Here is a 243107-nt window from a genome sequence, read left to right as displayed (position 1 = left end):
TGTGAGGTAATATATATATATAATATATATAAATAAGATTTTTTTATAATAACCGCGAATCTTATTTATAAGTAAGAAACATTTTTTAGTTGACATCTTTGGCAAACTTTATTCTTGTTAGAAGATGTGTTTATGTGTCTACTATTCGTTTTATAATTTGTAGTAATGGTATAGCACTATATATATCGCCGCCGTCATATATTTATTTGCTTCGTCGACGATATCTCTCTGTTTTAGATATCTTGTGTTTCTATCACGGAGATATGAATTGCATGATTTTGAATTAATCGCACACACAATTACATATATATATATATGTTTCTTACTTGTAATCGAATACATATTTGCTACTTATTTTTCTTCATGTTTAGACCACAATTATATTTATACTGTACAATATAATCATATCAAAATTGCATTTTTTATATTTAAGAAATAAATGAAATTCTATACCGAGAGGAATAAAAAATAATTTGATTAATAATAACGTAACAAAATAATATTTAATAATTCGCTTGCACGCGTTTACTTGACCAGAAATTAATTCTTAAAAACTTATATATATACAGTAGCAAAGTGACGTCAGAAGACGACATTATGACGTCTATTTTTAGTCATTTTTGGTCCATGACGTCAGTGACTAATAATGGACGTTTATAAGACGTTATTTTTTAGATCAACTAAAGACGTTATTTTGAAGACGTCTTAAGACGTCTTAAATTCGTCCAAATTTAGTTTTTTCATTTATGCTATGCGACGCGCGATGCACTATCTATCTCGTATTTAAGTTTTAGTCATGGAATTATATAAAGCTGGCAAACAACTGCTATTAAAATTAAAAGTATCATATAAGTACCAAAAGTACCTCTAACTATAAGGTACACTTGGCAACAGAAGAATGCCTTTTTAACAAATAAATTTACGTATGCGCGTAAATTTATTTGTTAAGGCATTCTTCTGTTGTCAAATATACTTTAAACTTTTATATTCTAATTATCTAATTTATCGAATATGTAATATATTTATCGAATGATTTATTCTTACTGGGCTAAAACTGATGCCATGTATTAGTTGTTAAAATATCGAAGTTTTGTCAATTTTAAGTATTATATTCGTCATATTATGTCGTCAATAAGAAGTCAGAAAATGACGTCTTGTGGATGTGACATATCGACGTCATTTTCGGGTCTTATAAGACCTAATAATTAAGACGTCTAATCGATCTTTTTGACCAAAATTTACCGTCATTATGACGTCATTTTGCTACTTGGGACATATATTTATGAACCGCAAGTATTTTTACAGAATTTTATCGTTATGTATATAATAATTAAGTATACATAAATAAGGTGAGAAAATAAAAGAGATAATATAATCAGATATAAAATCAGATAATCAGATATATATATATATATATATATATATATATATATATAATACAATATAATAAATATAAACGTTGCGTTTTTGTGATGAGTATATGTATATGTTTCCTCATATTAATCTACTAGAAGTTAAAAAACAAAACAAAACGATTTTTTTGATAATTGAGATAGAGATTAATATATATATGATCTTTTTAAATTTTATTTATATAAGATATTTAATTATTATTATATATATCATTCTTATATCTTATAATATATACATAAAAGTTTGCTAAATTTCTGAAAAATATATAATATCTTTTCACTCATGATGTGCAAATCACAGATTTACAATTACAGATATGATGTGTGAGCATCATCAGTTTAATATAAACGAGTTGTTTACAAAGATATAAGTGTAGGTGTTCTAGAATATATAAATATGATAGAAAATAAAACATGATTACCTTTTTTATGCTCCAGATCTCGATACATCTGCATGATTTAACGAAAATGTTGAAATATTCCATCTTCATCATTATTCATTTATTTTATCTTAAAAAGCTACAGGAATACAAATTAAGATAAATTACAAAATCTTAAAATATATAACAATGTGTTAAATTTATTAAAGTTAAATAATAAAATGCAGAAATTTTTTTTTTTTGTTAAAATGCTTACGAAAATTTAATGATTTCTTTATAATTGGTTATATAATAATTATATTTAATTTATATGATTTTTTATTTTATTATATTAATTTATATAATTATATATATATATATATATATATATATATTTATTTATTTATTTTATTATTGCTCTTATTTTATATACAACGATAATTTCGTAGATATAATGGCTTGTGGGACAAAATATTCGTAAAGATGCGAAATTTAATTTTTCATCGTGATGAGGAAGAACTTCGTAGATATAGTATTTTAACCGGCGCGATAAGATAATTTTTTCTTTAGAATTTTTATTACGATAAAGCAATCACATGTCAGATATTACAATAATTAATAGACATAAACTATAAAAAGTTTTAATTATTATATTATCGTGCAAAGTTGTTATATATGTTTCATTTTTATATACTACTATATATATCGTTTTTCAATGAATTATCGCGATGGCTAGACATTAAAGCAATCCACTTACTTAATGAAATATTCTTGAAAACTTTTTCACAGAACTTTAATACATATTACAAAGTATATTAAATAATAATAATAATATCTTCAATATATATATATATATATATATATACTTTTGATATTATTTAATAAGGCATTTGGAAAACAATTATCGATTATTCGATCAAGAGATAAATTTAATATAATGAATTTTTTTTTTAAAGAAATTTATTGCAAAAATTATAAATGCGTATATTTTTTTCAAATCTCAAACATATCTCAATTTATATGTAATAAAGTTCTATTTTATCATCTATTTGAGAGATATTATATAACGAAGAAATGAGAGAAGACTTTCTTTTTTTAGTATGAATACAATCACCTTACTAAACAACGTATATCATCTCATCGTTGATCCTTTTTTTCGTACATTCGCAAACACTCACGATATTATACAGACATATATTACCGATATAAAGACATACTAAAATTTTATCATTTTTTTTCTGTCCGATATATTCTTTCCGGAGGAAATAACACGATCCGCTCGTCAGTTGAACTTGACTGCTCTCTACATAGTACTTAATGTGTCAAAGCAGTAAATGCAATGTTATTTCCGTAAGAACCGTATGACAATTCTTGAACGATTTAACATGAAATTATTCTTCAAGAAATTGATCTATAAAACAGTTACGTAGTGTATAACAGTTTTTTATTATGAGTGACATGTTCGAGAGTTGAAATTCGTTCTTGCTACCAGAAACGATCAAATTGTATGGAAAATTGGAATTAGTTGAAATCGCGCTATCGAAGACATCGCGTTTCTTTGAACTTTTATTATGGAAACCACTTGTGGTCATTATTACAACATTGTGTATAAAATAGCATCGCTCACCGGTATATGGCCGTATCTGAAACCAAAAACAAGATTATTTCGTATTACATTTCTAACTATGACCTTATTGACGCTATTCGTCCCACAAGTATTAAACTTAATATAATATAATTAACGATAAAGAAAAATTTAGTACAGAAATCTCTTGTAAACGATAATATTTTTCAGATAGCTTATCAATTTACGTGCAAGAAAAACGTGCAATGCACTTATCAGGCAATGACAGCATATCTATTATCAATTGTGGCTATGGTGAAGATATACACATTTCAATTTAACACTTCTACAGTACGTTTTATCATATATAAATATGTTGTGAATTAAAAAAAAATATTTCAATATGTTTAACTTTACAAGTTGCAAATTGAATAGAAAAAAAATTTATATAAAAGATATTTTGTAAATATATATATCTTTCTCATATTTTTATGGATGCTATTATATTTTATCAAATCATAAAGAAAAATTCATTATTTAAATTATCCCTTACTTAAAAAAATTATAATTTTTCTTTTGCCAGATGAAAAACCTCACCCAACACTTGTTCTGCGACTGGAAGACTTTAAAAACCGCAGAGGAGTATGAAATTATGAAGTCATATGCCAAAAATAGTCGACGATTCTCTTTGATATATTCAGGTGAGGACTGATAAAATAATCTATTGTAATCTATTTTAATCTATGCGCTCCCTACGATGATATCTCCTTTCTTAAATCGTGTATCCTACATTGCAGTATATAACATCATAGCAGTATTTGTGTTTATGTCAATGTCCCTTGTACCGTATATACTCGATATTGTATTGCCTCTTAATGAATCCCGTCCCGTGCTACCGCCGTACAGAGGCTACTACTTCGTGGACCTTCGAGATTATTTCTTTCAAATTCTCTGGCACGCCATCGTAGCCTGGGAAATTGTCGTGGCCGGTGTAATCGCTCATGACTGCATGTTCGTGACTTACGTTGAGCATGTTTGCAGCATGTTCGCTATAGCCGGGTTAGAAAATAATATATTTGCGATATAAATAAAAAGAGTTAATAAATTAATAATTGTAATTTATTTTTATAAATCCAACGAAATCGTATGTGATTTGTTTGCAGATTTCGTTACGAACATTTATTTTATAATAATAAAGAAAAGGCGGAAATTGCTTTAAACGCTGACGGATCAAACATCGACAACTCGTATGACAAAAGGGTCGAGTTTCTTGTACACACACATCAAGAAGCTCTAGAGTGAGTGCGTAATACATATATCATCGCGAACGACAAAATTAAATGTAATTCGTCGATTTAAAGGCAGAAAAATAATAATCGAAAATGATAAAATTCATAAATTTATCGCGATTAGTATATCTAATCTCTTGTTTGCTTTACAGGTATGCCCAACTTATTGAAAATACATTTACCAAGCCTTTCGCTGTACAAATATTAATTGCAACAATAGGAATGAGCATTAGCTTGCTACAAGTATATCTTTATTTATTATAAAATAATATTCAAATAATCACCGTAAGATAATTAAAATACAATATCATTTTTTTTCACAGATCACGCAACAGGATGATATTTTAGAAGCAATAAGATATGTGTTCTATGTCTTTGGTCAATTGATCCATTTATTCTGTCTTAGCCTCGAGGGACAAAAACTGATAGATCACAGTCTTCAGATGCGCGAAAAAATGTAAAAGGCAAAATCGCTTTTAATTTATCTAAAAAAATATTTGATTTGTACGCGTTATTTTCAATATTTTTTTCAAAACAGATATAACAGCTCCTGGTACAAAACATCTATAAAGTTACAAAAGCTAATCATATTAGTGATGATGAAAAGTCTTCATCCAAGTTTTTTGACTGCCGGCAAGATTTACATTTTCTCTCTGGAAAGTTTTACCACGGTAAAATGAAGATTATTATAAATAACATTATTTTGACACTGCTTTATTTTGAGAATGATTGTTTTTGTTTCTATAAGGTTCTACAAACTTCGATGTCATATCTTACAGTACTCGGGTCAGTTTCATAATAATATAACTCACGTTATTCGACAATTACGTGATGGCATTAATGTCTCATCGAGAAAAAAGAAACATATGTCTCTTTAATATTTTTATTACAATATAACATACTGCTGTTAATCATTATACGCGTAATAATATTTTTACATACTATGATTTATAAAGTTCTACCGAAAGCGTCAAAATATAATTTTCCAAACAAATCTAACTTTTTGAGAATTTTAATAAAGCGTAGCTTTATTTTTTCCCAGTTTTCTGTCGAGAAGACGATAAAAAAGCATATTTCGTTGATTGATACGTTCCGTCTAGAGAAAACTTGCAAAACGCAACACGTCCATTTTCTACGTTAAAATTCCTCTCTGTCAAGGGGATATATAAATAGTACACTATTGTAAATACTCTTCTATTGTTTGTACGAGAGCTATATACTACGTGTCACGCCATTGTTACGCGGAGACACGTCGCAATTGTCACGCGGTAACATTATGTGTAGACATATAATATTGTATGATATGTCCAAGTACTCCTTGTACCAAGGGATGGCAACACTCAAAGGAATAAAATTTTGAAATTAATCGAGCGTACGAGGTCAAAAACGCGCTGCCTATGAAATTATGGATTCCACTTGGATGAGCCATTATTACGGTATCGTTAAGAGAGTGTCATCATTAGCCTTATTAAAGATAAAAAATGAGCCTGCTTCATGTTTTGCTTCGTGATTCTGAGCATATTTTCTATTATTATTCCACAAGTAATAATATGATAATTCTTAATAAAACTCTATAAAATAACGAGCGAGATCTATATAAGTCTTAAACTTGCAGATAGCCAAATTTGCAACGGAGACTTGGCATGTATATTTGAAGCTATGATGTTGTATATGAAGAAATATGCCGAGAATAGCAGACGGTTTTCCTTAGAATATTACTGGTAAGAATTTAATATATATATTAGACTGTAATTATAAAATATTTTGTATAATTCTAAAAAGAGAAAACATAATAATCATTAAATTATTATAATTATAAGATATGATAAGAAACTAATTGGTCTAATTAAAACCCATAATCTTCACGTAATAAAATATATAAATTTGTCGATTCAATACAAGATACTTATCACAAAAAAAAATAAGATAAAATTACTTCTGTCCGATGACTATCTCTATAATCTATAACAAGTGCTGTAAAATAGATTGTCGCGTTAAATTGATAAAAGGTAGACGCATCGTTAAATTTAAAAAAGAATTTATAACAATATGGATGTTATAAATTCAATTGGCAAATATTAAAAAAAGATTTTTGTCAAAATATTTTTTATGCATTGCTAAAAAAATGTTCTTTAAATGTTATCACCTGTGTTTGATATCTTTATGAAACATTATAGAACATATATCTTTTGGTGTACGATATATTTTTTTTTATCCAAATTACAAAAGCTGATCTTGATGATAAAGCTGCAGAGCTCTATAATAATAAGACTGTAGGATTATTGCAAACATTGGTTTAAAATTTTTATTTGTGAATGATATATAAATCATTTTTTTCTTTTAAAGATTCTACAGATTTTATACTATTTTAATATCATACTATATAACGTATTCATATTTTTTCGATGGCTATTATTCTTAAATACGGCGAAAAACATTGCGCTAATATAAAATGCACTAATATCAAAAACAAATGTACATGTATCTTTAATTCAGTTGTTATACTTTTGTTAAATAATATACATGATTTTAAAAAAGTATACATTGTTGTTGTACAATATACTTTTTTAAAATCATGTATGTAATATTTCTTTTTTACATACCTGATTTATCTGATCCTAGGTCCTACTACATATGTGCAAGTATTATCGTCAAATGTGGATTAAATTTTCCAAGTCTCCAGAAATAAAACGTTTTACTGATCGATACGTTCCATCTAGAGGGGACTTGCAAAATGATACACTCGTCAATGAGGCTTCGCTCTTCCTTATAATTACCTGTCAAGGGAAAAATGAGCCGCTTTTATTCATAAGTGTTACGTGTCGTTCACCGCACACGTTTTGCAATAGCTATGCAAAAAATATTGTAACGTATTATTAGGTATATGCACTTGAAGTTATTCCTTGTATCGAGGGATATTATTTTACCGGAAATTCAGGAATAAGAGGAAGAAATAAAATTTTGAAATTAGTCAACCGTGCAACGAAGAACGAAAGGCTGTCCGTGAACCATGAACTCCACTTGGAATCATTATTACAGTGTTCTTAAAAAAGTGTCATCATTGGCCGGTCAGTGGCCCTATCAGAAACCAAAAACGAGACTATTCTGTGTCAGCGTGGTGACTTTGGTCACGTGTTCCATGATTGTTCCACAGGTTTATTTCAATTACAATAATTCTTTTTATCAAATTAAAGTATGGAGACCTTTTAACATAATAATATTGCCAGATGGCTAAATTTGTTAAATGCGATGGAAACCTGCAATGTATTTTTCAAACTCTAACAGCGTATCTATTGACAATCATAACATTGCTGAAGCTGTACACGTGTTATTTTAATCAATGTAAAGTATGTTATTCATTTTATTTTAGCACTCTTGTATATATTATGTCAAAGAAGTAAGCTTGAAGTATCTACAAATTGAATTAAATCCATTAAACTCTGCGAAAAGGAAAAAAAAAGTATTATTAATCAATAGTACTTTTTAGATGAAAATTATGATTGATCAGTTGTTCATCGAATGGGACGACTTGCAATCCCCAGAAGAGTTCGAAATTATGAAGAAGTACGCCGAGAAGGGCAGACGTTATTCTTTGCGATACTCGTGTAAGAATAAATCGCGCAATATCCATTCTCGCATGCATATCTTTTGTCGATAAAATTATAATTTAGCTTTTTTTTTTATTTGTTACAGTGTACTGCTTCATATCCATATATCTGTTCATGTCCGTGTCTCTCGTACCACAACTATTAGATGTCGTGCTGCCTCTCAACGAATCTCGTCCTTTATTGCCGGCTCACCCAGGCTACTACTTCGTTGACGAGAGAAAATATTTCTACTTCATCTTATCGCATGCCGTCCTGGCATGGAAAGTTGCTATGACCGGGATAGTCGCTCACGACTGTATGCTCCTAACTTACGTCGAACATGTCTGCAGTATTTTCGCCATAAGCGGGTAAGAAAAATATGCAAGATTACATTGTATTATTTTGACATCACACGCGTAGACATTTGCAGATTTCGATTCGAGCGATTAATGTGTAAGTGCGCGAATTCCATGACACCCTTACATCCTGCCAATGACACCTATTATCGCAAACAAATTGAGTTCTCGGTGCACACGCATCGAAAAGCTTTAAAGTGAGCATCTGAGTCGGCGTAAAAAGGAAAGAGATTTCAAAAATTCACATTTCACCATTATATATCTTTTGCTATAGATTTGCCCAACTTATCGAAGATACGTTTTCGTTAACTCTGGCTGTACAAATAATACTGAATACAGTAATGATTAGCATTACTCTATTACAAGTATGTGATCATTCTAAGATTATACTTCACGTATATACACTGAATGTTTTATATTTATATAATGTATAATGTTTTATATTTATATAAATATAGATAGGTATAGGTCGCATTTCTTGTCAAAGAAAGCATTTTTATCTTCTTTAGCAGAATTTCTGGAAATGCATTAATTTTCGAGCTATTTCATTTTTTAAATGTGTTAATACAATGCATCGCTGTTTTTTGATCCACATAAACATTTTGGTGATTCTATTTTATAACATTTATATATTTTGTTAAATATTTACATTTTTTTATAATAAAACACTTGAAGAAATTTTATAATTGATATAAAACAAATTCCTTTATGGCAGCAAAATATATACCTACTCTCCAGCTCCGATATAAACAAAGTAAACGTTAATATCTATATATATGTAATATAAATATTAAATTTAAGTATAATAAAATCACATCAAAATTTTTCTATATGAAAAATTATTTGTACAAAAGATCAAAAAACAGCAAATTTGCACTATATTGGCATATTAATGCCAATTACTTACAATAAAATATTTTGGAAAGGATTTCCGTAAATCATTCATAAATTTTGTCAAAAGAAAAAACTGCTTATTTTTTTAAAGAAATATAAATAGCGATCTGTACCTTATCTATACAGGGCATATTGTATTTTTTATATATATATACGTATCTAAGATCAACTTGTCGTATACGTTCATTAGATTTGCGAGAAATATAGTTAATAGTACAAAGAATTAACTTTATTGTATTTTTTTGGACTGAATAAGATTACACAAGAAGATGCCAACTACTTGATAATGCTGAGGTACATAGTATATGTTGCCGCTCAGCTGATTCATCTATTTTGCCTAAGTTTCGAGGGACAGAAGCTGATAGATCACAGTCTTCAAACGCGCGACACGATGTAAGATAAAAGAATTTTTCCATTAATGATTAAATCATAACTATTTATAGTTTAATATATCATTGAAATATATTACAGCTACAACTGTCCTTGGTACAAAGCGCCCATAAAATATCAAAGGATGCTTCTGTTCGTGATGCGAAAGAGTTTTCAACCGATTTTCTTGAGTGCTGGCAAGATGTACATTTTCTCGTTGGAAAATTTTACCATGGTAATACTAAAGATTATAATAAACTTTATAGGATTTCAACGCAACGATCTAACACGTAAGATAACTTTTAGTAATATGAGTTCTTGTGATTTAAAGATCTTGCAAACTTCGATGTCATACTTTACGGTGCTCTCGTCTTTGGAATAAATGGATCAAGGATCAATTATCTATGGCTTGTATTCATAGTTTATTCCTCTATTTAAGATCATCTTAACTATACGGTCTTAAAATGCTACACAGTCATTTTATGGCCAATAGAACTTTAAAACCACATTTAAAATGATCTTAAATATAAGAACGAATTATGAATACAGTATATTAATCTTGTCCACAGTCACGACATCATTATTAATTCTTCTGTGACAATAAGACAAATTTATTATCTATGCATGAATAACATTTATAATTTTATATATAATGTTATAACGATTATATTAGTTATAAAATTTGCTTATCTCCATACGCATACATCAATCCTCAAAATTAAACAAAAGTTGTATTGTGCGAGAATATTTATAATCCTAAAATGTTTTATGTAACGCAATAGAAGATACGATTATCGCAAAGAAAATATGAGGTAACTTTTCTTCCACGAGACCGTCTACGGTGTGTGCTAAAAAAGTAATACCTAATATGTGCTATTTGTTGAAGTCGTCAAAGATAGACACGCCAACTTGAATAAGTGATTACAAAAGAATCATTTTTATTTATTTTTTTGTTCTTTTTATTTATTTTTTTGTTCTTTTTATTTTTTGAGGAAAAAGGATTTCAGAAAAAAAACTTTACTGTCGTTTTTCAAAAATTGCAGTTATTTATATGCAATAAAGTATAAACAAAAGTTTCAGAATATTTACGTGAAGAATATATCTAAAAAAAAATATTAACTGTCGAATGTACATTTTTTTTTCTAGGAATAGATAGCAAGAAAAATATTGCTATCTGTTTCTAGAAAAGAAATACGTATACATATCCGACAGTTAATATTTTTTCTTAGATATTCTGATCGGTACGTTCTTCCGCGAAGGGAACTTGCAAAATAACACGTTTATCTCTATCGTATTATATATATTTAGTATCAAGAGGGAGTAAATGCTGTGTTATCATTCTGCTTGTAAAATCTATATATGTCATTGTGACATCCGCAATTGCTTTACGAAAACATAAAAGCGCTATGAGAACATAAATGTCTGTCTTTTATATATGATATATATATATATATATATATATTTTAACATAATTTAAGATCTCATTGTTAGACACATACACGTATATATGTCTAACAATAAGATCTTAAATTATTTATATCAGTACATCTCACACATTTATAATAGATGACAACTTAGAAAAAAATCAAATTTTGGAATTAATCGATTTTGTGCGTATCGCAAGATAGTTGTTTACAAAAGATTACGGTGACATTTAAAAAAGTATCATATTTAAAAGTTAATTAGCTTATCGAAGATGACTAAAGACGACACAATTCTGTGTGTATGTATAAATAATCTAATAACTTTTAAAACACATTATCTCTATTATTATTCCACAGGTAATTAATAAATCTAAATAAAATTATATAGAGAAATAGGAATAACCAAATTCTTAATAATATAAAAACATATTTCTTTTCAGGTGACCAAATTTATTAGATGCTATATGAAAACTTGCAATGTGTTCAAAATATATGTCGTCATCAATATATCGATATATGTTACTTGGATTATCGATTATCGATTTCAATTCATTTCGATTGTACTCGATAATATTCGACTAACACATATATATCTTATCATCTATCATATATATATATCATATATATGTACATATTTATAATTTATATATAGGGAGTTATAACATATATAAATACAATTAGCTATCAAAATGATAGCGCGTTTCAATCGCTTGTATAATATATATATGTGTTACGAGCCACATCGACGGAATTAGTCAGTGCGTCATGCGGGTGCGTTCGGTTTGGGCGCTCACGCGCTGTGAGCGCTCACGCTTATTAGCGCTATTTTCAATCGTTCGGTTTGGTATCTGAGCGCTTACACGACAGTTAGGAATACCGTTCGTTTTGGCAATTGTAAGCGACTATAAGCGCATCAAGATGGCAGACGATAAGTTAATTTATATTTGCGCAAATATACGCTTTTTACTTCATCTGCCGTTCCATATATTTTGTACACGCGGTCGGTTTCCGCATCTTTTAAAAAAACTATTTCTGTCATAATGCTTGTCACAGGCCTAGTTTACACTGATCGTTTGATACGCATATCAAATAGTAAATATAACTATTAAATTCGTTTATTCATTAGCTGATGAGCTCAAATGCACTACTTGATACGAGTATCAAATAATGATGTAAACTAGGCCATAAGTCAAATTCACTGATACCATGCGCTAACAATGCGTTTCGAAATGAACGTAAGCGCTTACGCTTGTTCACGCTTACGCTGCTCTACCTCGCAGGAATAAGCGTTTGTGAGCAGAAGTTATGACGTCACGATGACGTCATTAGTCGATCTGTGAGCGCGCTTACAACTCCAAAGCGAACGATGTGAATAACGCTTAAAAGCGCTTTAAGGCTCCTGGGTGCTCACCGCGGCCATATTGGATTGTGACGTCAGAGGCGAGAAAGCACACGCTGAAAATTCTTAGATGCCATTTTTTAATGAAAAGATATTTCGATTAAACAGCACTTCAGATGGCTTTAGCACACTCTTAAAAACCTCCGAAAACTATCCTTTTCCCTTTATAATCAACCAACATCTGTAAAATGATCGAGATATCAGACTTTGACATGCGGAATGACTGCGCATGTGCAAAGACCAGACGGACTGGGCTTCATAATATTACATTTTACAGCTGTTGATTGATTATAAAGGGGAAAGGATAGTTTGAGGGGTTTTTTAAGAGTGTGTTAAAGCCATCTGAAATGCTGTTTCATCGAAATATTTTTTTATTTCGAAATGGCATCTAAGAAATTTTAGCGTGTGTTTTCTCGCCTCTGACGTCACGATTTCGACATGGTCGGAAAGGAGCCAGGAGCCTTAAGCGTGTAAGCGCCCAAACCGAACGCACCCTAATAATACTCCTCTCCTCTCGCTTCCCCCTTTCATTATTATTAATTCCTCATAAAACATTTTACAAGTCTACAGTCTACAAGTTTCATAAGTCTATGACACAATGCGGCAACTGGCAGTTCAAATCTTCTATATACATATCTATACAGTCCAAGATGCTGAGTGAATACGAAACATAACGTCACCTCGCACCGGAAGTAATCCATGTAAACGCGAGTTGTGCAAACGATACCTACACATGATAAATAAAACGTATTTTTTTATCGCATAATATCATCAATACAGCATATCATTTCGGAGACAGGTATGATATATCTTTAAACATCGCGAGACGTCGTGACGGGGAAGAGGGGTGATAAAAATAATGATGCATTGAAAAAGATGAATGGCACGATGCGTTTTGCGGAATTGAGTTTTGAAACTGGCATTTTTAGAGAGGCAAAGAGTCGCGAAATACATATGATGTCTATGTTATCAGTTATATTTGTAATCATTTCATGTCCCGATTATGTTCTTCCACGGAAAGTAATCTCGAGTTTTCGTGCCATATTCTTTACTAGGTTATGTTTACATTGCAAAGGTTATGAAAAGATATTTTGACTAAGGAAAATATAGTTTCTTTCATACAATTAATGCGAAAATATAGCGAAAAATAATTATAAATCAACTTGAGTTATATGCAGAAATATATATACGGTATAAACATTAAACTAAAATAGTCTTTAATTTCACATACTTTTAAGATGCACAAAGAAAAAAATTTGCAGTAATACAAACACACGATTGAAAAATGATTGTTAACTGTTAACTTTATAAATATTATTTATATACAATATTTTGTACAAATTGTTTGTGCAAAATATTTTACAAGATAAAAATTATTTCTATAACAATCATATTTTCTATGTAACAAAGAGCTTGCCAGCAAGTTCTCAATATTATTTCATTTAGTTTTGTAAATTATATAATGTTATTTTAAAGTATTAAACATTATTTTAAATTATTAAACATTATTTTACACAGTTCTTTACATATTAAGCTTTAATAATAATTAATCTCAAAGCCAAGTAATGTAAAAGTTAAAATTGTTTCAAATTAGATATATTTTGCAGAGTGTAAATATATTAATTACAAAAATGAATGGAATTATACCTGAAATGGAACAAATTATTAGTCAACTGGAGAGAGGTACTGTAGTGACCAAGTTTTTTCCAAGAAAGCGGCCAGAAAAGAAAACTCTTATGATACGAAGAGAAACTAGGCAAATTGTTTGGTCAAGGAGTGCAACATTTAGACCTTTTGATGGTTCAAGTAAGATTCAGCTTATGTCCATAAATCTGTGAATACAAATTTTATGTAATATTTCAGACATATGTACATATATCTTTTGTATACAGTGATATGTCTACAGATATGTAACTACATATTAAAAAATATATATCTGCAGTAAAAATGAGAAAAATATTAACCAAAGATGCATTATAAGTCTAAAATGCGAAGAAAAGACTCTTGCATGTTTTTTTACATATGAATAAATTTAAAAATAAAATTAAACTTATAATATAAGTTATATATAATAAATTTTATCCCAACAATCTTTGAGCTATTAAAATAAGTTTTAAATCATGTTTTAAACATCATGTTTTATATTACATTGAGATCCTTTTTTTTTAATTACATTAATATATACTTTCTTCTATTTTCAATTTTTAACAAGTATATATGCATTATTGATGGATAAGATTTATTAAGGTTGTCATAGATATCCTATATTTGCAGCATATATTAATTTCGGATATTTCTTTGCAGTGGAAATAAGAGAAGTTAAAGAAGTTAGAATAGGTAAACAATCTAAAGACTTTGAAAAATGGCCTGAAGATGCTAAGAGAATTGAGAATTTAAGGTGCTTTGTTGTGTATTATGGATCAGAATTCAGACTGAAAACTCTTTCTATATCTGGTAAATATATAAATCTATTGCTATGTATGTTATAAATATTAATTATTTTTACTACAGACAGGTATTGTATATTATTTAATACTTAAAATATTATATTTATTTCAGCTCTTAGCGAAAAAGAATGTGAACTGTGGATTAAGGGACTGCGTTACTTGGTACAAGACACTATAAATGCACCATATCCTTTACAAGTTGAAAGATGGCTTAGAAAAGAGTTTTATGCAATGGAAAATTCCCGTGAAACGTAAGTATCCTTAATAGATTTTATTTTATATATATATATATGTATAAGAATATCGTTATATGTCTACTATCATCTATATCACTTGATTTTTTTTATTTATGCTGGCTAATAGGGTCACATTGAAGGATGTGAAAGCATTTTTGCCTAGAGTGAATTGCAAAATTGCAACAAATAGATTGAGGGAACTATTTCAAGAAGTGGATACAAGAAATCGAAACGAACTTGGATTTGATGATTTTGTTATCCTATATCACAAATTAATGTTTGATCAGAATGTATGTCTTACTATTTCTGTACATCTGCACAAAAGTATCATTATTTATCTATCATAAATATTTTTTGCAGAATCTTGCAGATTGGCACAAACTGTTGAATTATTCCCAAATTGAACCAACTGTCACACTTCAAGAATTCCAGAACTTTTTAATAACTGAACAGCAAGATAGTTTGGGGAATAATGAATTAGAGATATCTCGTTTTATTAGGGAATATTTACAAGATTCTCAAAGGGACATACAAGAACCATATTTTACTTTCTCAGAATTGATAGATTTCTTATTTTCTAAACAAAATGATATCTGGAATCAAAAATTCAATCAAGTTTCTCAGGATATGACTCGACCTCTTGCACATTATTGGATAGCATCATCGCATAACACGTATGTAATCTTTAAAGAAATGAGATGTTCTTTAATAAAATTCTAACTACATGAATTTACAGATACTTGATGGGAGATCAGATTAGCAGCGAAAGTAGCTGTCAGGCCTATGTGCGTGCGCTAAGAGCAGGGTGCAGATGTATAGAACTTGATTGTTGGGATGGTCCAGATGGAATGCCGTTTATATTCCATGGACATACTCTCACTACTAAAATTAAATTTTTGGATGTTATTAAAACTATTAAGGAGCATGCTTTTGCTACATCTGAGTAAGTCGAGAAAGAAAGAAATTTAAATTAATTTTATATTACTATATTATTCTCTAATAATATATCTTTTATTCAGGTATCCTGTTATTTTATCTATTGAGGATAATTGTACTTTACCGCAACAACGTAAAATGGCAATAACTATGCAAGATGTCTTTGGCGATATGTTGTTAGTTCAACCTGTTGACAAAAATGAAACTTGTCTACCTTCCCTATACGCGTTGCGCAGAAAAATTTTATTAAAACACAAGAAGCTTCCTGACGGGGTCGACGAATCTTCGTTTCTTGTTCGGAATGATGAAAGCAGACAGGAGATGGATCTTAGGAATACTATAAAAAATGGAATACTTTATTTAGAAGATCCTATTGATAGAGAATGGAATTCTCATTTTTTTGTACTGACACAACAGAAGCTATTTTATACGGATACATTTTCAAGAGTACAAGAAACGGAACATGATGACGATGAAGAAAGCAGTATTCGGAGATCGTCAGATGTACGATATATTTATGCATATATAACATGATAAATATGTTTGTTGCAATGATATATGAATTATATATATGCATGATTGATATATGAATTATATATATAGATGATTGAGATATTAAAATAATACTTAATAATATTTAATCTCCAAAAAAGGGCGCGCCGAATGACGAATTGCACTTTGGCGAAAAATGGTTTCATGGAAAATTAGCGAGAGGAAGAGAGGAGGCCGAAGAATTATTACGCCACTATTCCTACCTTGGAGACGGTACATTTCTCGTGCGACAATGTGTTACATTTGTAGGTGACTATTGTTTATCATTTTGGCGTAAAGGAAAAGTGAACCATTGTCGCATTAAGCTGAAACAAGAAATGGGTCAAACACAATATTATCTTATCGATACCAATTGTTTTGATAGCTTATACAGTTTAATTACTCATTACCGTAATCATCCACTTAGAAGCCAAGTAAGTAGATCAAGAAATTGAATATATTATAAAAAGAATTAAAAAGTATTTTAGACTTATTTATAGATTGAAAATAAAAAAAAGTTTTTAAACTAAGATTATAAAAGATTTTTATTTTTCTCTCTTTCTTTCTGATATATAGGAATTTTTAATTACTCTGCAAGATCCGGTGCCACAACCAAACAAACATGAGGAGAAAGAATGGTGGCATCCTGAATGTACTCGAATTGCAGCGGAAGAAATGTTGAAACGTATACCTATGGATGGCGCATTCTTAGTGAGACCTAGTGAAAGAGAAAGTGATTGCTATGCAATTTCATTTAGGTATGTTCTCTTAAGCACCATGTATAACTTGCAACTTGTTATATTAATTTATAATTCTACGTTAATTATACTGTTATAGAGCGGAAAAGAAAATAAAGCACTGTAAAATAAAACTTGAAGGCAGGCTCTATACTACTGGAACTGTACAGTTTGAAAGTTTAGTTGAGTTAATCAATTATTATGAACGACATCCATTGTATAAAAAGATTAAATTGAGCCATCCTATTAATCAAGATATTATTAGAAGAATGGAATTGGTATGTGCAATTAATTTTATAATTTTTTTTTTCTTTTTTTTTTAAGGCATGAGAAATGCGCCCAAGTATTGGAAGTGACATAAAGTGTACTACATCATAATTATTTTTCTTTTTATTTAGGATAATGATGACGGATCTGTTTACGGTATCCCAGGTTATATGGATCCTACAAGCTTTACATCAAAAGTAAGTAATATAAGATTATATCAAAAAATATTGAATTTATATATATACATATTTAGATTTCATAATTATAACTATATATAATTTTAATAAGATAAATTAATGTATTGAATTATTTTTTAAAGGTTACAGTTAAGGCTATTTATGATTATAAAGCTAAAAGAGTAGATGAATTGACATTAGTCAAGCATGCTATAATTACTAATGTCAATGTGCAACGTGGAGGATGGTGGATGGGTGATTACGGTGGTAAAAAACAACATTGGTTTCCTGCTAATTATGTAGAAGAAATCGATGAACAAGAAAATCAGGGAGATGTAAGTCCCAAATTTTATATTTGGTATTGTATATGAATCAGCAAAGGGGCTATAACTGATATAAAATTCACTATATGTATATTATATGTATTCTGTCTACAATACAAGAACATTTTGTATTTTTTTAGTCAGCAGATTCCATGATGCTTGGTAGCTTGCAGAAAGGTTCATTAGATATCATGGGTGCTGTAGTAGAAGTAAGAGTCGGGGAAATATTAGGTTTGGAATGGATTTTAAGGATACAAAATCCTAGTATGTGTTCAGTATTTGAAGTCGCCACACCATCAAAAGATACTGCATTAGAATGGATGTCAAGTATCCAAGAGACTGCACAAAATGCAAGTGTTAGGGTAAATATGTAGTTTATATTGTACAAAATTTATTTATTAATAGATATACATTGACTTTTTTTTTTTTTTTTTTTTTTTTTTTAGGAAAGTCAGCACAAGGAAATGGAGAGAGCATGGAGAATAGCCAAGGAGATGTCTAATCTTATAGTATATTGTAGATCTGTCGCATTTAACATAGAAAGAATAAGAACTAAGGGATTTACGTTCAATGAAATGAGTAGCTTCCCGGAAACAAAGGCTGAAAAATTAATGTGTCAACAAGAGAATAAATTTTTTATAAAATATCATCAGGTATAAATACAAATAGATGAAATATCGAAATACGTAAATGAGAACAGACAATTAGAAAACAAAAAGTATGTTTTTTATAGATTCAATTTAGCAGAGTCTATCCAAAAGGACAACGTATTGATTCATCTAATTATAATCCTGTACCAATGTGGAATGCTGGTTGTCAGATGGTTGCTTTGAATTATCAAACTGGAGACAAATCGATGCAATTAAATCAGGCTAAATTTAAAGAGAATGGCAATTGTGGTTATTTATTGAAACCGGAATTCATGTTTAAACAAGACTTTAATCCATATGATAAAAATACATTGTATGGAGTCGAATCACTTAAAATCAGTTTAAAAATTATTGGAGCTAGACATTTAATGAGATCGGGAAGAGGCACTGCCAGTCCATCTGTCGAAGTCGAAATAATTGGAGCGGATTTTGACTCTGGAACGAAATTAACAACAAAGACAATACGTAAATATATTTTAATCTTGAATTATATATTTATTTAGACGTATGATAATTTTATTAATGTATATGATTACAACAAATATAATTCTTAAACTTACAGCGGATAATGGATTTAATCCAATGTGGAATGAATCGTGTGAATTTGAGATATTCAATCCATATTTTGCTCTTATACGCTTTTTAGTGCAAGATGAAGATATGTTTGGTGATAGTAATTTCATAGGACAAGCTACTTATCCAGTGAGTACTTGATCAATTGTATTAAAAATATTTATGTCTAGTATCAAATAGAATATTCCTACTTATGATCTTTGTCTCAATTCAAAAGAGTTTATATTTCATGTTTCTTAGGTGCGCTGTTTGAGAACGGGATATAGAAGCGTCCCATTAAAAAACATATATAGCGAAGACCTTGAGCTTGCTTCTTTATTAGTACATATTAAAATTGTAACATCGATAAGAAATTCCATTTAAAAGATTGCTATATTGATAACAATTTATATATTAAAATTTAGTCTCTTATTGAGATTTCTTGTTCAATATAGCCACACATAATGCATAAAATAGATTGACGAAAAACAAATCTGCATTATAAAATATTAAATGTACAGATTGATAAAGATACCAAATAGCATATGTGTAAGTATCTATTTATAATAAGTTTCTTATATAATTACATATGAATCAGTTTATTGATCTTCAATTTATATATATGGATTTATAAGTATTATAATATCTATATGCTTATTCCACAGGTAACACAAAAAAATTACCATGAGTGATGTTACAGTATAGTATACAATGACATAAAAATAATGTTAGATCAAACATATCGTTAGAAGACTGTATATATTTATATTGAATTTTAACAAATTTTAGCTATATAGATTATTATAAAAATTATTAAAAATATTTCTACAGAGTATGAAATAAAGAATTGAATATTCTAGCACGTTCTCTCATTGAAAAGAAGAACAGACAAAATAAATGATGAGATAAGGATTAACAAATTTAGCAATTAAAAAATGACTCTAATAAAAAGTAGAAAGACAATATGCGCAAACGTGATTTAGAATAACTAGATTTTATGATTACATATGGACATTACTCTGATTGAACTTTAATGTATTTCATTTTCTTCTCTATACATGGTGGTTTTTAATAATACGTACATATACAGGGTGTCCGGTGGTTCGCGTTTCACCTGTCGTGGGCAGATTCCTGGGATCATTTGGTAAACATATTGATTTATTATGTGGATTTAAATTCTCATATTATGTAGAATGACTGAGCAATCTTTCTTTGTAATAATTAATTTATCAAATTATATTTTATACTAGTATTATTAATATAACTGCTTAATATTGATTGAAAAGAATAGTTGAAAGTTGTGTGTGATGAGAAGAATGTTTTGTTAAATTGAAACAGAGGGGAAATGTAATAATACAGTAATAAGCATATATAAACACAATTATACTTAGTAGTATCATATTGTGGATATACAATAGTAATTGCATTTAACATGAAATGAAATATTATATACTATATATATCAATTCATTTTAGATGTTGATATTGTAGTATGCAATGAATAATAACGAAGAATACATATCGCATATATGTTTGCCTAAAACTATGGCTGTCAGTAAAATTACAGTATAAATTTATTCTCTGATGCAAAACTAATAGATATATTTTACATATCTAATTATGAAGAGATCTACATGCGCAAAACTTTCTAGTCTAAAATACATAGACATCATCAATAACAAAAAAAAATCGTAATACATTCAACACTATTATTATTATGACACAATTTACTTTCCTTACAACTGATAAATAATGCTCAATTAATTCAAATGTCACGTTTTTCAATTATATGTGATAAGTGAATATTTTTAATATCATTTTGTCATAGGCGTCTTTGGCAGGAAATGTCTTCCCCGATAATTATATACATATGTATAAAAAATATACATATATATGTATATCATTTACAATATTTTATATCGATAGTATCTATCAAGTTTCTGTCGCATGCTAGAGGCGCCAATATTGCAATTCTGTTACATGTTTCGAGATTATATTGCATATGTTATATTATTATATCTTAATCATTGAGTGTATTTCAAATTACATATTTGTATAATGTATTTGTATGAATTTGAAGAATGTACGCGTTTGCTGTGCCTGTACTTTGTACTATGTGTGATATGATTAGACATATCTGTTGGAAACACACAAATACATAGGAATTCTATATAATAAATTCTCCTTTGTTACAAATGCGATTAGGCATATCAATCTAAATGGTTTCGTATCGATACTGTATCAGTCGCGCGCAATGTAATTTATGAAAGAGATGGAAGAAAAATATAAATGTAGATATTCTATTCGATATTCTATTATAGCAGCGTGTACACAGAATATAGGAAACAAATTTCTATATGCGTTTATTTCTTGTATTTTACATACAAAAGATCTTTAGCAATGAAAATAAAGATAAAATAATATTAATATGATTCAAACGTAAACATGTATACATATATACGTGTTCTAAATTACATTTGTATAGTTATTTTTGTTTACAAAGCTTTTTTAAGATATTCGTCAAACAAGAATAAGGAAACGGATGGATCGTGGTCCTTTAACAGATTCTTCAAGTCGTTTGAATAACCTGCCAGGTCTCGCACACGCTCGGACAATGATTCCGTGAAGTGTTCCTCGATGTAATGAGCGATATCTGCGTCTCGTTTGGTATGGAGTTGCGCTTGAGCATGGATATTTAACGCTTCACTGGCGAGTTGCTTCTCGGTATCGAGCGCTTTAGCGAGACTGTTCATTTCGGTCAATTCGAAAATTTTACTGTCCTTGGCCTGTAAACAATGATAATATTAATAACATCTTCTCCTATAAGAGCAAGACAAGTTGAGACAAATAGATATTTACAGATTTCTTAAAGTGTGGATACTGATTCAAGTCCATTCTACCGCCACGTTTTGTAATGTATTTGATTAAATCTATTGCGTCTGCCCATGATTGATCTGAAAGTTTACGGTAGAGTCCCTTAAATCCTTCTCTTTGGGCTTCGTAATTGCCGAAATGTGTGGACATCAGCAGAAATTCGAAACTCGTTTCAATATTGGCAGTTGCAAATGCTTGCAGATCAGGCTGATGCTCTACGATAGCTCCATATTGGGCATTACAATTTATTATTTCTCCGTCATCTAAAAGCATTAAAGACAATGCATTCTTCTCTTAAAACTATATACATATAGTCCATCAAATAGTTAAACAGGTCTAATTTTTATTTATATATATAAATGTATATCTCAAAAGTTGTGCATATTCTTAAATTAAAAAGCTACATAAATGATCAAATTTAAATTCAACAAAATGATATAAACACAATAATGTCTTCTTAATATTATTAAATCGTTTTTTTAGAAAAATTTTTAAATAAATATCCACATACTGTTAGGTTGAGTGCCGCACGCTTTCTGGACATCGCTGTAACAGTATTCTGCAGAGGCAGTCAGTAAAACGATAGACAATACTCCGAAGAACAACATCTTTGCTGAAATTTAACGCATTATAAAAATAAAATATGTATATAAAGCTATAAGTACACACATCTATAGAATATTTCGTGTTTCTAATTATAGATTAACTATAAATTAACTTAAATTAGTCATAGATTAAACTAGCTTAAATTAGTTATAGATCAAACTATACATCTTGTATAAATAAATTAGGAACCGATAAAAATTTTCACTTTAAGATTATTATAATTTTTTCTCGCTTTAAATTTATCTCGTTTTATAAAAAGTATTTTCCAATTGTATAAATACGATAACACGAAAATTGAAATAATAAAGAAAAAGTTTCTATTTACGATGAGTCGCTTCGAAGAAGTCGGAACAAAAAAAACAATGAGTCACGATTAAGCTGCATGATGCAAAACAAAGTAGTTCTCGAAGATATCGGTATCGAAATTAGAAGGTCTCGAAGATTGATCGCGAGATAACAATCTTCGGCGCTTGTTGAAGAAGAGCCTAAGTACATGCTTTACGTGCGTGATCGTAGATCGAAAATTTTGTGCGGCGTACATTTAACGAAGTGCGTAGCACTCGCGTAATTCTCGTATACGGAAGCACAAAATTAAAAGAAACGCCCTCGGGCGCAATAAAATATTTTTATTATATCTTATCTATACGTACGTGTGTGTATGTGGAAGAAGATTATCGAAGTTGAATTCTTTCGAATATATATTCGTTGCGATCGACTCCGCAAAATCCAATTGGAAGTAACGTGAATACTCTCGCTTCGACGTTCCCCCAATAATGAACGCTGGCCGCCGCGTAGACGGCTTTTTTCACAGAGTCGTAACACGTCATGGTCAGCTGACAGGGAGGGGGGGAATTGGGCGGCGCGGCGCATGCGCAGTCGCCGCGTGCGCAGTACGTCGGCAGACGAGAGGGCGAGCGGGGGAGAGGAGGGAGAGATTCCAAGGGTCTCTTCTCTCTCCTCTCTCCACCCCGCCTGTGGTTAAAGTACGAATGTCGCGCGTTCTCGAGACAATTGTTGTTAGGTGATCGATGACTGCGTAAGACACGTTTAGTCGCCACACACTCTCTTATCTCGGACGAAGGCACCCTTCTATACCAGTGCGTATAAAGGTTGCTTCTGAACGAGGCGAATCAACGATCCACCGTGCGATCCAACCATCCAGCCAGCTTCTACATCATTTTTTCGCTCTCGCAAAACTACATAACCTGTAACGTTCGATTTCGATAAGAGGACGATGAAGCTGTATTGCGTCTTTCTCGTCGCCCTGGCCTGCGTCAGCGGTACATTCGGAGACGGGCTCAAGTGTAAGTTATTATTTTATTTGTTTCTTGGAATTTTCCGTCCATCGGACAAAGTATTACAAGTATTTATAATCGTCGTATTAATATATATATATATATCGTTTATATCTTTTCTTTTATATATGTGTCTCTCTCTTTCTCTCTCTCTCTCTATTCTTTATTTTTCTCCCCCTCCTTCCTGTAACATGGGTAATTTACAGATACGCGGCATTGTAGAAACGTGGTGTCATGTTCGAGAACATTGATATTCGACGCTATCCTGTATCTCCTTTTATCCGCCTCTCCGATATGGAAAATATGATAATTCGTTTCATCAGCCATCATAATCTTCCGCTCTTCCTAGTCCAACTTCGAGCCCAGGTATCAAAAGAAAATGCTAACGAAATATTTGTATGAAATATCCGTTTTTGCTTCGCGGGAAATAGAATGACTGGGCATAAAGTAAATAGCGACACGTATATAGTTTGTTTTGATTGAACAGCCTCTGTGGATGTTATCCATCAAGCTCATTCAATTGATCAAAATATTGTTATGAATGTTTGTTCTGAATGTTTCATATCAAGACTCTTATTGTCTCTATCTCAGTATTTATATTAGACGTGAAAGCAATCGTATCATTTGTCGTAAATATTTCACACAGATATGAGTTACTACACAGAAAATTAAAATTTGCTTCAAGAACTTGGAATGTATATATTTTTATAATATATACACACGTAAAGATTTCAATCGTGTTAATTTATAGGATTATTTCTATTTTAAAATGATATTATTTGTTAAAATTTGTATTTTTGTATATGCTATAAAATGTTGATATTACAATTTTAGAGAACTTTATCAAATCATATTGATATATTTATGAGTCATGTGTAATCTCATTAGAATAGCACAAATCGACAAAATGTAACTCATAAATTTCAAGGAGAGTCTTTGTCCCTTTCTGATTCATGCATATCAAATAATGTTTGTCATTTTAACAAAGCCTTGCGCAATTGATTAAGCAAATGATGAAATGTCTATGACGCATATTTATCATGAACCAACTGCACGTTAGATTGTGCAATGCTGATCTTGCATTTAAAATTTATCAACTTATTTGTGATGAAAGTATATAAATTTACCTAATTAATGTAGCTTACAATCTTTTTATAACAAATTACAAAATCATGCAAGTATATTTTAATAATGTATAATCTCTCGCAGTTATATCTATTTTCATAATTAGTACCAAGTTAAAACATTTGTTCTTTATGGCGGATATATCCTAAAAGAATTTCCAATTTATTATCATATTTTGTAACTCATATCTGCACAATTTTTATGCACGGATCACACGATTATATCAAGTCTTATTTTTATGACCCGAATCAATATATTTATCGCTTTACGAAATAGAAATGAGGACGAAGCTAGAGTGGTTAGAGAAGAGACCAGTTGCAGGAAATCAACATCGTTGTCGTTATCAGTATATGATAACAAAATGACTATACGGTCACTCAAGTACGCAGTTGCTTGAGCTTTGTTCTCTGGCTTGTATCAATATGTCTATATGATTATTTCAAATATTATATAAAGCTCGATGAATATAATACAAGTCGATACAATTGATTTTATATGAAAATTTATATAAAATAAAAACATCTCATTCTCTTTGTTTCCGTTTTGCAATATATTTGTTTAAACGAAGGATAATCTACTATTTTATATCATATAAGGAGAAAAATAAACAACATTCTTGCTTGTGCTTTTCTTACAGCTAATATAATTTTTACTTTCTATATGTAATATAATCAATTTATATATATAAAATATAAAGTATACTTTATTTGTATCTTACATATAAAATGTAAAGTTCAATTTAAAAATGTCATATCACGGTTCTATCATAGAAAAGATCTTTCTTTACAGTAATCATGACAAATATCAATTATATAATTAATACTTATCATACATGTACGATATATCAGCAAATGAAATCTCTTCATCACCAATCTCATCAAAAGCTTGTATGAAGATAATTTTGTATGAAGATAATTTTTAATGAAAAGTTGTATAACATGTACATCATACATTTACATTAGTATACAACCCTTTTTTCATTTATACAATTTATTAACTTAGATCTAATAAATTCTTTATGATTAATAATCCTTCTAATTTTTTTATACATTCTATAACACGGTCATATATATAAAAAAATATTTAATTGTAATACATTTATTTATACATATAACTATAATATCTCAAATCAATTTTATACCATGTAAAATACATTTTATATGTTAAACAATATTATTAACAATTAATTTTCTTAAATATCTATTAAAATTTAGATATTATAATGTAAGCATTAATAATAATCAATGACTCAAATTTACATTTTATAAATACATTTATACATATAGTTATAAATAAAACTAAAAATCTTGTGATAAAAATTTTTACTTTTATAATAACAAGTTTGTTTTTTATCTTAATTAAATAAAACTTTATCAGCAGGAAAAGATGTTATCAGGATTATATATGACTGATCAGTTATGGACATATAAAATATTTTTTGATAACATATTGATAAAATAATAAATAATGTTTTTTTTTATTTATTAAAGATGGATTATTACACACATGTTATAATGGAAACTTTAACATAATTAATTATAATTATAAACTCTTTTATTTGTATAATAATTATAATAATTAAACAAAATTTTTATTTTATTCTTTTTTAGGTACACTTATACCTGCCAAAATAGACACATTATGGATAGATATAGTTGATCCATGCACAAAAGCCATGGAGTCTCAAGTCAAAATCGAAATCGAAGCTTCCATGAAATATTTAGCAATGGTACATAAATTCTAATTTATTTTAATCCAACATACAATTGCTATAATTTATTAAATTAATAATAAACAATTTACGTTGCATGTACATGTAATATCTTCTTATAGGGCGCTCACTTTACACGCGATACTATAAATCGTCCAGGCTTCAGCAAGTACTTTTTTGAAAGCGCAAGTGAAGAGAGGGAGCATGCAATAAAGATCATGGAATATTTGCTAATGCGTGGGCAACTTACAAATGACGTTAGCAAACTTCTCAAGTTTCCTTTGGTGAGTATTCTCTTTTGCGAGCATTACACAAGTGTTTTAAGACGATTAAATGTAAATTATAAAGAAATAGATTTTAAATAATAGATTTTAAATAATATAGATTTAAAATTATATAATAAGATTTTATAAATAATGATTTTCTTTGTTTTATACAGAATAGCAACACCACACACCAAGAGTGGAGAAGTGGAGTGGAAGCTCTCAATGATGCTTTGAAACTGGAAACTCAAGTAACGAGAAACATTCGCGACATAATCATTACTTGCGAAACTCCAACAACTCCAACTCCAACAACTGCAGTTCCAACAACTGCAGCTCCAACAAAGATAACAAAGACAACAAAGACAACACCTTTCAATGATTATCACGTGAGTATTGTGATCGAAGCAGAAAGATTGACTTTGTATAGAAAAAAATATTTGTTGTTAATCCATAATTTTTTTTTACAGTTGGTAGACTACCTCATCACCGATTTCTTAGAAGAACAATATAAGGGACAACGCGAACTCGCCGGTAAAATCTCAACTCTGGATAAAATGATGCAAATGCATGGACAATTGGGAGAATTCTTATTTGATAAAAAGATGTTACATGGTGAAATCTAAATTTTGATGATAGCTCGGAATACTTTTTTCTATAAATAGATGTTTATAAAAAGTCGTGATGTGTGTGGCCATATTTAGAATATTAATATTTGCTATTAATCAAAAAAAAAAACACAAAATGCTATTAATACATTCTCTTTCTCTCTTCCTCTTTAACGTTAAATTTATATAATGGCATTATGCACATTTATATATATTTTGTTATGAAATGTGAATATAATAATTTTTATCTTGTATATTTTTCTAAATATGGCCTGTAATATTATACTATAAGAGTATGTAGACCAGATGTTTAAAATATTTGTTATAATTCGTAATAAATATTATCCTTGATAAATAAACATTTTAAAATGTTCCCATTATCGGTGATAATTTACTTATAATACCGCATTACAATATATTTGTATTACAACAAATTGAAAATAACTGAAATTGATATATTTAAAAAAATAATTGCGATAATTGCTTAATTGTAATAAGATACATGATTCATGAAAGAGTTATATATTATTTGTAATTAGAATTAGCATTGACAAACAAAAAAATGGACTTCAAATAATTAGAATTTTGTTATTTGTATCAATTTGTTATTTAAATATTGAAAAAAAGGGGGATTACTTATAAGTATTAAATTTTATTATACTCTATTTTTTATTTTACTTATTTTTCGTTTTCTATCCCATATAATAAAAGATTAGCAAATGAATGAACATATTGATTGGTTGCTGTGGCAGGGACTTGCTTATTACATCACGAGAATGCTCGACTATGATTGGTCGATTGCCTTTGAAATCTTTCGTTCTGATTGGTCAATCAAAAATTGATCGACTCACCAATACAACTTGGAAAAATTCCTCTATACACATAAAACAGTACTAGTTACATTTTTAAAAAGTCATCTAGAATTATCGAATCGCGCATAATTATAAGAAATCAAAGTATTTTTAATTTTTAATTTAATTTTTTCACGCTTTTTACATTTGTCCTATCTTTTCAAGATTATTTATATCCCTCGTAGGATCTTTACGTACGAAAAATGCTAATTATCGCAGACGTTTGCGCGTCTTTGAAATTCAACGGAACTGCCGTGGCAAAACTGCGCGAATTTTCGCGCGACCAACTTCAGGCGGTGTAGTTTAAGTTTGTTGAAAACTTCATATATGGGCAAGCGCGGAGTGCGGAGAGGCGAAAGGAATACGGATATTTCTCGCGCGGTGATTCCGTCGAAGCAGCGTGATGTTTTTCACAGAGTACGTGAGCCTAACGTAGCGATACCGTCTCCTGGCGGCGACGCGGACCATGTTTCGACGTCGTACGCCGACTCCTCCGCGGAATAACCTAAACGTCGCGCGTAACGTCCGCCTCCCGGACGAGAGCACCGACCGATCCGCAGTTCAATTTTAACGTTTTTCCCTTATCTTTTTAGATCGCGTATGCGCTGCGCCCTTCAACGGCCATGAATTCTTTTTGACTTTCCTCTGGAGCACTGCCAATTTCGCGCGGACCCCTTTCATCGATCGCAGCTCGACACCATGGCTCTACGTCGTGGAAAACGCAATCTGAAGCTGCAGGTCTCCGACGAAGCGCCCGTACCAGTGTACGTAAAACTGGCGATGGTTTGCTTCTGTTTTGAAGAGCAGCGATATAGTGTTACTTTGTGTATTATATCTATATGAACCTTTAGTACTTTTGTTGTGATATTTTAAAAGTTAAAAAGATGCAAATGTACGAGAAGCAACGTTCACATGTTATACATATAATGTATTCTCTATTCATATTTTTGTGAACTTGTTTCTTTAGGACACCACCAAGGAATTTAGACAAACGGACTACTATTACAATAGACGAAAAAACGTTTGTTGTAGAAGCTGATGATTTAGAAACTCTTTGCGTCCTTGGTCGTGGAGCATACGGAATTGTTGATAAAATGCGACACAAACAGAGTGGTACAATTATGGCTGTCAAGGTAATATTATAATAGCTGCATTTTTTTAAACTTGTATCTTTATGTATAAAACAACATGATTGTTAAAAAAAAATGTACAACTGACATTTCTTTACAGAGAATAACTGCGACTGTTAATACACAAGAACAAAAACGCCTACTTATGGATTTAGACATTTCCATGCGTAGCTCAGCGTGTTCCTACACAGTACAATTTTATGGAGCCTTATTCCGAGAGGGAGATGTATGGATATGCATGGAAGTGATGGATATGAGTCTTGACAAATTTTATACAAAAGTATATAAACACGGTCGTGCCATTCCTGAAGATATTTTAGGAAAAGTGGCTTTTGCGGTACATATACTAATCATTTAAGCATTCAATTATGTTACAGAATAAGGTGGTTTCTTTTTTCTTTTACTCTCTTCTACATTGTTTTAATTTCTGTTTATTCGAAACTTTTTACAACTGTACAAAAAATATATATTCTTGTATTAATACTTGCAGGTAGTAAGCGCCTTACATTATCTCTACTCACAATTACGGGTAATTCATAGAGATGTTAAGCCTAGCAATATTCTAATTAATCGGAAGGGTGAGGTAAAAATTTGCGATTTTGGTATATCTGGTTACCTTGTGGACTCGGTTGCCAAGACCATTGATGCTGGATGCAAACCGTACATGGCTGTACGTAGCTGTAGAATCTTACTCTTGGAAAGATTGTATCAGTGTTCTCTCAATATATTGTCCACCATTATCTTTTTTGTAGCCAGAAAGGATAGACCCGTCGGGTAACCCGTCGCAGTACGATATCAGATCGGATGTCTGGTCATTGGGGATTTCTCTCGTCGAATTGGCCACTGGTAAATTTCCATACGAGTCATGGGGTACGCCGTTCGAACAACTGAAACAAGTGGTAAAGGATGAAGCTCCAAAATTACCTGCTGGCAAATTCTCTCCTTCGTTCGAGGAATTTATCAATAAGTGGTATGATATATTTCCCAAAATAAATTCTTTATCTCTGAAAGAATCTTTTTCTCTTTTACAGAGATGTTATTCCCTTCTGGAGAATGTTTTAATTTTTTTGTAATCTATTTCATTAAAATGCAGAAAAAACTATATATATACATACTTCTCTTAAACAGTTTTGATAGCACACAAGATGGCGTACATATATTTCTTTTAAGCAATATACAGATATTTTCATGTATAATTCTATCTGTTTTCAGTCTAATGAAGAATTACACTGCCCGTCCAAATTACAGTCAATTGTTAGAACTCGACTTTATTGTAGAACATGCTCAGAAGGACACAAATGTGACGGAATTTGTCGGGGAGATTTTAGACTTACCGGAAAATGAGCAGCCGGTATAGTGCATACATTACTTTGACATAGCTTGCAATATAATTTGACTTGCAGTTTATATTTTTGCAAGACAGTCACTTAATGGCATTCTCCATATGTAATTTATATTATCGATCATTGTATGATCCATTATGTAACGAGATGTAATTGGCACTCGAATGATTATTTCTTTATTTATCATGGTTCTCATAATAATTTTTATTAATTGTCTATTATAGCATCTAAAAGTTTGGCTTGAAGATAATTGTGTCTATTCTGATTCTAATCTTATTATTGAAGTGATTCATATAATATATAATATACAGATGTTTTTTATATCATAGAGAGTAATATAAGTTAGCATTCGTGGCATTGTGGTAATATCATAAAGAAATAATAATATTGATACACATCTTTAGAAACGCTTAGATTAGAAAAGACCAGTATATTACAACATTGAAAATTGTACATAATAATCAAATAATCCATGATCAAAATTTAATTTATTTTTTTATTTAAAACTGCTCCACACATTCATTAGTGATGAATTGTAAAGAGGATTACATTACATTACATGTAATTATATTTACATAGTCATAGAAATTGAATTTTGTGACATGGATGTTGTATACACAGCATAAAATTAATATTATGTAGTGAGAGTCTCTTGTGTTGAACTCTCTTTGAGATGTTTTTTTTCTATATATGATCTATAGCATCATAATGTAATAAAAATTAATCTGGAATAAACAATCGTTTTTAAATGATGAAAATATTAAGTATAAAAAAATTTAATCTTTCTAAAGTCAATTCAAAAATTAAAGAAACTTGCAATTTCACAAAATAAATTCTTCATCCTCTCTGAAAGAATCTTTCTTTTACAGAGATTTATTTCCTTCTAAAGTATATTTTATTTTTTTGTAATCTATTTTATTAAAATGCAGAAAAAGCTATTTGTGGAAAATAAAAGCTAGAAATGTTTTCACATATATGTTACATATACTCTCTCAAACAGTTTCGCAGAATCGATTGTTTTTCAGACTAATAACTATTTATAATTATCTTCAAAAGGAAATGCATTAACGTAAATTATTGAAACTGTCGTATGCTACGTAGTGCATTTCAAATAGACATATTATAATATATATCTATTTGAAATGCACTACGTAGCCATACGACATATATATATATAACAGTTTTAATAATTTACATCTATTATATATTTATATATAATAAATTTATATATATATTTATATATATATATATTATATATATTATTTTATTTTTTTTATATATAAATTTATATTTATATCTAATAAATTGTAATTTGATATATATTTATATATATATATATATATATAAAATTAATAAATCTAAATCTGAGAGTAATTTAAAAAATAATAATTTGGATATATAAAATATCCAAATTGTATTTTTTAAACTAGAAACTCAGATTTAGATTGATCAATTTTGCACGTTATTAATGTACTTATAATGACGATAAAATCATTGTACTGATCGATTTCTTTTATTGGCAGCGTAATATAATTAAAATTCTATATTTCTACCGCAATATCAAATTTTGCGCGCGTTGGTACAATAGATAAAACTTTTAGCACTCAATCGGTATTCATGATGGATTGTCGGTAATATAGTAATTTGTAATATTAATATACCGCGCGAGCAACTGTATATCTAATCAAGCTTTCTTGTTTATAAGTGCAACGCGAGAGGGAGAAAGGGATACTGTACACACACAGTACACACACAGTAAACATAAAAATAAAATATAATCATAGAGCGAGGAGGTGGTAGTGAAGAAGTGTCTGCGGTGCAACGTGAGGACGACCTTGATGACTCGCTATACGGGAATCCGCGACGCCGTGGAAGACTCTGACAGCTCGCACCGATTCGCTCGGCGATGCTTCACATCGTACTTCCTTGATTGTACAAGTGGCTGAGTAGGAGATATGACAAGCTTTCACCGTATTCGCGAATAGACAGATATCAAACATCGCGACGAGCTTTTATACCCTGCGTGCGCACGCGCACTTGCGGCTCGCAGTAAATCGCGGAAATAAAAAAGGTAATGTATGACATAAAAATGTGATCCTTGTATCAACATTTGTTTCGATATCATTGAAAAGAGTATGCGCAATTATCTACGATTATTGCGACGAAATATTAATATCGGCGTAAGATATGTTTTGTAATTCATGTCTTGTGCGATCTATTTTTGTAACTCGCTCTCTTTTGACATGAATTGTGATTCTTGTAATATAAATTGGCTGACGAGTGACAAGATTGTACGGATTCTTTTATATGTTTTTATAAAACTAAAAGGCCTAAATGTGCGTTCCATCGCGCAGACAATTGCCGCGGCTTATATTTATACAAAGAGATTAGATAATATAAAATTGTGATCCGCCGATCGCATATATAAGAATTAATCCAGCCGAAATTATCATAGTTTAATTTCTAAAGTTTTTGTAGTAATAAAGAAAACGCGAGGAAAAAAACTGCGAAGATGACATTGTTGCAACAATTTGCGGACTTGTTAAGCCTGATAACGATAGGCATGTGTTTCGTACTGAAAGTTCCGCAGATATTAAAATTGGTTTCCGTGAAATCAGCTGATGAAATGTCTACGCTAGGATTATTCTTAGAATTGACGAGGTAATTTTTTTTTCCCAACAATTACACAAAAATCTCTTTTAAATAATAAATCATTATTATAAATGTTATTTTTTTTTAGTTACACCGTAATGACTAGTTACAATTACACGAATGGATATTCGGTGCTATCATACCTAGAGTACCCGATAATATTAACGCAGGAATATATACTGATATTCCTTGTGCTGAAATATTTGAACAGGATCAACATTTGGTCCTTTTTATGCGCCGTTATATACTTTGCGCTGAGCGCTTGTTTGCTGTTGGAAATTGTTCCGAAAATCGTACTTACACTTCTAGCGGTTAGTATTACGACGCTAAATATTTTAAACTTGTTCTAAAAATTATCTTTCGAAAAAAAATTTGCATTTTACTTTTTTCAGCCTATGTGTACTCCAATCTCCGCTTCCAGTAAAATCGTTCAATTATTGGCTATACTTCGCGCTAAAAATGCAGAGTCGGTGTCGCCCCTCACCTGGTTCATATCCGCTTTCACGAACTTGAGTAAGTTTCCAGTTTTGTGCGCGTAGGATAATTTGTGGAAATAAATCAAATATACTTATATGTTGTATATTTTAGCGAGGGTCTTCACGATATGGATGGACTCGGCCGACGTACTGCTATTGGGGAACTTTATCATCTCGGTGTTGTTGAGCTCCAGCATCATGTTCTCCGCCCTTTACTACAGAAGTCATCCGTTGAAGCGAGATTAAACGAACGTTTAATTAATCTAGTCGCAAGCATTATTCCGTGAGAAATAATGACAATTCACATGGTGTGTATATTTGTTGAAAATGATGACGATAAAATAGGATATATACATAAATCCTATATATATATCCTATTTTATTCCTGATAAAAAATAGAAATTATTTTTTCTTCTACATATGTCGGTTTATCTCTTTTGCCCTTATTTTGCAACATTCTAAACAGAGAGGAATTAAAAAAATACAAAATATTCATAATAGAGCTAATATAACAAAAAGTTTTATTATTAATATATATTGATTATATATTTGAGAACCTATTATTTTAAAGAATATTATGAATATTACATGTTTATGACAGATACAATTTAAAAATTAAATACCAAAATAGTAAAGTATATTTTCTATTCAAATGTTGATTGATTCCGTTTTTATGAATCGTTTTGAGTTGCAAGATAATGCCGAAAAGAAAAAATTATAAACAAGATTGTATTCTGTATAAGAGAGTATATGCGTGCCTGATGCCATGTGGTCTCGATCTGCATGGATTATCCTTCTAAATCAGTGATCTTCAAAGTTCCGCTGCGTCCTATAATCGCGTATTCCATAATTTTATCCGTGCGAGAAAATAAAAGTAAATTTTGTTATAAGGAAACATTTATTACGTTCTTGGAAAATTTCTAATTAGATTATGCATAAATCATGTACGAATTTCTATAATTTCTATAATTTTGATATCTTTCAAGAATATGTAGAAATATTTAAAAGCATGATGTAAGACAAATTTAAATTTCTTCTACTTCTACTATTTTTCTTATTTTTATATTACTTTTGTTACTTTAGAACTAACTATAAAGTGAAAATTCGACAATAACAATTTTTTGAGGCTCAATTATAAGTAGTTCGAAGTATCTGAACTTGCTTCGAACTTTCAACGGGTCCCGAACTTCGACTTGAAGACCACTGATCTCTTCCACCCCCACCGAGCTCTCCTCATCCGGCGAGTCGACGGCACTGGATAAACTCCGGTTTGGTCCGGACAGTCGACATCAAGGAGGCGCGCAAGCATCATAGTCTCTCTCGCAAGGGACAGGAGAGAGAGACAGAGAGAGAAAGAGAGTGTGGCTGTGAGTGTGTGGAGGGAAGACGAGAGTGAGGAGGAAGGAGCAGATTTCTTGAAGAAACTCGAGAGGAGAGGTGTCTCCTTCTGCCGCTGGCAGGATGCGCTTGCCGGCGATCCTCGCCGGCCTCTTGCTGATCGTCCGGCTGTCCGGGGGCGAGATCCTGACGCCGCCGTACTTCAACCTGGCCGAGGGCAAAAAAATCATCGCCTCGGCTACGTGCGGCTTCGACACCACCGGTCCGGAGCTTTACTGTAAGCTTGTCGGCGCGAACGCCGATCAGGACGAAGATATCAATCTGATCCAGGGTCAGGTGAGCGTCAAAAGCGATAAGAAAAAGCAACGATATAGCGAGGGATATTTTTTTAACAATATTTTTAATATAATCTCTTCAATAATATGTCATATATTTATATATAAATTAATAAATTTATCGAGAGGTCGAATTTTTACCCAGAGATACAAATAAATAAAAAGATTCACATATATTTCTTTCTCTCTCTTACATTTTAAATTAAATTTAAATACAATAATCTGCTAAGATTTCTATGATTGTATATTAATACAATTAAATATATTAATACTCGGTAATGAATATTTATTATCGAAGGAATAGTGATATATTTTTTTTCGCGCCTCCAATATTCGTACGAAATTATGTAGATCTTACCAGTCCAAAAGTTTAGCTTCAATGCATCGACCCGCTTATTCAACTACTCTTTTTCTTATCCCTTTCGTACAGGAAACTATCATCAAAGTGTAACATTCGTGTAAACATTTATAATTATATCTGCCAAACATGCTTTCTCGGTCTCTCCGTCTTAGAATTACGATAAGGAATAATCGCTTATGACGGGGGACATGAATGAAATCATTTATAGAAGATCAGCTTTTATCAATCGAAAGGCGAACATATATATATACATACATATATGTATATATATATTTATATACAAGAGTTTATTAATAAAAATTCGACGACTTTAATATATACCTCTTGAATTTAGCATATATAATTATTAATAAATTTACGTGCCGTGTTAAGCACGCAAATTATATTTCTAGCATTTCGAGACAAAATGTAAAAAAATGTTTCCGCAAAAATTTAATCAAAATTTTATATACTTTTATTAAACTAATATTTATGAAAAATCGCATTGTCAATAGAATACTATTTTTCTGAATAAATTGTGCATTCTGCGAATAACAATTGTAATCTCCTCGAGCATAATCGCTGACTGCTCTGAAAATTAATACTCTCGCGTATTAATTTACAAACGTTTTATTGTTGGCAAATCAGAGGACAAAGAACGATTAGGCTTCCGTAAAAGAGATTCGGTTAAGAACCAGTTCGCAGGATCTATAATTGTGTTAGAAGAATGCAATAGGCTCGCAGGATCGCGTCACATTTCCTGCAAGCACGGCAGTTTTTCATCGTCACAAATAAGAACAGAGAATATATATTCATATTATGGATATAAATAAATTAACAGATGCTGTGTGCATATGTATCAATTTGATTTTATTCGCGAGATTAATAATGCATAATTGTCAAGTTTGTCAATTTCCGCTTGTATCGTAATTATTAAATTAATATTGATTCAGCATCTTTCTCTCTGGACCAGTAATATTTCGATCATACGAGACGTCGACATCCACATCTTTACCTCTCTGTACCAATGAAAGAAGAAGAAACCGCAGCGAGAAGTCTGATAAAACGGAAGATATGGAATGACCCCTCGATAACATTCGATCGTTTATCGTCGAAAATTAACAGACTTTCTGATGTCACGGATGGTCCACATAGATTTAGAAGAGAAAATCTCCATTTATTCCACATATCTATCATTTGATTCTTCCTTAAAATTGTCCTTTGAATTATTTTTCATATTTAAATATTTCTTCTTAATATTTCTAAATATAATATGGCAAAAGATTGATGAAACACAATAGACAAGTTTCTAAAGAATTCTCATTTTATTTTAGCTTTAAATTTATATTTATAATCTGCGATAAAAATTTAAGATATAGAAATCTGTTTATAATTTTATGCGTTGCATCTCAATACATATCCTCTGTATATCTTAATATAGTGTACATGCTAATAAAATTAAATTCATGTAAAATTAGAAATAAAATTCTATTTCGAATTTTGCATGAATTTAATAGATTGTAGATTTTCTGAAAAGTGACTTTATTTGAGATTCATATTCTAAATTAGATTCGATCAAAATTGATTCTTTTCTTCATAATATAGCGTATAAATTTCGCTTTTCTTCAGGTATGCGATTATTGTGATCCTGATAATCTCGAGAAGAGGCATCCACCTGAATATGCGGTCGATGGCATGGAAACTTGGTGGCAGTCGCCGCCTTTATCCAGAGGAATGAAGTATAACGAAGTGAATCTGACGATTGATCTGGGACAGGTATAAACTTCTGTTATTATAAAACTTGTACAAGAGTTATATGTCTAAACTTTTCGTAGCGTATTAAAAAGATTCACATAGAAGCGACAGGAAATGATGAGAAATGCGCGATCCTTTTATCGGCGACATAAATATTTCTATCGTGTAGAGTAGGCGTTTTCCTGCAAGTGGGAAGATTTATCTTCGATTCACTTCCGGAGAATGATGGGAAGTTCGAGTTTCGTAAACAGAAACGAGAGAAAATGATATCAACGATCTCATCTTCAACGATATCATCGTTTTTAGTAACAACTAATTTAGTTGTAGTAAATAAGTAACAACTAACAATTTTCAACAGAAAATTACATATTTATTGCATATTTTTCTTCAAAATTTCTCCCTAATTTTACCTTTTTAAAAAGATTAATTCCTATTAACAATTAATAAAAGCAATTATAAGCATTAAACTATTATTATTTATAAATCCGATTTTTTAAATATAAACTATTTTGATATTTTTTTTCTACATAATTTTTATTAGCAAGTGATATAGCGAGATTTTACATAGGAAACTGTACCTGGACTTGACTTAATTTCTGCAATGTAACTGTTCTCACGAATGCAGTTTATCTTCATAGCTGCAACGCGCGTGGAGGCTGTCGCCCTGCTAATCATCTTCTTAGAAAGGCTCATTTACACCGACGTTTTACCGTGTCTGCTCCTCTTTCTTTCTCTCTTCATTCACCTCTTCTCTTTCTTCACTAAATTATCTGCATCAGCAATTTTTTAAATCATATTTTGTCCTCCTTATTAATCTTGATTTATTATTATAATATATATATATATATATATATATATATATATATATATATATATTATAATAATAAATCAAGATTAATAAGGAGGATTTAAAAAATCGTATATATATATATATATATATATATATATATATATATATATATACTCTGTAATTTCTTAAACCTATTATCTCAGAAACTCAGAAGAAAATAAACTTTTTCTTTTTCCTTCTCTTTTTCTTTTTTTCTCTTTCTCAAGTCTGCCACTTGAGATTTCGGTAGAAGTTCTTAAAGCACCGCAACCCTATATGGTACACATCTGGCATTCAGTCTTCGGTTTTCACTCTCGGTTCCTATTATTCTGTCTGAAATAACGAAAACACACACAAAGCGGGTCTAATTGTAAGATTCAAAACTATAAGCTTTTAAATTCAAATTTATATTCAAAACTATAAATTAGCGAGTTGTGAATAACGTAACAATTAACGCGGTATAAGAAAATAATTTGCATATAAGGATATAAAAAAGATAAAGAATAAATCAAGGAAATGTTAGAAAAATTTTGATTAGTGTGAATTCAAAAATTTTGATGTATATATATGAGAAACTTTTTTTAATTCGATTTTTTGTTTCATAAAAGGAATTTCATGTAGCTTACATTTACATACGAATGGGCAACTCTCCCCGGCCAGGACTCTGGATCCTGGAGAAGTCGAAGGACTACGGCAAGACTTGGTCGCCCTGGCAATACTTTTCGGATTCCGCTAGCGACTGCCTGACGTATTTCGGCGTGGACAGCCACAAACCGATCATTCGAGACGACAGCGTGATCTGCACGACTGAGTTCTCGCAGGTTGTCCCGCTCGAGGGCGGCGAGATCCCGATCTCGATTCTGAATAACCGGCCCTCGGCGAAGCACTACTTCAATTCGACACTGTTGCAAGAATGGACGCGGGCGACCAACGTCCGTTTCCGCTTTCTCAGGACGAAGAACTTGCTGGGTCATCTGATGTCCGTCGTTCGTCAGGATCCCACCGTTACGAGGAGAGTAAGTGATTTCATTTACGACTTTTATTATTATATATACCTATATTATTATTATATTATTATTATATTTATTATTATATTATATTATATTAATATTATATTATTATTTTTATTATTATTAATATATTATTTTTATTATAATTATAATTATATATATATTCTCTTATTATTATATCTACTATATATATATATATATGTATATATATATATATAAATTGTAAATATAATAATAAGAGAAAGTTCTTGCATCGCTGAACGAAGATTTATATAGCAGTAAACATTAAAATTAAATATTTAATTTTAATGTTTACTGCTATATAAATCTTCGTTCAGCGATGCAAGAACAACTTCGATGAAGGTTGTTTGTAATTAAAATTTCACATGTTGTGTATGTATATATTTATAGTTCGATTTTTAGAAATGTCACTTGTCTGTTGCAGTACTTTTATTCAATCAAAGATATCAGCATCGGCGGTCGCTGCATGTGCAATGGACACGCGGACATCTGCGACATTCAGGATCCTAATATGCCAAAGAAACTAGTCTGCCGATGCCAGCACAACACTTGCGGACCTCAGTGCGCGACTTGTTGCAAGGGCTTCGAGCAGAAGAAGTGGCGGCAGTCCACAACATCTAAGAAATTCATATGCGAACGTAAGAATAATTTACTTCTTACGTGCTCTTTTATTTAAATATATATTATTTATATGAATTATTTTGCAGCTTGCAACTGTTTCGGACACTCGGACGAATGCATCTATGATCCGGAAATGGACGAGAAGCACTTGTCGCTGGACATTCGCGGTAATTACGAGGGCGGTGGGGTATGTCAGAATTGCAAGCACAACACCGAGGGCATCAATTGCAACCGCTGCAAGCCGAGGTTTTACAGGCCACGTGACAAACCGCTCAACGCGACCGACGTATGTCAACGTAAGTCCGCTTTGAGGTCAACTACGAGAACTAATTCGCGATATTTTCGAATTTTTACGGAACTTACCGCGTGTTCAATTTAGCTTGCGACTGCGATCACTTTTATTCGACCGGAAACTGCGCCGACTCCACCGGGAAGTGCGAGTGTCGGGAAGAGTATGCACCACCGAACTGCGACTCCTGCAATTACGGATACTTCGGCTACCCCACTTGCCGACCCTGCGAGTGCCACTTACAGGGCACCGACGGTTATCACTGCGAAGCAACGGACGGCTATTGTCCCTGCAAGCTGAATTACGCCGGTCACTATTGCAATCTCTGCGCGGAGGGATACTACAAGTTCCCCGATTGCTTACGTGAGTGAATCCCTTCGAGGCTGATCTGTGTTATACTTGGATAAAATTCAATAAAATTACCTTAGAAGATAATTACAATTTCAGCTTGCGCCTGCAATCCTCTGGGCGCTCTGAACGACGTTTGCGACGTGGTGTCCGGAAACTGCACGTGCAAGAACAACTACGGCGGCAGAACGTGCGACATTTGCGAGGACGGTTACTTCAATTATCCTCTTTGCACGTGTACGTTATCATTTTTTAATTGTCACAATTTAACTCTCACATTTCATGAAAAGCTACAGTATAATAGATTGCTAAACTTATATTTTATCAATGGCAATAATGTAAAAAATTTAATTTAGCAGTTGCGTTAGGTAAACTGCTTTTCGATGATAATTCCTCATCATCTTCCTAATTATAAAATACTTTTCTATATCGATATATATAACTATAAAGAAATAATTAAGCGTTTAAATTATTTTAAATAACTTCTCGATAATTTAATAAAGTTTCTACGACAAATTTAGAAGGCAATATATATATAAATTAATATAATATTAAATTATTAAATAATTAATACATATAAAATTAGAAATATGTATATATAAATTTACGATGCCAATACCGAGGATGATTCTTTTTGTATAACTTGCAGATTGCAATTGCGATGCGCGCGGAACGGAGTCTGGCATTTGCGACAAGAGTGACGGTGTTTGCTTGTGCAAGGAAGGATACGGCGGCGTTAGATGCGACCAGTGCATTCCCGGATATTACGGCTATCCCAATTGTAGACCGTGCAACTGCAGCTCCGTCGGCTCGTCAACCATCAGTTGCGATTCCGCGGGCAAGTGCTCGTGCCTCGCCAATTTCGCCGGGAGGACTTGCAATCAATGCAGTCCAGGATATTACAAATACCCGGAGTGCATCGGTATGTGAATCACGTCGAAACTCTTTACGTAACATACAAAGGAATTTTTGTACAGTATTTTTATTATTTTTAAGTATCTTATTAATCTCTGAATTATTTAAGTATTTTAAATTAAATAAATCATATATTAATTATGTAATATATATATATAATATAGATATTATATTAATTGAGTTTCTCGTAATCTTTTGACTTCAGCATGCAATTGCGACAGTCACGGCTCGATCGGCGTGTCCTGCGACGGCGAAGGTAAATGTCAATGCCGCGAAAACTTTGACGGTATCCGATGCGAGCAATGCAAAGAGGGTTACTACAACTTCCCCACCTGCGAGGGTTGCAACTGCGATCCGGCCGGCATAGTCGCGACCTTTCAAGGTTGTGGCTCTCTACCGCCCGGTGAACTTTGCCAGTGCAAGGATCGGGTCGAGGGCAGGATATGCAATCAATGTAAGCCGCTCTATTGGAATCTGCAGCCTTACAATCCGGATGGTTGCGAAGGTTTGTGTACATGATATGAATATAGAAAAGTTTATATTATAATTTTATTATATAAAGCATATATATTTGTATTTAAAAGAATGCCAGTGCAACATTCCCGGAGTCGTTGGCAGCATCGGCGAGTGTGACACTAAAACTGGACAGTGCATATGTAAACCCAGTGTGACTGACAGAGGATGCAGTCGATGCATCGATGGGACGTACAATCTTCAGGAGAGTAATCTCTTCGGTTGTTCCGGTAAGTCGAATCGACTACTTCTATTCCATAATCCAATTAAATATCTAATGTAATATATCTACGTCATTTTTTATTAAGACTGTGCTTGCGATGTCGGCGGTTCCGTGAATCTGATATGCGACAAACAGACCGGCCAATGCCCTTGCCAACCGCGAGTGACGGGTCAAACGTGCAAAGAACCCTTGAAGGCGCACTATTTCCCTACTCTTCATCAGTACCAATACGAAGCTGAGGACGGTAGAACTCCCAGCGGTAGCGCCGTCCGCTATGGCTTTACAGAGGATCTCTTCCCAGACTTCAGTTGGAAAGGTTACGCCGTGTTTTCCACCCTGCAGGATGAGATCGTGCTAGGTGTGGGTATTGGCAAGTCCTCGCTCTACCGGATGGTTCTGCGCTACGTGAATCCCAACAACGAGCCGATCCTCGGCACCATCACTATCACTCCCGACAATCCGACCGAGGTGGAGCAACAGTTTAAGGTCAACTTCAAGCCGACCAGTCAACCATCCTTTGTAACAGTCGCCGGAACGCATGGTAATCATCCCTCACCTATGGTGATGGATCCTGGACATTGGTCTATCAAAATCGCCACAAAAAAGAGTTTGTTCCTCGACTACTTTGTTCTATTACCGTCTGAATATTACGAGGGTGGGATACTAACGCAGGATGTAAACATACCCTGCGAAGTCGACTACAAGGGACTCTGCAGGCACTATGGATATCCAAATTTGACACGGTTTGACTCGGTTCACGGTGGCGGCGGCTTCCTCAGCGAGAACAATGTCCGAATTCCATTGACCGAGTACTTCACTGATCGCGAGACTCTGCAGGAGATTGGCGAGGAAGAGGTACCGCTTATTAATAATCAGCAAGAGGAGATCCACTTTGAGCTGAGAATTAGCAAACCTGGTCCCCATGTTCTCGTGATGACTTACGTTACTCCGCGAGACGAGCGGACCACGTCGGTGCTGCTAATCGAGGCAAATACTGTCGGCAAAGGTAAAGTCACTCTAAACCCCTGCAGATATACTAACACCTGCCGACAAGTCGTCACCGATACTTATGGTAAAGTAGCCGTCATGAACTTTCCGTCAAACTATGTCAGCTTGGTGCTGACCGGCGAGCCAACTTCAAATGTCGCGATCGACTCGGTAGTGGCGATTCCTTACTATCAGTGGTCGCTGGACTACGTGAAGCCCAAATCCGTATGTGTGAGGAAGAATGGCAAATGTGTGCAGGGACTGTTCCCTGACGCCGCCGATGCCAAGAAAATCGAGTTTGAGACATCCAGCGGCGTTCTCGAGGCCAAACATCGACCTTCTGGCATTTACGATAACGCTACTAAATTGATCTATTTGGGTGATGACGATGCGATGGTGGATATTCACGCGAATGTATCTCACCAGGGAGATTATGTCTTCGTGATACAATATTATCAACCAAATCATCCTGAGTTCGAGTTGGACGTGTTGGTGCAGAACGGCAAGTTCTATGAAGCGAAGGTGCCGATTTCTCATTGTCCCAGTAACAGCGGCTGCCGCAGCATCGTACATCAGATCGACGGTGGTGGTACCAGATTCCAGCTGATTGAGAACTTTGTGCTGACACTGAAAGAACCCGGCGACGGCCGCGGGATCTGGCTAGACTATGTCCTGGTGATCCCGGCAGATCAATACAATGATAAGATCCTCGGAAAGCTACAGTTTGACCGGACCAAGGAGTTTATCAAGCGCTGCGGCAACAATCATTTTTACATCAATGTCACCGAGGACGGTTTCTGCCGCGATTCTAGCTTTTCGCTAACGGCCAATTACAACAACGGTGCGCTGCCGTGCAACTGCGACGTCGAGGGCTCCACCAGTTTCGAGTGCGACAAATTCGGCGGTCAATGTCCCTGCCGACCGAACATTATCGGCAGGCGATGTGAAATCTGCCGAACCGGTTTCTACGGCTACCCCAGATGTAGACCGTGCAACTGTCCCGCGCTCTGCGAACCGAATACTGGTAGATGTATTTGCCCGCCGCGAGTGACAGGTCACCGATGCGATCAGTGCGAGGTCGGCACCTACGGATTCCACCCAATTATCGGCTGCGAGGAGTGCAACTGCTCGCCTCTAGGCGTCCTGGACGGTGACCTGCAATGCGACCTGCTCGACGGTGGCTGTCGTTGCAAGGAGAACGTGGTGGGCCGTCAGTGCGACCGTTGTCGCGCCGGTTACTCGCAATTCCCGCATTGCGAGCGCTGCGACTGCGACTTGCGTGGCACCACCGATGACATTTGCGATCAGTACACAGCCGAGTGCTTCTGCAAGGCGAACGTGCAGGGCCTGGCGTGCGACGTGTGCCGCGAAGGCACCTTCGACATTCAGGCCGACAACGAGGACGGCTGCACCAAGTGCTTCTGCTTCGGCAAAACCAGCAGGTTGTTACATTTTGCATTTGCCATTACAATTATTTTTTACTTTCAGTTTCTTTTCTATACTTTTATTAGTTACTTAGAAAAAAATGTTACATATATGTTTTATATATATCTTTATAATTAAAATATTATTATTTGTGTATTCACTAGATGCGCCTCCGCCAGCCTTTACTGGACTCACCTTTTGGACATGGCCGATTGGGAGATAGTCGCGCCCACAGACAAAAACGGCAATTTCGCTAATCTGTCGACCTATCCAGCGGAGAACGCCACTACAGTTACAGTCTCACTCATCGCCAATGACACCTTCGAGAACGTTGTCTATTTCTCGGCGCCCGACACTTATCTCGGCAAAAAGTTGACCTCTTACGGCGGCTATTTCAACTATACCGTCTACTATAGTACGGGACCCTTCGGCAAGGCTGTCAGCGCCGCCGATGTGGTTCTTCAGGGTGTCGACACCACTCTGTTCTACTACTCTGACGAACAGCCGCCATCCTTTGCAAACTTTAGATCATCCGTCCGTCTCGTAGAGACTAACTTTTTGACTAGCAACAGACTCAGCGCTACGAGAGAACAGATTGTGGTGGTTCTGGAGAATCTACGTGGAATATACGTGCGTGCTACATACTGGAATCCCAGCATCATCGCGTCGTATGTATCCACGACAGCTCCATATGTATCAAGATATCGATGAATCTTATTCTTCTTTATTCTTACATTTTTACAGATTAGCGTACGCAACTTTGGATGTCACAACGGAACAATATTCAGCTCAATATAGCCATCCGGCCAGCAGCGTCGAGCAGTGCCAATGTCCACCCAATTACCAAGGACTTTCGTGCGAAGAATGCGCGCCGGGATACTACAGAGTCAAATCAGGACCGTATGGAGGATATTGCGCGCCGTGTCAGTGCAACGGTCACGCGACTACATGCGACGTAAACACAGGGATCTGTCAGGTGCGTCGAAGGAGGAATCTTCTCCTTGGAATAAAATTCCCAGATATTTCCGATGAAAAGTTATAACTCTCTTTCTCTAATATCTCGCAGAATTGCAAGAATGGCACCACCGGCGACCATTGCGAGTTCTGCGAACAGGGTTATTATGGTAACGCCACAGTGGGAACACCGACGGATTGTTTGATCTGCGCGTGCCCGCTGCCAGTCGCCTCCAACAATTTCGCCACCGGCTGCGAGGTGAATGACGAGGGCAATAAGATCAGCTGCGACTGTCTACCCGGATACTACGGTGCACGTTGCGAGGCCTGCGCCGCCAGTTACTACGGCAATCCTGAAACATACGGTGATTACTGCAAGCCGTGCGAATGCTCTGGCAATATCGACACCAACCAGATCGGCTCGTGCGACAGCATCACCGGTCAGTGCCTACAATGCTTGAATAACACCTACGGCGAGGCGTGCAATTTGTGCGCGCCCGGTTACTTCGGCGACGCCGTGGAGCGAAAGGACTGTCGCAATTGCGTCTGCGACGAGTGCGGAATAGAGCACTGCGATAGCTACAGCGGCCAATGCTTCTGCCAAGAGAACGTGATCGGAGAGCAATGCGACCGCTGCGCGCCCTATCATTATGGCTTCAGTAGCTGCGAAGGCTGCAGGCTCTGCGACTGTGGGCTGGCATCAGAGAGCAGTCAGTGCGACGATGAGACGGGACAGTGCAAGTGTATGCCGGGCGTCACCGGTCGCAGATGCGACCAGTGCATCCAGGGATATTGGAACTACGGACCGGACGGATGCACATGTAAAGTTGCTTTCTTGAGTCACTTAATTATTGATCATTGGTTTTATAAAGATCATTAATATTCAGTTTTACTCAAGCACAAAGAAATAATGTTAGATTACCAGACAGAATCTTAGATCGCTCAATTTTTATGTTGAGCAATAATTCCTTATTATTTATCTATTTTAGCTTGCGAATGTCACACTGGTTATTCCGTCGGCGTATCTTGCAATACAACAACCGGTCAATGTACTTGTTTACCTGGTGTGATCGGTGAAAAGTGCGATCATTGTCCATATCGACACGTGCTTATTCCGGCGCAGGGCTGCTTCTCCTGCGGTTCTTGTACGGGAAATCTCCTGGATGTCACGGACGAACTGGAAGATTTATTGCAGCCTATCTCGCGTGAATATAGTGTAAGCAAAGGAGATAATATCTCTTTCGTGAATATTATATGTATATGTATAAAACAAACATATATATTTACTTAAAACGTGTCTTTCGACTTTTAGACCGTTGCGGAAGGTTACTTTACGAACCAGCGACTCAAGTTTATCAACGATACGGCCAACGAACTTTATCCCGAAGTTAAATTGCTAGATCCAAGCCGGCCAAACTTGCTACCGTTACAGGAGAAACTAGAACGATTGGAGTACGAAGTGTACAATCAGAAACGGCAGATTGATTTCACCGCTGAAGACAGTATCAAGTGGAAAGACAACGCGGAGGACACGCTGCAAGACATGAACACCCTGGAGGAGGACGTGGCGCGCAAGATCAATTTGGTAAATCAGATTGTATCGGAAGTCCAATCGTTGGTGTTGAACATCGAATTAGGAACAGGCGCCAAGGTCGACAATGCGCTAAACGAGGCGAAGGAGATTCTGAAGAGGATCAAAGACGTCTCCTTCGTCAAGTTCCGGGATGACGCTGTGGACCAAGCGGACCACGCCAACATTCTAGTTTCCGAGATGCAGCAATACAACTTTCCGGTCAGCAATTTAAGCTCCGCTGCGTTCGATCTCAGCAATAGAATTAAAAACGCCAGCGCCAAGATGGACGATCTGCTAAATATCGCGCAGACGGCTCAAAAACTGGCCAGTGCGGTCGATAAATTGAATCGAGAGAACAGAATCGCAGCGCAGACCGGCAACTTGGACGTGGTGAAGAACTCGACGGCCGAGGCAAGGGAAGACTTAGAAGCCGGCGAGGAGCTCAACAGAAATGCCAGTCAATTTCTTGACGACGCTAAAGCAAACATCGATATTCTGCGTAAGTGTCATCACTTCTTCTCGATGAGCCTTGTCGATGTTTTGACAAAAATAATCGCGGAAATGATTATAGAAATTGACCTCTTTCAGAAACCAATGCCGTTGGCGACACGGCTGCCCAGCTGAACAACACCATCGTCCAGAACGATCAAATGTTGCTCGAGCTGATTGAGCCGGTGCAGAAGGCTAACTCTCATGCGGCATATTTGTACAATCGTTCGTTGGAACTAGACAGTTTGCTAACTGACACTCGCAATACTAACGCGGTAAGAGCCGTTTCGGCGTACAGGGACATCGAAACCGCGATTCAAGCCGCGAGAGACGCTGCGGACGACGCTATAATCGCTGCTGATAATGCAACATCGCTAGTACGAGTCTCAGTATAATACATCATATCTTGATTTATTTATTTAGTCGTATACAATATTTATTATTTTATTTATTTATAATTAAATTAGAGAAGTTTTAATTAATTATTTTTATGTTTATAATTTCATTTATTCAGTCCGATGGAATCGAACAAAAGATGCTAGATTCTCGGCAAGAATGCTTTAAGCTGTTAGCTGCCGCACAATTCGCTCTGACAAAGACAACGGGACAACCCGAGGACGATTTACGAGATGCAAGAAACAACGCGACTCTGATCGACAATCAAAATAAACGCAACAAGGAGATTCTCGATTCTATCGACAAGTACAATTTTCTTTCAGTATTTCAATTTCAAAAAAGAAAGTTTTATTTATTTTCTATAAATATATACAATTTAAATAAATTAAATATATATTATAATATATTATAAAAAAAATAAGTGCATTTAGAGATTTATATAATTTATTATTTCACGTTACAAATAAAATATTTAATTGTTGATATGTCATAATATATATATGTATAAAATTCTAGGATCTTCAACAATATTCCTTCACAATCGTCCTCAGTCGCGCACGACTCCATGGATCAGGCGGTGAATGTCGAGCGCAACATCAAATTTGCCATAGACAACATGAACGGTATCGTGGATCAAATTCCGGAGGATCTGCGAGAGACGAAGCAGCTGTCGAAGAACACGTCGGAGTCAATCCGCGACATCTCGCAGGCGAATAAACAGCTAGACATTGTCGACAAAGTGACGCCAAATATCACCAGTCTATTAAACAGTTTAAATGACAACCAAAAGTCGATTGATACGATCGGGAACGATTTGCAAAACAAGATCGAGGCTTTAAGGAACAAGATCGCGAACGCGCGAGAGCTGGCGAATCGATACAAGACCGGCTTGACCTTCTACAGGAACACCACTCTGGAACTGAAAAACCCAGAGAGTCTGCCATTATTAGCCACATCTACCAAGATCTCCCTATATTTCAGGACCAACAACACCAATGGTTTCCTGTTGTACCTCGGTAACGAGGAAAAGATAAAATTACCGCGCTCTAAGACGGTGAGTTCGATGACGAATCTGATGAAATAATCGTACAAACATAAATAAAAAAATTATAACAATATTTTATATTTCGCAGCATGATTTTGTGGCGCTATTGATCGAGAGCGGATATCCTGTGCTTATAGTCGATTTGGGTTCTGGACCAGAGAGGATAATTCATAACAGAATCGTATCGGATAACGTGTGGCGGCAGATAATTATCGACAGGTTGGCATCGATTAATTTAGCTTTATTTGATTCGGAAAGTTTTGTATCAATATTTCTTAAACTTCCGCTTCCAGAACCGGCAAGAACGTTAAGTTGATCGTTCGCGAAGACATCGGTGAAGGCAAGGACATGTTATACGAGAAGGAACGAGTGCTGCCGGGCTCCTATTACATCTTCAACGTGGATCAGGAGCAGTCAAAGTTGTTTGTCGGTGGATATCCGTCGTCCTTCTATATTCAAAACGCCGTAACTGCAGCCTCATTCGAAGGCGAGATGGAAGAGCTGGTGATAGGTGATATACCGGTGTCCTTCTGGAACTTTGTCGATGGCGAGAACAATCGCAAGAGTGCGTTCGAGCGCGACAAGCTCATCAACTTTGCGCCGAGCAGGGGATATCGCTTTGATCGACATGGATACGCGATCCTCAGTAAGAGAGCTTCACAGATTACACCGGACACCAGGAAGTTTATTATCAAACTATCCTTCAAAACCTTCGCGGAAGACGGACTGATTTATTTAATGGGCAAAAACAGACAATTCTTGTCGTTGGAAATAAGACAGGGTCGAGTGTTGTACCAGTATGATCTTGGCGAGGGTGAAATTATCATGAAATCCGTTGACAAATATAATGATGGTAACTGGCACACCTTAGAGGCCATCAGGCAAGACACAATGGGTGCCCTCAAGATCGATGACTACACGGTCGCTTCGAGACAAGAGAAAGGAACTACCAAACCTTTAGCCACGTCGGATCACATCTATTTCGGTGGATATCCGCCTAACGCAAAACATCATTATCAGTCAGTCACCAGCAGCGGCTTCGAAGGTTGCATCGACGATGTCGTCATCCTTGACACTTCGGTCGATCTCACTCGCAATGTGCAGGCATTCGGAGTCATGCCTGGTTGTCCAGTCAGGGTAATTGGAATTTCTATTATTATATGCGAAATGCAAGGCGGATTGCATTGGAAATGTTTCAGATTTCTCTTCTCGAATTATCATTCAACTTATTATTGCTAACTCTTCAAATTACTTCTTTCAGTTCGCCAGCCTCGTCTCCTTCGAGAAAAACCTACCCGGCTACGTGAGGTGGCGCAACTTGGCATCCACCGGTCTCCAAGTGAATCTTAAATTCCGAACTTTGGCCAACGACGGTCTGATCTTCTACGCGACCAACGATGACCAAGGAAACGCGGCTAGCAGTTTCTTGTCGCTGATAGACGGCCAACTGGTATTCAATAGTCAGGGCGAAGTGCTCAGGACCAGCTCGTCGGACGTCAAGTTCAATGATAACGAGTGGCACGTAGTGACCGCCACTCACAGCGAATCGGCTCTCAGCCTCGACATCGACGACACGAAGAGCTATAGCACCGACTCGGCTCCACCATCTTTGCACTTCCTCTACGGCAGTCTGTACATCGGCGGACTGCCATTGAATGTTTTGACTGTCGAACCTGTCGATGCTGTGCCCTTCGTCGGCTGCATCGGCGACGCGACAATCAACAGCGAGATCATTATCAATTTCGCCAACACGACTGAGAGGCCGCACGCGTTCCTGGGAAAGTGCAAGGGCGGCGATCAGACGCGTACGTTTACACAAATCGTCCTTAAAAATCATATATTCTATATTTATTATATTAATTATATTTGTTATATATTCTATATTTAATCGTTTCGATTTGCTTATTTTAGCCTTACCGCCGGTCGTCGAACCTGAACTTTTGCCACCGTTATTGCCGTCGGAAGTTTCCGAGGATACGGTGGAGTCATCGACTCAAATCAGTAAGCAAAATTACATAATAATATAATAATAATAAAGTGAGATGATTTTTCTCAAGAAATAAAAGTCATGCTCTGTATTATATTATGAGTACTTGTGATTACATAACAAAAACACATGAATTCCTTTAGACATCGTAGACATCGATATAGAAAAAGAGGACGAGTGGGAAGAACCTAAGCTAGAGGGACGAATTATTGATAAAGACGATGTCACTACCACGACTACCACGCAACAGCCTCAAACTGTCGATGAATGTCACTTGCCATACTATCCGGCTGTGGATCCCGATGTCAAAAATTCTTGGCGATTTGGTATGCATTTTTAAATCAATGGAAAAAAATCACAAATATTACATTCAAGCTGATAAATTTATGTTAAATCAATGTTACAAGATTTCTCAAATAGCTAATCATTATTTTTAGGCGTTGCGAAGAACAGTAGATTAGAATATAGGACGCTGCAGGGAAGGTACAAGGACGATTACGATTTCCAGATCGATATAAAAACAACAGCGGAAAATGGAATTATATTCTACGCTTCCGGTCTCAATAATGCGAACTTGATCGCTGTATACGTGCACAACGGAAAGGTAAACGAAAGTATACTTTAATTCACACAACAAAATCTCGCTCATCTCTATCTTGGAAAATAATTCTTCAAGGTTCATTATGTATTCAACTGCGGAAGCGGATCGGCGTTATTGGAAAGCGAAAAGAAAATCAACGACAACGAGTGGCATATAGTGGTCTTCAAGAGGCAAGGTAATTACGGTTCGCTGACTGTGGACGAGGAGGACCCAGTGTCGGGATACTCGCTGGGAGACACCACAACTATCAACGTCAATCCACCGTTCTTCGTGGGTGGCGTTTTGCCGGAAATATCCAGTATCGTGTATACAAACATTGTGAGATTGCCAGATTATATATATATATATATATATATATATTTTTTAGAAAATATTCAAGGATTGCAAAAGTGTATGCTACAAATGCTCTTTCGAAATTCTTTCAGGGTATCAATAGGACGTTCAGCGGCTGCCTAGCAAATTTCATGTTGAATGGACAAACCGTCGGAGAACCGACGGAGAAAGTAGGCGTAATACCTTGCTCGAAGAGAGTCGAGTCTGGTCTCTTCTTCTTCCCAGGAAACGGCAGTAACTTGTACAAAGCAGGTGAGGATTCAAATATGAAAGCATATTAAGCGATAAATATTTTCGTACAGTTAATCGAAAATGATCAATCGAAATAAACACATTCCGTTGTTGATTTTCAGTCGACAGATTCAGCGATCTGGGCCAGGTCGATATCCAGATGGACGTAAAACCGCGCTCAACGTCCGGACACTTGCTTTCAGTGCACGGTAAGAAAGACTATCTCGTACTGGAGATGATCAACGGTACCATCAAGTTCCTCGTAAAGACACAAAAGGGCTTAATCGAGACCTCGTATGAGCCGACGAAACCAAACTCCCTGTGCGACGGTCACTGGCACAATATTCGAGGTATAAAGTCATGCGATAGTCACACAAACACATGTATTAATTTTGTTTTTAGATGTAAAAAAGATCAGTTTCCAAAATCGTAATTTTAATTTTTTAATAATCTTTTTTTATTAATCTGGATTAATCTTAAATCGACTAGTTTTACGATTGCTGCCCTTCTTTTTTCAAACAGCCGTCAAACAGAAGAACGCGGTCTTGCTGTCGGTCGATCACAAACCGGTGCCGCCCGGAATCAGTGGCAAAAATATGGGCAGAGTCTTGTCAAGGCAGCCGATATACATCGGTGGCCACTTGCTGCTGAGAAGAGGACTGCAAGGCAGCATCTCGCAGGCTCAGTACGTCGGCTGCATCAACAACATTCAGATCAACTCGAAACCCATCGGCATCAGGCCCGAGCGAGCCTACGGACAAGTCGTCGCCGGTGTGTGTCCGACTATTTAAAACGATCGAAAGAGTTTCGACAATTTGAATCCGAAATAATTTGATCATCTTTTTTGTTCTCCAAAGTATCGTTTTCATTAATCTCTACAGTGCCTATTCACGCAAAAGATAACAATAGAAATAAATCAATGAAAATCTGCACTTATATAGATTCGCTAGTTATTCTTTTTTAAGAAAAATATTTTCTTAATTTTTTCCAAGAGTTATGTGAAAAGTTACTTGTACAGCATAAAGAAACTTTGTAACACCAAAGATATATGATTTAATAAAAAAAAATGTAAGTTATATGTATATGTTATATATACATATATATAGAGGGAAATTTTATACAGAAAAGGACGCAAGTCAAAAACGAGATTAGAATTATTTATAAAATTCATAAGCGTTTTATTCTTTATGAATATATATATATGTGTATTCTGTAATATATTTGTGCGTTATCGCGCACTCGGCACATCTTGTAAATAAATCCAAATTCTAATACATAATAAGTTCTAAAAAATTCGTTTTCGGTTCGGAGTTTCGTTTTTTTTTGTTTTTGTATTCAGTCTTGCTTCACTGTTTAATGTTACTTATTAAAATCATTCTTAAATCACACTTGTCTCTTCGTCAAAATATGTACAATGCCGCTTCGCTATAATGATCGTATTTTAAATATTTTGTAATTTTATATCGCGAGCGCAATATAAAAGAGGGAAACTTTAATGAACGTGCAATGAATATAAATGTACATTCATAAATGCGTGTCTGCCGTACAAATCGTGCCGTATATATAGCGTGAATCACATGCGATCTCTGCTATTAAAAAAAGTAGAGAGTATCATAAAAGTGCAATCGTGGAAATTATCAAGATAAATATGTATAAAAATGAAAATTACGTCAACTCTTAACAACAGAATAAATCACACCTTCTGAAAAACAATTGATAAAAAAATGTCACGTAAATGTCAAATCTATAATTTAGAATTTAGAAAATGATGCGTATATAAATCGATTTCTTTCTTTTAATTCAAAGAGTTTTAGAAAAAATAGTCGCTTTTTATTGCAAAAGAGTTAAAAATTGTAATGACATCGCAATTACGTTTAATATTTGAGACATTCAAATCTCGAAAGAGCGTAAAAAAAGCATCATTCACTAAACCATAATTCACAGCTATGGAAGCGATTCTTGCAACGTCTAACGCCCAACATTTCGTCAGTATTGCTGATATGCTGTATTTATCAATACAGATCACATATTATTTGTTTGACTGATTCAGTCATGTTACATATAATTCAGGACGCAGATTTTATTGCGAATATAGAGTTCGCAAAGTGAGAAAAAAAAATAAAAATATAAGGTATATTAAATCACTTATGATATGTAAAAATCTGATTTATTATAATTATTATATATACTATATGTATATAATCAGAGACTGTGTTGATTGCGAATTGTCTTACTACAATCTCTAGATGTATAATATTTTGCTTAAAACTCTAATTTATATCCAAGTTCGGTTTCACATTGAATTCTATACATAGAGTATGTATGTATAGAGTTCAATGATATTTCACGATTAGTGACATTTATCAGGCAATATAATTTATCGACAAAAAAGGTACAAAAAGCAGTATACAACTCTCTCTCTTTCTTTCTTTTTCTCGCTTTTTAATGATATTCAGTATATTCGTACTCGACGTCATGATTTTTATTTTGAAGACTTATTGGAAGTAATTAACAAGATGTATTAACAGGATCAGAAGTTTTTCCTTTCAACGTATTTAAATATGTCTATCCTACCTCTTTTATTGTGTTGAGAAAATAAATTACAAAATTATCTCTCATAAAAAAATAGACTTCTAACAATCTTGTTGACCCATCTTGTTTTATGTACCAGCACATTATAGCAAGATAAAAAAAAAAAAAAAAAAAAAAAAACTACACGAAGAAGCATTTGACGTTACGCGACTCGCAAACCATAAATCAGTGCGCTGTGCAATATAAAAGTTAATTAATTGATATGATGATTAATTAATACAGGGTGCCTCACCGCTATATCGAATGATAATTCGATGATATATTATTTGAAAATTTTAAATTCGATTTGTCTATTTAGCAAAACGGTAGGACACCCTAGTACGAAGATATGACAAGTGAAATGTGCCATCGACTCGGAGCAATTAAGCCACATATTTCGCGTGCTTCAACAATTATTGACAACAGTCTTTAGAAAATGCTTAGATTCGTGCGGTATGCAAAAAAATGATAGAATGATTGACTTGCCTATAACATACAGTTTAGAAATTTCAGAAAAAAGTTCCAGAAAGTAAGGATAAGAAAAAGATCGCGAGAAAAACACGGCTTTTTTGACACGCATCAAATGTTTAAAAACGAATCATCGTAGCAAATCCGTACTTCATTTCGAGATCTCATGCATTATTAGCATCACTAGCTGTCCCTCCAATCATCGCTTATTTCTTCTAAAGTATTATTAGTAAAACATTCACAGATTTCTGAGTATCCGTAAACGATCCTGAAATGAACTGATAAACGGACTGCCGACGAAAAGAAATGTACAATTCGATCGATTGACCGGCCAAAAGAAGAGGGAGTGGTCGATCATTTATCACGCAATTTCAGGAGGTTTCTCACCGAAGTGGTATATCACAGTGCAACAATCCAGATACTCGATTGAGTTTTCTTGTGTGGGAGTGCGATCGAGATAATCGATGACGGCGAGCTGAATCGAGGGTACTTGATGTTACTTGGCTTACCGCATCGATTACAGTCCCGATCTACTCAATATATGGGGGGCAATCGCGCCTCTAGAGTTGCGTATCACATAGGACGACGGTGTGCGCATCATCGTTCCTGTATGCTCGACGGCTTCGATTTATCATCATTGGAATGCATTCGCATAACCATTCGGATAACCATTGTAATCTTAGATTTTCAACCGCGAGTATATTCCGTTGAAGAAATTGTCCGAGTAAACGTCTTTGACGACGGGCAGATGTTTCTCGAATCAATCCTCCAGAACGATCCGTGTCAAATCGCAAATGATGAGGGAGCAAATTCCGAAATGCGATTCCTCCGCATTTGCGAGACAACATCGACGATGATCTTGGCTTTACGTTACGTTGAATCAAAAGTCGTATTCATCTACGATATCCAATGATCCTATTCGATGCCATGCGCAAAGATCATCACTAACCCTGGCTCGACCATCATGTCCTCCGGCATGTGCGTGTTATCACAGTGGAGGACCAGCACCGCTTGCTTCCCGGGCACTCTCTTGCACACGTAGTTGTCGTATTGTCGTCGAGAGTTCTGTCTGGTCTCGAGGGAATTCAGACCGGGCGGCCACTTCCGCTCGTGGCAGTTCTCCATCAGCTCGTCGATCACGTGAGGCGGACAATTGTACTCCGACAGAGTTCTCTTTATCATCGTCTGTGAACGAATAAAAGCAAAATGAACGAAAATTGCAACGTTTACGTCAAAATATCTTGGCTGATTGGTAAATTAACTAATCGCACCTGCAGCAACTCGTCAGGCGTGGAGATCATGCCGCCCCATCTAGTCACTCTGGCACGTGGAAGGGTCGCGGACCATCTGACGACCTCGTCCCGCTCCATCTGATCAGCGATCGCGCGCATCGCCGGGTTCGACACCCTGAGAGCGCGCATAAAGTCCTTGAGCAGATGAATCTCGCGCTTGTGCTCGTTGATCTGCAGCTGCTGCTCGCCGAGTTCGCGTTTCATGTCGGCCAGCTTCTGTTGCTGCGATTGTATTAGATTACGCAGCTCGCGCACGCAGTTGTGATCCTTGAGCTCGTTCTTGGGGATGATCAGGCTGCAACCCTGCTCGCACAGCATCGGTCTCTTCGGATTATACTCGCACTGTTCGAGATGCGACGCCAGACTGTCCAGTTTAACGATGGCGATGCATCCATACACGATGTTGTCGCAATTGATGCACAAACGGGCCAGCAGGTTCCTCAGAATTCTAGGAACCGCTCTGAGCTGAGCGGATGTGATAGGTGTACGGTCTAGGGGGCAAGTGGGTTGACGGTTTATCCACTCGTTGATGCAAGAGCGACAGAAGGCGTGCTCGCACACTGGTGCCTGCAACACATTGCTCACCTGCAAGTCCTCGTAAGCTGCCACAATTTCATAGTATAAACACAAGTGTATATAAATTATCTCCGGTAGAGATGGATCCTTGGAGAATAGAGTCATGTAAATTCTTTTTAAAAAAAAGAACGAATATTGTACAAAGATTCTCTCCAAGAATTAAAAACTACATGAATATTACAGATGGTATATGGATGATACTACGGAAAATACTCAAGTTACATTTTCAATATTTTATACGTAAATATTTGGCATAAAAAACAGTTAGTTCAATCTGTAAAACAATAAGTGCTTATGTAGGAGACATAAATATTGCATGGGTAAGTGCAAACGCGCGATTGCGATTAATAGTAGCCTCGAACACTGAAAGCCAGTCAGGCTAACCTATATACGGATACTTACAATTAGCCTCTATTTCGAAGCAAGCGGGATACAGTGACGACGGAAGCAATAAAGATGAGAAACATCAAAGAAAATACAGCGCAGAGACACATCTCGCGCTCGCGCGAGTTATTATGCACCTGACAAAACCTGTATCGCACAAAACCGTAAGATCTCGCCATAGATCTGTCAGTCTCTCGTCAATCGCGAACCGGTGAAATTTGCAGATAAATCCGCGAATCTTCCTTCTTTTTTTTTTCCTTTTCTCAATTTTATCCTTCCTCGAGAGAAAAAAAAATTTTAATATTTCCTTCATCTCCTCTCTTTCTTGTCTCGCATACAACACAACGCGTACGAAGACTCGATAGGTTAGGTTAGGTTAGACGGGGGGGGGAGGATGAATCACGGCGAGCTTCCTCTCCTGACTCGAGTATGAACTGCGATTTACCTGAACGGGGTCCTCGAGCACGCCGGAACATATCGGACACACGAGCTCCTCGTCCACGTCGCCCTGGAAGCGGTTCACGTCGAACCCCATCGCTCGCTGATGCGTGTGTCGCCTCCTCGTCGCCTCTCGCGCAATCCTCCTCAGGAACGGACCAAGTCGAAAGAGCGCGTGGAGGGAGAGAGGGATCTAGCGCCCCCCACGCAAATCATTTTTTTCCTCAAAAAAATTTCTTCGAATATTTGACACGTATACTTAATCATTTCCGTATATATCAATTATATTATAATTATATACAATTTTAATGAAATTTTTTAATTATTTATAATTCTTTTCATATCACATGATCTAAAATCTGAATATACGAAAAAAAGCTTCGATAATTTATATTTATTATTGCAATTAAAGTGCCCTGTGTTTCAGGCATTTCAAAACTTTTTTACGTGGATTTATAGAGGTGGAAAAGCATGCTTTGTTGAATTTAAATAAGAGCGCGTGGGATCGCCGATCCGTGTTAGAGAAAAAAAAATCGGTGAAATATATATCTATATAAACTATGGCCTAGTTTACACCGATCGTTTGATACGCGTATCAAATAGTAAATAACTATTAAATTCGTTTATTTATTGGCTGATGAGCTCAAATGCACTACTTGATACGAGTATCAAATGATCGGTGTAAACTAGGCCTATATAAACTTTGACGGGCGCGAAAGACAGCACTGGGCTGCGTTCGGAAACGTCACCCGAGTGCATTCCCTCTCTTTCTATATCGCTAAGAGAGAAATGATATAGAAAGAGAAGGAATGCACTCGGGTGACGTTTCCGAACGCAGCCTGGAGAAGAACCCTCCCCCCCCTCTCTCTCTCTTCCGCCTCCTTCGTTCTCTGGATCACGGGTCTCAGACTCTCGCTACTCTGTGGACGTATATTTTGTGTTTTGTGTGGACGGCGACACACAGTTTTACCGTTATATTCCCGGGTTCCCGTTCTCGCACTAATCGGTCTGCTGCTCCCGAAACGCATGATCGGAATTAAGATGTCAACATTAGGAACGATCAAGAGAGAGAAACCGCTCCTTTTGTACGAAATTTTTCTTTATTACGAAAAATTCTCCGGAATAGAACTGATAACTCCAGATTCTAGCTAGATAGATATATACAAGGTATCAGATAAAATGCGATACAAATGAGTCTTCATGAAATAATTAAAAGTAAATATAATATATTTTATTTTTATTATTTATTAGATTTTATTTTATAATATAATAATATAATAAAATGATTTTAAAAAATTGATTTCTTTCCCGAAACGCATGATCGGAATTAAATATATTAAGAATATATATTAATATTAATATTATATTAATTTATATATAATATATAATTACCATATATAAATTTATTAATATTGTTACAGTATAGATTTTATTTTCGAGAAAAAAATGACTTTAAAAGATTAATTTTTTTTTAATTAGAGTCAACCGGTGTAGAATTTATTTGTGACTACACGATATCCTTTTGATAATGAATAAACTCATTAGTCGAGTTGATCCAGATGATTCGATAAGCGGCTTAATTCACCGCATCCTGCTTTGCTCTTTAGATTCCACAAATCGCTGCGAGCCATGATATCGCGTCATTTTATGACGATAATTTTTAACGTTAATAATAATTAATACTGCGTTAACGCGATCGAGCCTTATACTTATTATTATTGTTAACTCCATTCTTGACATCGTAGATATACGCGATCGGAGAGATTTAGTCGTTGAACATGTTTTTCGTACAGGCCGCTTTCTTACGCCCGTCATGGAGAAGACGAAGATGAGACACGTTGTTCCGTCCTCCCCGTGAAAGAAAAAAGATCTGCTGCAACCTGATTTCGAGCTCTTTCATATCAAAATGATGTATAGGATACGGAATACTCTTCATCGAGACGAACAAGCCGAATATGATATGGTAAATGAATGACTTTTATTTATTCTTTTATTACGTTACAGCTTATTGAATTTGATCGTTGCATCTTAATCAATTTTAATCTATTTATTATCTATTATAGTCTATTATTATGTAATGTATATGTATAATACAATAAAATTTTGACGGCAAATTTTCCTCTTTCTGATGCAGCAGAAAATGAGAAAGACAGAAAAGTCACACGATGATGAGTTCACGCCGTGGAAAATCCAAATCGCCAACGCAGAATCTCGAGAAATTTTTGAGCAGAGAACACCGTATTCGATAAACTCATCGCGTCTCTGTAATCGGATTTGTCAGACAGGTTTTGATAGATAAGATGGGGAGAAGAGATATAGATCTACATGGTCGGTATTACAATCGAAACGATGGATCAGTCATTGTTGCGAGGGTAAGCTGAACAGGGAGACCCGGCGAAGATGGACACTTCGGATGTAAAGATGAAGGAAAAGAATCCCGACCACGAGATTCAAGGTATCGAATCATCTAAAAAAATATAAAAATATATATATATATAATCAAATTTTCGCCATGGCTTTCCGATCTCCATCGCACAAAGAGACAAATTAGCGATCTATTTTTTTTACATCGAATTAGAAAGATAAAAATACGTAGATCGATCGTTTTCTCAATTTTTGTATAAAGAGATGATTTGTTTAATCGCGATCCATCGCGTATATATGTTTGCTTTCTCTCACATCTCGATCGATCATATATGTGATCCACGCTGTTTCTGGAACGAGGACGAGCTTTCCTTCGGTGAATTTCCGTTAATCGTGTTATATGTGCTTTCAAGATAATGAAAATAAACACCTTTCCAGTCACAAATCATACATTTTTCCATTGTCAGGCATAATTGTAATCGATCGTTTTTCATGTCGATTCCATCGAGTTATAATTCGATTACAATGGCCAATAAGTTTCAATAATAAAGGCATATATGTATATATATCACATTTATCATAAGCAATGAATTATCAAGTTGTCAATTAATAAAGAAATTCTTAATAAATATAAATGAATAGATGATAGTTAAACGCTAACAAAATATAAGAGAAATATAATATATATAATAAGAAACGATCCATCTACGTCTATAAATGCATGCTAATTAATTCGATCAAATGTTTATTTAGATTATCAAAGTATAACTTTTTCTTATCTCTCGTGAGTAGAGACCAAGTTGTCAATCATTCAGATAAATGACTTATGAAATTTCGAACGCAAGTAATAACAAAATAATAACACTCGAGAAATTATGTAAACATAATTATCTTAATTGTACGAAAGTACGATTTTATTTAATTTTAGACTAACAGATATATGCATTGATTATTGTAATCGTATACAATAATTGTTTTAATTTAAGCACATTGCAGAGAATTAATTAATTAATTATATAAATAGATCAAACGATAATATAGCAATTTAATTGAAATAATAATTGAATTTAGAGCTCAATAGAAATCTTTTAAACGAATATGGGACACAATTTTCTTCTTATCTCTCTCCCAAGAATATTGAGTATATATTGCATCCATCGCCGATCGATCGATACGATCGACAGAAAATAATATAATTAGGAAGTACTGTGATAAGACTTATGCGCCTTTTTGTATTTTGAAATAATGACATTTATCTCGGAATTGTGGTAATTAATACACAGGAAGCGTGATAAGAAATTGTCGAGTAACGAAACGAAGACAAAGGATGACGCGAACATTTTGTTGTTCACATTGTTGTACGCGCATTATCTCTGATTAAATTCCCGATGTGAAATCGCAAAAATTACAATCGCAAAAAAAAAAAAAGAGGGCAGATAATATAGTTTCGCGAATACGTCTCGATATAAAATCGAGATAAAAATTTTTAATCGACGATTTAACCCAATCGGACTCGCACAATGATCCTTTTAATGGGCTCGATTGGACCATGACCTTATTTTTAACAGCCGTACAAATCTTTCGCCGTTATACTGTTATGAATATTGATGATCGACGTAAACTCCGGTCGCTTTCTCTGTATATTTATCTACGACTCGTTCCCGCGATTCTCTCTTGCATAATCATTATCATTTAAATATTCGCATAAATTTTTGCAGATTTGATATTCGCGATTGAATTGACTTACTTTATTGCTTTATGATATACAAGATGTTGAAGAGAGGATATGAGGACTTGGAACCCTTAGATAATATTCAAGAAATTATTCCTGTAAAATATTTCAATTCTCGTTTCTCTCCTCTTATTCGTTCGTCTTCTCTATTTGCACAATAAAAATGTTATTGAATTATTATGAAGTTATTAAATAGAAAAAAGTTTTTTAATATAAATTAAAATTATGAAATTAATAGAATATATAAATTAATTAATTAATTTTGTTAGATATAAAAAATTGCTTCTATCTCTGTGACAGGATTAATTTTTCGATTTGTTTATTAGACATTTTATATATATATATTAGGATTTACATTTTATATATAATTACGATTATATATAATGACGAATTACATTTTATATATAAAGGATTAAATAAGCCATTGATGATTCAGACTAATCTCTTGATTGATTAAATACGCGATGCTACGAATTAATCAATTTATGCGTGGCGAATATTAAATTATCGGACGGTCGAATCTAAAACAGGTTTATACCGATACTCGAAATTGCGCACGCAAAAATATGATGAATTGAATCATTCAAACGATAGACCCTCGCCGAACGACCATCGAATGACAGTCATTGTAATTGACTGATTTCAAAATAAAAAAAACAAACTGCTTGAATTTGGCGAACATTAATTTTCTCAGACATCTTGATGGCAAAAGCATTTCTTAGTATTATACTTTGTCAATCTTGATTTCCATATTTTTTTTTCGACTGCCTATCTCGATAATTCAACAAATTTTGCATTCCCATAAATACAGACCTTTTGTGTTTCAGATCATCCGGACATTCAGAATATCGAGGGAGAAGAAAAGGTAAGATAAACTTATGTAATTCGTAAATATTGGTCAAAAATATTGGTAAATATTGGTTTAACGTCAACATGTTATGCTTGTACAATCTATAATGACGATAAGATTGAGAGATAAATAGGAGTATGATCATTATATATACATATGTCAGAATTTTCGCGAGCCTTGATGAAAATATCCGCCGCGGTATTACTTTTGCTTCACAACAATCGACGTTACTTCAAGATGGAAAGAAATTAGTATTATTGCCGCGCATTGCATAATTCAACAAGAAGAAGAAAGAGACAACTCAGAATCTCAGAATAATGTAAGAATGTAAGAATCTCAATGATCCCTTTTGTCGGCGAAACCACGTGGTCTTATTTACATTACGTTTCGAAATCACCAAATAAACGCCTCGCATCAAATTGCGTATCCCCGATATTTACAACAGATTCCGCAACACAGACGACGTACCAATTCCAGAGTAAATACGCCAAAAAATAGCTAATGCCTATTTAATACTTGAGCGACGTTGTAAATTTCCGATGGCAGTTTTCAAATTTTTAATGAATTTTTCTTCATGAGAAAAATTTTTAAAAAATACGCACAATTAAAAAAAATCGCGAAAAAGCTTGATTAACATTTTTTAAAATTATTATCGCTTTTTTGCGGTGAAAATGAGTCTAGACAAATAGATTTTCGATTTTTGCACACAATAACAATATCTATCTCTCGCTACGTAAACAAAAGATACGATCTTAATAATAATAATAATAATAGATACGATTGTAATAATAATTCGATTGCACTCGACTAATTGTTTTGTATAAAATTGTTCCAGTACAATAGATAATTTTATACAAGATACAATAGATAATAATTTGCGGATAACACATAGACGAAAGAGATAACACAAATACGATTATCTTGAAGAACAGAATCTATCTAAACAATTCTAAACAATTCTAAACAATTAAATCAACATCAGGATTTCCTCTGAATCACACAATTCAGCGTATACTGATAATTATGTAAAAAAAAATGTGCGGTTCCGCCGTTAAGCAAATCTATTATATCATCAACAAGATTTAACATTATATATAAGAAATGCAATTCTATTATTAGTATCGAAGATGACGTTTACTTTGACACGGATACATTTATTTCGTTGCAGTGACTGTATATTCCTTTCTCTCTCTTTAATAAATAATATTTATCTTTCTTCTTTTCTCTATAATCTCTGAAGAGAGAGAGAGAGGAGAAAAAAAATCATAAATATTATTTATTAGAAATTAACAAAATCATCTTATATCACGATATTTACACCTTTCGTCCAATTTATTCATCTAACTCGAGTACAATAATCTTGTTAATAGCGTAATATCTCGCTACGCATCAGATATGAAGAGAACCATCAACACAGAGAGAATTTTCTCTTAGAATTTACTCTGAAAATCATGGTAATCGTAAGACAATATGGTATGGAAAGAATTTTACGATCGAGAATTTCTCTGATTAATATTTATCACAATAAAAATAATATCTAAACTGCACAGTAAAATAAATCAAACATATTTGATATTTTATTGTAATAGATATTTATTATTTTTATTGTGATAAATATTAATCAGAGAAATTCTAATAAAATTCTTTCCATACCACATTGTCCCACGATTACCATGATTTTCAGGGTAAATTCTAAGAGAAAATTCTCTCAGTTAATCCGTCCTGCGCGCACCAAGTTACCTGGAGAACGATCATTAGGTTGCACGTGGCCCACGTACAATGTCTTTCACACACACTGTTCCAAATACTGGCGCACCGTACGATGTGGTGTTACAATACTGTCGCGCGTTTATAATGTCGACTTGGAGATATGTATGTACACACAACTGCGTGTATCGCCTACCTCTGCTCTCTGGTAGAGCGTAAACTGTCTCCGCTCGCTGCTGTCAGTCTCGATGTACGAGCGCGTACGAGCGGAGCTGTCAAACGACGCTCATTCTCCGATCTCGTCCTCGGTCCCCAGTAAGCAAAGGAATCGACACGATGTTATATGGAAGTAATATATAGCCAAAAATAATATATAATTCTTACATGATATCACGGCGTTTTATCGCGCAATATATTCTAAAAATACGCGTGAAACGAACAAAATCAACATGTTTGACCCGAGTGTCTCTTGCTTACTGCGACTGTAAAGACGCGTCGACGTATCGAGACGAAACGACTCGCATTAACGAAGCAAGCGATCCTCTACTGGATATTGATTTGTATAGTCATCAGTTGTGTCACCTCATCTCGTGATCAATATGGGGGTCAATAAGATGCACGTGCAGCAGGTAAAAACTATAATAATTGTCACACTTACCGCGGCTATATATAGTGGTTCTCTATAACTACTAATTTAATTCTTGCAACCGCTCGACGTTAGGTAACTTTAACCATATATAGTTAAAACCATTATAATGTTAGAATAAATTAGATTGAAAAAGTAGTTTTATATTAAGTAGTTTCGAAAGTACACTTTGGAATTTTGTAAGATAAAAAACCAAGGAAAAGATATATATATATTTTCATTGTAGATTTAAAAATGCATCATGTAACAGAAATGTCATCGTTTATCTATATTTTTATTTAAGAAATCTGACGTAACGCTAATTAAGAATTGCATCTGGTTTGATAAATTTGAAAAAGTCCTGATTTTTCAGTAAAAAATCTAATCCAATTAAACCTATTGATATCTTTGTTGATAGATGTCTAAATTAAGTATCTGACTTATTCGGGTGGAATAATCTATGTGTATACAAGAGATATTGCATATTACTTTTTAATGATCTCTTAATAATAAAGACTTAATTAAAACTAAAAAATAATTAATACTAATATTTAATTGAGACTTAATTAAATTGTGGTTAATGAGAATACGGAAGCATTAATAATAATTTTTTAATTATGAATGATGGAAAAAAAACTTTCGCAAACCAAATTTCAGAAGACAAAATGAATTAAGAAATCATATTTTTTAGAAGGAGTTTGTTTTAATAAAATTTAAAGTTTAATTACAAAAAGATATATAATACTAAAGATTGGAAAACTGCAGATTTTGAGTGACAATCTCTTCGGTATGTTTGAAAAAAAAAATATCAACTCTACATTTATCGAAGTATCATTGAAATGTCATGAATTAAGAAATAATGCGAGAGTACGATGGCCTATATTTCCGTCTCTGTGTATTTTTACGCTCGAGGAACAAATGTGTGTGACGATTTAAATGCGAGTCTTAAATCATCTTAACAGCTGGATATGTTTGAAGGATAAATCGGATTTTAAATTGAGCGCTGTGGTTCACTGACTCACTTCCATTCACTTCGGCATACCCGACTAATTCTCTTAATTGCGGTCAATTGTTGTACTTTCTCTGAGACATCTTTCTTCAAGTTTTCCGGTTTACTCGACAATTAACTCGAGACTGATCGATTTCTGCTTAACTTTCCGATTATATAATAAAAAAAATTAGTAATTGTCGTAAAATACTATATCATATATTTGGATTCATATTGTTAGATCATTTCGAAATCGCCAGATGGAAAATAAACGTACGGATATTGCAGATAAATAGTATATAATATAATTGTAACATATCGCGTACAATTTAAACGTTTTAATCTTGTCAGAGAAAAATGTTATTTTACTTCCTGGTTCGTATGGGAAAACTTGATTGCGCAAGTAATCGGAATTCCAGCGCAATTATTGTATACAGAGTGAAAATCTAAAATCCTAAAAATCATATGCCTCTTTAATTCTAAGAATTCTTGAAGTAGTATAAATTTATATATATATTTAAATTTCACTTTAAAATTATATCAATAAGTCTTAAATCGAAAAACTATACATAACTTATAAGCAAATTTATTTGCGAATTTATATTTTAAGTGCTTTTAATTATCATTTATTGATCAAAGGATTTTTTTTATTAGAAAAAGTTGATACAGTTGCTTTCTTCGACAGTGACATGTCCAACATTCATTATTACGATTCATGGTTAACGAAGTTTTTATCAATTTTATGTTTTTTGAAACGACATTTAAACATCTGTTTAATACAAGATTGTCCTCTTTAAACAATAATGTTATTGTTTGCTTTACAAAAACTAATTATAAAATTATTACAGGTTATTATTTCATATTGGTCTCAAACTTAGTCTTTAATTTTTATATTAACACATTGCCATGTACATTAATGCTTTGCATCGACTGATAGCATATCGCGATGCAATTTGCAATCAAATTTTATAACGATCTTGCACGATCACGATCCATCAGAGAATACAATGTTCAATCATTAATAAAGTCTTAAGATAAGAATTTGAAATGGATAGTGAAGAATTCGCATCTACTCTAATATAATGATTTCTCTTCACGCACCCAACTTCCTTGAAATAAAAATGCACCTTGCTGCATCAAGGCTTTCTGTGTAAATTGCGAATATCCTTGCTTCTAGAAATTTGTTTTACTGCAAAAACGTTATAAATATCTGTTTAAATTAAACTTACGTGAATCCATCGAAGATATGAAAAATATTCTCATTCCATACTATATTTCATAAACTTTTTTCTCTCTTTCGCTCTTATATTTTTTATTGCTGCACATATTTTTCTCGTTTCTAAATTTTATTATTTTCTACGAGTAAATATCAAAGAATATAACTAAAAGGTATCGTACGGAAAACTAACTTTATCTCAGTGCTGCATGTTAATTTTGTTATCTCGCATTAAATGTTTTTACCCAACCGTTAAACTCATGCTTGACAGCGCTTGATAGTATCGGCGTGGCCTTCGCATTTTACGCTAGAAAATACTAGAAAATGAACATGCCTGCCATAACAATAGTGTTAATCGGGTCAATGTATATTGACGGGTAAATAAATATTGTTGAAAAATTCGAGACAAAATATCTCACGAGCAGAACCTATTTTATGTTGGATTAATTTAAAAAAAAAAGGATTATATATATATATATATATATATATATATATACTTTATATAAATATAAATTCTTTTAATTTAAAATTTTGTAACTATTAAAAAATATATTTAATTCGAGAATTAATTACCAAGACATTTAACTACAGTTTTGCTCGAATCTAATATACGTGGCAAAGAATTATTACTTTCAAAACTGTGAAAAAGATCATTATATTAACGAATAAATAATAATATTAATAATTCAATTTGAATATTTTATAAAAGAGAAAATTGAGTTGTCTTTTTAAAAAATTTTCAGAAGATAAAGTATCCCAAATCGGTGTTTTTCATCATCAGCAATGAATTCTGCGAAAGATTCTCTTTCTATGGATTGCGCAGTAAGTATACATATAAAATAGTTAACATCAATTTAACGTACAAGTTTTAATGCCTATCACATTCTGCGATCTATGTTATTTAAAAATAGTATTGTGACAATTAGAACAATTGCCCCTGCAATTATAACTGTAATTGAAACTAAAGTAATTTTTAATTAAAAATACCAAATAGAAAATTTCCACTGTGCTATATTATGTAAGACGTCGCAATATACTAAATTGACAGATTCTTTAAAGCATATTATTGTATAAAACACTAATAAGTGAACATGTCTTACGAATCGTCCAGTAGTTAAAAAATAAATGCATAGTGCATGGCAATAAATAAAATTATTATACATTACATATTTAAATGTATGTATATATTATACTTAATTTTTGTAGGTATTTTGTATATGTATTTTCACTGATTTAATATTTTAAACAAGACAATATGTCAATTTTTATTTGATTCTATTAGTAGTGAAATCCCAGTAACTAATAAGAAACACAGCAACTTTGATGTTAATGTTAAATATAATCAAATGTCATATTATTAAATTGTAGATTGACACGTAATTAATTTTTTTCAGCCATCCTGGCGCTATACCTGAGTAACATGCTAAAGTATAGCGAAAACACAGCCACAATGATCTATCATGTATTTATTTGTTTCGTCTATTTCTTCCCGCTACTGGGTGCAATCCTATCTGATTCCTGGCTAGGAAAGTATCGCACCATTTTTTATGTGAGCATTATTTACGCGATTGGACAGCTGATTTTATCCGCAAGTGCGACACCTCCTTTCGGATTGCCTGCAAGGTCAGTATAAAATATATAAAATGCAATATTAAAAATATACGCATTAAAATACGCACGTGTACATTTAATAGACAATTTTTTACAATTTAAAAATTTATATATTTTTTTATGTTAAAAATATTTCAACAGTATTAAAAAAATAGCTTCCTGAATTTAAATACTACTTGAATATGGCTAATAAAGTTTACATACGTTCAAATGCTACTTGATTTGGAGATTGACCTTCTATAAATTTTATTATAAAGAAAAAAAAAATATAAAATGTCAAGTTTCAATTCTAATTTTCCAGGGAACTATCTATGGTAGGTTTGCTCCTGATTGCGCTTGGCACAGGCGGAATAAAACCTTGCGTGTCTGCTTTCGGGGGCGACCAGTTCATCCTGCCTCAGCAGGAACGATACTTGGCCATGTTCTTTTCTCTTTTCTACTTCTCCATTAACACGGGCTCTCTGATCTCCACCTTGCTCACTCCGGTATTACGCGACACGAAATGCTTCGAAGACGAATGCTTCTCTCTGGCATTTCTGGTACCAGCTATTTTAATGATTGTATCGATTGGTAAGGAACGCGAAAGGATGATATACATTTTATTTCGCTATTAAAGGAATGTTGCTAGAGAAAATAATTTATTTCGATTAAACGCGAACAGAATTTTATTAACCAAGTCTTATTTTTTCAGTAATATTCGTCTCGGGAAAACGATTATATAAAATAGTGCAGCCTAAGGGTAATCTCATCGTCAAGGTTTCCAAGTGCATTTGCGTAAGTTCTCGCATCATCTCAAAGAATTTCCGCGATTGCCTTAATCATCTCAAAAATTGCAATACAAATTATTTATAAATCTACCACACAAGAGCAAAAGAAAAATTTTACTTTTAAAACGCATATGATTTAGTCAGATGTGTAGTAATATTTAAAAAAGAGAAGAAAGATTTTCAAATGTAATAATTTTTTTCTCATACATGTTTTTGTGTGACATGATTTGTAAAAGATTATAATGTTTCTTTTTTAAATTCTTTCAAAGTCTTTCCTTTCTGTTTCGAAAAATCAGCACGCGATCTCTAATAAGGACAAAGAAAGGAAATGCGATCACTGGCTCGACCACGCCGACGATACGTACGAAAACAAGCTGATCGAAGACATCAAGGCCGCATTGCGAGTCCTGAAGCTGTTCGTACCGCTGCCAATTTTCTGGGCGTTGTACGATCAGCAGGGCTCTCAGTGGACGTTTCAAGCAACGCGGATGGACGGTCAGATAGGCAGTTTCGTGCTGCTGCCGGATCAGCTGCAAGCCGTCAATCCACTGTTGATCATCATCTTCATACCCATTTTCGAAACCTGCATCTATCCGCTTTTTGAAAGGATACACATGATCAACACGCCCCTGAAGAAGCTCGTTATCGGCGGATTCTTGGCCAGCGTGGCCTTCATCGCGGCCGGTCTTGTCGAATTAGAACTCGAGGTATTGAGAAAACAATTTTTTTTCGCATATCATATAATATAATTAGTTCTTATATATCATATTATAAAATAATCAGATGGAGTTTATTAATTTCTTTATTTTTTATTCCACAGAAAACGTATCCAAAATTGCCGTCAGAAGGATTCACTCAAATTCGGATTTTCAATACGATGAATTGTCCCGTAAGTCTAACTTTGACAGACCAAAACAGGGAAGTTGAAATAAAATCGCTAAGTATGTGGGCAGATTTAGAAGTGAAAGCGCACGGATCGGTTTCGTTGCCTTACGTAGCGAATTTCACAACGTGCAATAATAAAGGCTACACCGATTTGACTAATGAAGTGCCAGGTAAAATTCAGGTAGAATTGCATAAATAGTGTGCAATCTCCTTGCGTATATTACGCATATCAATGCATGTACAATAAGTAATCTCTTTCATCAGGAACTATTACGGCCGCGGAGGCCACCGCGTCATCTTGGGTCTTAACGCCTTTGGGACTGCAATCTCACTACAAGGATTACGTGGATAAGCCTGATAAGGGTAAACCGTCTGTTCGTAGTCTCTTCTATCTAGCGCCCGAAGTGAATGACAACTCCAGCCTGAGATTCGAAGATTCGTCGGGTAAGACGGTATTGTCAATAACGGTCAACAGTTCGATTTTCGCGTATTCGGAGCTGAAGCAATTCGAGCAACCAGACACGTACAGTATCTTTCTGAACGAGTATCTGCTGAAGAAGGACGTGTCCTTCAGCCTCGGCGGGGCGTATACCATAGTGGGTAGTTATTTGCCCGCGCTCAAAGAGGGTAAAATCACCAGTGAAACAATCACGGTCACGCAGCCCAATTCGCTTCACATGGTCTATATGTTGCCGCAATACATCATCATCACGATGGCCGAAGTGATGTTCTCCATAACGGGCCTGCAATTCGCCTTCACCCAGGCGCCGGAAAGCATGAAGTCTATATTAACGGCAGGTTGGCTGTTGAGCGTGGCCTTCGGCAATCTCATTGTGGTGATCATAAAGGGTTCGCGTCCTTTCGAGCGGCAGGTAAGCGATTCACGTCCTATTATTGAGGGCGCAATTTTCTGGGATCTCTCTTGTCGAGTCCATTTCTTGTCTACGACTCTCACAATACAATTCATCTTATTGTTAGGATTTCTATTTGATGATCTTTTTATTGAGATCTACGCAACAATTGTGATTTTATGTCACGAAATATTTTTTCTATTCACGTGTGTGGTATCCAAAATATTACTTAGATTCTTATTTAGATTATTTGCAACCGATTATATTAAGAAAAAATTGACGAATTAATTGAAAAACGTCGTCAGATAAATTGCTGAATTTTAGAAAATATTTATATTTATTTATTTCGCAGGTCTACGAAATTTTCTTGTACGCCGGTCTAATGGCAGTGGTTATAGCGATATTCGCCGTCATGACCATATTCTACAAGTACGTGGAAATACCGGAGGAGGAAGACAGCGATGATAAGACCATACCTCTAGAAGAACAAAACGGAAAGGTTAATCCGACTTTTAAAGAGGACGAAAAGTGACGATTAGAATGGGACGATTGAGCTAGGAATTTTATCATTTTATGTGTTCTCTTATTCGAACGAGGTATAAGGAGCACGCGACATATCTCTATCGAGAATAATTATCGAGATTCGAACATCTGAACACTCTTCGTTAAACTCATATCTCTCTCTACAATAAAAGTTTCATAAAATAATTATTATAGACTGAAAAAATATACACAGTGCATTAAATAGCAATTCGATGAAAATTCTCGACAAAAAAATAATGTATTTTAATTGTAAAGACAGAAGATAGGATATCTTGTATATAATATTCTATTTTGAGATATTTAAAATTTTAAAGATTTTATAATTAAGAAATTTTAACAGTTTTTTCATGTCCTTGCGATTATAAAGAAAAATTAACAAAGTATTACGAGAATTGTCTGAGTGTTGTAAATGATAGACTCGCCTAAATTTCGTGCGGCAATATTATTATGAGATTAAGAATTGTTAGAAATTGAAAATCGTGCGGCAATAACTATAAGATTAGGAATTGCTAAAAATTAAAAAATTAATTATTTAAATTATATGTATGTCATGTGCGAATGTTGTATGAAAAATTTAATAAGTAAATGTTAGAATGCTATCGTAGCTTTGTAAGTAATATATATAAATTGTTTTACACGAGAAGAGGGAGCAATAATGAAATTAATGATAGTTGGACGATGATTATTGAAATTGTACAAGACACAAAAGTAGAAAATTGGATACACTCGAAGCGGTTCAGATTTCAAAGTCAGAGAACTGTAAGTCTCGGTGTGTTTTTGTGTCTATATAACATTTATTTCTACAAATCCGGCTAAGTTTCCACAAGCGCTAGCGGAACGTAACAATGCGTGTGTCGTGTGATTCGATAGTCTCGAGGGTGCAGTAAATTGAGTAAATATTCAGTGCCGCTGGATTATTATTACAGAATTAACGTACACTCGGCAACAGAAATTTCTCTACACATAAACTTGGACGAGTGTTGAGACACATTCGTTATATACACACACATATACATATAATACATATATATAAATACTTACATATTAAAAATATATAATGCAGTTAAAAGTATAGTTATTATAACATAATATAGTACATACACTTTAATATATCATTTGACATATAAATATTCTTTTTGACATGTCACACGTCAAACTATTAAATAATGAATGTTTCTTCCAGTTGCTAAATAATCAACAATCATAATGCGCGAATGTGCAGAATCGGAGCCGGTCAAACGTGTCTCGACACTCGAGTAAAAGTTCATGTGTAAAGTAAAAACGTTTCTGTTGCCGAGTGTACATCGTCTCGTAGAATGCTGTACATCCTGCAGACAAGTGACAACTTCGATTTCGATTTTCTGGATTGAAAAAACTGGATCGGCAGCTACAACTGTCATGCCAAATCCCGCATATGCAGGGTGATGCATATATTTATCAAGGGTTGAATCGCGCAACTATATATACCCCTAAGTAGGTACGCGCTCGCAAAATCATTCGCATAGGCCAGCAATGACAATTGAGCCCTAAATATAATGTACATCATCCTGCTCTCTCATTCTAAGATTGATATCAATATAATATCGGTTATAATTATCCTTACGCTTATTTGCGAGTAAATGAAATTTTAATGCACAGATTCCTTTTTCGCGTACTTTTGTCATTGGAAATTGAATATATTGAAATCATATCGTATTTCAATCCTCATCGAAAGAAACGCGGAAGTATGTCCATCTAGTCAATTTGCCTCTATTAGCCATGCAATACAGAAGAATTCGCTTTCAAAAATCCGCCGTTTAACGTTTAAGTAGTTCTTTAATTCTAAAAACAGCTATGATCAGTTTTGAGATTCTATAATGTAGCGTAAACCATTACTATGAGTACTATCACATATACAGTAACACTTAATTTCACGCGATAAATATCTTTTCTTGGAAGGAGGGACGTTTTTTTGAGGGACTTCTATTTATCGCGCGCAATTAAGAATTACTCATATACACAGAATGTCCTGACATCCTCGCTGTTTCTGTCGAAAATCGTCGCTCTATCGATTCGGTTGCCGTTGAAATTTCTTTTTTCGTCAGCACATTCTGTTACTTTCGACATCTCTCAAGCAAATCGATTGTCGGCGTGCGAAACTCAATTTTATTCACCGCATAAACTACCTTGAGTGGTGTAAACGCGAAACCCTTGAGTGGTGTAAACGACTAGAGCGTCGTTCCGTATGTACTGTATCGTGCTTCAAATATCTGTAGGAAAAACAATTTCACGCTCGCGGGTTGCATCTCGCATTACTTACCCATTGGTTAACAACGAGTTTATTTAGTAATCTTATATAGCGCTTAGTGTATGAATTCTATAAACAAAGGGTCATGATTAGCGGTTCGTTAGTAAAACGGCAGATGATTGATGGGCTTTTTGTTCTCGCACTTTACTCCGCCGCGGCTTCTCTTAAGAGGATCCTCCTTCTGTAACAAAGAAATTCGACGATATAATTTCGGAAGAATTTTTTACCCAATTTTGGCGGAAGTTTAAGCAGCTGTGTTGGAATTTAACGCGTACCGTATGTAACATCTATTTTCTGCATTATTTGAGCGGTATAAACCTTGCTCACCGTATGTGCGCGTAGCTTGTCGAACATTTCACGCGCGGCGTCGAAAGCGAACGAGCCGACCTGCGCGGCCGCGCTGACCAGCGTTTCCGGCAGGATGTGAACAGAATCGGCGGTGTTCAGCTCGCCGGCCGATGTCTTTCTCGATCCTACATTGGAGCACGATCTATCGGAGGACCTGGTCACTCTGCTCGCTGCTTCATAAGGCTGATATGAAGCACCGAAAGAAGGATCCCACGAACAGCGATAATTGTTGTTCGATGCGCATGAATGTTCTGGATAGTTTGGATCGTTTGGACATTTGTCCTGACGATATACATTCGTTCTAGGTTCTTTCGTCCAACTGCCATCCACTCGTACATCGTGATTGTTCCACAAAATTGCTGCCGACGGAATTATTGGCGGCTCTCGTACATCATTGGCCATCGTCTGCTCACCGTACTTGCTGGCGTAGGTATGGGCATACATGTCGGTAGTGTCGGTCACCGACGTGGTATGCGAGTGGAAGCTTTGCGTGAAATCACTCGAGTCGGTCTGCGACTGGCAACTGCACTGCGACTGCGTCTTCGAATCGCAGTGATTTTGCACAGTCAGATAGCTCGCGTGCGAGTTTCTCACGTCGTCGTACGAACCGTCATCTCGAGGGCCCTTTCGCTCATTGGACCGATGCTGCATGCACGATGATTTCGAAGAACAAGCCTCCTTCATCGACGGGATATCTTCATCGTCCGTCATTACGAAGGATAAAGTGACATCGGGTTGTTTCCTCGAATAAACACTGATGCGTTCATCGACATTCACCGACTTAAGTGTTTCGCACATCTTGTTAAAAATGTCTTCCACAGAGACAGAGTTCGACGAATTTGTCTTCCTAGATTGCTGTTCAAGCTTTTCTTCGTCTGCCGAGAAGTGGTCTTCGTCCAAACGAATGGAGGATGGCGGCGAGGCCGGCTCCGAGAGTAGCTCGAAGCTGGGCGAATCTCGACTGCTATTGTTTTGTTGTTCAATGGCGAGTTCTACAAAAGGTTCCATAAATAATTCATCAGTCGAAGCAGGCATCTGGATGATTTCGAAAGCGTCGTCATCTTCCTCCTTTTTCTTCTCTCCCTTTTCCTCCTGATCGCATGACCAAAAACTGGTCGTGTTATCCGATGTGTCCGATATAAGATATAAATTGTGCAAGGTGTCTTTACTAAGACGACCCTCATCCAACATTTGATTCCCGGTGACAGAGCAACTCATACGGAGCTCGTTCTCGATCGGCTTCGATGTCTCCAATTGAACGACCTCGTTCGACTCTCGTTCTGTTCGCGACTGTTGGTTGCTGGAAACAAAATCTTTCCACACAATATCCGTCTGAACGAATTGCTTCTTTTCTTTCTCCATGTCTTCGGCACGAATCTTCTTTTCCTCTTCCTCCGTGCTCGTACAAAACGCGTCTTCAAGATCAAGCCTGTTCTTCAGCTGGCGTGTAGAATTCTCGCAAAAACAAGGTCGGAATACCACATCCGCTTTCAAGATTGAATCGTCGTCACTCGACACTCCAAAAGGCACAAATCTTGACTTTTTTAACTTCGTCTCGCTCGAATGCGAATCGAAGGAGTATCGAGAAAGTGTCGAAGAAGGAAGATGCGATTGACTTCGGGATTGATCTTTAGACGGGACGGGTATAAGAAGATCCGAAGGAATTTTGTTCAGCATTTCCGTCACTTCTTTCACCACTTCGTTAGTGATTGTGGATATTACATCTTTCTTTATCTGCATATCTTTCGCGTTTCGAGGTTCGTCCGTACGCGTGATCGACACATCACTCAACTGTTCCTTGTCCTGAGAGCTTATCTTCTGCTGGTTTTTCTCGTTCGAGTCCGAGGTGCATTGGGGATGTCGTGTCGCAAGAGAAGAGTCCAAGTCCTTAATCAGCGAAAGCGCAAGGGAATCCAAGCGTTTGTTCAGTGCCTCCGTTACGTTTTTCACTACTTCACTAGTTATTGTGGACATCATATCTTTCTTCATCTGCAAATCGTCGAGATTAATCATTTTGCGACTATATGTCTATGTTATTTCAATTATATTTTATTTATTAAAACTATAATATATTTTTTATGCAAATGTTTTTATTTAAATACTAACATTAATATATTGGAGTGGAAACGAGTTATCATAATAAATAATCATTTTATGCAAATAGATATAGCAAATTCTGGAAAAATTCTCGATATAAAAATACGTGTATGAATATTCGCAGTTGCTTACCGATTCCATGTATTCTGTAAACCACAGAGGAGGCAAAGTACAGTTCAAACTCTGCTGTAACGAAGCGTTCAGTTCCTCTTGAATATCCACTTTCGATTCCACCTGTTCGTCGGTTTGTGGAATTTTTGTTTTGTTCGGTTTATCATGTTTTGCGTTCAACGATTTTTCTAATTCTAACACACTCTTCATTATTATAGTAGCTTGTTCAAAAATCTTCTCTGTATTTGAGAATTCTAAAAATTTACGGTTTCCCGTGTACCAGGAATCGTAAGGATACCAGGTATCGACTATTGATGTCGATTTGATATTCCTTGACTGCTTTTTCTCCGACAAAAATGCCTCGTCAAACCAAAAATGTTTGCCACTTGTCTCTTCAAAAGAACCCACGATCAACAGAATTGGATTGACCACGCACTTGCAAGCGAGCTAAAACGGAAGATTTGCAATGATTCTAAATAGCTTGCTTGAATCCTCCTCCAATTTTTAAACTCGAATTGAAACGTGCGATACAAATTGTCTCGAAAAACAATACTTCAAATATAATTATTTGTACGCGATAAAAAAAAACTATATGGGGAAATTAAATTCGATAACATTATATGTACAAGATACATAACATGATTTTTAAATCATTAAATGATTTTTAAAAATTTAAAATCAATCAAGACTTGCGAGATCAATGCCTTGATTGATTTTATGCGTTTTCATAAACTACTTATTTTATTCCCTTTGATTATCAACTATATTATTTTTCAGAATTTATATATAAATTATTAGGTCATGTTAAAAATTAGAAGAACAAATGTAAATAAAAGCAAGTTTATATTATAATAAATATTCGATCAATATCGAAAGATACATATAATTATTGTTTTTAATTTTATATATTATATTTATGTGTATTTTATATTTTACTTTTTTAACTTTGCAATATTTTTATAAAATTCAAAGTCAACATAAAGATTTATTTTAGTCTGTCTAATAATAGTGCGAGGCAAACTTCGGTTGAAAATCGTACGTTACATGGAAAATTTTCGAATGAGCAGGTAGAAGGACTCTTTTTTACGACGCATTAAGGTGCCTTTTCATGCTGACGCTCGACGCTCATTTTTAGCGTCAAAAGACGTCACGTGACCAAAATTGATGAATTGGTATTTTTATTTTTGGTCACGTGACGTCTTTTGACGCTAAAAATGAGCGTCGAGCGTCAGCATGAAAAGGCACCTTTATACAAACGACCAGAAATTATCAGGCCTAGATCCTTTTTTTATTTTTTCAAGAGAAAAATGGTCAAAAATATCCGAGTCTTTGTTCCCAAATGAAAAGAAGAAAATAATATCGCAATATTATGGTCACCAGACGCAAACCAAAGTAAAAATTCTAGGGATTAAAGAAAATAAAGCTGAGAAGCTAGAAAAAATGTGAGGAAACAATGATCTCGACAAATTCCTTCGATATAACGAATCTTTATCTCGAGAATATGTTGTAAAATAATTTAAGGTTGTAGTATTGAATAAATAATATATGTAATTCGTTTTATTTTTTTATGATAAATAGTTAAAAATTTTTTTAATTATGTCGAACACGTTTTCATTAGACAGATTCTATATATATATATATATATATATATATATATATATATATATATTAAAAAATGCATTCAGTTTTCACATGAGATGCAAGTTTATTTATTATAATAATAATACAAAAAATTCTTTAAAAATATTCTAAAAATTATTTTATATATATTAAAATAAAAATCGCGAATGGTAATGCAAATAAAAAAAAGAAAAGTTAAACTCGAAAACAATGACTTTACTATACGCCGTAAATATAATTAATGATTGCATATCTCTTATTATATAAAAAATGTGTATACCTTCAATGCCTCTTGCAATTCGCATTCCAAATCGATCGGAACACTGTCACCGTCATCGTCGATGTAGAAGATGCGTCTATCCTTTGGCACCTTGTATTCCGTCCACTACAATAAGCATGAAAGTGTCATCCCACTTGATTTACACACAGAAGATATATACAGAGCAGATATCACAGAGATGCGTTTAAAAATTTATCATTGCTTTTTGAACACGCTCGCACTTACTGCGCATAAATCGCCATTCGCGTCGTATAAATAAGTGACTTGTCATCCTCTCGTATTATTATGCATTGCATTGAAAAAAATATTGATATCTATATACGCAATATTTATTATCACGCGCGCCTCTTATTTGTAAGAGTAAAATTTTAAATATTATCGTAATTTACACGAGAGTGAGGACAACAAACTTATCTCTCAAACTGCGATGTAAAAATTTTCTATCGTTACATCCGATGGACTGATATATTTTTTTCCGAGAAATATATATATTATATGTGCAGAAAATGTTACACGCGATTGACGCCATAATGACGCCATAATGACGCCGTAAAGTGGCGATAACAGGACGGAAAGGCGATTTTTCATGATTTTTGCGTTAAAATTTGATAGCTTTTGGGCCAAATCCGCGCTAAATATAAAAAAAAAAAAAAAAAAAAACAAAGAGAGACAGGGAGAGGGAGAGAGAGAGAATAATTAACTCACCAGCTTCGTCCGCATCCACTCCAAGTTCACCTTAGGCTGCCACAAAATGGATAAATGACTCTCGAACGTGCTGTCCGCTGATTTCTTCACCAGGAAGCAACATTCTTTCGTCTGCGAGCTCAACAGTGCCGATTTCATTATCAAACTGATATAAGTGTATTTTACTTTCGCGTCCTCGCGAGCGGCCAGAGGGGGGAGGCGCAAAATGGAGTTACTCCAACTCTCAGCTGGTCGGGACAACCTTTGCCTCCGCGAGCGTCAGCGCGATCTCCCTCTCTCCTCTTCTCTTTCTCCTCTTCTTCTTGCAGCTACGTCCCTCCCGGAACGCGATCGCGCATCGGTGAAAAATCTCTACAACGAGGTTCCCGGATTGTCAACCAAGAGAGCGTTACGTCACGACGCGAGCAACGGCATAACAAAACTGCGACTGCATGCGCGCTATTATGGAGCTGACGAAATATATGTAGTGTGGCCAGTGTGTGGCTGGCGCTCTTGTGGGAACGATAGATCGAACGAGATGCGAGATGTCGATCGAGTCGCACGTGATTTTCTAAGCATGCGCAAACGGGACGCGCGGGGGATAATTAGATTTAAATCTTCGTTCGCTTATTCTCTCAATTTCGCGCGATGACATATCGATATGTGAAGGGAGATGCTTTATAAAATAAATAATTTATTTTAATAAAATAATAATACATTATATCTATATAATTCATATGTATATATATGTGTGTATATACTTCTTTTTTTTTCTCTTTACACTCTCTAAGATTTTTCTTTTTTTGATTAGAGTAAAAGTGATAAAATAATAATATACATATATAGTAAGAATATTGTATATATATAATTCGCTTTTAATCACAATTTAAGTATAGACGGATGTTGCAAGGGAGACTATAATTTTTTTTTTAATGCGATATATCCAGAATTAAATTTAATTCAATCGACAAATAATATTTCCTACTCCGGGATGTGGACACACAATATACGCACAATCATGTACTACAAATCGCTATATGCCAATAGTCTATTTGTACACAGATTGTCCTTTCATAGTATTCTCTGCTTTCTTTTACGCGTCTTATATATATATATATATATATATATATATATATATAATGTATATACTCTGTGTATAATAATTATAATATATGTCGTTAGTGTCGATAGAGAAGACTAGAAACGTAGATTCATGCTTTTAACATATCGTCACACTCATCGGCTAAGAGAGAGGTACATTAATCCGCTTAATGATATAATATATATTGTAGTGATAAAGGAAAAGAGGAAGAGCTATTTATATCGCGAGATCTCATGTATCATTTTATGCTCGTCTTGTCCAGCAACGGCGAACAGAGATGGATCTTGTATATAATAGCGATAACGCGAAATAGAGCTACACATTCGCTCCTATTCGCGCTTATTTGCATTAAATATATATATATATATATATATATATATATAGACAGATATCGACATCTGCTAAAATAAATAGTAGCTCTGCACTTTGGACTTAGAAGATTAATAGCAGTTATAGATTCTCTTTACACAGCTAACAATGACGATTATCATAAAAAAATAAAATATATTGTCCTTTTAAGCCAACAAATATTATACGTGTATGTGTGTATGTATCTACTGGTAACTGTTGAAACAACAGTTTCCTTGCGATAAGCATATTTGAGATTGTTTTGTTTGTAAAGAAACGTTGCATCTCGAAAGGTGTAAAAGTGGGAAACATACAAACTTAATTTGTATGTTTACACAGCTCATGCTCTATATTGACTTTCTTATATCACATAAAAGCAGAACAGATAACTTGGGATAACAATTACTAGAGACGAGAATAAAATTAAATGTTAATTTAAAAACATTATTCTTGTAAACAATTCGCTTCAACTCGAATAAAACTATTTGGTATCACCATTTAGAACACATTGCGAACAATTCTTGTACACGATATAATGAAGAAAAGAGCACAGACTCTCAACATATGTTACACTTTTTTTTTTTTTTTTTTTTTTTTTTCGAAAAATCGATTCGAAATATATTTTTTTTACGAGAAATATCTCAATAAAATATTATCGCGCATAAAATAGTTTGCGAGGAACTCGTTAACGTCTGTCGGCCCGTCGAATATATATATATATATACGTATATCTCTCTCTAGAATTAATAACAAAATAATGGCATAAGTAGCTTTATGCTTGTTAAAATTTCGTTGCTATTCTTTGAAAGAAGATATTACATTTCAATAGAAATCATCCGATCGCGTTCTGTCATGCATATTAAAACGAATATACTTTGCGAAATGTCATTTAGTGTGATATTAATGTTTGTATATTCTAAAAAGGATGTATACGAGAGTGTATGTACGTATGTGTTTCAAATTTCTCCGTGAGATTTATAATCAATTGTATAATTATATATAGACAATAATACTGCATAACTTTCCTGTATACATTTCGACCAAATTTGGTTCTAAACAGATTCGAATATCATTCCAAATTAATGTAGTCATTGTTTTTCTCGTTCTTTACTTTCAAAGGAGTATAGTGCAGTCTCGAAGAATAGACTTTGGTATACCGTTGCAGCACGCAGCCCGCATATTCGACGGACGTATTCTATCGAACATCCAGAATATCCATCAGGAATATCCGAGCTGCGTGAGCGGCGGATGACGGAGTCATAGAAAAATAATACGACGATCGTACGGTAACTCTGTTCCTGCTATGAAAGTACAAACTATAGTACGTCGCGACGTTAGAAAACAGTTGGGTGTTCTCGGATAGACGAGCGGCTTTGCACGTCGACTAATTCTTCCTCGGAGAATTCTCATTACCTTAACTTATCAAAGCGCTATCGACAATTTACTAATGTTTCGATGCTAGAAGAACCGATGTGTCGCGGTTTGCGCGGTTTAGAAAAAAATGATACAAACTATTTTTTTTATACAAAATTTGTTTCAAAATATAATCAGCTGAAAAAAACCTAGTATTTTTTAAGATTAAATTTTTCTTTGGAAAAATAAAACCTTTTCGTAAGATAAATTCGATCAACTGCGCGTAAAATAGCTTACTAAATCCACCCGCATAAAATCGCTCACGCATACCTTCGTCAACTTGTGTATTTACCGTTGTGTTCCAATTTCACATACCAACGTAGGTAGATACGTTAAATAAGTGTTGTTTTACTTTCGGAACGAAGGGTCGCGAACATTAGTCATTCTAGTATCGAATTCATCTCTCCTTCCCTTCCCGTAAAACACATTGCCTCCCGCACCGTGTATAAATATTAAAGTTGTGTATACACTCAAATATAATAGATAAACATTTTCCGATATGGTACATTAACAGTGAGCTAAGCACCAGGGAAGATTTCTTCGAAATTGCGCGCGCGTGTGGTTGATTTTCTCTCTTTATCTACTTTACTGAAACTATATGTGGTCCTCTTTTTTGTTGTTACTTTGCGCCGGCGTCGCCGGGGTAGGATCATCGTGGAACATCGGATTCTTCACCTCCATCTCGCCCGTCTTTAACACACGAAAGTTGCTGTTAGGACGTAATATTCGTAATCTGGGATTCTGGGAATAAATGTAGAAAATTTTGAGTCTAAAAAATTAATAGTTTAAAGCGAAAAACTCACAGAAGCAAGTCCCGGACACTCATAAACGGTGTAGTCACCCTCCTCGTTCTCCTCGTCGCTCTCCGCTTCTGAGAGGGAACCCGGGTCTCTCGTTGCAGAAGTGCGACTGCAACAAAACAACATCTCCTTTATAACATCTTTCTTTAAAAAAAACTTTAAATATTCCTCATTTTCTTTTTCTCTTTCTCTGTACATAAAAATCATGATTTTACTTTTCCATGGCAATAATTTGTTGCTTCTGATGTTGGAAATGATACATCTGGGCGGATTGGGCGAGCCTCTGGTCACCGGAAGGCGACACGTCCTTGTTCGGTCCTGTTACGCCGTAAGCAGGGTACTCTATGTCTGCTGCAGCTTTCGCACCGCGTTGCAATCTAAAGAAGAAAATGAGATAAAGTGCCGCGAAAAGAAGAGACATAAGAAACTGGCGAATTATCGTAACAGGCGAAAATTACCTGCACCACGTTAAACTGATCAATACCAGAGCGAACATCGCTGCTGCGCTGCAACCGGCAACTATGGCTGAAACGAAAAACATGTCAATCGATTTTCTTGCAATCGTCATATCACCTTCACACCCTCTCTTCGCTTACCGATAAAATAAATGTCATTATTTAAATCATGATTCATGGGCACCATCAATGGATGATATCCCGCTTTGTCCGATTTTGGCGAGTCGAGTCGTACGATCAATTCTTCCGGTGTCTTCTGGTTCAAGTTTCGCGTGTCGTCCTCGTCCTTTACAAACATTTGCTCCTTATCCTCTTCTTCCTCTTCTTCCCAAGTACTCAACGGGCCCTTCCGATTTACATCGTCTACGAGTTACATAAATTTCAGAAATTTTAATTTCATTCATGAAGATGAGTGTCTTTGAAGAAGAAGCAAAAGAGACAGTATATTTATCCGAGTGATTATAAAAAGAAACGTTTAAAATAAGAAGGGATTAAAAATAAACGGCTATAAAGATTATCGATGCTTGTGTAAATTTATGCTGACGTAACTTGATCTTTCTAGTCTTGAAAAGCAATGCTTCTCAAATTGTAAGGTCTTCTTCTTAAACTAATTGTAAGGTCAAGGAATTCGTGAGATATAAAAACTAAATGCCAATTAAATATTATTACTAATAAAAAAAAATTATAACAATCTGCATCTTTTGTAAAAGTATAATAATACATATCAAAGTCATTTCACTGGATTATATTTCCACATATAAATTCTGCGTAGGAGAACTAAATATTTACTAAACTTACTTTTCTCTATTTATATTATTAGAATTTCAAGGGATTAAGAACCAGACGCGGATGTCAGTGCGTCAGTTTCAAGGAAGAATTAATTTTTCTTGAAACTAATCAGTTATATCTTTGGTACAATATCAAGAAATTAAATAAATCTAAATTAAAGATTTTTATTTTTAATAAACTCCTCTGCCCCCCCCCCCCCTAAAAAAGCGCAGGCGAATAAAAATATCAACTTTATCCTGATATTTTTCTTGCTTACGCTTTTTTAGGGGGGACAGAGGGTAAAGTCACTGATATTTTTCTCGCCTACGCTTCTTTAAAAGGGACAGAGTTTATTAAATATAAAAATCTCGAAATTAAATATTTAATTAATTAAATTAATTTCTTGGTATCGTACCAAAGAAAATTTGTGCTTAATTAATCAGTTTCAAGGAAAATTAATTTTTCCTTGACACTAGTGTACTTTCATCTGACTCTTACTAGCTCGTTGAAACTTAAATATAATTTTCAGAGAGCCTTACTAAAGTTTTAATTATATTCGTTATATTATTATATATTTTTAAATTAATATATCAAAAACTCAACTTTGGAGCAAGAGAAGATGCGTGGGAAGATAGGAATTCCTTTCAATAAATATTACATTCTTTGCAGAATTTCGTGCGTTAAAATAGATTAAAAAGCATTGCTCTCTCTAGGACTCAAAGGCAATTATAATAAATAATTATAATAAGAGGATCGATCGGATCAATGCGAATGTTTACCCGATGAGAACGGCGCATTATTGTAGTATCTGGGATCGTTCGGCCTCATCGCAAACGGATGTTTCTCCTGGAGATTCGAGTCGTCAAACTTATATGTAAATTCCGGCCCGGTCGCCTCTGCCACCGATTTTATTCCGCCCTCGTGATGATGACCCGTATACTTGTCACGGAAAGTGTCCACGACAGGTTCCCTCCTCATCGCTCCCCCTCTATCCACATTGTAGATCCGTTCGTACTCGAAATCCTTGGAGCGACCATTATTGTCTGTCTCGTCCGGCTGCTTCTCCTCGGGATAATCCGCGATAAACTCAGGATACTTGTGACCCTGATTGTAAAAGTACTCGGAATCCCGGTCCCGGTTCTGATAATGGTTCGATTGATATAAATGGTCCAACCACGTTCTCAATTTCCGATTCAGGCTGCTTTCCTGGGTGGCCTTTATGCCGGTTCGAAACTCGACGATTCTGCGCCCCTCCAGCTGCTGCTGATCGCTGTGCTTCTTGTGCACGGGCGACGGGAACGTGGCCAGATGCGAGCGATGAAGACGCTGCTGAAAACGCTCCTGCGCCTCCAGGTAGCGGGCCAGGTGCTTCAACGCGATGTCCTCCGGCGTTTCCGGGAGCGCATCTGCGTTTATTTTCAGTTTCAAGAAATGGAAATAATCGCGTTCTCGTTTCCGTCCTGCGTTGCGCTTTCACCAATCGATATCAATTACTTTAGCGCTCTCTCGCTCTCTATTCTAATAGCTAAGTCTAATATGATGAAACTATGGGAATAAAAAATTACGCGGCTATATATATGACGTTATAAGTGAATGTCGTGAAAATGAAAATTCAAGTGCGCGCTCGAGTTTTATCTGCATTTAATCTTCAAAACGCGATATCAGTCTGTATGGCTTTACCGCTATATATATATGTATATCGTCCTTTATTTCCATTACTATTAGAGTACATAATGATTCTCTTTTGTCGAAAAATTATTTTACCTTTTCAATTGTATCGTATTTTTTCGCTTATTACATTTGTTCAAAGAGATGCTATTTCTCTCTAAATGATAAAAAAATCATATTACGTTGATATTTCGCAATTTCCCTTTAATATTCGAAGGATATACAGAAAATGAATGCTCCTCAAATGACGAAAAGAGTTTTCTACATAATGAGATAATGATCTGTGAAATTGCAATTGAGAGTGAGGATAAATTTGCTTATGTCATAATCGTAGTGGCGCATTTATTATGGGGGATGAAGAGAGGCTTCAACATTTTCGCACTTACTAGAACAATGTTTTATCAGGCAAATAAAATAGTAAAATACACAGTACACTATCGTCTATTGATTAATGTTAAATATGCATTTGATTCAATCTAATCATTTATTATTGGTCAAGGATTCAACCCCCTGCTCTCCCCCCCCCCCCCGAAAGAAAATTCTAAATACGCCACTACATTAGCTAATTGTATTAGCTTCAAATTCCATTCTACCCAATTAATATTGCAAACTAGAACATCGTGAATTAAACTAGAGTTGTATCGAGCTTGGATATACGTTATCGTCGAACTTCCTGCTATTTTCGTTAGCACGTAGAAAAAAACGGGTTTCCTGCGGTCAAGATACAACACGCATCCCGCGATAACGCCGGCTGGGAAAACTAACGCCTTGAAACTTCCTCGTGAAATTCTAAACTTTGTGAAAAAAAATATCATTACACCGACCGGTCATCAGCAAGGATTGAATCGAGCTTTAATCGTATCGCAAACAATCCCCCATCGTAATTTACTCTTGACCTTCAAGTCTTAATTATCTGATATGCTTCGAGGATGGAAAGATACTTCGAGGATGATCCTGCGGATTATCTTTTCATCATTCTCCTCAAATGACGAAAAGAGTTTTCTACATAATGAGATAATGATCTGTGAAATTGCAATTGAGAGTGAGGATAAATTTGCTTATGTCATAATCGTAGTGGCGCATTTATTATGGGGGATGAAGAGAGGCTTCAACATTTTCGTACTTACTAAAACAATGTTTTATCAGGCACATATCATAACAAGGCACTAAGTCTTTTTGTTATACATATAATAAAAATAATTAGTTTCTATACTATATGTTTTCTCTCTCCTTTTCCGAGTTATTTTTAAATTATTATTAAAAAGAATAAATAAAAAGGACGGATTCTTTATTATCGTATTAAATTTTTGCGTTTCAGATAAAACTTTTATATTTTTGATATAGTAGAAAGAGTTTCCTCATAAAAAAAACAATCAAATGTAACGATAATAATTCGTTATATCGCAGTCGCAGTTGCTTTCGCTTTCAAGTTTTCTGTTTCTCATCTTTCAATCTAAAACGAAAATATTATTTAGAGGGAAAAATACAGTTTATGTTTCACCCAACAGATTTAGAGAGATCACCCTCTAATCTAGAAATCGGCCACAAAGACCTCTTTCTCTGTAACATATTTTTTTCCTTGCAGACCGATCGAGCGTATAAATTCGCACAAAATATCTTGTCGACATGATTCCGAAATTCAACGAAATCAATCCTCGCTAATCAACGCCAAAGGCTACAAGTGGCCGTCCTTCAATAGCGTTATCGTGTCATTCTCCCTGGAGATGTTGTTTCTCTCGAGACCGCGGAGAGACCTCTCTGCCTTACTTACCCCGATAGAAGCTGAGCTCGCCGGTGGACAGACTCAGCAGGAGCGGCAGCGTCAGCCAAGTGCAGCTCCACCGAAGGAGCATCCTCTCGTGGTAGTCGTCGTCGCTGCTGCTGCGAGGCTGCTGTCCGCAACACAAGATGTACAACGATCCTATCGTCGCTCTATTCGCGTCTCCATATGCGAGGGAGCACGTCACTTCATTCAGGGCGGATGACGAGCTTGCGCGGTTCGGCGCTCGGTTTCACGTTCAATCAATAAAACCGACCACCGCCGAGACTTTTACCCTTCCACGTCCCGCCTTCGTCTGGTCTCTCGACGTCGCACGAGTTTCGTTCTTCGAAAACGCGCGATTCTCCACCGCGACCTCCTCCTGCTTCTCCTCCACCGCGCTGGCGATTAACATGAGCGCATTAAGTACCATTAAGCACTGTCCCCACTATTCCGCACACCCGCATATGCACATGTGCGGATTTGTTCCGGACGTCAGATCTTCGGTTCCGATTCATATTCCGTCTGTTGGGACGTCCATTCTTCAGAGTTCATTCGCCGGTTCAGTGTTCGGTGACGATGAGGAATGTTTTGCTCCGGCATCTATGATATCAAGATGTACGGTTCAATCGTGGATACCGATGTGCTCCGGAACTATAGGGAAAAAAAGGATAGTTGAATAATGATAGTGATAGGCGAGTCGTTTTTGAATGATTAATTTGATCTACTTTGGATGTAATGTCCGGTCTGATAACAACGTGATGACGCGCCTTTGAATGTCATTGTTCTTAAAAATGTTTCACTTTGTAACAATCATTTATTTAATCAAGGTACAGCGATCGAAGTAAAAGTACATCAGTTCTTAACGTTTGATATAATCTAACTCTTTTGATTCCTATTTGCATTATTTGATTCCCGATGACAAGAATTACATCAATTCATTACTTACTTACAGATAGTCATAATCTTTAATGACATCGATAGATTAAGGTATCTAATTAATGGTATCCCACATATGATGTTTCGATGCCTGAATCCTCCGGAATTTACAATCCGACACAATTTCCTGCTTTCGTCAGTTTAATCAGCTTTCGCAATGGACAAAATCAAAGTTATAAAGTGATACAAAAATCGATTTAGCTATGCATAGCTAAATGATCAGCGCCTCAATTGTCATCCATGAGAGATTCGCCTCTCAAGAGTAACCGAATCGGCCTGCGCTTCTCGTCAACCTTCTGCTTCCTCCTGCGATTTATCACGCCGTCAGAAGCGTCCATCATTCGCAATATTTGCGTCTGATCCGAACAGTCGACCGGTGCAACCGAGATGTCCCGCACGGCTCGGAACTTTCCGCAATTGTTCAAATGCTCGTTTTCCAAGCGGAAGAAATTCCACACGAAACGCCTGTTGAGCAAACATTCCAACATTATGTGATAACTCAATTTCCACCAACTCACTCTCTCTATATACACACACACATATATAAATATATATGTATATACATATATTTGCAATTTATCTAAGCTGAGAAAAAATCACATATATCGTGCAAACTATACAATACAAAACATCCAATGAGATTAAAAAATATTGTGCACGTCTAGCAGTATTTTATCAAATTGAAAGATAAGTCGAATTAAAATATACATATCTTGAAACAAACAAATTAAATATCTTTAAACATATACAAGATAAAAAAAACAAATTACAACGTATCAAACACTGCAATCGTGAGACTCCACTATTCGTTTTCATTGTTCTTCGTTGTTATTATCCGCGTTGTTGTCATCCATCAGACGGATCACGTTACTAATATCGTCCTCGTCGCGTCTGATGGGTCCTATGGAGATGTCCCGCACTGCCCGGAACTTGCCTACGTTGTACAGATGCTCGTTCTCCAGTCGAAAGTAATTCCACATGAACCTTCTAGCGACTTATTAGTATAAGGCACATTGATAAGCGATTAGATCGGCCGGTCTATCGTCGATTAAGTCGTGACTTTCTCGACGATTAATTCGTTACTATATACAGAGCGACATTAGAATAAAGTCGCTTTGAGATAATTTCGAGTGCAAATAATTATGTATCGCATGCACATCTCGGGCTTGAACATTAATTATCAAGAATAACGAGATAACGATAAAAATTAACGACTTGCATTCATTGAGCTACTTCGACACAAATATCTCTCATAAAATTGTGACAAATAATCGCACATTCCATCGTGCATTCGCGATTGAATTTAAAGCATACACTTACCTGAAGACTTCTAACGGAGCGATTATGGAAATCATAAGGTCCGCGTGGACGTAACCCATCTCTGTCAGGGACAAGGAGAATGCCCATCCAAATCGCAAGATAAAATCTTCGATCATCGCAAAATAATAATAATACTGCAAAACAGAATAAAACCGCGATAAATTAATCGTTAAATCAATCAATTAATGTTACTTGTTACTAACATTATTAATATTATTTATATGTAACCGAGTTTTTTTTTAACCATGGATGAAAACGTACCGGTGACGAATAAACTATCTCCTCTCTGAGGAATTTGTTCTCCCCAGGACTGCTATCGAAGAGACCCCAATCTAATTTCACATCCCATGTATACGTGAAGCAAGAGCTTACTACGCTGACTGTGAGCCACAGGTAGAAGTAGGGATTTTCAGTAGACAACGCGTAGTATTCTGTAAAAACAAAATCGACTTTGACAAATAAACAATTTTCTGAACATCTTTATGTTAGAAAAAACAAAGGACATACTTTTGTTTGTCAAGTGCAAATAGGAGAAAATGACCACGAAGAAACTGGTTGCATACTTGACCGCATTCAGCAGATGCGGAAAGGCCTCCTTCGTATCTCGATAGCGCCTTAGACACTGCGCAAATCGAAACCAAGCCGGTAGACACGCCACAAACGGTCTCATTGATAATTCGCGCATTATACAAGTTTCTGTATCTATAAAAAAAAAAAAGAAAAATAGATGTGTGTTACAAAACTGTAGAAAGAAATAATTATAAGCAAGATTTTATTAAAACATGTGGCAAATAAAATAAATACTAGTGTGTTTATTAAAAACAATTATTTAAATAGAATAATATTATATATAATTATTATAATAATAATTGAAATATTTCGCAAATATCGATTGAAAATATAAATAATAAATCTAATATAATATAATAAAATATAATAAAAAGAGAGCAGGAAGGTAAAATGTTACGATATACATTTGTAATATAAATAATAATATTCGTCCCCTCGTATATAAATAATATATCAATATATATAAATAATGATACAAATTATACTAACCCGTGACATCGGTCCAAGAAGAGTTCTGGATATAAAAGCAAACGAAATACTGAAAGTCCAGGAAGGCTGTGTGAAGGGAATTGAGCTGATCGGCAAGCCAAAAGTCTGCAAAGCCCACGTAAAAGAAGGGCGCGCAAAAGATGCGACCCATAACGCGTAACGTCCAAAATCTGGCCTCGTGTCGCAACGTTCTGGTAGGATTGAACAGAAAAAGTGCCAACAGTGCGTAGAACAGCACCTATAAAAAGCTGAAATCAATTCCTTGAGATAAAGAATTTCTTGCGCTATAAAATCGATCGATTATTCGCGTCGCGCTTTAAAATAGACTTGTTAAAAACATAGTAGCGCTTAGAAATTAATAAAAACAGAAATGGTATAATCTTACTGGTTGAACAAACGGCGGTACACCTAACGTGTCGCTGTATAGAAAACCCAATATAGATACGGACCAGACCAGGCCAAGTATTGTTGCCAGTTCAATGATATGCTGAAAGCATATGCTATCATGAATTCCGATTCCAACTAATGATTCCAACAACCTATTTTTTAATTTAAAATGTTAAAGAAATGAAGAATATTAATTTAATCTGTCACAAGACCTGCTCTGATAAATGATTGCGTGGATCGAGCTCGAATATCAGCACATGATTCACGCCAGAAGACCTCCAGCCATAAACGTTGACTCCCATGAGAAAGAGGAATTCTACCATAAGAAGTGGTCCACGATAAATCCGACACAATACCTTCCAATTGTCCTTTTTTTTATATCGCATAGCTGAAACACGACATAATACGTTATGCAATTTAAATTTTAAAAAAGTAAGAAAAATATAATGCTCTGTATATCGAAGATAAAGAGGAAATAAAGTGTTCTGTTTTTACCAGACAACACCACAGCTGTGAAAAGTATGATAAAGGCGCCGGAGAAGAGACCGACTTTAAATGTGATCCACGGAGAGAGTTGTTCTCCGAGCGGAGGCACCCTGAGCCGCTTCATAGCTCGTTGACGATCACCGTGTTCCAGATCACGAGTGACCAGAGCCTCGGTCTCCGCGATGAGTCTATCTATATCCTTACGTGTATGGAAAACCGCCGTATCAACGTGCTCCGCACGCCATTTGGCACCGATGTCAACATTCAAAAGCTGCAAAAAATATCACATATGTCTTGTACATGTCAGTCTTTCACAGCTCGCACACAGAATTAATTCTAACAGTTCTTTTTCGATTATTTTTACTTTATTAAAATTATGTATGCACAACTCATCATTGCGACCAAACTTACATACTTTGTCATGCTTCTTCAAGATTTTTCGGAATCCAGTGAAATTGAGATTCTGGTAATTTTGAAGCAAAATGAGGAAGAGGTAGAATTCAGAAAAGGCCAATTTCAGCTCCTGCAATTTGCGTGCCGATACCGTCTTCTTATGCAAGATGTGACTGCGATAGCGCGCCTTACGACTTTGAGCATCCTCAGAAACTGACAGGATCTCGCTGAGGTCGTTATTAAGCGTGGAAAATCTGCGTGTAGCCTCTGCCAATTTTTCTGAAAATAAAGATCGATATTATTTATACATGTTTCTCACTGACTAATATCTATTAGAATATTTCATAATAAAAAGAAACCTAATTAACAAGGATGTTTAAAATGTTAATGTTAGACCTTACCAGAATAGAAAGTATTTATTTTGGCCAATTCCTTGTCGCAATAGTGGAAAAACTTTTCATCAAATTTGCTGAAGTAGCTTTCCAAAACATGCGCTTCGCTTATATCTGGCGATGGAGCCTGCTCCACTGCAGCGTACAGGAGAGCCTTCATTTCCTTATCGCACAATTACGAGACAAAGCGTTATACAAAGATATCAGAGATAATAAATGTTAAAAAAATATTTAGTTACAAATTTTGCAAATATAATATACATAATTATATTGTAATAAGATACAAAATATATATATATATTTATATACATAAGGTTAAAAATAGGGCACATATTTTTATAATTTTTTCTCATTATTTTCTCTGTTCATCATTGAAAAAGTGGCTTCTACATTATATGAAACTGTGTATATATTTATATATACATGAATATGTGATATAAAACTAAATATAAGAATATTTTCTCTAGAGAATTTTCGTGAAAAAGCGTACCTCGTAGTTGATGTATTGTTTTCTCCATTCCGGTGTGATGTGAGCGCTCAGATGCTCCGCAAATTTCATGCTTGCCGTCGAAGAAGCGTCGTCAATGGTCAATTCAGGGGCTGACGACTCGCTGCACGCGCCAACGCAATCGAATTGTTGACATTACACGCGAATAGGATTGTGACGAGTTATTTTTGGAGCTTGGATACATTCGCCGCCAACGACGACGCATGTTTGTTGTGTACGTATTTACTTAGGTTATGCATGCGCGGTTCTTTCAGAAGGAACCTGGCGCAGCTGTCAAAGAGCCCTTTTTCACGGTTTTGTCACGAAATAGTACAGGTTTGCTTTTACATACGTCGTTCTGTCGGCAGATGTTGCGGATGAGAGTTTCTTTTCTTCTCCGCAGGGTTATGACATTGTAAATAATTTGCGATCCACGTGATACAGCGATGTGCTAACGTTGCACGTGGTTATTAAAAGTATCTTCATCTTCCACAGGAATTCGAGTTCCTCGATGAGGAATATGCGAACTGTCGCTCGTTGATATCGTGGAAATTTTTATTGCAAGTATGGTGAAGCTAATTGTATCAAGGATGCGATACACAAGAATTGTGTCCTCACGCTGCGTAAGTATAATGTGTCATTGATTGATTAATGTTGTCTTTGTAGACATGATTGAATGAGATTTATATTCAGTTTTCAGCAAAGTCGAAAGCTCTACTTGACGACACAACGTCCACTTTATTCTCTAACAATGAGATTAAATATAGGCGTCATCCAGGTGTCATTACGCCTAGAACACCAGTGTTCCCTGAATGGGCTTCAAACAAAATAAGAACAGTTTTAAAAGGTATTTTGATTGAATATAGTTTTTACTAGAGACCCTATAAATAAGAGTCGTGCCATAAGGCAATCTGGGCAAAATTCTGCGAGAGAAAGATATATATTCAACTCTACTGAATATATATCTTTCTCTCTCGCAGAATTTTGCCCAGATTGCCTTATGGCACGACTCTTATTATAGGGTCTCTAGTTTTTATTGTGCACTGGAATACTTGTGAAATATATTTACAAAATATTTAAATATACCATTTTATATATATTAATCATAAGAATATTTGTAGAGAAATCTATAAACTTGAAGAACATTAATGAAAGTGCAAGGCAATTGGTCCAGCATTTGCATCAACGCTATCCACCGTTAGAACAGTCTGAGTTATCAGCAAAATTACTTAAAGTAGAAGAACGTTTGAATGCAAATAATCATGATGAGAAAATTTCTATAGAGGATGTAGATTTCAGTAAAAATTCGAAAGCCAGGAAGATTTTGAAGCAAAACCTTTATAACTGGCAACCAATTAACTTTGATACACTTACCTCTCTGACATACATGGTGGGCAGAAGTGTGCAGAATTATGCAGTTTCGCATAAGATCCTGAACGAGATTAAGGCACGCGACAAGGATTTCAGGCCTGAGACGTTCTTTGATTTTGGCTCTGGTATCGGAACAAACGCATGGTGAGTATAAAAGTCAGCTGTTTGAAACACCTAAAATAAAATGTAAAATTGATTAATATAATATACAGAGAAAAAAATAAAAATTGTTACACAGGGTGGCGTCTGAGTTTTGGTCTAATTCGCTGAAAGAATACTTTTGTGTCGAAACATCAGAATCCATGATTGAATTGTCAGAAAGATTAGCGGAAGCTGCCAATCCCAAAATCAAAAAAATCTTCTATCGTCAGTATTTTCCGGCGTCCATCAATGTAAGAATAATTATACAATGAAATTTTTGAAAACTAAATGTACAGTGTTTGAGGTGTCTCTGTATTATTTCTAGCCTACCTACGATATTGTGATAAGCGCGTATACTTTATTTGAGTTGCCGAATCTGCAATGTCGCCTTGAAGCGATATTAAAGCTTTGGAAGAAGACTAAAAATTACTTAATTATTGTAGAAGAAGGAAGCAGTCAGGGTTTCAAGGTGAAGAATTGCTCGATATATGATTTTATTTCCCGTTTATATTTATGTTTCACTCGTAAAATTTTCATTATCTATTCTTTTCTGAAAGGTAGTGAACGAAGCTCGAGATTTAATCCTCAAATATGTAAACTCGAAGTATAGGAAAGAGCCACAATTTGCCCACATTTTCTCACCTGTGAGTATGGATTAGATAAAGACGCAGACAACTCCGAACGCGATGCATCAGTTGTATCTTTTTTCAGTGTCCACATGATTTGTCGTGTCCGCGACTCGCCGCAGACAACACTCCATGTAGCTTCGATGTTTTGTATCATCCGTTGCAATTTCTGGGTGGCCAGGAACACAGACCGGAATTCTATTCCTACGTCGTGTTGAAAAAAAGTATGTAAAAAAAAAAAAAGAAAAGCAAAAACTAAATTATTTCAGTCATGCTATCGAATGTAAATAATTCGACAGGAATTGCAAGAGTTTCACTGAGATGTTACATAATATAAATCTTACAAATGCCAAATTGTCGATTAAGGTTTTCTTTCTCTTCTCTTCTCTTCTCTCAGGTGAACGTCCCGAGAACGACGAGGAATGGCCAAGGATCGTGCGACCAACGTTGAAACGTTCCGGGCACGTAATCTGTCGCATGTGCCTCGCTAACGGTGAGCTGAAAGAAGAAATCTTTACGGCGAATAAGTATGGAAAGTGCGTATACCGACATTAATGGGTCTATTCTGTAAAAATGCTCTATAACGCTGTATCTGTATAATCAAGTATATGTAGCACTGTAGAGCAAAAAAGAAAGAGCAAAGAGCGTAAAAAAGAAAGAACTAAAGAGCTACAGAGCAAGAATTTTCTTACATAATATACCACTAATCTCAATCAACATTCGAATTTCTACAATAATTACATGAGTTTTTTTTGTCGCCAGGCAAATTTATCGTTGCGCGAGAAGCAGTAAATGGGGCGATAGATTACCAATGCATTACGAACAACAGGAAGAGACTCCAGAAGGGAATGTCACACTTGATGAAACGTCTACCACTGTAAAATAGTAGGAGGAAATAAAGTTTTGTTAAATATAATTCGCTTTTATCTTTTCTATATGTACGAATATTATCCCCTTTGAAATATGCAAAGAATAAACAATGTACGCGCATTTTTTCCTGATTCATATAGTAGATCTGTATTTTTTTTTAATATCTAAGCTAAATTATTAATAAATCTGAAATCGTTTTATTAATTTTCATAGCTTAGCAGATCAATTTTTATCGCTTAATGAGTTTTTTAAAATTATGTATATAGTATATACATACATGTATATAAGTACTGTATGTAATTACAATAATCATAAACTAAAACGAAATTGAATTTTAAATGTGTACCTGCATATATCTCTTTTTTTATATATTTAATCATTTACAAAAATTAAAAATATTAAAATCTGATTTTACTCGCGGTTATCGCGTGCTAGATAACAGAATGATGGAGAATGCGCGTAATAGAATGTCTGCTAAAAAAGAGAAATTAACAAAATTATGCACATAAAGTTATGAAATTCAATATCAAAATCGTTCTTCCTTTCACTTTTACAAATAAAATTTCTGTCTAGTTATTAATCCTTGAAGCACTTGTCTCAACATCTCCCACACATTTCTAATAATATATCTTCTCTTTCTTTATGTCGAGGTTTCAATTACCTGAAAAATAGCATATTTTAGCATTTTATTTAAAAAAATATAGCATATATCTTTATGATTATTAAATTTTATATCACCAAGATTTTGTCTTGCGAATCAGAATAAGCTTTCTGAAATTTGCCACTTTCCTCGTTTCAGCCGGACACGAAGTTAATTAATAAAAACGAAGGACCCGCCGAAACGTTTTGCATTTTTATTGCTCATACATCGGAGAAACGTATGGGACGAAGAGGGGCATTTAAAAGCGGACCGAACGCTGGTCCACGGCCAGTTCCATTTATACAACGGACGAGAAAATTTCTCCAGGTGCAAGGTAAGATAAATTCAAGGATTCTCGAGAAAGGAAGAGTGCGAGTGACATCGGTGTCGTCGACTCCTCTGTTCCGGTAACAAGTCTTTCTCTTCGCGATGTGCTCGAACAGGGCGACGTACGTGTCCTTTCCTTTTTATTTGTCCGATTTACTTTAAATAATCGCTCATTTTCGGGGATTTAATAAAATTATTAAATTAATTTCATAAAAATAATAGTCTAAAAATTATAAGATTAAAACTAGTTATTGTATCAAATTTCGCTATTATAAGAATTTTTTGTCTGATTTAAAAATTGGATTATTTAAAATTATTGATTTAAAAAGGATGTTATTTAAAAATTTTACATTTTTTTCTCTAAAGTTTATATGCAATATATATATATATTTTAATATAATTTTTATCAAGTGTTACATAAAGTGTTACATAAAGAAAATGTAATATTTGTGCGATTTATATTTGAATTATATTTCAGTTGTTAATTTAACAACTTAATAATTTAAAACAAAAAAAATTACAATTTTTGAATATATTTTTTCGCGTAATTTTCAAATAAAATGCAAAATATTAAAACCTACGCGCATATGTATTCTTGCAATAATTATTACGTTTCGAATCGATTTACATCGTGCGCATCGCGATAATATACTCCGAGAGTGTATCCGAATTCCAAAGAAAACATGATCGAGACGGGGATGGAAATTCGAAAGCGACCACGAAGAATTATTTTGTGTGCGCCGCAATAAAATGCTGTTAAATGTACATCGATTACACAAGCAGTTATGGGATAATGCGAGTGACGGCGCATTTGTGCGAGTAACGCGCCGGAGCTCTTCCGTGTAAAACTTTCTCTCATGAGAATACCGCAAGTGTTTCACTTTCTTCCCAAGACTCGTTTATCCTATATACATTTATTAATGCATGTATGTGTACATATGTGTGTGTGTGTGTGTGTGTGTGTGTGTTCAGTGTGTATGTGCGTGTATGAAATATCCGGCCGCAAATACCGATGGCATGAACTTATAATGTCTAAGCGAGCTGAAGGAAATTGCACAGAAAACATATTCTCTTTGTGAAATTCGTATTTTTTTTACAAATTCAAAGTCTCACAAAATTTCGGATATAATTTTTTTATATATAATTTTATCTATATTTCTCGCTAATATGCTTTTGAATATTTTATATTTAATATGTTGTAGATTAAATTTGCAGGATGCTCGCCACGGCAATGTTATTGCTAGTACTGATACTACTGTTATTGTTATACCTAGGCTGCCACAAACCAAAAGGATACCCACCAGGTGAACGATTAATTCCTTTTTTAAGCAGTTTTTCTTCTCGAATCTTATGGCTAATATTCTTCATCGTCATCTTCAGGTCCAAGATGGTGGCCTATTCTGGGCTGTGCGCTAGAAGTAGCGCGCATTCGTCAGGAGACCGGATATCTCTTCAAGACATGCTCAATACTCTGCAAGAAGTACGGTCCGGTAGTCGGTCTGAAGATCGGAAAAGATCGCATCGTCGTTCTGAACGACCTAGAAAGCATGCGAGCGATGCTGACTAACGAAGACTGCGATGGCAGGCCGATCGGACCCATTTACGAGGCCAGAACTTGGGGCGCTAGGCGTGGTAATTACCTAAAAAAAAAAAAAAATAATAAGATGAAACATTTTTTGAATGTCGAAAAATAATTAAATAATAATATTTTAGGTCTCATTGTCGTGGACGAGCGGTTATGGGTAGAGCAAAGACGATTCGTTTTGCGACACCTACGGGAATTTGGCTTCGGTCGTACCAGCATGGCCACGATCATCGAAGACGAGGCACTGAAGCTGGTGGAGCATTTCAAGAAGCTACTTCGAGACGGCTATAATTACGAGATCGCTGACGTTCGAAAATCGACGAAGAACAACAATACCGGACAGATATACAAGCTGCAGAAAGACTCCAAGAACAATGTAAACAAGTCGAAGCTGAGCAACGAGTTCGATATAATCGAGAATCAGATCCCCAGTCGTAAGTCTTGGACAGTAGCGGATCTATACATGAAGGCCGAAGACTATACGGAAGTCAGAAGAGTCTCTCAATCAGTAGGAATGATCGTACCTATGCATGACGCCTTTGGTGTCACCGTATTGAACACTCTTTGGAGGATGATGGCTGGTAGAAGGTTCGTATCAATCACTCGAATTGTTCCCGTTTCTTCTGTAGTCTAGAAAAAGTAAATTTTTGAAAAACAAATTAATCTTTAATGTCGATGATTTCTGATTTTTCACAGATTTGATACTGGTGACAAGGAGCTTACGTACTTACAGCGAATCCTCACGAAACTCCTGAAAGAAATCGACATGATTGGCGCGCCTTTCAGCCACTTTCCGCCATTACGCTTTATCGCACCGGAAATGTCCGGCTATAAATCGTTTCTACAGACGCATCAAGAATTGTGGGCATTCCTGAAAGTGAGCGAGCATTTATTTATATTATCGGCATATTGTTAGATCTCGTTTTACAAACAAGCGGACTTGCGAAGGTAAATGTCGAAATTAATATAATCCTCTTTCGCAGGAGGAATTGCACAATCATAAAAATACATTCGTGTCAAGCACGCCGCGAGATTTGATGGACGTCTACCTGACTGTGCTGAATTCGAAAGATTGTAGCGATACATTCTCAGGTATTCGGAAGCAGTACAGTTTGTAATAAATAACATTATTATTATTATTATTATCTGTAAGAGTGATTTTATATAATAAGAGGAAATAAAATTTCAGAATCACAATTGTTGGCGATCTGTGTCGATCTCTTCATGGCGGGCTCCGAGACAACTTCGAAAGCGCTCGGTTTCGGATTCTTGTACTTGATACTGTTTCCGCAGGTTCAAAGGAAGGCGCACGAAGAAATAGATAGAGTTGTTGGTCGCGACAGATCTCCCACGTTGGCCGACAGACCGAAGTAATCACGATGATTGATCATTTTCGGACACTTGAAGACTCTGAATGCGCGAAAGCATTTTAATTTTGTTTTATAAAAATTCTTTTGCATTCGAGTATCAATCTTCGTTTTTCAGAATGCCATACGTCCAAGCTATCGTCCTGGAATCTTTAAGAATGTTCATGGGTCGTACTCTGAATGTTCCGCATAGAGCATTGCGAAACACTTCCATCATGGGTCACAAGATACCAAAGGTAATCGTGAAATATCAGAGACAAATCGTTAAACGAAAGATTTACCACATTTTACAGGTTTGATAAAAGTAAAAATGAATAATTATTATCTCCTTCAGGACACGATGCTCATTGTGAACTTCAATAGAGTGCTCATGGACGAGTCTTGGAACGACCCAGAGGATTTCCGGCCGGAGAGATTCCTCGACAGTAGCGGCAACGTCGTTACGCCAGAAAAATATTTTCCTTTCAGCATCGGTATATATATGTATATTTCTTTCCCAGATAGCCATAGTAATTATTATATCATTTTAACGTCAAAATGACATCATAATAATTACTGTGGCTATCTGGGTTCTTCTTCGTACTACTACAAGTTTATATAAGATTGGTATAATTAAATATAATAAAACAATTTACATTTTACAGGCAGACACCGTTGCATGGGGGAGATATTAGCTAGGAGCAACATCTTCGTCATAACGGCCACACTGCTGCAGACGTTCAGCTTCTCCGTGGTTCCTGGCGAGCCACGACCGTCCACGCAAGATTTCGTAGACGGTGTCACGGCCGGACCCAAACCGTACAGAGCATTAGTTTCCCTGAGAACGTAACTGAGGAGCATTTTAACTTCCTGGGACGACATCTATTTATCTAATTCTTGTCCGATCCAGCTTCAATTCCATTCTAATCGAAATCTTAACGATAAGATTGCTTTTTTTAAATTCCCAATCAAAAACTTCTCTTTATGTAGACTGTAACATAGAAGATAACACGACATAATATACAAAGAAAGACATCTTTTTGTCACAAAAATATATTTTTATTATTATGTATAGGAATATATATGTGTGTATATATGTATATACATGTGTATATGTATATATATGTATATATATATATATCACATGTGTGTATATTTACATATATACACACATATAAGTATATAAAGAAAAGTACGCGAAATAAATAATTGTACATATATTAGAAGAATATAGTCTTAATATCACCGTTTGTCGGATATTAACAAACGCTTGAATCGACATTAATGTCGTTTGACAATAATAAATTACAGACTTGTGTACACAGATTGCACATAATCACGTGGATTATATATAAGTATATCTCGCTTTACAAAGTTTGCATTTTTTTTTAAAGATAATTCCCATATATATATATTTATATATATATTTGTTGTCTTTTATCATATCCAGCGCTTGCACACCTTTGTCTAATTGTATTTTGCGCTGCGCATTAGATTCTCCGATTCTAAGTATCATCTCTTTAATATAAACAGTCACCTAAATATGATCCCTGAACCTTGTACGCGAAGAATTTCTACACGCGAGGAGGCGAATTATCGAAATCAAAATACGTGAACAATGCAGGTAGTTTCGATTTTCCAAAAATTAAGATACGATCTTACAGAAGCAGAAAACACACAGAATACACTTACAATAAACGATTTGAGATTTAACAACGTGCTATTATATTCACTCATTAAACCGGATGTACGAATATGAAAAGGGAAGTTGCTACATATTACTTGATTTCTGCGCTCTTTAGCACAAATATCACGTATGAAGTTAAAAAAAAATTAAACTATACAAAATACTGGACCAATAGAAAAGTTTGCTTCAGTTAATAGTTTAAAGCATACTGACACACACACGTCTTTTGTGTAATGGACGGCATTGAACTAATAACTGCTATTGCTCAATATGTAACATACGTGATAGCGAAATAGAAAATATAAAAATAATAAATGTTTATAAAATCAGCACGCTAACCGTGCAGGTGGTATCGAAATAACGCTCGAGATTCCTCATTCCTTAGTCAGCTAGGTTGATCTTCTACTATGTGAATCTAATTAAAGAAATTATATATTTTTAGAATAAGAATTAATATTATAATCTCAAGATAATATTATCGGCAATTTTTACCTCGGACAGAATGGCCCAGTTTTCGCTCTCACTGTGTATAGTTAAACGAAGCACTGATATTCTACCCAATCTTCGATCTACGGTCCCTTCAGCAACGCCAAGTACATCAAATTTACCTAATTCACATAACGTATTTCTTAACAATCCTTTGAAAACCCTTTTGTTAAATTAGATAATACAAGTGTATGAGATTTCTTTTGTTACCTATAATAACATAGCCGTCCTCTGTCACATCGTTGCTGTTCCTATCCAACAACGGAGACATCTCGGACAATACTTCCACCGTCGTATTATAAAACCTATCAGATGGGTGTTCGGGATTTCCACTCCTGAATAAGTACCTGTACACAAGATAATATGATAATCGCGAGATTTTTTGCATCTAAAGTAAAATCTATTATCTATATTTACAGACTTACTTTTTTATAAAAATAGGATGTGAAAATTTAAACTTTAGATGATCTCCTGGTTGTGGCAACAGACCCCAGAAAAACGATTCGCCCTTGTATGCTTTTTGCAACGTGTACTGTTTGTAAGGCTTAATTTGAGTCTCCACGATCGCCTCGGGATTCTCGTGGGCGTAAAACAGCGTAATCTTTCCGAATTGCTTATCCTAAATAAACATAATTCGAGACATAATTATAATTTGTTCCATCGTAATTGTATCTTTTTTTGATTATCAAAAGTAAAAATATTAAATGTTACCTTGAGTTTCTGTACTTTGCCCTTTAAAGAGGAGTGCGTTCCTATGTGTTGAAAGAGAGAAGGCTTATAATGCACCCACAATTCTGCTTTAGCGATTTTGCAGTGTTTCTGTTTAAAAAAACCATAGATTTCTTTGAATGATCAAATTATCTTATTAAATGGCTCTTATTTTTCATTGCCTATACTTACACTATCTTTATCAAGACTGCAGACCTTTGTCGATATCAAATGATCCAATAACCAATCAACGGGCTTGTCGTTGTGGAACATCAAAAAGAATTGAATCAACCAAGGTAATTCCACACATTTGAACAGTTTTCCTATATTAATTAAAAACTTGTAATATTCATTCAACATTTATGACTACTACACAGTATACAATAATGCCCTACCGATAAATCCAAGCTGACAGAAATCGAGGACAAACCAATTCTCCTTTGTGCTGATCTTCTGCAATGCAAAGGTTTTCATAGTAGTTATAAAGTTCTTCTTGGCCAAAATATCATCTTCCAGTTGCACATAAAACGTGCCCTTAGTCTGAGCATAGGACATGAGGAAGGCGAAATCTAGATTCTGTTTGGATCGCCACACAACACGTTGGTGATCGTCGCCGAGAGTATCGCGCAACTTGGACAAATCTGGATAAAAGGACGATGATGGCGATATCACATCAATCACACCAGCTTCATACTCGTTTGGAAATCTAAAACGAGAAGCGAGAAGAACCATTATATAAAAAAAATTGTCAATTTTTTCTAAACAAGATAAAAATTATGAATCCAATTGTACAAACTTACTGGACTTCAATTTGTTTCGCAACATACGTCACATAGTCCATGTCTGTCTGCAAAGAAAATTTACATATATATTGTTTGTTAATTTATTAATTCAATGCCTCAAAAGATGCGAATGGAATTAATGGATTGTTTCATAATCGACAATTTCACTCACTTCAGCTACTAAAACGATGATTAGCGTGTCCGCGGTCTCCGCGGCGTTCATGCGGTCTAGAAGATTTTTCAAAGTTGCCATAAGATAGGACTGAACCTCGCGCTTCACCGTTGGTACCCCTAACACCATGCTCACGCCTGATCTACCTTTGCTCTGCACAAACGCTGGACGCAGGCTATTTGGATCGTTGAGAAAATGCGGCAGAAAGTTGTAAATTGATGGCAATTTGATGCTGGTAACATTAGAGGTGCCATTATTGATGAGTAGCTGTAGATCTGGTAGGATGTGATTGCTCTCAATCAGTTGTAGCAGTTGATGCGATAATAGATTTATTTCCTCCTGGCTGCCAATTAACTTGGCATGTAAATGCTCCAGCTTGGCTTGCAGCTCGGCGATGCCATTCTGCAATATAGCCTCCTCGCGCATGTCCGATGGCATCAGCAGATTCAGAATTGCGCATGGTACCAGGACTAACAAGAGCACAATCAGACATCGCTTTCGCACTGAAGTCAAAGCTGTAAAATGCGGCGTCATCTTCCTCTTGTCTGCCTCTAAATTCTACATGATTGCATTCATAATCTCAGGAAGTAGGAACAGAAATATCTTCTGGAAGTCACAGTCATTTATCGATTGGAAACACCTGTAATGAAAAATGAAGATTTATTATTGATCATTGTTATCTGCTAAGTTAAATGTGTTACTTGATGTACAAAAATTTATTGTGCAGACAAACAATATATAGTGAAGCTATACAAGACACTCAATTTGTAGTTATTTCCTGATTCTAACTTCAAAACTACTTTACTACTACAGATTTTATTAAGAAACTATTAGAAGTTTTATAAAGAAGAAAATTGAGTTATAAAAATAAAAGATAATTTTTATTAATAATTTATAGTATTTTTAACACATACAACTGCCTAGTTTTAAGTCTATTCTATTACAATTGCGTAAACGTAGATGTAAGTAGTTGTAAGACGTAGTTGTAAACCAGTACTAACGCTTGTAAAGTGTGTTGTGAAAGATGGTTAAACTTTATCTTTCACAACTACAACTTACTAAGTTGTAGTTGCGAAAGATAAAGTTTAACCATCCTACGTCTTACAATCACTTACGTCTACATTTACACAATTGTAAAATAGGCTTTACTTTAATTAATTAAAGTTAGTAATTACTTTTAAATAATCAATAAAGTAATTAGTCCTTTTGTCGCATTGCTACAAATGTTCGATAAACTTATCAATCATATAAATATTAAATTTATGATTTTTTATTTTTGCTAACGTTAAGATACACCAAAAAAAAAATACATTAAATCCGGTCAATCTTGAAGAAGTCGTTTACGATTCGCCTCCTTAAAAAGGATTCGGAAAGAGAGCGGAGAGTTTTAAGGACAGATTCGAAATACTAAAAAAATCTTGGAGAAAACTCGTAATTACAGCACTCGAAGCGCTGGCTCGTTCGGCGAAATCGATCAACGTCTTCCTGGTCTAGCCTTCTTCGAGGTCGCAACCTCGCAACTGACATACGCGCGTCTGGACGACATTGCCACGTCGTCGCACTGGAATTTCGTATTCTTGATCAAGAGAGTTCCTGAAATATACGTGTTGCGCGAAATATATATATAATATATACTTCAATAACACATTCGGATATTCTCCGGATTCTTCAAGAAGAAGCAACACCCGCACGTCAGGCACCTGTTTCCAACATAACCTGCCTACTCGGATGTTTGGTTAATTATTTCGTATTCCACTGTATATATGGATATACTAGGTGCTCGAAGGACATGTAAAATAAATATTGATGGAACAATAATAAGAATGTCGATATTTTTTTCTTTCGAAAAAAATAATAAGCCAAGAAAACTCGAGAGAATCTGAAAAAAATATTTAACACGTAATTGCAAGATTATTAATTTGAATTTAACAGATAATATATATAATACTAATCTGTATAATATATATATAGAAAAAAAAATACTGATTCTGAAATAATTTTAATTAATTATTAATAAGTGCATCATTTTTTTATTAGTGTTATAATACTCTTTTTACTGCAAGTATATATTATATATGTAAAATATAATATTTTGTAACCATATATGAATAATCGTCATGTGTACCTTTATATTTAGATATGAAACAATTTGCATTCGAAAGCGCGCCTGATAATATTCAACCTATTAAATTAATGGTCCGATAGCTATACATTTATCACTTTATGAATATATAATTTCTGTGGATATTTATATACTCGCGCGAACGATCGTCAAGGATGCATGCACATATACATATATGACCCATGTACTTTAGAACGCGTTTACAACGATATGTTAGCGCATATTGTTAACCAATAACAATGCTCGATACTGCACTGTTTATTGGTTAACAAAAGGCAGTTTTCCTTTTAGGCGACACAAGCGACACACTCGTCTCAATTTGACACACTTCGTTTTCCATTTATAAGTGTGTTGAAAGAGAAACAGACATAATTTAACTGTTTTACAGAGGTACGCTTTCCTAAAAGGCGACACAGATGGCACATTCGTTTCAAATTAGCACACCTCTTTTTCCATTAATGAGTGCGTTGAAATTAAAGTAGACACACTTCGACTCTTCTGAAAAGAAGAGTCATAGTGTGTCTCAACTGGAATTGAACGCAACCGCGTATCCAAACACGTGAGAATTGACACCTGTTTTCATTAAATTTTTTTTTAATTTTGTATTTTGCACTAATTATCTTTTATAATTTTTATAATTTACTTTTTATGATTTTTTTTTTCATTTTTTATTCGTCCAGACACCGAACGAACTTGGCCGGATAAGGCCGTATTACACTACAGGTCGCGAACTCTTACGATTGGAACATTGACGCTTGTGTCTTGACCAATCAATCGGCCAATTACTTTGCTATTTTCTTTTTAATGCAAAATGCAAAACCGAACAAGCAACTCGAAGCTATTTAGAATTTGTTGTATTTCTCTATTTTAGAATGGTTAATATACAATACAATTTTATTTTATTTCATATGTAATAAAAGCTATTGTGCAGTTATAATTATAAAACATAAATTAAGTTTTATAAAATTGCATGAAAATATTAAAAAATTTATGTTCATACATACTTAGTATTTGAGGTTAATAATTTTTATCCAGGATTCCGATGATAGCTATTCGATTTATTCGATCTGTAATGGAATATTCATTGATGTGGAAGATTATACAGACCATACGTGCCAGCCGATTGAAGATGAAATTAAAATTAAACATGTATTGCCTGACAAAAAAAATTTTAACGAGAAAAAAAGGAAAGTGATGGTAAAAGTAAATTTTAAGTGTATATTCTTATAAATAATCCGAAAATCAGTAGAATTGTATAATTAATTGTAATTTTATATTACATTACAGTGTTCCATTGGAGCCATAATGCCATTTTGGGATTATTGGCAGCATATCAAAATATACAATCAAATAAAGAAAATGTGAAAAGACAAAGATATTTTTGGCGTGACCTTGCGGAAGAATTACAGAAATTAGGCTATAGCGTAAGTAGTAGTATCTGTAATTGCTTTAAAATGAATTTATAAATATGATATTGTAATATTCGAGTCAAAAAATTTATTATCAAAATAATTAATATCAGTAACTAATATCAAAAATAATTTTTAGGTGACTGCTGACCAAACACGATAGAAAATAAACTCATTAATTAAAAAATATAAGGAATGTGTGGATAACAATTCGAAATCTGGAAGAAGTCCAAAGACCTTTCCTTACTTCAATGAAATGCAGGATATGTTCGGCCATAGGAAGAATATCAACTGCGATCATATACATTAAACTCTTCACTTTTTGGAACAAAAAGCCAAGAAAGTAACTATTCGAAATCAGAAATTCAGCAGGAATCCTCAGACACACAGATGCCGTCATCTTCTCCCAAGCAGTCAACATCGTGTGAGGAAAAAGCGAAGAAAGTTCATAGTGGTTCAGCAACATATGTCGCTAAGACAAAATTGGAATTGGAAAAACATTTTTTTTCATTATAATGAATGCATCTTTTTTATTTTAATATTTTTCTTCATTGTGTAATGAGCAAATCTTTTTTTTAATAAGTTTCTTTTAAGTATATTTTTACTTTTAAACTGTGATAGTGTAATGTGTTATTATAATTACTATTAAAGTTTAAACATATTTTTATATTTAAATTTCGATAAAGAATTGAAAGTAGAATCGCGGAAAGAAATGATGTACAATGCACAAAGTTTATTATATATATGATATTGATATATTGATCATTTATTTGGCGAAGATGTGTATTATACGTACATGTATATAAATAGATGATGAATTCTTTATAACGAAATGTATAATAAAGAAATAGGATCGTCATCAATACATATAATTATAATATTATTACGAGTCGTAATATTGCTTTGATCAAAATATTCTATGCGTTGTATTTTACAATTGCGTTTCGCATGCTTTAATACATTTTAATGTTACCGCACAATACTGCTTTAATTAAAGAATTTTTCGTACAATGCGTATTATCGTAGCGACAGAGAAAGCGCGCGTCGATCTGCGCTCTGCGCGGCGCGTTCGACTTTGAATCGACTTTGTGGCGCTACGTCGCGCCGTCGGAATTCGGTGCGCGGAGTGGGGGTAGTGGGGGGAACGGCGCGCGGCGCTGGCGCGGCAGTGGGGGAGCGGGAGTGGGGGAACGGTAGTGGGGGGCAGCTGCTCACGCGTAGCGGCGCGACGTAGCGCAGTATCCCTTCCACCGTCCCCCACAACGCAGCGCGGCGAAGCGAGAGAGAGAGAAGATCTCTCTCTTTCTGTCTCTCTAAAGATGCTCGAAAAATTGTTTTCTTATCAAGAATATGTGTGTTACAGTGGTGTGTCATATACATGCGTACGTGAATATATTTTATACATATTCATAGTATAAAATAGAGAAAAAAATCGTGCACGACTAAACAGTGATTTTATCGAGTCGAGAGAAAGAAAATGTATAGATGGAATGGTGTTCACAAGATTTGTGTGTGGTTAGTTTTCCGCAAAAAAAAACACTGAACTTCTTTTTAAATCTAAATTATACTTGATACTTGTGCAGATGTATGATTTTATTTTCGTTCGAATTTTACGATAGCAAAAATTGTAGTAAAATCTTCCTGAGTTCAGTAGAAATAAAACATAAAATGCCATTTGTTGTGCAATAATAACATGTGTTTGACATTTCAATCTTTTATACACAACATAATGCATGCGATTGAATTAACATGAATGTGTTTTTGTTGCAGATTACTTGTAGCATACTAAAGTGACACAATGCCTGGAAAAATAAAGGTGAAAATATTAGCTGGTTTAATTTACCAGTTATGGATCGTTCTGGTGATACAACAGATGCATATGTGGAATTAAAGTTTGGCACTATACATACAAGACAGATGTATGTCGAAAATTATTGAACCCGCCATGGAATTCAGAATGGTATCGATTTGAAGTTGACAATGCAGAGTTGCAGGATGAACCGTTGCAAATCAGATTAATGGATATGATACGTACTCTGCGAAATATGCGATAGGTAAAGTTTACATAAACTTGAATCCTTTATTATTACCTGATATGCTGCCTTCGGTAAAAAAATGTAGACCCTAGAAGCAGCTATGAATACCAGTGCTGGTTTGCAAGGTAATATATATATATAAATAAATGATATCAAATATGAATTATATTTATCTCATTTTTTTAATTTCTCAAGTATTTCTTTTTTGTGTATTTATTTTTACAGGATTAGTTATGACCGGATGGATACCTATATATGATACAATGCATGGCATATGTGTTTATTATCAAGGTGGAGTTATTCTCTGATTTTAACAAGTTTAGACAGTCGTTGTGTGAAGTACAATTCTTTTATTGTAAGCATATTCTTAAGTGAATCTGATTATTTATATATAAAAATAATAAAAATAATAACTGTAAGAGATTTATAAATATAATAAATATAATTAAGATATACTATATTTCAGCACCAAACATACCATATCGTGCACAAATGATACATGGATTTGTTGAAGAACTTGTAGTTGGCGACAATCCTGAATACAAATGGATCGATAAAATAAGAACGTCTAGAAGGCTAGAGCATCAAACAAGGCACAACAGACTTTATTTTTTTAATTAAGCGGAGAAGTCCAAAGGAAGATTGGATTGAAAATCTTGGATCTTGATGGAAATGCTGTGATTGGGTACATCTCTTTTTCTAGAATAAAATTTTCAATTCTCTAGATACATTTTCATATATTAATCGATGTTGCTCAAGAAGTTTTATACAAGGAACTGATTTAATAAAATAACTTGATGGAACAATAATGAGAATGTCGATATATTTATTTAACACACGTAATTGCAAGATTAATTTGAATTTAATCAGTATAATATATACTGATCTGTATTAATATCTTTAGAAAAAAAATTACACAATAATTCTGAAATAATTTTAATTAATTAGTGCATCATTTTTTGTATTAGTGTTATAATAATCTTTTTACTGCAAATATATATTATATATGTAAAATATAATATTTGTAAAACCATATGAATCATCACCTTTATTTAGTTATCCGAGAGGCAATTTGCATTCGAAAGCGCGCCTGATAATTCAACTTATTAAACTAATGATCCGATAACTATATATTTATCGCTTTATGAGTATATTTTCTGTGGATATTTATATCTCACGCGAACAAGTATTCGCCAAGGAATACATATATACATATGGCCCGTATGCAGAATGCGTTTAAACGTTGTTAACTAATAAACAGTGCAATACTGAGCATTGTTATTGATTAACAATGTAGTAACATTGTTGTAAATATACATAAAACACAACATCCAATGACATTTCTTTCTATTCTGTACTGCACATGTATTGTTGGAATTGGAACAAGAATGGGAAATAATTGACTTGGCCTTGTAATATACATACCATCGATTGTAATAGGAAAGCAGCGTAAGAGAATATTAATTCACATTACGTATAAAATCGCAACGCGATATTTAATTATAATAAATTCGTCCGTAAAGAAAAATTAAAAATAGAAAAAATATATAATATTATATATATAAAATGTAAAACTGTTAAATTATCAAAACAATCGCTCCGCAAAATTTCCTCGCGTTTTTTCAAATAAATTAAAAAAAAATTAAATTTGGCGCGTTTATTTAAATTTTTCGAAGCGCCATCTGATGAAGTTTTGTCAGATACTGTCCGCCTTGATCCACCTTCTATTCTGAATAAATAACCAGCGACCGAATTGAACAACTGATGCATCTTCGTATGTATATGTATAATTCAGTTCATTATGACGTTTCTCTTCCTCGGATGACAGATTAGCGAACAATTTGTGATTGGCTTTCATGATTGTATTGTGCATGCGGAACTCTCGCGTTATTCAACGATAACGTAAACACGAACGCAGCACTCGATGATTGCATGCTGATTAGATCACTACGATTGTGAATCGAGGAACGCGATTACGTGTATCTGATAGTGAGACTCGTCACTGTCCTGGTTTAGCTACGCTAATGGTGAAGATGACACCGCTGGACGAGGGAAGGATCAGACAGGGCCTGTCTAAGGTACGCAATCTCATGTACCTTAATTTCTGCTAATCATCATCGATAATAATGATCTTACAATAGTTGTTACGATGATCTTGTAATCTAAAAAGAGATCTTATCTGTCAGTATCAAAATCCAGACATAACAAAGAAGCATGTAGTGAGCGTCTTAAACCTTTACAAAGGATTGGTTTATGAAATTGAACCTTTCAGTGAGTAAAATTGTCGAAGTTAATTTTGAATATACAGCGATACTTTATCATACCTCAAAGTTTATTGCAATTTGCTATTTAATTTCAGTTTTCAATGATGGCTCGCGCAAAGAGTTGGTCAACTTACAAGGAACCATACCTGTTGTTTATAAAGGTAATCCTTTTTTGTTCTCATCTTTCTTCTTTTGAATAATCTCGAACATGAATTATATATTTAAGTTATTAAGTATTATTCTTCATCTTTTTGCTTACTTCTATACAGGCACTTGCTATAATATTCCAATCTGCATATGGCTGATGGATACACATCCCAACAATGCACCCATGTGCTATGTTAAGCCAACAGCAGATATGCATATTAAAGTCAGTATGTTTGTGGATCACAATGGTAAAATCTATTTGCCATATCTTCATGATTGGGTGCCTGTAAGTAGACTTATTCTATCAATTACTGAGAATACATAATTATCCATTATATTTATTGTATTTTATTTGTTTTACAGCACAACTCTGATTTGCTCGCTCTAATTCAAGTTATGATTGTCACATTTGGGGAACAACCTCCAGTTTATGCCAAGTCGAGATCAGAAATGCAACAGAGTTCTACACCATATCCTGTTCAATGTAAGTACGCTTTACTTGCACGTGACCACAATAATTTTTACTTTTTCATTTTAATCTAATATCTTGCATCATGTAAATCTTACCTGCAGCATTCATGCCTGTACCTGGTAGTGGGAATGTATCGAATTCCGGTTTCCCGCCGTATCCACCGAGTTCTCAATACTCTGGCAGCAGCAACGTGTATCCGCCGTATCAGCCTACAGCATCCGGGGGATTCCCATATCCGGGTTCTTACAGTTCTTATGCTGGATCCACTCCCAGCTACCCGACACAAGGCTACAATGGTCCATATCCATCTTATCCGCCAGCCACACAGCCGGTATCACAATTCTCATCATTTATTCTAGTCTATATGACATTTGTATAATCCATATTGAATATTTGCAATTGTTAACAAGTTAATTAGTAGTTAATAATTTCATTTAAGATTACATCAGATTAATTAAAGATATGAATAATTTTTCCTAGTCACCGACAATACAATCAAGCTCTGGTGGTTCGGGTACGATCACGGAGGAACACATAAGGGCGTCTCTATTGTCCGCGGTAGAAGATAAACTCCGACGTCGGCTCAAGGAGCAATTCTCGCAGCTGCAGGCGGAACTAGAGACGCTGCGGCGAACGCAGCAAGAATTGACGAGCGGCTCGTCGCACTTGACAGATCTGTTTGAGAAACTCAAAAGGGAGAAGCAGGAACTAGAGAAGAACGTGAATATCCTGCAGGATAAGGAGACAGAATTGGAGAAGGAGATCGCTAAGCTGTCCGATAATCAATCGATAGACGTTGACGAAGCTGTAACTACCATAGCGCCGTTATATAAACAGTAAGTATATTCACACAAGTAACAATAAAATAAATTTAGTATGGTTTGATGATAGCTGTAATTGAAAACTTATTAGGGATTTAAATTGCAAGAGATAATTAATGAATATATATAGTTGATTATAATATCATTCTCTCTATTTCCAGGATGCTAAATGCTTTCGCTGAAGAAGCGGCTACAGAGGATGCTATTTACTATCTCGCCGAGGGACTGCGATCCGGCATTATAGATCTGGATGCATTCTTAAAGCAAGTTCGACAATTGTCGCGCAGGCAATTTATGTTAAGGGCGCTAATGCAAAGATGTCGACAAAAAGCTGGTCTGGCCGGTTGAAAAATGCCCTTCATGCACTTTGTTCTAGAGAGAGTGTTGCAATATTTCGTTTTGTTATAAAATATCTCTTACTATGCAGTGAAAATGGAATACATTTACAACTCTTGCCAGTAGCAGAAGAATATGAGGGATTATTTTATCGACAATAAACTCCACCTTCTTTTGCTCGCAATGGAATGAAAGAAAAATCATTTTACATAAAGAAATATTTATAATAAAAATACATATGTTTAATGAAGATACAGTAATTATTGCACATTCAAATGGGAATAGATGATAATTCTTTTCACACAAGACTATGTTATTACTATATATTACTGCATGATTAGATTAATTACGCTCGCAATCTGCGTTTGCGAAAAATAAATGCTAGCCTTTATTTTCTCAAGGTGCAACAAAAATCATTGTGTACCTGTGCTATGAACTTTTATGCCTTCATTGTGATAAAGAGAACAAATAAACTTATGCGCAAGGAATATTCACGGTTGCGTTTATTTAACTGCAGTGATGATAAAATCTTACAAAAAGAATCTTTCCTTCCGAGCTTACTTGAATAATCATCAAGTAATTTATTATTTCCAATCAATCTGAAACAGAATTGTTACAAATGTGGTGCACAATTTTACATATTTTATGCTAATAAGAAATATGAATATTTTCACAATTGAAAAATGATTTCTTGACGTTACTTACCTACAACTATACGTAAATGCCAACCCAGAGTAACAGAAATAACACTCCAAAGCCAGAAAATATCGCTGCGACCAAAGATATTGACAGCTCCTTGAATATATCCCGTGTGAATTTTGTGCTCGTAACTTCATACACGAAGAACCAAGCTGTGAAGAATACTCCAATCCCTAACAGTACCACGGCCAACAGCGGAAAAACAGCTGGATTCACCGGCGAGACATATCTCGTCATCGACTCGATTTCCATCTAAATTTATTAAACAGATGAAATTGATTAGAATATGAAAAAATGCGCAATTTTAATTCGATTTTATTTTCTTTTTTTCTTTTATTCTCATTTCTTTCGGCATATGATGTAAAAACTAAATAATTCTTTTAGGTTATATGTAACTTGAATTAACCTTTTTCTTATTTTACAAAAATATTAATAATTCCAATAAAAGATTACTGATATCTTAAAAAAAAAAAAAGAATATAACAATTTCTACTTGCCATTTTCTTAATTTGACGTCTTTTGACGTGGCTAGAAAAGATAAGAGAACTCGTAGGAAAAACTTGGAGCCGCTCTTGGACGACTAATTAAGCACGGCGCACAAAGTTATCGAGATAGGCAATCGAGTGAAAATATTTGTTCTACTGCCTGAGCACAGTATACTTACATACAGTAGGGACAGTCTTTTGTTCTCAAATCAGCCGCGCAAATTTGCTTGCGCATCGTAAGCGACCATTTTTATAAGTCATGCCAATCCCGTTCAACATAAAGAACCCAATAACTCCATTACTGTGATTACATTTATAGTAAAATATAATCTGTAAAACTACAATACTATCATTTTGATTTCGCGTTTTATGCAATATTAAATTTTTATTCAGAAAAAATGACTATAAAATAATATATCGAAAATATTTCGCGCAAAATTGTTTTAATAGTAATGGGTACAACAAAAATATTGATACGGCGCTGCAACCTAAAGACATGGCGGACTGCTGAAAGGTCAGCTGAAAAAGATCAATTCCGACGCTGTGTGTCCCTACTGTATATAAGTATACTGTGGCCTGAGTCTACATTTTACACACTCCAATCGTCTTTATTTCATACAATAGCAATTTATCTTTTGTAATCGCTTATCTTATTTCTACTTAATATTTTTTTCTTTTCGAGTCAAGATATACAGTAGACGTCATGAAATGTAGAAAGTGCAAGAAAGTGCAGTTGGGCAATAGCTCACTTTGCACCTCGTATATCTTGTTCCTTTCCTCCTTTTTCTTTCTAACGACCTAAACATATATATATAAATTAAACATATATAAAACCATACCTAAACATACATATATATTTTTTTTATTTTTTATTTTATAATATATATTTATTTTATTTTATTTATTTATTTTAAAAAGTGCAGCAGCAGGCTGCTTCTTCGAAGAAGAACGGGACGTTTTCGCGCTTCTCGTTCGCGCATGCGCGTCCGTTCGCCCTCGAGAGCGTCCAGCTTCGCATTTCGCATCGCTTCGTATTTCGCGTCCGGAGTCGGGAGTTCCTGGAGCGCGAGTGTATATATTACGCGCATACATAAACGTATTTCGTCTCGTAGCAGCGGCCTAGAGTCGCGAACGAAGTTTCGAGGAGAGAGAGAGAGAGAGAGAGTGGTAAGAGCGGCCGCGAGGAGGTGGCACACCGAGTCACCGAGAGAGAGCGGCGGTGACACGAAACGAGTAGGGGATAACGAGAACGAGACGGTGACTCGACTCGCGCGCACGACACAACGGAAGGAAGAGAGAGAGAGGACCTGGCAGGGATCTGATATACGTGCGATGTTAGCCGTTCGACGGCTCTACGTTTCCTACGACGAGCTCGCGCGACATCGTGCTACATCCCCTCGTTTCTTCCTCGCGCGCGCGTCCCCGCGCCACGCCGATGCGAGTCGAGCGATCGTGCCGAGCTTGATCGGTGAATCGCGACGCGATATCCTGTAAGGTATTGAGCCGCGAAGAGTAGAATCAACGGCCGCATCATGTTCTGGACGAATAATTACGTGTCATCGCCGCATATAGAGGCACTGCTCAACAAGGAGGCAAGTGATATCTTCCCCTTTCCCACTTCCTCCCGTTCCGGAGCAATTTTTCCTTCCCTCTCGTTTGTCCAGGCGAAAAAAGTTCTCCCTTCTTCCGTCTTCCTCCTCCTTCTCCTCCTCCTCTTCCTCCTCCTCCTCCTCTTCCTCCTCCTCCTCCTCCCTCTAACAACGTCCCGTCGTCCGATAATGGTGCTTAATGTAAAACTCGCGGTTTGCAGGATGTCACACTGCACGAGTTGATGGACGAGGAGGACATCCTGCAGGAATGCAAGAGTCAGAATAAAAAACTGGTCGAATAGTAAGTGAAAATATTGCAGCTCTATTTGGATTCTCAAATTTCTTTGTGTGGAACATATTCACACACAAGTGTAGTGTATTTGATGTGAGAAAATTTAACGCAAATGTGTAATCGACAGTCTCACGAGGCCCGCTGTGATGGAAGAATTGGTGACACTTGCCACTAAGGAACCATCTACGGACATCGAGGAACGTTGGCGTTATAAGTATCCCAATGTTGCCTGCGAGTTGCTCACATGTGATGTGCCTACATTAAATGAGAAATTGGCAGGTACGCTTTGTTATTTATACAATGTAATGAGAGGATACTTATTTATTCTGAAAATTATGTAGACTTTGTAAATATACATTTTGAAATTTCTTTACAGGTGATGAGGCACTTTTGGCCAAATTATATTCTTTTATAGATACCGATCAGCCTTTAAATCCGCTACTTGCATCATTTTTCAGTAAAACTATTGGAGTGCTTGTTGCTCGTAAAAGTGATCAGGTAACCATATATATATGTACATATTTTTTTTTTATTTATACATAGAGGAAAAGATACAAATTTATAATAATTATTTAGGTAAGACGAATTAGTTGTACGCACATTTTTAATTGTGCTAATTCTCTTTGAGACTGATATAAAAGTTGATATGAAACTGATTTCAAGCTGTTGGCAAATAATATTAGTTGAATAATAAACTTTTTTTCTTGTCTCTCTCCTATGTTATCCATATACTTATCCATCCTATATTTCCATCCATTCCAGAATTGGTATTCCTATCAGTTCACATGCTTACAGGTTTTAGAATTTCTTAAAAGTCGCCAGAGATGCGTAGATCTACTGTTACAACATTTAGAGACTTCTGCTATTATGGATCTAGTACTGAAACTTGTTACTCAGGTTGAAGGCAGCGATATGCGCCAAAACATATTGAATGTAAGATATTTTTTTTTACAGACTATTCTATCAGTATTACTATATGTATATTCATAAAAGTATACTACATAATATATTGCATAATATATTACATAATACATTATGTAATTGTATATAAATAATATATTACATATGAGTGCTTTTATTTACATTTATATATGTATTTTTGATAGTGGTTAGATAGTCAACATTTAGTGCAGAGATTGGTAAAGTTGTTAGCACCTACTTCAGAATCAGCCAAACATGCTAATGCAGCGCAATTGCTTTGCGACATGGTGGCAGTGGCCAGAGAAAATCAACGTACATCCACAGAGCGTACTGATCCAGATCCTATTTTAAATACTCTAGAATCGTGAGTATATCTGTAAACATGCAAATAATTATTACAAGTTTTACACGAATATTCAAACAATAAATGTTTTATTACAGAGGAGAAACTGTAAGCCTATTACTAGAAACTATTCTGACTGGAGAGAAGGTTGAAACTAGTATTGTTGGTGGAATACAAGTGCTTTTGGTACTTTTAGGTCAAAAAACTAACAAGTATGACGAAAATATTTTATGACACTAAAAGATTTATAAATAAATGAAGCACAATATATAATAATCCGAATTTTTGTGCAGTGTGTCAAACGAGGGAGACATACATGGTAATGGCGATGAAGTGACGGATAATGAGCAACGTATTAAAATTTCGAACGCTATTTTACCATATTTGGAACATCTTCATAAACTTCTTTTGGATCCGCCATATGTAAGAACTGCTTTTAACATTTTTCTGTGTAAAAATACTTTTTGTTTTTTTAATTATATATGTAGATATTTTAATTGTATATATATAAACATATATTATGATTATCCTCGTACAGATATTATCAACAAAATAGTTTTTGTATTTATATATCAGAGCCTGTTTGATCTATTTTATTTTGTATTATATTTTAAGAACCACTAAATTTCTTTTGCACAGAAATCTGCTGTAAAAACAACCATAGGACTTTTAGAATGTCCATTGGGAAATACTCGTTTGCATGTAGCAAAATTGTTAAGTGCATTATTGTCGACGGAAAATTTAAAGATCCACGAAAGTTTAGCAAATTTGGAAACATTCCAAACATTATTGGTAAGACTGCATTACGAGCACACATTTTAAGTTATACATATATTGTTATTTTGCCACTTTTACTATATTCTAAATGTTGCAGGATCTGTTTTTCAAATATACATGGAATAATTTCCTACACACACAAGTACAACAGTGCCTGGCCTTAGCTATTAATTGCGGACATCGGGATAATGATATTATTTACAATAATGTAAGTTGCGTATCTCTTATTGCAAGAAAAACATTAGCTAACTCAAACACATTTTCAGATATTTATCAAGTGCAAATTAATAGAGAGAATCTTGGAAGCATGGGACAAAAACGAGAGTAAACAGTAAGACTATTAAATTGTTATTAACTTTCGCGGAATAATTCGCATACGAGAGAAATTTCAGAATTGTAATATCGTTGGATAATCTGGTTGCAGAACCAAAGAAAATGGCGTTCGTCAGGGCTACATGGGGCATTTAATAAATATCGCGAACAATATCGTTGCCCAGTGCGAGAAAAGTAATATACTGGCCAGCTTTTTGAAAAACAATTTGTCACCCGAGTGTCTTAGTAAATGGGAAAATCTTGTGAATACACAATTGGTGGAGATTAATAAAATTCATCAAACTATGATGATGGTAATGTAATATATTCTATACTATTTACTTTCTTCTACATTGTTTGACAAATATATTGTGTCTATGATGATTTAAAATAACATTTAATTACAATGGGATTTTTAGGGCGATCAGACACCAATATATCTAATGAGCTCCGAGGAAAATCCGGATGACTTTAATCCTTACTCTCAAGAGGTATACGTCCAACAGGTTAGCAGTTAATATCTATATATTAACATTATATATAAACTATTATTGTACATTCTTGATTTATTTATGCGATACTCTGTATTAGATGTACTCCAATTATCAGAATCAACAAATAACGCCTCCGTTCATCGAAAACTTTGGATTCCACGACGACGAGTTTAACGACGGTGATGATGCGCTTCAGTAAGTGTATATATACGAAATTTATTGTTAGTTTTCATAGAGTTAAAAAAGTCATAACACTACTAGAGTGGGCGGCAATCGTAGGGCTTGCCGGAGTCAAGAAAGCGCACATGTAAAGAGAGCGCGCCGTAGTATCGTCATTGTCATTTGTCTCCTCCACTGTTTTCTTTAAGTAATATAATATTATAGTAATCCAGTTGACCAATTAACAACGTTGGCCTTTACTCTCAGTGAAGAAGATCTCGACAAGCGAGAAGAGATGTTCAATAAGGTAAGTATCTATTTATCGAATAAGACACATGTCGTATTATATTCAAAATCAAACTAAGAAAATCAATGTTCTATTTAAAGCTGTGCCAACAAAAACAAAAAGCCGGACTTGAGGACTGCGGCAGCGGGCAAGACTGGGGCGAATTCTGTATCAGCGACGAGGGCGAACTCACGTTCCAGACCGTGGTGGACAAGCGGGACTGGCACTCCAAGCAACAGCATCAGGACTCCAGTTCGTCGGACGAGGATGACGAGGATCCACGCGACGTGCAAATGGAGGTCGACACGACTGATCGTATGTTTCTAGCAAAAGATCTTTGTATTAATTGCTATTTCCAAGCTAATGTGTTTAATTATTTTATTTAGAAATAGTTGACTATAAATTTCGCAAAATTTCAGCTTGGGATAATACCGAGCCGCTGAATACCGGTACTGTACTTCCACCGGTTAATCCGTGGGAAGTGGCGTCATCGGAGCCAGTGGAATCCACCGGTTGGGCCAATTTTGAAAATTTCGAAAATACACTGAGTATAGAGAACACAAGCGAAGATAAAAAGACGATGAGCGACGAGCTTAAGGAGAAGACATCGGAAATGACGGCTGCCAACTTAACAGAAAAGAATATGGCATTTAGCGAAAGTTTTGGAGAGGATGACGAAGAAAGCAGAGACTGTGTAAGTAGTCAAGTGATCGGAACGGATTTACCGGAAGTTTCTACGGAAACAAATCTTAGCAGCAGCAAAAGCGACGAGAACAGAGTGATCTCCGCGGACGAGAACAGAGTGATCTCCGCGGACGAGAACAGAGTGATCTCCGCGGACGAGAATATCAATTCTAACGAATTGCCAGTTGACAAAGATTCGTTAAATTCGTTGGAGACTCAGCACGATAATTCTAGGGATTTCAAGAGCGCAGAAAACGAAAAGGATGTCACGGAGAATGCCATAGAGAAGGAAAAGCCGCCAATTGAACAAGTTTCAGTAGCAGCAGCAGCTCCTCTAAAAAGCACGTCCGCCGACACCGCCGATTCCACGTCAGTGTCTAAAGAAGATACTAAATGAAATGACATTTCCCCCTGCCTATGTTAGATACGATCTATGGCAATAGGAAGAGAAAATCATATCAGTATCGAATTGAGTACGTGAGTAACGATCGGAAATATATTATGCCTTCTCTATTTTTTATTAGAAACCACGTTAATTGTTTTAAGAAAACGTTGATGCTGGGCGACACTGCGGTCCCGCTGCAGGGTATTTTTCTTCGAATAAATCCGAAATGCCGAAAATGATTACACGCTCAACTATAGGGAATAATTTGATGTTTATTATTAGGTACATATATCCCTTTCCCCACTCCGTCCCTTTTTCTCTCCAAGTGGCTAACATTTATGAATATACTTTCGCGAAAGTGAGGTCTTTCCCCTATCCTAAATATTTTACAATTATTATTAAGAGTTTCGTAAATTGTTATTTATACGTAGGTAACGGTCTCTATCAAAATAAAAAAAAAAGAGAAAGCAAAGAATAGATACGTCAAGAATGAATTGCAACATTGCGATTTTTGCGCAATTTATTGAGTACCATGAGAGAGAGAGAAAGAGAGAGGAGACGTCATAAATTTTACCGGAATCACGACGTTTGATTGATTTTTCACGGAACATTTAGTACTCTATATACATTTGTACATTATAGAAACGCGGAGGAGAAACGTAAGAAAGGAGAGTTTAATTGTAACGCCGTTCAATACTATGTAAGACCGGTATTCTCCACGAACTGGTGCTTTTGCTTATTCCTTCGATAAGGCAAAGGTACTTAGGTGCAGTGCCTACTGTCGTAATTGAATGTACGTTAGTTCAACGATGCGATACGAGCAGAACAAAAGAAAGAAGAGAGAGAGAATCGAGAATATTTTTATTACCTTTTGTCGTAAATTTGGTCAAAATTTGTACACGATACACCTATTAATCGGGGCTGTCAAACTTGCGCGCTTATTTGCATTCCAATAAAAAAAAGAAGAAAGAAAAGATTTCTACGTACGTTTAAGCGACTGTTAAAGTCTTTCACGAAGATCTTCCACAAAGTAAATAGAGTTAAATTGCAGAAACTAATATGTGTGTTGCGCATGCTCCGACCGAGCTAATTTACTACGTATATCTATCATTCTGCGAATTATGTTACCTGATTGTTCCGCGACTTTCTTCTGCCTCGCAGGTTTTGCAGCAGCAATGTGTTTATAGCGTTGTACACGAATTATATTGTTCATAATTAAATGATAAAATAATAAAACATTTGTTCTGAATCCCAAAACGCTCGTCTCGCATTATAAGTTTGATTATAAGCATTATAAGTTTTATGTTGAAATCTTTATAAATTGCGTATACAAGTATTGTTACACTTTGCGCTTTGTTACTCTTTACATTCCAATCTAATACAATATATAATTAGTAATTTACTATATATACACACATTTACTGGAAAATGATCGTACCGTATACGCAAATCTTTCCAGTAAAGTGATCTCTCATTTTGATTCTCACTTTCGATCTCCATAAATGCGTATTTTGTATCTACTATACATTCGCTTCGGTTTAAAAAAACTTTATTAGGAAAATTCATCTTTCCCATGCGGTGGATCGTATAACGATATATCGACTCTTTCGTGTCTGCAAACAGTGAAAGAAAAAAAATTTGATCGAATATCGAAAAACATTCTTACGAAATAATCATTTTGGCTAAAATAGAATATTGTATTACCTTTCGGTGCTTTCGCTATTTGTTGTATTATCCGTATCTGTAAGAATTCCAATCTCATAGACCACAGCTTTTATCACGTATCTGAAAACGACAAGAGATATTTGTAGTAATGTATATAATTCGAATCATTTTTTTCTTTCATAATAATATTGTTAAAAATGTATTGAAACATATATATATTATATATATTGCATTTCATATACATATAAATAATGTATTTATATATTATATATATAATATATTGCAAATAATTATATTGCATATTTTGTAAAAATATATATATGTATTTTTTTAGAAAAGAAATTACACGTCGGTGTTGGCTGCAATTTCCGTCGAATTATCTGTCGAGGTATCCGTCGAATTGATCGTCGAACCCTCTGATATCAAATTCTGATACTCCTGCGTGAGATCCGGTAAGGGGCTGGCATCCACTCGCCGCAACGTCGTTGACGATGATAATATTAATGTAAGTACTAAAAGCACAATTTTTGATCGAAGAACCGACGATCGAAAGAACCGACATGCAGCGGTGCGCGACATTTTAAAGTGACAGAGACCTTAGACACCTCGATCGCCACTTTTATAGCGACAAACATCCGTACCTCGTTAACACCACCGCCTTATATACGTAGATGCTTTTGCATTACGTATTCTCGATCTGTTCATAAGTGGTAGCGGAAAATTTCCGCGAGCAACGCGATGCGACTGCATCTTATATATATTAGGTCTCGCGAAGGTGAATATGCATCTGCAAAGTCGCAAAAATGAAGATGGATATTTAAATTAATCGGAGGTATATTATAGATAAAGTTTCAAGTGAGATTCTAAGCTTTTATAAAAAAAGCGAGATAATTTCAATTTTAATGTAAAATTAGAGAGAGTAAAAAGGATTTGCAAAATCTGTTCATCATCAGATTTTCACGAAATGTTTTTCTGCGACTCTTATTGTAATAAAAATTGTTAATGAAAATATTACACAGATAATTCGTTCAAGGTTATCGAGTTCTCCAACGAGTATTCGACATGTATTAACGCGAAATGTACGTTTTTTTGCAATAATTTGGACACGATTTAAAAGTTCTTGATGATGTAAAAATTCAATTTTAATTTTAATAGACATATCTGCTCTGATTTCGATACTTGAAAATAGATGATTGTTGAATAATTTTTCAAGGTAATGCCGCAGTAAGTTTACTCTCGACTTTATTTTTGCATATTGTCGTGTTAAACGGCGGGGTAAAATTAAATTAGCGCGGTTATGTAAATAAATCATCGCGTCATTCGGACTGAAATGGCATATCTCACTTCCTATTTTAACATGTCATGTGATTAAAGATATATTGTGCATCCGTCAAATATAATTAACACATATTATAACGCAAATTATATACTGAAAAATATCAAGTAAAGATCTTTTTATATCGAGATGAATAATAAAGAGTAATTTTTTTTCTAAGAAAAAAATTACAACTTTTTTGCTATAAATACTTTTACACTGTAAAATGTACAAAAAATATATTGTGAATTAAAGAGAAGCCGTGAAAATTATAAATACATATCATGACACAATAAAAGTGCATATATACATATATTATTTAGCAATATAATAGTCAAAGATTTGTTTTTACCGATTAATCGATTGAGAAGGAATTCTCTATTTACTTATCTTCGCGAGTTACAGATGGCGCTGACATCTTTGTTCCGCTCGTGTTATTGTCGCATAGGTTATCTCGGATATTCTGTCAGTTAAATCAAACTTGATTGTTTATAATAATTAATATCTGTTACGCAGATTTTTCACATTCAATGCGAATAAAGTAGTGTTGGAATACTTACAAATCATGACGACTACCGTGACAGATGTGCAGCAACGCGATTATGAAAATTATCAGCAAACGCAGGTTAGGAACCACTCTTATTTACATATAAATGAAATAAAATGTAAAAATATACACACTCGTGCCGACAAAAATAAAGAAACGAAGCAATTATTCACATATTTGATATAAATTTCATTTATCATGTATCCAAATGTATAATTGATTGTACATACCAAGTATACACACAGAATATTTGTACATTACAAAATATACATTTGAAATTGTAACATTAATAATAGAATTAAATGATTTAAAGCCAATGTAATTGCATCAATATTGTATAAATTGTAGAGAGTGACGGTGTTGACACCAGAGGAGTTGAAAGCCTGGCAGACTTGCATGAGGAGCTCTAGTTTCTTAATGCCAGGACTCATTGGTGCAGCCGTCGGATATGGAGTGCTTAGAATAACGCCGTTTCGCGCTAAAGCGAAATACGCCGCTTTGGTCGGCGGTCTGTTGGGCATAATATCAGGCAGGATAGCCATTGCTGATATATGCCTGGCAAAAGTTGCGTCTTTACCAAACAGTACTCTCAGGGATAGATTGAAAGAAGCGGGCTATAATCTACCCACATATAGGCCTATGAGGTATTATCTTTAGACAATTCAATCTCTTTATCTCTATTTCTTTTATGTCTTCTTTTATATCAAAGCGAATCTCATGCGTCCTGTTTATAGAGAGAGGCATTCTCAAGATTTTCTGCCGTTGAATGTGCAATCAGAAATTCAGAGCTCGGAAGAAGTATCCAGAGGAGTAGTATTCAACGATTATCCGTCGATGAACACATATGACACTTATTCTAGTCTTAACGATAGCAGTGAGTTTTGTTGTAAAAAATTATCTATCGTCAAATCTTCTACATGCATAATGCAGTGATAATTTATATAAATTATGTTTCAAAGGTGACTTCCAAATCTCCGAGGATACGGATCTAACCGAACCAATAAATCTACAAAAAGGCGTCAGTTATGACGAGTTAAGGCACAAAAATAGGGATGAATTTTACAAGAAAAACAAGCAATGGTACACTTCTAGAACGCCAGAAAGACCTCCGTCAACGGACGAGACGAAGCAACGGGTTCCCACAGCCAGCAGCACTCCACCGTTCCAGGAGAAAACTAAATACGGTGACGTGTGGGGATAAAATTAAATTGCTAGAAGCTGTAATTTTCTTCAGCACCATTTATTACGAATATTGCGTGTATATATGTAGATTACATTTTGAATTATGTGAATAGGATTATAGGAATAGGAAAAGTTTAAATCTTGATAAAAATATATGAATAAAATAAACGATATGAATCATGTTCGTAATAATAGGTATCGATATAACATAATCGAATGCTAGGCGACGATTGTCAAGACTCGCATTCTTACTATCTAAGCAATGCGTGTTGAATGATTCACGAGTTTAGATGGAAATGCGAGACGTAACTCGTGCATCGCTGCTTGTAATTGAGTCACAATCGCGAGATAGCAGTAAGAGACGACTATGAGCCGGCTAATTGATAGATGACGCCAGTCCGTAAATGCGCGTAAACGCAGCTCGCGCGAGGCGGCTGCTCACAAAGCGATGCGATGTATCTGTCATAATATAATGTCATGTAATATCGCGTGCACGCGCTCGCGTCTCCGTCATCGAAATATGGTGTCATCCCCGCCGCGTCGTCACCTTGACGTACCCAGGATAGAACTGCGCTCACTTCTTTGTCATAAGAGTGGTCGCCGCGCGTCGTCCGTTCCCTATACTTTCCATAAGTTAGCCGATAATTGCCGTTCGGTATTTGTCGTACGACTAATGGTACACCCTGCTCTTATATATCCGTCACACAATCTGCGAATAGATTTGCAACGATGTCTGCGAAGTCGTTACATTTCTTCGCGCGTATCGCTTGCTTCGCTCGCTCTAGTCTCGTACTCGGCAATTATCTTTACCGCCCTCTTGTCATTAAGCGACGTATTCATCCTCGCGAAGAAATTGAAATTACTATCTTGTCTCGTCAAATTGCTATCTTAATGCCAGCGGAATTAATACTTTATTCTTTATGTTATCTATCTCTGCACGATAAGCGCGATTCTCCTTCGATTCGCGCGAAATTACTCGTTGAAATTACAATTAAAAACTGCTTGTTCGATCGATATAAACACGTGTAATAATTAAGTTCGAATAGTCAAGTCGAAAAATAATAATTAAGCATTATTTGGGCATTTTTTAAACAATGTAAAAGTCTCGAAGTTTGAGTTACAACTTGAAGCGATTCGCAATTAATAATTTTTGTCAAAAAAAAAATTAGTAACAGCGCACGCAGTATTAACAGGATCCGGTTGATTTACTTCAATGTATCTCGTTTCGATCTTCTCGCGGGTTATATCAGCGTACACGAGGTATGTCAGTATACATGCAAATGTCTCTTCGCGTTTCACTTGCCGCGCGTCGATTGCGAGCGCGAGCCGGCAGCCATTGGCTATCGGACGCGACCAATGAGCGAATACTACTCCCATTCATAAGTTGCGTCGCTTCCGCGGAGCTAAGCTGGAGACGGGGGAGTGGGAGAAGAAAGCGCGCGCGCGCAGAGCACTCTGCGTCTCGCGGCTAAATTTTGACCGGTCAGCGTCAGCCGGGCTCTCGTCTCTCGTCATTCGCACGCGCGCTCGCTCACCGGTAACCGGTTCGGCTCTTAACCCAACTTGAGACTTTTTAACCCTAAACTTGGACGTTGTATATATTTTACGACATACACGTCACCACATTTTATCATGCAGCCCCATGTCATTTTCGGTCTATATATAGGTAAATAACTTTTTCTAAATATTTATTCAAACTGGTATTGATAAATTTAATTTTTTTTCTTTTTTTTTGCGCGAAAAGGCGTAAGTCATCTCGTAATTATTCTTATATTTCTTATATTTGGAAACAGCGTGTAAAGAAATTATAGCAAAAGAAGACACAAACATTTTTTATTTTTTATACCACATTTGTGAATTCTAACCTATCGTATTTTTCCTACGTTATCGTTGCATTAATTTTAAATTTGCATAACAAGTTCGCGATTAAAAAGTATTCGCGTGTTTTTATAGTATAGTTAAACGCGATTGTAAGCGCCTTTTTGCACTCGAGAGAGACGAGAAATATGAGTATTTCCGAAACTCGTAGCCACGTTTTGCGTTCATTATCTCGTTCCTCGCGGTAATTCGGTTCCCAGGAAACATCACCCAAAGAATGTAATTCGCGTAGTGTTACGTATATTCCGGAGAAATTACGAGGGATTCCTGGTTCCAGGAAGCTCGTCGGAATTTCGAGAACGGTATACACACATACATGTGTATAATTTATTGTATATACATATATATATATATATATATATACACCTTTGCGCGCGTCACGATTCACGTGCTTGCTTAAACGATCACGTGTAGAAAGGGGAATCACGCAGGTGCAGGTCATGTGAAATATTTGCACTTTGTCGTAATTTGCGTAACCCATTGCATATATAATAAATCCGCGCTGCGCCGAAGTTAAAGCGCCGCGATAGAAAATCGTTTCACAATCTAAAGAGAAAGGGAACCTTTCTGCCTCGTCGCGGATCAAAGGTAGGGGGTGGAGGGAACAAGGGGAGGGAGAAAGAGCGCAGAGATGCATGCTTCTCTTGTGTACACGACCGCGAATAAATCCAGCGAGAAGAGTCGCAGACAAATTGAGTCGCGATCGATCGATCAATCACGCGCATCTCTCACTGATTCGCAGAAATTTCGGTAACACGTTTTTCGTAAATATTGTCCGATTACAAGTCGTCTTCAAATTCGAAACGATCGATTTGTCAATTGTTAGTATATCGTTCACGATATAACGAGATAACAAAATTATTGATAGATCATGGAAAAATAAGAATATGCATCGCTTATGTATATAATAGAAGAAACAAATGTGCGAGAAAGATGTAGGTGTAAGAATAATTCAATTCGCAAGTTATAATATAGCATGTATAAATTTTCCATTTAAATTTTCAACTCGTAATGTATGAATTTCTTCGTTTCAAATAACGCACGAAAATGTTTCTTACAGCTTTCTTATCCCGTTAAAGAGAAAGTTACGCGATCGAAACTGTTACATATATTAAACTTTTTATATATCATGTCACATATATTATATTATATTAAAATTGGCGCGTATCTCTCGTAAAGTTACTGATACGCGCCAACTTCAGGCTCGTCGCTCGGAAAGGTTAGTAGTTAGTAGAGTGACGCGGTTAGGTACATGCACGCGATGCGTCCCGCAGTTTTTCTCTCCTTCAATTCGTCGAAACCGCGAACCTCCGCGTCGGCCTCGTCGCAAGGGTGAAAAGAGAAGGCGGTGGTGAAGGCCGGGGGATGTGCGCGAGGGATGATTCGCCGGGGGATTCGAGATTCGACGCGATGAAAGAAAGTAAGTGCGCGGGAGGTACGGCGAAGGTAAGGGCGGGGAAAGTGCGGTGCGATGGGGCAGAGGGGAAGAGAGAAGGAACGCCGAGAGAAGAAGTGTGCCAAAGTCGGAGGAGGGTAGGAGAGTCTCGTGCGATAGCTCACGTCGATAATTGCGTCGGGGATGGTGCGGGTGGAAAAAGGACGCGACGATTCGCCGGACGCCCGCTCGATCGAGACAGCGGAATCAGCGTAAGAGGGACCGAAGGTGAGCGAGTAGGGACCGCGAGGAAACTTACGGAGTAGAGGGAAAAATGTATACACACGTATATATGAATATATATACTCGGCGCGCGCGCGCGAGAGAGAGAGAGAGAGAGAGAGAGACGGAACGAGCGAACGGACTGGGAAAGGAGAGAGAGCGTCTCGGCGCGCGAAGAGGAGAGAGAGAGAGAGAAATCATGAGTAGGAACGAGAGGAGAGACGACGCACGGCTACGGGACGGGGGCGTGCGCTCGATGGCCGCCTAGACCGCTCGAATCGGTCGCGCCCGGGGCGTGAGCCAGGCGCGCGAGAGCCGGACCGGGAACGAACGAGCGAGAGAGAGTAAACCCAGGAGGGAGAGGGAGAGAGCGCGCGCAAAAGAGAACGCGACACGCTTGCCGCGGAGGGCTGCGTCTGCGTTCGCCAGGCAGTGAGGCAGTTACTCTGGAACCGTTGCCTTGACGACACGCATCCACGCATGCGCGTACGCGACGTCGGCGGTACGCGATGTGATGTGGATGTGAACGACGAGTCAAAGAGTTGCGCGCGCCAGTTTCGCGTTCCGTCACCCTCGGGGATATCGCCCTATCTCGTTTCCACCACCATCGCCGTCGTCGTCGCTGCCGCCACCACCATCGCCAGCAACGCCACCACCATCGTCGCCATCGCCACCACCACCGGGTGCCACCACCCTCGCCTCGTAAGTCTTCTGCTCTCTTTCTCTCTCTCCCACCCTTTCTCTCTCCGCCCTCGTCCTCGTGGTCCTTCGGACACGCGCGCGCGCACGTCAACGCATTAACGGGAGTGCGCGCTGTCACCGTCGAGCGAAACGTCATTTCGCGGATCCCGTGGCGGTCGATCGCTCGCGCGCGCTTTTTAATCTTTCTTCTCTTCTCTCTGATATCGTTCGCCGCGACACGTTAACGCTGAAAACGATCTGTACGTGGGATCCGTCGCGAGTGTCATTTAGTCAATAAAAGTGTTTCGTCTCGACGAGTGACCGTTTCTAAGAAGAGAAGAAAAATCGTCGAGGCAACGAACGACGATGTCGAATTGTTGGAGAAAACATTGTCGATATAATCGTGGCGCGGTGCGCGGAGAGTGACCGAAATACTTCCGGACTCGATGTTTTCGTTTAAGAATCACGTTATTGTCGCGAGAACTCAAAGTGCATCGTCAACGATCCGTGATTCAAACTCGAGATCGAATGCTTCTTCTTGGTGTGTGTGCTTTCCGACGCGCTCGGCGACGCTGGGCGAATGACGACGAACGATTCGGACTAGTAGTTAATTAATTAACGACATTAATCTGCTTCGCGCAATGTTCACACTCGAAGAGTCCTCGGCAGCTTCCTGGTACGGGATAGTGTTTCGCGTACGGAACTCGCGCGGGACGTCAGCGCGTTTCCGATGTACGTGACTGTCGCTATCGTGAAATTTGATTACCGCGGAATATAGCAAGTGGTTCCGGTTCCCTACCTCGGTTTATATCCCGGAGAGAAGACGGATCTAGAATCTCTGAAAGAAGAAAGGAAATAGAATCGCTTCTTCCACCAGGACCAGCATCAAGAAACAAACTCGCGGATTGGATGGTGCTTCGGGAGAATCGCGACTAGAGGACGCGATCCGAATCGATCCGTCGCCTCCGCGAAGAAAAAATGGTAGCGCCGCATCATCGTCCTCCGCTTCGCTGAAGACCTGAAGAGAGACGAGATAGGACTCTCCAAGACCCTCTTTCCCTTCGAAGACGGGATACCGATTCTCGCGGACACCTCGATCGGGCAAACATCCTACGGCGCGAGCGGCGGCGCGAGCGGATTGGATGGTGCCGCGAGGCTTGATCCTCGGCAGGACGACGACAGGACGACGGCAGGACCTGGACCCGGAGCAGCTGCGCTTTTACGACTCTCCGTCGCCGCCACGGATGGACGCGAGTGTGTGCTGTCTGCCCGCCGGTGCCGCCGCGGCCGCCACCGGGGTCGTCCACCATCAGCATCACGTCCACCCCCATCATCCGACGTCCCTGTCCGGTCATCTGCCGTCCGCCGCCGCCGCCGTCGGCGTCGGCGTCCAGCCGCCGACGATCCAGCCGACCTACGTCGCCCACCATCATCAGTACGCCGCCGATCAGATAGTGCCCGACCGGGCCCAACCCGACGGGCCCCTCGCTGCCGTCCTCGCGGGATGCAACGCTCAGGACGGCTGGCAGCCGATCTCGCCGACGGTCCCCGTCACCGCCACCAGCACCACCACCACCGCGTACATCGACTACTCGTGGCTGCAGATGCAGGTGAGTAGGTTTTTCCCTTTCTTTCGCGGAAAGAGATCGAGATTTTAATAATACTCTTCCCTTGTCTCTTTCTCTCTTTCTCTCTTTCTCGTGCGAGTAAACACGAAGAGTTGGAAAGGTGTGTTTCACCTGTGCCATGGATATTTGTCGAGCCGATAAAACCAGGTGCAAAAGCATCATATCGCCTACGAATATGCGGTAGCGCATGTTAATGCGATAACATTTTCATTCCGACATATACGCGCGTGATAATATAATAATGGAGACTTTGTCGCGTAAGAAATTCACGCGAGCTTCAAAGTTTTTGTCAAGTTGGATTCAAGAGCGATACGAGTACAAAACGCAATGGCATAATAAACTTTGCTACTGAATGAATCCTCTTTCATTGATTTAAGAGTTGCAATGCACAGAAAGAAGAGAAGGAGAGAAAGAAAGAGAGAATCTGCGTATCTCGATCGAGAGATCAAGCGCATCTAACGCAGAAAACGTTAGTTTAGTCGAGGAAATTACAATAGCCTCTTATTATGCAAGGACTTTCGTATTCCTGGCAGAAGCCAAGTCTCGTCGATCAAGCGTAATCTTGATTCGGTATGCAACGCGTAACGGCGCAAATGTCGATTTAATTAATCGGTAATTAATCGGTAATCGAGTCTCGCTCACAATAGCAAGCGTGAATGCCGATTTGAAGACTTAAACCTTTGAATTTCTCTCTTTATTGCGGTATATATCAATCAACGATCACGCACGTGTCACTACACCAGTTTTTAGTTTTTCTCATAAATCGCCCGCGACATTAGCTATTATAAGTTTCCAACGAGGCGTATAATAGCCGTCAATTTTTTCTGCGGATATATTGATTATCGACGCTTCGAGCGCAGGCTACCCTTTGACAAAAACTCGATGGGATTGATCCGAATCGAATATTTAATCTCTCTCATTTTTTTTTAGTATATATACATATACACTGAGAGAGAATTTTCTCTTAGAATTTACCCTGAAAATCATAGTAATCGTGGGACAATATGGTATATGGAAAGAATTTTATGAGAATTTCTCTGATTAATATTTATTACAATAAAAATAATAATATCTATCACAATAAAATATAAAACATGCTTGATTAATTTTATTAAACTGCATGGTAAAATTACTCAAATATGTTTTATATTTTAACGTGTAGATATTATTTTTATTGTGATAAATATTAATCAGAGAAATTTTCATAAAATTCTTTCCATACCATATTGTCCCATGATTACCATGATTTCTGGGTAAATTCTAAGAGAAAATTCTCTCTGTGTATAATTTTATATATATGTATATATGTTATACTTTTGCGTATAAAAAAAAGAATAAAATGGTTGAAACTGTGCACACTTATTACTTATTAGTTTTTTCTATATATGAGTCCTACTGAAGTTATATATTTTTTCAGCGATACCAGATTGTTGAAAACAATCATTATAAAAATCGATACGTTGTCTTTTAAAAAAAAGTTATTAAAATTTTATTAATTTTATTAATAATTAATAAAAATTATATGAAAATTAATTTTATAAATTAATAAACTTTTTTTAAAAGACAACGTGTTGATTTTTACAATGGTTGTATCTGACAGATCTTGCATCGCCCAAAAAATGTGTAATTACAGGATTTATATGTAAAAAAAAAAAATTAATAAGTGTGCACAGTTTCAACCACTTCATTCTTTTCTTGATACACAAAGATACGAACTTATAAACATCCTACGTATATATATGTATAATATGAAAATCATTGATTCAAGTGTCGCGATTTAAATGATTTGTTTCCTCGGATGATGAATGTCAGATTTATTTCATTTCGTACGTCGATTTACATCGACAATATAATGTATGAACAAGTAGATAGTGGATCGAAAAAATGATGGATATATTTACGTTCTTAATCATTCGTCAATCAGCTCGGCTTGACTCGGCTCGGCCCGGCACGACGATAATGTATCAATTCCGGGGAAGCGCTAGATCGTAAAATAATAGAGCGGAGCATTAATACCCATTACTATTATCTCTCGGTACGAGTGAGTATATACTATGTGTTCTCCCCTTATAGACGTGGCGGCGTCTCCGCCACGTAAAGCCACGCTGTTGACAGGGCAAATATCCTTTGATACTGCGCCGTCCGTCTGGCACACGTCGTCGTACGTCTCTCCTCTCCTCTCCTCTCCTCTCCTCTCCTCTCCTCTCCTCTCCTTTCCTCTCCTCTTCTCTTCTCTTCTCTTCTCTCCTCTCCTCTCCTCTCCTCTCCTCTTCTCTCCTCTTCTCTCCTCTGCCTTACACGGAGGAAGTTATCTATGTGGCACGCGTGTGCGTGCGTACCTACGTTCGTGCGATCTCTCACGCCACGAACGAGAGCGTGTACTCTTCACATTACGAAGGTTGTTTCGCTTGTCGTTAAGGCTCCAAGATTTTCGGTAAAGACCGCTATTTCGTTAATGAATTTGTTGCCTTTATATACGTAGAATGGTATATTTCATAATATCTATTCCGAAAGACAGCAGGTTTTTCTTCTTCCCGCTGATTCGAAGACAATTTTTCTTCTCGATGTATTTCCATCGAGGAAAACATCGTTTCTTGCCGTTCAATTTTTAATATGCATCTTTTTGTAATTTGTTCAAGTTAATGTGTTCCGGTAAAAAGTAAAACGTTCTTGAAATTAATTGAAGAATGTGACTTTTTCATCTGTCATATTTTTAAACTTTTGTCAGAAGCTTAATCAATAATTATTCGAGACCTGTAAGCGTTTAAATATTTTTATAGAGATATTTGATAATTTTAAGAGAGAGCGTTGTTTACATATTTTATATTTTTTTTTTTTTTTTCATGCATTATACGAAACGTGTCGATAGCAAATTTTATGGTATTTTTAAAAATATCTCGATAGAAATATCTATCATGAATTCTATCCAATTTCTCTCGTACATAATTCTTTCGAGTTTTATCGATCGCGATAGATTGTCTATCGAGTGGAACTGACAACGAAATCGATCGATCGAGTATGGAAAATTTTCTACTCGCGATATTATCAAAAGCAAGAGAAACAGAAAGAAAACATGCGCGACGACGCGACGGTTTAGTCTCCGAAGCCGGTCTACGAATTTTGCGAACACCTATTACAGAACCTTCAACCGGAAACCGGTTTTTTTTATACCGTTACCGACTCCTGGATATCGCGTTTTTAGCATGCAAAATCGCGCTTCGCCGCCGAATCTCGAATAGAGTGTTCGAATCCCAAAGGATGGTGTAAGAAATCGCGAACAAGAAGTATATAAACGCGCGATAGAGAGTCTGGAAGTCGACCTTGTTTACGGACATGTTATTGATATCATTTTAACATATATTATTTTACTGCATTATTGAACGCTATAAGATCATACGTTAATATTACATTAATTTCCGGAATCAAAATTCGAGTCTGAGAGACTCGCAATCTTGTTCAAGAGAGGTGGATGAGTTTGTTTTTATAGAGAGAGTTTTTATAGACTTTTTTCTTTCTTTATTCGGTGGAGTAGACTTGTAAGAGGAAATAAAATATAATCTTTCTCTTTTTTCTCTCGTTTAATGTCGTATTATTTTTTGAATGATAATTTTCTTCAATGCGATCTCGATCTAACTTGATCTGCGCATCTCGGTCTCACGCTATATATATATCGTCGGCGGGCGGGGACGCTCGACTAAATCGCGACCGGTAATTAGCCGATACCCCCGACGCAATCTAAACGCATTGTGACGCGTGTAAGATAATAAGCGGACGGAAATCCACGATTATTGTGCCGCCCGAGCCAGAAAGGACATCCCAACCACCACCGGACGAACCATTTCCACGGTTCACCGCCCTTCGTTTCAAAACTGCGTACGATTACCGTTCCACCGTCGATTATTTCAGTCGCTGTACAAATACGAGTAGAAGGAAGGGGGGGGGGGAGACAGAAACGCGCGATTAACATCAAGCGGAGATGATGACCTAACCGAAAATACGACGGCTAATATCGTTCGCTTTGCTTATTCCTCTCTCGATCTGAGCGACAAAATTCCTTATCTCGATGTAAGACGTGACCCACTCCAAGATAATTTTATTACCATCTCTTTTGAGATATATCTCGATGCAGATATTTTTTTTTCTCACAGTAATTATATATTACTCGCTCGACGTATGATATTTTTCGACTTTAAATTCTCGATTTTCGCTGTAAATTTCTCGGTAAGAATAACTGAAACTCCCGATCTTTTAATATCCCGAATAAAGAATTCCTCTAATAGGGACATAACGGAACATAAGGTGGATTAAGATCGATGCGATTAGCGGTGAGCACATCGATGAAATCGGCCCTTTCCCGACGTTCGCAATGATTTCCCGAGATACTCCTAGCCGTTGTATATACATATATTAGCGAGCCGCTAGCCAATGACTCACGTGGAATCGCAAACGAGTGGGTGTGCAGTTACTTACGTTGTATACTTATCCTCAGTTAGGGCCGGTCGCGGTTGCGGGATCATATGCTTTAATAATGAGATGTGCGCAAAGAGAGAGTTTTTTTTCCCTCTCTTTTTCTCTTTCTCTCTCTTGTCACGTTTTTTATTATTATTATCTCCGAGAACGGAGCGGTTATAACAATTTACGTTCGCGAGAAGAGATGATGAGAAACGAATAGATTAATTACATGATAATTATTATATAATTTAGAGGGGGAGTTATTATGGTTGATATATAATCGTGATTAATAGAAAAAAATACTCTACAAGAGTAATGGTAATTTGAATGATTAATGTACGATAATTCTTTTAAAATCATTTATTTCAAGAATTATTGCGTGTAGAAATTATTTAACCTGACATGGGTGCTTGACATCTCAATGTTATGATGAGTCGAATGAGGAATTTATAGACAGGAGACTTTTTTATTATCCTCGTGCATCTTTTTTCTTCTTCCTTCTTTTTCCGCCTAGCTATTATTGTAGCTCAAAAAAAGAATTTTTTATAATTTCATGGGATATTTGCAAATGTTGTTCACATTATTATTTATGTTCAAGTGCATTGTGAATGTTCATAAGTGTAGCTGCAATTTTCCTTTTTACGTTACTTTATATTATCTCCGACAGTCGTCAACAAATCGCAGCGTTCACCTAATGATAAAATAATAATCGCGCTTTTTGTAGAAATTATCATTCATCATATGATTGATGAGAAGTTTTTTGCAAAGACGCGTGAAAAGGATGGATCGCTAATGGATACAAAACTTGGAGTAATTGTAACGCGAATAATTATTTCAATATAATCAATTATTAATGCGCTTAACTATGATGATTAATTTGATGCTTCGAATATTCATATTTTTAGAAATTGAACAATTCTTGTCCTCATTATTATTCATGATATACATAATGCGATATCAGCAGTTTCTTTGACATATTTGATTTATTCATAAGGCTCGTTTTAGATGATTTATAAGTCGCAATAAAAAAAGAACTTTATTTTATTTATAATTTCATGTGTCGGATGTATTTTAATGTCATGTTATATCCTGAGATATATTTTATATTTTATATGTGTATACATTTTAATTCTTGAAATATTTTCTGTATTAAGTACGCGACGTATAAAAATTATATAAATATGATTGTATTTTATATGTCGAATTTTTTGTCGCGAAATATGAGTCGTCTAAAGCGAGTTTAATAAATAGCTATTGATCGTAATAAATGCTTATCGTAGGATTTGAATAAAGTCAGATATTTGGTCCAAAGTACTCTAATTTGAATATCAATTCTTTATTAGAGCTCGAAACGACTTGGAATAATTTATATATTTCTATATATTTTTATATATTTCTTTATATATATATAGATAGTGGTATTTCGAGTTTAATTTTCGATGCTTCATCTTTTCGCGTATATCGGCATCTAATGTTCGCTGAAATTATACATCGGCTCGAATACCTGATCGGTGTATAACACAGGATTTACGCGTTGGCACGCCGACACAGTTCCAGCCCCCGGTTAGTTTAGTCCGAGTGCACCAAACCAATGTTACGGACAATTTACTCGCGAAATTAGTTACAAAACGCTCGACCTATCTACCCATCAGCCGCTTCCTCTTCCTCCACGATAAATAGATGGACGGTCATTAAATGTCCGAGAGTGGAGGAAGAGTTATTGTTCGCGGATCGCCATAATAGATAGATTCGTTTATACAGAAAATGCGCGCAAAAGCGCACGCCCTATTGTAACGCGTGTTGTCGATACGCAAATTGTACGTACATGCACGTACAAAAATAGACTTTGCATTTTCGTTTCAAATATTTATTCGCGTCCATGTTGAAGTCACGAACCGATGAAAACGAATGTGTAATTTCGGTAATGCTTCATTTCCCACGCAGTGAATATCTCATATTTTATGACAGATTATTAAAATTCTTGACATCCGTAATCTGACACGTTGTGTATGTTTTGATATTTTTCACTTTATAGCAAATACGCGCGTAGGTATATCAAAATCGATTACTCTGTACTTTATCGAGGACAAAGTCGAACGATATTGTCATTAGAAATTTTTATTAGTTTCTTTTTCTTTTTTTTTTGCCAAGCACCGTCGTGAGATTCCGCGATCGTTTATATCCGTATATATCTGTCATCGATTTATTATGCCACGCGCGACAAGTTTATCGAAGATCCGAATCACGTCATATGATAATGGTCGCGCTTCGTTATGCGAAATCGCCACCGATTCTCTCGCCGTCGAGAGTTGTGTATTATTAAAGCGTTTCGGTAGTTAACAGTGTTCGCTTTGCTACGCGATCGCCAGGAAACAGATATGACGCGCGTCGCGAAGCGTGAAAAATACGAGCGCGCCCAACACAATTATCGGTGGTACATCCACCTATCTTGGGGTGAAAGCCCAACCTTCTTTTTTAATAACATTTCGAAGAATCTCAAGTCATTTTTTTAGGAGAAGTTTACGGATAATTTTTTTCGACATTGCAATTAAATATCGATATGAAATTTCAGGAAAGCATAAAGTCCGCACGAAATTAGATTCTGAAAAATATATTCTAATTTCTATCCCATTTGCAAAGGAAATTTGCCGGATTTAATCGTTTATGATTCAATTATTATTTAACATAGTTTTTCAATTCAATTATTATTTATTTATGTATAAACAGAAAAAGAGATTCCTTTAGTACAAATATTGTATGATTACGATTGCTAACATCAGCAAAAGACGCAAGATAAAATGACGAAAGAAAAATATAAGGAAACCTTCCATAAATTACAATAAAGAAAAATTGAACAATTAGGATGCAAAAGAAAATTTAACAAAGACAATAAGATAATAAACGTTTAAATTTAATATAATTTTTATTTAGGATTAATCTGCGTCTTTGCTGATGTTAATTAATTAATCGAATACACCATCGTACTAAAAGAATTTTCATATTAATAAACACAGAGAGAATTTTCTCTTAGAATTTACCCTGAAAATCATGGTAATCGTGGGACAATATGGTATGGAAAGAATTTTATGAGAATTTCTTTGATTAATCAAACATGTTTTATATTTTATTGTGATAGATATTATTATTTTTATTGTGATAAATATTAATCAGAGAAATTCTCATAGAATTCTTTCCATACCACATTGTCCCACGATTACCATGATTTTCAGGATAAATTCTAAGAGAAAATTCTCTCAGTGAATAAATAAATAAATTATTAACATCTCGATTAACATTTTGGCGTCGAGAAAGATCTTAGATGTCGATTTTTCCTCGAGCGCGAGGAATCGCGGGCGCGGTATTAAAATGTCGCGGATACGCCGCAACGCGGGCGTCTTCGGGCCACCTCATGAGCTCATGGGGCCACATGGAAAAGGAGTATAAACCGCGGAGAGAGAGAGAGAGAGAGACCGTTACTCGTTCGACATACGGGTCGGCCATTCAATCTTTCGCTCTTTAAGATCTGCGTCGAACGATTCATTCTAATATCCCATGTATATGTAATACATACGTGGTCTCGAGTTTATAGATTTTAAACAAAAGGCTTCGCTTCCGAGATACGCGCGCGTTAATATACCTATCCTAGGTTCGCTTGTAAATTTGTCCCCCGACGGTGACGTCAGCCTCGTTTCGATCGACCAAGAAAAAAAAAAAAAGCGAGCAGCGCGATTCTAAATCGCACAGAGAGAGAGAGATCCCTTTATAATACAAAGAACCAAGCGATATGCTTTCCGACTAATGAAGCTCTGCCTTTAGTCGGCGGACAGGAAATTACTACGGTAACGCTATTGTGTACCGATATCTCCATTTACACGGGTGTGCGCGCGCCTTTGCGTGTATTATAATTCGTGAGTGCCACCACATCGATGAAAACATCGCGCTATCCTCTCCTCTCCTCTCCTCTCCTCTCCTCTTCTCCCCTCTTCTCCCCTACATTACCGGGGGGTTTCGATTCAGATAAGCAAATGAAACGTCAGTCATACTTTGCGGCTCAAAAAAGAAAGATGACCCGTTTCTCGTTATTAATGCCAGGCCGAATTTATGTATTCAGTGTGTGTTATTTAGTTTACCATTTTATTCTCGAAACACAAATTCGATGGTCTACATCTACATATACGTATATGTATATTTATTGTCGCGTATACGTTAACGCTAACGATTCGGTGCACACTCGTTTCTCAGCAAATTTATGTCATAATTAAACTTCTCGTTATTTAACAAGCGATCGCGTAAAGAGCGGTCATGCGGGCAGGATGGACTCGGGGAGATGTACGCTAATCACGTATTTCGCCCGTTTCGCGTAATAAATCTAGCGGGACTGCTGTTGCATTCGACTGTGTAAATCCAGCCTCCTTCCTCTCTTTCTGCGCGCTCTTCCCTTTTAGCTCTATGATTTACCGCGGCAACGCGCGCCTCGTACGCATGGTTAACTTGAACCGTACGTGAGTTCAGGTCAGGAGGAGATTCAGAATAATATTCGCCTCGATATCGGAGCTTTTTCATGAAAACGCCGACTGTCGAAGACGAATTACTGTAATAAGAGTAAAATTGCGAGGCGATATAAAGTAACGTGACGAAAATGTAAAATAAATATATGTAAATAAGATGTAGAGAGAGAGAGATATCGAATAATATAGAATCAATATTTCATAAATTAATCGCGATTAAAGGACTTTTATACAGTTGCGACAGTTGTGAAATAAAAAATTTTGATCCAAGAAGCAAATATACATATTATACAGTATATAGTTTCTTTATTGACGAAATCAATCATGTTCACGATTTCAATGGAAAAAAGAAATGAATGAATGTACACGTGTAGGAAGTATAAAAGGATTATATATAATCATTTTATAGAGAGTGCTTAATCGACGGAATAAATTATGCATGATCAATTGCCGCGATTAATAATATTCCATTTCTCCGAGGATCTCGCGCGCGCGTGAAAATTTAATTAATTATATAATTATAAAAATTATAATTAATTATATTTAAAAGTTCAATAATCTATTCATGGCTCACTTTTTAAAATACTAAGATGGGGTAATATTGGCCATCTTCAGCGCATTGAAAATAATAAAAAGAAAATAAAATTCGAAGTAATTTTAACGAAGGTGGCCCAAAAAAAAGGGACCGAAACGTACGCTTTTGTAAGAGAAAAAACATTTTATAAAAAAATGTTTTAAACTAATATATACTGACATAATTAAATGTGTCTTAGTTTTTATTGAGCACCCTAACGACCGCGCATAGGCTTGTATTGCCAATATTACCCCATCTTAGAATTATATTTAAATAAAATCAATCAACGAAGTTAAATCACTCTCTCTACATTTTTACGAGTCGATTCACGCGTTTCTCGTCTCTCTTCTTCTAAAACTTAACACCTTTTCTCGCTTCTCACACATCGATTCGCGTATTGAGTTTTCATGCGATTTGTTTTGGAATTTCGAGTTTTCTTCAAGTACCGGCGCCTCGAAACTCCTCGCGAATGCCGGAAAATTATCGCCGTTTAGCGTCATTTATCGCCACTTGTCCGCACTTTTCGCGCAAAATAATCCGCGTTAAGGTGGAAAGAAAGAGATAGAGGGGGGGAGGGAGGGAGGAAGCGCGAAAGAGAGTTTCTCTCTTTTGAAATCGGGCGTGCGTACAGATACAATAAGCGTATTGTGTACGCGCCGGGTAAAGACACCTTCGTACGCCTCATCGTGTCATTGCATACTTAATGTGGAAGCGTAAAAGAGGCGCTTTGTAGCCACCACGGAAGTCTCTCGTCGGCCCGACTCGGGACGGTATATACGCGAGTAAGTACGCCGCGCATTAGCATCGACGTCGAGGACGTCGAGGATTGTAAAGCGTCGTGTTCCGCCAGCTGTAATAACTGTGAAACGACACCGCGTTCTTCATACTAATGAGAGAACCGGAATTTAATGCTTCTCGATCGCGCGCGTCTACAACGTCGCGTGCCCACCCGGAGGGAGGAATACCCAGGTCTATATTAGCTTCCTCCGCGTTTGAATGACGTTGAGGAGAATCCAGCTAGGAGCCGAAGGATCACCGATTCCTGCCCGCCGGCAGGATGAGATGCAAGTGCATCGTTTTCGGATCGCGCTTACTCCGGGTGGAGGAGAGAGGCCTCTGGGCCTTCATAGGAGACGGCCGGGCTCGACCGGCTATCCGCGGCTATCGTCGTCGTCGTCGCTGCTCTTCCGCGATGTACCGTTACGCTCGCGGCGCCCCGGGCCTTCGAGAGGTCCCTTCTGCTCTCTCCCTCCCCTTTTCTCGGTGTATACACGCGGGTCCGTCGTCCCTCGCCGCGCCTCGGAACACGGAAACGGGCTCCGGAGGCCTCGACTGCCCAGCGGGCGAACCTTGGTCTCGGAGTCTCGGGGAACCGCCGCCGCCTCGCCCCATCTCCTCTCCCCCTTCTCTCGTCTCGTCTCGCGTGCTCGCGACTCGCGACCTCGGCGCGCGAGCGTCTCGTATATCGCTTTGGCTTTCGTTCTAATTATCTCCAACGGTGCAGCCGCGCGGGAGAGATCGCTTCGGCTTTATTACGATCGACGGAATATAGCGGTGTACGTATATTAAGTCTGATAATGAATTTAATGAGACAAAAATCGCGATATAAATATAGAATGTATGTTTACATTTTTTCGAAAGCTATTATCTTGACGAGATACAATTTATGTACATATGTGTGTTGGTATAATCTTTCTAAAGACACACAAAGTTATATATATATATATATATATATCACTATTTTATTTGTAATTTATCTCCCATTTTTTTCTCCTTTCTAATCATTTTTTTTAACCCCTTTTACGCCTTCGACCCCATTCTCCATGATAACCGACAGTCCACGTATTCGTGCGGCTAATGGACTTAAAATCACTATAAATATACGAGGCAAACCGCATATCGATTTATATCTCTTCCTCTCCCCTCTTTCGTCACACATATTCTTGGAAAGCGGTCTATGCAGGGTCGGAATAATCTTAAAGATTATATTTGGGTGTTCCTTGGAATTTACAACTGACGACGAGACGTGCAGACGTTTGGGTTTTACTTTCTCAAGCGACCAATTACGTAAGGTCGTAAAGGATAGTGACCCTTATGAAAGTTTTGCACCATTTCATCATTTCTCGTTTGTAGCGGTATTCCGCACAGTGATATCTGTTCGAAAATTATTTCAAATTTCAATGGTTGGTAACAATAATATAATGGCGTAATACTGATATATCGAGTATATGAATGTAAATATATAATAATCAGTTTACACAAAAGAAATTCGAAGCAACTTTTCAAAGTTGGAATGGTTTTATTTTTTTATTAATTTAATAATTACGTCAATCGTTCGTACTAAATATAAACCATAATTTATATAATAAGATTTAATTACTAGATTGCGGAGTATATAGAAAAAATATAGGTAAAATAAATAAAAACAAAAAAATAATATATTAAAATGAATTATATCTTATTATATCAAGTGTTATTTTGATATGTTTATATAAGGCATTAGCTAACACCGTTATTCGGTCGAAATTTTCGCGCAAAGGGGAGACCAAGATCCTTACTTAGTTTCACCATAACATACTAGGTTGTATAGCGATCGCGTTGGAGAGTGCGAGAGACCGCAGGAAGCCTGGTGCGTAGCGATGTTTTTTTTTTTTTTTTTAAGATGCGTACCGACGCGACGCGCATTCTACGTGTCCCTCGGCTGCGTAGCAATCGTGTCAGCGACGTTGGACACCGTGAAACGCATGTAAAATCCCTTCTTCGGAGTGCCAAAGCGCTTCGGAAGAGACTTTAAGTGGCCGCGATTGTACGCCGCGACGACAACTCCTCGGCTTCGTTTATGATGTCGTCGAACAAAGTGGTAAATGATTGTTGATATTGTGTAAAAACATACAAGACACTTTAATTTTGCGATAACAGCTACATTTCGATGAACAAATATTAGATTTTTCTATGCGAAAAATTTGTATTTTAATCTTCATATACATATATATTTTTGCTCCGATTTTATAATATTTAATTAATATAATAATTTTTATTTGATAACTGAATTATTACACTAGGATGACTTAAATTATTTCTATTATCTTTAAACTTATTTTATTTTCTTTCTAAATTTGCTTTTCTGAATTTTTTTCATCTAGCTAATTCTTTTCCTCCCCTTTTCCCCAAATAATTTTGATTTTTCTATGACATATTCCTACACATATTCTTTTCCTTTTCAAAATGTATTATTATAAAAAAAATGTATTCTTTGTTACTCACACATATACATATATATGTATATTTTTTCGATTAAAAATATCTAAGATTTGAATGGAGACTATGATTATTTGATCGCATTGAAAAAATCGATTCTACTTTAAATTTAAAAAATTCGTCCGCGAACTTTGGCTTACAAATCGCTATGGCAATTCGGTGTAGATGCGTAAAACTCGATGCATAGATACACACACCGCGAATTAGCAACGATGTATCGACTATCAAGGACCGCGTATCCACGCGTTTCGCAATCCGATCCATCGCCTGGGAACTCTATATCTATCGGGGAACAGATTCTCGCGCTGCGGCGTCGGCTCGCGCTGATTTTCGAAGACGCCTTTCAGAGCCGATTACGCAAAGGACTCACAACCGCGGATATAGGTCAAGAAGCAAGATTGGTATCTGCGAAGTCTCGCTCGGGGGACCGCTCGAGAGTGCAACCGTCCTAACCCGCCGGTCGGTCCTAGATAAAGGCATATAGCTCTTCGCCGAGAGAGCGAGGTCTCTTCTCGTCTCCCTGTCGTTGCAGCTGAGTCTGATTGTGAGCAGCGAAGAAGTGCCCCCGCTGACTTTCTAACGTGACTGAGCCTTCCTCGCGCTTGTACCTTCGTGGAACAAAGAAAGAAGCTCTCGCCCGAGTTGACCCGCCGCCCCGAAAAATTCTCGTCATCAGTATCGACGTATATTATATACAGAGAGAATTTTTTAGAATTTACCCTGAAAATTATGGTAATCGTGGAACAATATGGTATGGAAAGAATTTTATGAGAATTTCTGTGATTAATATTTATCACATTAAAAATAATAATATCTATTACAATAAAATATAAAATATGTTTGATTAATTTTACTATATAGTTGGTAAATTTTACTATGCAGTAAAATTAATCAAACATGTTTTATATTTTATTGTGATAAATATTAATCAGAGAAATTCTTATAAAATTCTTTCCATATGTATAGGAACTCGAATTCGATCTCGGAGTATTATACATCGCGGTTTTTTGGACCTGTCCAGTCTCGTTATGACTTAAACTGTTCTTAAACTCGTTTAAAAAAAAGCATGAGATGTTATACGCGAAAGCTATGAAATATAAATGCAGATATCAAAGTATCTCACGTGTCTGAATGCGACGTAAAAAGTGGTTTCGTTTGTTCTTGCACAATTGAGAGTTGAGAATCATCCGCGGGTAAATCGGGGAGAGATCGTGGTTTCTTTCTTCGAAATCGAGTTATTTCGATGTAAAATGAGAGTTACATCGAAGCGGCACTCTCGTGTTCGAGGAGTTATGAAACTCTCTCTCTCGTTCCTCGAGGCGAAACTTCTCCTCGTCTCCCTTATCTATACCGCACAAACAGCGTAAATATGGACGTATGAGCGTGAGATAGATATATACACGTCCAATGTCACATTGAGATTAGACTGTTTGCAATTACTCGGTTTTGCGCGTATTTGCACGGATTATCCTCTGCGTCCCGGCTGAGCGTTTCTTATCGGGAGTCGTAATCGTGCGACGAGAAACTTCTCTTCGCAAATCGTTCGATCGCGCGCACCGTTTTTCCCGTTACGTAATCCTTACGGATAATGTTGAAGGCGGATCGTGTGTGTGTATTTTAGCCAACGTGGCTCGAATTCGTCGAAGGAAAGAGGAAGAGATATATCCGTTGCGCGGTCTTCGATTCTCTCGTGACAGATGGAGAGGAATCGCGAAAATAATTAACTGTAAATTATGACGGTGTTTTTTTGCAGCCTTATATATGTATATGTATCGCGTGTCTGCCTCGCAATATCCGCCAAGCTTGCTTTGATTTATATCGTCGTCTATAGTACTAACTAGTCGTAAACATAAGCCGCGTAATGAGATAATCTTGAGCCCGCGAATCTTTATCATCTTTCCGCGTAGGATAGACTGGTATCGTTTGCGCGAGAGTCTCTACTTTGAGTCTTTCTACCTCGTGACAGTTTGATTCTCATCTATTGTCGACATCGTGATCGTTATCACGGGAATTAGTCGATCGAATTAATATTAGATGCTTAGCAAATATTAACTTCTTAGATATTATTATTAATTATTAATTTTATTAACATATTTTAATTACACTGTATCATTTAATTACAGTTTAATTAATTTAATAGTTTATTAATTAATAATTTATTTAATATTTAATTTGATAATTTAATTTAATCATAATTTTCAGTGACCCTCTCAGCGAAACTGAATATTTTTAATCTTCCATTAGGTTTTTTGTCATGATAATTTTATATTAATTCTCAGCACAATATAATTATACGTAGCACCGTAGCACGATCGTAATATTATTACATCTCAGTATAATTTTTTAAATTCTAGTATATAATATATTTTTGAATACATGCATACGCAATTGATTTCTACCATCTTGTTATTCGTGAGGAATGGATTTCATAATCGCGCCGTGTGATCTATTAAAGAGCGCTCTCGCAAAGTATCGTGTCCTTAGAGAACGCGGACCTTACCGATTCGAGTCAGGGTCGACGCTTGCGTCGCTACTACACGACGTTTTCGATCTATCTTTCTATTTTTTTTTTTTTTTCTCTTCTTTGGCGCGCTGCCTATTGTAGCCCTATTCTCTTTCTTATTCCACGCAACTATCTAACAGAGAATCCAAGCTGCGACAGTAACAACAAAGTGTATAATAGTATACAGTAGTACATAGTAAAATATACCTCGCTGTATATACATTGAAATATGTATTTAATCGTTAATTAATCATAATTTTTTTTAATAAGGACGGGCTAATTAAGAGCCTAGCGCAGAAGTCAGTGCGCAATGTTAAAATATTAAAGTCTTTTAAGATGAACGTTTTGGTTCTATGTTTCGGACCATCTTCAGCATCAGTCAACTTTACATGTCAATTCAGCATTACAGTTCTTAATTAGCCCTTATTAAATTATATTAATATATCGGAGCCTTTTATTTTTACGTATTCAATTAATCATCCTTTGGGAAAATCCTCGAGGTCTCTCGGAGCGTTTTTCTTAATTCGAAAAAAAAATCTCACGACGCAAAATCAGATTTCGATCTCCATCGGCGGGAGATGCGGAAATGTACAGAGACTTTTTCCGTCGACGGTTTCCGCACAAGCGAGGGTAATTTTAAAACATCTCGCGCTACCGCGATCGATCGCTCGTTCGGTCAGTTCCGAGCTGTCAGTCCGAGCGGCGCCGGTATGCGCCCGCGCGCTGTCACTTTCATTGCCATCCACGTGTCTTTCTGCGTGCTGACGATAATCGACGTCCGTCTCACTTGGACGGCTAATCGACGAAAGGCTACTCAGAATGTCACCATTATACCTAGAGCTGAGCATTCCCACGGAATCGCGCATCGATATCTCTCCTTTTCCTCGCTCGCGAGCGCGCGTTGGCGATCATACCTTGCCTCCTTTTGTTTCCCATCAGAGCGGAGATACGTACATTATAATAACGGAAACGCGTGCGCGTGCATATAAGAGCGCGTAATGAAATGAAAATTGCCGATAAATATCCGCGCGCGATCAACAACTCGTATCAAGATCGAGATCAAGAGAGAAAGAGAGAGAGAGAGAGAGTTTTTTGTTTAATACTCGTTCATGCGGCTTATTATATTTTTTGCATCTATAAGAGTATCGTATTAAGCAGTAAAGAATTTAAAAGTATATACACGCATATTTATTAAGAGTGTTTACTCCGCGGCAAATCCGCGTTATCGCGAGACTTATGAGTGGAAAATCGATCATGAACGAGGTCGAATCTCGTCGACGATTAAAACGGTATAAATATATGTATAATACTTTTAACCGTCTTAATCTTGCTTTTACCTCTTGCGACTGCCGGATTCTCACGCCGGGTCGCCGGGTTTGTCATCGCTATGCTCGACGATGGCGAGCGTGCGCTCATTTCCCCGTTTCCCACGGTATTTCGAGGTTCGCGCGCGCGCGCACGCGCAATAGGTCCGATTTCTTGCGAATCTCGCGAATATCCCCCAGCTCGTTAGAGAGATCCCGGGACGATTAAAACGCACATACACGCGTTTAAGACGATAAACGAAGCGGAATGCGCGCGCGATTTGATCCGCGAGCGCGTTCATTATCATTTAGCCAAGATTGAAATGACGTTTAAATGACAGCGCGTCTTTCTGTTCGCCATGTATACATTGTGTGTGTGTGTGTGTACATGTTTTAATCGGGCCGGCACGGTACGTTATAATACGATCGTCGTACACGATCGTTGCGTCCGGGACGCACGTACGCGTCAGGTACACGGGTACGTGTTTCGTTATACAACTTTTCTCCAGCAGTCCGGCACGACGACGGAGGCGTAGAGGTGAGCCGGTGGCTCGTGGACGAGGATCGCCAGGTGGGGGAACAGAATGCGGAATAGCCTAGAATGTGATGCGAACGTTCTCCCTCTCGTTCTCGCGTACCTCTCTCTCTCTCTCTCTCTATCTATTGGTCTATCTCTCGCATATGTGTGTGCTCTCGCCGACCTCGTAGAAATTCTATCTATCGTTGCGACAATACACGACGATTGCTTTTGTACATGATTAATCAATTTATATATTGTTATTCCTTATTTCTTTCCAACGTTATTATTTCGACCATCGCGATGAGATGTTTTTTGGAAGCGGAGCCTTCTTGATCTCTCTTGGGTCCTCCTGCGGGAAAATGCGCGACCAACAGGTGGTCCATCCGCGTTATAGGATTCCAGCCCCAGAGTGAGGATACGCGAGAGGTGGTACGATTTATCCCCGATACGTCGGGTGTAACGCGATTAGTCAACGTACCGTGGGGTAACATCGGGGCGTGATTTCGCTCCACGGGGGATGCGGTTCTCTCCTTTAGCCTCCACCGTGATACAAAGAGGGTCCATTCAGAGAAGTTAAGTACCTATAATGCGAACTCGATGGATGCATCGTCCTCACATAAATCATCGGATTTCAGGTGGACGGACTAGGGTTGGATATACGAAAATTTCGTATAGAATATTACACGCTTTCTTTATTTTCTCGCAAAGAAATCTCAAGTCGACGAGTCGCGAGATAAAAATGTATATCTACTCATTCGTTAAAACGACTTCCTGGAAGCGCATTCTTATATTATACACATATCTATATGACTTTAATTAAAATTCTACACCCTTCCCCGTATTTTATTTCCCCCGTTTCATTATATCACGTATATCCGTACGTATCTACGGCCAGTTTCGGGAAACGAGCGGTTATATAATGAGCCCACAATGCCCTGGGGATGTTCAGGCGTTAAACCCCATCGGGGTCCGGACATTATTTCATCGGGCCAGTTAGGGACCGATAAATTTTCCGCTCGCGCGGAGAAGACGAAAGTTAGTAGTTACGCGCGCGGTGACAATGGGCATTATGAGGACGACCCTCATCGCGCGATCCACGTTTCGGAGGATGAATGAATGCGCAAGCTCTCGGCCCGTGGTTTTTCGAATGGGTGGCTAATGGCGGCGGCGGCGGCGGCGAGACGGGGCGGACGATCCCGCTGTCGGGACATAAAATTAGTGGCCACAAATCAACTACAATACGACCAACTTGCGTTGGTCCCGGTCCTCGGTCTTGGTATCTGGTCCGCGACGAAATCGATCCGAGAGTAAGAGAAGGTCCGGAGGACTCGTTGGCGTCTCCTTTACTGGATTCGGTACACGCTCGTGTTATTCGATTTCTTTTCACGCGTATAACTTGACATTACTTTGCTGTCGCGCAAAAACCACGTGGTGGTCTGAGAGATCGGACTGTCATCCTCGTCTGTTCGCACGTAGAATAATCATTTAAGCGATTTCCGGTGTATCTCTTTTGGATATTTCTGTCGTTCAGTTACAATCAAATACAATCCATCGGGTAGTAGAAAAAACGATACGATATTGTAGCAATTATTTTATTATTAACAGTCTCTGATTATAATGATAATCAGTGCAAGATTTTAAATTACAATATGATAGTAACGAGAGATTTAAAAAAAAACTATAGCTTAAAAATATTTAGTTATCAGCTAAAATTCAGGCATGATAACTAAATGTCAGGTGTAATACAGGGATACCTAAATATGGTAGCTAATATTTTTTTTCCGTGTAAAAGCATTGTGATGTATCACGTGCACGTGATTACCTTAGACTTGGCCGTAGCGAAATTCTCTCTCTATCTCTCTTCATTGATGTAATCTTAATGGTGCGGTTAATATTATACTCGCGTGTAACAACGGCGGTATGCATCATTGCGCATACATTCATATATGACTTCAGCGGATGTGCGACACTGACGCTTTTAGATAGTTAGACTGGAAACGAATAAGAATAAGAGTTGTCTCATTCGCGCGCGAAAAGGTTACGGTAGTATTCCACGGAATTGTTAACGGACCCCCCAAACCCCCATCGGGCTGCTTCAGCTGCTACAGCCAGCGAAAGCGGAGTATATTGTATATCTATAACTGTACCTACACAGACGGCGCGCCCGTTACTTTGTTTAATGCGCTAAATGAGAAACGAGACGAGTATATAAGTGAATTAAGGGTAACCGATAACTGTTTCGCTAAATTAAATTTCTCATCTTTAGCATCGTCGATTTAACATTTGAGATATATTCTTGAGGCTTCAGTCTCTCCTCTTCCGTTTCATTTTCGATATTATCGCAAGTAGCGTGTAGAATTTTGTTGTGAATTTATTTCTCTCGCAATTTTTTTTTTCTTTTTTGTTCGACTTGAAAAGATGTCGGGATGCTTCTTGCAGTACGTTATTTTAACTTTTATCGCGAGCCGGTACGCGTATAATTAAAATAATGGCAGCGCGACGTATCGAGATGTTAATTGAATGCATCGTAATCTCACATGCGCGATAGCGGGACGAACCGTCCATTATTGCCCCCTTACATTACGGGCGATAAGATCGATCCTTTTCCATTCCGAAATTGATTTTCATTAGCGCGGCGAACTCTTGTTTTTCCTTCGCGCGCCAACGATTTTTCCGCACAAAAAAGAAATCGCGACAAACTCTCCGCATCTGGAGAATATTTTAAAGTATGAATAATTCAAGCGATGTGCGATTGAAAGACAGAAAAAAAGAAAAATATAGCACGAAAAAAATATTTATAAATAATTAAAAATATTATCATCATAAATATTAACCAATAATCTTTAACTATATAATTTAACGGGGAATTCCCTAAGCTATCTTATAGCTTTCTTATAGCTTAAAATTAAAAAATATTGGTTGTCATAGCTAAAATTTAGACATATACACCTAAAATTTAGCTATGGTAGCTAAAAGAAATTTGACATTGAAATATTTTCGATACATATATTTCAACAATCTCTCGAATTCATTCGAAATGTGTCCATATAATACTATTCTAAAATATCGAGATCTAATCGTGATCACGATATATGCGCGATGCGTACCGGTCGGATTTGGCAGCTGAAATAGCGCGGAGATCTCGAAGAAGAGGTTCTATCGAAGGGGAGCTATCTTCTTCTTTTTTCAAGTATTAACGCCCCGCTGAGGGGTTAAGGTTCCTCCTATTTGTCCCGATAGGACATCGCGTACTCGCTCGCATTGGCGTCTATCTCTCTTTCTCTCTCTTTCTCACTCTCAAATCTCGAATCGATCGATGCTCGTCTTGACACTCGCATTTCCATAGCCTCCGATCCTTTCGACGCCTCTGCGAGAGAACGCGCAGGTTGATTCGGTGACTCCCGTGATTCGTCTCCTCGTGATAAATATACGAGCCGGCTGATTGGAGCTTACCGTTTCGACTAATCCGTCGCCTATCTCCCCGTCTACATCCGTTCCCTATAATTGTCTTATTGTATTCCTATAAGCTCTCTGGACCCGCGACTACGTGGCGGGTATTTGCCACCGAAGCGAATCAATTTCCCCGTGAAAAGAGGCGCAAAGCGCGCGATGATTCTTAAATGTGTCAAATTTATTTTTAATAAATAATTGTAAAATAATTTGGCCTATGAAGAATATATAATTTTGCTAGTATATATTTAAAAATGAACTTCCGCGGAAAGACGCAGGATAAATTGGAAGAGAATGTTGTAGCACTCGCCATGAGGATTCCGGTAATAAAGATACGGTAATTCTGTTAGGATTAGCCGGTTCGTCCTGACTAGAATGTTCGGGGCAAAACATGCGTGGGCGTAGATCGACGGGGAGAAAGGGAGTAACGATTGCTCGAGAGTCGAGAGAGAGAGAGAGAGAGAGAGGTAGTATATACATACGCACACGCGCGCGTATTATACGGCGCACGAATGCCGAAGAGGCACGAAACGAAAACTCGGCTCCTCCACTCAGCGCTGAACATGTTTCCTGATGGGGTCATCAACGCGAATTAACATACTAGGTGGACTCGTACGACACGCACACGTGTGCGCGCGGTCGGGACCGATGTTTCCATCTGACTCACTGCTCTCCCTGTTCCCCGCCTTCTCTCTTTCTCTATCTCTTTCTCTTCCTGTCTCTCCTCTTATCTCGCTCTATCTCGCCCTGTCTTCTTCTTCCTCGGCTCTCCGAGCAATCTCCTATTCCTTCCTTCCTCAGGATCCTCAGAATGCACCAATCATTGAAAAATTTGCGCGGGCTCCGACATTATCCCGTCGTCGATTCTCGATTATTATATTTGCTTTCCAATTTAATTTCCATGACATGTACTATATCCCACTTTGCGTTTTCATTCAGAGCTGAGAGAGAAGGTTCTCTCGTTTCATTTCTTGATATATTATATTCGTTTCAGCTCGAGAAAATTTGTAATAACGGTACGGTATATTTTTCCTTCCTCTCGTGAGAGCGTGGAAGTTGGCGTTAGATTGACTTGACTCATCCAGTTTGGTTCAACAGGAAACTCTCGTTGTCTGAAGTCGTAGAAAATCGACAAATAAAAGCGTTCCGAACGTTTGAACAGCTATCGGGCCAAACGAGCCGTTTCCGCGACTGTTGACTCACGAATCTTTCCTCGAGGGACGAAGACGACGAAGACGACGACGACGTAAAGTATAAAACGTTGGGCGATCGGGGATTAGAGATGGAATCTCTCGTTAACGAGGAACGTGGTAAGCCGATTTCTGAGCTTCCCCGGTCCATTCCCCCCGCAGGCACATTCGATCGATTTCATTGATCGAACGCGTGACCTCGCTGACGAATTTTCAGAAAAAGTGTGTCAGCTGGCTTACAGGATCGGCTTTTGCGATTTCGGATCCAGAATACATGCACGCGCGCACGCGCGACTATCACTTTCGATGAAGGTACCGGCCGTTCCAACCGGTTTTTCTCACTGACATCTCAGACTAACTCGATATACCCGCGCAACGTATCGTCGAGCAGACGGAAGCGAGGCTGACGAATCCCTCCCGGCAATATAGTTACGTCGCGAAAAAGGAAAATCGCGAGCATGCATTTATTCGGCTAAGTTTTCTTCGACGATGACTATTGCGCACCTCTCTTTTTCTTTTTCTCCCTCTCGCAGATTTATTTATATATTTATCTTTTCCCATTCAATTTATACAATTCTACAAGAAGCCAAGTCAATCGCAAGATAACAGTTGTCCAAAATGTGTTTAATATGTATATAAAACTAATTTATTGGCTCTCTCGTATATACTAAATAAATAAGAAAATAATATATAAATATAATTAGAATTCTGAGGGACTTTTTTCAATAGTATTCATCAAATGTAGAGGGAGAAGTCTATGTGCAACAGATGCTACACGTTAACGTGTAAACGAGGTCTTAATTTTTCGGTAATGTATAGAGCGAAGAGAATCAATGAGGGGGCTTCACGGATAATTACGTTCTCTCAGTCCGCAGGACCGTGTCTTCTCGGTAATGTCGCCGATGCACCCTGTCACGGTCATTTATTTCGGTCGAGACGCCGGACTGCAGGCGAGAGATGTCAGTGGATCAGGATTATTTGGGTGCGCGCAGAGCGAGTAGATTAGGATGCGGCCGAGAAAACGGACCGAAGGAAAGGAAGGGGGGAGGGAGAGGAGAGGAAGCTGGACCGAAATCTCCGTCTCTGAGAAGCTTCTCCCTTTCTCTCTTTCTCTCGTGTTCCTTCTCGCAAGCTGGGCCCAACGAGGCAGCTGATTTATAACGACCATTCGTTCTAATCGTCCTGCATCTCGCCTGCAGCCCGTCTACCGTGCAACCTCGTTCATCGTATACAGAGTGTTCCGAATGTCCTCCTGGAATCGATCTTTTATCAATAAATGTGTCGAGCAATCTATGGCTCTCGAAGAAAAAACGATTAAGAAGTACGAAGCTCTTTAGTAGAGAAAGAGGGTAGATGATAGAATCATTGATATATGTTCATATGTTCATGCTTAATTTTAAACGTATCTTAATTAACATTCAAAGAAGGCGAGAGAAGGGAAAAGAGTTGCCAAGATTACATATAATACTTGAAAATACTTAAAAATTTGCTAAGAGATTTGAAGTAAAGTTACATTTTTTAAAATTGGTACACAATTGTGATTAACTGTAGATATCTGGAATATCCTCATAATTCACGCTGATACGAATGTATTTTTCGAGATAGCATCTTCGATAGATATGGCGGTTAATTGAATAACAAAAATTTGAAATTATTTACGCCATAAAAAAATAATCACGCAATCACCATTAGCGATTAACGAGTTTTGCAGATTGTTCATTCAATGTTCACGTTCAATTACTTCTTAACGGTCACTCTCTATATATTTGCAAAGATTATAGGAAGATAGAGAAGGAGAGAAAGATATATATATATATATATAGTAATTGAACTATGATTGTGACGGTTAATCGATATCAAAGAAATCGCCGTTATTTATTATCACGCACGATGCTGTTTACGTTTCAATTTAATTCTTTTTTCCGTACGACTTAATGGATATCTCTTCAGAATTCTACAATGTAAACTATTTTTTTCATTCTTCCGATAATATGTGACGATTGTCACAGCACGGAATTATTCTCAAGTGCAGCATCTACTTCGCAATATTTATATGTTATGGCGCGAAATCTCTTTTCTATTCTCGCTAGAGAGAATTTTTTGTAAAACCGTCGAACCCTCTTTGGGAAATGGAAGCCGAGAAACGCGGGAGAGTTACATGTACCGGCGTATATAATACGCAAAATGTTGCAACCGGCGAAGTAAATCACGGGTCTGAAGGGTGACTCGGTCCGTCCGGCCGTGAAATTATTTATTCCGTATAAACGCGAGCCACTCCGTGTATCACGACTCGTGCGTGTATCCTGCTCGATGGGGAAGGGGGAGAGGGGGAGGAACGTAGAGAGTAACTAAATCAACGTCACATCGGTAAGTTTAATTACGGCAGCGCAGCAACAAAAGAAATCGGCGCCGTGCCGTGCTCTCGGGTGGTCCGCGAGAGAGAGATGCGAGACCGCGGCGGAGGATCCATTCGTCGGTTGTATCCGTACGAATGAAAGCAGAGCTTCCCATCCTTCCCCCCTTCTTGAAAAGAATGCCGCGAAAAATATCAGCAAAGATACGTACGTGGAAAAAAATATTAATTACCGTAATTAAATTTCAGGTATACTAAAGGACACTTAAAAGCCTTTAGCCTATGGCAACTAATATTTTCTTTTACGTTTAGAATGTTTCTATCCAAGTAAACGACAAGTTTAAATATACGTTGTTAATGTGCGAAAAACACGGTAATATAAATGTTTATGTCTTGGCCGATGAATATAAATATGTACTTCGTTGTACATAGGTTTATTGCAATAATTATAAAATCGCTAGCATGTGTTACGCAAGGGTTAATACCTGTCAAAAATCCGCGATAAAAAGAAAGACAGAAATATGCGAACCGCGACTTTTGCTTCGTATATTCCACTTTAAGGCAAACAAAAATAAAAATATTTACATGGGGATCTATATCGTATATATATTTTTATCATTTTTATACATTGCTAAATATATATTTATAAAATTATTAAAACAATTATTTTATTCACACGCATTGCACGTATGTTAAAGTAATTTTTTTTCTAAAAATACAAAATATTCATTCATTTGTTCTCTCCGTCTCCGTCTCGCTCCACTTTCATTCGCATGACCCATTAGCGCTCGGCTACGCGAAGCTTTTACGCGAATGCCACGGGCAGCTTGGAGCTTTCAACGGCGGAAGAGCGAGACGAGAAGAGCGTGACGGGATCAATGAAAGGAGAGAAAGAAAAAGAGAGAGAGGAAAGCGTTTAGTCAGATACCGGAGGGAGCCTATGAGTTTGCACCTAGAGCCGGACAGCCGGCGGCACGCGAGGTCGCCACACGAGAGCTAGGAAGAGAAAGAGAGAATGAGAGAGAGAGAGAGAGAGGTTTGCAGCCCATCAGCCCGTTTAATTAATTAAAAGTGCATTAACGGGGAGTCATCGGCGGCGAGGGGTTCTCTCCGCGGCGTTAGATACGCGTGTAACGATCCTCCGAACCGGAACAACCGCGCTATTACTTTCGTCAACACACAACGATGCTCCCTCTTTCACCCCCTGACCCCCCCTGCTGCCCTACACGTCCCCCTATAGCTTTTCCGAGCTGCTCATAGCCGGGAGGGTGACTATATTTTCCGGTTCCGAATTGATCTGCGCCGTTTAAATGCAGTTTTTGTTGTAGCAGAGATTTATATGCTCGAACAGGCACGAAAACAACACGACTCGTTTCTTAAACTCGTTATACTTGAAATATTACTATATATCTTAAAATATCACATATTTTTTCAACTCAATTGTTTCTTCGCTTTTTCCGGAATAACTTTATGGAAAAAGGAGGAATTTAAGATTTCACATCAGCGCAAATAAAACTAGTGTATATATTTTAATAACAGTATTTAGTTTTACTTATTAATAACAGTATTTTGCGGTAATATTTTTCCTTTTTTGTATACATAAAACTAATTTAAAAGGAACGCGGAATATCTTTTCTTCACTCACTGTACATAATACCATGCAATTGCCTTTCTTTCTTCTTTCGAGACATAGTTTCATATACATATATCTTTCGATTGATCCGAGTAAAGTATCCTTTATTTAACAGCCGCTCGTAACATTTGACTTATTATAATAGATTACACGTTCCAGCCCACGCGATTTCTTCACGTTCGATGCACTTTTATTCGCCCGCACGTATACGTGCTCCCTCTTATAAATTAGCGGGATGAGGTAAAAGAAAAAAAAAAAAAGGTTTCGGAGATTACGTTCCGCGTGTGGCCCCGTTCGTTATCGGAATCGCGCGCGAAGAGATAGAATCGAAATACCAGGTGCAAATTACAAGGGGGATGCCCAGGTAGCACGGAAGTTTGACGTTGCGCTACCAGCTGACTCTCTTCGTGAGTCTCCTCGCGCGCGAGGAACGGTGTGTAGCCGTGTAATCACGTTAATGCGCCGCAACACAACATCGTGAGCGAGCCGAGAGATCCCGGTTTCGCCAAAGGGATCATCCCGCAAGAGTGTGTACCCCGGCTGGCGACCAGGGGCACCACTCGACGACGACGACGACGACGAGTGTGACTCACTCACGTTCGCTTGCGTAACGAAACCATGGTGTGTGTATGTATGTGAGTCGATAACGATAATCTTCGGGCGAGAGAGCCGTTCCGCATATATCGTATCCCGCATCAGGCGGAAGAGACGGAAGGAGGAAACGATGACGAATCATCGGATGACCGTCACCGGCGAGATTCGAGAGAATCAACACGGTTTATATTTACACAATCGTAGTAAACATTAGGAAGTGTGTGGAATTTCATTTATTTATTTATTTATTTTTTTTTTTTTTTTTGCCGAAACGGAAAGGTGAGAGGTGAGAGAGAAGTTGAATTCGGAGGAATGTATCTCTCTAACTGAAGACGAGATGTTTGAACGACGCTGAAAAAAATTAGTATGATTTTTCGCGTCGCTAATGACGATCGAGTATCGATGATGAACGAGAGAGCATAATTTATCTTTATGGTTTTGAAAGTATTGACTTGTTGGATGAAAATGACGAGCGGTTTCAGTGTGTTAATCGCCGATTGTCGTTGCACCTGGATTTATGCGTCCCGCAGAATGCGCGCGCGGTAATATATGACCCGAGGTGTCCTAATGAGGGGAGTGGATCCGCAGGATGTGCGGATCGCGTGAGACGAGCGTCTAACAATGCGAGAGATCGATGATGAAGCGTGCCATAGCGTGGCAGAGAGTCGGAGCGGAGAAATGAAAATGTAAAGGTATAGCAGGCAGGATAGTCGGGGGTCGGGGATGGTCGACGACGAAGAAAAGAGAATCGACGGTCGATTATTACAAAAATATTTACCTCTCTCTACATCAACGACAATTTGTTGAAGAATTAATTCTTGGGATTAATTCTTGATGTATTTACATTGTAAAGTCCATTTTGGACGGAATTTGGATGGAATTCTGAGACAGAATTCCATCTATACTGTCATCATAGAAATATAAGAATAATAATTTTATTGTTATTATATTTCTATCTATAATTTTTATTATATTTTATAATTTTATTTAGTATCTATGTATGTAGAGAAAACACATAAAGAGAAGTAAAAAATATATATTCAAAAAACACACACAATGTATCAGAATACGCGACACATAAAATATTATAAACGGATTTCTCTTCAATAATAGATTAATTATCTAAGAGCTTTCAAGATAGAAAATATAATATACAGACAGAGCTCAGGCATTGAAATCTCTAAAGTCATTCCGGAAATGAAGGCAATTTTAAAATAATCAAACAATTTTAAGCAAACATACGAATGTTTCAAAACTTGATATAGGGTGCGGTTCGTATCCCTAAATAACATTAATATCGCGAAGTAATGACCGCCTTTATGACGGGCGATTAACCTACGTCGCGACCTTTGGGTTTATTCGATTAACACCGTGCGATTGACTCGTAAAATGCTCGTGGACAAGCAAGCGACAAGCAGCAGCGTATCGCGAAGCCAATCGCACGCGCCTCTCGCAAGGGGGAGAACACGAAAAAAGGGATCCGCCGATGCCACGTGCTTAAGGTAACACGAGCGCGCTTTGTATTGTCAAACTTTGCTCTCGTTGAGGAAGGGATGCGCGCCCGCACGTGCGGTTTTAATACGACATAATGCATCGCATGTCCATATTCATTAAGTAATTTTCCGGACCGGAAAGTCGGCGGTAGAGTCACGATTTACGGATGGATAAACGGACACGTCGATCCCGCCGCGAATTGCCAATAATACGCCGCAGATTTTTGTCGAATGATTTGACCTTATCAATTAATCGTCTCGCGCACGCATAAGAGATAAGTCGAGCAAACTGAGAATCTACAAGGTACTTGATTTCGAGATAATAATTTACGCAATGCGTTAAATGTGCTATCGTGTCTAAACGAGTTTGTATATCGATTTCTATATATTCGATATATGTCTATTTTCTTTTTAATTAATTAATATATATATATATATATATATATATATATATATATACTAAATAATAAAATTGTAATATTTAATTACAAGAATATACTTTTACGAGAGGCGTTTATAAAGTTCGTACCTTTACCTATAATATATAAAAAAAGTGATTATAGTCTTTTTTACATATGTAAATTATAAACCGTTTTCGGGGGGCCACTTTATATGTGTGAATCAAAATTACACATTTTTCCTAGCGATGCAAGATTTGTCGGATACAATCATTGTGAAAATCGATTGTTTTTTAAAAAAAATTTATTAAAATTAAAAATTAATAAAATTTATAACAAGTTTATTAATTTATAAAATTAATTTTTATAAATGTTATTAATTTTTCACAGATCTTACATCGCTGAAAAAAATGTGTAACTCTGCAAGATTCATATGTAGAAAAAGATTAATAAGTACACGTGCACACTTTACAGATAAAGGTACGAACTTTATGAACGCTCTACATAATGTAATTAAATTATTTACTACTTTATTATTGAGTACAACCGAATAATTAGCGCTCACGGAACTCGATAGCTCTCGCAATAGGTCGAACGAGGTTTGCTATCGGGGAATAAAATCGCTCCACAGACCGATCTTGCGGAAACTCGCGCGAGAAGAGATATCTCTCGCCCGTAGAATCCGCGCTACCGGTGCTGGCGCGCGTCGAACGTTCGCGAGTCGAGAGCAGAGAGAATCGAGTTCCGAGATCAAGTCACGCGTAGCCTAAAAGAAAGTCGTTTAAAGGTCAGCGGCAACAGCAGCAGCGGCGGCAGCGCGCGCGCGCGAGCGGTTCGACTTGCATCACAAATGCCAATCTACTTACGAAATGTATACGAGAGAACAATGATACTTCTCTCTTTCTCTCTCTTGCGCCTCCCGTCATCGGGGACCGCCATTTGCGCGCCCCTCTTCTTCTTCTTCGTCGTCCTAATCGCCGTGTGCCGTCCTTTTAGAGGCACTTTTGCGCAACTCCGAGAAAGACTCGAGAGAGAATCGATTTTCTCCCCCGTTCCAACCCCCTCGTGCTCGTGGTTTCGATTTAGCCGATAGACCGTCGCTTCCGCCGCGGTTCGTTTCCAACAGATTGATCGAAATATCGCCTCTGGCAATCTCTCCTCACGTTGCTATATCGATGATTCGCCTATCGCAGCGAAAGGGGAAAGCCGGGGGAGGAAAGGGAGGATAAATTCGGTTCCTTCTTTATTGCGCGATCGCATCTCGATCGGGCGCGATTATCCCTTCCGCGAAGACTAAAAGAGACTCGGTCTCGCGCTTTTCGCGAGAAAGATTTCGCGAATCGCGCGACGGCGGCGACAGCCTATCTCCACCGCGTCATCTTATTCATATCCGCGAAATAATGCTGAATAATTTCACCATAAATACGCGCGGAGCGACTGCGCGCGTGGGCGGTAAAGTAACGATAATGCAAGTAAATAATGGACGCGCGAAGTTTTATTACCTAGACGGATCTGAATGGACGCGAGAGATAGAATCTACGTGTCCGCGTCGCGAATGTATCAGCTCTCCCCCCGGAGGAAGAGGATGCGAAGGGGACGACCTCCTCCACATGTGCCGCCGCACACATTTTACTGCGTATTCCCTATGCATCTCCTAACTCTGATGGCGAGATGCAACGTATAGTCGCCTGGAGCCTCTCGGATCCTCCTCCGTCTTCTCTCTTCCATATTTCGCCTCTTAGGATCGTTCCTTCGATCGAAACCGACGTGATTCCCGTTTAACGTCAGCGGCCAGTGTTTCGTCTCAATGAAATCCGTCGACTGTTTAACGAAGGGTAAATTGTACCGCGAATTGAAGAGAAGATGCGCGAAAAATAATTGCAGACAATTTTGTTTAATTGATGCATCAATTTTCCAGTATCTTGATAACAGACGATAGACTTTTACAAAAAATAGAAATTATAGTATTATATATAGTTATATGTGATAGAGGGATTAACTATTTATTTAATTAAAATTTAGTTAGTCTGTAAAGAGTCCAAAGACTTCATATCATGGAAGCGACTGTCAAAGCCACCCCGAAGTCGCACCAGCTCGCCTTCTGGCGTGCTGGCTATTATAAAGTCGGAAAAACATTGAAAAATAGACGAATCATACAAATACATTATTCGGGAACATAAAATAATTTTATATATATTTTTTTTCGAATTACGCGATTATAGTCGCTGATATCGAGCCGATATCGGCGAAGACGAGCGAGTTTCGGGGAGAATCGTTGGGGGATGCCAACTCGAGGACATTTCGTGGCGGCTCTTCGTAGCTGACATTTTCCTGGGCGTTTATCGTGATAATGCGGCTTTAGGTCAGAGGGTGTGGCCTCCCCAGATTGATTCGGCGAGCAGCTTTGCTTCTGCGCGCTGCGTCTCTTACACCTCGAACGCAAGCATGGCGTCGCGTCACCCCGTTTCTTCTACATTCATCCATCCATCTTCCTTAGCCAAGCATATATATACATCTATGTATACGTTTTATCGGGTCGCTGTATCGCGCGATTTTAGTCGCTCCCGATATACAATAATTACTCGATTCGAGTGGTTCGCGCGAGTCTCCTTATCGGAGGCGCCTAGGAGATGTTACGCAATCCGATAAATCGACCGTGTACTCGATCAAATTTTTTGCTCTTTTTTTTTAATTTATCAATCGTTGGACGAGAAAGAGAAGGGGATGATGCTCGAGATTTGCGCAGATATACTTCTCGATGTTATATTTCTTCGGGATATATCATATATCATATTACATCTCTCTGTACAAGGAATATGGATTGTACATTTGTAACTTCTCTCTTCTATACCGTTTCTGGAGTGTCCTTCGCGACACTCGCTTCCGCAACTCGTTCGATTTTTTCCGTACCTGTTAAGCTTTTTCACGTTTCCGCGCATATATAGAACCCGTTAATAAAGTACCGACACACTGACTGAGCTGAAACGAGAAACGTTTTTACACTCCGGAATCAATGACGCTAATCGCGATCTATATGCTAATCGGAAGAGAATGTATATAGGTATCTCGTCCGTCCGGAATACGGCGAATTGGATTTATTGACTCGTCGAACGAGGGGGAAAAAAATAAAATAATTCCTTTTCCGAGGACGATTACGACGTTCCTCGTTGTTATTGGTGCGATCAACAAACCAGCTCAGCTGGCATAATAATCAAGCATATTAGCGTAGAATGCGCGCGTCGCGCGCGTGGGAGTGCGCGCGCGCGCACTCGTACGCACTATATACACACGCGGCCACGTGTACGTAATGACGACGCAGTATCGACGCGGCAACCAACAACAGCGTGGGTGTCCGTTCTCTCGCTCTCCCGACAGATTCGAAAACGCATTATTAACACCGGCGACCCTGGGCTCTATGATTACGCGCATTAATAGCCGGATGGACGAACTTTGCTCGCGCTTCGCACTATCATTATCATCGCAACGCGAGAAAGAGACGAATGACAGAAGAGGGAGATTCGTATAGGAGAGAGAGAGGGAGGCAGGTCCAACCGGCGGGCGACGGATCGAGAAAGAAAATTACGAAACCTTCTCTCGCGTATCTGTCTCTCTTCGAACAGACATATTTAATTTCGTGGTTTTTTTTCTCTTTTCTTTGTAATATTCGATCCCTGAATATGTTCTTATTGGGTCAATCGTATTGAACGATCGTATGGATTACGCTATCAACCAATGATTCGTTTATTAACGCCACGAGTCACGCGACATTTTGACATTCTGATCATATTCGCGAGATACCTTTTTTTATTTATACAACGAGATAACGATGCCGTCTCGATTCGCAGTTTCTCGCGTCTATCTCTTCGAACGGATATTCAATTTCGTTTTTTTCTTTGTAATATTCTTCGATCCTGAATATATTTTAAGCCAATCGTATTAAGCGCGATCATATCGATTACCAGTCAACGATTGGTTTATATAATGTCATGAGTCACGCGACATTTTGACATTCTGATCTATGCATATTTCGAAATTGGATCGCCGCAAAATAAATATCCATTTATTCGTGAGATAAAATTTTATCATAATTTTAATTTAATTCTTCAGTTTTTTCCGATCGCAAAAGTGAATTTTCTGATCTAAACTGTATATCGATTCGTAAAATCGAAATCTTCCTTCGCGATCGTTTCATAATGATATGCCGATATATTTATTTATATATTTACGGCATACTTTTAAATATAATGTGTTTCGCATGTATATAGGTACCTCTCGCGCATATATCGTACCTTGCTCGCAAACTCCTTTTCAAATTGCACATCAGGCGCGATCGAGTGTCGCGAGTATACCAATCTTCCAACGATGAATTATTCATTGTGTAAATAATTCATAAATCTCACTCTGCGAGCACTCGACGAAGCGAGAGCGAAGCAGCAAGGCCCGATTGAAAAGCTCAAAAACTGGGACCACGCGATATTTTTCAAAACGAATCTCTATCCCTATCAAAATCTTGTATATAGGATAATCTCCTCTCCCTCTCTTATCGATAATTGAAAATATTCCGAATATACTCTCTTTAAAATATAAAAAAAAAGTTTGTCCGACGTGAAAGAAACATGTTTTTTCAAAACGAAAAATTTACATTTTCGTCGACGCTGTCGTCGACAATGTTCGATCCAAGGGATTCTCGTAGACATCATTGTTTCCGAATGTTATGCATCGAACGTGTGCTGTACCGAGGTGGCACTCGTCTTGTCTTTCGACAAGAGAGCGCGAAGAAGAAGAAGAGGGAATGGGAAGGAGGGGAAGGGTGGAGGAGAGAGATGGTGTACCATCATCGGGCGCGAGGGCGGCGTTGCTCGTGTACAAATCATGCGGAGGATGACGCGGCATCGCCAGCGAGCATCCCCGCGTTCCTCCTCGCGCGTGCTGGACGTCGTAGGGCGAGACGACGTCGTGCATGTTAACGGCAAACCGCCCGACCCGCGCGAGGACCTTCGCCTTCGCGTATCACCATATCGCAAGTCACTCTTTCGTCTTTCCTTCTCCCCCCTCTCGGTCCTTTTTCTCGGCCCTTACGCGCCCTTACAACCTTAACGCTTTCTCTCGAAACGCCCGGGAGAATCTTAATTTATTAGGTATAAATTCATTCATTATATTCGTGTAAAATTACTTTATAAATTATTTATTAAAATTCGCCTTCATTATCCTGTAAAATTATTTTTTTTTTTCGAATGACGAAATTTCGAATTATTTATTACGCTATCGCTAATAAGACTTGCGCGTGTATAGCTCTTATGATGCTATTAATTACACTAATAATAAGTGCAATTATTATCTTTTTTATCATAATGATAATAATTAAATGATAATAAGAATAATTATGATACGATAAATAAAAATAATTACAATAATAAAAAAACGAAATAATTAATATTTCATACGCAAATGTTGTTATTCTACACTATAGGCATAACCAAATGAAAAACAGTAAAATAATAATATTGTAGGATTTCAATAAACATATTTAGGAAGGTTTTTAGATAACAGATTCGATCCTCATCGAATACAAAAAGTAAAGCAATATCGGAGAAATAAAATATATGAGTTTAAGTAAATAGAAATATTTTAATTAAAAAAAATTAATATTCATAAAAAAAACATATACACGAAGAATTGTATTTTTTTTTTCTGTTCCCAGCAGACGTCGGACTTGGACACCTTGCTGTGCAGGCAGGATCTCGATCGTCTGCAGAGGCTGGACGAGGATGAATCGGACGCGAGGGACACGCGGGAATCCGGGTCGTCGGTGCACATGGAGGACTTCTTCGAGGTCGGCGGTCCCACGGCGGTGTGCCGTAGCCAGCAGGCCAGCTTCGTCTCCGCCAGGGGTCAGCCGGCGTCCGTCAGTCAAGACGACGACGTGTTCCTCAGACCGCCGCTCTGGGAGGACATTACGTCGAGCATCCAGAAGCTGGACCCGGAGAACGCGGACATGCTGGGCTCGCAGTCCCACGTGAAACTGGAGACGGACGACATGACGCCGCCGCCAGTCCTCTCCCCGGTGGAGATCAAGACGGAACCCTTACCGCCCCCACCGACCCTGCACCTCCTCGAAGGACCGAATCCCGCGCAGAATCCCTTTCCGAACCCAGCCAGTGTTCAGCACGTTGTTCATCATCGGACGACGACGACGACGACGACGACGGCGCTCTTCAAGAACTTTCCTAACAACAATAACAACAATAATAATAACAACAACAATAGCGGGACCGTTAACAGTAATAGCGCGAGCGGGAATGGCAGTAATAACGCTAACGGCAGCGGCGCCAACAACAACAATAACAACGGCAACAACAATAGCAACAACGGCAACGGTGACTCGTCGTCGACGACGAGTCATCATCAGGCGAGTGGCAACGCGACGTCGCCGCTCTACGGCTCGATGACGAGGCTGATGTATATTTCGCCGCTGACGCCACCGATCTCCGATCCCGGCTCGCCCATCGGTCCACCCAGGCGGACGCCGCCACCCCCGTATCCCCAGCCTGGCCCGATCCTGAATCCGGCCCACAGGATCCAGCCGTCGTCGATGTCGTCCAAGTTCAACAGGCGGAATAACCCGGAACTGGAAAAGCGCCGAGTGCACCATTGCGATTTCATAGGTGAGCACGTATACAAGTGACTTTGATCCTTGATTCAGTGTCTTTGATTCGCGCGAGAATAAAAAAAATCTCACATTACGTAATAGTATTTCGATATTCAGAAATGGAAGGGGTTTTAAATTCCATTCAAGATTGAGCTTTTATGATTTCAACCGACTCAATTATTCTCTCCCTCTTGCAGGTTGTGCAAAGGTCTATACGAAGAGCTCGCACCTGAAGGCTCATCAGCGAATACACACGGGTGAGTGAAAAACGTACTGTATCACGTACACGTTTGTTGCTAACACGGGCGCTAAAATTACGGGGAGGGGCCTCCATGTATTCTCCGGCTAATTAGGTATGTAGCTCATTTAGACCTAGCGAGAGACGACACGAGGAGGTTTGAAAGCGCGAGGTCGAGCGTTCAGCGCTCGCGCGTGGGCAGGGCGCGGTCCCGAGCGTCTCTCTCTCTCTCTCTCTCTCTCTCTCTCTCTCTCTCTCTCTCTCTCTTTCTCTTTCCTTCCCTCCTTCTCTGCCTCCTTTCTCTTTCTCTCTTCGTTTCCATCTCCCCGCGGTGTCGCGCAAAGGCGCTTCTATCATATGTAAACGCGGTAAGGTAAGGGAAGCATACGAAGCTCTCGTGGTATGCCGACTCTCTGCTTCGCTGCTAGAGCGAAGCTAGTCGACCGACCCACATCCTATCCCGTGTCCAAGCTCCGCCAACACATGAACGTTGAGCCGCGGCACCAACACCGCGCCGGTGTTTGCTACCTGGGCGAACACGCATACTGGGTTCCCACACGCGTCGGGGCGTCCGCTAGAGCGAGAGAGATGGAGACAGCTGGAGAAAGACAGAGAGAGAAAGAGGGAGAAAGAGAGAGAAATGTGCTTCCCGCACACGTGCCTACGCGGCGGTCTCTCGCGGAATGCAAGCCGGAGGCATCTTAAGTGCGATGTACCACTTTCGAATTGATAGCTCGGCGGGTTTTTGCGGTAAACCCGTGTCATCGCCTCGAACGAGTCGATCGAACGAAACGAGCGGCACGTACGATACGAACGGATCGAATGAAAACTTGGAGATACATGTCATTAAATTCAGAAATTAAATGGAGAAATTAAGGAAGTTTCGCCATCTATATGTCGCATATAAAAAAATCTCGCTTTTTTTTTTTAATTATTCTCATAATGTATTTATAATAAATTTTCTCTGATCCGAAGGAAAGAAATCATCCTGCTATCTAATTAAAATTCTTAATAGATTCGCATTTAAGTCGATTATCATATACGATTTATTTATTCTTGACATTTTCACTTTATAATATTTCAATCGGAAGAATGCGGAGAGATCTTTAATTGGAGAACTAAATTAATTCGCAAATCACACTTTTCGTCGCGAATTGTATATGTGTATCCGCCGAGAGACCAATCGATTCACAGAAATTATGCGAGGATATTTCAATTTGTCGCGCGATCTTGAATACGAGCGAGATACAGCAGGCGCGCAGAGAAGACGGGGAACCGCGGGGAACGCGCTGAGAGACGTGAAGGAGAGGCCGAAAGGGGGGGCACGTGGCCCTCGGACGACTCGTGAATGAACCCTCGCCGCGTTGCTCTTGTGAATGCGCCGTGCCACGAGCGCCGTGTTGAGCCGTCGACTTTGTGTCATTAATTCATTTACGACTCGAATTATTATGTTATAAGAATTTAAGCACCCATACCTTTAATACGATGATTAATATAATAATTTATCGAAGTGGTAGAAATTAATATTTATATTGGTAATATTATAATCTTTATATTATTATTATTACGGCAAAATATTGATTCATCAGTCATCAAATCATATATATGTATATGTATATTGTATATTATATATATGCATGTAAAATATTGGTACATATAATTTATATATTATTATTGTAATATTGACTTATTATATTATTATATATTAATTATAAAATATTTTAGTTATAAAAGTCTTCATATAACTAAAATACAATAATTAATATAATTAAATATATACCAATATTTTACATATACATATACATACAAAATATGCATACATGTAAAAAATTTGATGACGATACAAAGATATATAAAAATCGAAGAAAACATATACGAAATCTATTTATGATAATTAATTGAAACATTAACCCCTTTTTAATCCGTCTTAATAATTTTCAGCGTGATACTCGATTGTTTCGATTATTGGAAGCTCGTCGACGTTAAAGTGATTAAGCGTTATCGTTAATCGTCGAGAGAGAGACAGAGAGAGAGAGAGAGAGAGAGAGAGAGAGAGAGAGAGAGAGAGAGAGAGAGAGAGAGAGAGACGGGCCGTGCGAGAAAGCCCGAGGTGATCGAAGAAATCTGGAGCAGAGTACGGCTAGAGGAAGCGTATTTGGAAAGCAACTTGTCTCCGGTGTGCGCGCCGGCCGTCGGCTCTCGGGTGAAAGTGATCCAAAATTAACGGGGACGCCTGGAGGCCCCCGTCGTAGATGTGTCGCCGGATCGGCTGATCGGGAGACATCGCGCGCGATGTCAGACGGGCGCGGCGTGTAACGCAATATTATGATACAGCGGATCTCTCGAAGAATTCGAAAAGCGTGACTCGCGCAAAAACTGTATGTATACGAATGCGCTTTCGGAGAATTTCCTTTAAATGAGAGAAACTATTATATAAGATGTGGTGAAAAAAATCTTAGCGCGTACACGCTAATTTGTAAGTGCGAACGTTGTCGGTGAATTTCAAAATTGTTGTTTTACACGTTTCGTTCCGTTAAAAAATGGACTGCATTCTCCATTACATTAAAATATATTATTAATAATAAATATAAGATTTTATATAGGTATATATATTTACTATATTATTCTTTTTATCTTCTTCGATTTTTATATGTTATTATATTAAGTATGTCGTTCACTTCATCTAGTGCTGATTCAAATTACACAATTTAAATCACGAAAAGAATGATTAATATTAGACATCTAATTAATTCTTCTCCGGGGGGGAGAAGCGATTTTAAAATATATAATAAACATTTGCATCTCAAATATCTTAGTTTCTGTGAAAAAAGAAATTATATCTCGAACGTGTCAAAAGAAGTAAGAAGAATAAACACCGCCGACGTTCATCGCGTGACGGGGAACGAAATTTCGCCCGAGTCGGAGAGTCAGTCGTTGATTCTCTCGCTCGTTGAAGATTCGCGGGAGAGGAATTCTCTCACGTGAACGCGCGATACCGTAAATGGCGGGCGTTCGCGTGTGGTGGTAGTACCGTTTCCTTGGGCTGTGCGTCGCGTGGCGCGCGGCGCGATGCTGCCAGCGAGTTGAATGCAACTCTCGGCGTGCATCAGGGCGGCTGCTGCGCCGAGGACCGGTTAGGGTCGTCTCCTTATAGCGCGCACGCTCGAGAGGGAACGGGGGGTAGGCTAGGAGGAGATGCGTGGGTGTATCTCTCAGCTATCGAGTTCTTTCTTCTCCTCTCATGTATGTATGCTCTCGCCCTCCCCCCGGTCCTCACCGGTCCTCTTCTTCTCCTGATCCTCCTCGTCTCCTCGATCGCCTTTACTCGCTCGTTTCTTACGTCGCGTCTCGTGTCGCGAAGAGACCTTTCGTCGCGATCGAATTTGCGAATAGGCTCGCTAGATAGATAAATTACTCATGATAGATGTGTAATTATGCATCTCGGAAATGAGGCCAATCTCGTCTACGAAGAAGCGGATCTTACGATCTCGAGAATTAAAAACCCTCGAATACGTTATGTCAATATTTGGCAACTTGCTAATTCATTTGCTAAATTTCTCTTAACACGAAAGTTCGTATCTGAATTTTGCAAATTATGTGAAACCTAAATCATACACTTTTGATTCTAAATTTTCTGCGTTTACTTTATATACACACAGATCGAGAATTTATTCCATTCTGGCTCGGATAGCCTCGAAACGTTCGCCGTCAATATTTTGATCAGGCATCAGTCGCGCGGGGATGAGCTCTTAATCCTATCGCTCGTAAAGATAACGCAATCGTACAATAGGCAACGAGGCGCGTTCTCTCCCGATAATCGAAGCTAGGCGGAATGCGGAGCATGTTGGCTCGCATTAGTAGATCGGCTCGCTCGCTCGCGAACCGGCCGCCGCGATTGCGCTAGAATACAGGTGAGCGTGTTGCGGCATGCAGGTACAGTTAAAGGTCACACCGTGCTGCATCTCTCGCAGCTGAGAGAGGCGCGCGAGACGGGGGTATATCTTATACCGCATCCCGCTGTAGCTCGATCTTCGCAAAGAGCAAACGCTTTGTTCTCTAATAGGTCGCGCCGGTCTCTCTCTCTCGAAACTCGCGGAATACTCGCTCACGCCCGGTCGATTCTTGATACGGTATGTGGCACGTATTCTTCTTCGCCCTTAAAAAAATCCACTGTCCGGAGATTCCGAATGCAATGAACATTTTATTAGTATGTAATTTTTTCGTGGTCCTTAACTTTTCATTTTTTGTTAATTCTAAAAATTTCATTAAATAAGCAGTCTCTAAATTTCTCTATTGTTTCTTCTTAACATCACACTATTCTGTTTTCTCTTAAAAAAAAGATTTAGAGACTGTTTGATGAAATTCATCAAGAAAACGAGGATTATAGAATTATAAGCTATATCGCTTCTCGATTCCCATACTTGTAGCCTATAAGAATTAATTATACAGTGTGATTCCGACTAATATAACCCGTCTTCTCGATAATAACAATGTTCAAACGTCGAACTGCTGCTTGTTCTGATCCATGTCCGTCCTCTTGATTGTTTCAGGCGAGAAACCGTATCAGTGTCAATGGCCGGAATGCGAGTGGCGATTCGCCAGGAGCGACGAATTGACGCGGCATTACCGCAAGCACACCGGGGCTAAGCCCTTTAAATGCGCGGTCTGCGAGCGCTCCTTCGCCAGAAGCGATCATCTCGCGCTGCACATGAAGCGGCACCTCCCGAAGCAGCACGCCAAGTGAAGCGAAGAAGCGAGAGGCACGAAAGAGTGAATGAGAGAGAAAACTCTTTTCATCGCTTCCCGTTCGTTCTCTCTCGACTACCTGTATTAGATTCACGAGCTGCGTGATTTTTCCAGCCGTTTGATCAGCTTTCGAAGATTCGCAGGAGCTTTCGATCCGTCAGTCGGAGAAACGTCGAGCGATTCACTCTGAAATGTATAGAAATTACGTAAAGATTAAAAGCTATTTTTCCTTCAAGTATTACTCTTATCTCTAAACGATTATACGATATCTATGACATCGCGCTACAGAAATTGCACGTTTATTGTTTACGTTGTTATCACACGCGATCTGTCTTTCCATTCGCAATCCCGAGTAATCGCTGATTATTTTCGAATCGATCCTTATACGATCCGTAAATCACGTTCATTTATATATGTGCAATCGAATTCCCGCTCTCGCGATTCCGGCTTCGGGTCTCGATCTCTCTCTCGTCTCGGTCCCGATTGGCAATATTACAAATAATACAATATATCGACAACGAGGCATCGATCGGGTACGGCTTCTCGAAGCCGAGAGCTTCGTCTCGCTTCGGTTTTACGTTCATTACTCTTCGGTTAACCGATTATGACGAAACACATCCTCGGTGTGGGTGGCGATCGCGAGGAAATATTTCGTCATAGCGCTATATGCTCAGTCACGGATATAATCCGAAAGAACGAGAGATACATATATATATATTACGATCTGTGTATGTACGTGTAACTGTAACGTCGAATAAACCCGGAGCCCCGAGTCGTGCGCGAGAAAAGCAAAGTGCTTGGAGAAGTTGCTCTCGGAAAGTAAAAGCAAAAACATTCGTCTCGAGAGACACATATTTTGCTTCTAACGATCTTTTTATTTCGAAACGTCATTTCGGATCTGGCCATAACTGAATCGTGCAATTTTTTTTTTTTTTTCATTGAATCGCTCTGACGCAACTCTGCAAATCCGCTCTCTCTTCATCTATGAAAAAGCTCTTGAAGATAAAACTAAAAACTCTTTTGAAGATAAAAGAGGAAGAGAGAGAGAAGAAATACATTTACATTTACAGATAATGTTTCAACTTGAAACGCGTAATCGGCAACTCTGCTATCTTTATCCGTACATTTTTGTGCGAGGTTGTTTTTCCTCGCGCTAATCGAAAGAGAATGTATTTGAGATTCTTCCTCCTACACGACCCGTCACGCTTCGCGATACCCCTCGCGAGTCCTCCTCAATCCTCGAAATGATTTGCCAGATTAAGAGAGGCATCGCTATCTCGAAAAAATTATCGCTATCTCGACGTTGACCGCGACTCATCGAGACTACACTGTTTGGCGTGCAAACGATCGTTCACTTCGCGGTCGAAGAAAAGGCTTAAGCCGAGGAAGCTTAATCCGCATCACATCCTGCGTCGTTTTTTTTTTTTTTTGATAGTCGTCGCGACTTAATGCGAGAAATTCGCTGCGATTATTACATATTTACCGAGTCTCCTCGATAGCGAGAAACAGATAGATAGATAGATAGGTAGAAGGGCGAGTATCACGCTTCTTCGTTATCACGTCCGTGTGTAAGAAACGACACGATATCGTGTGATGCCTTATGTACAAATTCGCGTAGAATCTTGAAGAGATAAGACGATCGATGTGCGTGTGCGTGCGTGCGTGTGTTATATGCGTGTGCGGGCGAATGTTGCATCCGTGTGCTATATACATATATGCGAGTCTGTGTATTTATATACGTTATATTCTACGCACACGCGGTAGTCTATGTACGTGCTTGTGTATACGTGTAAAAAAAAAGGAAAAAAGAAAAGAGAAGGAAAGGAGATACGCATCTGAGATAGAGCCGTGTGTAGCTAGTGTGTAATATTATCTGTATATTACCGCGGAGCGATGGGCCCGGGAATAATTCGTTCTCACGCGTGCTCTCCGATCGGCCACGATTCAGCCGATTCAACCATCGCTCGTCGTCATTCACGGCGCTTCGCGCGAAAGTGTCTATACGCCTTTCGCGCGAAAACGCAAGGGCTTGTAACGGACGAACTTGTAGCGATAGCCAGGGACGTAGAATCCATATATGAATTCTCCGAAATCTGTCAATAATTATCAAAAAACTGTGCTTGTCATCTTTCTCTTTTTATACATCTTTTTAATGCCTAGGCTATTCGATTAGGAACTCGAGAGGAGATTGTTCGAAAATTTTTATTTTATAATGAAGAGAATTTTTTAATATATAAGGAAATATATTCTGATATATAATGATATAAGGATTATTCTTATAGCTTCTTATAGAATATTTTTAAGAAATATTCTTATAATATAATTTATTTTTAATTCTTATATGCATATATATGCCAAAAGAATATTTTCTTATATTTTGAAAAGATTTCCTTTATTATAAGATTTGATATATATATTTATATATATATATATATATTGATATACTTTTGATGAATACTATCGCAAGTAATATATATTCAAAATCTATTTATCGTTTGTATATATGTATAAGTCCTGTACTGACTGTGTATATCCTTGTTTGGATTTCTCTATAAAGAAACCGATATTTATTTTTTTTTTCCTTATCGCTAGAAACTTGCTATTATTTTCAAGTCCCAAGAAAGTTACCATATGCGTCCCTGGCGTTCGGAAGACTTGCGTTAGATAGAAGGAGATAGAAGAAAAGAAAGAGAGATAGAGAGAGAGAAAGGCGTCGGCGAAAAGCGATTTCGCGTATCTCGGACGTTCCGTTACGTTCCGATACGAACGTGTCTCACCTCGGAAGCGCACGCGCGCGCGCAAGAGGCCAAAAATTCTGTCCATAGTCGGCGCTTTGTACACAACGCGCGTATCGTTGTATTAATATAAATAAAGCGAAAAGGCTCTGATATATAAATTCAGACAGGAAACATGAGCTAACAAGAGCCAATCGCAACAAACTTGTTTTAAAATCTGCTTTATTTAATTTAAACGTTTCGGTACTTCCTTTGATCCTTCAGCAGATTATATAATTGCAAACAAAAAAAATTCTTGATGTCTCGATCCACATCCTCATCTTATGTTCTTGCCAAGTCCTCGAGATGAAAAACAAGAAGCGTATACGACTTAAGCAATATACTAAACAGTACTGAAGGGAAGGATTAAAAATTAAATAAAGAAGATTTTTTGAAACAAGCTTGTTGCGCCTGACTCTTATTATATCCCGTTTCCTATCTGAATTCGTCGTAATAATGAATGATCGATCGATCGAATCGGATCGTTATGTAGTTATGTAGTCGAGCGTTAGACGGAAAAAAGCGAAGTAACGTGTCTATTTATATCTGTCTATATCCGCCTACCTATCTCGTCACCGCATCCTTCCAAATCGATTCCTTCGAATCGTCGTCGTCGTCGTCCTCTTCGTCGTTGTTTAATCCTTTACTCGTGTCCCAATCGCGTCACGTGGGTGCACTTCTTGTTTTTTTTTTTTTTTTTTTTTTTTTTTAAATTTTGATTTACCTCGTCTCCTTTCAGTCTTCCGTTTTTCCTCTTCTCGTCTCCTTCTCCCTTTCATCCTCTCTCTTCGATACTTGTCCACCCTGTCGGGATCGATTTTTTACGATTACTCTCTCTTATCTTATATATATATACATATATATATAAATGCGAAATATACCTCATTTTTGCAAATGTGCAGTAATAGAGTCGACGAGCGCCGCTTTAAAGCGCATATCAAATTTGTACGCACCTCTTACTCTCGATGACTTCTTGCGGTCTGTCTATGTTTACGCTGTAATTTGTGTGTGTGTAATTTAAATATACAATGATATATCTCTCTGTAAAACGATACGTATCATTGTTTTCGCTCGTAGATGGATAAAACGAGATCGTTCCACCATATATATATATCATAGTCATTGTCTTCGTACTTGCTTTTCAGGCGAACCATTAACCTCTCCCATCATCCTGCCAATGTGTTCTCCGCTTTATTTCGCAAACAGCATCTTCGTTCGATGATTTGCACGAATTAAAGATATGATAACAATAAAGTTCCAAATACTAAACGGGTAATTGCACGTTTGCGAAAAGTAAAAAAATTAAAATGAAAATTATATCAGACTACGCAAAATATATTATATTCGAAAAATTAAATTTCTTTCAGCGATGCTGGCGTCCCCTTTTGCTTCTCATTGCACTTTGAGATACCTATTTTTTCCTTCAGAGGGCAGCACTCTACAAGTTATCTTCCCGCTGTATTTCTACGAGAACTCTAATATATCGATAGTCGATAACTTTTCTTTTCTCGTTCGATAATAAAATGTCTTGATCGTCAGTGTATTTGATACGTCCAGTGTATTTTATGTCATAATTGATGTGTGAATAACTTTGAATTAGTATAAATATAAATGTTCTCTTTATAAATTTTCAGAGGTTGACATGGGTTGACAAGTTTTGTGAAGATGCTATGGAAGATACAAGATATAATTTCCAAGCAGATGAATAGAATCGAAATATCTAACAAGAATGAAATTCTGTAAGACAAAACAAATTACATTAGCTTAGGATTCATGAAACACGTGTTGGATGCTCATGCGCTTTTAGGTTCCAAGCATTATTCATCATTTCTTTTTTCCTCTTATCAAGATTAAAGTCATATATTATGGCGTTACAAGCAATTATTATTATTTATGATGTCATAGTGACATCATTTCTGTCTGAATGCACACAAAGACAAAGGAAATAAAATAAGCTTATGAGCAATAAAGACACATGAGCATCCCAAGCAAATTTAGCCTTATATTCATTAAATGTTAAATGTTTCAGAGATTTCTCTACAAGAGTCCAGCAAGACAAGATAAGGAATCTTACAATTTTGTTATGATATGATGGAAATGTTACATGAAAAGGTATTTCTCTATTTTTATAAAAAATATAAAACTTGTGTATAAACTTATACATATAAAACTCGTAAGAAAAATTAATGAGAAATACATGTACTGCGAACTGTACATTACATTTGGATCTGCTGATCTCCAGAGAAATGTAACGTATAGTTTATTATCAAGTATCTTATTTTCAAACAAAAAATTATTTCTATCATAGATGATAGAAGATGAATTTACAGCTGTTTGAATTCAAATTATTGCCTCTTTGTTTCAATATAACTTTAATCAAATAGTTGTTTTTTGTATGTTATAAATACCTGTTTATAAAGATAAAAAATTGACAAAGTTAGAAAATTTAAAAACATTAGGTACAATAGAGCTCTCTATAAAGTTATCATATTTTAAAAAAGAAAATGAAAGTGAAATAAAATCAGATAAAATAACCAAGTTAAGATTCCAGTGGAATTTCTTTCTCCAGGCGTGTTAACACAATATTACGGTTTGTCTCATTAGGCAAATTTGATTTATCTCTCCTCTTTAGTGTTGATCTTGTGTCTAAGCACATAACATCAGTATTTAGAGAGTGCTGTTTATTATCCAGATTCTTTTCGATACGTATAAGCAAAGATTCCAGACTATTGTAGTTTGCTCTGCAAGATAAATTTAACATTAGCTTTAAAAAATGAATGCTAAATGATAAATAATTATCGTTAATGATTAAGACACATTAGATAAATAATTAAAAACAAATAAATAATAAATTAGACACAAATACATACTTTGCATGTTCAATAATCTGAATCAAATCCTCTTTAGTCTGTTTTAATTGTAGAACTTCACTCTTCAACCCTAATTCAACTTCATCCTTACAAAGTTCCGATCCAGGTCGATAAGCACGATTTTCTAATCGCGTTTCGACACATTTTACCACGCATGTTTTACTCATTAACGCTTTTTCCAACTGGATTATTTCTTTGCCCAACATTTCCATTTCTTTTTGTACCTATTAGATTGAAAAATATAAATGAAAAAAAATATCCTCTTTTCAATATTCGATACATCTTCTATTATGTAATTATTATTCATTTCTCTTTAATTTGTATTTATATTAAAAATTAAAGTTGAAACCTGTTTTCTATTTGTGGATATTAAAAATTAATAATCTCATTAGCGTAATATTATAAAATTAACTGAGAAATTATTATTTTGTCTATTATTTAATTATATTTAAAATCAATCAAAATCGAAACAAAAAGATAAAATACACCACCTTGAGCTTCTGCCATTCCATCTCATTCCTGGTTTTTTGCGTTTGATAAATCCTCTTTCTCAAAGTGTAATCCATCGCATCTTGTTGAGTTTTGATATCATTTCCCGCACATTCCTTCATCACGCGCATAGCTTCGCGAAAAGTGTAACTGTCACTCAGTTCATTTTCGACTAACATTTTTAAACGCTGACATCGGTCCAACCAAATCTCGTACGTAATAGAACTGTGAAATAAGAAATAAAATAGATTACTAATTAGCTGCTAATAAAGATCATATAATGAAAAAGCAATGATTTACTCTGTTTTTTCGGTAATTGACGTTCTCGGTTTGTAGCTGAGGTTCGCGCAAGTGCCATCCAATTCAAGATTTTCCTTATCTATTCTAATAGTTTCACTTTTATCCTCTATATCTAAGCTCAGCTTAAATTTCACGTCTTCCAAGTGGTTTAACTTTTCCCACGCGGCCTGTGCTCTGCGAATCATAAACGAGAATGTAAAAAAAAATTCTTTTCTAATTATGCATTATCATAACTTGATGATCACCTGTTGGTGAATGTTTCTTTTTCATTCGCGATCGCGCAGAGCTCCTTCTTCAGCTCGATATCAGCTTCGTCGTACGTGTGCTCGGTTCCTCTACGGCAGTCTCTTATCGAGATGCACTCGCTGACAATTCGCAGGGGATGGTCTATGCTTTCAATTTCCTTTTCCAAATCGGCCTTCTCGTCTTTTAACAAGCGTATCTCGATTAATAACTTTTGCAGCAAGTCCTCCAGCACGTCCTTCCATCTCGATACTTCTGTCACCCTGCCAAAAATATTACATTAGGAAAAATTATACGTTTCTTCCCATAAATATCGATCGAAACTGACTTGAATTAATTTTTTTAGGACTAGAATTAATTGTACATGCGGACGTAAGGAACCAAATCAAAATTCGATTATTTTTACGCTAATGACGTTGAGCAATTTGTTTTCGTACCTGTCCGCCAGTCGAGTATTATTTATATGAGTGTCCCATTTCGTTGTCACGTTTCCCTCGGCGCGAACACTTTTGCCCGAATTGCGTAGCTGACAGGCCTCGGATCGTCTAATGTCCGCGCTTCGTCTTAGCTCCCATTGCTTGGCGTACCAATCCGGCAGGCCGATATGGGGTAGAGGCTTCTCGTAAGTACTCACGAATTTGGCCATGCCGACGCGTTCGGCAAAAGAGACGAAGATGTAGCTGTTAAAAAGCAGAGGAAGAGATCCGTGTTCTGCAATCGCGTTGATGAGAAAAGCGTTTCGATCGCAGTCGCAGAGACGTTGTCAGGACAACGAGACAAGGCAAGGCAAGCGAAATTGGTGTGCATGTGATTATTCTCTGCTAAATCTCCTTGATTTTTCGAAACGAACGGCGAACTGGAGCTTGGAATCGATATCGTACCTACAATTTGATATTACAATCTTGAAATTTTAATATTTTTATAATATCATTAATTGTATCAATTATATTTATTATATATATATTGACAAAAAAATGTTAATGTTAATTTAATTTTTTTTGTCAATATATGTATATATAATATTAAACATTAATTATTTTACATTAAAAAAAATTTTTTTTTTTTAATTCTTGAGAAAAATAAATCAGACCTTTGTCACGATCAGTATCCTTCGATTGAATTGAATTGTTAGATGCTTTTTTGAATCCATATAAAACAATTTAAAAATCATTCTTCAAATTCTTTATAGATTTGGCTGATACGCTACACATCATCTACAAAGAGGAAGAAGAAAAGAAGAGATAGTTTACTTGGTTCAATATTACCGTAGCTGCGTAAAAATTCGCCCGACAAATTTTGAATGGGCGTCGATGGGACATTATCGATCACCTAATATATCGATGTCGAATTCAAACTACACTCCATTGTTTCCGGTAATAATCATAGTCAATATGGCCGCTTCGTGCAGAGGCCAGTAACGTTAGAGGACGTCGTCTTTAGAGGTACAGTAGAAATTTAGTCTAGCAAATTTATCGATTGCATCCTTTTCGAATTTCCATTCCGCGTCGGCGATAATTGTCAGCGGCTTTCGTTTTTAATCCATCGATTTATCGAAATGGCCTTTCGATTCTTTCGTGACTATATGTGAAAATACGTCGCAAAATAAATGTACTCGTTTTAACTGCACTCATTTACACTCGTATATAGGCGTTTTTTACACTCTTGCACTTTCTGTGTTTAAACGCGAGTATACATTCGGACTATGGAAAAAAGAGAGAAGAGATAAAGTGCAGAGAGAGAAAAAGAGAAAGTATATAATTAAAATGACACGAGATCTATCTAAAGAGATGAGAGAAAGTGTCAATCGATAGTCAGAAAAACAATAGCTGCTGACAGTTATTTAGACTGTGTAAAAGGAAAATATATAATTACTGTCAAATTAAAAATGTCGAAATTAAAACGAGTTGCATCGCGATCGGTACCTTGTCGAATATTATATTACATATATTTTGATTTTTTATTATAATATTTATTATAATATCGATTAGTAATACATCTTGAGAAGAAATATATATATATGTATACATTTTAAGAAATTTAATACTTTGCAAAAACGCATAAATTTGAATAGATCGAAAGAAATGTACTTTTTTATAAAATTAAATACATAACCTTTATTCATGTCGTGATGAATCACTTCTCAATTTTATAGACTTCGAGCATTCGGAATTAAATGTAGAGTAAGAAATGTAACTGTTATAAAGTGTTAAATAATTAATAATACATCGGCGAATAATATATTAATAGTAATAATTTTCATTAGAGTATCGATCCCTCGGTTTAAACCGGATGAATCCCTCCCCTCCCTCGATCGACGAATTGTTAAAAGATCGCCATAGCCAGAATTTAGTAAACATATACGATATATATATATATATATATATATATACACGTTGACGCACGCGCGCAAAGGAGAGAATTCTCTTAATCGGAAGGATTTGTCTCTCCATCTTTGATAACGCTATATATTCTCCGGTACTCTCTCCAGCAGTAAACCCGAGTATGCGTGTACTCGCGTCGCGATTGGTTACAAAGTGCACGCGTACTCTCGCCGAGTACGAGCGTAAACTCTCTCGAGATTGTTTAGAACAGTCGGAGGAAGGGAAAACCCAGTGAGAGAAAGACTAACTAACGGCGGAGCGCGAGGGAAAAAAACACCGTCAGAGGGCGAGAAAGGTGGCGAAGGAAGAGAGAAGAAGGAGGGAAAGACCACCGAACCGAAGCCGAAGTGCCGTGTCCCGGGAGTCACCGGGTGTTCGCGCTGTTTCGCGAATCGAGTGAGTACTTGAAGAAGAGAAGAGGTTCCGCGCGCAGGAGGCTCTCTTCCGCGGAAGGCTCGACGCCGTCAACGATATCCTGCTGAGGTATTATGCGTCGACTTAGCATGAAGAACAAGCGCAGAAAATCCGAAACCAGTCCGAGCGGCAGCGAGTCCGAGGAAAATGGCGGCGCGCGCGCATCCACCGACGACGGCGAGACGCAGACCGGCAGGAACAACAACTCCGCCACGCGTAAAGGCGCCTCGAAGAGACGCTCGCTGCGCGGCGCGGCGGTGCAGAAGGCGTCCAACACGGACGACAGCATCGAGACGGACGAGTCCGTGGTAGAGCCGGAGAAGGAGCGGGAAAACGGCGAGAAGTCCGGTTCTGGTCCGAGGCCCAATAAGCGCAGACGAAGAGAGGATCAGAAAGCGTCTACGTCGGTGGACAAGTCCGACAACGACAACGAATACGAGGTACGCTGACTTATATGTATGTGTCTCTCTCTTCGAGCTCTGACGTCATCGAGCGACGCCGGTTAGCTGTGAATAAACAATGACCGATTTTACCGATAAAATGTTCAATAATTCCGTTTTTTTTTTTTTTTCGTTATGTAAATGTACTATTTCGTGTGTTTGTTACGTAAACGATCTGGTTAGGTGTCGTTTAATGTTTACGAATTCTGTTTACTTTGAAAAATCACTGTACACACCGTATGTGTGTGTGTGTGTGTGTGTGTGTATCGGTATTAATCAATCGAATCATTCTTATGAATCTTGAATGGAGAAGTATATTATATGATAATTTACGTAAAATTTAATTCTATAAATAGAATAAGATTATGAACGAAAGTAAAACATGTATGATTGTGAACATGATTGCGCATGCAACTTTCATTCATGTATTCTTATTTATATAAAATATAAGTAGGAGCTAAAGGAAGTATTAAAAATAGAAAATTTGATTGTATGTAAAAAACAACTATTTAATATGAAATGATGCAGACTTTTATATCATTTAGTTTCCTATAAACTTTTCTCTTATATTTTGATCCAAGAATTTGGGACACTTTATATTCAATGTAATTGTGACTAATCAACAATAAATAAATAACTAATTAATCATCAATAACATTGCACAAATAACTTTATTAAAAAAGTCTCAAAAATATAAAGTATGATAATTTTTTTCTTTTAGGTAGAAAAACTTATCAATGTTCGTACCAGTAAAGGCAATCGACAGTTTTTGGTGCGATGGAGGGGTTATGGAGAATCCGCTGATTCTTGGGAAAACGAAAAGGACCTGAATTGTCCTCAATTGATAGAAAAGTTTTTAACTAAGGAACAAGAGACGAAAGTGTCGAAAACTGGATCACCGAAAACAGACAAATCGAAAAAATCTAAAGCTTCTTCTAAAAAACAAATTGAAAATGGTATATCACTCTTGTAATAATAATAATAATAATAATAATAATCGTTTCATCTTAAAATATTCATTGTGAAAATAATCTTATTTAAATCGGTTTCTAGACGAACAAAATAATAAAGATGATAAAGAAAGTTTAAAAGAATTTGAAGTGGAGCGAATAATCGAGGTACGTTTCAAGAAGAATGGCACAAAAGAGTTTTTAATCAGATGGAAAGGGTTCAGTCCGACCGACGACACTTGGGAGCCAGAAAAGAACCTGAATTGTCCGGAACTCATCGCCAAGTTTATGCAGAAGGTGGAAAAAGCAAAGGTCGCCGATGTGCGCGAACTCAGAGCGAATAGGGTACATACCAAACGGTACACATTATCGACATGTGACCACGGGAGGAGATTGTCCAAACGTAATAAAAATAAGCAAAGGTACTTTTAGTCTGCTCATTATATGTAACCAACTAACCACTTTAAAATTAATTGTCATGGCTACAATCAATTACATTTTTTTTTTTTTTTTTTTTTTTTTTTTTTCCAATTGCATTCTATTAGATATAAAGATCCATACTCTTTTTTTGCAGAGCAACTTATCACGAGTGCGATGACTAAAGAATGTCGTCCCGTGGTCTCAATACCTGTATTTTGTTCTAAGAATTTACTTTATACTTATAGTTCGTAGTTTTACAAGAGAGAGAGAATTAAGAGCGTTTTGACAGAAAGGAACCAAAAGAATATATCAAATCACAAGTAATTTGCTATATATAGTGTATTAGAGATTGTCACTGCATGTGATGTATACACATCCTCTCTACGAGGAAATGAAGAGTTGTATGTCAGAATTGTAAGACAGAGGTGTTGTATGATTAGTATACGCAACTGCTATGTACAATTTCTTTTACAGAAATGCTTATTATTATGTATGTATTTTACATAGACAACTAAGAAACAAAATTTTTATATTTTGGATTGTTTGCAAAAAGCAGATAAATTTTCTTCCCATTATATACAAAAGATACAGTTATGCTTAAATAATAGTATGTATAATGTATGGTCATATTTCACAATGATTGCAATTGTGTCTTTGAGAGAAACTTGTCAAAAAATTAAATTGTTTAAAAAGTGTGTATTAAAATGAGCGTATTCTTTTTTTTTTTTTTTTTACAAGAATTTTAAGAAGGCACTATTGTATTGTGAACAATTTCTATTATAAAGCACGCGATAAAAATTAAGTCTATAATCTTAATGAGTTTATCATATTATATGCGAATAGACGTGTATATTTGCAGATCTGATATATAAAATGAATAGTCAATTGTTTAAAAAAAAACTTTTCCTCCCATACTTAAACTTATTTTAAATTTTGATGATACAAAATTGTAAAATTTCTCCAAGATATATTTTTAAAAGATTTTTGAAATTATATTGGGAAAAAGAAGGGGAAATTAATAGATATAAAGAAATTAAAGAAAAAATGCTAGTGGTTAAAAAGATAGTTTATTCATTTCATACACGCTCGCTCCTTTTCACTTCCTTTACTTGTAAACCTAAAAACATTTTAATTTATATTATGACAACTGCAATTAAATTTCTTGAGAAAAACTTCAATTTTTATTTACAAAAATTAAATTTTTTTATAGTAAACAAATATTAAGCGCATAACGAAGGAAACATTAGAAAATACTATTATATCTTGAACAATTTAGGGCCACTTCAACCAACTCTGATTAACTTTAATTGACGATTAAACTATATCTTTATCTCTTTTTAAGAACGTATCTAAAAAGAGAAAGATATAGTTTAATCGATTAAAGTTAATCAGAGTTGGTCAAAGTGGCTCCCAAACTTCAAAATATAATCGACAATCTGATCGAAGTTATTATACCTGGTGGCAAGGATTGCTTTAGCTTCTCAGCCTTCTCCTTATCGGTGATAACAAGAGTGTACAAAAATCGAGAGCAGCGAACTTTGAATTTGACATTATCAGCATTCTTCTTAATTTTTACAGCTGAAAAAGAGAAACGACAAATCAATTACACCATTGAGAATGAGAAAAAAGATATGTACGTGTGTGTGTGTGTGTGTGTGTATATAAATTCTCTCTCTTGTAAGATACATGATTAACGAAGATATAGATTCATAAAGATATACTTACATTTTGCATCTTTCCTCCTGGCTTTCAAAAGAAAGTCCTTAATCTCTTTGATTTCTCTTGGCTAAAGATAAAAAGAAAAATTATTCAATTTTTTCATTCAGCTATTTGACTAAAACTCATATTAGACTATGCATTGAAGATTAAGATTAAAAATTAAAATTTAACTAATCGTAATAAAGAAATTTTAGTTAATTTTTTTGTTCTGATTAGAGTCAAATTCCAATGCGTGGTATGATACGAGTTTCACGAGGAAAAAGAACTCGTTTCGAGGTTATCTTGTTTGCAAAAGAATATAAATATTTCAATCAACATAATGATATAAAGTACAAATGTTTCTATGTGTCCAAAAATGAGAATCCGTGTAAAACGTAGCTTAATAAAACGACAAATATTTATTTACTCACCATTATTGGTTGATGTAATTGGCTCGGCAGACAGACCTGAAACGCAAGAGCTCGATGAGAAACTTGTAGTAAAATGCAAACGAACCTATTCAGACTTATAAAGTAGGGTGAATTTAGCGAGCGAGCGAAATAACGTTTCGACGAAACGATAAACGATCGAACGAAATGAATGCAAAAACACGTTATAAGAACATTTTATAAGAGCACGTTTACACTCACCGTGAAGACACGTTTACCGGAAAGAAAAAGGGACGACGCGAATAATGGCGATCGGTCGATTTCCGGCAGGGCCAGTCAAATCAGCGACTGAATTCAAGCTGGAAAGACAGTATAGAGATTAGAAACAACATTCGGGGAAGCGATTATTACGAATAGCAATATTGAAATGGTTAAAAATTTTGTTCAAATTATTATATACAGGGTGTCCCATAATTCGCGAACCACCCGTCAGTTGCAGGTAGAGTAGGTTAAACTGAGTAAAAAAAGTCCTCTACCATTTTGCGATTTTCTCAATAATTAATGAGAAATAAATTAAAGAAAATCAGCCAATTCGAGCGATGATAAGCGTGCAGCGAGAAGAGACAGCCCACTCGGGGGTCCAGAGTTAGCGCTACTCGTATGTAGTTACTGTCTTTTGTAAAGCGCTCCTCCCCGCTTCATCGCGCGCCTAGCAACCGTGTAACATTATACTGTTTCTTTTCGCCGCATGCTTAGTAACGATATGAAACTGGGCTGTCTTTTCTCGCCGTCGTCACGCGAATTGGCTGATCTTCTTTAATTTATTTCTCATTAATTATTGCGAAAATCGCAAAATGGTAGAGGACTTTTCTATTCAGTTCAACATGCTCTACCTGCAACTGACGGGTGGTTCGCGAATTATGGGACACCCTGTATATTTTGTTGAAATTAGAATACTTGACAGCTGATCGCGGCTGTTCGGTCGGTAAGTTAGGATTCACGTGGACGCAAAATATCCCTTATTCAAAACATTGGTCGTCGAATTTCAAACAATTCTTCGATCTTTCTATTAATCGGACAACTGATTTTCCGCAGATCCGCGAACGAACCGTAAATTCATACAAAAAACTATTCGCACATCGTATATGTAAATATATATACAGATAAAAAAAGCGTAGAAAGTAACCGCGATATCGATTGAAAAAGCAAACGTCAAAAGAAAGCGCGGGGTAAGCAAACATAAAATCTCGTTGTTATTATTATTATTATTCTGACGCGTCTATCGCATTTTATATCGCGAAGAGGAGATTACCGGTTAATATCTCGGCTAATATATCATACACGCTATCGATATCGCTCGCTCGCGGTTTCGCATTACTCTCCGCCTCTATCAACAATCATATATGTTGATTAGCGCCATTCGGAAGTGAGTGTCGGCACGCTTAAGGTCGCGCGCGATATTTCGCGTATACAAAAGTATATATTCCCGCGTCGGCGGTATATATCATATCCATCCATCCATCGGGAGAGACGCAACGCGACGTTGCGTCACGGCGACACATAAGAAACATAAAGCGGCTCGGACCCTCGGATCTTGACGCAGATCGCGTGTGAGCGAGAGACGCGCGCGCGCGTGTCCGCATCGACGTTGTGAAGGAAGATCCTAGAGATTACGAGCGGTGATCCTCGGAGACGACAAAGGGAAGAGCGTTGAAAGGCAGGATGGAGAGCGGACAGCAGCATCAGGAACGAGAACAGCGCGAGCCGAAGCCGAAGGATAGGTTAGTCGGCCTGTTGGATCAGATCGAGGTGCACGTAGAGCAATTGCGGAAGGATGCCTCGAGGCTCGAGGAGGAGAAGGATTCCTTGCTCACGACCTTGGACACGCTTAGGAACAACGACATGCTGGTTGCCCTCGAGGAACGTGAGTGTTTACATTTTTTCATCCATTGCATTTTCCATCGAACACTCTAGAATCTCGCTAGTGACATTCTAGAATGTTTTGTAGAAACGGTATATATTTATTTTTTTACCCGCGCGGTCGGAAAGTGTCGGAATGACCGAGACTCTTTTTTCGTTTTTCCATTTGATATATTGTGCGTCGGTTAAAATTTCTATATAAAAATAAGTCACAATACGTCGATACTTGGAATCAAATTGTTTCTCTTCAACTCGAATCCTATTTTTATACAATGATAACATTGTATTAAAATGTTAATATGACAATCTGTACTAAAATGTTAATAGACATTTGTATATTTAATAATTATCATGTTCAAATATTAGAGACTTATTATACAATTATAATTAATCTTAAAAATAAATATTTAAAGTGACATTAAAATAATAAAATTAATATATATAGATTATTGTGTTAAATACAGTCTTTCAAACATTTCAACATCCATTATATACATTCAGTTTAAAAGCTTCTGTTTGCAACAATATTAACAATAATTATATATATATATATTTTTTTTTTCATAAAGCCGACAGGGACGATGTTTTGAGGTATGCAGAAAGATTGTCTATGCGATGTTCGACCGTAGATGTATTAGTTACTGTTCAACGTGATCATGTTCAGCGGGAGGCATTGCATCAGGTATGTGAGATATTCGGCAATCAAATTGTATAAAAGTACAATTTTGCAACGAGTGATTAAATGTCATTTCATTTTCAGGTTAACGGCTTGATCGACAGCTTGGTTGTGAGCTTGCGCCAAGATCCCAGCAGTAGTCGACAGAGATGTGCAGAATTTATGAATGCATGCTCCTCGCATGGTATGGGACATTCGGATAAAATGTTTGAGACTGCTATTCTCGGATGCACATTGGACGATCAGAAACGAATCAAGAAGAGATTGCAGGGATTACTCGACTATATCGACAAGATGCACATCTTGGAAATGACACAGTGAAAACACCAAGGGATTATTTGGCAGATAAGTCTGCCTCAATCTTCATACAGTTTTCAACTATCCGAGTTTTCCAAAGTTCCGGCATTATCGCGAGCGCAGCGATTTTGGGGAACACTCGAGAGAAATTGCGCGTTCTTGTCTTGTCTGCGCGTCTAGATCCATTTTCTTTCGCGGGTAAATTAGACTGTAGAATATTCGATTATATATATAGAATATATAGCAGTCAACTGGATTTACTGTTATAATGACGTGACACTCATTCCTGATTTCTTATATGATTTCCGAATTTATTTTTTAAGATGCTTAGCATTTCAGCATTCTTTAGAGAAAAAAGAATACCTTTGCTCGCGAAAGAAAACGTCGATCAACAGTTTCCAGACCTAATATATGTACGTTTTGAAATAAAGAATTTCTACAAAAACGTGTATACAAATGCAAATGTGGAATCTTAAATGTTACATTAATGTTGAAAGTGAAATAAGTGGGCCTCTTTACATTCTCATTTGATACAATTATATATTTGCTATATATATAAAATATCAATTATCATAAGAACTATCAGTTTCTAGAAGGATGATTAATTCATTTTATCATTAAAAGATACATATATATATATATACAATATATATTTTTTTTTTTTTTTGGAGGGGTAATTTGAGATAATCACAACTAATGTTTATTTAAAAATTTTTTAATATTTTTTTTTTTTATCTTATGCATATTTAGAACATCTCACAGATTTCACATGCGCGCTTATTAAAGATTTGTTTTATTTTTAGCAAAATGTACAAAGATTTCATTGTGTTTTGTAATATAATTAATAAACATAATAGAGTATATATATATAACTAAGTATATATATAACACATACAATAGATATATTAACTTACTATAACAGTTGCCTTAAGAAAATGTGGTTTATATTAAATTATTTATATTTAAACCACATATACCACATAGTTTTGGAAATGCTTTTTTTTTATTTTATTCAAGTTTAATTTCAAATTTTTATAAAGCTGATTATTATTGACGATAATAAAATACTTTTTATTAAATTTAGACATTAAATGGTAAATTTTTCAAATGTACTTAGCCAGTTTTCGAAGCAATAAAAAAACAAAGAATTATGTCGATAATAAAAAAAATATTTGTCACTAAATTTACACAAATGATAAATTAAATGATAAATTTTTCAAATCTTAATGCCTGATCTTTGTGAAACAATTAAAAAAGAACAGAACTATGTCGATAATAAAATATTTTTATTGAATTTAGACATTGAATAATAAATTTTTCAGATATTTTATTGTTGTCAGACTTGGATGATCGATATTATCGCGCTAATGTGTAAATAACTACTATTATATATATTTATTATATATATTATAATTATTTTATAATATATATATATATAATAATTTATATATTATAAATATTTATAAAATATATATAATTATTATTAATCATTATTATTATCATTAATATTCTATTAATATTGACATTACAATTCTGACTTCATAGTTTGAGCTTTGCATGCAGTGCAGTTAAGAAAATATGATAATTTTTATTCAATAATAATATGGCGAGAAATTTACAAATTACGCGTGGTATTCCCATTCGCAGTGGCATAGAGTTGTACTTAATGTGTTTGCGATTAGTTTTTTTCTATCTTGTAATAATCTATACCATTTGGTTAACACTCGAGTATAATTATTTCTATCGTGTATAAATTAAGAAGCTCCCGATTGTGATGCGCATACTATGTATCCTTTACAATTGTAATTTTTACCGTAGGCCATTAGTTGAAAATCTGACGAGCTTGCACTGTTGGACACTGTAAAATCACCCGTTCGTGTTTCGCTTACCAGAATAAACTATGTATATTTACAAGGCACACCACGTATACCACGTATACACCTCCGTGCGATGATATTCCGAGCACAATGTAACGTTGTATCGTACGTTCGTGCGTACACTATTAGAGAAAATAGTCTACAAGAGTCTACAAGCGTTCTTCACGAAATTTCGTTTTTTATGACTCTTCGTTTTGCCGCCCGGTCGGAGAATTATCGTTCCATTACCGGCATTACGGCCACCGCACATTGATCCGTCCGGACTGAAGGCACCTGTAAAGTAAAGAAAAGATGCAACGTCATCCGCATTACGAATGAATATTGTGGACTTTTACAAGTGATAATACGCGATTAAATCTATTCGTACTAATGACGGAAGGCGATCTAGGCTCCGCGGAGTACAATCTCAGGTCGTCCTGATAATCATCGTCGGAGCGACGCATCTCGTGCAGACATCGCGATGCCAAGTGCCGGAAGACGCTCATCACGCCGATATCCTCCTTCACGGACGTCCGTAAAAGTTTGCAACCCAAGGCGCGGCCGAGCCTTTCGGCTTCGTCTCTGTAAAATATATCCAGGTGATTTTTTTTATTTATAGATATAAATTTTTCTTTTTTTTATTTGTTTGAAACTCACGGATCGATCATGCATTGCTCCACGAGATCGATCTTGTTTTGCACTAGGATCGTGGGAATTTCTCCACATTCATTCTCTACCTGTAAAAGGAAAGTTTTAGGAAGATTTATACAAAGTGTCTCATAGATCAGCTGATTTTGACAGATTGTTTCAAATAATTTTCCAATTTTTTTATAAATCCATATATGTATTAATCTTGTTGTTTTTGCAAATTAAATTTTAGGGAGAGCGCTAATTCAGATGGAACTTCTTGTAGACTCGTACCTTGAGTTTCCACGAGGGGATAGCGTCGAAGGAATCCCTGTCGGTGGCCGAATAAGCGAGGACGCAGGCATGAGCACCGCGATAGTAAGCCGCGGTGATAGCGTCAAATTCCTCCTGTCCTGCGGTATCCCACAGCATTAGTCTTACATCCTCGTCATCGACCCTGTATGTTAAGAAAATATTTATTTATATACTTATTATCTACATGTTATTAAAGCAATTCGCGAGAAATCTTTTAATTTCGATGACTAAAATGTTTTGCCTAATTACATATAATTATTAGTTTTATTTTAATTCAGTATATGTATGTATACATATATATATATATATATATATATATCTTTTATGAATTATGATCCAAACCGTTACTGCGAATTATATAATCTCTAGGAATGCAAAAGGTGATTAAGGATATGAATGGATATTAAAAGATGGATCGCACACACACGCAACGAGACAAAATTTCTTTCTACATTGACCGACATTACATCGTCGAGTATTTGGAGGGGAATACGAGAAGTATCCCACGGTAGCTTGCGCTGGCATGATTAAAATCGGGTTTTTCTCAGGCACGTCGCTCTCGAATCCGTATATGTATACGTAAGTAGCAGTATGATGATCGACAGCGAATAATCGGATCGGTGTAATAAAATTCGAATCGATTTAATTTGTCTGAACTAGCAACTACAATCAAGATTGTTTTTGGAAATATTTTTGCGCTTTAAATTGTCAAATATATCTCACTATACTTTTAACGTCTAGAAAATCTATACTTAATTATTCAGTTATTTTCTCAATCATTTTTTATCTCAACACGTCTCGAAGATGTATAATTAATAAATAATTAATGCAACATCGTAGATGAAGTTTCAGTTGACTTTTTGCTCCGAATGTCAAGCATGTTAAGTCAATAAGTAATTTTCAATTAGAACGATTCGACACGCAACGCGAGCGATTACTTACTCGATCTCACGCTCCAGGAAGTCTACGCCGATCGTCTTCTTATAGTCCCTCGTGTATGTACCTTTGCAGAATCTTTGAATCATCGACGACTTCCCCACGGCCCCGTTGCCCACTATCACCACCTAAGTAAGACAAATATGAGATTATTTTTTATTCCCGGAAAGTATATCTCTATAAAAGAAGTCAATAATATATATTATTAACTTCTTTTATCGTGGCTAAAAATTATTTTAAATTCAAGTAAAAGTTTTAATGCAATTTTGATAGATTTTAATGATTTTATTCATTTATATTATGATTTTATACATATATATCATAGCTAAAGATTATTTTAAATTCAAGTAAAAGTTTTAATGCAATTTTGATAAACCTCAATGATTTAATTTATGTGCAAAGTAATATTCCAAAGATCGAGAATTTAATTTTGTCGAGTTATTCTTAATAATGTGCTCATTTCTTGCAGATTGACGATCGTTCGATCGAGGAATGTGGCTCAAATAATTTGGTCAAATGTATACGGCGCGTAAGAGAAGTGGGTTACGACGTGGATAAAGATATAAGAACCCATAAAAAAAAAACCGGTCGCCAAGGGCAATCTCCAGGCTTCCGTGTGGTTCGAGTCTTAAAATTTAAAATGACACGCCCGCGTCACGACAGGGAGGTGTATCTCATCAGGAATGCTCGCGTGTACAGAAGAGAGTATATATATTGAAGCGAAATATATATTTTGAATGTCGATGCACGCTGAAATTGATGACTACATGAAGCGCATCAGGATTCTTTCGCATCGGCATCCTTCATCCCGATTTAACCGGCTCGATATAGCTATAAACCACGGACCGTCATACCGCGCGATTCGATCGGAATCCAATAATATCCTATAAGGAAATAAGAAAAGTACAGGGTGTCCCGGAACAATAGTATATATAATATATCCGTAACAGTACTTGATTAATTTGAAATATTACGCGAGTAATTATAGTAGTCAGAAAGAAGCAAACTAGATAGATATAATAAATCGATTAATTTGATACTCGATTGCAAAAATATATAATGTTAAAAATCGCGAGAGACGACATCTTCCGCGATACTTTTTTCCCGAGAAAGATCGAAATTCTTTGAGAGAAAGCAAGATGGTTCGGTAATTCCGGGACACCGTGTATAAATAATAACGATAAAAAAAGGCGTAAACGTGTAGTCTCTCTCTGGCGCGATGAAAACGCGAGCAGGTACCGTTACTAGCAATCGAGAGATAAGCAGAGATCACTGGAGCAGCACCGAGCTCGTATATGCGCGAGAGATCCTTGTATGCGCGCGCTTCCCTATTTCTTCCCCTTTTTTTTTTACCTATGCTACTCAAGCACACCTGGTGCAATTGAATAGTTGGATTCAATATAGCGAATATCTCGCGAATGCCTGTACAAATAGAATTCACTCTATTCCCTTTTTTTGAATTAAATTAAATTTATTAAAATCTATTAAACTTGAATTAAATTTTATATTTTATTTTAAATTGCAATTTCGCATTTTTCTCGAAATTCAAGTTTGCTGGAAAAGTTGTATGTGCCTTAATTAGATATGCATATTATGTATATTAATGATTCTCGAGTATCTCTGCAATCGATCGGCGGCAGCGACCGGTCGTAATTCGCGTGTTAATCGCGTGCGAAGTTTATCGAGTCGATTTCCGGTCGATCTCCTCGCGAGCGTTCCACGTCCGGTTTTTCGTTCGCGTTCGATAAATTTTGTGTAACGAAAGGAAGAAGATTGAATAAGTAGATTTCGCGGTGAACGAATATCGCGGCCAAGTGAATAAATTTTTATGCATAAATTTGACGGCATCGAAAGAGAATAATTATTAATAATATTATTAATACTTTTTATTCGCACATGCTTATATATCGCTTATATATATAAAATAATCTAGAAAATTAAATTAATTTTCTCTTATTAGCTAAAAATGCAAGGCAATTATATAATAATTTTTAGACAGATACGTTTCAACTTCTCTCTTTCTCTCTCTGTTCTAGATCTTGAAAGTTCAATTTCATTCTTCCTTTGCGAAATAGTCTTTGAATCATTCGAGGGATATATCGAAGGTCATCTCGTCGAGAGATGTTTATACGAACCTACCTATTCGCCGAAAGTTATTCGAGTGAAGCGAATTACTCATCGTTGGAATAAAAGACCGGACATTCGAAGAGAAGGTGAATAGAAAAGAAGAAAAAAAAAACGCGGCGCGATCAGCGAACTTGGCCTCGCCGGAATAAGGTAATGACTTTGCGTAGCGCAACGACACGCTCTATAACGAGGAGCCGCTTTCCTCGCCGGTGGAAAATCACGACGAAAAAAAAATGCTTTTTTTTCCTTAGATCTGCGCCGGCCTCCTCGTTTCACACTTTCTGCACACGGAATGAAATAGAAATAATACGTAGATGTGAATCCTTTCCGAAGGAGGAAGAAAAGCGAGAATGAAGAATATTGCAAGGAAGAGAATCTAGCTGAGAGAAGAGAGAAGATTGAAAAGAAATAGAAGCAGAGACCGCGCGGTCGGAGTCCCGCGATTACCTTGAGTGATATCTCGAGCTCTTCCTCCCGCATTCTGCGACCGTAAAGGCGATTAACATAATATCCCACCGCAACACGGCTCCATGATCCTCATACTTGGTCGATGATCGATTGGGCGTGCGCTTGTGCTTGAAAAAAAAATTGGAGATTTATCCGGAAAACGACGTGATATTACATGAAGAAAATGAGGGAGAAAAGGAAGACGAGAGTCGCAGAGTCGTCTCGCTCACTTCCCCTCGCTATTCTCGGTATGTACCCGGAGTCGATGACTTTGCGCCTCGGCCGAGTCATTATTCACACACAAGCTCCAAGCGACCACATATGTATACGCGGCGTCGCGCTTTTTCTTTTCCCGAGCAAAACTTTCTCGCGGGAAAAGTAGTCTTCTCGCCTACGCGGAAAGAAACGGAACGGAAACAAACGCAGCCGGCGCTCTCGCCTCTCGCGCGAAAGACAGACGGACACCTGGAGGAGAGCAGAGAGAGGTTTTTCTCCAATGGCACTGATGGCACACGGAACGGAGCACGCACGCACGCATGCATGCACGCACGCACGCCAGGCATGCTCGCACGCACGAATGCGCGCCGCTGACCACCACTGGCCGACTGAACAGCACACCTGTGCTGTGGTGCTGTGCTGTGTACAGCTACAGCAGGAGACACCTGTCGCCGACGCCGACGTCGACGCGCGCCCGCAGGTCTGGTGATTTTACATGTGTGTCTAGTGAATGTCGTCGCGTGAGACACTAGAGCAGCCATGTCGGACTCCTGCCGCTCTCTCTTTTTTTTCTTTCTCTTTCTCTCGTCATTCATACGAGAGAAATCTTTTATAAATTTTATCCTCCTGTAAAAAAAACAATTGTTATTGCAAACGAAACGCTCGTCACAAATCTCGCTCGTCTTAGAAATTTGAAATAATCTTGACATATCTTCAAAAAAATGTCTTTTATATATAAATAGAGTCTCATTTTAATAAAAAGTGACATCTTGAAAACAAAAGTTTTCTTAATTGAAATTTTTAGCAAAAGACGTTCTATACAAAATGTTTTCAAATACATATAAATGTAAAAACTATTGTCTTCAAATAACTTTAATGATTTTTTTTTTCAAATTTTTCTCCAACAATCTTGTGTGGAATATCAAGTTTATATATAAAAAATTCAGCTATTTTCATTAAAACGAGACGTCTCGTATAAACTGTTATCTGGAATAATTCTTATCTTGTATAAATTTCGTCGCGTTATCTGATAATCGCCATTCGGAATGACTTCATTTTCGTAAACAAAACTGTTGCGTTTATTTTGTCGATTATTTCTCTTATACATCTATCGTACTTTAATATTTTCACTCACCACAGGTGTCTATTATACATAATTATTCGAAAAGGAAATCGATCCTCTTTTTTCCAATATTATAAGAAAAGATTTTTGCCCGGATTAACAAGTAGCTCCAGTAAACTTTCATCCGTTTTGTGCTTGTCATCGTTGCATTACATTCCTTAATTATATATAGTCTCTTTATCTTAATTAGTTCTTAGTATAGTGTGGTCATAAATGATAATTCTCGACAATTTTCTGCGGACAGTTTGGCGATATCAGAAAATTTCTCAAAATAAACAATTACTCGCTTCTGCACAATCCGTCTTCTTACAAATATTTCTTCCTTTACCAATTTAAAAGTCTTCTCCAACTTAGTAGATAATAATTATTGATGAAAATCGTACTTGCTACGAGAAAATTGATCATTATACCAAGTTATAATATTATAAAAGCTTATCGTATGATATCGCCTGTGTATGAGCACACATCTTTGAAATTCACGATCAATTTGGTACTATTAACACAGCTCTGACTTCTTCAGAACAGAAGATGCATATGTATAGAGTGTTTGATAAGATTTGCATCAAATCTCCGAGACATATTCTCTGACGAAATTAGAGTCGACCTTTCTAGAGTAGTTCTAGTGTTTTTCTTTTATTAATATTATATATATATATATATATATTGACACTTTATTATTAAAATAAAATCAATGCAAAAATTTTTAAATCGTAAAGAGTAGAGTAAAATTTTTATTGCAGTAAAAGTCGACTCGAAATTCGTTGTAGAATCGATAGGCGAAAGGAATGGCGATAACTTTTTGGCACATTCCATACATACTTGTGTATATGTGTGTCTGTGTGCGCGCGCGCACGCGCGCATGTATTAAAAGAGAGTAAGGTATTGCTAAAATATCTATATATAATTTTACATAATTTACCATTATAGATGCATACATTTATCAAGTATATTTTAATATTAGCCACTTACTTTTATCCGCGTAATAATAATTATTATTTTCAAATATTCGAGTCACGCACTCGCTAACATGAAAAAGTCGCACGATAAATGAGTATAATAAAATATTTAAACGCGGTATATAAAAATATATAAAAATGATGAATTCGAGATAACATACATGAGTGTATAAAGCCGAATGTGATGATTAACTCTTTGCGATCTCAAGCCGGTTGGTGACACATTTATTGGTCTGATTATGTTCGCTATTTTTATCGATAATTTTCGATAAAAATAATTAAAAAAGAATAATGAATAAATAGAATAAAACATTTAATATATTTTGATAATGGGAAGGCAAACGACTGACATAAAACCTCTTGTTTTGAGTCCAGATAGGCGCGTTTACGCTACTGATATCAACAAAGTTGTCTCGCTGATTTCTTATATAAAACGATAACTGTCATTCAAGCATTTAGTATAATTCTAGTCGATCTGATGCAAACGCGATAAGATAAATGGGATCGTACTACATCTTCAAATGTAGATGACCCGTGTGCCGGGAATATCTCGGCTTGAGATAGCAAAGGATCAACGACGTAATTTGTGATGTAAAGACGTTTTCTTTTCGGAGAATACTTAAAAAAAATATTCGACAATATACTGATTCTCATTCACGTTTTCGTAGCAGATGCAAACATTCCCGATACACGGATATTTGAGTGTGCATTTCGTAGATGCGTACTCTCTTCGCGTATACCTCCGGAAGGTGATCTTATATACGTTACAAGTAACAAGTGTACTTTAGAAAACGTTAGCTGGCAGTTGGCTGAGTCAGTACTAATCGTTTCGCGACAAATAGACGAAAGGGTATATAACGTCGTTCGACGTAGTCGCCGCAAGGACACAACAGTCTTCCGCATTCTCTTGGACGGACCGGTTAATAAATTTTCAATCTTCACGCACACATGTGCAAACTGCGTGCGCGAAATCGTGTTTCGTCGGCGGAAACTTTTGTATAATTCCGCGTCGCGGGAGTTTCATCGTAATGAATTCCGAGTCGTCACGCTTGAACACTAGAAGGAATGATAAAGTTGTGCATCCATGGTCCGTCGTTTCGTCCTTTTAACATTATCGATAGTACAGTATTATCGAAAGATTGACTCGTGATCGTCGCTTCGTATGGGAATTGTGTAATACGGGAAGTACAAGTAATATCGTACACACGAATATATTACATCGCTACTATTGCCGATCGCGCGGCATCATCATCCGGAATCGTCATTCCTATCCGAATGATCGAGACCTCTCTATCTCACATTAACTGACATTTATAAACGATTTTACAAAGGCCATTTAACGTCTATGTATGTGTATAACATTCTTACTGCGGTCTAAAACGATATCTAAAACCTCGTCGTCGCTCCTGATAGAGCATATACAAAATGCCAATATACGTTTGTCAAGTCATATAAGTAAAAATGTACAAATATCAATCTTCGAGCTTTATGGCAGACACAATGTGCGAGGACGAGAATGTAAAAAAAGGAAAAAGATAACCGAAAAAGATAAAAGGAATTGGATTAGAAAATTATCGTAAAATAAAATTATATTATCATCTGTCGTCCGCAAAATGATCATGATCTTTCTTATAAAAGTCACTATTTTTTCAAAAGTACCGCGAAAACTTGTATGTCGCAAATAGATCAATGAAGAAGATTGTAATAAATCGATATAGCAACATTGATCGCGTCTTTCAATGAAGTAGTATGAAGGAAGATCGTTTTCATGAAAAAAATTCGCACTTTACTTAATACGCGGACGCTTCCTTGTATTCGGAACCCTCCATAGTGAAGAAGTCTTCGAGTTTCCACTGAAGTGTCTCGAACGTCGGTCTCTTCATAGGATCTTTGTTCCAGCATTCCAACATGATATTGTAAAGCGTCTCGGGGCAACCGGGTGGATTCGGCATTCTATAGCCGTGCTCCACTTGATGAAGAACTTCAGCGTTTGTCATACCTAAAGAGAAGAACGCGTTTACATTTTCGACCATGGTTATATGACTTCCATCAAAAAATGAGATTTAATAAGGATGTAAATCGATATTTTATTTTTGAAATCCCTCTGTCTTTCTCTTTATATAGTAAAACTAAATATCTAAGCTTGATAAATAAGATTGTTAAGAATTCATCATCCTCCATTTGCCTTTTTCTTTTAAATTAATCAAGCTTTAAGCTCAACTTTATAAATAAATCTACTTGAGCTATTCTTGTATGCGACTTGTTATTAAAAACATAGTGGAAGAGTAAGTTCGAGTAAAAGTCTCACCTGGATAAGGTATTCTACCGTACGTGACCAATTCAGTAAGGAGAATACCAAACGACCATACGTCGGATTTAATACTGAATTTGCTGTAGTTGGCGGCTTCGGGCGCGGTCCACTTGATAGGGAAGCGTGCTCCTATTCTAGCCTCGTACTCGTCTTCTTTGATAAGCCTAGCCAAGCCAAAGTCCGCGATTTTAACGACGTTTCCGTCTGCTACGAGAACGTTGCGGGCGGCCAAGTCTCGATGAATGTAATTCTGCGACTCTAAATACGCCATACCAGCGGCTATTTGCGCGGCCATGTCGATCAGTTGCTGTAATTTTAGACCTCTGCCCTTTCCTACAAAGTAAATCGAATAAAAAAATTATATATAATTGCGCTATATAACGATAATCCGACATGACTATAAAAGTACTAGCTTTATCGATTTTGCAGCAATATTTTGGGATGACACTTTGCAGAATTAATGAGAAAGTAAAATATGCCTTATATTAAACGATTGAGAAATATATTTGTTCTCTAAAAGGCAGTACTCTTCGACGCTTAAAACGCTTTAAATAGACGTTCGAATTTCTCTAACGAGAAGATGTTTTGGAAATCATAATATAATTATTGAACAACATAGTATTTCGTATAGGCTCCCTTGATTACAATTTTAGAGTTTGTAAAGCTCGAGTTATATAATAATTTAGTTAGAATGAAATAAAAAAGCCAATGAGGGAGCCAAACCGTACCTTGCGTACCTTGTAAGTATTCCAGTAAACTGCCGTTCCTCATCAGTTCCGTGATAATGTAGATCGGCTCCTCCATGGTGCACACGGCGTACAATTGAATCAACTTGGCGTGGCGCAGCTTCTTCATGATCTGCGCCTCGGCGAGGAAGTCCTTCGGGTCCATGGTGCCCGGCTTGAGCGTTTTTATCGCCACCGGCGTGGTGTTGTTCCACAGACCTTCCCAGACCTCGCCGAATTGTCCCTGGCCCAATTTCCTCAGGAATTTCAACGACGAACGATCGATCTCCCATTGGTCCCGTGTACGGTGACTCAGGCCTTCCGTTACGGGTTTCTCAACCTGTCGAGCAAAGTCAAGCCGGGAATCAGCCGTCGTCGGAGCAGGGGAGGAAATTTTGTGCGTGGAAGGCGTTTGTGTTTTGTCGACTGTTTTTATAATGTGGCGAGAGAGCTCTATCTTTCCGTCTTTCCTTTTTGTAAGAAAATAATCTACGCTAAGCGTAAAGGGCAATTCTACGCACACTATGAAAAAAAGAAAGAGCGCGCTAGCGTTTAATTCTTCTGCCTTCGCGGATACAAACCTATCGGTCACCTACCGGATTTGGATGGATAAATACGATCGCAAGATCGTTCAACAATATAAAGATATGCGAGAAATGTAGAGAAAGACGAAGAGAGGAAAATGTAATATATAATGAATGATATAATAATAATAATACTAATATTATGCAGAATGTCTCAAATATCAAACGCATAGCTAAGAAAAGAAGCGTGTTGTGATTTCACGCGAATCGCAGAAACACGAGTACGTATATACAGGGTGTTTCGGATGCGAAATCGACAAATTTGGCCAGCGTATTCGAGAGATTAGCCTAAACAAAAAAAAATATGCGTTCTATTATATACTATCAATCATCATAAAATTTAAATATAAATATATACAATTTTGACTTATTAAAATAAAATGTTCACATTTCGATAAATCAAATCCATTTATAATGTATATATAATATATGTATACGAAATTGTTGTTTGCTTAAAATGACTTCTCGAACACACGCTGACAAAGTTTGTTCGCTACAGAACACATTCCTGTATAATCTGAACGCGATACATACTCATTTTTACGTTCGTTTGCCTCTCGAATGAGAGAGACACGTATGCGGGAACACTTTTGGGACATCCTGTATATATAGATATATATAGATATAGATTTCGAGCACACACATTTCATTCGAGAAGCCGACAAGCGTCTCGCTCTTGCATCAGCCACGACGAGCAGATTGATTATGTATATATATGTATAAGAAAAGATCACGTATGTAAATTGTTATTCACAGGCAAGAGAGAGAGAGAGAGAGAGCGAAGTTTCTTCGCGCCGGAAGGAAAAAACTGTCGTTTTTTTTTTCGTGTGTGCTGCCAATCTGGAATCTGAATATTTACCTATAAAATTACACCACCCCCTCTTGCCTTGTGTTTCTCTATGGATGCTAAGTGAATTGATGAAATTGTGATAACTCGTTGTAAATATATATGAAAATTACATCAAATGTGTGTGTACAAAGAGAGAGAGCTTTTACACGATCAGATATCTCTAAGTGAATGACAATCTACTGCTTCTGAAACATAATCCCGTATAAAACGGGCTTGTGCTTGTATGTACAGGCGCCAGACGCAATCAAATGGAGAAGCATTAGAAAAAAAAGAGTCGAGAGAAAAAAGAATCGAAAAAAACGATGTATTATGTGGCATATATTAGGACATTCAATTTACCAAGAAAATCCACCGGGAGGAAGGGCAAGCGATAAACAGACAAACAAACACAATCTGTTCAGAACATCGAACTTTAGTTAAGTAAAAATGCTTATCAGTGCTTCAAAAATCTCTGATATCTATCTCTCCTTCCTTTCTTTTTTTTGCAAGCATATAAATTTAATAATTAATAATCTCGTTTTTCCAGTGTTATTAATTATTTCTCACATTTACTCGCGATTTTCCAAAAATGAGGAAACAGAGTTCGAGAATCACAGATATATATGTATAATTTTAGATGTAACCGACGTTTAATCGATATGTTGTAAATGTGTTTCTTAGAATGTGTTTCATCTCTAAATGTGTCATTTCAAAGATAGTAATAATAACGCCAATAATAATCAAAGAAAGGGGACAGAGGGATTTAAAAATAAAATGTCGAATCGAGAGTTATTTAATTTCTTGGTATCGAATCAGTTTCGACGAAGAATTAATTCTTCCAACTGACGTATTACCATCCGCGTCTGTCTCTTACTAACCATTAAAATTTAAATATATATTTCACATTTACCTTTAAAGTCTTAGGCCCGTATTATGAGCTCACATTTATCTCTAGATGTACCTCTAAAGCTAGAGGTGTCTCTAAAGTTAGAGAGGCCCGTATTAAGAGCTCACATCTATCTCTAGATGTACCTCTAAATGTACCACGATAAATGTGGCGATATTATGAGCGCATATCTATCTCTAGATGTCTCTAAACGTGTCACGATAAATGTGACGATATTATGAACGCACATTTAGCGGCGCATCTAGAGGAAATCGTCTAAAAAACCTATTTTGTACCACATTTATAGCACATTTATGCTACTCTCGATAAATGTGCCCTTGGGTACATTTATTTGCGCCTCTAACTTTAGAGGCACATCTAAGAGATAGATGCGTGCCTCTAAAGTTAGAGACGCAGATGAATGTATGACTAAAGTCAGTTTATCTGCGTCTCTAACTTTAGAGACATATCTAAGAGATAGATGTAAGCTCTAAATGTGCAATAAATATATGATTGATTTTAGATGTACATTTATTTGCGCCTCTAACTTTAGAGGTACATCTAGAGATAGATGCGATGCATAATACGGGCCTTAGTTAATAACGAAAGAGTGTGTGTAGTAGAAAAAGTAATAAAAAGAATGACAAAAATATATTAATCTTAATATCAATAATAATAGTAATAATACAGTTGATTGTAATTATTACTATTATCATAATCGGAGAGCGGTGAGGGGGAGGGGGGGGGGCAATAAAGTATCGATCGCATTGTTGTTTTTGCAAGTGTTGGAGCTTAGACAGTTTTTTTGTCGGTATAGGCAATATAAAATAGAAAAAAGTTTATCGAGATTCTTCAATAATAAAAAAATTTCGATTAATTTCCTCCTCCGATTTGTGCGTGCGCGTGTGTATGTATAGTATATGTATGTAATTGTTAAAGAGAGGTTTCAGTCGCAATTTAAAGTCGCATCGTGTCGCTCTTCTTTGTCGCACGTTGTAATAAAGCACCTTATATAATACGATTCGACGTCCCAATTTCAATGTCAATGAATTTCAACGTACATCATCAAAGCTGACCTTTTCGTGGAAACGCATCGTGTTTATCGTCAATTCATCGAGTTTCTTTATCAATAAAGATTCGCCTAACTCGGCGATAAACGATACTCTATATGCAACACCCGCAATATACGACGTTCTTTAAAGTGTCGCAAAAAGAATCCTGTCTAAACTCCTCCTCCGTTCTCCGTTAACTCGCTCGAGTTACAGCACGTCGTTCGATTATTTCTCGGTCAATCGGGTTCGGTGTGTCTGGCTACTTGTTGAAACTTACTTGCACACAGGGCTTGCACAGATTAACGCACAGGCCGTCTGCATCCTTGCTATAGTGCTCCACGAGATCCTGTAGATTCCTGAATGTGGTTCGCCTGGCGATGAAGAAGCCACCCTCGTCCAATTGACGAATACGATAATGCTTCACCGTGTCACCGTCCCTCACTGCAAATGCAAAACGATCATCGATTAGACTCTGGACGACGAGTTTAAATGACGATCTCGCAATTTTCTCAGCGGAGATCCGCGCGCTACATTTTACGTTCCCAGCTCGATCATTATTCATTTGTTTGATATCGCGCCGATTACGACACCGACCGGCAGTTTCTATTATCGTCCTATGACGTTACCTGAAAGGGAGTAATCATTGTGTCGGCTCTCGGAGTCTCTTATCAGAAATGCGCCATGATCGTTTTCCGGTAGTAGCAATTTTTTCTCGGCCTCGATTCGCTTAATCTTCCTGAAATACCATCTGCAAACACAAATTAGCATTATGACATTTATAAATCTGTCCCCTCTCTCTTTCCCTCCTCTTAATTGTCAACAACTCTTTATTACGTGCGTGAGTCGACGCTTTCAAAGACGTTATTTGCAAAATAAGAATCACGATTGGTACAATAAGAGCCCGGAGTTCCTGTTTGTCAACTGTAATGAGATCTCAAACGCGTCGTGCATAATATAATTATCACAAACGCATGTAGTATCAGTGATGTCAACTGTGACGTATATGTAGGTCTAATTGATTTTGAAAAGGCCTTTGACAAAGTAAAACATGACAAACTCCTTAAAGTGCTCAAAAATACAGGAATAGACGATAAAGATGCTCGTATCATAGGTAATCTGTATTGGCATCAGACAGCCGCGGTTAGAGTGGAACACCAATTGACGGAAGAGGTAGAAATTAAGAGAGGAGTGCGACAGGGATGTGTCCTCTCACCCCTGCTTTTCAACATATACTCCGAGGAAATTTTCAAAAAGGCATTTTAGGAGCTGGAGGTAGGGATTCAGATCAATGGAAGAATCATAAACAATATAAGGTATGCTGACGACACCATAATACTCGCAAGAACAAGTAGAGAACTACAGATATTAATGGAACAAGTTGCATATGCTTGTGAACAATTCGGCCTAAAACTTAACACCTCCAAAACAAAGTATATGATAATAAGTAAAAATATCATCACACAGGACATCGGTCTCCAAGTCAACGGAACGCAACTAGAAAGAGTGCAAAAAACAACTTATCTAGGATCTAATATAAATGAGAGATGGGATCCTTCCACTGAGATCAGGATACGCATCGAGCGTGCTCGGGCGGCTTTCCTGCGCATGAAAAGCATCCTTAATAGTCACGATCTGAAATTGGGTCTCCGAGTGAGGATGGTCAAGGCATATGTCTTTCCGATACTCTTGTACGGAGTAGAGAGCTGGACACTCACAGAGGCAATGCTAAAACGCGTAAAAGCTTTTAAAATGTGGATATACAGGAGAATGCTCAGAATTAGTTGGACTGATAAGACATCCAACGAAGAGGTATTACGAAGGATGAAGAAAGACACAGAAATGGTAAAGACAATCAAAAAACGCAAACTAGAATATATTGGTCATGTCATGCGCCACCAAGAGAAATATGGAATATTACACCTAATCATGCAAGGAAAAATAGGCAGCAAGAGAGGCCCTGGAAGACGAAGAATCTCTTGGCTAAAGAATCTGCGACAATGGTTCGGCAAGTCTACAGTGGAGCTCTTCCATGCAGCCGTAAACAAAATAATGATTGTTAATATGGTAGCCACCATGATCGCCAACGATCGTTAAACGGTCATGGCACTCGAAGAAGAAGATGTAGTATCAATTTCAACTATCTCCATGTGGACACCGAGATAAAAAAAAAATATATATATATATACATATCGCCTGAAAGGCATTTGAATGAAAACGAGACTCACGGTTCCGCCTCGATCGACTTGAGTTTGGCGACATAATTGCTAGGAATATAGCCCTCCTGTCTGGTCCTTTTGCTCTTGGCCAGCCACCAGTCGCCCTGGGTGTCGTTGATGATCTCCAAGTGCTCTCCCTTCCTGAAACTCAGATCCTCGTCCGTGCGGGCGTCGTAATCGTAAAGGGCGACGAAGATCTTGGCGGTCGAGATATCCGTGTCCGGGATCTGCGGGATCGGCCTAATGGGATCAGGCGGTGGCGTCGGCACCGGATTAATCTGTGCGACCGGTTCGATAGTTTGATTGCTGTTCCTGTCCTTCTCCTTCTGCCTCTCGCCTATCGGCGGTTTGGTGCAGCAGATCCCCATGCTTGATTCGTCCTTGTCCTACTCGACCCAGTACAGTCCTTTCGAAATGATTCACCGCCCAGTCAGGACACGTCCACCTCGTCGTCGTCGTCGTCGTCCTCCTCTTCCTCGTCGCATTTAACGACGCGACCGAGATCGCTGGATACGAGGACTCGTACCGCCGTAAGGAAATGTACAATTGACAGTTCGTAGAGTTATAAGGAGACGTGCACTTGTCCAGGAGTCACCGAGTCGATCCGATCGCGTGTCATACATACCCCAGGAGGGATCCTAGAGACGCGGCTGATCCGTAACATCGAACCATAACTGCTCGGGATCTGTGTCAGCTGTGTCGTCCCGATGACAGCGGGTCGTAGAAGAGGCGCGGGTCGCGACCAGGGATGAGCCGTGAAGAAAGGATCACATCCGCGAGGGAGGGCCCCGAGGCGGTGCCGCGCATTCTCCGGATATCCTCAACTCCTGGGACGTCCTGTCGCGAGGCTGATACATCGCCGCGGAGCACAACAGCATGCGCGCGCGCGCGATTATATATGTATTCGTCGGAAGAGAGAGAGAGAAAGAGAGAGAGAGAGAGAGAGAGAGAAAGAGAAAGAGAGAGAGAGAGAGAGAGAGAGAGAGAGAGAAAGAGAAAGAGAGAGGGAGAGAGAGAGAGGGAGAGAGAGAGAGAGAGAGAGAGAGAGAGAGAGAGAGAGAGAGAGAGAGAGAGAGAGAGAGAGAGAGAGAGAGAGAGAGAGAGAGAGAGAGAGAGAGATGTGGACTCTCCTGAATTCCGATCCTCCCAAGCAGCACACGTTATCGACGGTCACGTACTAGTCCGACAATCCGGAACGCGAGACAGATCGACGACGGCCCCTCTCACCGAGCGGCGAGCTTAGAAAGTAGGCGAGTCGCCAGGCGCCATTGCAGGCCGAATAGTCACGGATCCGTCAAAAGCCCACCCGTGCGTGCCTGCCTGTCTGTCGATGTGTATCGTGTACGCGTGCGTGCGTGTGTGTACGCGTGCGTGCGTGTGTGTATGCGCGCGCGCGCGCGCGTGCGCTCACTCGAAAGGCTGCGTTGTACTCATACGGCGACACACGCCCAATTCGCCCAGTCGGTGGCCGCGATCGGCGTCAGAGTCTCCGATGTATTATATCGCTCCGTAAAAACGAGATCCGCCGTCGTTGGCTCTATTTATCATTCCCGTTTCGTACATACCGCGTTCCCGAAACGTGACAGACACTCGGCGCGATGTGACGGTATACGACGGGATCCTTTGATCCTTTTCGCACTCCAATTTCACACCAGGTCGCACAAACACACGCGCGTCGACAGCTTGCAACTGACGGAGAAAGCCACACGTCTCGGGCAGGACAGGACTGGACAGGACTGATTCAAAGGACCAGGACATGGTTGAAATTTAGATACGTTTCTCGGAGTCTGGAACGTCCTGGAATACATGTGGCGCTTCCGCGGAGAAGTTTGGAACTAATTGCGCGCAGAAAAATCCACCAATCCTGTGCCTTCTATGAAAAATAATATGGCATCCGCTATCGAATTGGATTTGTTTGATTCGATTCTCTATCATATGTATCTTATGGTTATACAAATTTGAGATGCGCACGAAATTTGAAATAAGTAATATATAATATATATCATATATATCGATATATAATAAAAATAAAATATAAGATATTTCAAAAATTTGATAGATTCATACTCGAATATGTCAAAAAAAATATATATATATGAAATATATTTCATAATTTTCAGCTTGACACTTTTATATCCAAAATAACGAAACAAATCAATTTAGGCAAAGCAATATTCCATATTTAAAAAAAAATGATAATTGCGCACTTTGTCGACAATTGTCTATATTTTTCTGTAATCGAGTTTTATTTTATTTTTCTTTTACATTAAAACTAATTTTCTTAAACAATAAATTCAATCTTCTTTTTTGCATTATTCTAACTAAAATTATAATAATCTAAAAGAAAAGAAAAGAAAAAGCATGTCAATTAAAAGGCACAAAAGCGTCTGATTAAAAGGTATTAAAGATATATATGTTACACAATCTATACTTTTGTTTTTCCATGCACATATCGTTTGATGTATTTGCTTACTTCTCTGTGAACTTGACTAACAAGATCTCGACCAAGCCAGAAAAATACAGCTAAAATCGATTACAATCGCCGCAAAAATGGTCGTCTATTTACGGGGTGATGCGAGAAAAGGTAGATAGGTCTTAGCAGGCCTTAGAGTGTCGAAATGTCGACGAGAGTTTTATCAATAATAAAAGAGTAACAAATATGTGATATTTGAAAAATTATCTTATTTAAAGAATGTTTTCTTCATCTTTTATTTTATTTATTTTTTTTTTTTTACTATTAATAAAACTTTCATTGCCGCGCATTTATATATAGAGAAAGAGACAGGATGAAGGCACCGGCCTACTTTTCATGCATCATCCTGTACAAGTTATATGTACAACATTATACGGCAGTGATATATATATATTTATATCTTTACATATCCTTGCCATTCACTATACAATATGTTCTACGATACGCGCCTGCTTGAAATTTTTTTTTCCTACGAATCCCGAGTTAGGACTTGTTCCTCGAGTAAACTTTAACGGTCGACTTACCACAACGATTAATCTCGACACTCTACTTTATTTGTCAAAAAAGTAAACATCGACAAAACTGTATTGTAACAACGCTTACAATCGTTAAAGCGAGGAACGCGAATCCGTTCTCGCCGTCATTCACTGTACAATATGTATCTTGAAGAGCGTCTCTCTAAAAGACACGTATATCTAGCGAATCGAGCTGGCGGATTGCAAAAAAGTGCATGGATTATCGAGATGCGCGACGCGTAATCCTTCTCGGAAATAAAATTTAAAAAACAGCGAATGCGCGAGATAAAATAATTATAGATTCTGCTGTGCAAACTGTCGCGATATTTGCAATCTAAAATAATTAAAAGAATTTATTTACACTTATTGTTATTGATCTTACGAGCGATCTTACGCACGTAAATTACACAATATCGCAACATTTATTTTATAAAAAAAATAAAATAAAATAAACTTTGATCATGCAAAAGAACTTTCTCTTTTTCTCCCCTCAGAAAGAAAAATCGATAAAAATTTTTTAAAATACATATCTCCCAAATATCTCCTATAGTGAAAGATTTCAGTATGTTTATGAAAATAATAAATGTAAACTTGAGAATTTTATAAGATCGTTTGTAAAGAATATTCGTTTCTTTAAAAAATATGACGAAATAATTATAAAATCAAATAAAAAAAGAAGGAAATATCGAAGCATTGAAATATTTTTTACGACCGAAATTATGTATGCATTATGTTTTTGATTACTATATGCTTATGTACAATTATTCAATTGCTCCATTAAAGAATCATAATTGAAAATAGTTCCTCTTTATTATATGTACAGCAACTTTTTTATGCGCATTTCGTTATTCTACAAATGGAGACCACATAAATTTTTTTGGTTCTCCAAAAAAATTTGAATCTCACGTTTTATCCTATTGCCAAATAAAATATTATTCTGCTGCATATATATATATATATATATATATATAAATATATATATTAGGATCAATTTTCGCGGATAATAAAAGCTGCCTTTACATAAGTTTATGTCCAAAAAAGCGCAAACGGTAACGGAACTTTTATTCTTTTACTTTTCCGGCACTTAATTTCGAGCGAAACTCGACTCGGTTGTAACATTAAAATATTCATCGAATCATAAAGAAAATTTTTATACGGTGTATGTGTATATTCCTTTTGTCTTTTGTGAGCCTAAAGTAATTGATTGACGCAATTAACTGTGTAAATAAAAAATTAGATATTACAACAAAATTTAATTGAAAAAATATTCTTTAAATGTAATATTTTTTTATTAAATTTTAAATTAAATATTCTCTCTAATGAATATATATGAATGTGTATGTACGTATTTATACACGCACATAGTATATACACATATATTTGAGTATCTCTATAATTCTTAAAAAGTGTTTCCTCATTTACACAGTTAGTTTCGTAATTAAATGCTTCGTACCTAAAAAAGAATTGGTGCATGTCATGATTACTTCTTGTGAAACATACGTGAAAGATTCGCCAATCGAATATAAACTCTCCCAACCGTTCGCGCAATTTTTTTCGCAATTTTCAATCCACGTGGAACGTCATTAGAAAAATAAAGGAAAACGCGAGTGTCACCTTTCATTTGCCTTAAACGATTCTAAAACGGGCGTATGAATCTGGCGGCTAGTTAGTAAATTACGCACTATTATATTTCTTCGCACGACGTATTAGTAGAATCGATTAAATCTACGACATGTTCACTACGCAGAAATAGTGTTATTATGTAATAATAATAATAATATAATAATAATAATAATTACTCTTCATTTATAGTCTATCAAAATATTCATCACAGTGCTACGGACACAAAGATTGTGTTCTGATTTATATATATATATATATATATATATATATATATATATATATATATATTTATATACATATATATGTATGTGTAAATAATCATTTTTTTTAATCTTGGGGAAAAACTCACGAGTTCTGGTCGCTCGCGTTCATTCGTCGAATCGCAAAGAAGAAAGAACAAATCACAAAAATCACATTCGTTTCCCGGGAAAAGAATTGCAATCTTTTTCTCGGTTTTCTCCTCTTCTCGTCGGAAATTACAATGATCCATTGCGAGAACATGAAGTAATGCACGAGTAACTTTTGTACTTTATTTCATTGCACGTTTATACCATTCCATCACAATCAGTTTTTGATCTCTCTTATTATATTCATATTGATCCGAACGCGGGACCGAATTCGTCGACGTTTTTCCGCGCTTATATATCACTTCTTTTTTTTTTTTTTTTTCGTTTCAACGTAGAGTGCTACACACACAATGGCAGTTATCATCCTGCTTAAAAACTCTTACTCGACTTACTCTCTACGCGTGACTATATTTACAGCAATAAGTTGAGAAAATGGCCTCCCAACGAGATCGTCCAGCTTTTGCGATAAACTCCGTAAATTAAACTGATGATTAGCAGCATGCACTATAGAATAATTATTACTACACACGTATACTATAGAATAATAATTATTACGCATAGCACAAAGAAACTTTAAAGTAAATTGCGAGCTTCGAGTCGATCAATTATTATCTCCAATTATCATCGAGATCGTTAATTGTTCGACCAGAAATAAAAAGATTATTCAATTTGTTGTACCAGAATTTTCGTTATGTAATATCATTAATGCTATGAGACAAAAGAAATGATAGAAGAAATGATAAAACGAAAACACTGTACGCGAAATTCTCACTATACTCTTTTATACGCAGTATTCTATATTGCAAGTGCGAACCATGGACCCAAATGACACTGGGAGCAATTTCGAGTTAGCTTTGCGAATCAATTGTGTTGGAACCTAATTGCTGGAACAATTTCATAATATCTAACCCTTGGCTCTCCGCCAAAAGCAACGCAAAAAAACTCGACTACTTATTACAATAATTCAAAAAAAAGAAAAGAAAGAGGATGTATCACGAGTGACACGATATATAAATTATTCTTCCAACATGAGCGGTTGATTTGTTCGCATAATCTTTCCGCACTATTTTCGATTCTTCATCACTCCCCTCCCTTATAACCCTTCGCGATAAAAAAAGTTTTTTAAGAAATAATATTTAATAATAATTCGAAAAAACTATGTATACACATTTTTCGTCTTAATATTATTACAACTATAACATGATAACTTATTCCTACAACTTATTCCTGTTCCCGATGTTTCAACAGAACAAAACGTTTAGAAATAATAAATAATAAGAACACTTTCCGATTACTTCCTTCTATTATCATGAAAAAACTAATAATCATCATAATTGTCCGCATCGCAAAGAGTTAGAAGAACAAAAATCAATCTCCAATTTGGATCTTATCAGATCGTTTGTCGCGATCATACTTCGACTTGAGGGGGACTGGGCGGGCGGAACGATTGGCAGCAGCCCCATGGAAAGTACCACGTGGCTCAGCACCTTGGCGAAAATTTAGGATTCGTAGGGCCGTGGATGTAACTCCTGAGTTCTTTCGGCGGTTCCGAGCCCAAGTCCGACGCCGTGTCCACGTCGGACTTGCGGCAGATGATCATACGGATGTCCGTATGCAGATAAATTCGACCCGACTTGCTGGACATAAATCTGAAATGAGAATTTATCACTGTCATCTCTCTCGGAATCATCTCTGCAAAAATTTGTTCAGCATTCTCGCCTTCCGCAAATATTCCTAAGAGTACGTGTTTTGCTTTAAAATGTCATACAAAAGTTTTAAATGTATAGCAGATCTTTAATTAAACAAAAAAAGCTAATGAATAAAAGACATATTGTTTTAAATATTTATCAATTTTTATACATTTAATTTTTTTAAATGCAAATTGATGCATAATTTGAATATTGCCTTCCAATTACTCTGTTTGTCTAGGTTTATACGACTTGCTTTTAACGTTATTTAAATTAGAAATGGCACGTACCTAAGGTGAACGAGGTAGCGCAGTGTTTTGTCCCGCAGTGTTCTTTGACGTAAAAAAGTATGAGATCGCGGCGGCATGTCAGATAGATCGTACAATACTACGAACATCTTAACGACAGTACCCAGTGGATTGTGAAGAGTCACTTGGATAGTGCCATTTCTTGGTACCTGATAGCCCTTTTTTTCAAGATTAATATGAGCCTGCAAAAATAAGAAAATTTAATATTTCGTTATCGAATAATTTGTTTTTATATCGTTAAGATTTTATCTTATCTGTGTAATTAATATTTATTATTTATAACAACAATTATATGTCAGAGTATATGCTGCTTAAAATGCACGTGAATATCTGCGATTGATTCTAAAAAAGAAACGTACAAGGTATGGTGTGGAGACTTTATCGTTGTCACCGAGCGTGTAGAAGAACACAGTGACTGGAAGCTTCTGATGTTTCGGACAGAAGGAACCACTGGCCCCAAGTTCCGCTGTGAAACCGTGAACCGTAGACACCGGCTCAAGTCTGCCATTCAACGCCGATTCCTCGAAGCTGCCTAGAAGAGCGTGACTCTGCGGTCGGTGGCGAGAACTGGAGCGTCTCTTGGGCGTCTCTTCGCCGTCACCGGCAGTCTCTGTCTCGCGATCGGTTTCTTCCAACGAGACCGCACCTGGACTCGGCGGCGTATTCAATTCGAACAGCGCGCTGAAACGTGAAAGCGTCGCTTTAGAAAAAAAAACTCTGTTGCAGCATTAACGAATGATGGCATCAATGAAAAATATTATACAACAGTATTTTTTCGACACTTTTGTAATTTTGTGATTTTATCTCCATAGCAACGATAGAAAAATCTTCGGAGGAAAAAATTTATCAGATAAATAATTCTGAAAAAAAAAAAAAAAAAAAAAAAAAAAAATTTTTTTTACAGTTATCTAATAATACCGTTCAATGATTACCATCGAATATTCTTTTTGACAATATTCCTTCACGTTTCGTACTTTCTTTTCGAGGAGACGGAATTCAAGCTGCTGTCATAGTCGAAGCAACAGCTGCCCCTCCTCAAGGGTGCCGGACTGGAAGTCAGCGGCAGACCAGTTCTACTGTGGAACACCATCGACGCCGCATTCTCCAGGGATCTGCGGAATCTCTCCTGCTCGAGAGCGGACGGCACGCTCTTGTCGACAGTCTCGTCGTCTCCCGTCTCAGCGAGATCATCCTTGTTATTGTTATTTCGTACCTTGGAAGACGAATGTCCGTTCTGCAGAGTGGTCGGACTAGTCGAATCGTTCTTCCGATGAACAGCAACAATATCCTTCGCGTTCTTGCATTCTCCATCCCCGATCTCGGAGAATCCCTTCGTACCTACGAGCAACCGTCCGTCGTGATGATTCTGCCGGTTATTTAGGCCCGCAGAATCGTTACATTCGCGATCGTTGCTATTTGTACTATGCGTTTTGCGTAGGTTTGCATGTGCGTCTTTTGTACTGAGCTCCGGAACCGTCGTTGCAGCCTCTCTCTCCTCTGAAAAGTTCGCAAAGTCGATTCGTCGTTTCGCCCTGCCGTTTCTCGCGTTGCGCAGATTCGACTGTTCGTTGTTGTAGCGTGACGACGTCGAATTGAAGCATTGCGGCAGCGGTGTCGAACCCGGCGAATTCTCCGACGAGAATGGGCTCTCCTCCGCCATCATGGCGATCCTCTTATTCATTTCTTTCTTGAACAACTGCCGGAACCGGTGAAATCTCTTGTTCAACGGCAAGGATTTCTCGTCGTCGGGCGAGATGGTTGTCCTGTGGTCCTGCTGATCGACGCTCAAAGAATGAACATCATCGTCGCTGCTGTCATCGTCGATGCTAATCGTCGATTTTGATCTGGTCCCGTTTGATGAGATGTTCGACAGGCCCTTTCGAGGGTCCTTGCTAGTCCGTAGAATCGCTCCGAGCAGCACGTCCGCTTTAGTGGAGACGTTTCGCAAACGATCCGCGTTCTCCACGCGCGGATCCTCATTTAATCTGTCAGTGTTGTTGTTGCCGATAAGCTTCGAATGCGCTGGATGATAAACGTTCAAGTCGTAATAGACTCGATCTAGAGGGCTCGGCTGCTCTTCCGGTACTTGATGATCTATCTTCTTACACACTCCGCGGCTGCAATCCTCGCAAGATTTAAGTGCGCGAACTCGGACGGGTCCGACGTTGCGATTTATAGAATTACTCCGAGCTACTCCTTCGTCCGAATTCGCGCACTTTGGCGAAACCTTCTCCATCGCGTCGTCGCAGCCTCTCTCGCCGAGTCGTTCTCCGCGTTTCCTCACGTTCTTGACAGTGGTCCTTCTACGTCCCGACGGTGTTCTCGCTCGTAGCACCGCCAACACTTCGTCAACCTCCCGCTGACTCAACTCTAGATTGCAGTTCTTGAATTTGATTTCCTGGTTGGTATCTTGCTGTCCAGTTGAATGGTCCGGCTGTTTCAAACTTCCGTTCTTTGTCTTGTCGCTATCGACATAGCCTTTAGTAGCCGCAACACCCAAGACTCTTCCAGGTACCTTGCTGAACCAATCAAATAACCCTCCCTCTTCCCTCTTGTCCTTCTCGTCGGAAGACGATAGCGTCCACATCAATTGACCTCGCTTATCGGCTTTTCTCTGATTATTCTTGGTGGTATTGTCTTCTTTATTAACTTCTAACGCGTCTTGACCGGTCGATACTCGCGTCTCCGTAACAATCTTATTGACATTCTTAGAACAACTCTGATGTACAGTGCAAGCGGAATTATCCAGCTTCTGCAACAATTCATACGTTGACGGTCCAGGATTCGATTCGTGAAAAGGATTGGGCTGAGCATAGGGACCGACCGGAGCGTGACTGGACACATCCGCAAAAATTGGCGACTTGTAACTCTTTTCGGCATCATTGAAACGGATCTTTGCACCGCGAAAACTCTGAAATTTGCTATTCATATTGCTGTTTTGCCAAGAAGAAACAAAAGACCAGCTGACGGGAGCGAAGGTACTTCCGAGATTGTCTAATAGTCCACCGCTTTTGGACGTGGCTGTAACTTCCGACGAACCACCAGGCTCACTTCCAGAATTGTTGGAATTCTTAGCGGAATTATTGTAGCTCTCCTGGATCCGATCAACGTTGATCTTCGTATTGACAACTTCCGGGATTTCCCCGGTAGTCGTGCGCTTGCAACGCTTTTCCAAATTGCCCTCATCCTTCTCGATCTTCAACTGTATTTTGAACCAACGCTCCAAGTGATCCGAATTCAGATTGTTACGAGTCTTCACCTCGTCCCTATTCTCCGATCTGTTTTGAAGAGTCCGCGTAACGCTACGATTGTTGTTTGCCATCTCGATAGAGCCTCCCGAATTCAAGCTGGACGAGTTGATGTTGTCTTTTATCTCTTGTAGAATGCATTCTTGAACGGACGGCAACGGCGCGGGTTGCAAAGTCACGCAGGGACTCTCCGCCGGGCCACAGGGAAGCGATCGACGACGTTTCCGTTCACCGTTAGACCTGATGGTGGGCGACAATGGAGACGTATCCTCCTCCTCGCAGCGACAGTCGTGCTTGCCCGATTTGTTGCAGGTAGTCTGCAGTCTGTCGTCCACCAGAACTATCGAAAAAGATGGTTTATATAATTTATACGATTATTTCTTAATGATTTGGCGAATGTCCAAGTATCAAAATCGATTTCCGCCACTTAAATCGATTCCTACTTTTCTGCATTTAAATTAAATATAATAATCTTACTTTTTTGTAATCGTTCTTGCAGGTTGGTCCCGAATTCAAGAAAACATGAGAATGTGAAAATTTGATACTGTAATCTCTAGCTGTATGCTTGTTCGCAAACACGCTTAATAATTGTCACAAGAATCAATTTATTTATAAGATGACATCAATTATAGGATCTCCGTGCGTGTCATTCATTACCAGGCAAGACGAGGCCTTCGAGGTTTTGCGCGCTGACGGATCCCAACGGGATGCTCTTGGTGGGCGTTAACGCCCTCGCGATGTCTTCCTCGTCCTTTTCCTTTTTCGGATGCAGCGAACACGTGAGCACAGGCACTTCCTCCATCCGCGGCAGTGCCCAAACTGTTACCTGGAATAAAAGTTTACAAATCTATTACATTTATCGAACCAACATAAGACAGTAATATAATATTATAGTAGACAATATATAATATTTGTAACTAAGACTTTATAGGCTCTCGATTTGAAAATTATATTAAATTTAATCGTACCAAGTACACAACAAATTAGTTTCAACGAAGAAGTTAATTTTTCCTTGAAACTAACGCATTGACATCCACGTATTACTTGCCCCTATTATAATATATAAAATAATATTTGTATTATGTATGCAGTACACATAATCCTTATGATAATTCTTTTAATTTAACGCTTGATCGTGCAGGAAAAGTTTCTTTTGCGGAAATCTGAATGTTCGTCAGTTTATACAGATTTGCAATATGACTAAATAATGTTACAAATCGCACATTCTCCTCGCATACCTTGATGGAATTTCCGTCGCCGTTACCAGCCAAGGGGAAGGTATGTTCCACCGGCGTCTCCCGGAATCTGCTGAGATTGTCCTCGGTGTACGGCACGATCCGGGTGGTAATGTAGCTCGGCTCCGTGCCGTTGCTGCGCGACCACCATGCCGCGACTTGGCTGAAGTGCAATCGCGATCGTACTGCCTGGTATAATCCTTGGAAATTCATTGGTTCTGGGTTTCTGGAAAAAAGTAATCCGATACAAATGTGATACGAGAAAGAAAGACATCTACTTTTTAAATTCCTTACTTTCTAGATTTGGAAATATATTATTAAATCCTCGAAGGACTCGAATTAAACTTAAGAGATAAAAACAAATATGAGTCAATCAGATTTTCATCAGATCTGAAGATCGAAAACGTCTCGTTATCTAATGTGTAAATTCTTGGATGTGTAATTGGAGATGTAACTGTAATCTCTTCTCTCTCAGATTGATCATCTGTGCATTAATATAGCTGCTTGGCTCATCTCCATTCTATCCATTTGATTTTCTAATTAGCTTGCGGCAAAGAACGGTAATATTTAATTAGAACATTAATTAGAAAATATTTACGACTTACTTGCTCGGGACAACGCAGATACACCAGTACTCCAGTAACATTTCCGAAGTACACTTTTGCCATGGCGAGATGGATAAGGACGGCACGGGGTATACAGGATATTTGCATGTGGACTTTCCCAAACCGCACGGACAATCGCTGCATAGAAGTACTTCCACGCACAGATACGATCCGATGAAGAGGCGTTCAGCGATCTCTTGAATTAGTACTTGATATCGATTGCACTTGAAAAATTGAAAAAAAATGTCCCATTATTTTGTACAATTATCTTTTTTACTTTTTTAATACTATAAAAACTCTCTTTTTTTGGCCTGATTAATATCTTGGAGTTTTCCTCAATTTATATTATAAGCCTATGTTCTTTTTCTATAATCCCTATTATTTTATTCAATTATCAAATTTGTATATAAAAGTGAATATATGTATATCATTTAATTATTCCATTTTTTATTCTATAAATTCCCGTAAAGATTGAAATTATTTCGCTTAATTGGCAGACAAAGAAATCTCCTCGCTCACACTATAGCCCGCTGGGAAAGCAGCGCTTAAAGTAGGTCGCCTAGGAACAACGGAGAGTAACGGGGACACCATATGTTACTTACCAGATAGTTGTTCTCGTCGCACACGTGGTCGTTCGGAACCGCCTGCATAGGCGGTGCGCAGTGTGGGCCCTCTTTGTAGCCACGCGGAGGGCCCTGGATTCTCCCTTCGCACACTAGGACTCCAAGGGCTCGAAACACGCTGAGAACACCACCCCGGCCGCCAGCCCCGTTCGGGCTGGAGGTGCCACCTCCCGTCTCCGCGCCTAGGCAGTGCATACCTAAAATCCAAAAAGAACCGACGATCTACATCCTGAATCTACCAATAGCTATAAATTCGGAGGAACGAGATATTTTCAACATATACTATTTCTGCTGTCAAGGATATATAATAAATTTAACAGAGACACATAGAGAGATTATAAAGTAATAAGTTTAGTTGCAGATACGTTTATAATGATTTTGGGTCTCGCCTTAAATAAGTATTAAAGTTTCGAGGCTTTGTTGTGTACTCGATTCCTTAATTGCTTTCTCCCAATTAAGGTCAGTTGGAGACAGTTAATTAAATCTCTTTTTTATTCGCCCTATTTGAATGATTTTCATTTAAATGGAATGTAATTTTAAATATTGAGAAGAGTTAAATATTGAGATGAGTAGAACAAAATAAAAGTTGAAAAATCATGAAAAAATTCTCCACGAGAGTCCAATATGTTCGAAAGACAAAGGGGAAAAAAATAGCTAAAATACAAGCAATTTTTATCGTAATTTTTCTCGATATCTAAAAAAATACCTTAAAGAATAGGAATAGGATGAGAGATCTCAATTTATATCATTTTAACCCAAAATCTGCAGAAATAAAATAAAAAAACATGCTTAAAAAATTAAAAGGTAAATCAAAATTTTCAATAAATGTGCTCGAATTAAGATAATGTTGAAATTCGTGGAAATTGAAATTTTTGGATGATTAGATATCCGTGAACGAGAAAGAACGAGGGTATAACACTCGGTATTTTATCAGCGATATCTACTTATATAAATCTTTCGACGATCCTTAAACGAAAACTTATCAAACCGAGAACCTCGCAGTGCGAGCTGGTTTCACGATCTCGGGGTGCGGGCCAACGTGCTCGGGACGGCTCGTAGGAGTGCCTCTCGGATTTTTGTCGTCCCTTTAAATTTGTTGTTGTGTCACATCCGCAGGACTGGTTATAGCCGCCGCCGCCGCCACAGTCGCGCGTATGTACAACACGTGACGAAAGAAAACAAGGTGCAGTTCGCGACGGCGGGTTACAGGTTCTCCGAACGGTTAGTACAACCGACATCGGTAAAGGCCGATGCGACTCGCTCGCGCATCACCGATTCCGCGAGTCTCTTCTCTCGTTGACGATTTCTGCGTTCTAAGCGTTTTCAACGCTTCCCTATATAAGCGTGGCGCGGCGCGTTTATTATAATAAGTCACGGGAGTGGAAACCGCAGTTTCGACGGAGTTCAGATTTCGCTGCTGCGAAGTATACGAGAAAATGAGCCGCGTGACGCGATTCGTGTTGTTGTTTTTACCTTGAAAGGTGGACTTTATTATTTTTTTACACCTACCCTCCTGTTGTGTCCGCGACATCGCAAAATTCACGTTTGGGGGAAAAATGTTACATCGATTTCGCGATGTTAGATTAATATAAAAAATTTCACATTTTATTTTATCAGAAAATCAACTATATACTAACGATATGTCATCGTTTGACAATTTATTGTACTATCAATAAGACATACGTTTTATATATGTATATTAATATAAATGTCGATATCAATAATGTGAGGCATGTAATGTATGATTTGTAAAATGAACAAGTCCTTTAATTATGAAATAATACAATTGTGCAAATATTATACAGTTGCGAGCGAACGATTTATTGGTTCTGTTTCCAAAATATTATTATCTTGATTTCGAGACTAATTATCACGGCGAATATTGTCGATTAAGTAATCAATGTGATTATCAATTATGATTCTATCTACAAAACGAGATAAGTATATATATATATATATATATATATCTTCCGCACTAGATAGCGTTGATTGCTGAAGTATATACGCGATTAATCATATTTAACAAAAAGGAAAATTATCATTCGGAGAGAAAAAAATAATAAACAAGAAAACGTATAAAATAATAATAGAGCCCCACACGCCTTTCATATATTATATTTATTATATAAATGAGAAAATAATTTTGACACGAAATTGGAAATGTGTTCCTTTTCTAAAATAAATTTTTGATCCACATCTCTGTCACGTTCTTCTCTAAAAAATTTTTTACTGAGAAACACGTCTTCGATTTTCGGGAGAGACGGGGGATATTATCGAAAAAAAAAACGTACGCGAAAGGTGATATCTCGTGTGCGGACGAAAGAAAATTATTCAGCAGTATGGTAGGTACACGCGATCGAACGTTTCGCGAACGGGTACTTAACGTCGCGTTATATAAACGGAAAGCTAGCGAACATGAGCGAAAACTCGAGGTCTCTTAATATCTACTCTCGCTGCCCGCGTTACGTCAGCGAAACGCACACGCTCGTGCGGCCTGGCTACCGTGGTTTTTTTTTTCGTCCTTCCGATTTTATCAGACGTGAAAGACGGAACGAAGAGCGGCGCTGCGACACGTGTGTCGCATAAAAAAAATCCGACATCGCAAAGTTCCGTTTCGTGCGAACTCCCTTTAGTCGATCGAACGTCGAGATTTCGCGAGGAATAATTCGGGATTGTGCAGTTCGAATATTTTATAATTATTTCGCAATTGCGAGACAACATATTTCTCGTTACATAATTGCGTTTCATTTAATATATCGTACTAGTGTATATTAAATGCGCAAATTGATTAAAAAACGCAAAATCATATATTAAAAATGTATTAATTCGGAAGGAAATGTCTTTGACATTTGCGCGCATACGCATGATTAAAGATGAACCGTGGGCGCCGAGGCACTCGACTCGTTCCTGAACGTTCGCATCAGGAGAGGGAAACGATTGAGCGCGTTGAGTGGAGAGAGGGGAGGACGGTGTGTATCGATGGCGTCGTCAGCTGAGCGCACCGCTCACAGCTGGGCGCGAGCGACGCTGCTGTCGCCGAACAGCTGATCGCGTCGATGCGCTGTCAGAACATGGCGAGCCAGCGCGGAGCGCGTATCTCGCGACAAAGAGAGAACCGACTGTCCATTTCTACCAAGCCTCCGTGATCTCAGAACCGCGTCTCATTGTCAGGCGGATGTATTTAATACGTTCGCATTTATGAGTCAGGAAGATCTGTGAATCATATACGCGAGTTCTGACTCAGGGAGTATGATTGATTCCCTTAATTACGATGATATGCGAGAGGCAGAACCTCGAGAACCTGTGTTTCTTACTCGAGATAGACTTCAAATTAATTCTCAATATTACTTTTATATTCCAAGATGCTAAAAAATCGCGTCTCTAATTTAAATCAAGATTAATTCATCCGAGTTGCCCTCGGTAAAGAACCTTTGAACTATTATCCTTTAGACTTGAGCGTCATTTTCAGCGTACAAGCAAATTCACGCATATTGCGGATGCGGGTAGTAAAGGGGTAAAAGGCTCTCTCTCTCTCTCTCTCTCTCTCTCTCTCTCTCTCTCTCTCTCTCTCTCTCTCTCTCTCTCTCTCTCTCTCTCTCTCTCTCGCTCTCTCGACTTTTATTTGAGGACACATCAAATATAATTATCCCGTCCTTCATTTATCTCTCCCCAGTAGAGTGAATAATAAAGGGCAAGATACGCCAGCTCGAAGAAAATAGAACTTCACAAGAATATATAATATGACTCAACATACCGGGAGCATATGTTAATGACGTCTTAAAGACGTGCTAATTCCGACACCTTTGTTTGCTTATCCGAACCTTTCTTATTTCTTATCTCCTTTCCTTCTCGTGCAACTGCGTATTTCTAAGAAAATAAGTTGTGAAAAGGACATAACGCGACAAACAAAAAAAAAGCCTTCACGACTTTCGAAACTCGTTTAAGTTATATAAAGTCCAGTAACAGTTTCTTTAAATTAACTTTTCGATCAACGATGTTTTTTTTATTTCGCTCATTTTATTGAATCTTTCTTTGATAGAAAAAGACGGTGACGAACGAGTTAGCTCTGTCTGTGTGATATACACATCGATCTTGTCCGTTCTTCGACTGGCAAAGGAACGCTTTCAAGACTGCCCAGAAATAAACTCGCTCTTCCGGTAGGTTTCTCGGCGTTTTACGATGGCGAAACACAGCACTATCGACAAGAATATTGTGCGTATTCGCGGCGCATACTTAACCCTTGCGCAGATAACATTTTATTATTATCGTCTGAGTTTTAATCTCTAACGTTATAAATTGTGAGATGAAAAGAATATTAACAAATCTTTCAGAAACAAATTCTTTAGATCAAACGCGCGCACACACATACATACGAACGCATTTGTTGTAATATATAATAATAATTTATCAAGATCAATATGTACATATATATATATATATATATATATTCGTATGCACGAAAAGAAATTTTCCATGTAAGGAAAACTCGCAACAGTCGTCGTTCGACTTGACCTTTAAGCTTCAATATCTGCTCATGGTAACATCAGCTAATCGTAGGCTCGTAACTCGCGTCGTATTCTACGATCACTCTTTTTCCCGCTTGTATGGAAAATTCAAGCAAAATCGATATCTCTTTTAGCGCGGGTCATCTAAAACGAAAAATAAAAAAAATATCTGGAGCGCCCATCTACCGGGCGTTCCGCATTTTACGAGCGAATGGGAGCCCGAAACTGGGTCGACTGGCCCAAGTAACGAGGGGGTGACACGGTTTCCGGGCGAACCTATATCCCGATATTGGTTATAGGATGACAAATCTTGTAACAACGAGATAACAACGGCAGTAACGGCAGTGTTTCTCCGTGCAAAAATATCTATTTAACGTTTAAAAAAAAATTTTACACGAAATTCCGCAAGCTCTTTTCTTTTAAATAGTAATTTTGTCGCACGAAGCAAAACTAGTTGTAAAAGTAACAAAATAGTGATCATAGGAATATGATTTCTCATATACGTACGTTGTAAGTGGCGGATCGGGGGGGGGGGGGGATTCGAACATGTAAATCTACTGAAATAGACACAACCGATCCCCCAGTAGTTTCGCGGCGAAATGACTTAATAAAAGCAAAAGCAAGCGTATACCAGCGCTCACACCGGTGAAAGTGAGCTTCGATGGTTCGGGGGAAAAAAAAAGAGATCATTGATCTGATTTTGTTCGTACGAGTCAGTTGCCAGATGGTTTATTTACGAATCAGTTCACCTTTCGCGTAGAAATATTCCTTTCTCTTTACGTTAGATCAGCTTCATGTAGGACACGATAAATTGACAGAAACGCGAGAGTAGCGCGAGAATATATAAAAAAAAAGAGATACATAGATATCACTTTGCGCTGCATCTCTTAAATTACAGCTAGTCACGAGTTCTACAAGTTCTCTTGACACGTGGATGTTTCTGTTTGGATTCCCTCGGGTCCTATGATCTTTTCTGTTGCGCCATTCGCCGAGATGATTCGCCGAGATGCGAGCAACATCTCGTCTTGGAAATAAAGGTTTCTACACGCTAAGGCAAAGTCAAGGAGGGTAACGAGGTCAACGGGTGGGAAGCAGTGGGTGCAGATCTAGGTTACCTGTATATTATGCAACCAACACTACTGTAATTTCACGATTGCGCGTGGTTGCACATGCCTACGTGCGCAAAGTGCGCAGCGCGATTAAAGTAATCGTGCGCGTTCGGCCAATGTTACTACAATAGAAAAATCCACACGTGCGAACTTTTAACTCGACCTTCCATCAATATCGTTCACCGGATACGACCACCTATTCCAAAATTCCTATTCATCTCAAAAACTATTCTAACTCGCAGGATTACAGTCCTAATCAGCGGGTGTTCCTTTGTTCATCTTTCCCATTCCTCTCCTAAAATTTTATTTGTTAGAAAAATTCTACCTATGCTTACCATCTTTTTGCCATGTTGTTTTCATGTATTTACGACCGATTTTTGAAGAACTACAAGTCCCAATATTTTTGACTAAGAAAATCAAACTGGTTGGAGAAAAGTTGTCAAAGAAAACGAAAGCAACACGCCGTTCCCTCTTTGAAAGAAGATAGTAAGCCATTGCTTTTGAAACACTCTGTAGGTCTCTGTTCGCGTCCCCTGATATCGCTGGGCCTTACGTAATGTGTAAAAGACAGAGGCAGGAGAGAGAGAGAACAAGCGCGTTTCCTAACGCGTGCAGCCTTGTCGAGGGACGACGACGATGCAGCGCTGCTGCACCTTCGGTCGCGGGTCGCCTATAAGCGAACCTCATATTTATAGATACTTGCCCACCAAGGCCGAGATCCGCAATTTTAACTCACGTGGACACTTCGCGGGACTTCGCACTTCTCGCGTGACGCTTTTTTCTTTAACGCCTCGCGAGAGAGTACGTCAACTGTTACTTTTATCGACAACCTCAGAAAGTTTCTCCAAAAGAGAAAAAGAGGATACGTCTTATATAGGAAGACTTACGTATCTATACGTTATTATAAATCTTAATATCTGCAAAAGATGATGATATAAAGATAGAATAGCATTGATTACATAAAGAAATGATCTTTCGAAAAAAAAATTAAATGTACTTTACAGTTTTAAATATAGTATACTTGTAAAAATTGAAAAAATAATAAAAATATTCATATTAATATAAAATAAAATAATATAAAATACTAATATAAAAATATTAATAAAATAAATAAAATAATGGTATGTCTATGAAATTTAGCACACTTTTGCATTCACGCGAGAATTTGCGTGTGAATTTTCGAATGTTTGTACAGCTCATCTGTTATCTCTCGAATGTTGTCGAGATAACTCGATACGAGTAGTTTACTTCTTGAAAAGTTGCGAAGACAACTAAAGATCCAGAAGCGAGCGAAAAGCGAGCGTGAAGCTAACGGATTTCATCTTGCCCAGGAGCCTATCATCGGATCCTGTTCTCTTTCTTTAACGAGGCTGAAACTGCACCACGAGATTCGCGAAGGAGAACGATCGGGGGAGCCAAACGTGTACCGCGGGCGTCACCTTGAATTTTTTTAGGTGCACATCCAAAACAGTTGGGTTCAACGAACGAGCTGTGAGACGACGCCCCCGTGTTGTTTTGACACGTTCGGCGGGGGAGAAAAAGAGAGAGAGAGAGAGAGAGAGAGAGAGAGAGAGAGAGAGAGAGAGAGAGAGAGAGAGAGAGAGAGAGAGAGAGAGAGAGAGAGAGAGAGAGAGAGAGAGAGAGAGAGAGAGAGAGAGAGAGAGAGAGAGAGAGAGAGAGAGAGAGAGAGAGAGAGAGAGAGAGAGAGAGAGAGAGAGAGAGAGAGAGAGAGAGAGAGAGAGAGAGAGAGAGAGAGAGAGACGTATCTTTCAACCGTACAGCCATAAAAGCTCAAGTGGCTTGAAGTAGACCCGGCTAGACCCAGCCTCCGAATTACATCTCATTTCTTAAAAGGCTCGGTAAACGTTTGCAGATGCCGACTGTATACGTAGGTATGATCTTGCCGAGTGACTATAGTACACGTGAAAGAGAAAGAGAAAGAGAAAGAGAGGAGAGAAAAAAAGATATTTTGAGTATTTTCAAATTTTATCTTTTAAAAAAATTTCATCTTTTAAATTTCATAAAAATTAGCTTTTGTCTACATTTATACAATAGGAATGAAAGATATCATTTTATCGATTTGTAACACGGGCAAATATAAAGTCTAATCGGCCTTTCTTTATTGTCTGCGAAATAAGTTATAATTTTCACAATTCGTCTTCGACGTAAATTGATATTATCGAAGCGCGATTGTTTATCACATTCCAAGTGGCACAATTTCGCGTCGGTCGAGATAGATTGATCGGTCTACTATATAAACTTTTTAATCAGATATCGACTTTTAAATAAATCGCGTTTCGATTTACTTTGAGCGCCACGGGGCATAAATTTTAAAAAGCACAAACGCTACAAGCGCGATAAATGTTACATTTCAGTAACTTTCAAGTACGAGCAAATAAAAAAAACCTCGAATACGCGAAATTATGTAACTTATTATTATGCATGTCGACTTCTTTATCAACTTTTTTCTTCGATAGACATTGAAAGGCGGGCATAATTCAAGGATTGCGCACAAAAAAAAACTCATTCTCGTTTCAAAGAGACAATGAAGATTAGTTTTATCGCAGATCGAAATAGATGATCGAGATGTTCGAGAAAGCCATTTAATCCAAGAGAGAAAGAGAGTCAACGTAATGTAAGAAAAAAATTATTCGAGTGTATTACGAACGTTTCTAGTCGATATACGAATACTCAATATTCTTCTCACGCTAGAAAAGTGGGTATCGAAAGGGTGGAAAGCGTTTAAAATACACGTTCCCTCTCTCGTTCTCTCCTACGAGCTACGAGCGAAATCCAGTCGAGGAGACCAAAGCCGAAGGAGGGCATCGGGGCCGAGGGGATAAATAACAATCGGCTGCGCCGAGGCTCGGCCAGCGACGAGCGGACAAAGGTGCCCCCTTCCGAGCTGTCATGAACAGCTGGGACACGACGCCTGTTAGTAGTATCCGCCAAAGGCTAAGGAAACTCGATTGTATTCGCAAGACAATGTTCACTCTCACGCTTATTGCTGTATTACTTATTGCTATTGCCTCTCCAAAATAACGATGATGCGTCCTTAAAAGGGATAAAATCTCTGTTGGATACCTTTTTCGGGAAAAACTATCTGCGCGTACAAAGGTTTTTTTACATTTAAAGAAAATACAAGACAAGGTATTAATTGCAAGTTGAAAGAGAACGGATGTCTCGAACGATACACAATTGGCTCGGATGATGCAAGATTATGCACGCCAAAGCTCATCGCGAAACAATGTAAGAGAATAAAGAGGGTGGTGTTTTGAGAGATTGGCGTAACTCCGCGAAGGATAAGGTCATGTGTTTTTCAACCTTGATCGAGACACTCACGCGTTTTTCGTGTTCGATTCGCGCACGATCGAGCACGTCACCGCACGTTTAATCGCGACGAATAATAATTTCGGTCGCGAGAAAACGCTTTCTCTTCTCAGGAAGAGAGCGTCCTTGCGCCGAGGAACAAACGGGAGAAACAACAAACGCTGTCACGACAGAGAGAGCGAAGAACAGATGCGGGAGCCTCGCGCGACGACAATGACAATATGTATAACGAAGAGATTGTTCTTTGCACTTACCGATTTGCAGCGCTTACACGAGACGACTCACGATCCCACCGACGAGCCTGGAGTCGTTCCCGTGGGTCAAATAATCCCGTCGACGAGCCCCATGGCAGCTGACCGTCGGCGCGACGTCGCGCGGATGACGACGACGACGGCACTCGCCGTTTCCTCCTCCCCGTCGACAGACACGAGACTCTGGCACCGCTTTGGACGCTGACGCGTTCCCAGACGCGATCGGATCGAGAAACGCTCGACCGAACACGGGGGCAGAACACGCAGCCGTCGATTCACGCGCACGACCCGCTCGAAGGTCTGTTACCAACTGGCTCGCCTGACTCGGCACTCAGTACTCGGCCACTCGGCTGGCTAGATGCTAGAATCTAAATGCGCACGGCAGCCAACTTGGCCGCGGGTTACTTCGTTCCCGAGCGAAATGTTCCTTCTCGATACACAATTGTGTACGTCATTGCCGTAGAACTGCGTTCCGCTTGGCGTTTTCGAATTCTTCGGATCGCGCCGTCGTCCAATCGGAGAGAAGGCAGCCAAGTGTCTTTGTTCCTATTGGTCCGATTCGAAGTGTTCGTGAACGTGAATAATCTCTAGGCGCGCGCGCATCAAAAGCAAGTACGATTATATACGGACAATAATATATCCCGTCGATAATCCCGTGTTCTGTCAAAATTGCAATATGGCGAGTGAATAATGACGATGTGAAAGGGCATATTATGACTTTAATATTTCTCTAAAATAAGGTATTCAAGATTATTATTTTCTCCTCGGTTCTTTTTTCAATCTGCAACTGACTTCGAAAATAAAACATTAATTCTGAAATACTTGTATCTTATTAAAATATTATTTTCAATATTAAATTGTTCAGATTGCATAGACAATTACAACAATATAATATAATGTAATAAGTATTTATTATTAAGAAAACTGTTTTGAAAATTCATATTATATATATACATGTGTACTTTGTCTAATTTGTCATTTAACCTAACAATGCAATACAGTACACGATCAAATGCATTTCATAAAAACTATATATTGTCGACCATCACTTTAGTTCATATCTTTCTCTTGATTATCATTTAAAATCAATATCGCACATTGTATATATAATAACGGAATAAATGACAGTCTCCGTAATTAATGATACCAAGCAAGAGGATATATATGCGTAATCAGCCTGACAATATATTTATAACAAAACTCCAAGGTATTACCAAACCTTAAACGCTGAGAAAATATACAGGTAGAAAATACAGACGGAAACGCGCGAATAAATCGACCGAGGCTTCGGAAAATAAATGTACGTATTATATTTTAACCATATTTTAGCGTGACAATTGACGTCGCGTGTCGCGCTGCCGCTGAAGGCGGGCTTTTTTGGAACTACTGGTAGATAGGTCGAGCGGCGATTGGCCGAGGCGGCGGGGCGAACGCAGCGCCGCTTCGGGGCGCGCGAGCGCGACGGACGATATTTAATTTCTCGCGAATCTCGGTCGGACGAGATCGCCGTAAAAAATTGGACGTGGAAAATTTGCGGCGCCTACGCTATGCGCGTACACGCAAAGGGCGACGTCGTCGTCGCGCGGGGTCTCGAGACTCGGGTCGCGTTTTCCTCGAGTCAAAGGGGGAAAAAACGGCGATGGCGGCGGTGGCAGCGGCGGCGGGAAAAGTGACGTCCCGTCGCGGCGCCCCGCGGATTTTTCCCGGACCCGCGCGCGAGATTTTATTCTGCGCATGGAAAGCAATTTTGCCCAATCATAAATAGGGCTATTGTGGGGGGATGGTTGTATGCCCGTGGCGCATTTCATACATCCGAGTGTAATGGTAACCAGATAGAGAGGCGCCGCGCGCGGGGGCTATCGGCCGGTGTTAAAACCCGGTAAATACCACGCAATTATTAATATTACAGAGTCCGGAATTTATAGCGGCGCGAAAAATTCTCGCGAATCCGTCACTCGTCATTCCTCTCTCTCTCTCTCTCTCTCTCTCTCTGTCTCTCTCTCTCTCCTCCCTTCTCCTGCTCTAAGAACGTCACGCTCGATTTCCGCTACGATTTTTTTCTCTCCCCGTTTGCGTGCATCCTGCGCCCCCACCCCCCCCGTTTGCATTTACGGCCCATCCACGCGAGATCTCTTCCTTTTTTTTCGAGCGGCGTGTGACGACGTGTATCGATAAAGGATGTGCACGGTGGTTGTACGCGAGTGTGATACGCAAGGTCCGAACTCATGCACGTCGCGGGTCGCGTAGTCTGTGCGTGCGCGTGCTCGGCCGAGTGATCTGTGACGTCAGTGGCCCGATCGGTTGTCACCTGTCAAGCTGATGCCGACGTGTCCCTCCCCTCCTACCCTGCTCGAGCTTTTCTTGTCTCACTCCGTCTCTCTCTTTCTTCCTTGCTCTTGCCTCTCCCTCTCTTTATCCTTCTATTCCCTCTTCATTCTCCTTCTCTTTCTCCGCTCGACACTATCTCTCTCTCTCGACCACCCTCAATGCAACCCGAGGACGCAATCCGATCCGCGCTACCCTCTCCCTCACGCATTCGTCCTCGCGTAACATCCCCTCTCGGTTTAACCCATGCGATTGCCTTCCCCCTCCCTTCCTTGCCCGTGCCCTCGCGAGGATTTTCTCTCCCCTTCTCCACGCACCCTAGCCACGTTCGTTTCCTCTTCGTCATTGTGCCAGCTTCCATCCTCAACCCTCTCGCTTTCCTCTCGCTCCTTTCAGCGGCGATGCCAATGGCGTGATCAACCCTTTTTCCGCGAGCAGACTCCATTTTCCAGAGTAAGATTACATCGCGCTCGACGAGTATCAGTTCTTATCACTCATCATTCCCGTTAAATAGCAACAGTTTTACGTAGATGCTGTAAGGGGGACGAAGGGGGTTATTACCGAAGGCGCTAAGAAGCTTTCAAGAAGCGCATGTCTGTACGCATGAATAAAGAAAAGGGAAAAACTGAGAAATTTTTCCGAATGTCTTTCGCGTCCTACGCCGGCTACGCCACTGATCAGAACCATGTATCTATCCCTTTTCTCTCTCTTCCTCTCCCCCTTGTCTCTTCGCCTTCGCGATCCCTCGCGACTCCCGCCCTCCCCCGCCCTCCAGCAGCAGCTTATTCACCCTGGTCGCCTCTCTGCCGGCCCGAAAACCGAAGCCGAGCCTTCGAACCACCACCATCACTACCACTACTACCACCACCACCGCTACTATCACCACCACACCATTACTACACCACCAACTACTACCACCATTACAGACAGGAACCAGCATCAGCCGCACTAGCAGCAGCAGCAGCAGCAGCACCACCGGCACCGGCAATCCCACCCCATCTCGCACCCGCCCGCTCGCCTCCCCCGATATAACCCCGCTCACTCCATCCGCCGCGACGACCGCAGACACAAAAACAATAACAAATCGATTCGCGGCAGCGAATGGGGCGGCGGGGTGAAGGGGGATGGGGTCAGCGCGAGGGGTAGGACTACTGTCGGGGCCCCCCCCGGAGCGACGCGAGGGAGGGGACCACACGCGTGCGAGGAAGAGAGAAAGGGCGAAGCCGATGGGGATGAGAAGGAGAGAAAATCCTACCCTCGGCGCGCCTCCACCTCCTATTCTCCCCCTCGTCTCCCCCGTGTCTCTTTCTCTCTTTCTGGATATTGTATAGAGAACGTTATGCTAAAGTATGCATGCACGAGGGTCGGTCCAATGGTCAGGAATCTCGCGAGTTCGTTCGTTCTACGGCGGCACGTATCCGGACCCGCGACTCGTTTCTCCCTGACTCCGGTATTCGTGGATCGCGGCGACGTCACGTCCTTTATCGCATTATCGTCGTCGTCGTCGTCGTCGTCGTCGTCGTCGTCCTCCACCACATCGTTATCGTCATCGTCGTCGTTGTCGTCGTCATGAGTGTGGCGGGGGAGGCGGCGCTAAGCCGCAACGCGCGTGAACTTCCGGTCGATCGGTAAGGTGGAGATCGGCCCGGCCTTGCGGCAACGAGAGGGGGATGATTCCAGCGTAATGACGATCGGCCAGAATTGTTGCGGTAGGCCACTACAGGGACGCCCCCCGAGGGACCCCCGATTTCTTACGATTTTCGCGCAATCGTCTCTTGTATTATACTCTCTCTCTCTCGGCGATTCAATTTTCGCGCATCACCGATCTCGAAACAATCGCGACTCGTTTCAGCTTTACGTTCGCGAGAAAAGAGATCTCCTTCTCCATCCGTTCCTTGAATCATTTAGAATAATAAATCGAGATTTTTTTGCTTAACTGCAAATATTACATCAGAATTATAGTCACGATTCAAATTTCGAGATTTCCGAGAAATAAATTCTCTCTTTTTTTACATATATTTGTTTACTTAGAAAGATTAAAGTTAAAAAATCGGAACTTGCTTAGCATTAATGCGCGCAATACATACATACACACATAAGGTATACTAAATATATATTGTATATATATATATTATTGTATTATATATATGTATATATGTATGCATGTGTATATATATATATACATTCGCGCTTCACATATACTATATATATATGTATAGGCCAAATTATCTAGTTTGTCTCTATTTCGTTTAAGCTAAAATATGTTTATTAATTCGTTGTAATTTTCTTCAAAAGTTAGCATTTTATATATATGTATATGTGTATATATGTACATATTTGTAAAGAGTTGATTTTTGAAGAAAATTACAACGAATTAATAAAAGTATTTTAGAACAAAATAGAGACAAAATAGAGAATTTGAGAATACATAATTTTTTTCTTACAATCAAATATCTCAAGTTAATTTCGAGGGATGATTTCTTTGCCTAAATCTGTAGTAAGCATACATATGGACTTGTGATATGAACTACGTGTTTTATTTACGCATTGAAATCGGAAAAGAGAAAAGTTGTGAACATTTTCTTAAAAAATATTTTGAGATATATTATTTCGATTTACATTCTTCACAATTTAATTTTTTAATTAATATTATACGGATTTTATAGAATTATGTTGAAAAAATTATAAAATGTGTCTCGCGCTAAATATGTATGTTTAATTTTTCTGAACAAAAGAGCTGCATTTTTGACTTTATCCTACTGATAAGTTTTTTGTCTCATGTTGATTGTAAAATGATCCATGAGAAGGATAGCGTAATTACAAGTCCGCGAGTTCTCATTGCATTTAAGAGAGTGTAAACTGCAACATCCGTATAGTAATTATTTGACAAGAGTAACGTAGCAGGTGTAATAATATTCTTTATTCGATGAAAAGAGCACGAAAAAGGAATATGAAATATTTTAGAGCGAAGAGAAGTTGATTTTAATGATACAAAATATTCCGCGAATTCGCATGCGGAGGAATCGAAAACGCAGGGCGAGCTAAAAGAACCGAAATAGACACTCCTTTTAGAAAGAGATAATTTTTCATCCTATAATACTTTTCTCTGCATTTCTACTGCAAGTATGCTTTAAGATGTTTGACCTCGCGCTACTCGGGATCAGATTACTTTCGGGTTACCGCATATATTGCTCGACTCTTCTCTATACATATTTCTAGAATACTCTAGTATACAATAACGAGCGAATATATTCAAGAATATTCGTAAAAAAATAACCATGAAATAATTGTAAATATTTTCTTTATATAAAAAAAATATTAACCGCAATCATTACACAAGTAGGATCGAACTATGAAGGACGTTTGACTACTTTTTACTGACTTTAAATTAAATATGCACAACTTAATATAAATAAAAAAAACAGAATTACATATAAATATAACAAATGCTCGGTTGGCTTGAAAATTGCACGTAAGTATTGATTCGAGGGCCACTACTAATCTCTTCTCGTCCCCCTACCCTTACTCTTTTTACACCGTGCGGTCCATACAAACATAATGAGCACCGTTTCCAAGCGATTCAATCTCTTAAGCTTCCAGGTATTTCTAATTCTATATTCAAATCCTGTACGCGTAATCATTGTTAATAACATGCGCACCAACACGATACATCTACAAGATACTTTATAAATATATCAAATATAAGTTTAATCTTTTAAGACAAAATCCATCACAGAAGTTGATTTTAAAAGCAAGATTGTATATTTAAAGAGCATATTTTTTATGAACAGATATCAAACATGTACCATTTTTATTGTAAATTCTCGAATTGGTGCTCAATTATTTATCGAAATAGAAGTAATTAAAAACTACAATAAGTATTTGCACATTCCACTTTTTTTTTAAATTCTCTCTCTACAAGAAAAAAGATATTATTACATATAGTTTTTAGCGGAATAAATTATTTTGCATATATTAAAGCACTTTGTATAGCAAATTTTTTTGAAAAATTATTTTCTCCCTCCAAATGGGATGTGCAAAATATTCTCTTTCACTCACTGTGTGAAAAATTGTTGTTCCGGCTCTCCTATATTTTTTACACGCACGAATCGAGCCTATCGAGGGCCAAATTGACAACATTTCAGATGGAATATGGGATCTGGAGTCTTCACGTCGCGGGTGAACTTTGGGGTGACCCGCGTCTCGCCCGAAGGCACCCGATTCTGCCTTCCGGTGCGACATCGCAGATTCTGCCGAGGGCCGCCTTCGCTCTGAGCGCCCTTCATCGGCCCGACATGCTGCCGCTGCCGCTGACGGCAGCGGGGCCGCCCTACGTCCCCATGGAGCTGGTCACGAAACCATCGTCGGTCGCTTCCACCAATGCCGAGGACGCCGAGGACGGCGAGAAGAGCACGAACGCCGAAGATGAGGACTCTCAGCAGCGCGACGACAACGAAGGCAACATCGAAAAGGCCGAGGATCAGAACGAAAGTCAGGTAAAATTCTGTCATTACGTGCAGTATAATAATTATTTTTTATTTTATTATTTTATTTTTTTCTAGTTTGTTGTAACAAATTGAATATGTACCTAATGTATAATGAATATAATAATTATATTAAATATCATGAATATGTTAAGCAAACGATAATTAATTATCTTTAAGTTAAATTAATTATCTTTAAATTAATTTCTCTACTCAAGCAATGAAGCATTAGCTTTTATATATAGTACATATTTATATTTGATTTTTTTGGATAAAACTATTTTTTGAACTTGTAAAAATTTGCAAACTTGAAACTTAAATGTTAGTTTTCACGTAAACTCACGTGTCTAAAAAAATTTTTAAGTTAAATAAATATATATAAATGCAATATACTGGTACTATATTCTTCGCTGATCACAGACCTTCGTGCCAACCGAGAGCAACGACAACGAAGATGCCGGCGACGAGAGCGACACCGGCAGCACCGACAGTTCGCACAGATCGGCCAACAACAATCTGTCAATCGCGAAGCTACCCGATCCGATGTCGTGCTTGGCCCTCGACAAGGTCGGGGATTATGTGAAACTATTTTTTTTGCAAACACATGTCGCGAATTTTCAACTATATATTTTTCTTTCTCGCGTCTTGCAACATAGTATAAATCTATATGCCATTTTTTTAAACTTATATAAATACCTTTTTTTTTATCGTTAATCTTTTACTCAGGAAGGAACGGTGACGCCAGTCCTGAACGGTTGGGTGCTGGGTGCTTACACGGCGATGCTGGGGAGGCTGTCAGCCGCCACCGCGGCACTCGAAGCAACGGAAGTTCTCAATATTCCCTCCGACAGTGATTCCGAGAGCGAGCACTCGTCCTACACTGAAAAGTACGTAGAATTAATTAATTTACAACTTATTTGTCGTAACGCGATGATTAACACCTAAGGATTATTTTTCTCAAGAAAAATTCTCAAGTCTATATCAAGATTCATCGGAGAATCTATTATTATGCCGTGAACTGTAAGACATTTTATACATCATTATTACGTTAACAATGACGTAATAAGTGGCGGTAATAAAATGGACGGATAAAGTTAAATTATAATAGATGACGCTATGTCTTTGTGACTTAAGATTAATGATGCAAACTGATATCCCTTAACATTTTAAAATTTCTATGGCTTCGTTAAGGTCATGATACAGCTTAAAGGGTAGTCACTATAACTACGGTACAAAATTATCTCGGTAATTTTTTTATATAATTAATTTTGTAATTTTTAAATATTCTATTTTTCATCCAACTGTTATTTTTAATTAAATTTTAGTGTTTTGCATTTTGAGTTTTTTTTAAGTAGATTAAACTTGCTGTTTACTTAAACAGCATAGTTAATTAAACAGTGATATTAGTAATGGTGTATTATTTAATCATCAGATCGAGAGGCAGCAGCCCAAACGTGAGTAGCGTTCACCGCGGCTACTCGTGCGGCTCGTGCGACGTAATGGCGCCGACGAGGCCGGCCCTGAGGAAACACATAGCCGACTGTCATCCGGCACTGTCCGGCACGGAGACCGGCGAGACGAAAAGGTGTCCGTCCACGGGCTGCGACTTCACGACGAACAGCAGGTGCGAGATGGAGACTCATGTGGCGGCGCACGTGGCCCAGGGGATGACTCCCACGGGAAAGAAGCGTTCCCTGGCCTTGCAACGCGTCAGGTATAGGTACTCGAACAATATTTTATACACATATCCAATTATATATATTCCTTCTGGAATTTGTTTCATCCGATATTTTTTACGAAATGTCAAAATTTGACGTTTCACGTTATCTATTATATCTTCCGTTTCGCGCTGCGACTCAGATACGAGAGAGAGGAGTATCGGTGCTCGCTGTGCTCGTACGCGTGCACGATCGAGAAGGCGTTCCAGAGACACCTGCGAGCGCACGCAAGGGGCACCGCGCCGGAAACTAGGGTGAGCTGCGCCGTCTGCGGCGCCGACCGATCCTCCGAGGTCGATCTCAGCAGGCATATGCGGAGGCATCGCGACGACCGGTACTTTTGCTGTGACATCTGCATCTTTCGCACGGTGCAACTGAAAAAAGTACGTAAAATAAATTGTCAAAACAAATTAATCTGATAGTATCAATTGAAATATAGATAAAGAATCGACTGACGGACGACAATATTCTTCGCTTAAGAGTATCACTCGCTAGACCTTCAATCAGCTGTATATTTGTCATAAGATACATTAATTATCTTTGATGACACGTTAATTATCAACCCCTCCTTTGCTCTCGTTCTCTTACAGCTGATACAGCATCGGCGCATGCACACGGGCGAGAAGCCGCATCTGTGCCCGCATTGCGCTTACAGGAGCGCGCGTCGCGATAATCTGCGCAGCCACGTACGACGAGTGCACAAGAAGGAGAACCTCTACTGCGACACCTTCAGCCCGCGCGGCATGCTGATAACCCCCTCGTTGCTGGCCTCCTCGGGAGACACCGCCGAGAACGCCGATCCGCCGCAGAGTCCGGCGTCTTCGCCGAATCCAGACGCGACCAACTAGCGAAGATGCCCCCGGAAAACGAGAAGGGGAACGACAGTCCGATCGGGTGATTCGCGAAGGAAGAGAACCGCGACCGACAGGCTCTTTATACGTCCTCATTTTGTCAATATACTGCGATCTAGATATTAGAATTCACTGGGAAGGCTTGCACACACAAAGTGCTGAACTCGGTAGACAATTGGAATATAAAAATTGCAAGTCGGGCGAAACATTAAGCCCGAGAGAAGTGAACAACTCGTTCGAAATTTCGCGAAAACAAAAGTAATTTGAGAGATAAGATAATAAAAAGTAAATAACTGTAACTTGAGAAATTGCAGACTGAGAAATGTTGTCGACCGAGCGGAAAGAATCTGACGGAACGCAAATTGTTCTCCAAATCGGCATCGGCAAGGCTTCCCCTTTTAGGCGCTAGGAATACGTATAGATTATTGCATGCAAACATCGATAATTTAATGTAATCTTTGAATTCTAACGAGATCTTGTATTAGCTATGTAAACGTCCAGGTGTTATATCGCGTAGCCGATTCGACAAAGTATACGACGATCGGCTAACAACCCGTTCGATCGATGATGACGAACGGGGAAAGCTGCATGATGGTGCTAAAATCGTAGACTGGATTACACGGAGAAAGACTGAAAGTAGAAACGAATTCACGGCGAGACGTGACGTCGATCGTCTTTTATGCATGTTCTTCCGCACCGATCGCCGTGACTAAAAAAATAAAAAAAAAAAAAAAGACGAAGAAGAGGCAAAAGAAATTGCAATTCAGCGAAGTTTAAGACTGCAACCCTGTACTGTTCCGAGGATTCTCGTTTGTTGAATGTCGTGACGTTTTATTGCTTCTCATTAACTATTTTTGCATCAACAATTATAAACTTCCAATTTCAATATGAATTTTAATTCTCAGAGACTAGCTTGACATAATTATAATTTTAATTCTTGAAATCTGCTCTAATTTTCTTTTTATCGAAGTCTACTCTAGGTTTTGAGTCTTCGCAGCCTGCGGTATAATATATCATTTTAATTTAAAAATTGTATTTGTTAAAAAAAAGTCTATATGTATATATATATATATATATATATATATATATATATATACACATATATATAGAGAGACAGACACGGCGATCGATAAATTTATGGACGTTGACAAATTCGAGAAGCAGCTCGAGTAATGCTCGAGCGCATATCGGGGCGGATGTAGTACGAGACTCGATTGAATCAGGCCAACGGTTAATGAGATCAATAAAAGCACCGAGTCACGACACGCGGCATGTCACGAGGACCCCGGCCGGGATGGAAAGGTGCTATTTTAACGAATATTTGTTTTAACGTTACGTATCTAGATTATAGTTCGCTCTCGCTGCACGAATCGCCATGCTATAAGTATATCGTTAAGTACTTGTTAAACTGCGAACACGTTGTTATCGTTGCTTGGGTTGCCGTTATCGTTTTTTATTAGTACTATTACGAATTTAAAAAATGCGATATAACGCAATACGCTAATATAATTACGAAGTATTATAATGACAGGTCGCGTGAGAACAGGTCCGACGGGTTTCATTTTGCAGACAGTATCGCGATTTGAAAATCATCTTCATAGAATCCTTATATCATTATACATTATTCTATTTTTATGAATCTCTATCTAATTTCAATAGATCTATAAATTTATAGAGAGAGAATCATGCGTTTGAAAAGCCATTTTATTGAAAAACCCATTTGTTCTTATGCATAGCAATTTAGAAAGGAAGCTGTCAAACACGATTTGCAAGCACTTTTTGCAAAATCGAAACGTCGGACTCGTTCTTTCGCTATCGGTACGAGTGTGTCTCTCTTCAGGATCGTCCTCGACGATCGATCGATCGATCGTTTGCTCGCACAAGGAAGAGAAAGCGGACAAAAACTTACTGTAACGAAGATATGTGTCAATTTTTAATGTATCATACAAATACTACGTTGTAATCGATAAACGATTTTTAATCGGTGTGTGGCGCGAAACGTTTCGTGCGCCATGACACAAGAAGGTGTGTTGTCGAGAATATTCTCATCATTACTATACTATGCTAAACACTACGAGGTATACGAAGAATGCGAAGTCGAAGCTGCACGGCATGAAGAGTTTCATTTCAGTATATATTTTCATATTTAAATATCAATTTTTTTCCTTTGCAAACGTGTACTGCGTTCGATTCGCGTTTTGTCGAGAATATGGAGTGCATTTTTTTTTTTTTTTTTTTTTTTCAAACTAAATTTTTCACTATCTCGTTGCTACGTTTTCATGACTCACTTGCATAATTGCCAAGCTCTCATTAATAGTTATCATTGTCAGTATTATCTTCGCTAGAAATATTGCGAGTAAATATGACTCATTCCGTGCCAAGTAGCAAGTAATTGGGAGTAAGCCACAATTACGAGCGAATGTGTGATTTAGATTTTAATTAATATTACATTACATATAATTACATATACAAATTAAATATTAAATTATATTTTATCTTTTAGGTATATATACAGATGGTGATTACTATAGTAGCCAAGATTATGCGTGGAAGTTGGTAAAAAAAAAAAAAAAAAACATTTATTGCACAGATTATAATAAGGATTATATTAGATTCATTCGCACCCGAAGGCGCAGATAGGGTTTGACATGTACCGGGTGTGCGCATAGTTCGATCCGTGCCAAAACAGAGAGAATCGTTATCGCGAGTTATATACGATCGTATATATAATATACCGCCATATATACTTTTTTGCTTTTGTGATATACAATATCGCGTATCGGAATGATATATTTTATATTCGTAAAACACGCGTTTATTGGTGCAATAGTTCACGATATGATCCTCCTTAACGCGACTTTTTATATGGATAATTTTACACAAAGCGCTACATGACCAGAGGACACGACTTACTTTTTCCATTTCCCTTCCGCGCACACACATGTCTACACGTCGTTGCCAAGCATAATATGATGCATCGAATGCAATTTTCATATTCGAGAATATTTGTACAACGAGTAATGGGTTTATCATTGCGCGTGTGGTTTGCGTACCCATATAACGAAGGAGAATTTACTCGTTAATTTACACGTCCGCGATTATAAGCGCGACTGGCTCCGTCCGCCGTTAGCATTTACTTCCATCACCTAAATCTATATCTTTCATTTCGACTAAAAAAAAAGTCGTGGCGCAACTCGAATATCGAGCGTTTCGTTCGTACAAGTGAAGAGAGCTGTCGCGAGATATCTATACGTAATAAGGAGAGGTAGAGGACGCGAAAAAAAAATTTCCAAGAACGGAATTTCAGACACACGCCTCTTTCCCCGGCGTTTTTCCCGTAACACAGTTCGCGAAAACTAATAGTTTTCCCCGAAGGAAATAACAATAACGAGGACACCTCATTTTATCGTATCGTCCGCGCGAATCGGTCTCAGGTTTTGTCGACCGAGATTTATTCGCATTAATTATATTACGAGCTCATAACTGATAAGCAACACGGCACACCGTGTGCCGATATTATGAGGAGGAAGAAAATAAATGCGTGCCAAAGTAACCCCGATTACGTAGGGGGACGAACGATGTTTTACGGAAGAAGAAGAGATACGCGAGGGGTTGGAAGCTGCTTCGGACGCGAAACGCGCGACCAATAAAATTCTTCATCCGTTCTCGGAAAATCGAGAAACTCGTCGCGTTCTATCTCATCGAATTTTTGGGACCTTTGTTCAATCCATCTACGATCCAAAGAAAGGGAGAAGAGAAAGTGTCTGTAGGCTCTAAGCATTTCTATTGGAGAACCCGAAAATTCGGTGATGATCGCGAGTTTCGTGAGAGTCCGCGAATGTCGAGGAACTTGAGCCTGATCGTCCGCTTCCACCCTTATTCAGTTGGCCTGATTCCCTCCATCGCGGTAAAATAAAAAAAACAAATGTCTTACAATTAGAGTTAAAAGTTTTCAAATCCTATAATAAGTTTTTTGCGAGAAAACTGAATGAACGTTTATTAAAAAATAACAGTTTTGTGCTTTGGATGACCAGATAATTTTTAACTTGTTCGAAAGCTCTTAATTAAATAATTTCCGATTTTAAGATTTTATTAATTTTTTTATTTTGCCGCAGTGAGGGAAGAAGGAGAGTGACTGAACAAGGGTTTCGCTTCCGTGTCCGTCGCGAGCGTGAACTAGTTGTTACAATCTTTTAACTGTTGAATTTTTGCTGTAGCAGTAAGTGTCTTAACGTATACCTTATATATAAACTACACGATAATATATTCTATATTAATGTTTCTTAGATTTAAATCTAATAATTCGGACGGACGTGTCTGTACGACGAACGTCGTCGTCGTTTGTCGCGTAATTTTCTCTCGTAAATGCGAATCGTAAGACGCTCAATAAAAGTTGGAATCTGCGAAACTAGCTCGGCTATTACGTCAGGATAAAGAATGAAGAGGGTTAAATGTTTCAATACAGAGATATTAACCTTTAGACGAGTGATGCGGATACTCGGAATTGGCATTTATTGAAAGTAAAACATTTGTGAGCAGAAAATTTCAAGCTTATCCTCATGGCTAAGGCGCTTAATATTTAACAGAAGATATTTATAGAACTGAAATACTTAAGTGTTCTCTATTCTTATTTCTAAAAATTCTCAGATGTACATAATATTTTTTTTTTAACTAGAAAAAATTTCTTATCGATTATTTACATCTTTTTCATCGATTCTTTGTTTTTATTCGCAAACGTATTTTTTTTCTCTATTTCCTATTATAGGGAAGATTAGATAGGTACTAAAGATGTCGCGAAAAATGATTGGGCATTAATAGGCTTTCTCATTCGGCGCGAAAGTTGCGAGGCGACGAAAAATTCGTCGTAAAACGTCCGGCCGGTCGTCTTAAAAATTAATACAATCTAAATGTGATAATATATTTGCTATTGAATTATGACGTAACGATTACATTATAATTAACTGACACCGCGCGAAAAACGTACGAAGAACAAAGAGAAATGAGCAATTTTAAGAGTCCGTTTACACGAACGAAGCTGGATGTTACCACGAGTACGGGTGATCTGAATATTCATGATCCGAGGTCTTTTTCTGCGCGGAATACTGATCGGTTGAACGAGTACAAAGCGATTAGAAAATCGACATTGTCGAAATCCGATCGAAATCGATACCAAAATAGGTGCGAAATTCTCCTGAATCAATTACTTGCACTCCTTTAGTGGTATTACTTCTCAAATGTCAAGTTTTATTTTCGAATCTCAAAAACAATTGAGAGAGAACGTGAACAATATTATAATATACAAACTAGGATAATAATATTAATAATTATTTATGAGCCAAACAGGAAAATATTTCGGAGATATTTATATTATATTCTTTATTTTTTTGAGTTATTTTTATCGATTAATATTTCGATTAAGATCATTCTTATCCTTAATTAATATTGTTTCTAATTTTGTTTCCCTTTGCAAGTGACATTCAAGCGGATCAAAATCGAACAAGTCACATCACCCTTGCTGATTCCGGCAGAAATTCGTATAAAAAGAAAGATGCGGAGCCGCATTTTGCTTGCCAAAGAATAAAAAGACTCTTGCGCTCTACGCATAATATATACACACAAATATATAATTATATAAATGTACGTGTATGTGTGTGAGTGTGCCTAAAAATTTTTTCCTTGGACTAATCTCTTACACTTTCTATATCACTGTCTCTATCTCTCTCTTTCTCTCTCTTTATCTTGCGCCCTTAAATCACATGTTCCGCAGTCATAAGCGATTTCGAAGGACTATTATTGTAGTTTGACGATTTCGAATTATACGACAAGATTAAAGACGCCTCGTATCTATCGCTATATACGAGTTAAAATCATTTATATTATTACAATTAATTTTTAACTTGACATATTTCATTATTTGCTAAGATTGCAATAATCTATAGAATTAAGGAATTGAAAGCTATTTATAAATTATATAGATTTCAAGGATTTAATAATTTAAGGATTAAATAATTATATATATATATATTTTTTTTTTATAAATATACTCGATGTATTAAAGATTTTTATTATAGAAACAGAATATTATTTTCTTTCCAAAGCATTGCTATAGCAAAATGCATTGATATGAGGCGTCTTGAATAGA

At 37.2% G+C, this 243107-nt stretch overlaps 29 protein-coding genes and 7 long non-coding RNA genes across 68 annotated transcripts; 22 read left to right on the top strand and 14 right to left on the bottom strand.

The window, feature by feature from the left end:
- Positions 1-3017: 3017 nt before the first annotated feature.
- LOC145934355 (uncharacterized) lies at positions 3018-10789 on the top strand. The gene is made up of 17 exons (XM_083034713.1): positions 3018-3486; positions 3567-3686; positions 3919-4036; positions 4133-4394; positions 4499-4633; positions 4777-4867; positions 4948-5081; positions 5163-5295; positions 5667-5760; positions 7630-7778; positions 7852-7971; positions 8112-8229; positions 8318-8579; positions 8642-8764; positions 8842-8932; positions 9718-9854; positions 9933-10789. The coding sequence occupies exons 1-17, from the start codon at positions 3343-3345 to the stop codon at positions 10210-10212; spliced, it is 2511 nt and encodes an 836-aa protein (XP_082890839.1). The 5' UTR covers positions 3018-3342; the 3' UTR covers positions 10213-10789.
- Positions 5774-7632, top strand: LOC145933877 (uncharacterized). The gene is made up of 4 exons (XR_014424937.1): positions 5774-6060; positions 6240-6345; positions 7247-7266; positions 7345-7632. It is a non-coding gene; the product is annotated as an uncharacterized LOC145933877 (long non-coding RNA).
- Positions 10790-13088: 2299 nt separating the features above from the next.
- Positions 13089-22158, top strand: Sl (small wing phospholipase C gamma 1). Of its 3 annotated transcripts, none has more exons than XM_083035054.1 (19): positions 13089-13452; positions 14261-14459; positions 14958-15107; positions 15213-15351; positions 15464-15626; positions 15697-16010; positions 16073-16279; positions 16356-16776; positions 16926-17237; positions 17380-17561; positions 17641-17818; positions 17939-18004; positions 18127-18318; positions 18447-18656; positions 18753-18959; positions 19040-19421; positions 19519-19658; positions 19770-20057; positions 20174-22158. In XM_083035054.1, the coding sequence occupies exons 2-18, from the start codon at positions 14285-14287 to the stop codon at positions 19890-19892; spliced, it is 3561 nt and encodes a 1186-aa protein (XP_082891180.1). In that variant the 5' UTR covers positions 13089-13452; positions 14261-14284; the 3' UTR covers positions 19893-20057; positions 20174-22158. The 3 variants fall into 3 exon arrangements, with proteins under 3 accessions (XP_082891180.1, XP_082891178.1, XP_082891179.1); XM_083035052.1 differs by having other exon boundaries at positions 13092-13452; positions 18447-18668; XM_083035053.1 differs by lacking the exon at positions 13089-13452 and adding an exon at positions 13476-13844 and having other exon boundaries at positions 18447-18668.
- Fer2lch (ferritin 2 light chain) lies at positions 21847-23796 on the bottom strand. The gene is made up of 4 exons (XM_083035055.1): positions 23638-23796; positions 22893-22994; positions 22367-22644; positions 21847-22293 (listed from the first exon to the last, which is right to left on the bottom strand). The coding sequence occupies exons 2-4, from the start codon at positions 22987-22989 to the stop codon at positions 22003-22005; spliced, it is 666 nt and encodes a 221-aa protein (XP_082891181.1). The 5' UTR covers positions 22990-22994; positions 23638-23796; the 3' UTR covers positions 21847-22002.
- A 181-nt stretch (positions 23797-23977) lies between these two features.
- On the top strand, positions 23978-28369 carry Fer1hch (ferritin 1 heavy chain). Its single transcript, XM_083035056.1, has 5 exons — positions 23978-24291; positions 27018-27136; positions 27241-27402; positions 27558-27770; positions 27852-28369. Exons 1-5 carry the CDS (start codon positions 24222-24224, stop codon positions 28005-28007), a joined length of 720 nt encoding a protein of 239 aa, XP_082891182.1. The 5' UTR covers positions 23978-24221; the 3' UTR covers positions 28008-28369.
- A 693-nt stretch (positions 28370-29062) lies between these two features.
- Lic (dual specificity mitogen-activated protein kinase kinase lic) lies at positions 29063-32022 on the top strand. The gene is made up of 7 exons (XM_083033876.1): positions 29063-29257; positions 29434-29604; positions 29808-29973; positions 30071-30307; positions 30461-30640; positions 30723-30940; positions 31183-32022. The coding sequence occupies exons 2-7, from the start codon at positions 29540-29542 to the stop codon at positions 31325-31327; spliced, it is 1011 nt and encodes a 336-aa protein (XP_082890002.1). The 5' UTR covers positions 29063-29257; positions 29434-29539; the 3' UTR covers positions 31328-32022.
- A 1038-nt stretch (positions 32023-33060) lies between these two features.
- LOC145934501 (solute carrier family 66 member 3) lies at positions 33061-35776 on the top strand. 5 transcript variants are annotated; one of them, XR_014425043.1, is made up of 6 exons: positions 33061-33384; positions 33783-33974; positions 34054-34276; positions 34358-34478; positions 34554-34749; positions 35641-35776. XR_014425043.1 is itself a non-coding variant. In XM_083034969.1 (5 exons), exons 2-5 carry the CDS (start codon positions 33826-33828, stop codon positions 34685-34687), a joined length of 627 nt encoding a protein of 208 aa, XP_082891095.1. In that variant the 5' UTR covers positions 33061-33384; positions 33792-33825; the 3' UTR covers positions 34688-35382. The 5 variants fall into 5 exon arrangements, 2 of the variants coding, with proteins under 2 accessions (XP_082891095.1, XP_082891094.1); XR_014425042.1 differs by having other exon boundaries at positions 35584-35656; XR_014425041.1 differs by lacking the exon at positions 35641-35776 and adding an exon at positions 35525-35611.
- Positions 35777-35899: 123 nt separating this feature from the next.
- On the top strand, positions 35900-54712 carry Lana (laminin subunit alpha). The gene is made up of 29 exons (XM_083034963.1): positions 35900-36115; positions 38084-38230; positions 39647-40054; positions 40494-40707; positions 40777-40986; positions 41070-41342; positions 41427-41564; positions 41977-42249; positions 42448-42747; positions 42827-42985; positions 43064-45407; positions 45555-46058; positions 46135-46366; positions 46457-47165; positions 47334-47560; positions 47657-48416; positions 48506-48783; positions 48921-49108; positions 49319-49856; positions 49936-50066; positions 50141-50984; positions 51109-51652; positions 51759-51848; positions 51978-52160; positions 52272-52438; positions 52511-52753; positions 52861-53020; positions 53122-53349; positions 53522-54712. Exons 1-29 carry the CDS (start codon positions 35903-35905, stop codon positions 53788-53790), a joined length of 10974 nt encoding a protein of 3657 aa, XP_082891089.1. The 5' UTR covers positions 35900-35902; the 3' UTR covers positions 53791-54712.
- Positions 54713-54846: 134 nt separating this feature from the next.
- Positions 54847-58903, bottom strand: Elgi (E3 ubiquitin-protein ligase NRDP1 elgi). Of its 4 annotated transcripts, none has more exons than XM_083034965.1 (3): positions 58736-58903; positions 57310-57915; positions 54847-57223 (listed from the first exon to the last, which is right to left on the bottom strand). In XM_083034965.1, exons 1-3 carry the CDS (start codon positions 58823-58825, stop codon positions 56954-56956), a joined length of 966 nt encoding a protein of 321 aa, XP_082891091.1. In that variant the 5' UTR covers positions 58826-58903; the 3' UTR covers positions 54847-56953. The 4 variants fall into 4 exon arrangements, with proteins under 4 accessions (XP_082891091.1, XP_082891092.1, XP_082891093.1 ...); XM_083034966.1 differs by having other exon boundaries at positions 57310-57897; positions 58736-58901; XM_083034967.1 differs by having other exon boundaries at positions 57310-57932; positions 58736-58889.
- Positions 58904-61023: 2120 nt separating this feature from the next.
- LOC145934542 (peptide transporter family 1) lies at positions 61024-73471 on the top strand. 3 transcript variants are annotated; one of them, XM_083035049.1, is made up of 10 exons: positions 61024-61183; positions 63652-63689; positions 68954-69032; positions 69605-69833; positions 70123-70391; positions 70513-70595; positions 70858-71295; positions 71409-71643; positions 71738-72345; positions 72677-73471. In XM_083035049.1, the coding sequence occupies exons 1-10, from the start codon at positions 61129-61131 to the stop codon at positions 72854-72856; spliced, it is 2214 nt and encodes a 737-aa protein (XP_082891175.1). In that variant the 5' UTR covers positions 61024-61128; the 3' UTR covers positions 72857-73471. The 3 variants fall into 3 exon arrangements, with proteins under 3 accessions (XP_082891175.1, XP_082891176.1, XP_082891177.1); XM_083035050.1 differs by having other exon boundaries at positions 61025-61183; positions 70885-71295; XM_083035051.1 differs by lacking the exons at positions 61024-61183; positions 63652-63689 and adding an exon at positions 65618-66010.
- Positions 73472-73532: 61 nt separating this feature from the next.
- Positions 73533-80757, bottom strand: LOC145934541 (uncharacterized). 2 transcript variants are annotated; one of them, XM_083035048.1, is made up of 5 exons: positions 80316-80757; positions 79611-79715; positions 77732-78157; positions 75430-77491; positions 73533-75335 (listed from the first exon to the last, which is right to left on the bottom strand). In XM_083035048.1, exons 1-5 carry the CDS (start codon positions 80451-80453, stop codon positions 75319-75321), a joined length of 2748 nt encoding a protein of 915 aa, XP_082891174.1. In that variant the 5' UTR covers positions 80454-80757; the 3' UTR covers positions 73533-75318. The 2 variants fall into 2 exon arrangements, with proteins under 2 accessions (XP_082891174.1, XP_082891173.1); XM_083035047.1 differs by having other exon boundaries at positions 75482-77491.
- Positions 80758-81039: 282 nt separating this feature from the next.
- Positions 81040-88754, bottom strand: LOC145933306 (uncharacterized). Its single transcript, XM_083032891.1, has 7 exons — positions 88620-88754; positions 85960-86586; positions 84554-84775; positions 84416-84482; positions 84173-84334; positions 83961-84066; positions 81040-83847 (listed from the first exon to the last, which is right to left on the bottom strand). The coding sequence occupies exons 1-7, from the start codon at positions 88699-88701 to the stop codon at positions 83752-83754; spliced, it is 1362 nt and encodes a 453-aa protein (XP_082889017.1). The 5' UTR covers positions 88702-88754; the 3' UTR covers positions 81040-83751.
- Positions 88755-89773: 1019 nt separating this feature from the next.
- LOC145933304 (solute carrier family 53 member 1) lies at positions 89774-94207 on the bottom strand. Of its 3 annotated transcripts, XM_083032885.1 has the most exons (12): positions 94074-94207; positions 93593-93746; positions 93214-93470; positions 92808-93069; positions 92525-92700; positions 92311-92412; positions 91926-92163; positions 91374-91568; positions 91128-91297; positions 90867-91000; positions 90317-90533; positions 89872-90011 (listed from the first exon to the last, which is right to left on the bottom strand). In XM_083032885.1, exons 1-11 carry the CDS (start codon positions 94140-94142, stop codon positions 90359-90361), a joined length of 1932 nt encoding a protein of 643 aa, XP_082889011.1. In that variant the 5' UTR covers positions 94143-94207; the 3' UTR covers positions 89872-90011; positions 90317-90358. The 3 variants fall into 3 exon arrangements, with proteins under 3 accessions (XP_082889010.1, XP_082889011.1, XP_082889013.1); XM_083032884.1 differs by lacking the exon at positions 90317-90533 and having other exon boundaries at positions 89774-90011; XM_083032887.1 differs by lacking the exon at positions 89872-90011 and having other exon boundaries at positions 90398-90540.
- LOC145933305 (ribosome assembly protein METTL17, mitochondrial) lies at positions 94166-97124 on the top strand. 3 transcript variants are annotated; one of them, XM_083032889.1, is made up of 11 exons: positions 94230-94305; positions 94439-94485; positions 94566-94693; positions 94764-94917; positions 95192-95585; positions 95680-95833; positions 95908-96051; positions 96140-96226; positions 96294-96432; positions 96606-96744; positions 96971-97124. In XM_083032889.1, the coding sequence occupies exons 3-11, from the start codon at positions 94637-94639 to the stop codon at positions 97092-97094; spliced, it is 1392 nt and encodes a 463-aa protein (XP_082889015.1). In that variant the 5' UTR covers positions 94230-94305; positions 94439-94485; positions 94566-94636; the 3' UTR covers positions 97095-97124. The 3 variants fall into 3 exon arrangements, with proteins under 3 accessions (XP_082889014.1, XP_082889015.1, XP_082889016.1); XM_083032888.1 differs by lacking the exon at positions 94439-94485 and having other exon boundaries at positions 94166-94305; XM_083032890.1 differs by lacking the exon at positions 94439-94485 and having other exon boundaries at positions 94286-94406.
- Positions 97125-97590: 466 nt separating this feature from the next.
- Positions 97591-100470, bottom strand: LOC145933494 (uncharacterized). The gene is made up of 4 exons (XR_014424874.1): positions 100358-100470; positions 100155-100260; positions 99347-99685; positions 97591-97739 (listed from the first exon to the last, which is right to left on the bottom strand). It is a non-coding gene; the product is annotated as an uncharacterized LOC145933494 (long non-coding RNA).
- Positions 97897-102081, top strand: Cyp303a1 (Probable cytochrome P450 303a1). Its single transcript, XM_083033225.1, has 10 exons — positions 97897-98052; positions 99248-99349; positions 99426-99677; positions 99759-100218; positions 100327-100507; positions 100614-100722; positions 100820-101000; positions 101116-101233; positions 101332-101470; positions 101642-102081. Exons 2-10 carry the CDS (start codon positions 99262-99264, stop codon positions 101824-101826), a joined length of 1713 nt encoding a protein of 570 aa, XP_082889351.1. The 5' UTR covers positions 97897-98052; positions 99248-99261; the 3' UTR covers positions 101827-102081.
- A 68-nt stretch (positions 102082-102149) lies between these two features.
- Positions 102150-107087, bottom strand: Mgat4a (alpha-1,3-mannosyl-glycoprotein 4-beta-N-acetylglucosaminyltransferase a). Of its 2 annotated transcripts, XM_083033226.1 has the most exons (11): positions 106937-107087; positions 106251-106690; positions 104812-105451; positions 104658-104704; positions 104253-104563; positions 104050-104180; positions 103861-103968; positions 103575-103768; positions 103360-103496; positions 103156-103271; positions 102151-103078 (listed from the first exon to the last, which is right to left on the bottom strand). In XM_083033226.1, the coding sequence occupies exons 3-11, from the start codon at positions 105343-105345 to the stop codon at positions 103049-103051; spliced, it is 1608 nt and encodes a 535-aa protein (XP_082889352.1). In that variant the 5' UTR covers positions 105346-105451; positions 106251-106690; positions 106937-107087; the 3' UTR covers positions 102151-103048. The 2 variants fall into 2 exon arrangements, with proteins under 2 accessions (XP_082889353.1, XP_082889352.1); XM_083033227.1 differs by lacking the exons at positions 106251-106690; positions 106937-107087 and having other exon boundaries at positions 102150-103078; positions 104812-105368.
- A 214-nt stretch (positions 107088-107301) lies between these two features.
- On the top strand, positions 107302-109251 carry LOC145933493 (uncharacterized). 3 transcript variants are annotated; one of them, XR_014424872.1, is made up of 5 exons: positions 107302-107492; positions 107614-107808; positions 107969-108130; positions 108221-108357; positions 108482-109251. It is a non-coding gene; the product is annotated as an uncharacterized LOC145933493 (long non-coding RNA). The 3 variants fall into 3 exon arrangements; XR_014424873.1 differs by lacking the exon at positions 107302-107492 and having other exon boundaries at positions 107529-107808; positions 107969-108136; positions 108482-109250; XR_014424871.1 differs by lacking the exon at positions 107302-107492 and having other exon boundaries at positions 107532-107808; positions 108482-109247.
- A 321-nt stretch (positions 109252-109572) lies between these two features.
- Positions 109573-111193, top strand: LOC145933577 (uncharacterized). The gene is made up of 4 exons (XR_014424898.1): positions 109573-109857; positions 110113-110503; positions 110604-110733; positions 110845-111193. It is a non-coding gene; the product is annotated as an uncharacterized LOC145933577 (long non-coding RNA).
- Positions 111194-112126: 933 nt separating this feature from the next.
- On the top strand, positions 112127-114906 carry Tsg101 (tumor susceptibility gene 101). Its single transcript, XM_083033691.1, has 8 exons — positions 112127-112456; positions 112565-112649; positions 112738-112803; positions 112912-113075; positions 113153-113273; positions 113363-113592; positions 113742-114097; positions 114244-114906. Exons 1-8 carry the CDS (start codon positions 112403-112405, stop codon positions 114428-114430), a joined length of 1263 nt encoding a protein of 420 aa, XP_082889817.1. The 5' UTR covers positions 112127-112402; the 3' UTR covers positions 114431-114906.
- On the bottom strand, positions 114904-115771 carry Kud (oligosaccharyltransferase subunit 5 kud). Its single transcript, XM_083033692.1, has 3 exons — positions 115615-115771; positions 115124-115369; positions 114904-115017 (listed from the first exon to the last, which is right to left on the bottom strand). The coding sequence occupies exons 1-2, from the start codon at positions 115615-115617 to the stop codon at positions 115130-115132; spliced, it is 243 nt and encodes an 80-aa protein (XP_082889818.1). The 5' UTR covers positions 115618-115771; the 3' UTR covers positions 114904-115017; positions 115124-115129.
- An 820-nt stretch (positions 115772-116591) lies between these two features.
- On the top strand, positions 116592-121932 carry Fmt (phosphatase 6 regulatory subunit 1-like protein fmt). 2 transcript variants are annotated; one of them, XM_083035068.1, is made up of 17 exons: positions 116592-117194; positions 117413-117492; positions 117611-117762; positions 117860-117981; positions 118246-118416; positions 118590-118768; positions 118846-118959; positions 119041-119170; positions 119387-119539; positions 119622-119732; positions 119791-119855; positions 119949-120150; positions 120256-120342; positions 120428-120525; positions 120757-120796; positions 120877-121090; positions 121195-121932. In XM_083035068.1, the coding sequence occupies exons 1-17, from the start codon at positions 117135-117137 to the stop codon at positions 121854-121856; spliced, it is 2640 nt and encodes an 879-aa protein (XP_082891194.1). In that variant the 5' UTR covers positions 116592-117134; the 3' UTR covers positions 121857-121932. The 2 variants fall into 2 exon arrangements, with proteins under 2 accessions (XP_082891194.1, XP_082891193.1); XM_083035067.1 differs by having other exon boundaries at positions 120715-120796.
- Positions 121933-122686: 754 nt separating this feature from the next.
- Positions 122687-124142, bottom strand: LOC145934553 (uncharacterized). The gene is made up of 3 exons (XM_083035073.1): positions 123856-124142; positions 123549-123629; positions 122687-123457 (listed from the first exon to the last, which is right to left on the bottom strand). Exons 1-3 carry the CDS (start codon positions 124086-124088, stop codon positions 123397-123399), a joined length of 375 nt encoding a protein of 124 aa, XP_082891199.1. The 5' UTR covers positions 124089-124142; the 3' UTR covers positions 122687-123396.
- A 1091-nt stretch (positions 124143-125233) lies between these two features.
- LOC145934552 (uncharacterized) lies at positions 125234-126726 on the top strand. Its single transcript, XM_083035072.1, has 4 exons — positions 125234-125449; positions 125720-126015; positions 126106-126245; positions 126331-126726. Exons 1-4 carry the CDS (start codon positions 125390-125392, stop codon positions 126570-126572), a joined length of 738 nt encoding a protein of 245 aa, XP_082891198.1. The 5' UTR covers positions 125234-125389; the 3' UTR covers positions 126573-126726.
- A 143-nt stretch (positions 126727-126869) lies between these two features.
- LOC145934551 (uncharacterized) lies at positions 126870-175751 on the top strand. 2 transcript variants are annotated; one of them, XM_083035071.1, is made up of 4 exons: positions 126870-132379; positions 166332-167292; positions 167474-167533; positions 172065-175751. In XM_083035071.1, the coding sequence occupies exons 1-4, from the start codon at positions 131912-131914 to the stop codon at positions 172256-172258; spliced, it is 1683 nt and encodes a 560-aa protein (XP_082891197.1). In that variant the 5' UTR covers positions 126870-131911; the 3' UTR covers positions 172259-175751. The 2 variants fall into 2 exon arrangements, with proteins under 2 accessions (XP_082891197.1, XP_082891196.1); XM_083035070.1 differs by having other exon boundaries at positions 166329-167292.
- Positions 175752-176558: 807 nt separating this feature from the next.
- On the top strand, positions 176559-179638 carry LOC145933340 (uncharacterized). Its single transcript, XR_014424843.1, has 3 exons — positions 176559-176773; positions 177064-177146; positions 179505-179638. It is a non-coding gene; the product is annotated as an uncharacterized LOC145933340 (long non-coding RNA).
- LOC145933329 (tektin-2) lies at positions 177147-179582 on the bottom strand. The gene is made up of 6 exons (XM_083032932.1): positions 179374-179582; positions 178939-179199; positions 178694-178867; positions 178396-178618; positions 177905-178128; positions 177147-177775 (listed from the first exon to the last, which is right to left on the bottom strand). Exons 1-6 carry the CDS (start codon positions 179580-179582, stop codon positions 177574-177576), a joined length of 1293 nt encoding a protein of 430 aa, XP_082889058.1. The 3' UTR covers positions 177147-177573.
- Positions 179639-180255: 617 nt separating the features above from the next.
- On the top strand, positions 180256-184125 carry LOC145933331 (uncharacterized). Of its 3 annotated transcripts, none has more exons than XM_083032937.1 (5): positions 180256-180378; positions 181529-182171; positions 182893-183127; positions 183225-183543; positions 183696-184125. In XM_083032937.1, the coding sequence occupies exons 2-5, from the start codon at positions 181806-181808 to the stop codon at positions 183721-183723; spliced, it is 948 nt and encodes a 315-aa protein (XP_082889063.1). In that variant the 5' UTR covers positions 180256-180378; positions 181529-181805; the 3' UTR covers positions 183724-184125. The 3 variants fall into 3 exon arrangements, with proteins under 3 accessions (XP_082889063.1, XP_082889062.1, XP_082889061.1); XM_083032936.1 differs by having other exon boundaries at positions 180282-180378; positions 181524-182171; XM_083032935.1 differs by having other exon boundaries at positions 180303-180378; positions 181425-182171.
- Positions 184126-184589: 464 nt separating this feature from the next.
- Rpl38 (ribosomal protein L38) lies at positions 184590-185971 on the bottom strand. Its single transcript, XM_083032942.1, has 5 exons — positions 185890-185971; positions 185671-185706; positions 185267-185327; positions 184997-185119; positions 184590-184658 (listed from the first exon to the last, which is right to left on the bottom strand). Exons 2-5 carry the CDS (start codon positions 185671-185673, stop codon positions 184618-184620), a joined length of 228 nt encoding a protein of 75 aa, XP_082889068.1. The 5' UTR covers positions 185674-185706; positions 185890-185971; the 3' UTR covers positions 184590-184617.
- Positions 185972-187020: 1049 nt separating this feature from the next.
- LOC145933335 (BAG family molecular chaperone regulator 2) lies at positions 187021-189125 on the top strand. The gene is made up of 3 exons (XM_083032940.1): positions 187021-187552; positions 188118-188230; positions 188309-189125. The coding sequence occupies exons 1-3, from the start codon at positions 187351-187353 to the stop codon at positions 188543-188545; spliced, it is 552 nt and encodes a 183-aa protein (XP_082889066.1). The 5' UTR covers positions 187021-187350; the 3' UTR covers positions 188546-189125.
- A 1412-nt stretch (positions 189126-190537) lies between these two features.
- On the bottom strand, positions 190538-195793 carry Rab23 (RAS oncogene family member Rab23). The gene is made up of 7 exons (XM_083032939.1): positions 195086-195793; positions 194830-194957; positions 192262-192383; positions 191299-191461; positions 191035-191114; positions 190766-190959; positions 190538-190671 (listed from the first exon to the last, which is right to left on the bottom strand). The coding sequence occupies exons 2-7, from the start codon at positions 194860-194862 to the stop codon at positions 190538-190540; spliced, it is 726 nt and encodes a 241-aa protein (XP_082889065.1). The 5' UTR covers positions 194863-194957; positions 195086-195793.
- LOC145933339 (uncharacterized) lies at positions 190844-192251 on the top strand. Its single transcript, XR_014424842.1, has 3 exons — positions 190844-190976; positions 191258-191463; positions 191689-192251. It is a non-coding gene; the product is annotated as an uncharacterized LOC145933339 (long non-coding RNA).
- Positions 192255-194851, top strand: LOC145933337 (uncharacterized). Its single transcript, XR_014424840.1, has 3 exons — positions 192255-192387; positions 192725-194532; positions 194634-194851. It is a non-coding gene; the product is annotated as an uncharacterized LOC145933337 (long non-coding RNA).
- Positions 195794-196124: 331 nt separating the features above from the next.
- Positions 196125-207585, bottom strand: Src42a (Tyrosine-protein kinase Src42A). 3 transcript variants are annotated; one of them, XM_083032923.1, is made up of 6 exons: positions 205737-207585; positions 204138-204259; positions 203789-203952; positions 200164-200494; positions 199433-199768; positions 196125-199123 (listed from the first exon to the last, which is right to left on the bottom strand). In XM_083032923.1, the coding sequence occupies exons 1-6, from the start codon at positions 206093-206095 to the stop codon at positions 198915-198917; spliced, it is 1521 nt and encodes a 506-aa protein (XP_082889049.1). In that variant the 5' UTR covers positions 206096-207585; the 3' UTR covers positions 196125-198914. The 3 variants fall into 3 exon arrangements, with proteins under 3 accessions (XP_082889049.1, XP_082889048.1, XP_082889050.1); XM_083032922.1 differs by having other exon boundaries at positions 196128-199123; positions 200164-200500; positions 205737-207582; XM_083032924.1 differs by having other exon boundaries at positions 196131-199123; positions 200173-200500; positions 205737-207580.
- Positions 207586-210965: 3380 nt separating this feature from the next.
- Positions 210966-228223, bottom strand: Atos (atos homolog atossa). Of its 3 annotated transcripts, none has more exons than XM_083032915.1 (9): positions 227591-228223; positions 218372-218589; positions 217770-217993; positions 217168-217390; positions 216587-216755; positions 213656-216269; positions 213041-213362; positions 212664-212863; positions 210966-212334 (listed from the first exon to the last, which is right to left on the bottom strand). In XM_083032915.1, the coding sequence occupies exons 2-9, from the start codon at positions 218585-218587 to the stop codon at positions 212166-212168; spliced, it is 4137 nt and encodes a 1378-aa protein (XP_082889041.1). In that variant the 5' UTR covers positions 218588-218589; positions 227591-228223; the 3' UTR covers positions 210966-212165. The 3 variants fall into 3 exon arrangements, with proteins under 3 accessions (XP_082889041.1, XP_082889042.1, XP_082889043.1); XM_083032916.1 differs by lacking the exon at positions 227591-228223 and adding an exon at positions 219388-220014; XM_083032917.1 differs by lacking the exons at positions 210966-212334; positions 212664-212863 and having other exon boundaries at positions 213241-213362; positions 213614-216269; positions 227591-228069.
- A 1136-nt stretch (positions 228224-229359) lies between these two features.
- On the top strand, positions 229360-237738 carry LOC145933328 (uncharacterized). 6 transcript variants are annotated; one of them, XM_083032927.1, is made up of 8 exons: positions 229392-230365; positions 230839-231621; positions 234058-234408; positions 234817-234963; positions 235123-235283; positions 235829-236116; positions 236257-236497; positions 236705-237738. In XM_083032927.1, exons 3-8 carry the CDS (start codon positions 234058-234060, stop codon positions 236960-236962), a joined length of 1446 nt encoding a protein of 481 aa, XP_082889053.1. In that variant the 5' UTR covers positions 229392-230365; positions 230839-231621; the 3' UTR covers positions 236963-237738. The 6 variants fall into 6 exon arrangements, with proteins under 6 accessions (XP_082889056.1, XP_082889053.1, XP_082889054.1 ...); XM_083032928.1 differs by having other exon boundaries at positions 229413-229466; XM_083032930.1 differs by lacking the exon at positions 230839-231621 and having other exon boundaries at positions 229360-229466.
- The last annotated feature ends 5369 nt before the right edge of the window (positions 237739-243107 follow it).

The sequence above is a fragment of the Prenolepis imparis genome, unplaced genomic scaffold, assembly GCF_030444845.1.
Source record: "Prenolepis imparis isolate NDT839.2.m4 unplaced genomic scaffold, iyPreImpa1.0 SCAF_3, whole genome shotgun sequence".
NCBI classification, from domain to species: domain Eukaryota; kingdom Metazoa; phylum Arthropoda; class Insecta; order Hymenoptera; family Formicidae; genus Prenolepis; species Prenolepis imparis.
The sequence above is the reverse complement of the archived record's forward strand: the minus strand, read 5'-3'. Positions and strand labels throughout refer to the sequence as shown.

Excerpts from the sequence above, each read along its gene's own strand:
- LOC145934355 (XM_083034713.1), top strand. The coding sequence starts at position 3,343 with ATGGAAACCACTTGTGGTCATTATTACAACATTGTGTATAAAATAGCA. Across the intron at positions 4,395-4,498 it reads AGCATGTTCGCTATAGCCGG|ATTTCGTTACGAACATTTAT; the intron begins GTTAGAAAATAA and ends ATTTGTTTGCAG. Across the intron at positions 8,933-9,717 it reads TTAGCATTACTCTATTACAA|ATTACACAAGAAGATGCCAA; the intron begins GTATGTGATCAT and ends GGACTGAATAAG.
- Sl (XM_083035052.1), top strand. The coding sequence starts at position 14,285 with ATGAATGGAATTATACCTGAAATGGAACAAATTATTAGTCAACTGGAG. Across the intron at positions 17,562-17,640 it reads TGCTATGCAATTTCATTTAG|AGCGGAAAAGAAAATAAAGC; the intron begins GTATGTTCTCTT and ends ATACTGTTATAG. Across the intron at positions 19,659-19,769 it reads TAGGACAAGCTACTTATCCA|GTGCGCTGTTTGAGAACGGG; the intron begins GTGAGTACTTGA and ends CATGTTTCTTAG.
- Fer2lch (XM_083035055.1), bottom strand. The coding sequence starts at position 22,989 with ATGTTGTTCTTCGGAGTATTGTCTATCGTTTTACTGACTGCCTCTGCA. Across the intron at positions 22,645-22,892 it reads GTGCGGCACTCAACCTAACA|ATGACGGAGAAATAATAAAT; the intron begins GTATGTGGATAT and ends TAATGCTTTTAG. Across the intron at positions 22,294-22,366 it reads ATCCACACTTTAAGAAATCT|GCCAAGGACAGTAAAATTTT; the intron begins GTAAATATCTAT and ends CATTGTTTACAG.
- Fer1hch (XM_083035056.1), top strand. The coding sequence starts at position 24,222 with ATGAAGCTGTATTGCGTCTTTCTCGTCGCCCTGGCCTGCGTCAGCGGT. Across the intron at positions 24,292-27,017 it reads ATTCGGAGACGGGCTCAAGT|GTACACTTATACCTGCCAAA; the intron begins GTAAGTTATTAT and ends ATTCTTTTTTAG. Across the intron at positions 27,771-27,851 it reads CACCTTTCAATGATTATCAC|TTGGTAGACTACCTCATCAC; the intron begins GTGAGTATTGTG and ends TTTTTTTTACAG.
- Lic (XM_083033876.1), top strand. The coding sequence starts at position 29,540 with ATGGCTCTACGTCGTGGAAAACGCAATCTGAAGCTGCAGGTCTCCGAC. Across the intron at positions 29,605-29,807 it reads GACGAAGCGCCCGTACCAGT|GACACCACCAAGGAATTTAG; the intron begins GTACGTAAAACT and ends TTGTTTCTTTAG. Across the intron at positions 30,941-31,182 it reads GAGGAATTTATCAATAAGTG|TCTAATGAAGAATTACACTG; the intron begins GTATGATATATT and ends ATCTGTTTTCAG.
- LOC145934501 (XM_083034969.1), top strand. The coding sequence starts at position 33,826 with ATGACATTGTTGCAACAATTTGCGGACTTGTTAAGCCTGATAACGATA. Across the intron at positions 33,975-34,053 it reads TTATTCTTAGAATTGACGAG|TTACACCGTAATGACTAGTT; the intron begins GTAATTTTTTTT and ends ATTTTTTTTTAG. Across the intron at positions 34,479-34,553 it reads ATCCGCTTTCACGAACTTGA|CGAGGGTCTTCACGATATGG; the intron begins GTAAGTTTCCAG and ends TGTATATTTTAG.
- Lana (XM_083034963.1), top strand. The coding sequence starts at position 35,903 with ATGCGCTTGCCGGCGATCCTCGCCGGCCTCTTGCTGATCGTCCGGCTG. Across the intron at positions 36,116-38,083 it reads TCAATCTGATCCAGGGTCAG|GTATGCGATTATTGTGATCC; the intron begins GTGAGCGTCAAA and ends GCTTTTCTTCAG. Across the intron at positions 49,857-49,935 it reads AATTACCGCGCTCTAAGACG|CATGATTTTGTGGCGCTATT; the intron begins GTGAGTTCGATG and ends TATATTTCGCAG.
- Elgi (XM_083034964.1), bottom strand. The coding sequence starts at position 58,011 with ATGACTCTATTCTCCAAGGATCCATCTCTACCGGAGATAATTTATATA. Across the intron at positions 57,224-57,309 it reads CGCCTGACGAGTTGCTGCAG|ACGATGATAAAGAGAACTCT; the intron begins GTGCGATTAGTT and ends ATTCGTTCACAG.
- LOC145934542 (XM_083035049.1), top strand. The coding sequence starts at position 61,129 with ATGGACACTTCGGATGTAAAGATGAAGGAAAAGAATCCCGACCACGAG. Across the intron at positions 70,392-70,512 it reads TTTAATGATTGTATCGATTG|TAATATTCGTCTCGGGAAAA; the intron begins GTAAGGAACGCG and ends TTATTTTTTCAG. Across the intron at positions 71,644-71,737 it reads TTTGACTAATGAAGTGCCAG|GAACTATTACGGCCGCGGAG; the intron begins GTAAAATTCAGG and ends CTCTTTCATCAG.
- LOC145934541 (XM_083035047.1), bottom strand. The coding sequence starts at position 80,453 with ATGAAATCGGCACTGTTGAGCTCGCAGACGAAAGAATGTTGCTTCCTG. Across the intron at positions 79,716-80,315 it reads AGTGGATGCGGACGAAGCTG|TGGACGGAATACAAGGTGCC; the intron begins GTGAGTTAATTA and ends TGCTTATTGTAG. Across the intron at positions 77,492-77,731 it reads TTACAGAATACATGGAATCG|ATGAAGAAAGATATGATGTC; the intron begins GTAAGCAACTGC and ends GACGATTTGCAG.
- LOC145933306 (XM_083032891.1), bottom strand. The coding sequence starts at position 88,701 with ATGCTCCTTCGGTGGAGCTGCACTTGGCTGACGCTGCCGCTCCTGCTG. Across the intron at positions 84,483-84,553 it reads TAATGACATTTATTTTATCG|CCATAGTTGCCGGTTGCAGC; the intron begins GTAAGCGAAGAG and ends TTTTCGTTTCAG. Across the intron at positions 83,848-83,960 it reads AGTGTCCGGGACTTGCTTCT|ACGGGCGAGATGGAGGTGAA; the intron begins GTGAGTTTTTCG and ends CGTGTGTTAAAG.
- LOC145933304 (XM_083032884.1), bottom strand. The coding sequence starts at position 94,142 with ATGAAATTTGCGGAGCATCTGAGCGCTCACATCACACCGGAATGGAGA. Across the intron at positions 93,747-94,073 it reads AACAATACATCAACTACGAG|GAAATGAAGGCTCTCCTGTA; the intron begins GTACGCTTTTTC and ends TTGTGCGATAAG. Across the intron at positions 91,298-91,373 it reads TTTGCACTTGACAAACAAAA|AATACTACGCGTTGTCTACT; the intron begins GTATGTCCTTTG and ends TTGTTTTTACAG.
- LOC145933305 (XM_083032888.1), top strand. The coding sequence starts at position 94,637 with ATGGTGAAGCTAATTGTATCAAGGATGCGATACACAAGAATTGTGTCC. Across the intron at positions 95,586-95,679 it reads GGTATCGGAACAAACGCATG|GGTGGCGTCTGAGTTTTGGT; the intron begins GTGAGTATAAAA and ends ATTGTTACACAG. Across the intron at positions 95,834-95,907 it reads ATTTTCCGGCGTCCATCAAT|CCTACCTACGATATTGTGAT; the intron begins GTAAGAATAATT and ends TATTATTTCTAG.
- Cyp303a1 (XM_083033225.1), top strand. The coding sequence starts at position 99,262 with ATGCTCGCCACGGCAATGTTATTGCTAGTACTGATACTACTGTTATTG. Across the intron at positions 100,219-100,326 it reads AGGATGATGGCTGGTAGAAG|ATTTGATACTGGTGACAAGG; the intron begins GTTCGTATCAAT and ends GATTTTTCACAG. Across the intron at positions 101,234-101,331 it reads TGGGTCACAAGATACCAAAG|GACACGATGCTCATTGTGAA; the intron begins GTAATCGTGAAA and ends TATCTCCTTCAG.
- Mgat4a (XM_083033226.1), bottom strand. The coding sequence starts at position 105,345 with ATGACGCCGCATTTTACAGCTTTGACTTCAGTGCGAAAGCGATGTCTG. Across the intron at positions 104,705-104,811 it reads TCATCGTTTTAGTAGCTGAA|ACAGACATGGACTATGTGAC; the intron begins GTGAGTGAAATT and ends TTTTCTTTGCAG. Across the intron at positions 103,969-104,049 it reads GCAGTCTTGATAAAGATAGT|AAACACTGCAAAATCGCTAA; the intron begins GTAAGTATAGGC and ends TTTTTTAAACAG.
- Tsg101 (XM_083033691.1), top strand. The coding sequence starts at position 112,403 with ATGGTGAAGATGACACCGCTGGACGAGGGAAGGATCAGACAGGGCCTG. Across the intron at positions 112,804-112,911 it reads CATACCTGTTGTTTATAAAG|GCACTTGCTATAATATTCCA; the intron begins GTAATCCTTTTT and ends ACTTCTATACAG. Across the intron at positions 113,076-113,152 it reads ATCTTCATGATTGGGTGCCT|CACAACTCTGATTTGCTCGC; the intron begins GTAAGTAGACTT and ends TTTGTTTTACAG.
- Fmt (XM_083035067.1), top strand. The coding sequence starts at position 117,135 with ATGTTCTGGACGAATAATTACGTGTCATCGCCGCATATAGAGGCACTG. Across the intron at positions 119,540-119,621 it reads AAACATTCCAAACATTATTG|GATCTGTTTTTCAAATATAC; the intron begins GTAAGACTGCAT and ends TAAATGTTGCAG. Across the intron at positions 120,797-120,876 it reads GAGAAGAGATGTTCAATAAG|CTGTGCCAACAAAAACAAAA; the intron begins GTAAGTATCTAT and ends TTCTATTTAAAG.
- LOC145934553 (XM_083035073.1), bottom strand. The coding sequence starts at position 124,088 with ATGTCGCGCACCGCTGCATGTCGGTTCTTTCGATCGTCGGTTCTTCGA. Across the intron at positions 123,630-123,855 it reads ATTGCAGCCAACACCGACGT|ATACGTGATAAAAGCTGTGG; the intron begins GTAATTTCTTTT and ends TGTCGTTTTCAG. Across the intron at positions 123,458-123,548 it reads AATAGCGAAAGCACCGAAAG|ACACGAAAGAGTCGATATAT; the intron begins GTAATACAATAT and ends CACTGTTTGCAG.
- LOC145934552 (XM_083035072.1), top strand. The coding sequence starts at position 125,390 with ATGACGACTACCGTGACAGATGTGCAGCAACGCGATTATGAAAATTAT. Across the intron at positions 125,450-125,719 it reads AAAATTATCAGCAAACGCAG|AGAGTGACGGTGTTGACACC; the intron begins GTTAGGAACCAC and ends TATAAATTGTAG. Across the intron at positions 126,016-126,105 it reads CCCACATATAGGCCTATGAG|AGAGAGGCATTCTCAAGATT; the intron begins GTATTATCTTTA and ends TCCTGTTTATAG.
- LOC145934551 (XM_083035070.1), top strand. The coding sequence starts at position 131,912 with ATGGTGCCGCGAGGCTTGATCCTCGGCAGGACGACGACAGGACGACGG. Across the intron at positions 167,293-167,473 it reads GCACCATTGCGATTTCATAG|GTTGTGCAAAGGTCTATACG; the intron begins GTGAGCACGTAT and ends TCCCTCTTGCAG. Across the intron at positions 167,534-172,064 it reads TCATCAGCGAATACACACGG|GCGAGAAACCGTATCAGTGT; the intron begins GTGAGTGAAAAA and ends TGATTGTTTCAG.
- LOC145933329 (XM_083032932.1), bottom strand. The coding sequence starts at position 179,582 with ATGGCCAAATTCGTGAGTACTTACGAGAAGCCTCTACCCCATATCGGC. Across the intron at positions 178,619-178,693 it reads TCAATTACCGAAAAAACAGA|TTCTATTACGTACGAGATTT; the intron begins GTAAATCATTGC and ends CTTATTTCACAG. Across the intron at positions 178,129-178,395 it reads TGGAATGGCAGAAGCTCAAG|GTACAAAAAGAAATGGAAAT; the intron begins GTGGTGTATTTT and ends TCAATCTAATAG.
- LOC145933331 (XM_083032937.1), top strand. The coding sequence starts at position 181,806 with ATGCGTCGACTTAGCATGAAGAACAAGCGCAGAAAATCCGAAACCAGT. Across the intron at positions 182,172-182,892 it reads ACAACGACAACGAATACGAG|GTAGAAAAACTTATCAATGT; the intron begins GTACGCTGACTT and ends TTTTTCTTTTAG. Across the intron at positions 183,544-183,695 it reads CGTAATAAAAATAAGCAAAG|AGCAACTTATCACGAGTGCG; the intron begins GTACTTTTAGTC and ends CTTTTTTTGCAG.
- Rpl38 (XM_083032942.1), bottom strand. Across the intron at positions 185,120-185,266 it reads CAGGAGGAAAGATGCAAAAT|CTGTAAAAATTAAGAAGAAT; the intron begins GTAAGTATATCT and ends TCTCTTTTTCAG. Across the intron at positions 184,659-184,996 it reads AAAGCAATCCTTGCCACCAG|GTTTACAAGTAAAGGAAGTG; the intron begins GTATAATAACTT and ends AAATGTTTTTAG.
- LOC145933335 (XM_083032940.1), top strand. The coding sequence starts at position 187,351 with ATGGAGAGCGGACAGCAGCATCAGGAACGAGAACAGCGCGAGCCGAAG. Across the intron at positions 187,553-188,117 it reads GCTGGTTGCCCTCGAGGAAC|CCGACAGGGACGATGTTTTG; the intron begins GTGAGTGTTTAC and ends TTTTTCATAAAG. Across the intron at positions 188,231-188,308 it reads AGCGGGAGGCATTGCATCAG|GTTAACGGCTTGATCGACAG; the intron begins GTATGTGAGATA and ends TTTCATTTTCAG.
- Rab23 (XM_083032939.1), bottom strand. The coding sequence starts at position 194,862 with ATGCGGGAGGAAGAGCTCGAGATATCACTCAAG. Across the intron at positions 191,462-192,261 it reads TTCCTGGAGCGTGAGATCGA|GGTCGATGACGAGGATGTAA; the intron begins GTAAGTAATCGC and ends CTTAACATACAG. Across the intron at positions 190,672-190,765 it reads TAGATCGCCTTCCGTCATTA|GTGCCTTCAGTCCGGACGGA; the intron begins GTACGAATAGAT and ends TTTACTTTACAG.
- Src42a (XM_083032922.1), bottom strand. The coding sequence starts at position 206,095 with ATGGGGATCTGCTGCACCAAACCGCCGATAGGCGAGAGGCAGAAGGAG. Across the intron at positions 200,501-203,788 it reads TGTGCAAGCCCTGTGTGCAA|GTTGAGAAACCCGTAACGGA; the intron begins GTAAGTTTCAAC and ends TTTGCTCGACAG. Across the intron at positions 199,769-200,163 it reads ATACTTACAAGGTACGCAAG|GAAAGGGCAGAGGTCTAAAA; the intron begins GTACGGTTTGGC and ends TTTACTTTGTAG.
- Atos (XM_083032915.1), bottom strand. The coding sequence starts at position 218,587 with ATGCACTGCCTAGGCGCGGAGACGGGAGGTGGCACCTCCAGCCCGAAC. Across the intron at positions 217,994-218,371 it reads GCGACGAGAACAACTATCTG|TGCAATCGATATCAAGTACT; the intron begins GTAAGTAACATA and ends CAATTTTTCAAG. Across the intron at positions 213,363-213,655 it reads TCCGTCTCCTCGAAAAGAAA|CGCGCTGTTCGAATTGAATA; the intron begins GTACGAAACGTG and ends TTCACGTTTCAG.
- LOC145933328 (XM_083032925.1), top strand. The coding sequence starts at position 233,471 with ATGAGCACCGTTTCCAAGCGATTCAATCTCTTAAGCTTCCAG. Across the intron at positions 235,284-235,828 it reads CACTCGTCCTACACTGAAAA|ATCGAGAGGCAGCAGCCCAA; the intron begins GTACGTAGAATT and ends TTTAATCATCAG. Across the intron at positions 236,117-236,256 it reads TTGCAACGCGTCAGGTATAG|ATACGAGAGAGAGGAGTATC; the intron begins GTACTCGAACAA and ends GCTGCGACTCAG.